The sequence below is a fragment of the Acipenser ruthenus genome, chromosome 3 (genome assembly GCF_902713425.1).
Source record: "Acipenser ruthenus chromosome 3, fAciRut3.2 maternal haplotype, whole genome shotgun sequence".
Lineage (NCBI taxonomy): Eukaryota > Metazoa > Chordata > Actinopteri > Acipenseriformes > Acipenseridae > Acipenser > Acipenser ruthenus.
This window is the reverse complement of record NC_081191.1, coordinates 27083626-27343325: the sequence shown is the minus strand read 5'-3', so window position 1 is coordinate 27343325 and position 259700 is coordinate 27083626. Positions and strand designations below refer to the sequence as shown.

The window sequence follows — 259700 nt, the reverse complement described above, 5'->3', positions numbered from 1 at the left end:
TACAGATGGGTTTTTACTGGAGCAATCTAGGTAAAGTACCTTGCTTAAGGGTACAGCAGCAGTGTCCCCCACCTGGGATTGAACCCACAACCCTCCGGTCAAGAGTCCAGAGCCCTAACCACTACTCCACACTGCTGGCCAGTACAAAGCTATGCAGGTATTACCTGACTGTCCAGTCCCAAGAGTAAAAGCATGAAGAAGAAAAGCGGTGCCCAAAGAGGGGACAAAGAGGGATGGCATCAGGGTGACTGCTTTGGGGTACGCTATGAACGCCAGTCCCGGGCCTGATTCGGCCACTAGTGAAGACATTTCTACGTCAACATAAACTCCCAGGTCTTTTTCATAGATTCCTTCTTCAATTTCAGTATCTCCCATATGGTATTTATAATGCACATTTGTATTGCCTGTGTGCAGTACGTTACACATTTCTATATTAAATGTCATTTGCATGTGTCTGCCCAGTTCTGAATGCTGCTAGATCATTTTGAAACACCTTTGCTGCTGCAACAGTGTTTGCCACTCCTCCTATTTTTGTGTTGTCTGCAAATTTGACAAGTTTGCTTACTATACCAGAATCTAAATCATTACTGTAGATTAGGAATAGCTGAGGACCTAATACTGATCCCTGTGGTACTCCACTGGTTACCTCGCTCCATTTTGAGGTTTCTCCTCTAATCAGTACTTTCTGTTTTCTACTTGTTAACCACTCCCTAATCCATGTGCATGCATTTCCTTTTTGAGAATTAATCTTTTATGTGTGACTTTGTCAAAAGCTTTCTGGAAATCTAAATACCATGTCATATGCTTTGAAATTATCCATTGTCAATTTTGCATCCTCAAAAAAAATCATGCAGGTTATTTAGACACAATCTCCATTTCCTAAAACCATGCTGACTGTCTCCCAGGATACTGTTACCATATAGGTAATTTTTCATTTTGGATCTTATTATAGTTTCCATAAGTTTACATATAATAGAAGTCAGGCTTATTATTGGTCTGTAGTTACCTGGTTCGGTTTTGTCTCCCTTTTTGTGGATCGGTATTACGTTTGCAATTAACAGATCTGTCGGTACAACCCCTGTGTCAAGAGACTGTTGAGTGATCTTGGTTAGTGGATTGTAAATAACTTCTTTGATTTCTTTGAGTACTATTGGGAGGATCTCATCTGGCCCAGCAGATTTGTTTATTTTAAGAGCTCCTAGTCCCTTTACACTTCTGCCTCTGTTATGCTAAAGTTATTTAAGATTGGACAAGGTCGACATGTGGGGCATTTTGTCCGTATCCTCCTTTGTAAAAACTTGTGAAAAGTAATCATTTAGTATATTTGGCAGTCCCCTATTATTATTCCCTTTGAATTTTTGTCCATTATTCTGACCCATATTGATTCTGCATTGCTTTTTCTTCTAGATTTAACACCTGGGCTTCAAGATGTATGTATTTTTGATGTATAGTGCTACCCCTCCGCCTCTTCTGTCTTTCCTATACAGTGTATACCCACTAATATTATATTCGTCTCCATCACTCTCTGATAGCCAAGTTTCTGTAAGTTTTGCTAACACCGATCACACCGTAGTTACTTGTTAGTGCAGTAGCTTCAAGTTCTAACATTTTGTTTTTGAGACATTTTGTTTTTGAATTTAATCATTCTCCTATATTCTTCACAATGGCGGTGTTTACATGCAAGTTTTAATCACGGTACTATAGTGCATTCATGACGTGTCACGCGCAAATGATGCATGATTGTGCTCGTTCCAAAAGTACACGGCAAAAAAGTGTGTGACTTAAGTGTCATTACACTTTGGTAAAGCACGGTAAAGTGCGCGCTAATTGGCCTAATTGGTCCCATAGCAACAAACTCCACAGTCGTGCAAAATACTTAAATGATAGACTTTCATGAAATAACACTATACCTCCTCCACTTCCCTTATGTAAAAGGACGCTCTTCTCTGGGATACGGTCTTTTTGTCCTCCTCTGTAGCGCAAGTAAGATTTTCCTTATCCCAGTCTTACTAATACAAATCAGTTAAATATCCATCCATCCATTATTACACTATGTAACACAATTTTTGTTCCTGGGTAGTAAGTGTTATTTCCTAATTGCTTATGCCTCAAAAGTATAGAAAATGGCTATTATTCCCCACAAACTTTGCTTTTGTGACCAGGACAGTGATATTTTGAAATTTACCTATTTCCAATGAGAAAACGGGCGAATTTGTGTCTTTTCGTTCACATAAAGTCAGAAAAAAACAACATATGAATCCAAATTAACATGTATTTATACTAAAGTAATACAAAAATGACTACAAAAGATTTAGAAGCGAGTAGTTTTTCGAGATTTACGATTATACTGTAAATCACTCCCCAAATGTAGTCTCCCATCATGTTCTCGTTATACTGTCCTTGGTAGCGGTGTTCAAAGTCCAGTATATCCTGGTGGAAGCGCTCGCCTTGCTCCTCCGAGTACGCTCCCATGTTCTCCTTGAATTTATCAAGATGAGCATCAAGGATATGGACTTTGAGGGACATCCTACAGCCCATTGTGCCGTAGTTCTTCACCAGAGTCTCAACCAGCTCCACATAGTTTTCGGCCTTGTGATTGCCCAGGAAGCCCCGAACCACTGCGACAAAGCTGTTCAAAGCCGCTTTCTCCTTACTAGTGAGCTTCTTGGGGAATTCATTGCACTCCAGGATCTTCTTTATCTGTGGTCCGACGAAGACACCGGCTTTGACCTTTGCCTCAGACAGCTTAGGGAAGAAGTCTTGAAGGTACTTGAAGGCTGCCGACTCCTTATCTAGAGCTCTGACAAATTGTTTCATAAGGCCCAATTTGATGTGCAGTGGTGGCATCAGCACCTTCCGGGGGTCCACCAGTGGCTCCCACTTGACGTTGTTCCTCCCCATAGAGAACTCGGTCCGCTTGGAAGGGTCCACCATACAGAAGTAGCAGTTGCTTGAGTGGTCAGTGGGTTCCCGCCAAATTCTTGGGATAGCGAACTTCATGGCTCTCTTTTCCCCTCTGTACCATCCTACAAAAATACATTTATTTCACCCATGACTAATGTGTAAGAGATTCTCGCAACATTTTTCATATATGATATATTTTTTCAATAACATTGAAAATTGTAAAACATTTTAAAATTAAAAACTTTTACAATTTTAAAAATTTTAACAAATTTTATAACATAAAATTCCGAGCAACAATTGTCCATCTTACCTTCCAGAGTTTTTTTGCAGTGCTCGCAGGTGAAATGAGGTGCCCAGGGTTTGTCTTGATCCCCGACAGGCATACCGAAATATGCCTTGCAGGCCTCACACATCTTAGCAGATGCTTCCACAGAGTACTTTTTCGCTCTTGTCTTGATAAATTGGCCGCAGACATAGCAAAATGCGTCTGCCGGATGCTTGCAGCCTCTTGATGCCATCTCAGAAAAATGCAGATATGTATCCACTTAGGCAGCTGGAACTAAACTGAACTGGTGGGCTTAAGGCCCCTGTATTTATACTACTATTTATATTACTGGAAAGTTCTAGAAAGTTCTAGAAGTTACTCCAAGTTTACTCAGCACTGAATCTATCTGGAATGTTCTGGAAAATAGGTAAATTTCAAAATATCACTGTCCTGGTCACAAAAGCAAAGTTTGTGGGGAATAATAGCCATTTTCTATACTTTTGAGGCATAAGCAATTAGGAAATAACACTTACTACCCAGGAACCAAAAAAAAATAAAAATAATTGTTACACAGTGTAATTTGTGAATACAATAACATATTGCATATACACACCACCGTCCCAGCGTCAATTAAAAGTGCTTGATATCCCCAACCACAACAGCTAGCATTTTCAAAACAACTTTAATTTAAAGAAGACCAGTTGTGAATTGTTTCACAGCTTCTGTTTTACATGTGAATCCTAATAATAATTAGTGAAAAAACAAATGGTTGGGGATATGTGGCGGAGTGTCCCCCCCCTATTTATTATTATTTGTATTTGTTTGTGGCGCGGATAAAAGCGCTGCGTCTTTTGTTATTGGTTTTTTATATTTATATTTAAAAACCCCGTGAGGATGCATGACTGATCAGCTACTGATTATTTAACTAGCTGACAGTCATGCGTCCTTACCAAACGCGTGCAGACTGTGGCCGAGGGGTAATAAGATAATTAACAGCCAGTTAACCCCTCGGCCAGAGTATAAGAACCTGCAGCGGTCTGTGCTGGGGGGTTGGGTGCAGAGAGGAGGTACGGGGAGATAGAGAGGAGACAGAAATAACAATTGCTAAAACGTGCTGGATTAGCCAGCATGGCACTTACTTGTTTGTCTGTTTATTCGTTTGGCCCTCGTGCCCTTTTGTTTCTGTTTTGTTGTTTGTTTAAATCTTTTGTATATGGTTTGTTTATTTAATAAATCCACGCTGAGTGCCGTTGCATTCAGCTTCACCCGCCCATCCACTGTTTTGGTTTCTGTACTTCCTGGTCCGTGACGTCACCACACCTCACCACTGCGAGCCATCCTGCCACAGGATATCAAGCCATTTTACACGTGTCAGGCTAAGTGTGTGCGCATATACGATGTTTTGTTTTTCACATATTATTCTTAGGATTCACATGTAAAACAAAAGCTGTGAAGCAATTCACAACTGTTCTTCTTTAAATTAAAGTTGGTTTGAACGCTATAGCTGCTGATCCAGGAGCATCGTCTGATGCGCCTGGAGTACAGAAGGATGTACCGTCTGATTGCACGCACCGCTGCCAGGCAGGATTGGCAATACAGCCAGCCACCTCTTGGAAAGGCTGGACCACGCTGATCAACAGCATCAAGAGGTGGTTGCGTTGCACGGCGAATTTCTGCGCATAACAACAAGAGAACTGCAGGTGCCTACCCCAGCTCCCACTGAGGTGGGCACCCGTTCTGCTGTGCGCAGTCCTGCCGAATCAGCGGTCCGAGAAGTTTGTACAGAGCAATACCCACTCGCTTCTGCAGTGGCACAGGTGTACGGACATGTATTGGTGACAGCTCCATGTCCACCCGTACAAGTTCCACCAGTTGGTCAAACATAGGTAGGATGACCCGAAATGTTTCAATCCATTGTTCGTCAGAGAAAGACTCGTGAAGCACAACCTCCTCCCACCAAACAGAGGGACGATGATGTGCCCGCATTCGTCTTTCCTGCCGATGCACAAATAGAGGTCTGTACATAGGAACGAAGTGAATGAGGATGTCTGCTGGAAAGAAAGCTCTAGATAAGAAAGCAATAGATGCACGATTCCTTTCCTTCAAACCCATTGCATGGGACTGAAGGAGTTCTTCCCATACAAGACTTAATCTAGCCAATGTTTGTCTGTACCCTTATAACTAATTAGCAAATACACACAAATTATGTATTAAATTAACAGCGTTTGTGTAAGTTTCCACATTTTCTGCATTATTAATTTTAATATTTCAACAAAGTACCTGTGTTTGAAACCAACACATCATGAGTTGTTTTTAATATATTTGTTCCACATTCACGCACATTTGTGATTATTGAATGCATAATCCTTTTGTTTAGCACATTAACAGTTAAGCAGTTGGCTAAGACTAATATATATATGGGTGTGTGAAAGGACATCAGTAGCCTAAGAAGCATAAGAAAAGCAGTAATGGGAATTGGTTAGTGCTGTCGGATTTTGTACACATGCTACTTCTACCATTTATAGAAAAATTAATTTTAAACGATAATAGTAATAACTATTATTATTATTATTATTTTCTTCTTGGCAGCATGAACCGTTTTAACTGCAAGCCTTTTGCATTCTAGACAGATGGGGGTAACCTTCTCTTCATCTCTGCCTAACGCGTAAAGCCTCATGTAAACCCCTATGGATTATTTGAACGATATCCTTTATCTCGCAGCATCTCTTTTCAGCGTGTTTGGTGATATTTAAATAAAACCTCCCATTATTCTATTATTAATGAGGTTGTTTGCATTTGGACGACTAAATTCTCTCTCTAAAATAAACTCTCATGTAAACGTGGAAGCAGAACTGTCATGACCATAAAAGCGCGAGAGATCTGTTGTCACGCTTTTCAGTTTTTGCTTGTAAACTGCCCCAATGTTATGCTTATCCATCTTTCCTGTAAATCAAATCCAGCCTTTTTTTCTAAGTTAATTTTCATTGGCGTGTTTTACCATCTTGGTGACTCCTTGTTAAACCTTGTCTTTTTATTTTATATATACTTATCCTGCATGTCTTGCATAATAACTTTAAATCTGTTCTTTAAAACTGTCATCTCCTCCAATTCCTCTGCCCTGTCTATTTCTCTCAGTTCCTGTCCCATCCCTTCAAAAAGTTAGCCTTTCTGAAATGATACACTTTGGTGTGTGCAGCCTTTTGCTTGTAATTCCAAGTTCTTTCTGTGCTCCATGCCAGAATATCTCTTCCCCTAGCATTGAGTTGTAAGTCATCTTTCTTGTAAAGCTCACTTTGTTCCCCAAAGAAAAGACACTTTTCATGCATATAACATGCATCAATGGCAGGTAACTAGAACTGAAAAACTTCTCCTGGACGTGGGGTTAAAATTCCCCATCCAGCTAAACATGTGTGTAATCTGGCCATCTCCAAATTAATTAAGTGATTACCAATCTGGAGATGGTCACGTATATATAAAGAGCGGATCAGCTGCTCATCAGGGTTGGGTTGTTCGTAAAAAGTAAGAACTAAAAATAAATAACAATTGCTACTCGTTCTGGCTTTAAACCAGCGTGATACTTGTTTGTTTGTGTACCTGTTTATTTTGTCCACTGTGCCATTTTGTTTAACACTAGAACCTTTAGAAGGCTTTATTTTCAAAATGAGCGCCATATACAACACGACTACAAACAGTGAAAAAATATAATAAAATCTACATTTCAAAAGAAACGGGTATGTACATATACCCTTGTACAGGTGTAAACAGATACATGTACATACAAAACTGTAAAACCAAAATCATTGTTTCTAATACTACATAAAAAGAAAATATAGCACTACTTCTGGTACGACAACTGCATTGTACTCTGCTCTATGGAGCATATGGGTCTGCCTGCTGCCTCAGTGCCTACATCCAAGAGCTGTGTTATAAACACAGACACAGTTCCATTGAACACTATTGTTTAAGCACGTGTAAACTGGTACATACAAACCTGTAAAACCAAAATAATTTTTTCTAAAAGTAATATAAAAAATGCATATATTGGTGCAATTGTACAAATCCACAAGCATAGCAATCTCTCTCTCATTGTCAGTCTACAATCAAAGAAAGGGTTGAAATAAAAAAAAAACATGTGCTAGGAGGAGGAGGCGTGTCTTGTTTGCTGCATTTACAAAAAAATAGAAAACCTTATGTTTTATTAAAAAAAGACATGCATGGATCAAATTGACCCACGTGGCGGTTCTAGGTAGAACTGTTTATAACAGCGTCATGATATTTAATTCATACATTTAGGAAAAGTCAAAAACAGACACACATACGATTTACAACGAAAGAGTAATTAAAATTTTAAATGCAAAATGGGTCAAATAGACCCGCATGGCGGTTCTAGTGTTAAACGTTTTATTTAGAATTAATAAACAAAGAACGCATTTGCGACTCACCCGTAGTACCTTGTGCGTGTCAACGTCCTGGTCCGTGCCGTCACCACTCGACCATCCTGTCACAAAGCATAACAACTAAGAAAATTAAAATGATTTAAATCAACACTCTATGTTCAGCTAACCACATCCAAAAACCACATCCAAATGTCAAATGGTTTAATAACACAACCTTCAACTCTCTGGTATTCAAACACTTTCAAAGACGTAAATAAGCCATGATGGCCAACAGTGCTCTCTCCAATGTCAAATGTATATTATTTGTAAGAGTATGTGGCTCAGGTGGAGCCCTAATAATGTGCCTGCTGAACAATAAGTGAACTTACCAGTGTATGAATGCATTAACAGAGACATTTGTCTAACAGTTTCACAAGAATTTCATCAGAGACCATTAAAAAGACCAGAAGACAAGGTGGACTGCCTTTTGTAGGGGGTGTTTGTTTTTGTGTTTACATCAGTCTGCTCAGCATTTTGGTCAGCATAACAGAGGGGATGGACCAAGACTGAATGCAAAGTGCTATTATGCCTGCAGGCCTGACTTGTCTTGGTTTTGTTTTGTTTTTTTGTCATCAGAAAAGTGACAGTTCTACCAGCTTTTCAAAAGACATGATTAATATACTTTTTTGTATGGTTGGTATATTGGGGTAGTTGGGTTACTTCCATATCTCTCCCATTGTCTTTTTAAACATGCGAAAATATGTGCTTTTATCTTTCTGTCCATCCAATTTTCTTCCTCACTGTGTAATATATTCAGGCTACTGCATTTCTACCAGTTGTATTCCTTTTTATTGTTTGAGAGGCCTAGTGGGAGTTAAAAGGTGATCTCTATGTGTCTAACATAAAACTGGTTTCTCGTAGTTCATTCATACATCATCAGAATTCTGTCTTTAAAATATTGTCAATATTTTTTTTTTTTTTATGAAATTAACATATATTGATACTTGATAGTTTACAGTAACAAAAGACTTACGGTAAATGTCTTGTTCAGCACAGACCCCAACATATATTAAAAATCACCATCTAGTCAGCAAATCATAAAGCTTTAGAATTGTGAATAATAACAGCAGTGTATGACTGTACGTAGAAGCCTGTCTGTTTTTCTTTTTCTTTCAGTTATTTTAACCCTGTTTTTCTTCCATTTATGTTCCAACTCCCACCATAGCAATCTCTACTAAAGCTCAGGAGAACTGAAGGCAAATTGCCTCTTTAGACCCATGAACAACAAATAAACAACAAAACAGAATCTCCACCTATACCCTTTAGAAAGGAAAGAGATAGGATGTAGCAGGATGTGTTAGGATGTGGCACAAAAACAAATCAAAACAAACAAGCAAGCAAGCAAGCAAAAGAAGAACCCACGTATCTGAGCAGCATCATAACTAAATGGGTCTGTGGCAAAACTCCCTTTAGAAATCTGTATTAATTCAATGATCTAAATAAAGTACCATCACATATTTCTACTGACAACCAATTTATGGTGTCTGTTTGTTTTTAAAAATGCAATATTTTATCTTGGTTTGTTTAACTGTTAGGTTTCAAACCCATGATTATAACACCTGCTGAAATCCCAGGACACCGACCTCAAAACCAGGATAGGTGGCTTTGAGACATCTCTGCAAGATGGCAGGTGGCCAGAAAACTGCACTACCCATAGGTTAGTGTGGACAGAAGACAAAGCCCTGAGAAAAGCTGTAGGGCAAAATAGAGCAACAGAATCCATTAAAATGTTTACTTTATTGCATTTTCCCCCCGAATAATGTATTGTATATGCAAAAGAATTATATGCCATATAAATAATAAAAAACTGACATAACAAGGTGGTTGGCATCTATTAAACCCTCTGTAACAGGGCAAGATCTGTGCTGGCTCTCTGGTGCATGCATGATCCTGCAGGAGGAGCTCAGGATCCCTGAAAGGTCCTCCTGTCAATCATGGCAGTGACACAGAGAGGTTGAGTGAGGGCTGTCTCTGAGTGGTCGTCGAGCGGGCCTTGAGGGGTGCTCAACCTACAAAAATAATGCTCTGCTATTCCTCAGGTCTGCTCCTTTAGGAAGCATAACAGCAAGAGCTCTGGTCGGAAATAATGGTCCAGACCCTGTTAAAACACCAGCGTCTGGAGCGAAGAGAAGAGACAGACAGGCAAGACAGCCGTGAATAGAAGACCCGACAGTCTGAAGTAGTTAACGGGGAACCCTGGACAATCCCATAAAGTATAGCCGAGGAATAGCAGGGCGCACGCTGAAGACCCAAGCCGTACGAGTAGCGATGGTGGGGGAACGCTGCAAAAGCAACTTTTATTTGTACTTTTGTTGCTGTGTGTGCATTTATTTTCTGCTCCTCTTTTACCAGGCAGCAGTGTGGAGTAGTGGTTAGGGCTCTGGACTCTTGACCGGAGGGTCGTGGGTTCAATCCCAGGTGGGGGACACTGCTGATGTACCCTTGAGCAAGGTACTTTACCTAGATTGCTCCAGTAAAAACCCAACTGTATAAATGGGTAATTGTATGAAAGAAAATAATGTGTAAAAAATAATGTAATTGTATGTAAAAAATAAATAAATAAATAAATAAATGTGATATCTTGTAACAATTGTAAGTCGCACTGGATAAGGGCGTCTGCTAAGAAATAAATAATAATATATAACACCTACTTTGGTTTAATTATTCTAACCTGGGTTAAAAATATATATTTCCCTTTCAACATTAAAAACATTCTCTGCTGTAAGTTGGCTTTACTACATGTATAGATGTGGTTTAACAATTAACTAAAACATATTGGATAGGGGCTGGTAGAAGGTCCACAGCAATCTTCTAAGCATGCAGCTATATATCCAAGCATTCTCACTTAAATCCAGTCTATCAATAACAGTGTCAAAATATAACAGTCCCATTTTAGCTATGCAATGCTTTAAACTAAACTTGACCTCTCTCTGTTTTTCTCTTACAAAAATCTTGTTCAGGCAAGTTCTGAACCACCTGCTTCTCTGTTGAGGTCATCCATCATTAATAGAAGACTTTACTGTAAGCATTTTCTCAGAAGTATGGCATTCTTACTAAATCTAAATATGGTCCTATGCTATTGCTCCCTCTTACTTGTTTTACCAGGTCTTCATTAATTTCTATGATTTAATGAAGCCATAGACGGTTCACCATATACTTCCTTTCATGCACCAGAAGGTGTTTCTTATATGTAAAAGATCACTCATTATAGAAACCTTGGATTTCAAACCCCCCAAACATTGAAACTCGCATTAATTGCCAAAAAGTTATTTCCTTCAATTACCCATGTGCCTGGTACCGTTTCGTTTCAAGCAAAGACAAGGTTAACAAATTAATTACATTCTCTTTGGCAGATCCTACTATATGCCTGACACAGACTGGTACTGTTATGCTTTGACTGAAGTTTTTATTTAAGTTAATTTCTGCACTATATTCTCTTATTTTCAAACTTAACAGTTCTTCTGTTAAAATAAAACATTTAGACTTATATTCTGTTTGAATTATTCTAGAATACCTGTGTTTAGCTTAAAGACTACTTTCAGATCAAGCTTACTTCTCTAAATAAGAAATTTGATGCTTGCGTCTGCCATTCTGCTCAAGGTTATAAACCTTGGCACCAGTAGCTCAGACAAGTACAAGCTTAGCTCATTTCACAGGTGTTTTTTGGTCAGCGTGACCCCAGCCTAGCTCCCTTTTTACTCAGACTTATAAAGATACAATAATATTTGTCACTGTTATAACAGAATAAACAGGAATATAGAATGCTCTAACACAACTATAGGTTAATACAGAACATATTATAACTTTTTGTATGAACAGTGTGTATTTGTTTAGTATTTCTGCTGGCTTTATATTATTTAAAACACAGTACAGTTATTACAACATTCTAACACACCTGCAGTTTCACAAATGTTCAATTTGCATCCCAAAGATCAGCCTGCTTCCAGTAGCTGTCACAATCTTGGGACAGTTTCTGCTCTCAGTGAGTCTGTCAAAGCCACACAGGTGTGTCTTTAAAATTCTGATACCTGCAAAAACTTAAATCTTGTGTTAGCAGGGCTTCCATCTCTACATTCCCATCATCAGTGGGAAGACTTCAAATAAACTAAACTGGTTCTATCAAAGAGACATTTATCTCTGCCGCATACACCTTTCACTCAAAAAAAGTGATCTTACCTTGTCATTCGTGACAATGGCTAACAAGCGGCGGAGTGCATTGCACTGCGGAGCGTATTTTAACGGTGCTAACACAGCCTTAACTTGCTAAATGTGTCACATATGGGGCAATATTAAGGCCGGAGTATACTCTGCGCTATCGCATTAATGCTGTCACAAATGCTTGATATATGACCCTCGTAATGTGTAAATCAGACAGTGAAAACTCGCTCTGAACATGTTGTAAAACCCCCACGGCTCTCTATCTTTACTCCCAAGGCAATTCATTTTAACCTTCATAATGTTGAGTGTTTTGTGCTGCAAAATACTGTAAACATATTGGTCTTTAAGCTATAAACACAACCTATATGATTAGCAAAAATATCACTTCAGTCACACCACTGTATGGTTTTATTGGCTCCTGTACTTAGATATTTTAATGCATAGCTTATGATACTTTTAGGCACTCAAAGTTATTGGATTCATCAATCAGGAAGCACTATTCCAGGTTAAACTCTGGATGTCAAGCTTTTACAAACAGTAGGAAAGAAAAACATTGAAAAGTTAAAAAAAACATTTTAAATATTTTAAGATTTCCATTACATGAGAGTAGGTGTTAAAACTTCATGCTGATATTGGACTCAGCTCTTGCCAAGATAAGCACCAACTAAGACACAGCTTCTTTTACTGTAAACTAATGTGATCCATTTGCGTTTCCTTCCATCTGATGATGTAGATATCCTTCTGCATGGTGTTGATGGCTGAAGTGTAATGCTGGCTCCAGGGATCAGCCTATTTTGCCTCCCTGGTGCATCAGCACACACAACGGCTGCAATGCTGGCTCCAGGGATCAACCACAGTGCAGCCTCCCTAGCGCATCAGCATGACAACCGTCTGGACTGAGCGGAGTAGAGTACTACTCTGGGGTCTTCAAGTGGGCACCTTCCATCCTTAGTGTTTCGTCCAGAGCTCGACAGCGATTCTGGCATCCCAGCATCACCCCCCTCCTTCCCCCACTCAGCTAAACCCAGCTTACTTACCTTCCTTTACAACAACATTTTTTTTTAATGTGCTTGAGGTCCCCAACCAGAATCTTTTTCTCTCAACCAGAGCCAGTTGCTGCTCCTCTCTGCTGCTTCAGATAAGTTTTTCACTATGCGTCGCAACTCTTGACCACTGAATCCGATGTCTCTGAGAAACCAGGTTGTGGAGTGTGCCACAAATCCTCGACAGCCCACCTCCACTGGGTAAACCTGGACTCTCCATTCTCGCTGTTCCACTTCAGCAGCTAGTTACGCCTCATCCACAGCATCCTCCCATGGCACTGTTAACTCACCAGGTGAACAAGGCTTGTTGATCCAGACATCAAAACAATATCAGGTCGAAGGTTAATGGTGGCAATCTCAGGAAAATTAGCCGTTGTCCGACATCTGCCAGCATTTTCCAGTCTTGTCGTCCAATGCTAAGGCCAAACATCACAGCACCTGGTCATGATGCCAAGTAAACCATCCTTGGCTGAGACTTGGCAGTCTTGGCAGTACGGTTTGCCCGGTAAAGCGTTGCTGTTTATGCTCTTCAAACCTTGCACTGCTTGTTGTCTCACTTGTCCTACACAAACTGTATCCTTTAGGTCATCATACCATCTCCCAAGACATTTCACAGGCTTCTCAGACACTATTGGTATTGCCTCACCGTTAATGTAGAACCTCTTATCCACTACTTTACCTTTAATTATAGAGATGCTCCTTGACTTAGTGGGCTTGAATTGCATTCATGCCCATTCAGTGTTATTGCTTAGTTTGTGTATAGATATAGGTGTATTTGTTTAATTATTATGATTGTACTATTGTTTGTTTTGGATAAATTCCTCCCTGCCAAATACACGAGTGTGGCTGCAGCTTTAATTAGCTAATTGTTAATTAGTGATTAATTGGGCTCCAACCACAGACTATAAACGCCAGGAGGAATCCTTTGTCTGGGTGGAGTGGTTTCGGACCTTCCTTTCTTGCTTGCTTGCTTGCTTGCTTGTAACAGAGTATATATAGGTACTTGTTTAATTTGATTTATTTGTTCCTGTGTTGTGTTTTGAAACCCTTTTATTTTGTGTTTTGAAAACTTATTTTATTGTTTAATAAAACACTGCGCAGCCAGGCAGTTTTTGCCCCACATTCCTGCCGTTTGTGCACTGTTTTCCTGGAACCTGATGTCACACACATCACCGCATCAGACATCCTGCCACAACACCATTGGTAGGATGGTGCTAGGCAATGTGGCGCCCTAGGCAAACCCAGCATGGCACCATATCAGTCAGGTAATGGTTTTTGATTTAGCTTGTATTGTGCAATCGCTCTGTGTGCTCCTATATAACCTGGTTTCTGTTTTGAAGAATTGTATGGACCGTGTACAGATTTTAAAGTAGGTTTCCCGTGGTATATGGGATTTTGAAATGCCTGTTTCATAACTTCAATAACGTCATAATTTTAAACTGTAATGAAACGAAATGTACTGGTTGAAAAATTTATGTTTTGGCAAAAGCATTAACGTTCATTTTATATTGCAAATAAGCTTAGTCTTGCTTGACAACTACTCTACAGATAAGAACACTATAGGGAAATATCCAACCATTTTAAACAGTAGGTTGTGGGGCAGATACTAATGTTAGAATAATAAGCAGACTGGAAAGATACACACTTCTTTAGTGTGACGTCATATCCGCAGTGATTGTGGCTAGGTGGTTCCAAGCAAACAGGCGAGTCTATAGTAAAAGTAATTAGTGGGTTTTAAAACACCCGTAAAAATAATTTAGCAGGAGGTCGTATTTTAATATAAATCAAATTCTAGCTAGTAAACAGCATGGTGCAGTATTTTGCGGCAGACTACAACCACCATACAGAAAGAAAAAACTGAAAAATGTAGTCCAAATACCCTTGTCATTTGTCAGCCGCCATATCTGTAAAAAATATAACAATTCAAGGATGGAAATAAGACATCTATTTCATAGCAATTTGAGCCATTCCAGATTTTACGGTGAACTAAAATCATTCAGACACAATTAAGCTTGTTACTAATTAATGTATCAATTATTCAGGCCTCTTCTTCGCAATAGACTATTGTAAATCTGCTTCGCGATAACAAGAATATCAATTTAACAAAGGTTTTCCACTCAAAACACGTTAGTATTACTGTCACTCAGGGGCAACTAAAATACCTGTCCTAACCCACTATTTTCAACATGAGCTTAAACGGTAACCATTTTATGGGGCACTACACCTTTAAATATAAACACATTTCAACTTTCACATAAAAAAGGCTTTTGCTTTTTATTTAAACAAAATACATGATAGTCCACAATATTCTGAGGTAATGTGTCCATACGGCGAACAACGAAGTGAAACTATTAAAATGTACAGCAGAATAATAAATCGTTGTCAGCTATTCCACGTCTTTTTCGTTAATATTATCTTCTACTATTATTCTTGTTTAAAAATAGTTTAAAATAATTGTTATATCAAACGATAAAGTCTGAGTCAATTTAGGGGAATCTTATCTCAGCATCGTAAGTTTTAGCTATACTGTCATTAGCTTTGGCTTTCAAGACACCAAGTGTACCAGCATACAAGAATGATTGAAATTTCTCTCATTTCAGAGAGTTCTCACTTTTTAATTGGTTGTTCTTCCCTTTAAAAAAAGTGAGCGCCAAAAACATTGAAAGCGCCATGTTGTTTGGAACGAGATAGCAACCGTCTCTAAGGAAGTGAGTGTCAGTGACGAAAGCAATAAAGAGCTGCATAGCTTTTTAACGTATGTAGCTCACATTATGGATCACTATTTAACATGAAACTTTGCAGTCAAATGGGGACTTCAGACATCGTAATTTAAATTGAAATTATTAAGTTACCAAATTCTTGTTTTGACGGCGAAAACCAATGCCTGTAGTGGCTTACTTCTTGAAACTTCACGTCTCCATTAATGAGGACATTATTATTATTTTTTATTATTATTTATTTCTTAGCAGGCGCCCTTATCCAGGGCAACTTACAATTGTTAAAAGATATCACATTATTGTTGCGTACAATTACATTATTTTTTACACATTATTTTTACATACAATTACCCATTTATACAGTTGGGTTTTTACTGGAGCAATCTAGGTAAAGTACCTTGCTCAAGGGTACAGCAGCAGTGTCCCCCACCTGGGATCAAACCCACGACCCTCCGGTCAAGAGTCCAGAGCCCTAACCACTACTCCACACTGCTGCCCATTAAGTCAGTCATAAAGCAATATTCTCTATAAAACATCATAATAGATAGAATAAACTCAATTTACTATTGATCACTCCATACCTTTTGAAAGAGCGTGTTTGGATAGGATTCTTCTTTATTGCGATGCCAGTTACTGTGGTGCTAAACATCACCAGAGCGGTGCTAAACATCACATAATGCAGATGCCTTGCTTTCATTTTTAGTTTAGTTCAGTCCCACCACAGGATTTTAATGTCCCACAAGGTTTAGAGGGTAGATTAATTATGTCCACAATACTATTATAATGTCACCTGACCTTTAATGGCCGCAGAGTGTCTCGTCTTCACCAAAATGCAGGCACTTTAGTTTGTCCACCTGGCTCCTTGCCAATACTTTGCATCCAGATCCCACGCCCCCCTCCAGGGGGTGCTTCCTCCCTCCCTCCGTGACGTTGATCCTGGAGAAACAATGAAAACAATCTGTCCTTAATACTCGTTCTCTCCTCCCAGTCTCACTCTCCAAGCAGGGCTAATTCACACACCCCGAATTCTGTCCCTCCCTACAAGAGCATTAGCATTAGACCCAGCCACTGATACTGAACTCTAGTAGGTGAGAGCCTCACTTATCGGGGTGTCTGCAGGTAATACAGCAGTCAGTCTTCTCTGCAATCCTTCTTCTGGAACAGCGGGAGAGAGAAGGCAAGCCCAGGAGACAGACAAAACTACAATGCGTCACCACTCATAATACAGTATAGATACCTTCCAGTCCAACAGTATACTTATTCCATTCATAGTCCCCATGTACTGGAGTCGTGTAACAGTTAACAATAACTAGAACACTAGCATCCATCAAATGGGACGCTTACTTCAACAACACGAGTTATACTCGCAGTCCGTTGTGAAACAGTATTCTCTTAATCTCAACAATGCAAAGAGTATTTATCTTTCTTGTCTGTGACAGAGTCTTCACTGCCTTTAGTTGTGTCGTTTTGTTTCTTTCTGCTTCTCTTCAATGTTGTTTAGGCGCTAGTGCCGCTTCTCTTACTTCCTTCTCCAAAATGGCCAGTCTGGTTCCAATGTGTTACAGCTGGAAGGCCTGCTGTAATCCCAGGGAATATGTAGATAATACCAGGACAGGTAGCAATCCTACTTTGTGTGCTTCCTAGGTATTGAGACACATCTGTAAAGTGAAGTACCCATAGGGTTTGAATGTAGACAGCCCCAGTCAGAGTTGATAGAGACAATACATGATCCATGTGGGTAGTGAGTTAGGAAAGACGTCAACACCAAGGAGGAACTTACAAAATAAATTATTTGAGTAATCCACAAAGGCAATTTGTTTCTGTTTATCCCACATGTAATTAACCATGCATTTAGGATAGTATATAAAATGAAGTAATTTATTTTTGTTTTCTGGATTAAACATTGCAATTACTGTGGTGAGCTCTGAATTCAAAGCTCGTAAAAGCCATTATTGAGACGTAACTGCTATAAGCTGTCCATTGAAAGATGAAAAGTAAAACAAGCTTTGGACACCCACACATGGTATAAATATGTAAATCCCCTGTTGGAAATTACACAGTTTATCTGTACAGCCCTATCTTGATTAGAACTAGTAGTTTTCTGGTTTTCAACAAGTCATGTTATTTCAAGCTGGGTCAAGAAAAGAATTGTGAATTTAAATTAACTTTACTGTAAATGTCTAAAGACAACCAACTGTGTGAACTCCCGTATTAAGCTGTTAGAAACATGTGCACCATATTATGCACTTGTTGGGTATCCAGTATGAAAACAGAAAATGTTTGTTTGGTCACCTATGGTAAACCTATCATTAAGATACTGTATCTTGAAATATTTAGAGATATCTATAAATCATTTTCAAATATCTTTAAATGAATATGAAATATCTGTAAATAAAGCTTTTTGAAGATAACTTCCTGTTAATTTAGAGATATCTAAAATGAATTGGACCTACAGATCCGTATTTATTTAAAAGTTAACACAAAAATCTGCCCCTTTACCAGCAATGGTATTGGGGGTGGGGGGGTATACGGTGAGGTGACAGTCCCAAAATAATAACATAAGCAATACAATCCACATCCGTGCACGGAAAAATGCTCTGTCTCTCTGGTGCTTGCCGTGCTGTGTGGTGCTGTGCAGTGTTGTGCACTGCCATGAGGTTTTTGCTCGGGTGCAGGTGCTGGTTCCTATTCCTCTGCAAAACAAACAAAAACAACAAATGAACAGCGCTCTGGCTTGTTAATAATTCAGCGTAAGGGTCCGTATTGACATTGCCGCGTCCCCTTTGTACTATCAAACTCCTCCCTGTGATCAGTCTGGCACCACGGTCTATCCATTCACTGCCTGCCCCACAGTGGCTCACAACAGAGTTGTTCAGTGCACTTGCAGCTACGTGCTTCCTCCACAATGGTCGACTTATGATTTCCACCCACCGTCGAGTCAGCCCGTCTATGGGGAAGCATACCACCAACCTTGCACTGTTCTTTCTGGTCTGGTCGGGATTTTTCAGCTCAGATTCTTTCTCGCTCTGTCACAGGCTCCCATAAACCTTTGGGGTCACCGGTTACTTAAAGGGACAAAAGTAATATACAATATACATCAAGTTAAGTAACACTTAAAAGGGAAAATAGCAGTGTATTACTTTCACAAACTCATAAGTTATTTTTATGAATACATTAAAATTGAATATTCATAAAACTGTTCTAGACTTACTAGTGGAGTCATGATAGTCTAAAAGTTTCACCAATAAAGTAAACATGAAGGACATCAACTTTGATTCGAAGCTCCTGATTTCATCTTTATTCAATGGTATTGATTACATGAATGAATAAACACAGTGATGTTGCTTTGCTTCTTCATGAATGATGCCATATGTTTTGTGTGCAACGATGGCAAACACATAAGAGATTAGGTGCTGAAAACCTATTATTTACCTCAAGGGCACATTACCTTTACTTGCAGACTGTTCTAATGAGAACTAATGTAAGTGGAGGTAAACAGAGATCAGTTGTAGTAACACCTATGCACACATCTCCATCAGTGGAACAGTAGTTTAACACTTTAGAGTGTTTTAATGGTTCAAATTAAAATACGTGTTTGCTATAATATGTATTTATTCTTTCAAAGCTATTTACCTAACCTACTTTATATAGTGAAGAGAAGTGCACAACAGCTAAGAACGAAATAGTAAAAAAATATATATGTTTCAATGATTTTTAATGATGGTGTTTTAGGTACTATTTCACCTGGTAAAATATTGCATATATTATTTATAACTTGCGGTATAAAACGTGAATCCTGCTTTTTCTGCCATATATCAAACCTGACCTTACTGGTCTGATTAAGTATTTATATATATAAAAAAAGGGGCATTGCACATATGAAAGGGCAGCACAATACAATAGGTTTGACAGGCTGCATGGTACTACAATAACGGCCGAGCAATTTTTTCAATGGGCTCATCCAGTTGATATTTCCCGTAATAACCAGATGATTCCTGTAATAGTCTGCATGTGGTGGAGGAAGGGAGGGATCAAGAGGGGGTTTAGGGAGAAATGGTAGTCTGGAGATAGGAGGGAGCAGAAAGGTCGAGACAGTGAAAGGCGAGCACAAGAGTTTTGAATTGGATGCAAGCAGTGATAGGGAGCCAGTGGAGGGAGTGGAGCAGCGGTGTAGCGTGGGAGAAACGAGGAAGGGAAAAGACAAGGCGGGCAGCAGAGTTTTGGTTGAGCTGGAGCGGACAGATAGCAGAGGCAGGGTGGCCAGCCTGGAGGCAGTTCCAGTAATCAAGGCGGTTCATTACCAGGACATGATCTAGGAGCTGCGTGGAGTAGTTGGTGAGGAAGTGGTGAATTCTGCGTATGTTGCTGAGGAAGAAGCGACAGAGATGTGCTGAGAGTAGGAGAGGGAGGGGTCAAGGGTGACACAAAGGTTCTTGGTGGATGAGAAGGGAGAGAGGGTGGTGGATTCAAGAGGAATAGAGATAGAGAGATCAGTGGTGGAGGAGGGAAGGGGGGGGGGTGAATATCTGATAAGATCATCTGATAAGATGATGCAAGTGCATCCAGGAAGAGATGGCCAAGAGGCAGGTAGACATACGGGGGAAATGTCAGAGTCAGAGGGGGGAAAAGTGATAAATCTGAGCATCATCAACATAGAACTGATACGAGAAGCCATGGGAGGTTATAAGCGGACCCAGGGAGCGGGAGTAGCAAGAAAGGAGGGGTCCCAGGACTGAGCTTTGGGGGGACACCTGTCGAAAGAGAGCAAGAAGCAGAGTGTGAGCCATGCCAGGACACCCGGTACATGCAATCGAAGAGGTTGGAGTAGAACCAGGCAAGGGCAGTGCCGGAGAGTCCCAGGTCAGTGAGGGAGGACAGGAGAATAGAGTGGTCTACTGTGTCAAAGGCAGCAGAGAGAGATCGAGGAGAATTAGGACAGAGGAGAGGGAGGAAGCGAAGAGAGAGTTAGTGACAGTGGAGTTTCAATGGAGTGTGCTGGGTCAAAAACCAGATTGGAGGGGGTTGAGCAGAACATGTTTTGACAGGAAAGCAAACAGCTGATGATGTACCACTCACTTGAGGATTTGAGAGAGGAAAGGGAGAAGGGAGACAGGATGAGGGTGGGTGGATGGCTTTTGTGGGGGAGGGGGCCATGGGGCCATGTGTGCTGCGCACAAGGGGGGGGGCAGGGTATGTGACAGGGCAGTATGAGAGAGTCCTGCACATATGAGAGGGGGCATGGAAAAGCACTGCTGCTGATTTTAAAATGTATTTGTATTTGTTTATTATTAGAATTTATGTATTATAAATATGACTGCGAAAAGCAGTGTGTTTTGTTTATTGTTCGGCAGCAGGGATGGGGAAGCCCCATCCCACAAAACCTTGTGCAGAAAGTGGCCATCTCCTGATTTAACAAATTGATTAATTTGTTGCTAAACAAGAGATGGTCACCAGCATAAAAGCCTGCAGTTTTCCATGCTCGGTGTGGGTGTTTGAGAGGAGCGAACGAGAGAGCGAGTGTCTGAGAACGAAACCGAAAGAAAAATGAAAAATAAAGGATCAGTGAAGGCAACTGCCCAGCCTGGGCTTGTTTTTGTGTTTGTTTTTGTGTTTGAGATTTGGTTTTTGTTTCAACCTTTTATTTTGCTCTGTGAGCAGTGTTTTTTTTGTCAAACATACTTGATTTATTTTTGTTTTGTTAATAAAAATAGCGCTGCAGTGCTCTTTGCACCCGAGTTCCTGTTTGCGTGTAGTGTCTCTGACCGGATGTCACCACCCTCAGCCACCCTGTCACAAACACATTAAGGGCATTTCTTGGAGACAATTTAAAAGAAGAAAAAAAAAAAAAATTTAAAAACACCAGAGAAACTGGCACCAGCATACACAGTGGCTTAGCTGGAAATCTTGTTTGAACATCCAGGAGTTCAAAAATGTTACTGTGATATGAATGTCACCCTCTGCTATTCAAACTGCAGGCTGTTCTACATGATTAAGCAGGGATTCTTAACCAAGTGCGTGCTGTTCTCCCCATCATGCTTCAAATAGATATATTATAACACAGCTGTGAGGGTGTCACTTCAAAGTTATTTTCTTTCTGGTATAACAGCTACTCCTGTGGTTATTTCCACCTGACTTCCATTCCAATAAAGTGTGTTGCACTAGGTCATTAAAAACCATGCATGGATGTAGCCATAGTGTGGTTATGGTTTGTGATATCATTCACTGTGTAAAATAATGACATATTACATTATTTTATTTTTGTTCCACATGTTTTGCAATATAAAGGTAGTGGTGGGCCTAATGAGGTACGTTTGGGCTAAATTGGCTCAACTGTCAGTTTCCCGTCAAAAGGGAATGTGTATAAAAGAATAAATATGCAGCTTTAGCAGAGTTAGCTTTTTTTCAGAACAAATAAATACCTTTTATCATACTGTAACAGATATCCCGAATGCAGCTTTGATTTAGATCTCCAACAGTTCGCTATAGAACAACGTGACATGAAAGTGAAATGTATTCCCAATACAGGCACATAAATACTGGAGTAAACTGATTTAAAATGTCAGTAATGTTAAGAATCTGATCATAGAAGGAACACCACTACATCAAAATCAAATGCCTAGGTACGTACATATTTTCAACTTTAAAAGCTTACTAAACACGAAGAGATAATCTAATAGCGAAAAAAAAAAAAAATCATGTTGCCTCTCATTACATACAATAGAAACCAAAATTGTTCAGACAGTTATGTTATTGTAAATTTCAATATACATTGTTCTTTACATTACTATTAAGTTTAAATTGCCCATTCCATCAGTATCAGAGATACTATTACAATGTATTAGAATGTACTTGAGGAATAATGTACACCCAATTGTTTTGGAGTATGTTGTTGTATTGTAAAATAATAAACTTAAGTTATTTTAGCAATTAAATAACTGTCAATTTTATTTACAGTATAGTTATGTGCATTTTTTTCCTACACTGAAGATACCACAGAGGTCTAGGACTTATTCAGACATTTTTTTTGTTTCCAATTTCATTATTTTGCTTCTCAACACATTTCTCCTCGTCTTCCTATACTAAAACTTGATGTCTTTTGTTTAAAGTATGTGGCAAAGACTTTGCAATGTTGCTTTGGAATTTGAGGAGCACATTTGCAAACTTTAACAGGATGCGCCCACAATCTTATTATCAACGAATCAGGATCTATCTACTCAACAATTAAAAGCAGCTTACAGAAAAAAATATACCGTAGTTCACTGTGTGTTGGTAATTAACTAAATTATTTAAAATGCACACATGTCCTTGAGAAATCAAAAATGATTTTAACTATACATGATTCTGACAATTTAGATGGTGTACCTAAACTGCTGATGCTAAAGGACACATTGTGCTAATTAATGTAGTTACAATCAATTGAATAACCGAGCAAGCAATTTGTAAGGCAGGTTTCAGAGGTGAACTAGCGATAGGCACTAAAAATGTATTATACTGCAGCAAGGCAGCAAGAGATTATATCACTTATATTTTTTAAAATACTGAACTGTAAATGTCAACATAGGAAAAATGTTTCCCTTTTAAGTCTGATTAGTAACTGACAGATTAGTAATTTAACTGAATTTTGACCGATTTCTAGAAGCTAATTGTCCCTCGGGGTGGAATGTTTATAACCTTATAGGAGGAGGTGCTATCCTGTGGATAGCAAAAGTGTGAAACTCTTGTGCTATATTAGATCAGCTCTTAACTAAAAACACATCAGAAAGAACTGAATACCGCCAAATACACAATACAATAATTGCTTGCACTCATTGTTAAAAACCAATGGTTTCTGTTTTTATAGGGGACTACTGGTGGAATATCTACATGACTACATGAAAATTACCTGTGTCATTACATCAGGAAACACAATTCCATGTAATCGCATAGCAGTGAGTAAAAGCAGGAACCATTTATAGCTACCCAGCTATTACAATGCAATTACATAGTTCTTCATGCCCTGTAATCTAAAATGCTACCCTACTTTTCTTTGCTGGTTCATGGCACTTCCATTAAATCAGGAAAGCAGCAATGACCTTGGACTCGACTGGTTGAAAATATTTGAAATTGCCAGCATTTTTGTTTTAAAAAGTTGACAAATGTAGAACATGTGTGGTAGAAACACCAAGAGTAGCCCTAATAACTCAACATTACCCCTTTGCTTCAAGACAATTTGCCTTACTACACAAATTTGCTATAAGCAGACTCTACATTTCTTCCACTCTTCTAAAGACTTCCTTTTTCCAATGCCTTTTAAGTTTTATTTTTCTAAACATCAATTAGCAGACTTGGATAGCCAGGAACATTTAATCACTCATGACCACATTCTTAAACCACACTTAACTGCTGGTGCCAACTAAAGTGTGCATTCATAATACAAGTAACCAGCAGAATACTTAAGTGAGCACGAAGAGAAAGTGTGGTATAGAGCAGAACCTATTACAGTTATTCTCCATGCTGGACAGAGATTCCCCTTTTTGAAGAAATAAATACTGCATGTGTGGAGTCTTAATTGGAAAGTGATTCTGTGTCCATCAACGGAAGCATGGAGTCAATTTCAAAGTAAGGAAAACCTTAAGGGAGCTGTGCAATGGAACTGCTGTTTATAAGGGTAGGAAAAAGGATTTTAAAACCTTACAATATGACAGCTTTGCATACTCTCTGCAAAGCCTTTTATAAAGAGATTTTTTGAATGTCGTTATAATCCTGCCCACCTTTTGTTCTAGATACAGAAACATAGTTTTACTGGACTTCCGTGCATATGCATTGCTGCTCAGCCTGTTTATATCAGCAATGGAGGATTGCATGATTGTTACCCTGTCCCACATGTCATTTAAATCTGTATAAAAAACATTACTTAAAAAAAAAAAAAAGATTTAAAAAGCAGTGTGGTGAGGGAGCAAAAACAGATTATCGTTGGACAGACAAACATGAATTATGCTTTGTGTAGCAATGCTATTTCACCAGTTGAGAGTATGTCAATGATTAATGAGAAAGTGTTGGTTGCACTTTCAGTTTGAGTATCTAGGATAGTCTGATTATACTGTATGTCTAAGCAGAACCAAACTGAGCTTGCATTGACCGACATCAGGAGAAAGAATGTGGACTCAGCATTAAAATACTTCAGGCAACTTAAAGCAGAAAAGTTACCACAAATTCCATTGTGATAGCATTAAATACCAGAGTAGTACAATGAAAAAACCCAAGCAGAACCATCAACAGACGACAGCAGGAATGTAAAGACAATGGGTTTTGAAAACAATAGACCAATACCAATGTGCATTGTGTATACATTACTTGTACTATACATCCAAGCATGGGAATGTTAGCACTGTGGTACCACCAGGGAGGTAGACTGCACAGCAACAAAAGGCATTTAAAATCCATTTTGATCCTTTATTGGATTACAGATTAAATGTTTCAAACACATTATTAAAATACATAATTCTCTAAATTGTAGCGCCCACATAGAATATTTGCAGGATACACTACAAAAAGAATGCTTTGCTCAATTAAAATAAAAAAAATCCCCTATGCAAGATTATTATAAAATAAAAGCTTTCACTGACTTGTGTTTTAAAAATACAAAATCATTTTCTTGTGAAATGTATGCAAAGAAAGAGGAATGCCATGTTTACTGGCTGTCTTCTGAGCCCATAACCATTTTGGCTCGAGGTGAAGTTGTCCATCATTTAGCTCCCAAAATCTCCTCTCCAAATATGGGAACACGCTATATTAAAATATTAGAATAAAAAAAAAGACATCTAAAATAAAGCAATTTAAACATTTTAGACAGGTCAGCCCTAGGCAACAATACCTTTAGAAGGTTTATTTTTAGTTTCTTAAAACTACACAAAGCCTGTCTTTTTGAAGAAGCCTATTTATTAACCCTAGCTAAAGTGGAAGCTATTCATGTTATGTTGACAAGAATAAGTATTCAACCATTCCTACACTTTTAAACTTAAGACTATATGCAAGGCTGAAATGTTCACCGGCCATGGAAGACAGCTTGTTTTAAAATACAGAACACAGCATTCATTCAAAGAATACCAGAAAATGAAAATCAAGCTTAGTGTATTTCACCAAGTCTTTTAAAAACATTTTATTACCTCGCATTAGCACAACATCATAATGTTAAAGAACTGCTGGGGAAATTGTTGTGCTATGAGAGGTAAGACATTACAGGCGACACAAATCATTTCACACCAAATTGAAAAACACTAGAAGCTATATATTTTATATATATATATATATATATATATATATATATATATATATATATATATATATAGACACAGACACAGTTATCTGCTTTATAACACAACACATAAAAGAATGAATGAATACGTCAGTTTCTTTTGACTGTGTCCCTTTGTGTCTCTGGAATTTAAATGGACTGTCCAAGTCCCTTCTATCTTATTTAGTATTCTTCAAGAGAATTCCATGTAACCAGGGTTTATTTTAAAATCCCACTGCAGTACTTTTCCGCAGAGGGCACTTTAGTATTTCAGGAGGAGGCTGTTTGAATTCATAGCTTTTATTTTTATACAATTCATCTGACTCTATAATGGGATCCCAGGGAGGCTTTGTCCTTCTTGTTTCTCTACTGTCTTACCTGCATGCTAATATAAAACTTCCCTCAGCAATAAATTATACTAATGGGGTCAACTGAGGCACCCCGAGTACATTCAGAGAAATGACATACCCAATATAAAATACATGTTCAATTACTCCCACTACCCCTGTGAGGCTTACCCCTACTGGTTTGCATAGGAGTATGACAGCTATCAAGACATGTACTGGCCATGTATTGATTAGTAAAGCTGGTATGCACTCTATGTTATAGCACTCTATGTTATAGCACTCTATGTTATAGTTGTTTGGTTGCTGTCCTGGCTCATTGATTGTCCTACCAGTCTTGAGGTCAACTGAAGAACAAGCAGTCCATCCAGGTGTTCTTTTGGTAATGATTGAATACCACTGGGCTACTAATGGGATTTCATGCTTTCCATGGGGGGGCTGAGATGTAGTCTTCATAGAATAGTGAGAGCCTGTTCCAGTTTTGAATTAATAAATGCACACCTTTGATGTCCTTTCTGGATTGCGTATGTATACTGCGCTTCCTGACTTGGTGCTGTAGAAAAGAAACGAGATGCGAAATGAAGGTTCTACCCTGGGGGACGATGCGAAGAGCTCAATTCAAAATGGCTCAGTAAGGATAGCAGGTCCCAGGTTTTTTTTTTATTTTATTTAAATAGAAATTAAGGATCTGAGGTTGCTGAGTGGAAGTTATTGCAAATGTGCGAGGATACATTATGAAAACATCTTTAGTTCAGTAGCAGTGAAAACTGCAAGTGTACAGGATAGGAATGTCTGGTAGAAATAGCAATGTGAAGCCTATTTCCAAAAATAAACTTGACAAAACAACAAGTCCGCCATTTCTTTTAGTGCTTGCAATCAGTCTTAAGTTAGAACTGTACTTGAAAATGTTGTCTTCAGAAAATAAATTAAAATGAGCTGGAAATAGCTTTGAGAATCTAGCCCTAATGTTGCAAAAGTACCGAAAGCCATATGTGGTAGCTGAACTTGATTTCTAACTACAGGCGCGTGCTATGGACCATTGAGGGCAGCTGATGCGGAAGTGCTCAGCCAAGACGGTGGCCATGACTGGAGTGGCGAATACTGGGCTTGATAGAAATTGCTGCAGCATTGGAAGTGACCCGTTTGTCCATATCGTTTGAGCCGTATATTAATTGAAGCGATTGAGATGGCAATGGGGTGAACGAGGGGCTTCATGTCTTCGACAATGTTGTTTATGAAGCTGAAGGTGGGACCTGTTTTGTTGGAGAGGGGAGGGTGGTGCTGCCAGCCTGACCTGAAGGTCTGAGTGAGCGAGTTTGCGGAAGCATGCTTGAGAAACAGGCAGCATGGTGAAACAGATATAAAGGTACAATTAATATTAAAGAATGCCATACTATCGCTTCCAGCTGGGATATTGATATTGTTGTCGTGCAGGTTTTTTTTTTTTTTTTTTTTTTTTTAAGTTAGGTGAGTGGCCAATCCTTATAAAATAGCTGCTCCTGAGGCTGAGCCTGCTGGCAGCAGAGTTTTGATCTCTGCAGCAAAATAGAGAAGCATCACTGGAGCAGGTAGGAAAATTATTGATAATCAGTGAAAGGAGCGAGCCAACAAAGTTTAGCTATAGCAACGTTAAGCTGAAGCACAAATGTCGGCGTCTGAGTGTTTGCTACAAAGCGAAAACACTAGACAGGGGAAGTGCGTAAGATTGTGCCTTAAATAGTGAGTTAATAATGATAGACATTAAGCAGTTCCAACACCCACCCCCTGAATCTCGCACAAATGCCGATATTCATTTTGCTTTGCCGCACGGTTGCTGAACAAGCCAATAAACGAGTGCTTTTTGAAAAACCTATATTCACGACAGATTTGCTAGCGTTACTACTTTTCAAATGATCAATATAGTTTCCAGCTTTGTTGCAACATAAAATGATTTTCGTTTTGGAGGCAGTCACACAGCGCGTGTTTCTTATTAAGACAGACGGCACAGGTGTTATTGTCCATCAAATCAACAGTACGAAGGTATTGCTCATCCTTGTTAGACAGCTTTTTGGGTCTTCCAGTCCTGCGTTTGTCAATTATAGATGTTTCTCTGTACTTGTCGATTATGCTTCGGATACCACACCTTGAAAATCGAGTGATGCGAGCTATTTCATTCAATGTTTTTCCTTCTTTATGCAAGTCAAGGTTGTTATAATAGTAGAACACACTAGTGGAGGCTTTGAGTAAGTTGTTGATGCTCATAATGCATCAAAGTAGAAAAATGCAAAATGTCTAAGACTTTTGCACAGCAGTGTATATGCAAGGTATAAACCATGACGGGCCGTGCGGTTGCCATGATATATACCACGCCTGTTATCTGTTTTCATCCCCAAATATATTAAAGGAAATAGGTGGAATGTCACTCATTTTTGACAGTGGTTTCGTAACTAATAACCAATAAAATGGCAGATTGTCATGGAACTTAGAATGTAGTGGTGCGTAGTGATGTATTTAGTGTGAAGTCGCTCATTAGTTTGCAAGCCATGGTATACGCCATCATGGATGTCAAGTTCAAGGTTTACCCATGAAACTCACGGTTTTTCACAATTGAGAGTCTCACGGCCATGCAATGGATTCTCATGTTTCTGCATAAGTTTGTTAGTGTTTGCGAGGCTGCAATATCCTTTATACATGATACAGCGGTAAATCCAATACAACTGTCCAAGCGTGTTATTTCATTTTGGGGGAGTGCGGTGGGTGGGGTCACGATGAAGAGGTGTATGTTACCATTCTATATTCCTGTAGCTGCTACGCAAACTCCACCCTTACTCCAAAGATATAATTGCCTTGTAGTCTCAAGCTGACGGTTTGTCTGCGCGAGCCTTCTATGTTTCTGTACACAACACGTCATTACTCAGACAGAGTCGAAGGAAAGGCTGTCAGACTGTCACTGTCTCGTTCATACAGAAATTACCACAGAAATAAAAGAGAAATGGACATCAATGAATATGTAATTATTAAAGTCGAAAAATATAATGTTCTTAATTCCAGTGTCAGTGGTTATAAAGACAATACAAAGAAAGATGCCATATGGTAAGAAATAGCAGAACAATTGGAAATTGATGTTATGTTATATCTCTCTTTATCTCACCTTAATTTTAATCAAAGTGATGAGGAGCGCCACACACTGGTTTCGTATTTCTGTAAAATGGCGCTTCTGTTTTAATAATGTTGACCAATAATAATAAATAAACAAACATTCACACACTAACTGAAGATTTTATTAACTGAAAATCAATTTAAATAGTATATTAAATTAATTCTCAGGATTTACAAATACGTGTAGATGTATTCTTTGAATAATTTACATGTTAAACCAGATCACATATAAACATTCACGGTTAAATGTCATTTTTTTGGTGTGTGGTGTACCCAGACTATTTTTGTTTTATTGTTTTTTTCGTCTCCACAAAAGGAGCAAAATCAGACAGTATTTTATTTTCATGACTAGCTACAATTGTGTTTTTTATGTACTCGTGCTGTATTCATGTAGTTCGCTTCGCTTCCTGTGTGCATAGCCCTTAAGTCTAGGTCAGTGGCGTAGCTGTCAGCCATGTGCAAAAATCTTGATCCGTCACCCCCCACCCCCAAAACAAAATCTAGTGGTCTAGGTTAAGGTTTTTCATCAATCCCAAAGTTTTTCAGCAGGGGTCTCACTGGTGTGAACACTTGGGGGTTGACATGTCTGCGCAACACAGTCATGTGATGCTGTTTAACCAATCAGAGGTTGTTATTTTTCCAAGCAGTGTTATAACTTATACGTAAGGTATAAGCCAAGATGGGCCGTGCGGTTCCCACGATATATACCACGCCTGGGGTGGTGATAAGGCCCGAGGTGTAACACATTTTAAAATTAAGACAAAACCAGAAACTTATATTGTGTATACATCTGCAGTGTAACAGTCCCAAATTTAATTTAATTTATTGTTCACTTCTTAAATAAATTGCACGTCTGTTTATTGTGAATTTATGCATCGAAAGAAGCATCTTGAAACTAAAGGACTGAGCACAAGCTAATGATGTTGATGGTCTGGGCGGAGTTTCAAATAACAGAGGAAGGCAGGACAGCAGCTGCAATGGATGCTGAAGCTGGATCTTGAGGTGAGTTTATGACCTCGTTATATGCGAGGCACACATATTCAAGTCCATTTTCATCCTTTCGGATCTCAAAAGATGTTTTTGTTAGTTGTCGAACACCCTCGTGTCCACATCGTGCCAGATTAAGTCTAAGTTCGAACCAGACTTTACGCACCAATCCGACCTTGGTGTCGGGGGATAGGTTCTTTGTTTCCCCACACAGCAGCACAAATGGATATCCACTAGAAAGTGTCCTGAGGGCATCAGATGATTTTTAATGGTTAGGTTTAGGGTTAGGTCTACCTGCTTTGCTAAAGTTTTTATGACAGATAGGAGTACATTATTGCTGATTTTAAACTCACCGTCAGCAGAGATGTTAACACTTCTACTGTTAAAATATCTATTTAGTCCTCCAGCTCTCAGCGTTATAAAACTGGAGACTGGTCGCTTGTTGACCTTCTTGCACTGGCATAATATCCTCTATCTTTTTCTTTAAGCCAGTCTAAGTACATTAACAGCCCATGCTGTTGTTTTAGTGTTTTTTCAATTTTAGTTTCCCCATTTCATTTAGCCGTTCCTCATCTACAGTTATGTGTCTACTCTTGACAGTTGCTGGTGCAATTATTTTATTTATTAAATTTTTTCAGGTGGACTGCTGTCTTCACTCAGCAAGCTGGATTTGTACCAGTTGTCTGCTTTCATCCATAGAGATAGATAGATAGTAGAATATATCCACACACACACACACACACACACACACACACACACACAGTCTATCTATCTACACCCTCGACCCTATAAAATTTTGACTTCAGTGACAGTTAAACTTGTGTGACGCATATCTAATTATTTCATTTTGGCCCATTCCAACCCTTGCCCGTTTTTCAGGGAATACAAAAAAGATACAATATCAATAATACATAGCTGAATGGACTGTGTTTTAAAATAAGTAGGCTTCCGTTTAGATGTACTGTATTGGTTTTGTTGGTACAGTACTATATTTTCAACAGAAGTATTTTAATTCAGAACGATATGATTCTGAAAATATCACTTGCCAAAAGAGACGTCACGTGTACTGTAATACAGTATATACTTTTAAATCTGGTACATATTGTAGTAGTATGTAAAATTCCACGTTAACTACCCAACAGCAAAATGAAATCAATTTTAGCCATGCACAGAACTGCGCACAACGCGAAAGGTAATCCAATTTAGCAAAAGATTACTACAACTACAACCACCAGTTTCCAGAATTAAAACAGTATCCAAAGTCAATATTCAAAATTGCAGTATAGTGCTCGATAAGGCCTTAATGTCACAGTTCACTTGAAAATGTAAATGCACAAAAAAAAAAAAGATTAAAAAAAAAAAAAAAAACAGTATCTAAAACTGTTTAATGATTAACTGTTACATTACCATAGCTTGTCTAGTTTGTTTTGTTTTGGCTGCATTTCCGTCAAGTGAAACTGGAGGAAGCGCTGTGTAACTGCACAATAAAAACAAACTGATTTTAATGTGATAAATTGTAACATTGAAGAGATGGGGTTTGTATCAGAAAACTGGTGACGGAGTCAGAAATCGCATGTGACGGGTAAGTGCATTAATTTAATTACATATTGTTACCTATTCTATGGTGCCAAAAATTATTAAATTTAAATTAAGCCAGGATTATAGGAATGATAATTGTTCAAAATCAAATAAATCAGCACCAAAAAAATGTCAGAATAAACACAACACAAATGCCATGCACCAAACAAAGCAATCCTGCTTTATTCAAACCAATCAATCAATTATTTGCAACTACATTATAATTACTAAACCAAGCAAACTAAAGTCCAGAAAGTCTCTTAAACCCCCAGTTCAAACTCACAGCCCTTCTTTGTTGTATGATATCCTGTAGAATCCAGAACTGTCCAAATACAGATCAGGAACAAAATCCTCTCTTAAATCAGAATTAATTGTATTCCACAGGTTTATCTTCGCTTGCTGCATTGCAGTAAGCCAAATTTTGGTGAAAAGAATGGTATTTGCAACCAACAGTTCTTTATTATAAAGAGGCTCTGAGGTAGAATGATCAGGGTTGGAAGATCAAGGAACTTTAATTCAGTAGATAAGAATAAACATGCACCAAGGCACGTCTGTCTTGTAACATCCTTCCGTTTGAACTGAGGAGGTGTGCTATATAGACAAAAGTGCTTGGTCAAGTGGCCTGGTGAGGGAAACCTGATTCAATCAGCCAATTAATAAACTAAATGTGAAATTTCTCAGCTGGAACAATTGTATCCTGTAATAGAACATTACAATCCATTAAATTACATTAGAGACAAATAATGGTTAACTTAATGGCAATTGTTACACACCCCTCCCCATCAACATGGAGCGACACGCGACCTATGCACTTAATCATAGTAAAGTTTCAAATTTTGTACACGTTGAGCCGAACAACTATCCAGATCTAATTCATCTCTACAGCATAATTGAGTTCTCCAAGTTGCCTTTTAACTCGACAGGGCCCATACCAAGCTTAGCAGCAAAACCCTCTGCCCCTTTTGGTAACCAAAATTTTCGTACCCATACTCTATCATTTACTTGGAAATGAACATCACGTCTTAGTACCATAATACTACTTCTGACGTTCTTGGGCTTTGACAATATTTTGTTTTACCAACTGGCAAATATTTACAGCTTGATCTACATACTGCTGTTGATCCCCAGAAATGGATAAACTGGAGACAACCTATAATTCTTACTATGTACAGGGCAATTGTCTGACAATTCAATGTTCCAAAATATTGGTGCAACCAACTTGATTAGTACACACTTGATTAACATTCAACAGTACATTTTTCAGTCTGTCCCTATCCATCATACTCATATCAGATGCATTAACTACATTGTCAATTAGATGAATGTCATCACAACTGTCTACAGTCACAATTGGACTAAGTGTAGTTCTAGGACCAGCAACCAAATAAAGATTCACACTAGTATTTTGTTTTGTACATTGATGATCATTAGAACACCATGACCCCACATCAGCTATGCTACCAACAAAAGGAAATGACTTGAATTTACCTTGTTTGCGCATGTTAAAATGTGTTATTCTGAACATCCAACTGGATACCAATAAGACAAATCCAAACCAAGCAGCAACAACAAAGACAAATGTTCCTTTTTCATAATCACAGTTGGTATAATCCATTGTTCCTCATGTACATCATACTCTAAAATCAAATGTACCCACTGGATAATTCTTCCTGCCGTCTGCTAATTGCAGTGAACCACCAGTCCATATTCTTACACTTTCATTTTGCTTTTTTATTTTCTCCCACAGTTCTTCCTGCAAGAGTGTGCAAGTAAATCCACTATCCAAGAGTGCTCAGCCTACCATGTTCCAAATGCTAACCACAATTACTAACTGCTGTAAACCACACCTAACCATAATAGGCTGTCTAGATTTCTTATCCTTGGTGTTCACAGTATTAATAGCACCACATTTCCCTGGAATGTGATATTTTAAGTATTTGGTACATTTCTTTTACTTTCATTTGCATTCAACACTTGAAAAGCCAAATTTTTGCTAGATTTCTCTGCCAATACAAGTCTCTGTGCATACTCAGCCTGTGCATTCCAATCTGCGCACCCATTGCACCAAAATGAATGATGTTACCAGGTTTATAACGCAACTGTAAAGCCATTCTAGGGTTAGCATTTTTTTTTTTTTTTTAAATCAAAGAAACAATTTCTTGTTCTGTAATTTTAGAATCAACCTTAAGACACAACTCTTGCACTTGATAGGCAAAATCTATAAAACTTTCATTCTTCTCAGAATACGCTGTCTCACTCTATTTGATAATTCCTCTTTATAATTCACAGATAAAGCTTCTAAAATCATATTTTTAAATTAAGCCCATGACTATGATCCCGAACAACAAACCAGCAACTCCTAAGCAGTGTCTCTAAGAACAGTCCGAAATATGGCTAGACTCTCCCCAGCAAGCAAGATAATCTTCACAAATTTCAATAAAATGTACAGGATCAGAATGATCAGCTTTACCACCAAAAAAAGGAAACTTCAAAATCAACAGGCAACTTACGAGCTGGAACCCTAATCACAGGTGTGCTGTCTACCTGCACAGCCTGTTTCACATCCTAATTAGTACCTTGTTTAACTTAATCAATTAACTGTTTAATCTCTACAAACTTCTCCCCATCTACTTTCATATTGGTGAAAACTACTAGCAACTTTTATTTCCACCTCAAACAACTCAACATCTTTTCCCCATGCTTGTATTTGGGATTTAAACAGGATTTAATTCATCAAGTGAAGCATTTCTCTGCACCAGCCTACCATAATTACTCTGTTCATTGGTTTCTAATGCGACAATTCATTCAAACAGATCAGTCAAATGAATTTTACCAATTCCATCGGCACAATCACTTACTTCAGTTAAGTTTGTTGCACCTGTTAAACCAGAACCTTTTCCAAACTGAGTAATTCAGATCCAGCAACCACTGGTGTCTCTACATTAGCTGTATTAAGTTCCACATTTTCTTCTTGTAGCATTAATGCCTCTGAAAGGACTGGAAAGGCCGCTTTTCCTACCCATCCCCATAGGAAACTCTGTTTCCACACCAGTATCTGGTTCAATTAAATCATCACTGTTAATTGAGTTCAGACTTCTCTCACCAGGACACAATGGAGTTGCCATAACTAACTGTTTTGTTTTAATTTGAACAACAGTCGTTGTCCCATCTGGGGTTCCAATTCTGTAACCTATTCTATGATGCCAAAAAAATATTACATTTAAATTAAGCCAGGATTATAGGAATGATAATTGTTCAAAAACAAATAAATCAGCACCAAAAAAAGGTCAGAATAAATGCCATGTACCAAACAAAGCAATGCTGCTTTATTCAAACCAATCAATCAATTATTTGCAACTACATTATAATTACTAAACCAAACCAACTAAAGTCCAGAAAGTCTCTTATTAAAACACCAGTTCAAACTCACAGCCCTTCTTTGTTGCATGATGATATCCTGTAGAATCCAGAACTGTTCGAATGCAGACCATGAACAAAATCCTCTCTGTTAAATCAGAATTAGTTGTATTTCACAAGTTTATCTTCGCTTGCTGCATTGCAGTAAGCCAAACTTTGACTGGTGAAAAGAATGGTATTTGCAACCAACAGTTCTTTATTATAAAAAGGCTCTGAGGTAGAACGATCAGGAACTTTTAATTCAGTAGATAAGAACAAACATGCACCAAAAGTGCTTGGTCAAGTTGCCTGGTGAGGGAAACCTGATTCAATCAACCAATTAATAAACTAAATGTGAAGTTTCTCAGCTGGAACAATTGTATCCTATAATAGAACATTACAATCCATTAATTACATTATTAGAGACAAATAATGGTGAACTTAATGGCAATTGTTACAAAATATATAATGAGGATTGATTTTATTCTTAATACAAGGGCGGTAAAACAATTTAAAAATAAACATTGATTTACTAAATAAAAACTCATTGTGTTTCTCTTTATATGTCATTCTTGTTCTTTAATTAAAAAAATGTTTTCTGAGAACGTCTGCAGAAAGGTACCCGACAAATCAATACAAGTTGAAGGTAAATCTAGGCTTTAAGGTGTTTTTTTTAAAAAAACAAAAAAAGAAAACAATGGTACAAATCGTTTTCTAATAGCAATGTGCCCTCTCGATGATGGCTCTACTGTGTGATAGTTGAGACTTGCGTTAGTGCCCTTGCCTTCGGCTTGGGACGCATAACTCCTGTCATGGTCAACTAACACCAGGGGTGGAAAGTAATGAAGTAGAAATACTTTGTTACACTACTTAAGTATTTGTTTTTGGTATCTGTACTATAGTACTTTATTTTTGGGATACTTGTACTTTTACTCAAGTACATTTGTTTAGAAAATATTGTATTTTTTACTCCACTACATTTCCCAGAAGCATCTCGTTACTCGTTCTTTCAGCACACTGAGGGTGCGTTCACGACACGCAGACTTTCGTCATTCTGGGCAGAATCTGCACAGAATCGGAGCAAGTAGCCAATTAATTTTCAGAATCTTTGCAGAATCTGCGCAGACTTAGCAAAGTCTGCCTCTCGTGAACGCACCCTGACTCTCGTGAACGCACCCTGCCTCTTGTGAACGTACCCTGACTCTTGCGCTGGCCAGGATTCTGATTGGGTAAAGCAGAGCCGCAGGCACGGTGTCTGCTTATTTGATGACGACATAGTATGTTGATGCCCAACCAGAGACCGTTTTGATTTTTAAAATAACCAATCAACAAACACAACGTTTAGCTGCGGAGGATGCATTAGTAGTTTAGAAGAGTAATAGGAATCTACAAGCAGTTTCAAAACAGGATTTCACATTTTAAAACATTTGATCCTAGAATTGTTTCATGAATTGTGTTTTATTTATAGATAAAGGTTGTGACTAAAATTTAAATTCCTGATTTGAGATTTAAATTAAGCATTGAGCCCAAAGGAGCGGGCTTAATCGTGTGGTAATGCCTGCTTCGTGCAGTTACATGCCTGTGCCGAAGGAGAGAAGGCATCTGAGGGCTCAAATGCTATTGGAATATGGATATGTTAAACAAAATTTAAATATTACGTTTTTCTAATCGTTTTAACCAGATTTTATGAAGAACTAGTCGTTGTTGCTCAGTTTACCTCAGTATTCCACGAGTAATACGGTTTTCTCAAAAAACACCCGTAGTCTGTTTATGTTCTTCGGTTTAATCCAAGCAGCGGACGATGTAGGCTACTTCCAGTTGTGGCGTAAATAGCAATTTAATACAGTACCATATTTAATTAAAATATTCTACTTACATGCAGCTGTTTGTACCCTGTTTTGTGAAGTGTTTGTTATCGATAACTTTAAAAAAAAAAAAAAAAAAATACGATTTGAGTGCATATTTGTACAGCCAGCTAAATATCAGTATTTACTGTTAGGCTACATTTTTTTAATGTGTTATTGGTAATCGTGCTGTTGTGTTCATAAAGTTCATTCAAAGTGCTGTCAGAGAACAGGTACCATGTCTGTGTTGCTGGTGATCCGTTGAAATAGTTATTGAATGTCAGTCTGCATCCATTTGTTTTACAACTTGTGAATAAAACCATAGAGTAGTTGCTATAGCCGCTGATTAACACTATTTTCGATTGAGGTTAAAAAAAACAGATACAGATAAATTTAAATAGATACAGTAAGGACAGCTAGGAAGTAGACATTGCGTTCAGTGTGTGCACAATAGGAAAGCAGATTTTCTTCCATCAAAGCAGGAAAAGGTAAATAACATCAGAAGCGGATACATACTGGAGGTGGAATTGAAGGGCGGCTACGTTTTACTTCTGATACTTGAGTGCTTTTAAGATGTGATACTTTTGTACTTTTACTCAAGTAGTTTTCTAGAAGGATACTTGGACTTTTACTTAATTATATTTTTTTCCAAGTAACAGTACTTTTACTCAAGTAACACGTTTGAAAACTTTTTCCACACCTATCACAAAGTAAAGCCATCATCGACGGCCACTATCGTTTTAGTATAAAATATGGTTTACTTGCGATATATACTGGTAATTAAACCATATATATGCGTGCATGTATGTATATTCAGCAAGGTCAGCACACAACAATACAGCCCACAGCAGTGTGCAAGCCTTTATACAGCAAAACCCCGCAACATGTAGACATACAATGTAAACATAACAAGACACATTACTGGGCCCCACAAATGGAAGGAGTCACAAACACACTGTGTCACGACTCAGTCTAGATGGGTATAACTGCAGGCTCGGAGACCTTGCTCATGGTGGCCTGTGCGTGCGCAGCTTCAGAATACGTCATGGGGTTGTTGCTTGACAGGCGTAACATTTGAGATGGAAATAAAATCAACAGCAGCACGCAAAGTTATTCCGACCAGCTGGAGAAGAGAAGGGTGATGAATGCGGTAAGTTTTAATTCGTCCGATGTGTTGAATAATGCACATTATTAATTAAGAAAATAGTTGTGAATGACCTTAAAGGACTAATTTGACAAACGTTTAATATAAGGACAAACAATCGTATATAAATTGTATTTTTATTCATGCACAACCGAAAATATAATTTAGTAATAAAAAATGAACCTAAATCTGTTTATAAAAATGCACAACAACAAAACTGTGTGTGTCATAGCTATGTATTGTGTGCTAAAACTTTTGATCGCATATATATATATATATATATATATATATATATATATATATATACAGCTCTGGAAAAAATTAAGAGACCACTGCAAAATTATCAGTTTCTCTGGTTTTACTATTTATAGGTATGTGTTTGGGTAAAATGAACATTTTTGTTTTATTCTATAAACTACTGACAACATTTCTCCCAAATTCCAAATAAAAATATTGTCATTTAGAGCATTTATTTGCAGAAAATGACAACTGGTCAAAATAACAAAAAAGATGCAGTGTTGTTAGACCTCGAATAATGCAAAGAAAATAAGTTCATATTCATTTTTAAACAACACAATACTAATGTTTTAACTTAGGAAGAGTTCAGAAATCAATATTTGGTGGAATAACCCTGATTTTCAAGCACAGCTTTCATGCGTCTTGGCATGCTCTCCACCAGTCTTTCACATTGATGTTGGGTGACTTTATGCCACTCCTGGCGCAAAAATTCAAGCAGCTCGGCTTTGTTTGATGGCTTGTGACCATCCATCTTCCTCTTGATCACATTCCAGAGGTTTTCAATGGGGTTCAGATCTGGAGATTGGGCTGGCCATGACAGGGTCTTGATCTGGTGGTCCTCCATCCACACCTTGATTGACCTGGCTGTGTGGCATGGAGCATTGTCCTGCTGGAAAAACCAATCCTCAGAGTTGGGGAACATTGTCAGAGCAGAAGGAAGCAAGTTTTCTTCCAGGACAACCTTGTACTTGGCTTGATTCATGCCAAAGCTGCCCGATTCCAGCCTTGCTGAAGCACCCCCAGATCATCACCGATCCTCCACCACATTTCACAGTCGGTGCGAGACACTGTGGCTTGTAGGCCTCTCCAGGTCTCCGTCTAACCATTAGATGACCAGGTGTTGGGCAAAGCTGAAAATTTGACTCATCTGGGGGTGCTTCAGCAAGGCTGGAATCGGGCAGATTTGTCTTTGTGAAGGACGCATGAATTAAGCCAAGTACAAGGTTGTCCTGGTCCAGTGGTTAAAAAAATGGGCTTGTAACCAGGAGGTCCCTGGTTCAAATCCTACCTCAGCCACTGACTCATTGTGTGACCCTGAGCAAGTCACCTCCTTGTGCTCCGTCTTTCGGGTGAGACGTAATTGTAAGTGACTCTGCAGCTGATGCATAGTTCACACACCCTAGTCTCTAAGTCGCCTTGGATAAATGTGTGTGCTAAATAAACAAATAATAATAATAATAGATGTGATGTTCATGAATAAAACTTTTGAGTTGTATCCGATAGTATGTCTTTCATGAAGTAGTTTAAAAATGTATGGGTCAAAATGACCCACGTGGCGGTTCTAGGTAGTTCAGAAATCCGGTGGTTCTAATTCTACCCGATTTAAAAAAAAAAAAAAAATCTCCCGAAAATCAGAAGAACCCCTAGTTATAAGCCATAAGGGTAGTCTGTGCCCCAAGGTTCACGTTTCTCGGTTTCAAAGAATAATTTTTTGGGACCCTTTTCTTTCCTACTTCAATAGTGTGCAATTGCAACCTCTGCCTTAGCATTGTTGTAATAGCCATCCATCCATCCATTATCTGTAACCTCTTAATCCTATAGAGGGTCGCGGTGAGCTGGAGCCTAACCCGGCAGACACAGGGCGCAAGGTGGGACTACACCCTGGACAGGACGCCAGTCCATCGCAGGGCAACTAGGGGCAATTTAGAGAGGTCAATCCACCTAACCAGCATGTCTTTGGACTGTGTGAGGAAACTGGAGTACCCGGAGGAAACCCACGCGAACGCGGGGAGAACATGCAAACTCCACACAGACAGACCCCTGAGGCCGGAATCAAACCCAGGACCCTGGAGCTGTGAGGCAGCAGTGCTAACCTTCGTGCCACTGCATTGTTGTAATATCTTTTATTTTGATTTCTTTTCTTTTTTTTCTTTTCTCTCCTATATTTTAATTTTTTCAATTCGTTAATTTTATGTATTATTAGTAGTATATAATAACTAGAGTTCCGCGTTTCTGGTTTAAACCGAATTTTACCGAAAAGTTACAGGATTTTTTTTTAACTGGATGTCGGTTTTTAATGATTTATACCTGATTTGTTGTCTATTATTCAATATTATCACAGTACTATTTCTAGGAAATACGCAATCATTTCATTAAAATGCTGTTTTATTTTGACTCTACACTGTACACGGCCCTATAAGGCAGATGTTTAGACATCAGAGAATCAAATAATGTTCAACTGTGGTTCTCTGTCACTTCACAAACACACTATCACCTGATTATGTTGGCCAATCAAAGTCTGATTATTGTGGCAATTGCTGGGCGTAGTAACTACTAGCTTGATCAAAAACTAAATTGAAATACACGAAAATATAATATTTTTAGTGGATGAGGAATGGGGAGAAAACGTAAATCAGTTTATGAATATTCAAAAGAAAACAAATGTTTTGAAGTATACAAAAAGCAAAAATAGCAGATGTGGGTCAGATGTGGCAGAGGATGCATAGCACTTCAAATACTGCTGCATTGAGGTACACGTTCGCGCTGACAATAAAAGAACATACTGAAAAATAAGCGACACATTAAATTAAAACAAGGAAGTGAACTGAGAGACAAGCAATCCATTTGTGCAGCTTTTACATATGCTTTAATAAAAAGAGAGCGCAGAATGACTGTGTTAATGAGTTTGTCAGAGCTCTGTGCTTTGCTGGGCAGCCACTGTTTATTGCAGAGGTATGTATCGGTAACTTCATGCGACAGTACTGTCTCTCCAAATATTTACTGTCTGTAAATATTTGACGGAAAATGGTGATGCTTTAGTTGGTAAACTTATATTCATTGATGGAAATGTCCAGTCTGATTTTTTAACCCATCTCCCGATGGCTTGCACCACCCAGTTCTGTCAATTTTCTTTTCTTTTTATGATTTCAAGGTGAATAAACGATTGCCCAAACCGTTCGCAAAGTACCAGCTAACTTGGAAAAACGTGGCTTCAAATTGCAGAGATTCTGCAATCAGAAACCAAAACTGCTACACATCATATTCCATCATATTCCACATGTAAAGTATATGTTTCCTCCTGATTTTTACTGATGTTTAAATTAAAAAAAACAGTTTTTTATCCATTTTTTATCCCTATTTTAACATATGTAAAATAAACTCAATTCCCAGAAAATGTTTTTAAAGATAAAACCCGAAAACGCGGAACACTAATAATAACATATCTCTCTATTTTCATTATTATTTATTTTTGTCTGATTTAATAGCATTCTGGTGGGTCGGGGGATTGTTCAATGGGAGTGTTAACTAGATGTTGCCCATCCAATTAAAAAAAAAAACAATAAAAAAATAATAATAAACAAATCCAATTTTTTTTGTTGTTGTTGCTTGGCCCCTCTAATTAAATCTTGATTACTGTCCTGTTATATTTCTTGTTTGCGCTTAGTACAGATTGCTACAATAAATCAGAGAAAGTAATTCCACATAATTACCTCTATTTGAGGAATTGGTGCCTTCATCAAGCCCTCTGAAAGCCAGTTATTTCTTACCAAGGTAAACAACAGAATCAATCAAGCGTTTAAACTTTAAGAACCTCATTATTTTTTCTTACTTGCTCATTGTGATGTATTGTATCCCTATGCTTCTGCTCATCCAGTTGAACATCAACCCGGGTTTGTCCAAATGTTTTTAGTGTAACAGTGGCTCGCAAGTGACTTTGGGAACACTCATGTTTTTGTGCTGACTTCGTTAGACATCCTAGATTGCTGTAACCAGTGCTGTTCCATATCAACTTTTCTGTACTGAACAGAAGATTCACAGCTACTGGTAAGCCATGGATACCTTTAATAATTTGAATGTTGAAAGTGGCGAGTATATCCCTTCCCTTCCTGTGTTCGGATATTTGTTGTGTATACCTCCTTTTTTTAACTGTTCGATTTTTCTGATAAAGTTCTCGAAAATTGATTCGTAACCAAATCAACTGTGATGTCTCCATTGTCTGATGACATTTTTTTTTATTTGTAAAAAGCAATTCTAAATATTACTTTGAAGTTCTCAGTATAATTCTCAATAATAACTCTCTATAATATTAGCAATATTGTGTATTGCACATTTATGTTCCAGGGCAGATCTTTGACTCTCCCATTGGTTAAACCTGCTGAAGACCTTCAACTGTTTATGTCCTGCCTCCTCTCACTTATGACTGCTGCCATGGAGGAAATGCAGGCAGATCTTCTATTGGATGATTTTATATTATGTGAGAAAAAAAATGTGATCAACTCTGTTGATTAATTGTTGATTAATTGGTCGGAGCAGCCCTAATATATACACACACACACAATCAACTCTGCATAATTGCATCGGCTATGGACCGGTGTGAGGTCATGCACATAACAGGAGTGAGGAAATACAATGGGATACAATGACAATAGGTCTATACGTAGGTGTACATGTATATATGACTCGTTTTGATCAGAATCATAGCTTTATTTTTCTATTATATTTTGTTACAAGTAACATAAAATACTGAACAAGTTCAGAAAAATAAACCAACTTGAAATATATTATGCACACAATACAAACAACACTATTCTCTGGCAACACACAATATGAAAAGTTAAATAACGTACAGTACATAACAGCCCGCATAAACTAAGTTATTGTAATACAGTACAGTAAAACATAAAAGTTACAGGTGTGTACAGTACCTTACTGTAGATCTTGTGACTTCAATGTAGCAAAACAATATTTGATGGAAGTCTGCACAGTATTTGGCCAAGACTGACAACCATTTGCCTCCATGAAGGCTTGTAGTGTGCTGAGGCACGAGTTTTACAGATTCTGTGTCTTTCTTGACGGCTTTTCCCGCTGTCAAACATTGTTTGCATTATGCAATTATCCAAATGAAAATGAAATGGACTTTGGGACAGCGTAGCTTCATGCAATTAAGTGAATTATGCATTTAGCTGATATGCATTTAACCGTATCATACATAGATAACGATGGGAAAAATGGGACCAGCTGCATGTTATGCAATTAAGGGATGTTGTGACTGGAGTGGATAAATCGAAACTGAAATCGAAAGTTCGAATTTTTTTTTTTTTAAAGTTAACAAAACATGCAGGGGCAGGGCATGAGGATTAATCAAAACACAAAAAACAGGAGCAGGTTGAGGGACGGAGACTCCACCGCTCACCATCCTCTCCCTCGCTCCTCAGTTGTCAGTCCCATCTACAAGAATAAACACCACAGGTTAATCTTTATAACTCTCCCATTCATAAATCTGAACGCCAGCCCCGAAGTACAACAATGCAGTTCCATTTGTATTCACAACCCTGCCCCTGAGATTGACACTTGACCTGAGGGACCGGGTTTAGCGTACCTGCACTGTTGCCCCATAGAAAGATGGCGTCCCGGAAAAACGTGACTTCCATCATGGTCACGTGATCTATGCATTGGGGATCCTTAGCTTGGCCCAGCGCCCTCTGTTGTTGGGAGGCTGAATAACAACACAAGATCCTTTTCTCCCATCACAGATACCGTATAACGGGAAATTTTGACGGGGAATTTATTTTGGCTTTATTGGCGGTTTTGATTGGATCGCCAATAATTCTTCCACCAATCAGAGTGTGGCATACAGTGGGTGATCCCGGCCTCTGACAGACTGGTATGCAGTACAGGTTAAAGAAGCACTGGGCAAGGTAAAGAATACGTTGGATGTCAAAGTGAATATGAGAATGGCAGTGTGATGAAGCCAATTTGCTGAAAAAATTAAAAGCAGACCGGACATTTACATCAATGGATTTATAAAATCTGGAATTTATGATGCGATCAGGATAAACAGGGTAAACAGCGCCTGTTACTGTGGTACCTGTACGACTGTTCTTTTTTTTTATGTTAAGCAGTTTTGTGATATTTTTGGGTTAATTAAGTACTGTAAAGGCCAAAATAGTTTATTCCAGACTTGTTAGAAAGTCTGTAACAAAAGCAAATTTGTTTTGGATTGTTATTTTCGATTAGTTGTAGATACTACTATTAAGACACCCACCGTGCAGGTATCGCAGCGTCCCTAAACAATATGTTAAAATAAATTAGTTCTGCACCGAATAAAAATGAGTTGATTTTGCCAGTGCTTGCTAGTTTATTAACTAGTTTTAAATATAAAACTTTTTTTTTGGCTTTATTGTTAAAGTTTTCACACGTGGCTATACTGTAATGTACAATACTTACTAAATTATATTGTGATCATTGCACTGTGTTATGTTAGTGAACCAGAGCTATGTTTTAAAACTGAGAGTTAGCAAACGCCTATCAAAGTATGCTACTAATCCTTTCCAATTACTGATATCTTAAAATTAAGTTCTGTATAACGATAATGCTGTAACTCATTTTTAGAAGGCCTTCTTTGTTTTTATCCAAGTTGCTGCAGTGACATTGTAGATGCTATAACGAGTTACTGAAAATGAGATATTGTTTTAGAAGACTGTGGCAATGTGGCCACGCCCTTGTGCGTAGTTTATTTATATGTTACGTGTTGTGTGTAAATGTTGGTGTATAGTCATTGGTACACGGGATATAAATGGGTGTGTGCAGCACGAGTATTTAAAATTGTATATTTGTATTTAGGCACGAGGATGGCACATCACATCACGTGCATTTAAAGTATTAGTATGTGAACACGGGAAAGTGCACTTTAATTAATTCACGTGCAGTTGTACCGAGATTCCAACTGAATGATTAACTAGCAATCGAGTCTCGGTACAACTGCATAAAAGCAGCATGTTTTCACTCACTCGGGGTTGGGTGTTCGGTGAGTGGAGAATGGATGTGGAGAGGAGGTAAAAAGAATAAAGAGAATAATAGAAGAATAATAAGTGTTTTCACTCACCGTGTTTGTTTTGTTTGTATGTTTATTTTGGCTCAAGTGCCGTGTCCTGTTTTGTGTTCAAACCTTTTATTTTCTGTTCTGTTTAATTATTAAATGCTGAGCGCGATCACGCGCTCAGCTTCACCAAAACCCCAAGTCTCTGTGTGTTACTTCCTGTTTCTGGTCTGACGTCACCCACTGCAGCCGTCTTGGTGACAAAGACAAATTTCATTAAGTAAACATGTATTTGAATTATACCGTTATACAGTATATGCAATGATCCAATATGCAAAGTGGAGTCGACTATATATATATATATATATATATATATATATATATATATATATATATATATATATGAATCAGTGATTGGAAATCCTGGTCTGTGATTGGTTAAAACCTCATCATAGGAGGAAAAATAGATTGAACTACTGCCCTAACATCCTTACACCACCGGTCAATAGTCTCAGTCTGTCGTGATTGGTTCACATAACTGTCAGTCCCACCCCTTTTCAAAGGAATGCCTTTCTCCCCTGCACTCTTCACAGAAAATTAATTACAAAAGATACTACAAAAGAAAGATGCTCCAAACACTAAAATTGTGATTAAAATGTCACTGTTTTTTGACTTTCTGAAATTCAAACAAATTCAACTCGACGATGTAAACAAATATGACGGGTCGGATATAAACTGGTTTATGCAGCAGTCAGCAAACCAGACGGAGACAGAGAAAAACTTTGCAAATTATACAGTATGAACTTCAAAAACATTTTCTGTTATTTCTGTTATTTACTTATGCTGTATCAGCTATATTTAAACAAAATATATAAAGTCGTATTTACTATCCAACCTTGCCTCACTTATTTTCTTGACTGAATCATATATTAAATATGTAATATGTAACCAATTGTCTTCAAAATCACACACCAAGTTAAGTGGTCTCCACCTGTGTTAAATTGTAGTGATTCACATGATTTCAGGATAAATTCAGCAGTTCCTGTAGGTTCCCTCTGCTGGGTAGTGCATTTCAAAGCAAAGACTCATCCATGAGCACCAAGGAGCTTTCAAAAGAACACTGGGACAAAGTTGTTGAAAGGCACAGATCAGGGGATGGGCATAAAAAAATATCAAAGGCCTTGAATATCCCTTGGAGCACAGTCAAGACGATTATTAAGAAGTGGAAGGTGTATGGCACCACCAAGACCCTGCCTAGATCAGGCCGTCCCTCCAGACTGGATGACCGAGCAAGAAGGAGACTGATCAGAGAGGCTACCAAGAGGCCAATGGCAACTTTGCAAGAACTACAGGCTTTTATGGCCAAGACTGGTCAAAGTGTGCATGTGACAACAATATCCCAAGCACTCCACAAATCTGGCCTGTATGGTAGGGTGGCAAGAAGGAAGCCATTACTCAAGAAAGCCCACCTTGAATCCCGTTTGAAGTATGCAAAAAAACACTCAGGAGATTCTGTAGTCATGTGGCAAAAAGTTTTGTGGTCTGACGAAACTAAAATGGAACTTTTTGGCCTTAATTTAAAGCGTTATGTTTGGCACAAACCCAACACAGTGCATCACCCAAAGAACATCATCCCTACTGTGAAGCATGGTGGTGGCAGCATCATGTTATGGGGATGTTTCTCATTGGCAGGGACTGGGGCACTTGTCAGGATACAAGGGAGAATGAATGGAGCAAAGTACAGAGAAGTCCTTGAGGAAAACCTGCTGCCCTCTGCATGAAAGCTGAAACTGGGATGGAAGTTCAACTTTCAGCATGACAACGACCCAAAGCACACAGCCAAAGCTACACTGGAGTGGCTAAGGAACAAAAAGGTAAATGTCCTTGAGTGGCCCAGTCAGAGCCCTGACCCAAATCCAATCGAAAATTTGTGGCATGACTTGAAGATTGCTGTCCATCAACGCTCCCCAAGGAACTTGACAGAGCTTGAACAGTTTTGTAAAGAAGAATGGTCAAATATTGCCAAATCTAGGTGTGCAAAGTTGGTAGAGACCTATCCCAACAGACTCACACCTGTAATTGCTGCCAAGGGTGCTTCCACCAACTATTAACTCAGGGGGGTGGAGACTTATCCAATTATGATCTTTCAGTTTTGTATTTTTAATATATAATTTTTTTTCTCAATAAAAACTTTTTTCCCCTAAACAGTGTGGAGTATGGTGTGTAGATAAGTGGAAAAAAATCCTCATTTAAATGCATGAAACTCTGAGGCACTGACACCACAAAATGTGAAAAAAGTTCAAGGGTGTGTAGACTTTCTATAGGCACTGTATATACTGTATATTCACACCCAGCATAAGGAAGCATACAGCAATTAAAAACTCCCAGTACATGCAGTAAAGAATATCCATTCCAAATAAGATTATATTTTGTTAGTATGCTCCACGACAAATGGACACAAATTCAAAGGGCATAATAATAGGAGCATGCTATAGACCGCCAAATTCAGACGCTGAGCAAAATAATCTGTTATACAATGACATTCGAAATGCGTGTAGAAAAGGAGAAGCCGTACTAATGGGGGATTTCAACTTCCCCCATATAAAATGGGAAAACCCGATGGGGGGTACGACGGACGAAATTGAAATGGTGGAAATGACAAATGACTGCTTCCTAATGCAATTTGTCAAGGCACCAACTAGAGGGGAGACATGCCTTGATTTAGTCTTTTCAAATAATGAAGACAGAATAACTAAAGCAGAGGTCAGAGAGCCATTGGCAAACTCAGACCACAACATGGTCTCATTTGAAATATTTTTTAAAACCCCCAAAGTAATGACTAAAGCTAAGGTTTACAATTTTAGAAAAGCAAACTATGAAGGTATGAAACAGAGACTAAGTAGATTGGAGTAAAATAGAGAAAACATCCACAAAAAAAGGATGGCTGTTCTTTAAAAATGTAGTACTAGAGGCGCAAAACAATTACATCCCAAAAGTAGACAAATCTAAATCTAAAACAAAATGGCCAAAATGGTTTAATAGATCAATTAAAAAAAATATTCAGCGAAAAAAGGCACTTTACAGAGCGTTTAAAAGGGACCAAAAACAAAGTACACAGAAAGAGTACTTGGAACTGCAAACACAAGTCAAAAAGGAAGTTAGAAAGGCCAAGAGAGAGATAGAAATCAATATTGCTAAGGGGGCTAAAACCAATTCAAAAATATTTTTCCAATATTATAACAGCAAGAGAACATTCAAAGAGGAGGTTAAATGTCTAAGAGACACATGGCAAAATCATAGAGGAAGAAAAAAAATAGCAAATATATTAAATGATTACTTTTCACAGGTTTTTACAAAGGAGGACACGGACAACATGCCCCACATGTCGACCTGTTCCTATCCAATTTTAAATAACTTTAGCATAACAGAGGCAGAAGTGTTAAAGGGACTAGGAGCTCTTAAAATAAACAAATCCCCTGGGCCAGATGAGATCCTCCCAATAGTACTCAAAGAAATGAAAGAAGTTATTTACAAACCGCTAACCAAGATCATGCAACAGTCTCTTGACATAGGGGTTGTACCGACAGACTGGAAAATAGCAAACGTAATACCGATCCACAAAAAGGGAGACAAAACCAAACCATGTAACTACAGACCAATAAGCCTGACTTCTATTATATGTAAACTTATGGAAACTATAATAGATCCAAAATGGAAAATTACCTATATGGTAACAATATCCTGGGAGACAGTCAGCATGGTTTTAGGAAAGGGAGATCGTGTCTAACTAACCTACTTGACTTTTTTGAGGATGCAACATTGAAAATGGATAACTACAAAGCATACAACATGGTTTATTTAGATTTCCAGAAAGCTTATGACAAAGTCCCACATAGAAGATTAATTCTCAAACTGAACGCAGTAGGGATTCAAGGAAATGCATGCACATGGATTAGGGAGTGGTTAACATGTAGAAAACAGAAAGTACTGATTAGAGGAGAAACTTCAAAATGGAGTGAGGTAACCAGTGGTGTACCACAGGGATCAGTATTAGGTCATCTTCTATTCCTAATCTACATTAATGATTTAGATTCTGGTATAGTAAGCTAACTCGTTAAATTTGCAGACAACACAAAAATAGGAGGAATGGCAAACACTGTTGCAGCAGCAAAGGTCATTCAAAATGATCTAGACAGCATTCAGAATTGGGCAGACACATGGCAAATGAAATTTAATAGAGAAAAGTGTAAAGTTTTGCATGCAGGCAATAAAAATGTGCATTATAAATATCATATGGGAGATACTGAAATTGAAGAAGGGAACTATGAAAAAGACCTAGGAGTTTATGTTGACTCAGAAATGTCTTCATGTAGACAATGTGGGGATGTGGGGAAGCTATAAAAAAGGCCAACAAGATGCTCGGATATATTGTGAGAAGTGTTGAATTTAAATCAAGAGAAGTAATGTTAAAACTCTACAATGCATTAGTAAGACCTCACCTAGAATATTGTGTTCAGTTCTGGTCACCTCGTTACAAAAAGGATATTGCTGCTCTAGAAAGAGTGCAAAGAAGAGCAACCAGAATTATCCCGGGTTTAAAAGGCATGTCGTATGCAGACAGGCTAAAAGAATTGAATCTATTCAGTCTTGAACAAAGAAGACTACGCAGCGATCTGATTCAAACATTCCAAATCCTAAAAGGTACAGACAATGTCAACCCAGGGGACTTCTTTGACCTGAAAAAAGAAACAAGGACCAGGGGTCACAAATGGAGATTAGATAAAGGGGCATTCAGAACAGAAAATAGGAGGCACTTTTTTACACAGAGAATTGTGAGGGTCTGGAACCAACTCCCCAGTAATGTTGTTGAAGCTGACACCCTGGGATCCTTCAAGAAGCTGCTTGATGAGATTCTGGGATCAATAAGCTACTAACAACCAAACGAGCAAGATGGGCTGAATGGCCTCCTCTTGTTTGTAAACTTTCTTATGTTCTTATGTTCTTATGTAATAATAGCAATCATGTCAAATTCATTATGAAATATACGCACTAGAAGCACAAATTGAAACATCTACAATTCAATTAATGTAATCCCCTTGAATATAGAAAGAAGTGCAGAATGTCTTCATATTTATAGTTACCATTCACGTGACCCAGCTTAACATATATGGACAGCTAATTAGCTCTAAAAATATCTTTCTCAATTTTGTGCAGCATTTCAACACTCTTGAAACGAGTGCATTTTATTTTTTAGCAGTTTCACTGAATGTTATTTAAATTCATTAGGAATAACTCCAGAGACATCAATCTAAGTACAACAATAACATGTATGGCTTTATTTTAAGACTTTATTATTGGTTTCTTATTATATATAAAAAAAAAAGAAATACCTCCCATTACACAGTCAATAGTTTGTAGGTCCACCATGGGCAGCTACAATACCATTGATTCAAATTAACGTCTGTATTGTGACCGTTATTCAACAATTACCTCCACTAATTCGTTCAAGAAAGTTGGCGGGTAAAATTTGGTCTGTTCTCCAAAATAACCCATGGAGTTTTCAATGTTAAGACTGTTCCTTATGAAAACAGACTTTCTTTAGACATTTAGGGTTACTATGTGCTTAAAATGTGAGAGGATGCTGTTTATTTCAACTTGTTCACTGTACTTCTGAGGCCAGTCAGACCAAACTATTTTCACTGTTACTATTATTTATTTGATCATGTCAATAAAGAATCAATTTATCTGATGAGCTGGTCAGTGCATTTTTAACAGATCACTTACCACCTTATACACATTGTTTTGGAGCTGTTTTGCTGAATGTAACAGTTTTAATAGGGGTTACAGTCAGTGAAAATATTAAATGTGTTCAAATCAATATATATATATATTATATATATATATATATATATATATATATTGATTTGCACACATTTAATATTTTTTCATGCTTCTAAGCTGCATTCCGAAAACGACTTTTCTAGTTGACTTTAATAACCAGCATGTCATGAGGGTCCCAGGTTGATTATGCACCTGATTTATGATGACTTGGTCGAGGTCACAGCCTTATTTTAAATAATTTGAATCTGCACTCTGGAATTCAGTGTCCCAATTAAAATGTAATCCCAGTCACAGAGCCAACCACTCTTTCAATTAACTTCTCATCCAGCCCAACTCACCTTCTAATGTAGATCTCCACCTCTATTCCACTTTTTATACTGGATGAACTTACCTTCACTTTCAAGCAAACTCAAATCCAATACAAACAAGGTGACAATAATAGTCTATGCTTGAGAAAAGATTACCAGGAGTTAGCTGCATGTGGTGACGAGAACTGAAGTTTCATAATCTTCTTTTCCCCTGCTGAGATCTGACCTACATGTTAGCTGCAGGGGCGTTTTAGTGTGGAGGGCACAGACCTCACAATATATTATTATTATTATTATTATTATTATTATTATTATTATTATTATTATTATTATTATTATTATTTATTAGCAGCACATTACAAAATATCACATTACGGATAAGAGAAGTTATGAAATACAATAAAGTCAGTAGTAAATAAGAGCAAAATCACATAAGAAAATATAAATACAGTAAATAATTACATTTGAGAGTGATTTCGACTGACAACAGTTAAACCTATAGTCAAAATATTTGCTTACAGGAGTAAATTACATTAAGAGCAAGTAGTAAGTACAATAAATGGATAAGAACGATTTCAAATAACAGCAATTACAAAAAATGTGAATACGGTTACCTTTAGGAGTAAAATCAAGTACAAGATACAGAAAATATAATTATGATTGAGAGCAGTAATAGAATATAGCAGTGTGGAGCAGTTAAGTGCAAGTGCAAGATGATGCAAGTACTAATACAACTGGGTGACATATAGTCAAGTATAGTTGAGAGTTGTGGTGTTTACAGATGCTGTCTGAACAGGTGTGTCTTGAAGAGGTGCCGGATGGTGGTCAGGGACAGAGCCGGCCTGACATTCGTGGGTAGGTCGTTCCACCACTGAGGGGCAAGGAAGGAGAAGGAGCGAGCCCTGGAAACTGGGAAGCGGATGGGGGGTACAGCTAATCTGCCATTGGCAGAGGAGCGGAGGGGGCGAGAGGGGGTGTAGGGAGATATAATAGTCTGGAGATAGGAGGGAGCAGAAAGGTCGAGACAGTGATAGGCAAGTAGAACAGTTTTGAATTGGATGCGAGCGATGATAGGGAGTCAGTGGAGGGAGCGGAGCAGCGTGGAAGAAACGAGGAATGGAAAAGAGAAGGTGAGCAGCAGAGTTTTGGATGAGCTGGAGCAGACTGAGCAGAAGCAGGGAGTTGCAGTAATCATATATATATATTAATTAACACAGCAGGGAGGGGGTTAATATCCTACCTGCATAAAACATGTGCGTATGCACATTCTGTTTCATTGTTTTATTAGTAATTCACTGGGCGTGAGCTGGGGGGGAAAGATAAGGCAGAAGAAGCAGCAAGGAGCAGTTAGTAGGACAGAATGTGGTCACCGACTGGGGCCGACGCTGTCGACATCCCAGGGGCGGAGGACCCGGCAACCGGAAAGGATAGAAAAGAGGTCGTCGACTGGGGCCGACGCTGTCGACATCCCAGGGGCGGAGGACCCGGCGACCGGAAACGGGATAGAAAAGAGGTCGTCGACTGGGGCCGACGCTGTCGACATCCCAGGGGCGGAGGACCCGGCAACCTGAAACGGGATAGAAAAGAGGTCGTCGACTGGGGCCGACGCTGTCGACATCCCAGGGGCGGAGGACCCGGCAACCTGAAAACACATATGAGGGTTAGACTTGAAAAGCCACCCCTCGGGAGGAGATGAGAGAGGTACCCAGCATTTGAGGCTTATGTAAGGGGCGCTCGTAAAACCCCTGATTGGCCGAGACATCACGCTGCCTGGGACCTGAAAATAAGGACAGAGCATTGAGGTTAGTATAGGACTCGGCACGAGTGACCACGTCCTGAAGAGAGGCAGAATAGAAGAGAGCCTCGAGTGAGATGAGCGCAGAAGCTGCGACAGGACAGAGTTTGGCCGGGGGTCCGCTCTGACTCACGCGGTGAGAACCCCTGAAGGTAAGGGAGGCGGCTGCCTAGCCCTGAGGTCGGGGAAGTGAGCCTCACTTGTCCCCCAAAGGATGGACACCCGGCACCTACGAAAATTCCCACACCGTGAGACAAACAAGACAGAACATGCCAACACATAACATAAACAAACAAACAAAAGACCAGAAGGACGAACAAAGGGGGATTAGTAAATTTGTTAATGGGATGTGACTGTGTATACCTGACTATGTGTATACCTGCCGCTCAGTGGAGAGGAAAAAACCCCCTCGAAGCGAATTTAGGGGAAAACCTCAGGTGGCCCCGGCGGACAGGTAGCCCCCACTCCGGGCATGCTAGCAATTTTAAAATGGGCTGCTGCTATATCGAAGGGAGATGAATGGACGTAATAGTCTACTGCGGAAGAGGACCAGCGGCCCATAGTCTTGATCAGACTGTGATTGATGCTGGCTCTTGCAGCGGAGGTAGCTGCACCTATACGAAATGAATGGGGAGAATACAGCTGAGGAGGGAGGCCTGTTCTAGAAAGGAGGGAGAAGAGCTGGGCTGATTAGGAGATTTTCGTCGCTGCAGGGAAGCTTGAAGCTGAAGAAACTGTGTATTCTGAGCTTCCGAGGAAGCCGAAGAAGGCTGTGAGTGATGTTGGCCCTCGCAGCAGAGGGGGCTGTGCCTACGGAATGATTGGGGGGGAGGCCCGCTCTGGAGGCAAGGTAGGTTGGAATCCAGTGACGAGTGATCCTAGGAGTGAGAGAAATCAATGAGGGGGTGAAGTAGAGGAGGGAGGCTTGCTCTGGAGGGTGGAAGGAGGGGCGATGAGTGATGATAGGAGCGAGAGGAATCAGAACCGAGGGTCCTGGGGGGGGGGGGGGGGGGGTTCTTGCTGGGGAGATACCTTGATGATGAAAAGGGGCAGATAGGGGACTCTACTTGACAGCTGAATGGACTAACCACATTGAAATTGATCCCTCTTGGGGGTACGACCGAATGGTGAAGTAAATCAGAAGCAGAAGAAACTGCGAGTTCTGAACGTAATAATCTACTGCGGAAGAGGACCAGCGGCCCATGGTCTTGATCAGACTGTGGTTGATGTTGGCTCTCGCAGCGGAGGTAGCTGCACCTATACGAAATGAATGGGGAGAATACAGCTGAGGAAGGAGGCCTGCTCTAGAAAGGAGGGTGGAGAGGTTGGCTGATTAGGAGATCTTCGTCGCTGCAGGGAAGCTTGAAGCTGAGGGAACTGTGAAGTCTGAGCTTCTGAGGAAGCCGAAGGCGGCCGAGAAGTAGATGAGATACCTTGACGATGAAAATAAGGGGCAGAAATGGGAATCTGCTTGACAGCTGAATTAACTGACGGCGCTGAAATGGATCCGTCTGGAGGTACACAACTGAATGATGGCGTAAATTAGAACTGTGAATTCTGAGCTCTTAAGGAGACCGAAGAGGGCTCAGATGCAGATGATCTCCATAGGTAGATCCTTGTATGGGGAGAAGCGGCGTTTCAGAAGAGTAGAATGAGCAAACTGAGAATGGTCATTGATGCGGACAGCGGGAAGGTGAGGCAGAAGGGAAGGCTCTTAAGAATCAGCTGTTAGGCAGATGGTCTCCATGAGGAGATCTTCGTAAGGGGACAAGCAAACTTTCCAAAGAGTAGAGATAAGTGAATGGAGAATGTCTGTTGATATAGGCAGGCTGGAAGGTGCAGCAGGGGGGGGGGGGGGGGGGGGGGGGGGGGGACTTTGAAGATTCCGGAAAGAGTCAGACAAACTACTGGTATGGAGAGAATGGTGGGAAGAAAAAATCCCTAGCTGGACGATGAAAGCCATGATCTGGTTTGATTTGAAGGAATAGGATGAATCAGATTCTGGCACAGAATGTTTAAAACCCTGACCAGGCTGTACAATATGAAGCTGTCGAAGGAGGGAGAGAGCTGCAGATACGAAATGCTGAGCAGATTGAAGGAGGTTACTGAGAGGATGATTCAGTCAAATGACAGCTGGTGAATCGGGGGGGGGGGGGGGGGGGCACGCAGCAGACGGGACCAGTCGACGGAACTTGAACACTAAAAGTGGAGGCCGAAGGGGAGCTGGAACTGACAGTTGAGGTAGCAGCTGGAACCGACGAACGTGTGTAAATCGGGGAAGCTCAGCACGCTTTGTGCTCCATTTACTGGAATGGAGGGCAGAGATGAGATGTTGACTATCCTATGTGTCAGTGAATACGGGATCGATCTGTGGTCTGCTACTATCATGTCTGCTTGAAATGGAAAAGGTGAACTCACATTGAGAGACTGGGTTTCACAACTCCAGTTATTCTCCTAGAGTGGAACTCCTTAACTCATAAACAAAACAGATTTCCAGTCTCACCGCGTCTCTCACCATGTATTAATGCTGTAATATTTGAGAGGATGTGTGGACATATAAATAGATTGCTGAGAAAGACAAGCACCTCGTATTTTTGATCAGATGGGGATTAGCATTAGCCTTGACTACGGAATACTTCCACGATCTGCGTATTGGAGGAAAGCGGAAGCGTTGGAAGATCTGGAGTAGTGCAGGTCCAGATTTAGACTGAACTAAAGCAACTTGCATGCTAGAACAGTGAGTAGATCTGAAAAGGGAGCAGAGATCTGCTGCAGGGAGGAGCAATTGACAGTAGAGGATGGGATCTGCTGGACGGGGCAGAGATCTGAGGAAGTAAACAAAGAAGTGCTGTCAATAATGAGCGGTGGTCTGCTGTAGAGAGAGATCTGCCGAAGCAGTGATCTGTTATTGTGAATGGTGGACTGCCATTGGTAGAGCGTGGTGGTCTGCTGCAGAACACCGATATCTGCTGAAGCAGGGATCTGTAATAGTGAATGGTGGATTGCCATCGGTAGTGTGATGATCTGCTGTAGAGCACAGACATCTGCTGAAAGCGGTGGATATTGGACTGTGAGTTAACTGATTTAGATGAAGCCAGAGATGGAGAATACATAGAGCTGAGGCTGCTGTAGAACCTAAAAGGATGAAGAATCCGCTGCTCTGAGGCTGTTGAAATAATCTATAGATTTGGTCAGGAGCAGTCCGCCTCAAAGGGGCGGGGGGAGGGGGGTAAGAGTTGAAATTGAAGAATGTCATTTGATATAGATAGACAGGGGATGAGGCAGGAGGGGGAACTCCCGAGAATCCATCCGAGTGAGAACTGCGGGAATAGATAGAAAAGCTGTAGTGTCCGAGCTTCGCAGCGAAACCAAACTGGTTTAATGTATAGAGAGAGAGCTTGTGGTATTATACTGCCATCCAGAGGTTATGATTGGAATTACATCATTGACCTGAGTGAATCAGGGTAGAATCTAAGAAGTTATTACGATTAAAATCCTTGTCTATGTAGAACAACATTTGCTTATTCCTTTAGATTTGAATAATAAATATTCTAGACATGTTTAGGACAGATAGTCATGAATATAAATAAGTTAACGCAATATTTAGATGTTATGGTTCGGCGCGTTGAATTTGTCTCTGCCAGTTGTGAAAGTGCAGCAACAGGAAGCCGGAAGATTGCAGTGCTGAGGCGCAGAGCACGCAGAGCCTGATGAAGCCGCCTGGTCACCATGACAACTTACCACTCCCCGCAGTCACTCAATAAGGGCGTTGCCGTGGTAACCATAGTCTGTGAGGCGCCGGTGGAAAAGTTACAGTACAATAGTGGAGTTGTGACCAGTCGAGTCACGAGCCGCCACTAGTTACAAATTGAGTTTAGAATGGGCTGGATACGTCTTTAAAATGTTGAACGTAGCTGATGGAGGTCCAGCAGGGCAGGATGTTCTGATGAAACGGTAATTGTGCTGGCTCAGTGGGAGCGAGGGGAGGGGCGTCTGATTACAAGCGAGGAGTAAAGGATTAAGCCGACAAAACTTCGTGGTAGAATTAAATAGAGCTAAGGTAAGGCAATCGCAGACAACGGGAATGAGGATGTCATGTTGAAGGAGCTTGGAAGTTTAACGGAGGACCAGACTTTCTGATAAAGTTGCAGACAAGTTGAGTATTGAAGCTGCGCTTTGGACGGCTATGATGCCGAGGTGGAGACCGGATGGAACAGGAAAGAGTAACGTTGCTCTTGGAGCCGAAAAGAGAAGCTGATTGAAAAGAAAGATCACCTGAGCAGGTAAGAAAATGATTGATAATATCTTGGCAGCGATGTGCAGAGAAACGACCTGCGTGAGCGAGGCAACGAAGTTTAGATATTAGCGGTGGAGCACGAAACGACGGCGTCTGAGCGTTTGCTACAAAAACGAAACACTAGACAGAAAAGGTGCAGGTGATCAGGTCTTAAATAGTAAAATAGAACTAATTAACTGGAGATTAGAAAATTGAAAGATTAGAGATTAGCAGCCCCCCCAGCTTCACGCCCCCCGAACCTCGCAAGCTAACATTTATCCCCTGCACCTGGTAATCATTGTAAATTAGAGCCAGGTGCAGGGTATTTAAAGGAAGCAGCCAGTCTCTTCAGGGCTGCTGGTGTGTATAGAAGCCCGTTTGATAGTGTGCTCAAGCGTAAAAAGGAAAAAAAAGTAGTATAAAACCTTCTGTTCTGTGTTAAACCTGTGTGGTGTGTTTTTGTTTGGCAGGTAAACGGTTTAGCCGTCCAGCGAGCTATTCAGGGACCTGCCTGTATAGTTAGTGCTCCAACACGGAGTTAGGATTTTGTTTGTTTATTTCCTTTTGTGTATTAAAAATAGCACGTCAGTGCTTAAACTCAATTTCTTGGGTCCTGGGTCATAATTTAAAAGGGCAAACGAACGACCGTGAGTGCTGTCCGGGTTACAATATATATATATATATATATATATATATATATATATATATATATAGTAAATATGTTACTATGCATTAACTAACCATTAATTGATTGCATGTTTTTTTGCCTCAGAATACTATATTTGGTACTCTACAGTTCTCATTCAATTCCTCCACAAAATATGTTCCATCTGTCTTACAGTCATGCACGGTAACTGTCAGGATGTCAATTAAATTCATGGGCCCTGCTAACTGGAACACATTTCCACATTTCTTTTTTTTATCAAGAGCCAGCTTGAGTTATTTTAAAAGTAGATAGTTGGAATGTCTATGTTTATAGCCCGGAAACTGTCTCCTGCTCCATTAGCAAGACATTCTCAGCATCTCACAGGGCTTCCAACCTGGTAAAACCATTTTAAAGGTGTCTTGCAGTAGAAACAAGGCAGTTGTTTGTACCTTCTCTTATTCAAGTTGTGTGGTGTTCTTTTTGTAAAACTAAATCAATAAAGGCATTTTCAAACAGTAGCACTGTTAAACATATCTAAAAAAAAAGGTTAAGAAAAGTAAACATATTTGGGAGCCATGCAAAAATCCCTTTTTGTCACTGTAAATTTGCACTGTAACTGCATTTTCCTCATGCTTTTCCCATGGTTATGCTACAGTATGCATTTACCATAGTTTTGCATGTTTTTAAATATGTTTTACCATACCTGTCTGCACTTTACAATACTTTCACTATGCTTTATTACAGTTTGCTATGCTTTTACTATGGTAAACATTTATAAAGGTTTTAAAACAGTGGTTTTAGGTGAAAAGGACAGCTCAGTATGTGAAACCTGGTTGTTGAAGTGAAATTATCCTGTGGGATATCGGGAGCAGCTCATGCTTTCATTGGTCAGTTGCAATGGGACCATGTTGGTTTGTCATGCTGGGTGGGACTCAGATGACCAGCAAAATGAAGATAGTTAAGCAATCCACCTGCTGTTTTTAATTGTCAGTTCATCATAGCTAGACCCGTCCACCATTTTGGACTGGATCACATGGTGAGGTAAAGCATGTTATTTCTGTACATATTTGACAGGACACTACATGTTCCATGGGAAAAAATGACCCTTATAGGAAACCATCTTTAGTTTATTAGTTCTTTGTACTTACACAGTACATCAGTTGATTTAATATAAGTGTAACATTTATAGGTTATATTTAAATGGTTAAGCAAGGCGTAGAAGTTCAAATAACTTGGCAAAAAAGCGAGTGTCTGCTCATGTTTGTGCAACGAACTGTCAGTGAGTTAATGTTGAACATCTGTATTGCTGGACCCTGATAAAGTAACCTTATTCAAGACAATATCTGGAATAGTCTTGATTAAACCAAGGAATAAGTCTGGGTTTAATACCCAGTTGGTATACCCAACTGTACGAGGGCAATACTTCCATCAAGGGGTCGGTGACACCAGGAGAGAAGCATTTTAGTACTACAATATTAAGACCTGTATTGTGTCTCAAAATAATGACTTTTGACTATGCGTTTGTTTCCTTGATTTCTCCTTGTCATTCTCAAAACTGAACAGTTGCTGCTTTTAAATACAGTTTATAAGTACCAAACAATAACGCGACTGTAAAATGCTGTTTATGGGAAGAAAATCGTCATCTTATGTGTTATAAATAATATATCTAAGCCAAGCAATGTTATTAGATGGTTGCCTAAGGTAAAAGCTGGGCTTAGTCTGATCTCATTTTGGACAACCTTTGACCATTATTTTCTTATTGGCAATTATTACACAGCTATGAGCTGGTTTACATTTGAATTCTCAAATCCATACAAGTTAAAGACTTGTTTGTTCCATTTTTTCCTTGCACAAAACCGCACTCTCTTTACTGCTCAGGTAGTTTAATATCCACTGTCTATTAGACACTATAATGCCAATGAAGAATGTGAAAAATACATTTGGTCTAAAGGTTTGTCTGTTTGTTACAGTTCTACCTAAGAGAAACCCCCCATCAAGAGTAAACAAATGTACCTATATTTTTTCATATTAATACAAAATTATTTACTTTTTAATGTAATGTTGCCTTTTTTCTAAGTACTGTACAAGTGTGCTCTATTGATCTTACATTATATATTTATTGCTTTCCACTAAATAACTATATGTCCTTGCTTAATAACACTTTTAGATTAGACTGTTTTTTCTATCGATTGTAAGTCAATAGATGCATGATTATGTCAGCCTGGATATCAATCATTCCATACAAGCTTCAAATGAAATACCAGTAAACAGAGAGTGATCCTAAGCATTCCAGCTTGTGCTGAAGCAGTGATAACGCAATACAAGGATGGTTATAATCACAGCTTCATTTGTAGTATTGACTGTTTGGCAGTCCTGCTTTACAAGCATTCATTTTGCAGTGTTCCTGACCAGTGGGTTTTGACTTGGATATCATGGACTACAGGTTAAATGCGTCATTCGTCACAGTTCACCAGCAGCAGTTGTTTCCTAAGCGGTCTCGTATGACTTCTTATCTTAAAATCAAGAGAAAATGGCACTAAAACTAAATACAACTGTATACCTTTGTGAATATAAAAAATGATGGTATCCAATAATTGTGTAGCTAGCCGATCACTGAGAGAAAACAACTTCCAGAAGTGGATGTAAGACATTTGCACCTAAAGTCGGAGCAATGGTATATCTTAAATCCACCAGGGCTAGTGTTGCAGGGGGACAACTTAATGGTTACCTACTATTTAAGCTTCACAAAGTCTGTCTATCCCTGCAATGTCATTATGTTAAAAATGGTTGTTTCTATGCTCAGATGTCAAATATGTCACAGTTTTTATTGTTTTTTATTCTTAAGTGAGCAGACAACAAATACCACTGAGTTTTAATTATAAATCAGTCAGAGGTACAAATAATTGTTCGAAGACGTTGCAGGTTCTGCCCTCCTGTCCTACAGTTAGCAAACAAGGGATTATTTAGTGGAAACTCTCTCTCTCTCTCTCTAAACTGTACAGTTATGTATACGGTACTCATAAACAGTACACTAACATACAGTTCAAACAGAAAGTTCAAACTTTACCAAACATTCATTACCCTCAGTTGAAACGTTCCAATAAACATGTGGCCATGGGCTGTATATCACTGAAGCACTGTGCTTTTAAACTTGACCTCAATTTTCTTCACTTATGCTTTTCAATTTATAACTGGAACTAGCCTTAGGTGGAAGGGAATAGGCTTTCACACTCTATGAAGTGCATTTCTTGTGTAATTGTATTAGTGATTATGAAACCAGGATTTCAAACAGAAATCTTCTCTAAATGCATTGACATGACCCTTGTGATACTGGGATTGCTATTTCAAACACACATATAAAAAACAACTTTAAGGGCGCTGTGGCTACTGAACTAACCTCTTACTGGAAGTCTTTTGGTAATCTAGCCTAAGAACATTTGTCCACATCACAAAACCACCACACAATAAGCAGTAACTCCCTTAGAAAAGTTTACCACAGAATAGTACACTTTATTAACGAAATAATTATATAGTGTGTGTTATGTAACTGAAAACATTATGTTATCTAACAAATACTGTTCTAGAGAGCTGCAAAAAAGTTTTTAAAACAGTCATCGCAAAGCAAACTGTCAGAACAAATGTTCTCAAGTAAATACATCAAGCTACATTGTTTGTTGAATTGAGGTCCCCTGCTGTGTGTGTTCCCCTGCCCATCAAATCAGGAGTCCACCTGGCTCAAGGCTGCTGGTGACTTTCACTGTCAGTGCAGTGCTGTAGACTGCAACTCAAAATACCAGGTAAGATGGCTAACCGGCTCCTTTTAGAGGGCAGTCATAGGAATGCTTGGGTGCACTTGCAGCATTATTATTTTTTTTGGAGGGATTTTGTTAAATGACGATAATTACTCACTGAGATGAAGAACTCACATTTTAAGTGGAATCTTAAATACAGAACGATGAATGCAAATACAGGAACACTGTATACATTCAAACGCAAACACACATTTCGAAACAAATACCAAGTACAGTTATTCGATGATTGCATTTAAAAAGAGTAATGTAATGAGCGTGCAATTTTACTTTAATCCCATGTTGCATGGCGTGAAACCAAAAAACCTCAAAATGTGTTTTATCCAGCTTGACTGTCTATTATTCAGATGTAAGTGGAAATTTAAAGATACAGGTGTTATTATTCACATTTGCATATCAGAAGAATTTTGAAAAGCACTATTCTGAAACTGCACAAAACATTCTATTACTATGGATAAAAAAATCTGACAACTGTTCTAATACATAAATGTAAAACACCTATTTGTTTAAATTTTCACTTACTGTACACTTGAACAGACTTTCTAGGTCTAGGAAGATAATGTTTGTATATCATAGTTAATCTAATAAACACTATGAACTCTCAAATCAAGAAGTTTGAGCATCCATTGTGACACGGCACACATTATGTATATTCTTTAATTGCTGGTGCTGTTGAATTTGGTACCAAAAGGTCTGGGGTAAAAAGCACAGGTTACTATACGGCTCTACAAATGCCCCACCATTATTATTATTATTATTATTATTATTAGCAGACACCCTTATCCAGGATGACTTACAGTTGTTACAAAATATCACGGTACAAAGTATCACATTACATAATATGACATTATTATTATTTTTGGAGGGAGTTCATAGTGTTTATTAGCTGTTTAAGTCTGATATCTGTTATTAGCTGTTGTGTCTTTGCTACTTCTGATCTTTCACTGTATCTTCTTATAATTCCATATGACATTTATTTTATTTTATTTATTTATTTCTTAGCAGACGCCCTTATCCAGGGCGACTTACAATTGTTACAAGATATCACATTATTTTTACATACAATTACCCATTTATACAGTTGGGTTTTTACTGGAGCAATCTAGGTAAAGTACCCTGCTCAAGGGTACAGCAGCAGTGTTCCCCACTGGGGATCGAACCCACAACCTTCTGGTCAAGAGTCCAGAGCCCTAACCACTACTCCAAACTGCTGCCCCATACGCATCCACAATTTTTTAGCCTTGTATTTAATGTGTTATGCTTTGTTTTTCACTGTATTTAATGTATTATGCATTGTTTTGTTACTGTATCTTGTATAAAGAGCTTTGTGATGGTGGGCCACTATGAAAGGAGCTATATAAAATAACGATTGATTGATTGAATATCACATTACAGTGTCATATTACAGATAAGAGCAGTTGTAAAGTACAATAAAATTCAAATAAGCGCAAAATAAATGAATACAGTAAATAATTACATGTAAGAGAGTTAACTTATAGTAAAAAATATTTGCTTATACGAGTAGATGCAGTGCATAGAGCAGAGGTGTAGCGTGGGAGAAACGAGGAAGGGAAAAGACAAGGTGAACAGCAGAGTTTTGGATGGGCTGGAGTGGATGCATATCAGAGGCAGGGAGGCTGGCCAGGAGGGAGATGCAGTAGTCAAAGTGGGACAGTACCAAGACCTGAACTAGGAGCTGCGTGGAGCAGTTGGTGAGGAAGGGGCGAATTCTTCGTATGTTGCAGAGGAAAAAGCGACAGGAGTGTGCCAGAGTAGACATATGCTGAGAGTAGGAGAGGGAGGGGTCGAGGGTGACACCGAAGTTCTTGGTGGATGAGGAGGGAGAGAGGGTTGTGGATTCAAGAGGAATAGAGATAGAGAGATCAGCTGTGGGAGAGGAAGAGGGGGGAAAAAGGAGGTCTGATTTGGAGAGGTTGAGTTTGAAATGATGCAGTGTATCCAGGAGGAGATGGCTGAGAGGCAGGTAGAGATACGTGAGGAAATGTCAGGGTCAGAGGGCTGAAAGGAGAGGAAGATTTGAGTCGGATGTAGTGAATGGATGTGCATGGCATGAAAAATGGATGGCTTATTTAGTTTGCTACAATCTGTTTAACAATCTGTTTTTGCTGTCTACAGTAATCTCCAGATGCTACTGTAGTCAGGACAGACACTTGTTGTGAACCGGTAACCGTGCACACTGCAAGCGAGCATCTGAACCACAATGCAAAAGAGCCCGGCTCATCTGAATTCATGTTTTTTTTAGAGCTTTTACTCTCATCTCACCAAAAGGAACAGAATCCATAACGGCAGTGTGTCTCACAATCTTGCCCATTACACACTCAAGTGACCCTTTGTGCTTGCTGTTAAGATTTCTGACAAACTGATTAGGCGATCAATATTTTGTTCCCATGAGGAAATGTGCCCTGCTCTGTTTAAAGGCTTGTTCTGGTTTATCGTGAATTCCCTGACTTCATACCACTACTGAACAAGGTTTCACTTGCATGATTATAAGTTGACATGGACAATTGAAGCCTTCAGAATAAAACTGTTCTTGTGAGCAAGAGAACCATGATGTGCACAGCTTGCCAGTTCATTCTGTCAAAATGAGCAAAGACAAAACACAGTCGACTGTTCATACACATTTATAACTGTCTTTCTTTCTTTCTTTCTTTTTTTAAAGTTACCATAACTAAATATGTGTTTTCTTGTTTACTGTTAGCTAAAACAGTCATTTTATAAACCATAAAGAAGACACAACGCAGCAATTTAAATAACTCAATCAACAGCAAAATAGATGAAGGATATGTAACTGAAGGGACATTAGGCTGTGTCAAATTTCTCAGTGGATTTTACATTTAAATGTATAGTATAATGAATAAACTGATCATACCCTATTATGCTAGTGCTTTCCAATTCATCAAATTGCAATATGCTGCATCTGTCACAGTGAGTGATTTCCTTTATTCCCAAGCTTTCTTTGCTCATGACTGTTTGATGATGATGAAGGCGTTGTTCTTTTGATTAATATACTAAGCATTCATTCAAGCACATCTCATTGGAGGATTTTAATAGCACCCAAGGAGGTAATGCGCGAGCACGGTGGAGCGAGACTGTTATGCAGGAGTCATCATTTCAGCTCAGGAAGGCTCCAATGTGGTGTACTGTATATCAATAACCAGCTGGGATCCATAAACCATATAAGTGTTTCATTTTCTTTGACAAACAGCGTGCTGCTGCTGCCATCCAAAATGTTCAGGAATAAACTGTTTCCAGCTCAGAGTAACATAGCTGTTAGCAGCACCTCACAACACTTCAAAATGTTCAGTGCTAAAAAGGTATAGTGTATTTATTTATGTATTTACTAATAATATGTGGATAAGTACTATAATTGAATCTCAGCCGATACAAAAAAAGTAATAATTAAGCTATGTTATGCCACACAGTCAAAATTAAGGATTGTGATGACAGATTGCCTATTTATGACTTTCCCAACTACTTTTCTTGGAATTCTCTGTATTGCTGTCATTTATATTAAAAAAAATTCCAAGCACTGAAACTGCTACAATGTGAATCCAAGAGCACAGACGATGAAGCAGTGGGGCAGGATAGACGCCTGCATCAAAAATGTCCTTTGGTGAAGGGATCAATGTGAAGAAATTCATATTGCAGGTTTTAGTACTGAGTGTTATGTTTCAATGAGTATTGGATTATTTTCCCAAGGATAGACCTCAGTTGCATTATTCAAGCCCCAGTTCTCCTTTTTGGTAATGATTGAGGAGTCAGGTTTGTTATACCTAAGGCTATGCTTTTTTCTTGTCTATGGTATTACTAAAAAGAAACTGTTATACAACTAGAAAAACTTATTAATGAAAAGTTGTCTGTGTCAAAAAGTAAACTGGTAGAGTTAGCCTGTTCCGTGTATAACTGCACATAGGCATTCTAAAAACTGCAACATGGTGCAGATTTGAAATCACACTTATCTTACATAATGTATTCTTCTTAATGTTTAGAATCACTTTGTATATTATTTTATGTTTCAGTCATCACATTCTGGTAACTTTTTAAAACTCAAATGTTTAAAGCATCTCAGTGGCCTCAAAAAAGAAGTGATATCTAAAACAAAAACACAATGGAAATGTGAAAAAACACCAAGTTATCAAAAGTGCCCAGCTATTTAAAGTGGAGATATCAAAAACACAAGCCAAGTTTCAAGAAACCATTGGGGCAACCTTGCCCAGCACAAAGCAAATAGGCACAACTGTAAAACCGATGGGGGCCAAGGTTGCCCCAATTGTTCACTGTTGTACTAACAATAGAAGAAATAATTGGGGCAACCTTGACCCCCTCTTGGCCAAAGAGAAAAGACAGCAACTCCCGCTAAATAAAAGTCTACATCCCAAAAGTGTGTCAATTACTCATACTTTATTCATTAAAACAAGGTAAAAACAGGTACTCTAACGTGTTTTGACATGTTGTCATCAGAACGTATTGAAAGCAGGACTCATTAGATCTATTACATGCACCCGGTACTCATTATCATTTAACACCTTATCCGATTATAGTAATCTAGCAATCAATGCATTCAATTCACATTCCAGATACTTAACAATCTGCTATATATTGTAGCAGCAGCGTATCTGGCCCACAGCAGGAAGAAATGGAGACGGCACAGGATGCAGTTTAAAGCAGTGAAAACTCCTATTTTTATTGAAGCGTTGGAACAGCAGGCAGATGGACGCTCTCTTATTAAATGGTTTATCTCAGATAGACAGCTCCAGGACACACAGCTACATGAAGACCACAACACGACCCTGAGCTGCCCCCCCCGAGCCCTATTGGTTCACACACACAGGGGTAGATTTACATACACACGGTCCAATCGCTCACAGTGCAGCCAACACAGACCCCATCTACATACAGCTGCACTATGTGACACCACAGACAGCGCACCAGCACTGCCTAGACACAAATCGTGCTTCTGCTCACAGCAATACACTAATACTTCCTCCCCCCCCACTGCACAGCGTCCAGTCCCACGCAGTCCCAAATTGACCCGCCGTTACACTGACCTGGTCCAGGTGTGGCAGCCTGTGTGCTTGCCAGGGCGGAGGGCAGCAATGGATGGGTCCTGGCGGCACGTTTGAGGGCGAGGCAATGTGATGACCACTTCAATGGCTGGGCCGCATCACGGGGCTCCAGGGCAGCCACCAATCCCAGACTCCCATGTCAGTCCTGGACAGCAGTCCCTCCTGGGTCTGGGCTTCCTGGGACCGCTGCCCCCCTCCACACAGCGGGGCAGAGGCTAGCTAGCACAGCCCCAACAGCAACCTCGGAACCCGGAACCCCAGTGCATCAGCATGACAACCGTCTTGATTGAGCTAAGTAGGGTACATCTCTGGGGTCTTCAAGTGGGCACCTTCCATCCTTGGTGTTTCGTTGACTAGCCCACGCCACCTCAAGAGGACTCGACGGTGATTCTGGCGTCCCAGCATCACCCCCCTCCGTCCCCCACTCAACTCAGCCCAGCTTACTTACCAGTACATCAGCGTTTCTTTTTTTCTATTGTGCTTGAGATCCCCAACCAGAATCTTTCCGTCTCAACCACAGCCAGTTGCTGCTCCTCTCGGCTGTTTCAGATAAGTTCTTCACTGTGCGACGCAACTCTTGGCCACTGAATCCGACATCTCTGAGAAACCGGGTTGTAGAGTGTGCCACAAATCCTCGACAACCCACCTCCACTGGGTAAACCCGGACTCTCCATCCTCGCTGTTCCGCTTCAGCGGCTAGTTGAGCATACCGCAGTTTCTTCCTCTCATACGCCTCATCTACAGCATCCTCCCATGGCACTGTTAACTCTACCAGGTGAACAAGGCGTGCTGATCCAGACCACAAGACAATATCTGGTCAAAGGTTAGTGGTGGCAATCTCCACAAAATAAGCTGTTGACCAACATCTGCCAGCATTTTCCAGTCTCTAGCAGCATCCAGTTCTCCTGGGCGAGGCTTGGTTTTAACACCTTTTCTCGGTGGTTGCTCTCCGGGGCAGAGGAATATTGTCTTTTGTGTGTAATGTCTTGATGGAACTGGTGGCATGTTACGCTTGTCTTCTAATGCTAAGGCCAAACATATATATATATATATACATATACATATATATATATATATATATATATATATATATATATATATATATATATATATATACACACACACACACACACACACACATATATAGAGGAGGGCTATAGTAGAAAATTATTGACCCGAGGGAAAACTATTGTTACTGACGGGGGGCTATAATGCTCAAAGCCGCAGGTAATAATAGTCTTCCCGAGGGGCATTTCATTTTCCATTATGTATGCAATACATATTTAATATATGAATCAGTCAAAATAATAAGTAAGGCAAGGTTGGATACTAAATACAACCTTATATATTTTGTTTAAATACAGCTGTTACAAATAAATAATTAACCAAAATAAATAACAGAAAATGTTTTTGAAGTTCATACCGTTAGCAAAGTTTTTCTCTGTCTGTCTGGTTTGCTGACAGCTGCATAATCCAGTTTATATCCCACCCATGATATTTGTTACATTGTTGAGTTGAATTAAAGAAAGTCAGAAAACAGTGAAAGTGATGTCTTAATCACCATTTTAGTGTTTGGAGCATCTTTCTTTTGTAGTATGTTTTGTAATTAATTTTCTCACAGAATCAGTGTTCAGCCATTTTCTCTTGTGAAGGTTGCAGGGGAGAAAGGTGTTCCTTTGAAAAGGGGCGGGACTGACAGTGATGTAAACCAATCACATGACAGACTGAGACTATTGACTGGTGGTGTAAGGATGTTAGGGCAATAGTTCAATCTATTTTTTTTATATATATATATAAAATACATGGATGAAGGCTATATTTGCATCCTGAGCCATTCAAAAAAGGCATAATAGCACAGTAGTGATGTCAAAATGTCATAATTCCTCTAGAGAAAAATATACTTGAACTTTGACCCATTTGACTCCTCAAGATCACTTTCAATTCAAGCACATGTCTCATTTTCAATCATTCGACAACACCCACAGTAGAGAAATATTCATTAATAAACAAGAAAATGAGAATACGTTAAAAAAAAAAAAAAATTGATGTGGTACATTTTTATCTCAGAGAAACTGGAGAGGAACAGGAAATTAAAGACATTCCTGTCTCTGTGAAGATTTACAATCATCCTTCACCAACGGGAGCACCAACCAAGCGGACAACACAAATCTTCGACTCTGACAGAGACTAAAAAAAAAAAACTTACCCCATTGAAATACATTTTCCTTAAAAATATGTTTTTTGCAGTTCATTATCTACCCACTTTAATTCACCATTCCTGAATTATCAAAAAAATATTTAAAATTCTTTAATATTGACTTAATGTACATTATTATTATTCATTAAATTAACTTGCAATTTGAGCATTAACACCTGTTTATTGTCTCTTTATTACAGATACTAATATCCATGTATTATAACAATTAATAGATGGGCTCCATTGAGTTAAGGAAAATAATTCCATCTTGGGTTTCTTTGACAGTTTTTAAATTACTCAACCTAACGGTCTCGTAGTTTATGTCACATAAACCCCAGATGGAATTATTTTCCTGTAACTCACTGAAGCCCATCTCTCTCTCTCTCTACATATATATACACACACACACACTGCCGTGTTCACATTTCTTTCTACACAGCTGAAGGGATTTTGTCCAAAACGTCCCAAAATAAGATTTTTTTTAATCATTTAAACCTTTTGTGTACATCCGAAAGAAAAACATTTTTTTATTTTTTTTTTAACTTTAGCAATGGTTTTACTGATTTGCACCGGAAGTTCATATTGTACATGTACAAACTGTTTTGCAATCTTGTTCTAATCATAATACATTGTGTTGTTGGATATACAGGGGTTAACAGTGACAGTTTCAGGTTTGGTTCTAACCTCTTCTCTACGTGGCAGAGCTTTGCAGAATAAATACAATTATAATATGTGAGCATAATATGTGGCTGCCATGTGTTAAGTAATTCCATACACTCAACCATAAGCCACACACTAACATTTCAGCGACTGCCTTCCACGTGTGAATTACAAGTGACTCATTAGACATGATTGACATGATTAGCTTAACTAAATAATTATAAGGGTCACAATTAAAACAGTTCTATGGTTAATTAAATGGCTCGGGGGAAGGACTTCCTTATACTTTTTTCCTACCCACTAGTTTTGTATAATAGGACTTCTTTTTACAGATATTTTCAGAAATTTACTAAAGCAGAGTATAAGTCTCAAAAAAGAGAAAGATTTTATATTGTGTATTGGATTAGATGTAAATTTAAAAAGCAACGTAAGAAACAAAAAGGACACAGCTTTAACAACGAAAGAAAGGAGAAGAGCGCAGATATTCTGAGGTCACGTTGATCTCAGTGTTTCTAAATGGTTCACAGGTTTTGTTTTAATCGTCTTTAATGTTTCTTTAATGAGATAAATTGACCGTAATGTCCTTTAGAAAGGAGGAATGAATCTTTATATAGTTTTTTTTCCAAATAACTTTAATTTTATTACTTTTAATGAAGCAATTTTTTTTACATTTCTTTTTTTGTGGCTGAATGCCAGCTTCTCCCCACTGTCAACCAAAATTAATGCAATTTGGAATTACAGTGCTACCCCGTTATAATGCGACCCGTTATAGTGCGGAATCGGTTATAACACGGTAAGGTTGTGGCTCCTGTTTCCCCTATAATGCAATTTGACTCACAAATGTTGGATTTTACTGTTGTTTTACATTACTGTATTTAAACACATTTAAGTTGAAACTGGGACAGATTGTACTTACAAAGCTCTCGTGTTTGCACTGTATTTTTTTTCCTAAAAGTAAAAACAAACTGTCCGTTAACAAGTACGAAACAATACAAGTGTGTACAACATTTATTATAAACAACATACAATTTAAATGAGTGGTGTAAACTTTAAACTGGTGGAATAGCAGTTTCAATTATACTGAACATATTGTAACGACCCGGGATTTACACTGTTACACCACTGGTCTATGGACTCTGTGTGTGTGTGTGTGTGTAAGTAGGGAAGCGCTAAGCTTGCCTCAGCCGTGATTGATTGACATTCGGTAGGCGGGGACATGAAAGCCCACATCAATGCTGACAGAGCTGACAGCTGAGTCAGACAAGCTGCTGTGTGAATGTACAAGCCTGTTTGTTGTTTTTGGTGTAGCCCAGGCTGATAGAGGCCGGGAATAATCATCCCAATAAACCATGGATTCGAGTACCTGCAAATTGTGTGTGTCTCCTTCCTTCATGTTCCACGGTACGCTACAATATTAATTTGGCTTGTGCGCATTGTAAATCATTTCAGGAACAAAAATGCCAATATTCGTTATAAGGCAAAACACAAATAACTCCGTCTCCAATTACGGACCCCGACAACCACATTATAACGGGGTAGCACTGTAATAACGTCTAAAGTATGTCATTACTCTGATATATAAAGTATATTGGATGTTATAAGCCACTGGTTTGAAATGACATCTTTGCAATTCTGCAATATCAAAGCTCATTTTACTTTCCCTAACTCCGATTAATAGAAATGAATCATGTTGACGGTGTAATTTAGCCAAGTAGACTGGTATACATGAAGTTACCGAATCAGTAAACTTAGTATAACGCCACTATAACCCTGTAGGGCAGAATCATATAGAGTATGTTGTATGTCACCAAACCCAGATCATAAATACAAATTTAAATGACAATGATACAAATGTGGGGAAGCAAGCTATTTTACAATTATACAAACATTTTGTATATGTTAGCATTTCAATTGTCAATACAAACCTTAACAGTAAAGTCTACCTCATCAACATCTTCAACAATCTTATTAGAAGTCAAAACTGTAGCCCAATAATAGGAACTTCTGGCAGGTACACAAATATTTCTAAATGGAGAAAACATAAGCTGTACAGTAGTTTTATTATTCCTGCCCACAAGCGATAGACTTTTTGTTGCAATTTAAGCATATTTTCATCAAAATTAATGTTTCTCTTTTCTTATTACACACAGGTAATATCATTTGCAAAAGTGGTTTAGAAAATGATCTTTTCTTTGTTATCCATTAATGCACATTTTGGCTACAGCTGTTATGATTGTAACATTACTGTGCTCTTCCTGAGCTTAAGATCTCCTGGTTTGTCATTCAGTACTCTCGCTAATCTGAACTGATTTATGATCCAAACCATGCTATCTATAAATCAAATGCATGCTGAGGGCATGTAAACACAGCTGTCTGTGTTTTTTTTATTCATTGTTACTGATTGATGAATTGGAAGTATTAAAAGCATGGTACAGAATACAATCAGTACACTGATCAAATCACAAATCTGCATCTATGAGTCTACAGTACTTTATTTATGCAATTCACTGTTGTACACCTGTAGTGTTTTAAGAAATCACAGCAAAGAACCAAAATTTGTTTGGTCTTTAATGATTTCCTTGTATTTGTATTCATTTTTTATGTCAGTAACCTCAACATAACCCCCACAATCTGCTTCATAACCTTAAGCAAGACGTGAATACAAACAGAATTCTGACAGCACTTAAAAAATGAATCTTTATTAAATGAAAAGAATTATTCCTGCAGGTCAAATATGAAATAGAATGTACAAAAACTTTACATCAATACCCCATTCAAACCAAAACAAAACAACAACAAAAGAAAAACTCTAAAACTAGCATTTCGTTTAATTTTTGTTTTTCTTGAGATAACAAATGGATGAAAAAACACATTATGGCAGTTAGGACCGCACAGTATTCTATGCTGAAAATCCCACATTACAGAGAAAGTAGTTAAAATCTAAACGCTGCTCTTTTCTAAAGACCCTATTTTGAAAATATAGTAGCTATTAAAACCATGAAAATATTGATTCAGGTAAGTAATACAAGATAGAAGAGGCATCCTGCAAATCCAGTCAGCAGTCTCTATAATTTTTATTTTTACTTAACAATCTATGTTAATTCATTGTATTTATTCATTTGTTTAAGGTTGACAAACTAAATTCAGACCAAAGTGCTCAGGCTGACAATTGTTCCTTTTTTTAACCAGGCCTGTAAATACTTAAAAATTCATTGGTTTAAATCTTTAATCCAAACCCCTGAAAACAGTAGCATAAACAAAACAATGCTGAAGTTACTATGTAAACGGATCAGAAAAATAAACAGGGAATAGGAAACTTGGAAGGGCACAGAAGTCCCAGTTTAAACTCTTTGGCATAGCTGATCTATCTTTTTTTTTTTTTACTTAAAGCAAAAAAAAAAAAAAGAAAAACAAATAAGTTTTCTTTCTCTTATTTCACAATAAAACATTTAAAAAACACATTTGCTTATTTATTTATTTTTTAAACTTTCTTTAAAAAAAAAAAAAAAAAAAAAAAGTAACGCTCTGTTATCTAGCAGTGGAACTATACACCATCACAAACACACTCTCTCGCTCACACACACTGTCGACTTCCTATTCACGCAGGGCGCTGCAATTGGATTTTGTGATCCAAGATTTGTTTATTTTTGCTGGCATTATATGAAGTCATTGAGTTCGGCTTCAAGTGCTGCGGCCATTTCGTCTGCCTCAGAGCTGCTGCCCTCTTCGTCTTCATTACTCGACTCCTTGCTCGATTCACCACTGGAATTCCCATCTCTGTCCCCAGCCTCCTCTAATTTGCGTTTATGGCCCCTTTAAAAGACAAAGAAACATTTTTATTTTTCAATTTTAGCAGGAAAAAGACTTTATGGTTTGAATAGATTAAGATTAATGGCAAAATTGAGCTTTAAAATCGATTAGATATTTTGTTAATGGTCTGGAGTTAAATATAACTAGGCTTGCTTCTCTTCAAAGTTTATTTTTCAGGGTCTCACACAATACCATAACAAAGTACTTACCTTTTAGAATACATAGTTTACTGGGGTTCTTTATTGCAACACTGAACATGTTCATTATACAACAGGTTTTGCCACTTTCAGTTTATGAGTAGTTTCTGATCATTCATTTCTAGAACTGACAACACGCCATGATTGAATGGGACAGTTCTGAAGTCAACAATAGGAAAGCACCTGATATGACTGACACCCATTCCATTGGCTATGATTATCCTGATCTTGGAAATCTCTGCCCTAGCACATTTGGTCAGCTGCTGGTCAGAAGCAAAGAATACACTGAAAATGATTGCATTAAGTAGCAATGAACCTGCAACCTGTTGCATAATTAACAGGTTTCCTAATGTTTCAATAAAGAACTTGAGTCATCTCAAAAATGAATAAACGCTGAGTAACTTTACACAAAGACTACCCTAGGATTACAAATTAAACAGTTACGTGTCTCATACTGAAAAATAAATAGACACAGGTATACATATATTGGATTGGTTTACTGGTCTGCCACTGAGTGAAGCTAACTTCCCTATACAAGTTTTTAGTAGGGCAGCAGTGTGGAGTAGTGGTTAGGGTTCTGGACTCTTGACCGGAGGGTTGTGGGTTCAATCCCCAGTGGGGGACACTGCTGTTGTACCCTTGAGCAAGGTACTTTACCTAGATTGCTCCAGTAAAAACCCAATTGTATAAATGGGTAATTGTATGTAAAAATAATGTGATATCTGTATAATGTGAAATAATGTATAATGTGATATGTTGTAACTATTGTAAGTCGTCCTGGATAAGGGCGTCTGCTAAGAAATAAATAATAATAATAATAGTGGAGTTATCTTTCCTAGACTTCTACACAAGTGTCTAAAAATGATTTATGCATTTACAGCTGTATTTGTCATGGTTTTAGCTTAAGCTTCATATTAACGTTAAAGGTCTTATTTTACTGCTGCACTGAGATGGGATTAAGGGTAATAACATGCTTTTCCGCTCTCCTGTAACAAATACAATTAAAAAACAAAACAAAATCAAGAACATGCAAACACTTTGCATTGCATATTGCCTGGGGAGTTCAGAACCATAATCTTTTGCCATGCAACTCGCAGCTCACACTACAAAGATCCAGGCAGCCTTGTAACATATCTAAATGATCATTTTATAAACACTTTTCGAAAAATGAGTTTCCTGAGAAGAGAGGAATCAAGTCTTGCAAGCTTTAGACAGCATCTCCAAATTGCACAGCACAGAGAAATCCAGGAGCCTGACAGGTGATACTACTATAAGGAAAAACTGACAGAACAAATATCTTTCATATGGATTTCTGTGTCAGTTCCATATTACGACCAGCAGAAACTTTGTCGATTTTTTCCAGTTTTGTACCAACCTATGATGCTTCACCTGGTTCCTCTCAGGGCTACTCAACCCTGGTCCAGGAGGGTTGCTGTCCCTCCTGGTTTTTGTTCTAACTGTACACTAAATTGATTTATTGGACAACTTAAGCTTCTAATAAGTACTTAATTGGTCCAATTGAGTAATTTAGGATACAGTTGGAACAAAAACCAGGAGGTACACTGGCCCTCCAGGATCAGGGTTGTGTAGCCCTGCTCTAACTCATCAACTTATGCTGAAAGTATATATTCCCTCCTCTGGTTTTCATCAGAAGAATACTGAGTCAATTTCAACTGAAGTTATTAAATACATTTGTCAATGAAACTGGATAGTCTGCAGGCCTGAGATTGATCAGTTATGTGGTCTCAACCCAGAGGACATTAGCTGTACACTACATCACCCAGCCACCAGACAATTCATCACAACTGGCAGTCATGTGCAAAGCTGGTAACCAGTAGCATTGTAACAGATAAGGCTTTATATTTGATGGTTTTGTGCAGGAGTAAACCAACTTCAAAAACTAGCATTTTTGGGAAAATATGATTTTTTTATATTGCTGTGGTACAGTATGCTGGTGTGTTTATTAACCAGTTGTTTATTTATTTATTTATTTATTTATTTATTTAGTTTAGTTTAGTTTAGTTTACTATGGTAAAAGGCCATCCGCATGGCAGCATTGTTAAAGCATTCCATTCCTGTCCAAAAAGCGCTTTTTTCCCCCTAAACATAAAATAATTTTCTTTTCAAAGCATGAGAACATTAAAAGACTTAATAGAGGATCATCAATTACAGTATGCAGTCAAAAGGTAACAAAATATGGAGCTGGTGCAGGACATACAGTAATTAACATTGCCGGTCTGCCATGACGGCATGGTGAATCAGCATATTTCTTGTATAGATTTGAATTTAATTGAATGAATGAATTTAACTGAATAAAACATTGACATACTGAAAGGGAGAAGGTTAAATAGAAACATATTCATGCTAAATGGGCCAATGTTTCTAACGAAGTAAAAAGAAGAGGAAAAAAAAAAATACTACTTTATTTTCTCTCAATTATCTTCCCATGCTGGTGCAATAGCCTGAAGTATCTAGACACTCTTAAATACATACTCAATTATAACTGACAACATTGTTCTTAGAGGAACCAAAACGTTTGCCAGATCTGGAATAAATTATACTATGTAACACAATTTTTGTTCCTGGGTAGTAAGTGTTATTTCCTAATTGCTTATGCATTTAGGAGAACATGATGGGAGACTACATTTGGGGGCTGATTCGTGAAAGTGATTTACAGTATAATCGTAAATCTCGAAAAACTACTCACTTCTAAATCTTTTGTAGTCATTTTTGTATTACTTTAGTATAAATACATGTTAATTTGGATTCATATGTTGTTTTTTTCTGACTTTATGTGAACGAAAAGACACAAATTCGCCCGTTTTCTCATTGGAAATAGGTAAATTTCAAAATATCACTGTCCTGGTCACAAAAGCAAAGTTTGTGGGAAATAATAGCCATTTTCTATACTTTTGAGGCATAAGCAATTAGGAAATAACACTTACTACCCAGGAACCAAAAATAAATAAAAAATTTGTTACACGGTGTTATGTATGCCTTGTGACTTACATCTATATAAAATATAGTGCCCAGCCAGTCTGAGGAGAAAAAAAGAGAAAGGAAAAACATGGAATGTGACAACCTGCATTAGAAACAAAGCCAATATTTACCACTCATTCTGTTTTATTACCATTAAAGGTTCTGAACTGTAGTTGCTGTCTTTACTTTGATCTGCCTAATTTAGCACAGGCATGGCCACTAGAATAAAAAGTGATGGATTTTATGCACTCTTTTTCAAGAGCGTTTGAAGAAGCATTACGAACCCAGACCTCTTTTCTATGACCAATGGATGTAAAGAACCTGGAAAAATGCACAAATTAAATAATCACTTTTTACGTTTTGCTTTTGCAATGGCACAAACTACTGCCTAATTTTATTGTTGGCAAGCCTACAACAATGATTACAATTAGAAAGCCAGACACAAAAGTGAACCAACCCTCATGTGATAGCTCTGTGAAACTATACATTTTATTTGTGTGGAAGTTTCAAAGTAATTGGTAGAAGTAGTTATTTTTTAGTGGAAAACAATGTTTATCCATGTGTCAAACAGCTACTTTAAATCCCATTTTTTAATTTAGGACTTTCAGTAACTAGTTGTTTCACCATCAGAGCTGGAATAAAGTACGCTAATATGTAATTTCAAGTCTAAAGCCTGATGACTTGAAGTCTGACTCCAATTTGAACTTCTACTTACCAGCCTGGACTTGGACTCTGTACAAAGGAGTTTCAAATAACTTTCTTTTGTCCTGACTTATCATAAGACTTACATGATTGTCTTATTTATAGATGTAGGATTGAACTGGGTTGGAGCCACTTCTGTTCTTCATTAGAATGTAGTGGAGATGTATTTTACATATTGTTTTCTTTTTTTAAATATACATTTAAAACTGGAAATGTATGTAAGATAACACAGTTACATTCATCCCAAAAAAGACTAGAACAAAATGTTAAAAGGTATAAGAAAATATGATTTTTTTAAAACTGAAAAGGACTTGCATTGCAAGATCAAGTGTGCCACACTTTGATGCAGAGAATCATCATAATCCCTAAAGTGCCAGTGCATAAATTATATATCTAATATACTGTACATGTTAGCCAGAAAAAAATGAAATATCATTCTTTCATATGTGCCTGTCTTTATAACAGAGAATCAAAAGTAGGATTTCTGGGTTTTGCACTCCCCAATAGCTTACGTTTAATCAAAATGTATTTTATCAGTTAGTAACATGTTTTGAATAAAACAACTCCTGAATAAAATACAGTTACTTATTCGCAAGAAGTGCTGCATGAATTTGTATTCAGTACATCTCTGATTGGACAAGAATTCATGCTTCTTTAGCACAGTTCAACACATTAATCTGAAGCAGAGCCGTAAAAAAACTAAGATCTTGACTGGAACTATCTCTGTGTACAATGATTGATCATCATTTTTATCAACATTTCTGTGGTAATCCAAACAAAAGCAGTGAAAGTGCTTGTAAAGCAATTATCTGCTAGTCTGCAAATTCACATTAGAAAAAACAAATTAAGCCAATATTACTTTAAATTGTTCTCTCTTCTCATGTATGGCTTTTTACTAAGGAACAATAGTCCATAGCCTTGGCAAGTTAGGCTAAAAACATAATAATGTTATACTAAATATTACTCAGAAAGCTAACAAAAGATATCCTTGGCCTCATATATAAAACACCACTCTATTATACATCTACTATAATAAAGGTTGAGCTGCCAACACATTAAAATGTAAGAATACCAAGGATTCAGAAAACCAGTCCACAGATTTTCCCGACTGCTTGACAATGGAATGCTCTTTGTATTTTCGTCTACCCTAGGGTAGTAGTGTACTGTACGGCTACAATTAACACACAGTACTGTTTATTATCTTTTTTAAACTTTGTTCTTTAATAGGCTGGTTTCACCAACTTTGATTAGGCATAGGGGCACTAGTTTCTTATTAATTCATATTCTTACCAATGTTTTGTATTAATAAAGCAACATATGAATTATTACAAGTGTCAGTGCCATTAAAATGTAGGATAGGAAGAGACCTCAGAGGAGAGCTTCAATGAAGGGATTCCAGCACTGAATCCACTGCATGCAACATTTATGTATCTCATTGCTTCAGCTTCCTCTGCACAAGAATATATTAAAAAAAATAGAAAATCACAAACACACGGAGAAACAAAAACAAAATCAAGCAGCTATAATTTCGAGCAGTAAAGCAACAAACAATGAACAGAGTAAGTAGCATACAGCAACAGCAGCCAATCAGTGTTGGCCTTTCTATAAAGCTTGTTTTTTTCTGTTCAAAGCAAATTCAAATGTTGTTGCTTCAAATATAAGTGATATCTTTCACTATATATATATATATATATATATATATATATATATATATATATATATATATATATATATATATATATATATATATATATATATATATAAATGAAAGATATCACTTGTATTTCAAGGTTCAATAGCCCCTTTTAAATCAGATCCAGACACAAATGTTGAAGTTTAAGGCACTTTCGTGCCGTTTTATTATTTACAAAAAGATAAATTGAAAAACCAAAACAAAACCTGACTCCGTTTTGGAGCGCTAACTAAACTTGTTGTTTTCGGTTCTATCTAAAATCGGGTGACCAAGCCATTTACTGATTAAAACAAAACCATTTTTCACAAACCACACAGGTTTCATATATATATATATATATATATATATATATATATATATATATATATATATATATATATATATATATATATATATATATATATATCTATATCTATATATATATAGATATATATATATATATTCAAGAATTAACTGTATTGCGCTACAGGAGTTCTCCAAAATTCGTCAAAAAGTTTATATCATTATCTTCAATTAGGTGCTGCAAAGCGGAATAAACATACATCCAATTTCTTGCATATGCAAAAAACAAATTTATAGCGCATACAAAATATTAATATTAAATAGTTATTTTTATATTTAAAAAGACAGACATCATCGCTATTTAAATAAAATAAATAAACTATTTATTAATATTAGTGCTGGGATGAACACAGGATTTTATTTGTTCGGCTATTCGTTCGTTTTTCAAAAAGTTATAAAAGCCACTATATTTCTCTGAACGCAGGAAGAGACAGCACAGCACAGCATAGCAGCAGAGGCAGGGGAAGAGGCCGTGGCCCCTGTGTGTGTGCCTTTACTTTACAGCAAGACCTTACAATATGTAACACGATAAAATGGAAAATTATCCCTGGAGTAAAGAATAAGTTGTGTAGGACTTACTTTACCCCAGTGAATTAAGTACAAAACAAAGGATGCCAAATAACAGTTCAAGTTAAACTTTGTTTTGTTTATTCCTGAAATAAATAGTACATAATGCTGACACCGCATTTTATTAATATTTTTTCATTCCTTGCCATTGCCGTTTCTTCACAGTAAACATAATGTCTGAAGGTTTAAATAGAAAAGAACAGTAGATTGTTGCATCATTAGCTACATAGTGAATTACATCACAAAGACATTAGATTTATGTGTGGTTACCGTGGCATTAAAAAGCCTATAAATACCTCAATGTTTGTTTTCAAACACACTTTCCCTTGACAAAGGTATGTTAAACATACCGAAATGTTGGGAAGTTGGCTCTGAGCAAAAACCTAATTCCATCTAGGGCTACTGTGACGTCATAAATTACGAGACCAAAGGTCGAGAAATTTATAAAGTGTCACATAAATCCGAGATGGAATTGTTTTCCTGTGACTCACTGAAGAGGCCCATCTATTATTTTGTATAATATGTGGATACCCTTGTGATGCTAATATTAAAGAAGATGAGGTTCAGAAGTACAGTTGGGGTTTTTAAACATAGAATTTCAGTGCTTTACAGTCGTTCTATGTCGTTATCCGTTTGTGCTTCAGCTTTATTTGGATGATTGCCTTTACCTTGTTTTAATTTCCCGTTCCTCTCCAGTTTCTCCGAGATACAAATGTACCAGCTTTACATCATTTTTTTAACGTATTCTCATTTTGTTGATCATTAAAGAACATTTCTGTACTGTCGAGTGATTGAAAACGATACATTTTGTATTTGAATTGAAAGTGATGGTGCCTTTTTTTCGAATGGCTCAGGGTGCAAATATAGCCTTCATCCATGTGTGTGTGATTACACACACACACACATACATATATATATATATATATATATATATATATATATATATATATATATATATATATATATATATCTATATCTATATCTATATATATATATCTATATACATATATCTAACTATATATATATATATATATATATATATATATATATATATATATATATATATATACACACAGTGCCTTGCGAAAGTATTCGGCCCCCTTGAACTTTGCGACCTTTTGCCACATTTCAGGCTTCAAACATAAAGATATGAAACTGTAATTTTTTGTGAAGAATCAACAACAAGTGGGACACAATCATGAAGTGGAACGAAATTTATTGGATATTTCAAACTTTTTTAACAAATAAAAAACTGAAAAATTGGACGTACAAAATTATTCAGCCCCCTTAAGTTAATACTTTTTAAATACTGTTTATTTGTGAACCATTCCATTGTAGATTTTGCTTTATGTTTTGGATCATTGTCTTGTTGGAAGACAAATCTCCGTCCCAGTCTCAGGTCTTTTGCAGACTCCATCAGGTTTTCTTCCAGAATGGTCCTGTATTTGGCTCCATCCATCTTCCCATCAATTTTAACCATCTTCCCTGTCCCTGCTGAAGAAAAGCAGGCCCAAACCATGATGCTGCCACCACCATGTTTGACAGTGGGGATGGTGTGTTCAGGGTGATGAGCTGTGTTGCTTTTACGCCAAACATAACGTTTTGCATTGTTGCCAAAAAGTTCGATTTTGGTTTCATCTGACCAGAGCACCTTCTTCCACATGTTTGGTGTGTCTCCCAGGTGGCTTGTGGCAAACTGTAAACGACACTTTTTATGGATATCTTTAAGAAATGGCTTTCTTCTTGCCACTCTTCCATAAAGGCCAGATTTGTGCAGTATACGACTGATTGTTGTCCTATGGACAGAGTCTCCCACCTCAGCTGTAGATCTCTGCAGTTCATCCAGAGTGATCATGGGCCTCTTGGCTGCATCTCTGATCAGTCTTCTCCTTGTATGAGCTGAAAGTTTAGAGGGACGGCCAGGTCTTGGTAGATTTGCAGTGGTCTGATACTCCTTCCATTTCAATATTATCGCTTGCACAGTGCTCCTTGGGATGTTTAAAGCTTGGGAAATCTTTTTGTATCCAAATCCGGCTTTAAACTTCTCCACAACAGTATCTCGGACCTGCCTGGTGTGTTCCTTGTTCTTCATGATGCTCTCTGCGCTTTAAACGGACCTCTGAGACTATCACAGTGCAGGTGCATTTATACGGAGACTTGATTACACACAGGTGGATTCTATTTATCATCATTAGTCATTTAGGTCAACATTGGATCATTCAGAGATCCTCACTGAACTTCTGGAGAGAGTTTGCTGCACTGAAAGTAAAGGGGCTGAATAATTTTGCACGCCCAATTTTTCAGTTTTTTATTTGTTAAAAAAGTTTGAAATATCCAATAAATTTCGTTCCACTTCATGATTGTGTCCCACTTGTTGTTGATTCTTCACAAAAAATTACAGTTTCATATCTTTATGTTTGAAGCCTGAAATGTGGCAAAAGGTCGCAAAGTTCAAGGGGGCCGAATACTTTCGCAAGGCACTGTATATATATATATATATATATATATATATATATATATATATATATATATATATATATATATATATATATATTGTGAGATAGTGTAGTCCTGGGGGAATGGGACTACATCTCCCAGAGGAGAAAAGCCTTAGTTTGGTTAATTGTTTCATTTATTTGTTAATTATTTTGTTATTAATTATCCCCTGCACCTGGAAGCTATTGTTAAATTGGGACCAGGTGCAGGGTATTTAAGAGGAGCAGCTAGTCTGCTCAAGGCTGCTGAGGAGAAGGAAGCAGAAAGGTGTGCTCTGCTTCCAAGCAGTCGTCAAGTGTAGAAATCCTGTGTGTTTTGTGTTGTGGGGAAACGGCTTAGCCGTCCCACTTTATAGTCAGGGAGTTTTAATTAGCGCTTTGAAGGAGCTAGGTGTTGTTTTTTGTGTTTTGTTTGTGCTTATTAAAAATAGCGCGTAACTGCGTGAAAATTCAATTCTGGTGTCCTGGGTCTGGTTTAAAGGGGCAAAGAACCGTGAATGAGTTGCAGCTTTGTCACAATATATATATATATATATATATATATCTCAGTGTGACCCAGTACACCCTGAACTATCAGAGAGGTGAACAATGAAAAGGTTTTCATTAAACTTTCAAAGGGATAATGCATTGTGGAGAAAAGCTGCTTTGGCTTGCGTTTCTGAAATCGCATCTGTACTGACTATTTCATGAGGCAGACGGGTATGAATCCAATTAAAATGCTAAACAGTGAGCAAATTCTGATCAAAAATAACACAACATGTTACCATGGAATTCTTATTATGCATAATTCTAAAATCAGCAAAATAATGGTAATGTAAGGATGTCCCTATTTATCATTTTACACTTCATGGTGAATGCCATTAACCCTACTCCTTCCCATTTTGTATTTCATGAAAACCACAATTTTGTATAATAACGGTCCTATATGTAACATGGTTTCTTTTAATTTAATATGCCAGCTGATTTCAATTGTCATAATAGTTGGCTCTGTACTGGATCCTGCCAAAACACTGATTTTGAAATCAAATTTGAAATCCTTCCTCGGCGACTGTTAGCACCATATTTTTCTAAAAAGAGAAAAACACCCACTGAAGTTACAAACTTTAAATGAACATCTGTGGAATTTAATTACATTAAGTGTATAATTAGGTTGTTTATTTCAATTTTATTTAGTAATACTAAAATAAACTATCCTAAGGTTTCACAGACCCTGATTAAGCCTAATATTGGTCTACCTGAGGTTAGCTTAGGCAAGGTATTCCAAGATTAGTGTTAAATCAGGGTCTGTGTAACCACCCCTTAAAGTCTGGCCTTTAAGTTTAATTTCCAACCTGGGTGATTTATAGAAAAAACCTTAAACAAATCAACTTGCACAATGTGGTATTCGTAGAATTATTTATAACATTGTGTTGTGAAATAATCAAATACACTGAAAGCCACCACAATAAAACACGTCCACTGAATTCACAAACCTTACCAAGGACTAATCTTGTTACTACCTTAACTATAAAAAAAAAAAAAAAAAAAATGCAAAGCGTGTCCATCTACTTTGATAGATCAGATACAGACTATGTGACTTCAGCATCATGAATCACTGTTTCGTGTGCAGCCTTACAAGCTCGATTTCACTGGACCACGACTTCTACATCACACCACGAGACACACTTTTATTTACGATGCATCCTAATCCAGTAACCTTACTTTAATGAACCAAGGCAGCTGTTGGTATAGACTTAAAATGATATGGACTATGCCTGTTTAAAAAACTGTCCTGTGTAGACACTTTATCATATTCATAGCGCCTCTCCTAGCACATTAAAAACTTGGGTGAAGATATGCCGAGTTAGGATAATGAATGTTTCATTGTGGTAAGTGCTAACATGAGTCAAAGTCAAGATCTCTAAATCCATCACTTTGGTGATTTAGTGATTTTTACCATCGCAAGAAAGATGGATCTAAAGCTAGCTCCCTTTCATAGGACAATGGGAAAAATTTGATTCTTTAAACACCTACTAGAGAAATTACCTGATTTATCATACCTGTAGTCCCATTCAATCAATAATTCAGTCAAGGCCTTTGTAGAAATGACCATGGCCACACAGTTATAAGGGGACAAGATGGATCTAAATCCCAGAGATGAATGAAGTCGGAGCATTTCACACTGGGAAAATCGAATTGCCACATCAGTTACACATGTTAACTGAGGTAATGGCTGCCAGCGGAAGGAAAGAGATAAAGAAGTCCACAACCTACAAAGCAACTAAGGTCAGTCTTATCTGGAGTCAGGTGGTACTGCCAAATGTTGAAAACAAGGATTAAATGAATTTAACAATCATTTAGAATTATTTTGGCTGGCTGCTCGTTCTAAGAGTCCGGGGAACCAACAAACAAGAAATGTCATGATTAGCATTATAAAGACTGTTTTTTGTTTACATGCTTGGCACACTGTAAACAGACATTTATTCCAGCATTCAGTAAAGTCAAAGCCCACACTGCTGTGAGCAATCATTCCTTGAAATCTCCATATAGGAGCACCCACTTCCCTGGATATGCATTCATATATATGTCTTCACTTGTTTAGGAAAGTTAGATAATGAGCTAAATAATGTAAATATACAGCAAACAGAACAGTACATTTTAAGGTATTCTTTTGAGACCGTTTCTGTTGATCTAGACATGTTTAAATGTATGGGGACCACAAAAGGCTTGTAAAAAGATTGTCTAATCAAGGCTGTTTAGTGTGTTTAGTGTGTCAAGGATGATCATCAAATAAATACAACTAAAATACACAGCAAAGATATTCCTATTTAAATATCAAGCAAATCTCAATGAAAGCTGTAATTAAACACAATTAGATCCTCCATGGCAAACAAGTGGAGGCATCCTGGGTTTATATGGTACACACATTTCATGTTGGTTCACTATTGTGTTTGCTGCAATCTAGTCATATAAAGATTTTAAAGGAAAGAATGGTAAACTATGAAGCAAAAACACAATAACCTGTCCTTTCTAAAATTTTAAAACCCTGCCCTATTCCACTTTATCATTAATCTTTAAACATAGCGCCCACATTATTTTAAAGTCAATACAAACTTTATGAACATATCAGGATGTTTTCCAAAATTGATATACAACTACTATTGATTCCAGATTAAGCCCAGTAACCACAACCTGCTTCATCTTGCTGTTCTCTCAGCATCTGATAAACCCTAAGTACACACACATTTCATTATTTCCAACACACACCTTTGGAAAGTGAGACTGTGCTTGTTTAACCTAGGTGCAAGTGAGTGGTATTACTGATGGGGCTGTCTGGATGGCATGTACAGTAAGCCTCACTTGGTTTGTAGAAATATCACTTGTGGGTCCAAGGAGACCTGCTGCTTGGTCCCGTAATCCAGTTAGAGAGGAGGATTGTAATTAACCATCATGGGGTAAATGATTATTTAAACTACTCACAATAGGTATTGGAGTGTTCCATACAGATAGAAAATTAAGCCCAAACAAGCCCCAAGGTGACAAACTCTTATTGAGACAGTCAACTATCTTGATAACGACGGTTTGGCTAATTTAGTTCTTAATGTTAACTGTGCCTCTATGCAATTTACCCACATGTTAAATCTGAAAAATTCTATGTTTGTGGGATAATTACAGAATAGCTACTATTTATTTTGACAAACATGTTATCATTTTGTTTCCGATTCAGGCAACACATTGATGCAGTATGTACTTGTTATCTGCCTATGCGGTTTAGTTTAAAATGAACGTTTTACTGTCATTTTAAAGCAATCAATTCAATTGTGCAGTTGTTTGCAAGGAAAAATAGTTGATAGGTAATTAGTATTGCAAAAAACAACAATGCAAGCAAATCTAGATTTGAAGTTTGAAGACAAGTTTTAAAGTTATGTAGTGGGAGTGAAAGACATGAAAACATTTTAAATTGCATTGGTATAAAGGTTTACAAGTATAATCTCTTACGGACCACAAGATAACTAACTTAAAAGGTCTTCACTGAAGAATTGGGTTTCAAATGATTGAAAACAGTCGCAGACAAAAGTGTTGGCAAGTATTCAGTGAACACTAGCTACAAATTAATATGTAATGTAATATATTAATTAATATGACCAAAATATAACATTTCTTGGTTCCTGGGTGAAAAAGGCACTGCTGCTGTAGTATTTCGTGTGTCCTCCTTTTTGCTTTTATTATGGCTTTCAGATATTTATGATAATTCTTAACCAGTATGTTACATCTTTTTGGTGAAATCTGGGCCCATTTTGTCTTGTATATTTCATTCAGCTCAGACAGATTGGATATATACTGATGCACAAAAGAAACGCAACACTCGGGTCTAATAGATTTAATCAAATATTTTTAAACATAGATATCAAACAAAATCACAGAAAATGTGAACAAAAATACAGATCAAAGAATCATGATAAGTTTTCAGTATCAAACGTGACATACTGTCAAAATGAAAACATTACACAGTTAGTATAGGGTACGACCTCCCTGAGCATTAACACAATCCTGGCAGCGTTGACGCATAGACCTGATCAACCTCTGGACAGACTGCTATGGGATGTTCCGCCACTCTTCCTGTGCAGCTGCAGCCAGCTAGCGAAGGTTAGCTGGTTGCGGTTGTCTCCTGTAGATGGCACTGGCGGTTTGGTCCCACAGATGTTGTATTGGACTCAGGTCAGGAGAAAAAGCTGACCACAGCAAGACCTCGACATTGTTTTCTTGAAGTCGTGCAACTGTAATCCTAGCACTGTGTGGTCTTGCATTGTCCTGCTGGAAAGTCGACACTTCCGGATTGGCTTGCAGGAACGGAAAAAACTGTTGCCAAATACTCTTGACGTATTTGTTTTCTGAATTTTGTTTACAAGTGGTTTGCAGCGAGGTCTACGTGTAACAACTCTTCTGTGCTCTGTGTCCTTTGTACAGTTGTTTTCATGCACTATTATGCCTGATGCTTCTAAATCTTTCTTAAAGTCCTTGGCTTTTAATCTTGGATTTTTTTTAGCTGCTGTACCCGTAATTAGTTTTGGATGTCCACTTCTTCAGTTGAATTTGTTCTGCGGTACTTCTTGATTATTTTTCTGATTGTGGATTATGGTATTCCATAGTTCCTTGATACTGTTCTGTAGCTCTTTCCTTTGTTGTAGTTTGCTCCGAGTGCTTTTCTCAAACATGAATCCAACTCCTTTGTCTTGACCATCATCCCTGGTATTGCCAAAACGTTGTTCTTTAATAGATGTTGAAAATAATTGCCTCTTTTTCTGGTTATTGACTTTGTAATGCAGCTTAGTTACTGCGTAACTTTTTTTTTTTTTTTTTTTTTAAATAAAGATTGTTAGTTAAACGACCAGGAACTATGTATTTTGGTCTTTGTCATATTAATTAGTGGCTAATGTCAACTTGTATTTAACATGTTTTATTTATTTTTTTATTATTATCTTATATTAAGTGTACATGCTTACTTTGAGACTATGGGGCCTAATTGCAAAAATGAACATGAAGAATTGTTTGTTCATTTAAGCTAAAGCATCTCAATTCTAATAATTGAGCTTTCTGAGGCACATCAGGTCTGGACTACTTCTGGTTCCGGCCATTAGTGGTTCAGAAAAATAGTACTTCCAGCGCTCACTAAAGGAGGTTGAAAGACCAAGTAAAAAAAAAATTCTGTCAGAGACATAATTTTTCTCTATTTGTTTCACCGTTGATAAATTTTCAGTTTATTACACTATGATAGCTTTAGGTGTAGGAGTCACCATCAAATGCTACACATAGTGAATCCTATAATGTGCTGTAACCTGCATCTTTCTGAAAGCTGGAAAAAAAACCAAAAACATTAAAACCCACGGAGCTAATGAGCAGACTACAGGCTCCTAGTGTAGTTCAGAATGCCAATGGAGACAAATAGTCCACCCAGCAGTGGATATTCGCTTGTTCACAGCATGTTAAACTTGGGTAGTAAATTAGTTGTTTCTCTTGCAGCAGACTAGGCTTCCAACAGACGTTTCATTACAGAAACCTACTGGAAAATAATGCCAGTATCAGTAAGATTTGAACATGGTCATTATTTGGTTACTGCACACTACAGGGTGTAGCAGGTTTTATTAATTATAATGTTTATCACAATGTTTTACTTTCTATCAGGAAAACAACTGTATGAATAAAAAGTAGTGCACCTGCTGGTCCATTGCATTTCACAGCTGGACTTGTATGTTTTCTCATTCATTTTGGCAAGTGTTGTACATACCCCATACCTCTGCACAGAAAACTATTCAAATTGATTTAAACAACAGGATATCTAAATATATCTACAGCTTTGATCATAGATATGAACATTTTGTTCAGTGTACTTTTTATCTACGAACGTATTTAAAAACATCAGGATGGGCGGGCCCCAAGTGTCAGTAGTTACAGACCCTTACTTCTAGAGCAACTGAATAGACCCCCAGAATCCACCATGTATTATAAAATGACCATAAAAACCCTGCTCCTTTGTGGGCGGATCATAGCTCCAGCTCTTGGTGTTATCTCCGCACACCACCATGGCTAAGATATTGACCTTGAGATCAGCCGCCTTCTCACACACATTTCAAAAGGTTGGAAATTAATCTACCAGGTACTGAAACATCAGAGCGGTACTTGGTACTGCATCACTCAGAATTCAAACAACTTTTGTGGGGATTGTTGCCTCAAAACCCACCTGAGGAGTGTCATTACTCCAGTATGACATACACCCTGCTGTGTCAGATTGTCTAATGGTTTGCTTACTGTGTTTTCACTGAAACACATTTTGAAAATACCAAACAAAAGAAATAAACTAAAAAAACACACTAAGGGTACCTTTGACCTAAATAGTATATTCTTTCATACATTATTATGTTTAATAACAGTTTCTTAATAATGTATTAATGTCTGTATTTTATTATATTTTCCACTCATTTAATGGTAGCAATACGTTTTTTTTTTGCCCTCAACTCAGTGACATTTTATTTTCAAAAGTACTATGTTCTGTTGTGGAGATTTACACCCACACAGATTATTTTTTTATTCATAAGAGCAAATAAATAGATGTCATGTTCTCACAGTGGGGTACTCTGTAGTTGGTTTAATAGTTATCTCACTATAGTGTTGCAGATAATACAATAGAGGGATTTTAAAATTAATTTTCACACTAGCTCAAACATTGTAACCCTAAGGTGCTCAAGTGAGGTGCATCTATGCAAAGAACAAGAGCAGTTTTTATTCAGATTTAAGGTAATCAGAAACTGTAATAAATTATTATTTTTTCTTTCATGAAGTGATATATAATAACCAAATTCAACATCCACCCTGCTCACAGTTCTATCAATAGCCAGTGTGTTTCCCTATAGTTATTTTCAAAATCAATCCAATAAGAAAATATAAAAAACATTTATACAAAAAAAAAAAAATCTATAAAAATAGTATGTGTGCAGCAAATTTGCCCAAATAATTCTGTCATTTCACAAAATAAGGAGGAAGGAAGTCCGGAAACTCAGAACAGTGCAAATGCACGAGTCTGTTACGAGTACTTTATACAGGGTACTTATAAAGTAATTGTAGCTAACAAAGTAATTCCATTAAATTATACTGGTTTTGGACTTCCATTACCTACACCGGTCTCAAATGTGCAGTTTTTAAAGAAACACATTTTATAGCAAACATGTATTTTCATTTTAAAATATGATAAGTGGTACTAAATTTGGTAAAATAAATTTCTAATTTCCCACGTCTTATTGGTCATATCGATTACCCTTGCATTTCCTGGTTTATTTCACCTCAGGAGTGTCTTCTGAATCAAAACGTGTTACTGGCCGAAACCATGTGAGTCAATAAGGGAAGCAGCTGGTTGGTTAAAGACAGTGAAGAAGCCATTGGTAAAGTAAAATAAAAATAATTTGATTTAGTTTGCAAAGTATTGTTTAGTTTGTTTAGAGTAGAATGCCATATGTGGGACCTCCCATTGTAGAGGAAGTAGCACATGGCCAAACTAAGCCACATTTTGTTTTATCAACTTTGTTTTAACAGTGTTTGTTTTACATTTTTGTAAAAATTGAAAGTATAAGCCATGGCACAGCCGAAGGAGCAGCATCACCCCAAGTGATACCTCCATTAGTATCTTGGTGGTGGTGTCTAGTACTGCACCTTGAACTTTGTTTTCTGTGCTATAAAACAATAAAACCTGGACGCCTGTGCTGGTGTATCAACCACAATCCATCTGTCTCCCTCTCGCAGCAGACTCTCACCCCTTTTACACTCTGTCCTATATTTTCAATACTATTATGATGCCTTTCCTTCCTGTCCTTCAATCAGCCTCATGTTGGTTCCTTCACAGCCAGTAAGTAGTCAACTGGACAAAGTACATTTTTGCCACTTAGCTACATACAATGCCTCTATATTGTGTAACAAAGATTTCGCTATGAAAGTACTTTAAAAGCACAACAAAAACAATTAAGTAAATTACAGGTTCAAAGTTTTCTTACTATAGTCCTCTGAGTTCCATATGCCAGATTGATAAAGAATTGTGTGTATCACTTTTCTTTGTCGTATAAAATATGTACATTGACATCAATATTAGTGGATCTCCAATGTTAAATGTACTTACAACAGCACTTAGACATTGACAAACAAACATAACTAGGAGTTTTATTTTTTTTTTTATTTTTTTTTTTTATTAAATAAAGCTACTGACCTAACTTCAATCATCTTGAAAGCCAGTGGCAAAGGACACCAGGAACAAAGCATCTGTCATATTTCCTAATTTAGCAATTACTTTCATTTGTCATTCCGCTACTACCCTTTACTTACAGAAAGGTCAGATTCATATTTAATTTCTGATATTATGAAATGTAAAACCGTCACGGTTGGAATTCCAACTCCTCTGTCATGTAAATAACCAGTCATTTAAGGACAGATAAAAATGAGCAAAAATACCCACCAGTATCAATTGAAATGTCAGCCTTTCAAGAGTCGCATATCCATGCATCTGATCGAGTTCCCAAGTTTTACAGACATTAATCAACATCAAGAGAAGATTAACACTGGAGCATGACAGACCAGGCACCACACATGGGACATCTAAAGTATTTTACCCACTGCTCCCCCTCCCTAAAATAGTCATTTTATGTCAATGCTATTTATATAGGGTGGCCGGTCAGACTATTTTAAATGAGGCTATGGTACAAGACTTACTGAAATATTGACTTCCTACCCCCAGCGTGTGATCTCAGTACTGAGAGAAATGCTGTGCAGAGTGTCAAGGAATGAGCCTTTCAATCAGGACCAACAAAAAATGCTTTTGTATAGAGATTTACAATTGACATGGTCTGAAAATTACAGACGCCAGTCCACATTGTTAATTTATAAAATCAGCTAGTTGAATGACAGGGAACACACATAATAGAATATTACGGTAAGAAATGTAATATTATGAAGATCATATAATATCCTTGATTTCTTCATTGCGCCAATCTTTTTTTTTTTCTAAATCATTTTTACATCAATACAGTAAAATGTATGTTTGCAATTTTACCGTATTCAAATTGTTGTGCATACAATGTTACTGCAACTAAGTCTCACTTGCCTTGAAAAGTTTAATCTCGATATTCTGCATTGCATCTCTCGACACTGCTCAAAACAACAATGGTGGCTTTTCAAGCTCAGGCTTATCTTCAATTGTGTGGAACAAACAAATGTAAAGCCTACTTAGAAGACACTGTTAGGTAAGCGAATATTGTAACACAAGCCTCTTAGACAACACTACTTTATTTATACACAATTCTTTTAAATGTAGGTGAATACCATTAGTCTAATACAACACATCATTGCAAGCATCAAAATGTGTTGAATATTATTTTGTTCAGGAGCTTTGTTTCTCAGCAGCCTAAAAAGCAAAAGCAAAAGCAAAAAAACAAACTAAAAACACACACACACATTCTCCAACACAGTCTAGATCTGTTCCTGGACAGCCCCTATCCTGCAGGTTTTATAGGTGTGTTTACATCATCAATGGCTAAAGAACTGGTACACGTGTTAATCTTGACAAATTAAGCCAATAACTGGTTCAATTAAGTAACCGAGAGCTCGGTTGAAGCGAAATCCAGAGGAGCCCCTAGCTCTCCAGGACCAGGGTTGGAGACCTTCTAGATAAAGTATATATTCATTTTCTAATTGTATTTGTTGTTTAATGGTGAATGTTGTACTACTCTAGAGTAGTCAGCCAGATACCTTTCATCTCCTAGCATGTTCACTGTTCTTTTAGATGTTATGGTGCTAGGGCAATGCCTAAAGCAAAAAACACTGATTAGCAGTGCATGTATTTCTTACTAGACTACAACTTTACACAGCAGGGGGTTACCTTCTGATGAAACATGTCTGTGTTCAGTGAATTGGTGCATCATATAGATTTAGGCACATTTTCTACAATCAACTTTCACATTCACTTTGCTACATATAATTCAGGGCACTTGCCAAAGCCAAGGCATTAATTGATTAATTTACACAAGGATTTACTTCAGCTAATCAATCTCTAAAACGTCATTTGCTGCTGGTAATATTCTAATAAGGGTATTGCCCAGGGTTTGACACTTTGGTCAATGCAGCCACTGTGTTTAGGGAAGTGCCCGCTATCATGAATCCTGTGACATCACTGAGCTCCTACTGCTTTGCCATGATGCTGAATCATTGCACACAACTCTCACATACCTAGAGGACCTCATGACACATCACATGACTACAACCTACACGGCATACTAGCATTTCTATTTGTTTTGATTTGTCAGTGTTTGCAACTGCTTTAACAATAGAGCACACCATTCCCATCAGCTGAGTAGTGCTCAAAATCCTCCAGTTTTTTTATGAAAATAATCAGCTTTTAATTCCAGTTCCAGTTGTGTTTTCACATACCTGATGAATCTAACCATTAGACTATGATATCTGGAGTATGTTTAGGAGATCCACTGAGACAATTACAACAGGGAGTATGAGAACTTGATCAGCATAGTTAAACCTGTCTATATAAAGGGATAGAAAAGCAACAGGTGTTCTAAGATGTATTAACATTTAAAAGGGGACGTTTCCTGTGCGACCCAACCTATAGGTTTTGGAACTTGCTCAATACAATCTTTAAATAACGTACCTGCAATGTTTCTTTTTATTGTTAACATTCTGAACATGTTTTACACTTACAAAACTTTAAAGTCTGTTTCGAAGCTCTTTTCAAAATGGTCGCACTAGTGCATTGATAGTGTAAGGATTATTGCCCACATGGTCAAACAGGTAACACAGCAATAACGATCCGTGATGTGGTACGGAACAGAAAAGCCACAGCAGTTTACAGGTAATGGAATTTTATAGCCTTGTGTTTCATTTTCATTGTTATATCCAAAAGTAGTATGTAGAAAAGTTGCACGTGTGTACATGTTACATTTGTTGTTTGTCTTACTGTGAAATGTGCATACCGCTGATAACAATGTTCCCCTTAGTGCTTAATAATAAAGAGTGAATATCTTCTGTTTAAAAAAGAGTAGCTATGCAGTACAAATATGTAGGTTATGGTAAATATATAATGTTTTTTCAAATATACGACAGATGTGTACCCTGGAAAAAAACGTTTTTTTTCTTTCTTTTTTTTCTAATCACTGAAGAGATTAAGTCGTTCTGACTTGTTAGAGGTACCCGAGAATACTGCGGCTATTGACAAGTGATTGCTTAACATGCTGCCGTAGTCAGAAATCAGAGAAAGTAATTCCACATAATAACCTCTATTTGAGGAATTAGTGCCTTGCTTGCCAAGGTAAACAACAGAATCAATCACGCTTTTAAGAACCTCACAATTTTTTCTTACTTGCTCATTGTGATGTATTGTATCCCTATGCTTCTGCTCATCCAGTTGAACATCAATCCGGGTTTGTCCAAATGTTTTTAGTGTTACAGTGGCTCGCAAGTGACTTTGGGAACACTCATGTTTTTGTGCTGACTTCGTTAGGCATCCTAGATTGCTGTAACCAGTGCTGTTCCACATCAACTTTTCTGTACTGAACAGAAGACAGTTCCAGCAGTATTATTTTTTTAATTGACAGATACCACTATGCCACAGACACCTTTTGATAATTTTAATTTTTGAAGTGGAGAATATATCCCTTCCCTCCTGTGTCAGTTTGGGTATTTGTGGTGTATACCTCCCTTTCTTTAAGAATCTCCCAATTTTTCTACTTCTTGAAAACTGATTCCTAACCAAATCAACTACGATGTCTCTGTTGTCTGATTACATTTTTTTTTTAATTTGTAAAAAGCAATTCGAAATATTACTTTGAAGTTCTCAATATAATTCTCAATAACGGTCTCTATAACAAGTAACACTGCACGAAATTCATCTATTCTTACACCTTTTACCCTAGCATATTTATGTCCCGCCTCTGCTAACTGATGATTGGACAGCTGCAAAACCAGGGCAAATCTTTGGTCAAACTCCCAAGACCTTCAACTGTTTATGTCCCGCCTCCGCTCCCTTATGACTGGACTGCCGTGGAGAAAATGCAGTTCTTCTACTGGTTGATTGTATATATATAAAAAATTCTACGTGATTAAATAGTGCAAAAAAAAAATACTGCTTGGACGAACATAGGATTTTCATGTTCGGATATTCGCTCATAATTTAAATATTCGTTTGTTTGTTTTCAAAAAGTAATAAAAGCCATTATATTGCTCAGAACACAGGCAGAGACCGCATAGCAGCAGGGGCATTAGGGCATGGCCCGTGTATGTATGCCTGTGTTTTACAGCAAGACGTTACAGTAACACGTCAAAGTAGAAAAATATCACTGGAGTAAAGAATACATTGTGTAGGCCTTATTTTACCCCAGTGAATTAACAACAAAACAATGATGCCAAATAGCAGTTAAACATTAAACATTGTTTTGTGTATTCCCAAAATAAATAGTACATAAAGTTGACACATCATTTCAGCGGTCCCGTTTATGCAGAATTCTGTGTTATATACGCAGGACATTTTAATAAAACACAAAAAATAACAGCAGTGTGTTTCTAAAACACAGATGTAAAAGACAACAGATCACCTTTTCATCCCTATCCAATAATTTTGTTTATATTACAAAGTAGTTTTATGCAATGCAACGTGTAAAAATATTTCAGCTGCTCCCTGTCTAGTACAACACTGATTTCTACGTTGTGAACAGGGGATTTTCAAAAGAAAACATTTCATGGTAAGCTTGACTATGTCTATTTCTACGACCATTATTCCATTATTTATACTGTGTACTGTTTTGCATGTTAACTTCGTTAATCTGAAATAGTTACATTGGAAAAAAAATAAAACTATGTTGATGCAATATGCAGATGTTATGGTTGAAAATGTAGGTCTGCAGTGGAGCAATTCAGATCTCTGTTGTCCTCCGGCACTATAGGTCTGGTGGCTTCGCTGTGGATCCGCAGTGCGAAAAATGATGGATTGGCAGGAACACGTTTCGGAGGATGCGTGTTTCAGCCTCCATTCCCAGAGTCGCCGAGGGGTTGCAGCGGTGAACCGGGATAAAAAAATAATAATAATAATTGGGCATAGCAAATTGGGGAGAAAACCGGGGTAAAAATATGCCTATGGCTGTCATCTAAACCTGAAATTGTATATACCCTTTCTTACCCAGACCTTGGTTAATACTGTAAAAAGGGATTTCTAGGTTTAAATTAACAGACTAACATATTGTGTGTTGCAATCAGTACTCTTTGCTGTTCTCATATTGTACATATCTCATATGACACGATCATACTGAAGTGTCATTCTCAAACCATGATTGTGTAAACACGATCGTACTGAAATATCATTCTCAAACACGATCATACTGAAGTGTCATTCTCGGACCGTGATCACGTAAACATGATCGTACTGAAGTGTCATTCTCAAACACGATCGTACTGAAGTGTCATTCTCGGACCGTGATCATGTAAACACGATCGTACTGAAGTGTCATTCTCAAACACGATCGTACTGAAGTGTCATTCTCGGACCGTGATCATGTAAACACGATCGTACTGAAGTGTCATTCTCAAACACGATCGTACTGAAGTGTCATTCTCGGACCGTGATCATGTAAACACGATCGTACTGAAGTGTCATTCTCGGACCGTGATCGTGTAAACACGATCGTACTGAACATTCTCGGACCGTGATCGTGTAAACACGATCGTACTGAAGTGTCATTCTCGGACCGTGATCGTGTAAACACGATCGTACTGAAGTGTCATTCTCGGACCGTGATCGTGTAAACACGATCGTACTGAAGTGTCATTCTCGGACCGTGATCGTGTAAACACGATCGTACTGAAGTGTCATTCTCGGACCGTGATCGTGTAAACACGATCGTACTGAAGTGTCATTCTCGGACCGTGATCGTGTAAACACGATCGTACTGAAGTGTCATTCTCGGACCGTGATCGTGTAAACACGATTGTACTGAAGTGTCATTCTCGGACCGTGATCGTGTAAACACGATTGTACTGAAGTGTCATTCTCAAACACGATCGTACTGAAGTGTCATTCTCGGACCGTGATCGTGTAAACACGATCGTACTGAAGTGTCATTCTCAAACACGATCGTACTGAAGTGTCATTCTCGGACCGTGATAATGTAAACACGATCGTACTGAAGTGTCATTCTCGGACCGTGATCGGGTAAATACGATAACAAACGTACTTAATTTATTTGACTTACTGGGCCACCATATTTTTCAGTACAGCTTGTAAAACGCATATGTTTGAATAGGGGAGGGATTGAATTTTGAATTAAAGGGCAGAGATAGTTTACAGCAGCACGCAGAAACAAAACATGACAGGAACTTGTTTAGAGAGATAAGAAAGAAACGGAAAACACTGTCAATCCGATGTTTAAGACTTAGAATTCGCTGTCAATTGATTAAAATTTTTGATCGGTTCAATTTACATGGGTGAAAAAGCTCTGGACCAGTAAACTTTCTTATTCAATAACACAAGTTAGTTTTGGTATCTATAGGTGAGTGTTTCATTCTAAAAGCAGTAAACAATTCAGTATTTTAATCAATGTCAGAAGCAATGTTCAAAGAATTTCTCAATCATAGGCGCCTAACTTTGTTAAACAGTAGGGGGGCAAACTGAAGGACTAATGCTGAGCCTAAAGAGGCAAATTGTTGTTATTATTATTATTATTATTTTTTTTACAATTAAGAAGCTCTAAGAAATCAAGCAAACCTTGCTGTTGTGAAGTTACGGTTTCAGTAATTGTAAACCTAAAAAATTGGGCAGATGTTTTTCAGCATAAAATGTACAATATGTACTTACTGAGCATGCATTAAATGCAAATACATGCAAGTCTCTGCACAGGGCTACACCTAGAATTCCCACATGTAGCTTATTAAAGGAAAGTGTTGAACACACAAAGAAAAGCAAGTACTTTTAATCATTAGTTAACTCATTCAAGATATGAGGGTAAAAAGAAACAGCTTCCTTTGGTAATTAGTGTTTGATTAAGAAAGCGAATCGGCTCAAAATATGTTTAAAAGGGACATCACATGATAACAAATAAAACATGAAAACAAGAAGCCCTACACTTTAATTACCTTAGGTGCGTGCCTTTAAAGAAAGATTAAAGTCCGTATGTCACTGATTTCACATTACAATCTGATTATATTTTATTAAACTATAATAGTGTTCTAAATTAATTATAATATATATATATATATATATATATATATATATATATATACATATATATATATATATATATATATATATATATATATATATATATTTATTATCTATCTCATTAATACTTTTGCGCTGTAACTAAGAAATATACAATTGTAAAGCTTGTTTTGAGTGCCTCTGGCAAAAAGCCCTGATTTTGAATCTTGACATCTGTGATGTCACTAGGAGAAAACACGAAACATAAACATGCATGCATATGTCTATGGCATAAACAAAATGATCATACATACAGGCCTATTTCGCAATGGTTAAATGGTGTCAAAAATACATTTCACTTCACGTCAGACATTATTATCATAATTATTATTATACAATATACCGTTATCAAATAAACTCTGTGGGCCAAAACTACCCCAAAAAAATAAACATGAGCGTGGCTTAATAAAAACAATAACATCAGAGTACTATAAACCAGTACAAACACATTGCGTGCTCAAGATTTCTGATGCAGAAATCAAAAGCATGAATCACTCATCCAGCTTCTTTAGGTAAGATTTTCAATTGTATCTTTAAGGTAATGTTCATATGCACATTACTGGGTAAGGGCGTCTGCCAAGAAATAATAATAATTACATGCAGTTCAGAAGGAGGTTAGGCCTATTTAATTGAAAAGTGTTTATTTCATGAATGAAGTTAAAGAGCTATACAAGACCATGCAAGTCATCTCGGCCCTGTAATATAAAGAATGCTTTATTATTGAATTGCACGGGAAACGGTAAACACTAGCTGCAAGTTATAAATGGTACAACAAACCAAATATTGAAATACACATTTTATTATTGCCATAAATGAACTGCTAGCCGGGGTTAACTGTATAAGAACAACATTCAGAATTGCCGACCTGCAGACAAGGGGGCGTGTCGCTCGCATTCCTCATGCCAGCGTGGTTATTTTCTCCAGCTGGAGGCTCAAAACAGTGCGGAATCAGGCCTCAATCCACTTATTCTTCCGCCTCACAATTTATTTCATTACACACCACACTCCCGCTGTCCTTATTGTAATACAGACTACTCAAAATGTCAGAGAAATTCGGAATGATCGCTTTCAGTGTCTAAAGTATATCTCTCAGCTGTTCCTGGTATGTGTTCCCCTAGTGACGTCACGCAAACTTCGTGCATCTCCAGTGCGTTGTCTGTAATTACCGGAATTTATAGTTTTACGTCTCTCAGTGCCATAATATTGATCATGGATATTTAATTTCTTGCCCATTGTGAAAGTAAACCAAGTACGACCCCAAAGCCAAAAAATGATTTTCTATGCAAGATATGGACTTTAAACTATTGTAATTATTTATACACAAATAAGCTCACTTGACTTGAAAAACATCTTAAGAAAATTCCTACTTGGTTTGCTGTCCTGCCTTGTTTTTGATAATTAGGCCTATCCATAGGGGAAATTAGAAAAAAATGCATCACTTTTACATTAAGTTACTCACATAATTACTGAAAACTGTACGATTTTATTTTCAATGAGTTGTCAGGTTACAACATATTTGAGGCCCTGTAAGTTTGTTAACTTGTGGACTTCAACATGCTTCATGATGCCTGTTGGCACACACAGTGTTGTCCCTAAAGAATCCTTTCAAATACTACACTGGATCTCACCTATTGTTCCTTATACAGGAACTACAGCTGGCTTGGCTGAAAAAGCTTAATTGAGCATGGTAAATATTTACACTTGGTTCGCTCAGACACACATTTCCTTATTGAACAAACTCAGTTCTTATTGCACAATCGTTGCTTGACAAATAGCAACCCACAATGTACACCCACCAACTAACCCTGTAAATGACCACTTCTTTCATAAATGAAGTTTGCTTTTGTCTGTTTCTTTGCTGTTGTGCCAAGTGTAAACCGTTGCTAACAGAGGAACATGTTTTGATTACAGTGAGAGCTCTCTGTAACAGCAACAAGTCATCTAGTACACTGAGGGAGATTTACAATAAAAAATATATACTGAGTTATAAAACTGCAGGCAGAGATGCTGCTCTCTGATTGATCACTCACATGCTCCAGCCACTGAAGAAATTCACATCAGCAGCCAAGCTGGAGCCTGATCACAAAATATTGATAATGAAATATTAACCTGCTAAATAAAGAATAAACAAAAACAAAAAGGATAAAGGGGATATTGAAGACAACAGGTACACCATGCATCCCTCCTATTACAATAAAGCATGTACTACAGCCTACTTCATCTTAAAATAAATCTGCAACTCTGGATATACAAAATTGGATCATTCCAAAATGCAAGTGACTTCTCAGAGAAAGAGAAACTGAATTTAATCCGACAGCACCCTAAGTGCAGTCTCCACGGCCACACTGTTAACTCAGGATTCTTTGCTACTGTATCAAGTGTCCTGGGCATCCAACCGTGTGCCCCCCGTTACCCTCGGCCTGCTGCCTTGGCTTCAAGATCCAAGATGCCTTCAACACAATGTTCACAAATGACTATTGAAGTTTCTTTCCACTCGGGTAAATATACCAGCTCTCGCTAGGGAACTCAAATTCCATTCTAATCCCCAGGTTTGTAGCACATTGAATCAATGATCTGGCTCTTGGTTTTTATACTGGTTTATCTGACATTCCTACTGCCTCCTTCACCTGTCCTAATCTTCAGTGCTCTTTTGGACTCAGATACAGTGGATTCCTTAATTGCAAAGGAGCTCAACCAATCGTTTATTATCGGCCATTTTGATTCACCTTTTCCCTTACACATCAGCCCTCTGGGCACTGCTACCCGGAAAAAGAGATTAATCATGTAACTCTGTTCCACAGAACCAACCGATTCCCAGCATCGATAGCCTGATCCCCTTCGAAGATTTTTCACTTCACAATGCAACCATTGACCATACCATATCATTGATTGAAATAGCAGGTCAGGATGCTTGGCTGTCCAAAGCAGAAACCAGCACTTTGAAAATCATGCCCATCGTCCTGGCTTTAAGGCATCTCTTTGGAGTTCAATGACGACATACATTTTTTTCAGTCCTCCTGACATTCGGCTGCAGAAGCAGTCCCAAAATTTCCGACACCCTGTCAGAAGAGCTTTGCTGGATCTTGGAATTATTACCACATTCCTGTCATTCTTTATCTTTTTGATGACTTCCTACTCATGGATTTTCCATACGCTCCTGTTAAAATATCTGGCTTTCCTCAGGTATGCCATTTCCAAACTTGGGGTCCCTTTAGCAGAAGAAAAAACTCTTGGTCCTTCCACACCCCTTAAGTTCCTAGGCATCACTCTTGATTCTCATGCTTTCCAAGCTTTATTTTAACCTTCACCCCTCTTTGTAAAAATATAAAAGTTAACTTTAACAGTGCATTTTTTTAAAATAAAAACACTATTCAGATGTATGTTCTGTACAGACAATTCCTCCCCTTTCTCGGTTTCCTAATTAATACAACTGAGATTATGTACACTCTCATTTTATATTCTTAAATTGTCCCTCAGGCTGCTTTTAGTGCGCTTTGCTGATCAAATTTGAGTCTACAGTCACTGAAAAATCCAATTGGTAGTGATGAGCGATTACTTGAAAATAACCCAGAATACGATTATCGATTATTCTAATAACATCATTCTTAGGGCAAAAAAGTCACAAAAAGGTTCCTGATTGTTTTTTTTTCTTTTTATTTCTAATTAAAAACTACAATAAAACTTCAAAAACATCTTTCAACAGCACTTTCAAACCTACAAAACATACAGTATGCATTATATTGAAGTGAACAATAATAATAATAATAATAATACATGGCTGGCAGTTTATTTACTCATTAAATCGAACATAATACAAGAAAGAATGGCAACCTGAAACAAAATATTATAAAAAATAATTGTAATTAATAAATGCCTAACCTGCCTAACTCGCTGACCAAACTAAAATGAGATACATACAAATGAAAGTCCCAGTAAAACAATACAATAACTTTGGGTAGCTCACTTATAAATACATATTTATAACAAACAAAATCCGGTTTCAAGGGTGATTGATCTGACAATGGACTGACCCTATATTTATATAATTTAATATCCACAGCTTTTCTCTTGCAGAACAAAACATTAATAAGGTTATTGATAAATGTGTAAATAAAATTGAAATAGTTTGTATTTATGAACTTACAGTATTTAAACACCCACTCACCTCCTTTCTCTGACAAGTATTTATAATGATGAGTTCTTATACTACGTTATGCTCCCTGTATGTTTTTGGTCGTGACACAGTTTTGTATGCATTATGGGAGCTTTAACAGGAGGACAGGTCTTGAGGTTCCTTTGGACTACAGATCCCAGAGTGAGCCGCTGGAATGTGAAAGTAACTTCTACGATGAGTGACCATAAAGAAGACGTGAAGTTTATTATGAATGGTTCGAAGTCGGTTTCGGTGTTTAATTTAATAAATCGGAAATTAACCGTATTTTAGATTAATCACTCATCACTACCAGTTGGATAATGATTTGAAACAGGTAAACCAGGTACATGAATCGGATTACTTCTTTCAGATTTGAACAAGATATCAACTGCCATGTAAAACATACTGATTAAGGAAAAACAGTTAACCAGATTTAGCATGGGCCTGATTGCAGACACATAACTTTAGTCATACATTTTAGAACGACAGTTACCAAACACAAAAGTGAATATTCAACCACTGATTCTGGGATTACATACATTGCAACAGGAGTAAACTGGGCATGTGTAATGTTTCTAATGATACACTACTGCAGACAAGCACATTTAATTGGAAAAACAATGCATTCAAGGTCTTAGCTGCTGCATCAGTAGTGGATAATAGGAAGCATAGGGTACTCGTTTTGACAAAGGGCAAATCGTGCTGTCATTGGAATACAGCAACAATAGTGAACAGTTACATGTTATAGTTTGTCCATTATAGAAACACAATGTTGTTTTTCCATTTCTTTAAGTAAGGTCCTATATTATGAAATGATTAATGTCTATAATGTCCAATGTTTTCAGGTTTGAGAAAATAAATAAAATCAGTTGGACATGGACTACTTGAGCACGTATTTGACTGGGGTCATTGGACAGTATGAAACCTGTTAATTAAACAGCAGGTTTTGGCACTTTTAGTTTAACCTGCTAGTACAGCAACTGTGCTCTTAATCTTTCTTTCTCTTTATTTAGCATCTGTAATAATAATAATAATAATAATAATAATAATAATAATAATATGTTAAATATGAAGGCCAAGACCAACCAGGCAATTGTGATTCATGACAGTGTTTAGACAACAGTGACCAGAATTAGATTATATTGCATTTGCATTCATACATAAGAACATAAGAAAATTTACAAACGAGAGGAGGCCATTCGGCCCATTTTGCTCGTTTGGTTGTTAGTAGCTTATTGATCCCAGAATCTCATCAAGCAGCTTCTTGAAGGATCCCAGGGTGTCAACTTCAACAACATTACTGGGGAGTTGGTTCCAGACCCTCACTCTGTGTAAAAAATGTGCCTCCTATTTTCTGTTGTGAATGCTCCTTTATCTAATCTCCATTTGTGACCCCTGGTCCTTGTTTCTTTTTTCAGGTCGATAAAGTCCCCTGGGTCGACATTGCCAATACTTTTTAGAATTTTGAATGCTTGAATCAGATCACCGCGTAGTCTTCTTTGTTTAAGACTGAATAGATTAAATTATTTTAGCCTGTCTGCATACAACAAGTCTACAAATCATCTGGAGAGGAATGTCCCATTTCTACTAAAACCAAAACCACTAAATACATGGATGAAACTACTGTGACACTAAACATGACCAAACTCTTCTCAAAACCACAACTATCAAAATTCTCTGAATGGCACTATTATAATGTTTTGATACATATCTAGACACCAATATCACATGCTTAACAAGCTTTTACTATCTTTTGGTGGGTTAGTAAAAACAGCTTTAAAAAAAGTGGAAAGACTTCCTTTGAAACTGCAAACATGTAGGCAATTACATGAACTATGGAATGCAGTTTGTTTGGTCAAGTATAAGATATATATTTTATAACCAATACTACTATGGTGTACAACTGGGCTAAATAAATCAATGCAATGGATTGAATGGGTTCACCTATGAGTGGTCTCGTAGGTGATCTTTAACGCAGGTCTTACCTGGTATCTATGTGGACCGCCAGTTGTTGTAAGACAATACTCTGGCAAGTCCACACTTTCAAAAAACACAACAAAAGTTTAGAACAGAGGCTATGAATTAGTGAGTCATACATGCATGAAGAAGTAACATTTTAAAGACTAGAATATAAAAAAAAACAAAAATAAGATTCTGTCCTATGGAATTAGCGCCAATTTGATGGCACAAATGGCTCCAAACAGTGCATTTTTCGGCTCCCTAGCAATTGCTAACGTATAGAAGCTACACACTAATGCTTTTAGGCACATGCTGGCTTTCTACACTTAAGCTTCATCAGAAGTATTATAATGGCTGAAGACTGCAATGAATCTAAAGAGCAATGTGCAATTACTCTAAATTCGACTGTACTTTGATTATTTAGTCTACAGGGAACAAATTATTTTTAGGGGTTCAATGTGCTAAATGACCGTCTTTCAGACTTGACATTGGTGTTAAGTGCAGGCAAATGCGATCAGGAGTGGTTTCACTTAAATATAATATAGCGCTTTTCATTACAGAAATCTCAAAGCACTTTACAGAAAGATTAAAACAAACCTAAAAACAATAAACACATTACAAAAACAGCAGTTGATAAAAGTAAGTCTTTAGTTCAGATTTAAAAGCCTCAATAGTTTCACAGTCCTTCAAATATCCAGGCAGGTTATTCCAGAGGTGAGGGGCCACAGAACAAAAGGCCCGATCGCCCACAGTGCGCAGCCTTGTCCTAGGCACAAGCAGTGTAGCACACTAGCAGACCGCAAACTCCACTGGGGCACATACAGTGCCTTGCATAAGTATTCACCCCCCTTGGACTTTTCCACATTTTGTAGTGTTACAACCTGGAATTAAAATGGAAATAATTGGGATTTTTACCATTTGATTTACACAACATACTTAACACTTTGAAGGTGCAAAATATTTTTTATTGTGACACAAAAGTTAATTAAACAACAACAAAAAAAAGACATTTGTTGGTTGCATAAGTATTCACCCCCCTGAGTCAATACTTGGTAGAAGCACCTTTGGCAGCAATTACAGCTGTGAGTTTTTTTGGGTAAGTCTCTACCAGCTTTGCACATCTGGATCCTGCAATTTTTGCCCATTCTTCTTGGCAAAATTGCTCAAGCTCTGTCAAGTTGGATGGGGACCATTGGTGAACAGCAATTATCAAGTCTTGCCACAGATTCTCAATCGGATTGAGGTCTGGGCCATTCTAAGACATTCAGGTTCTTGTTTTTAAACCACTCCAGTGTAGCTTTGGCTGTGTGTTTAGGGTCATTGTCCTGCTGGAAGGTGAACCTCTGCCCCAGTCCCAGGTCTCTTGCAGACAGAAACAAGTTTTCCTCTAGAATTTCCCTGTATTTGGCTCCATCCATCTTGCCCTCAATCCTGACCAGTTTCCCAGTCCCTGCCGATGAAAAGCATCCCTATAACATGATGCTGCCACCACCATGCTTCACCGTGGGGATGGTGTTCTCAGGGTGATGAGCAGTGTTGGCTTTGCGCCACACATAGCGTTTTGCGCCAAGGCCAAAAAGTTCAAATTTTGGTCTCATCAGACCAGGGAACCTTTTTCCACATGTTTGCTGTGTCTCCCACATGCCTTTTGGCAAAATCCAAATGGGATTTGATATGGGTTTTTTTCAGCAATGGTTTTCTTCTCGCCACTCTTCCATAAAGCCCAGCTTTGTGGAGCGTCCGGGTTATAGTTGTCCCATGGACGGTTTCTCCCATCTCAGCTGCGGATCTCTCCAGCTCCTTCAGAGTTACCATTGGCCTCTTGGTTGCTTCTCTGACTAATGCCCTCCTTACCTGGTCACTGAGTTTTGGTGGACGGCCTTCTCTAGGCAGAGCCACAGTTGTGCCATATTCTTTCCATTTTTTAATAATGGATTTAACGGTGCTCCGGGGGATGTTCAAAGTTTGGGATATTTTTTTATAACCCAACCCTGATTGGTGCTTCTCCAGAACTTTATCCCGGACTTGTTTTGATAGCTCTTTGGTCTTCATGATGCTGTTTGTTTAGATATGCTCTCTAACAAACTCTGGGGCCTTCCAGAAACAGGTGTATTTAATCTGAGATCATGTGACACTTTAATTGCACACAGGTGGACTCCATTCAACTAATTATGTGACTTCTGAAGGCAATTGGTTGCACCAAAGCTTATTTAGGGGTGTCACAGCAAAGGGGATAAATACTTACGCAATCAAGACTTTTCAGTTTTTTATTTGTAAATATTTTTGACAAATATGTAGATTTTTTTCACCACTTCGACATTATGGACTATTTTGTGTAGGTCAGTGATTAAAAATCCTAATTAAATCAATTTTAATTCCAGGCTGTAACACTACAAAATGTGGAAAAGTCCAAGGGGGGTGAATACTTATGCAAGGCACTGTAATGACAGAGCATGTCCTTAAAATAAACTGGACCAAGGCAATGTAAGGTTTTAAAAAAGTCAGCAGCAAGATCTTATAAATCGATTCTAAATTTTACTGGCAACCAATGAAGAGAAGCGAAGATGCTATAAAACATACCCATGCATTTACCAACTAACTTGCACCCTGAAAAACACTAAACGAGCACCTGTTTGACAGGACTGTCAACTAGTCTGCCGGTAAGGCACTTTTATTCAGTCTGGGACAATATTGTTAAACGATCGAAATGTGACAATTTAACAAACCAAAAGAATTACAACTTTTCAAGGTTTTGAAATCCCTTCATTTGAAATACAAAACAGACTTGATGTTTAATTGAAGGTTTATTTCAACATAAAAAAAAGTTGTTTTCAAATTTAATGGAAAAAGTCAGAGTTGGCAAGAAGCTAAACTGTTTGCAAGACACAACTTGAGCCAAGTGAAAAGTATTGTGACCACTAAAGCATGTCATTTTGAGATTTGTATCAGGACATATAGTGTAACTTCTCTATCAGCAGTAGCAGCAGCCCGCTTTTCCAATTACAGGTTTCTCTGGGGCCGCAGGGAATTAGGAGGGAAAAACATTAAAAGCATATGAAGACCTTCGTCATTGCCTCCCATATTGTCAGTTCACCAATGGAGGGTATTAAACTTCATATTTGCCTTGCTCTCAGGTCACTTAAAAATATATATCTTGTTTCACTGAAAACTTGACTTTCCTCTTTAGGAAAATATTGGTAATGGTGTTGAGGCAGAATTAAGTTATTAGGGACATCCATTGCTTGTATTGCTGCAATGGAATACTTTTCTTTTTATCTGTAATGATAAAAATCTGTTCTTTCAGAACAACTGAAGATAACATACTGCATATAGCTTCTGATGTCAATGCCATAGCAACATCAGTAATGCAGATGTGTTCTGAATTACAGAAAGTGTGCAATTTTAAATGTTCACTGTTTTAGGGGTTGCCATTATTGTTTCATTAAAAGTGATGCTTCTTTCTGGGAGTATTTGTCTGAAGTGTAATAAATGCAGCACTGAATTCCATACTTTATGAAAGTTGTACAAACCCTCAGGCAGTCTTTAAATCTCTTTATATATATAATGCATGGATGAAGGCTATATTTGCATCCTGAGCCATTGGAAAAAAAGTAATAATACCGCAGTAGTGACATCAAAATGGATTCATCTAGAACAGGGGTGTCAAACTCCAGTCCTCGAGGGCCGCAGGGTTTTCTGGTTTTCATTCCAACTTAAGCTCTCAATTAACATAAATGATCTAATTATTTCTTCAATTTGACATATTTAATATTTCTTACAGTTGATGGTTTTAAAAATGCACTTGATTGAAGGTACACGACCTATGAAACATGTTGAAACCTGAACAGAAGTGTTAAATGTGTCTAGTTAATCAAATAATTAGACCAATTAAGTAATTGAGAGCTCGGGTGGAACGAAAACCAGAAGACACTGCGGCCCTCCAGGAACTGAGTTTGACACCCATGGTCTAGAAGATTATACTGAACCTTTGTCCCATATTTGACTCTTGTACACCCCGAGACCACTTTCAAACACAAAATGTCTTATTTTCAATCACATGGACAACACCCACAATTCGTTTTTAGGCACCTGTTGCAAATCTGTCTCTGTGAAGATTTACAATCATCCTCCACCAACGGGAGCACCAAACAAGTGAGCGAGACAAATAATTTTCGACTGACAGCGACTAAGAAAAAAAAAAAGCATACTCCATTGAAACACCTTTTCCTTGCAAATACGTTATATTTTGCAGTTCATTATCTACCCAGTTTAATTTACCATTCCTGAATTATCAAAAATAATTATATTTAAGATTCTTTAATATTGACTTAATTTACGTTATTATTAATTAAATTCACTTGCAATTTGAGCATTAACACCTGTTTATTCCCTCTTAATTACAGGTACTAATATCCATGTATTATAAAAAATAATAATAGATGGGCTTCAGTGAGTTAAAGGAAAATAATTCCATCTAATTTTTCTCTCTCTCTGTCATAAAATCATCATCAATGTCATTAATATTATCATTATTATATTTTACAAAAACATGCAATATAGTATGCAGGAGCTATGAATTTTGTTCAAAATGTCTTGATTAGTAATAATGTTAGTCTAAAATGAAAGCAGGGGTTTCGCTGTCGCTCGTCACTCTCGTAATTTGCGAATGTTTTTTGAAAGTGACGACAAAAAAAAATGTGGAATCGTCACTAGTGACGATCGTTTCTGTTTGTACTATAAAAAAATCCCTTTTGTTAAAGTCACACACAACGTCTCTTTCTTCAAAAGAAGGGATCGCTAAACCATAGAGTCACTGCTGCTGATCAGATCAGCCCCTCGGCCTCATCGATTCATTGACTCTGCAACGTTCTCATCCCGTGGTAGGCGACGTAAATGCAGTCAGTCATTCAGCGCCTCAGTTTCATATTGCGCAAATATAACCTCGTATCCCTGTTACACCCGACCATTACTTCTGAAAGAATAAGTCATCAGCTTCGGCAGTGACTGTTGAAATATAGGTTATTATAGTTGTGCTTAAAAATACTGTGTGCAGAAAATTAGCCTACGGTAACGTTATAAAATATGTGAAATGTGTCTTTTCTATGACCAAAAATGCTAAAATTCAGGGCCAGAATTATTCCGTATGTGTTAAGCACCAACTGTCTCTTGACCATTTCGCCAGTAGGCCTATAACGAGCATGATAAAACTGTATATATACAGTGTATGTGGTTTTATACGGCACTGTATATATGCCTACAATATGCATTGAGAAAACACCACTGGAATCGGAATAAAGGAAATTATGTAATACAGTTCGCGTGCAGCATGGTTTTGGTAAGTAGCATTTTCAAAACCATATCATTATGTGCAGTATTAAAATAAGTTAAAAACATAGCAAATCCACAAAACCAACGAAATACTTCTTGTATATTTGACATTTTATGTGTAGTGTTCTGTGTAACATTAACCTGAAGCAGATATACACGTTTATCATATTATCAACAACACCAACGTGTGTTGTAAAAATAAAGCAACAATTGTTTTGAAAACTGTCCAAAATATTTACTTGGTGGCTAAGAATGAAAAATGTCAAGATAAAAATGCCATTTTTTATATGGAAATTGTCAAAATAAAAGGGGAAGCTGGAAGAATTGACCAGTCAGGACAACGGCATTTAATAGGACTACTATTAAACTGTATCTGTTGGTAATGTGGTTTCTTCTAGCAGTTTTCAAACTGGGGTACAAGTACCCCTGGGGGTACTCGAGAAAAATTCTGAAATGGCAGACAACGCATTTTATTTAGTACCACTTGCCAATCTATTGGAAACTTTTGTCATGTAGTCAACGTTTAATCGCTAACACCAGACTGATGTGCGGTGACAGAGCGTTCAGTGCACACACGGCTAATTTACATATTAAATATGTACATTTTAAATAAGCCCTGTTGTTAAATGTAATATAAACAGTTGGGCGGTTACTGCAGTCTGTCTGGGATACAAAAAAAGACATTTTAAAAAACTAAACGCCTAGTCTTTAACTCATTTTATTTCCTGTGTGCGTTCATGCCTGCAAGTCGATATGTATTTGTTTCAATGACCCGATTAAAGTTTACTGTAACTTAAGTACTATTGGTTCATTTCAAAATACAGAAACCGCAGTATTGTCATGCGGTTTAGTTTGACATGCCGTTACGTCTGGTGTGAGAGTAGTAAGAGTTTTTAGCTTTCAATTCAGTGAAAAAATGTGGATTGTTTGCTCAATACTAGTACATTACTAGCAAAGGGCGATCAAGACGAAATACCATCAAAGATTAAAAATGCCAAAAATGAAGCTCTCTCCAATTTCCCTACCATTATCAGTGATTAATGTGGTAACAAGCAGGGACATCCATCACACTGATACTAGGTAAGCATTTTATTATTATTTTTTAATTAGCATCAGTACTGTACGTTTTAGTCACCAATAATTAAAAAATGCCAGTAATATGTTTTCGTATTGAGGTCAGCTGTAGAGATGCGTGGATAGTGAACTTTTCTTTGCCTTCTTTTCTATAACTTTATCATCAATATAAATACATGATTGCGGTAAACTTGTGCACGCGAATTAAAAAGCAAAACTGTTAGCCAATACTGTAAAATGTTGCAGAAGAAAATCCACTCGTTTTTTTCAGCACGGCCACAGCAAGAGTGAAATTGAACAAACAGAACAACAAGTTGTAGAAGATGAAGACTTGGATTCGGAACACCAGAAAAAAAAGAACAAACAAAGTTCACAAGCGTCAGATAACAGAAAAAGAAAACAAGCAGCAAAGTTTCAGCCTTATTGCAAAGCTGTGTTTCCATGGGTTGTATATAATATTCTAACATTGTTTTTTTTTTCTTTTTATTGTAAAAAGACATACATGGTATAAGTAATTCATAATGCATTCTGTGTCTGTATGTAGCTTTTCAGGGCAAATAAATCTGGTTCTTTGCAGCTGTAAATTACCAATTTATTTAAACTGTAGAGCATTATTAAAATGGTTTAATTAAATAATTGTTTTGGTCAATACAGTGATTTAAGGTATAAAATTAAAACAGGACTCATAACACCCTTGAAAACTTGAGCTGTGCGCCAGTAGTGACTACTGAATATCTGGAGTGACTAATGGTTTTAGAAAGTATTAGTCACTAGTGACTACAAAAATCTAGAACCCAGGAGAAACCCTGAATGAAAGGTTCATATAATGAAACAGCTTCACCAAGAGATATATAGCTGTACGGGGTGTAGCTCAATAGATTATTGTCTATCTATATAGAAATACAGGTTTTTGACAATTTATTTTCTTTCAAAACACACAAAGGAAAGCAAAACAGGATGCAATCACCTCCATTGCAGGTCATTTTTTAAGCCATTCCATGAAACTGGATTGTTTGTTACACACTGATAAATCATCTGTATCCAGCTAAGACAAGTCCAAGATGTTTGTACATCTTCGGCTTGCCAACAGTCTGATATTGATGACTTATGCAATTTAACATATGTTACATTATCTAGAAATGCCCTAGAGAACCATGTACTAAACAAGAGATGCAGAGACATTTTGTTTCACAGTTCACTGCACTTCTAAATGGTAGCTTTCAGCTCTATAATAAATTAAAAGGCTTGGGCACCAACAGTTCTAGATGGAAAATTTTGAAATGCATTACTATAGGTATTTAATAACCCCATAGGCAGCAGTACAAACCCATGCAGAATGGTTATAAAGTCAGTTTGTGATAAAAAGCAATGTTCAGAGAGCACTGAAATTTGATATAAAAGCATAACTATAAAGTCCTTCTTAATTTGCAAACTGACTGGAGCGCTGTGGTACAACACAGAGGAAGCACATAGCCTCCGACGTACATAGACTAAGAATAGGAACTGCCACAACTGAACACGGAAATGAAATGGAGCAAGATAAACGAAACCTGCCATTGATGAGTAGGACCTCAAGAGATCCCATGTTCTTTTTATGGGCTCACCGTCTCATTAGCTTAGCTCCCAAAGAGATGCCAATTTAATTTAAAACTCATTCTGTTCCTTTAGGAATGTATTTATTTCCTGCATCTTTGTTCAGTAAAATAGACAGAATGAGAGACCTGGATAAGTTAGACAATATAATCCTAACATTCCTGTTCAAGTTGGCTCTCTCCTGTAACAACCCCACTCTACAGGAACAGCAGCTACACATATACATATACAGTAACAACACCTCTTTGAATTTAGTCTATGGTGAGGAGCTTACAGCAATTCAAATGAAGCAGGTTTGGGTGCTGTATGCCATAAAATATCCCACATCTACCAGTGGCGACTCGTCAGAGGAAGCACTGCCTACTTGAGAATTAAAAAAAAAAAAAATGCTTTTTTTTAATTTATTTGTTAGCTTATTTATATGTAATATGCAACAATAAATATGTTCGGAGGAGGCAGACGCTCTCTTGTCTCCTTTGTAGTTATTATTAGCCAATCATTTTTCTGCCATTTCTTCAGATGGCTTGCATGGAACACTAAGTGATCTAAAAAATAGCCAAGCGTGTCATGCTTCCCCTCCCCTTTTGCTTGTTTTAGCTAAATCACCAGTTATGTGGCCTCCCAGATTGATGACCTCAGATGCTACCACTGATGAGAGTGAAAGTAATGAACCGCCGTTTAGATGGACGTAGTGAAAGCCTAAAGATTGATTCAGTTACATTTAAAAAATATAAAAGTACTGTTTGTTTGTTTGTTTCTTCAAATTACTTGTGGGAGGTTTTCCCATCAGCCACATTTTTTTGGTAACATATTACAATGAATGCGGTAGACTATTTGCTAGATCAACTATTTTGTAATTTATTCGAGCATCAGTTAGAAGGAAAAAGAAATGGACATCCTACTCCAAAGCTTAATTTGAAACACGCTGAATGTGTATTATTTAGATATTTGAATTTTACCACAAACAACTTAACTAATGACAGGATGTAACATTTTGACAGGATGTAAGGTGGCTCCATGACCAGGTGCTGCAATGTTTGGCCTTAGCATTGGAAGACAAGCGTAACATGACCAATAAGTTGCCACCAGTTCCATCAAAACATTACACACAAGACAACATTCCTTCGCCAAGCCAAGAGCAACCGCCAAGAAAAGGTGTTAAAACCAAGCTTCGCCCAGGACAACTGGATGCTGCTAGAGACTGGACAATGCTGGCAGATGTTGGTCAACGGCTTATTTTTCCACCTGAGATTGCCACCACTAACCTTCGACCAGATACTGTCTTGTGGTCTGGATCAGCACGCCTTGTTCACCTGGTAGAGTTAACAGTGCCATGGGAGGATGCTGTAGATGAGGCATATGAGAGGAAGAAACTGCGGTATGCTCAACTAGCTGCTGAAGCGGAACAGCGAGGATGGAGAGTCCGGGTTTACCCAGTGGAGGTGGGTTGTCGAGGATTTGTGGCACACTCTACAACCCGGTTTCTCTGACATCGGATTCAGTGGCCAAGAGTTGTGTCGCACAGTGAAGAACTTATCTAAAGCTGCAGAGAGGAGCAGCAACTATCTGTGGTTGAGACGGAAAGATTCTGGTTGGTGATCTCAAGCACAATAGAAAGAAAGAAACGCTGATATACGGGTAAGAAAGCAACACCAGGCAGAAGGATATCTACATCGTATGGAAGGAAACGCAAATGGATGGAGGCACAGATGGATCACATTAGTTTACTGTAAAGCTACATCTTAGTTGGTGCTTATCTTGGCGAGAACCGAGTTCAAATCAGCATGAAGTTTTAACATCTACTCATGTAATGGAAATCATGAAATGCATTTTTATAGAAGATTTAATACAAGCAGATTTTTTTTTTTTTTTAAATACATTTTATAACACTATAGCAATTTTAATCAATACAGATTAATTTATACATGACTTGCCTCTTTGTCAATCAAAAAGTCTAAAACAAGAGATCAATTGGTGGCTGCCCTTCAAACCTTTTGGCATAAGTGCTTGAGGTGTGATAACTGTAACAGGTACACTGATCACCTTCAATTGCTATCTGACATTTTTTTTAGCCGTTAATACCTTATGACATGAAACTTTAATGCAAGTCAGTTTTTGTATTAACTTAATAGCACACTCTATTTTATCCTAATTGATACCTATAGTACTGTATCTACTGTTTCTTTAGTCTGAGTGAACAAATGTGGAAAAAAACACATGTACACATTGCACAGATCTCAAATCACTAATCAGTCAACAAAACGTAAAGCACTGAAAGACACCAAGTATTTTTCAGCCATTTACAATATAAATACCTGACAGATTATTTGTACATAAAAAAAACAACATTGAAATCAGATCCCATATTTCCAACCTTATAGAGTGTGTTACCTATTGTTATTATTGATGGGGGGGAGGTGTGACACACTGTTAATTTCACCACACCACAGTTGAGTTACACGAGTAAGAAGCACAACAATAATTTTTTTTCTGGTGGTACGTTCTCCAGAAACAAATCGAGCAGGTATGGGTTTTGGGAACTGATATCAAATGATCTGTTCCCTGGCAAATAGATTAGTGAAAACACTTCTCTTGGTGACATATTTTACGACTCTTTCAATAATTGTCTTTCGATGAATTCTCTGGAGGGCAATTTATCAATGTCTGATAAACTTCAAACAAAATACATTTTCCAAGTCACTGTTGGGGAAGGAGTACTTTGAGCCCCTTCCCGACCGACAAGAACATGTTTTGGGAGCAGCCGTTACAGACTACTCCCAGGCACAAAGAAAATAAAAAAGAGGGCTTCTGCCACAAGAGGAGTCACCCTGCTCTTGTATTCTATCTACACTTAACATGAGTGCTATGTGCTGCACTCACACGGTCCTAACTCTCCAAGAGGGAGTGAAATCATGAGCCGCCTACAGGAGTTTTATTTGTTTATTTCCTTCTGGTAGAAGTTATTTTTATGGACAGTGCATGGGCTAAGTTGACTTATCTAGCTGCCCGTGGGAAATTCATACTGATGTGTGCCACTAAAAAAAATCTAACATAAACATAACCCGGAACACAAAAGCACTCCAACAATCAATTTGAGCAGCAATGCCTGCAGTGCTTTTAAAAAAAAACTGGTGTCCATTAACTGAACATGTTTTTTGAGGGTTCTTCCTTGTACTGACTAATCCTCAAGTGTTTACTGCATTCAAAGGGTTTTTTTCAACTGTTCTGCTAGGTTAAGATAATGTCTCCGGGGATGTGTTTGCAGTTCTTACACTTCCGTCTCTGCAAAACTTGAGATGCAAATATAGAACAGCTATATAGTTCTTCCCCAAAGTGCTGTACTAAGCAGTACAGCAAAGGTACATGCTGCAGTGACAAATTAAAAGAGTGGAACCAAGTAGAATAGGTTAATTAAACACTATTGAAAACATCTATAGCTGCCCTGTGATGCTATATAAATCCAGAAGAAGTTAAATTTGCCATTACGTATCAGTGGCTAGGAGACAAAATCTAAAGAACTGTCACGATAGACTTACGTACCACACAACTAAAATTCATCCAAAACAAAATAGTGGAAATAGCATGCCAACTCCATATTTTTATTGATATACCGGATTCTGGCAAAAGGCAAACGTGTGTGTGGGGGGGGTGCTGGTGACTCAGGCAGGGGCGAAATTACAGGCATTACAGAGGGAGTATTTTTAACATTAGGTAAATGCAGTATGTCTACTGTTTTGTCATTTCAAATCTTTTAACCACCTTTGTAGATGAAAAACACTCAAATAAACGTGCTATGTTTAAAAATATATAAAACGTAAAAAATTCAGTCCACTAAAATAAAAGGCTTTACATAATCTCTAGAAGTAAGAAATTGCAGTGCCTAGTGTGAAAACACAACACAAAATAATAAATTAACACCCAAAGTAGCACTATAGCATTAAAATGTTCAATACAAAAAATGGTGCCTGAGTTACAAGCTCTTCCAGTGTCTATAAATTATATATATGGAACGTTACATTCACTTTGAATGTTGTCAGCCAAAAGATATTCTGACTGTTAGGGAGTTATTTTCCCAATTATCATCAATATTGTCTTGCTAAATGGTTCCTGTTATGCAAAGTAAATCACCCGTCTGTGCTTTTTTTTATCACTGTGCAGTCCAGGCAGTCATTAACAGAAGTAATCACATCTGTAAATTTCTACTAACCCAAATAGTACAAAAACACTCAACATCATCATCATTTACAAACTAATGTTCAATATATAAAACAAAGATAACCATGAAGCAAAACGATTTTATTTGTCTAGAGCAGTGGTACTCAACTCTGGCCCTCGAGATCCAATCCAGTCCTGGTTTTTACTCCCAGCAGGATCTAATGTAGTTATTGAAACTGCTAAGAGGCAATGAACGAATTTAGGACCTGGTTGGAATAAAGACCAGGACTGGAATTACTTTCGAGGGACAGAGTTATTATTATTATTATTATTTATTTCTCAGCAGACGCCCTTAGCAGACACTCTTATTATTATTATTATTATTATTATTATTATTATTATTATTATTATTATTATTATTATTATTATTAATTTATTTCTTAGCAGACGCCCTTATCCAGGGCGACTTACAATTGTTACAAGATATCACATTATTTGATTTACTTACCCATTAATACAGTGGGGGTTTTACTGGAGCAATCTAGGTAAAGTACCTTGCTCAAGGGTACAGCAGCAGTGTCCACCACCGGGGATTGAACCCACGACCCTCCGGTCAAGAGTCCAGAGCCCTAACCACTACTCCACACTGCTGCCCTACGAGTTGAGTACCACTGGTCTAGAGGTTATAGGCGAGTGCTTTATCCACTTCACCACATAAACCATCTTTCCTAGTGACCACTTTCAACGCTTCCACAGGAACAAAACTTTAATGATGCATTTTGACAACCCCACAAATCCATAATGTGATGACACCAAAGCAACTGCAAGCTCAGCATTTGAAAGTCCTCTGTGGCTACAAACGATAAACAACTGTCTACTACAGTTTCTGAAGGGCTGTTGGTCAAGTCTATATGCAACTCTTAATATATAGTCATACAAGTTATAACCAGGGATCCTAGGAATCCGTTCGCTGCAGAATAACACAGATTTTCTATTTTTAGTTTTACACTTGGGTCGGGGCAAAAAAACATGCAAAGTTTTTTTTTTTGTTTGATAACCAAATCAATACACTTATCATATATAATCATCAACACAGGCAATTTTGCTTTAAATTTACGTAAACATACTTGTTTAATAAAACTTCTTCTGGTGTACAGAGGTCAAGGTTGAACAAGGCGCACTGTCACATTCATGTTGCAGTTTATTTCAGTAATGTATCCAGACGTGCGTTGTTGTTACTGATCAAGCTGTTAAAGATGCCGAAAATGATAAAAATCACCCCTAAAGATCGGGTCAATGAGTTTGACAATAACCACCCAGATGACAAAGACTAACTCCAACATAAACTAATATGAATACTATTTTTTGGTTTATTATTATTACTGTACAGAAGTATTTGTAAAGTTTAAAGTAAAATGGTAAGTTTGTTTATACAGTAATCCATCGTGTATTCGCCCGTCACATATCCGCCCTAACCGTTTATCCGCCATCAACCTCTTCAGCAACATTTGTTTATTATTGAACAGACAAGATTAGTTCAGATATTGTAGATTCTACCAAAGTTTTCGTACACTGTGCTGTATGTGCTCTGTACACTGCCATTGCTGGTAGTGTCAGGTGAGCTGTTCAGTGTGTTCATATGTAAGTAAATCCTGTTCGCCTGCGGGGCATATCAACCTCTGTCTCGATCTCCTGCCTGTCACTCAGCAGCGAATGCATGCATCCACACAGCAGACGGCTACTCTGTCACAAGCATTAATACCCTGCATCTTTTTAAACAAGGGATTTAGGGGAGCTCCCTAATAAAAGCTGAATCTCAAAACAATAATTGTGTGAATATAGTAATTGTTACAGCTGTGTATAATGGTAGTTAAGAGGATTCATTCATCCAACTTTTTACATATCCGCCCTTAATCTGGTCCCACCGCAGTCGGATATGTGACGGATTACTGTATTATTGATCGATGGCACTGGTGAGCTTGTAACTTCCTTAGAATCTGAAAGTGTTAACAATGAATATTTCCTGTGTTAAGTGTTATTCAATAGTACTGTTTGCGTATCTTATAATGTGACAGGGAGGGCTCAATTTTAACATTTTATTTTAATTGCGGAACAGGGATTTTTATTTATTTATTTATTTTCAAAAATCAGAGAATTTTTTTTTTTTTTTATTGTGGAAAACTAGGATCTCTGGTTACAACTAATTATAATTAACAAAAGCTTAAAATCCTCAAGTTACGATTCCATGGTGATGTTTTTAAATAGTGTCTGGTTCTAAATTTCACACATGAAACAATACACAATGGTTTTCACATTAATAATATCAAACAAACACTTGCCAACACTAAAATACTTAGTAAAATTAAACAAGATAGTGCATTTTTTATTACCAGCACATGTCACATTTTAGGATAATAATAATAATAATAATAATAATAATAATAATAATAATAATAATAATAGTGCTTTTAAAAAAAAAACTTTTCCCACACTTTCTGAAACTACAATATTTATTAAGACAGAGTTTCATAATGTTCATTTAAAAAAAAAGCATTTGGCTGATACTGTCAGCTGAACCCATTTAAAAAAAAAACAACAAGTTGCGTCAAAAAATAAGCTTTACACATTTAACTAAATGTAAACAATGTATTTAATGTGTCATTTATTATAATGGAGAACTCAATTTAACCCCCAACCAAATAACAATCAATGTTTTCAATATTAACATCCCTTAATAGTTTTAATATGGTAAAATAAATCAAATGCTGTAACAAGACTTACTCGATTGACTCTGATAGTCCTCAGTAGGGATAACTGCGACTTCATACTTGGTCTTCTGTATAACTGTCTCACAAGCATGGGCCGCTAACTGAGCAAAGATCAAAATAAATCCCTCCCGAGCTGATGCTCTGTCAGACATCATGGCAAGCACATTTATGCCACGTTTATACTGTATCTGGAGAATCTCATCAGATTCCAGAGCTGTTCCTTACATAAACGTGAAAGTATGTTTCCATCACTTCACACAAGACTGCAAAATGATCAATGCTGATCATACAAGCTGTTCAGGTGGAAAATAGGGCTACAAGAATCAAGAGGGTTCTGGATTTATGGAAAATGTATTGTGGAAGACATGCTTGTTCAACTCCTGACATCATGACAAAGTTAGAGGAAAAGCCTACTGTTGGTCAGCCTAATAAAAATGACTTATGACACCCAAACAGCAAGTTATTTTAGCTGTCCTTGTCAGAGCCAGTGATAAGAGGAAAGGGCCTGGTACATTGTTTTGAACTTGGAGTGTTGTATAGGGTATTTGGCAAGCTAAGGCAATATTTGTGGTCTTTTTATAAGGAAATGCAGCTTTAACCTCACAGTAAATCCCTGAATGGATCAAACTGTTTCACAATGGGCCTAAGTGGCTTCTTTCTTTTGCTCTTGGACAAAAAGCTCTGAAAATGAGTCATGCCTTTTTCAATGGTTTCATTATACATGAAGGTTATGTGTTGGCACTAACATCATGTCAACACTAATGTGTGTGCTGGCAGCAGTTACTCTAAATGTTAAATCTTTAATGTTATTACAGAAAAGTACAAGTGTTTTTTTTGTTAGCTTTAGCTTTGAGCAAATTATGGAAATCAAATTATGTAGTGTTATGCAGACAGAAGGTCTTAATACAAGCTGATTGCAATCACAGTTTACCAGAAAGGAAGGAAGGAAAGACAATATTGCGAATACTTAACAGTTCAAATGAATGACAGTAAGAGCCATTACCGAAGAGAAGGCCTTTTCTCTAAAACGGGTTCTCAGATTGACATGACGGCATTAACTTTATTTATTTATTTATTTATTTAGTCGTTGCCAATTATTTTTATTATTTTCTCCCAATTTAGAATGGCCAATTATTATTATTTTTTTTTTAAGCTCAGCTCACCGCTACCACCCCTGCGCTGACTCGGGAGGGCGTAGACGAACACACACTGTCCTCCGAAGTGTGTGCCGTCAGCCGACCGCTTTTTTTCACACTGCGGACTCACCATGCAGCCACCCAAGAGCTACAGCGTCGGAGGACAACGCAGCTCTCGGGCAGCTTACAGGCAAGCCCGCAGGCGCCCGGACCGACTACAGGGGTCGCTGGTGCACGGTGAGCCGAGGACACCCTGGCCGACCTAACCCTCCCTCCCCCTGGGCGACGCTTGGCCAATTGTGCGCCGCCCCCTGGGAGCTCCCGTCCACGGTCGGCTGTGGAATAGCCTGGACTCGAACTCGCGACGTCCAGACTGTGGAGCGCCTTTACTGGATGCGCCACTCGGGATCCCCTGACATTAACTTTATTTGAAGGAACCTTGCATACTAAGTTACAAGAAGCCATGTAGGTCTTTGATAACTTGATTACTTTTACCCTCCAACAAAAACAGTAACATACATCTCCCTCCTGGCTACAAATTCAAAATTAGAGCTATCGGTATGACAAAAAGTGCACTGTAATTATTGATATGTATTTATTTATTTTTTTTATATATAGAACTATAAGTCACCCTGGGTAAGGGCATCTGCTAAGAAATAATAATAACAATAATAATAACAATAATAATAATAATAATAATAATAATAATAATAATAATAATAATAATAATAATAATAATAATAATAATAATGTTTATCAGCAGTAGGTATACAGATTAGTAGAATAAGAAATGGCAATGAATAATGTAATGAAAATTGGATACGTGGTATTTAAGACCTAGATTTCAGTAGGTACGTTAATGAGGCGTTTGTGTCATGGTGTATTTAAAATTGATTTAAAGTGAGTTTTCAAAATACATGTACAAATTTAAATGTGACATACCGATGGACAAACTTACAGAAAGACAGATATCCCCAGAATCGAATACTCTTAGATTTGAATACACGGTCCTGCAGATTTAAAGAAAAATGTAAAGTAAGTACATATGTGCAACTGCCTCTACCATATCCCGCAATCAAGGATTTTATCCTTTGCTGGGGATAATAGAGTATTACTACAATTATCAAGAGCAACTGCCAACTCGTTATCTAAAGCAAAAAGAGGCATGACAGAAGCTGAAGAAAATAAAATCAGGAGGCTGAGTCATACAGATATTAGGCATAAAGCTCCCAATTACACCCAGTGACTTGGTTGCAACCAGAGTGGATTTAAAGTACTGAAGGGAATTTATTAATTTACAAAAGTGCATTAAAAATCACTTAGGCAAGAGTTTTCCCAAAGCTAAGAAAACAAAGTGCATGAGAAATGCAAATGCAAACACAATTGAAATAAGCACTGCAAATATGCACAGGGGATGATTTGAAAAGAGTTGACTGTTCAGGATTATATATTCAAAAGAACTTCACAGCTCAAAAATGAATCCACTAGAAAGCCTGAACTCCTCCCTTTCGGAATCATATCTAATCTAGGGATATACATTATGTTATTAATGCTCTCTCTGCTTGATGTACTGTGTTGTTCCAGCATCATCTTATTCTTGAATAAAACTCTCTCACTCTTCAAATCAGTCAAAGTTTTGAAGAAACTAAAGGCTGTAAACGTTTATTATAAACTAACAGACTAAAAGAGGTACAGATACTTTGAGATAAGTCTTCTCATGGACTGTATGAGTAATGAAAAGAATAAAAGTTCATTTGAAGGGCAGAATTAAAGAAAAGAATCTTGGTTCTTGATGGATTTTGCTGTTCGATGTTTGACATGTTAGCAGCTCTGGAGCTTTTTTTGTGCCGTAAAAGTACTCTGTATCCTTATTACCCATCTCTGTATTACAAAGCTTCCATACCACTTTCTGACTACATTTTAATATTTTATGACTACCAGAATTCCTACATGCTACATAGAATGAAATCACACATATTCTTTGATCCTCTGACCTTTTTTTATAATGAGGATGATTTAAGCACAATGAAAATGTAATAATGCCTGCACATCAAACATAGCAGTCTAAATCTAAATTGCACATGAGATGGTCAGGCAGGAGTAATTTGGGGGGTATACAAAAGATACCCCATTAATGTTTGAGTACTGTAGTTAGTCCTTGAATAACAGATGAGCCCTCGAAGGATGTGAGAGAGTTGCTTTGGTCCAATCTCATGAGTGAAATAAACACAGCATTCCATGTTCTTTCATCGAGTATTTTTTTTTTTTTTTTTTAACAAGCACAACGTATGGAAGAGGAAAGTATCTGAGTCTAAAATAAACTTATTCAGAGGAATTACATTCTCTATATCAAGGTCCTATAATGTCCTAGCAAGAATGAGAATAAATACAGTAGGAAGCAAAGTTAAAGTTGTGGTGCCACATATGGTATTTACTTGTTTATTCTTTATATATATATATATATATATATATATATATATATATATATATATATATATATATATATATATATATACACACACACACACACACACACACACACACACACACACACATACATATTGTAACCGAGCTGCAACTCACTCGGGTTCGTTGCCCCTTTAAAAAACACTGACCCAGGCACAGAAATGGATTTTGAACTCTGCTGACGCGCTATTTTTAATAACAAAAAAATAAAACACAAAATAAAAACACCTAGCTCCTTTTTAGAGCAGTAACTAGACAGGCAGGTCCCTGACTCACTCGCAGGACGGCTAAGCCGTTTACCTGTCAAACACATTAAACAAACAAAAACACACAGGATTTCCACACTTTACGACTGCTTGGAAGCAGAGCACCTTTTCTGCCTCCCTCTCCTCAGCAGCCCTGAGCAAACTGACTGCCCTCTTTAAATACCCTGCACCTGGTTCTAATTTAACAATAGTTCCCAGGTGCAGGGGATAATTAATAATAAAACAATTAACAAATTAAATTACACAATAAAGCAAAACAATTCAATTGAAACAAATGTGCATTCGCACATGTTTTTTCATGCAGGGAGGATTAACCCCCTCCCACTATCACTATCCACATATATAAATAAAATACTGTATTTGTTTTTAACCTATTCTAAAACCGTCATTTTCTAGCTCATAGATATCGCATTTGTGTCATTCAATTCATGGAACAGGAAAGCGTTTATCGTACATCTTATGTACATACAGTTTTTGCAACAAAAGATAGATATACACATTTTTGTTTCAGTTCTTACACTGTATAATTCACGCCTGTCAGACAAAAATGTATCGGATTAACCCTTGTCTGCAGTAATATCAGCGGCTATCAGCAGTAATCGGACTACATAAACGCTGCATTTCAGGGAAATCATCTTTCAGCGCAAAGTGGAGGTACAGTTATGCCAAAGATGCACAACACAACACAAGACCAACCAATAGAATGTTAGCAGAAGCTGACAACAGGCGGTCGCCCTAGCAACCAGTAGCAGCACTCAGGTCAGGGCGAGTTAAAGTGGAAAAAATGATGACGGCAGTTGGCCAATTCCAGTACTTTATGACTTGGCTTGTTTACCAAATACGACTGAAGGCGGCAGCGGCTCTGGGGGTCTAAGGTTTAAGAAACAAAATATTAAAATAAAGAAATACAGTACTGTAAAATAAATAAATGTGGAAACTACAGGATTCCTAGCTTAACACATGAGTACTGCCCTTTTAACCAGTTCCCATTTCTGTGCACAGCTTTGCTTCTGCATGCACATGCTTCGGTACAAGAAAAAGATACGTTTTACACCTTTTAGCTTGGGATTCAGTCTTATATAAGTAAAAAAAATGTCAGAAAACAAAGACAGAAATCATTTTAAAAGGCAGGCGTCCTGGAAAATATGTACGCTGCCATGGTTGCACAATGATGGATTTAATTAAAAGGGCAGGAAGTTGAAGTACTGGAGAAATCTTGCTGGTTTATTTGACAACCCGTTTCCATGGCATTCCACTTCCACCATAGCAACAGTTTCCTATTAATTTAGAGCTACACTAGCAGCACTGGCATCTGATTACTTAGAGTAAAAAAAAAAAGCCTTCCATTAGGACTGATAGCTGTAGAACAATTTCCTGCTTGTGTTAAACTTTAGGAAAAGGCATTAATAAACACACACACAGAAAATGAAGCACAAAAGGTACTCAAGATCTTACTTTAATGGTACATCTTTTTTACTGATCAGAAACTATGCTGGAAACTGAACCCTAGGTGTTGAAAGTTCAGCAATTTCATTAATTACATGTTGAAGTAAAATGTAGCAATGCAGTGCTGTTAGAACAATACATTGTTTGCAAATGTAAATATCAAATTATTAGAGGGTGTTTGCAGAATAACTATACAGAAACACAATCAATGCTGCCAATACTAGATTGTATCCATTTTTTTTTTTTTAATAACCACCTTTATCAGAAACTTACTGTTGAAAGATTTGGTTTATAACAAGATCGCCACAAAATTACTGGCATAGCAATTTTGTATCGTCCGTCTCAGACAGCAGCTGCCAACATTACATTAAATGTAAAAAATAAAATAAAAAAATACATACTCCAATGACAGAAGTAATTTAAAAAAATGTGGTTTTAAGTTAGCAGAGAGTTTTAAATCACTTTAATTAATCTCACCAGTTGTTTTCCTTGAGTGAACCCTCCCTGAGATGATGCTTGCTATCTTGCTGATAACCCCCTCTACCTGTTCCTTAAGCTGCTTTTTTTGACTCGCCAAAGGGGAACAAAGCCTCACATTGTACATCTGTAGGCTTCCTGGGAAGAGCTGAATTAAAAAAATACTTTCTCTTCATCATTGCACACGGCCCTTTAGTGTCACTATTCAGTCTTTGAATTATGAAATACTGTTCAAGGTTTCATTACTGAATTAAGTTGTTCCTTTTGATCTGAATAATGAAGATCAAGAACAGAAATGTCATTAAAACAAAGTTTGATTTAGCATGTGCTTTCTGCCTATGAAGGAGCATTGTCTGTGTATGTATTTACTGCACATTATTTAGGAAGTGAACTAAAAACAAATTATTTTTGTTAGTTGTAATGCCCTTGCTGTCAGCCAGAGAACTAATGTTTTTAAACATCATCCACTAGAAAACTGCAAAAGTGACTATAACTTAGGAACAAAGTCGCAAAAAGAAGGAAAAAAATAGGTTTGGTTACCTCTCCTTTACCTTTTGAACAGTTATTCAGGATAGTTTTCAATTCTATTTTTTTCTGATAGTTTTGGATTTTCTGTCCCTCTATTTGTAATCATTGGAGGGCATTACCCCTTCTATATGATAATAGAGGCCACTTCTTTTTATTCAATGTATTTGTTTCAAACGGTATCAGAAAATGAATAGCTATATTACACTTTTTCTTCAGCTAACTAAAGTTAAATAGCATTCAATAGCTTACATTTCACTGGAAAATAGGTGTGATTAATTGATCGTAGGGTGATTAATCGATCAATAAAAAGTCAGGATTAAAACCCCTGTATATAGAACATCATAATCATCATTTATATGTATTACATTTTGTGGGAAAACTTCAACACCTCCTTTTATTCAATCCTGGGCCTCCCTCAAGCAGAAACTGACAACTGTACATTGTGTTGTGGGCTAATGCCCGCCAAACCCATTTCACTTGTGATTTTTGTCGTGGTGAGACAAAGTAAAGAAGAAGTAAAAAATGAGACTAGCCTAAGGATTTGATAACAATCTCCTGGTTTCACAATACTCAGAGTTACTGTGTAGACAAAGTGACAGCTGTGGTAAAAGGCATCACTACTCAGCACTTGCCAGATGGCAACAGAGATTCCAGTCTCCAGGACTGTCATTTAACTCATTATTCAAAAAAGTTACAAAATTGAGTTTTCTACTTCTGCCTGACAGATATATCACCAGCCATCAAACCTGTAGTTACATTTGTTATATATACAGTATATAGTCAATCACTGTCCCGTCCCCCCCACACACACACACACTCACTGTGACTGTAGCTTAACATAGTGCACATTTATTGTGAGCCTCAGCCCTCATTATATAGTCTTCTTATTCATTACACAGCCCAGTTAAAATAATTACAAAACATCCCATATACCAGAGAGGAGCTTTCATGTCTAGAGTTAATGTAGGAATTGCTCTGTGTCAAGAATTACAGTAACTATGTTCGTTATTCATGGTATAAAAAAAGAGGTGAAACTATTAACACCAACATTGCATCTTTCATTTATATTTGGATACAAAGAGTTAAAATGAAAACAACTTAATTGGAAAACTTCAGTATTACTTGGCACTTATTCCTGATGAAATAGTTTTTCATGCCACAGTAAATTAATCCTGCACAGTGACCTCACTGCATCTTCAATGATGCACTCCAATCTTAGCAACATGCTGTTGTGAATTCATTGTTAAACTGTCTCCATGGAGAATGGGATGACATAACAAGCTGAACATTCTCTAGCTAATAGTGATACAACCACACATGCACTATTTTGGTTCTCAAATCCTATTTGGAAGTGATGATAGTTTGAGAGAGCTTCCTTGTGGAAGACTGGACATTCCAAGCAACTTGTTTTATCCTTTTTACAAATCCCAGCGGGGGTCTCATGCTGTACCTGTGCATTAGCAACAAGTATCCACTGAATCTGTTCTTTGCTGCAGGATTCACTTGTTATATTACCAGCAGGTTGGAATTACCTTTGTCAAGGCAAAAAGACATCATCCAGCCAAAGACCTTTGAGTAGACACGCCCTCCAGCAAGCAACCATGTGAGAGTCTTTCTCCAAAACCACAGGCTGGGCTTTTAATCACTACTCAGCACTTTCAGTCCAGGAACTCTACTTGCCTCCCACTCAAGGACAATGAGTAGTATATTGTAGAAAGCCTAACTAAAACTGATGAACTGGTGGAGAATGAAGCTGTTTATCATTATTTTTCCTTTTTATATACATTTAATAAACATTTAACCACAAACCTTGACATACAATTATTTTTAATTAAAAACAATTCAAATTCACAAGACCTATTTGGATTTTTCGTCACACACAGCTTAAGGTTCACTTGTGGTAAAAAAATAAAAGTACAAGTAAAATTAAAATGATGGATAATGTAGGTGTAGTTCTAACACTGTACAAAGATGATTTTTTTTTTTTTTTTTTAAATTACATTATTTCCGATAGTGCGATTAATACTAAAAACATTTAGTTTCAGTGACTCTTATTCAATGCTTGGGTCCAATGAATTTCCATGTTCCGTGATTCAGAAGCCAATCACTCAAATCGCTCTTAAGGACATGAATCTCAGTTTGTTTGCAGTCATATTATGATCACCTGAAACTCACTTATAATGAAGCATTCCTTTACCTTTGCTGCATCCTGTGTTGTTTGAATCAAAGCAGTATGTTTTTTTTGTTGTTTTTTTTTAAACATAACCCTAATTGTTTTGATCTTTTTATTCACAAGTTATGAGTCATAAATCGCCTTTTACTCAGGAGCGTTCGCACAGAGAGAGAACATCTCTCTTTAAAACACCGGAGAGTATCGAGATCATGCTCCCCTACAACAATGTTTTAGGTGTCCACAATAAGTCACTCATATTAATCAACCAGAGCATTGTTGAAGGAGGGAGCAGGATCTGGATACCCTAAAGTGTTTATAAGAAAACATTTTCTCCTGGCAAACTGTCCCAAGTAAAAGTTGAAAAAGGGATTCCCAAGGTGATCTGGTAAATTAATAATTTCACAAAGAGCTACACCTCTCTTCAGTAGGGACTTGACCAGCAACATTAAAACTACACAATCTAGAGACGATTTCTAAATTATAATTTTTGTATAAAAAAAAATAGCGAGTGGTTTTACAGACGTTTACCGTATATAAATGTATTTCAGTCGAACTCATTTTTTTGGGAATTCGACATTTAACAAGCTTTACCGAATAATATCGAAAAGTAGCAAGCCTGCTCACATTCAATACCTTAGGACATATTTCATACTACGATTTGCTTTTGGGAGATTGTATTTATACTATAATAATTTTTACCACCCACAAAAGTAAACTTTGATCCACATTTTAATTAGGATGAGAATATTTTAAATAGCAAAATTTCAAAAAGACTTTTCAAAACACCGGGTATGAAGAATATGCTCCTCTACACCCAGCTCACCTGTCGAAAGGGATGAGCTCCGTACTGCATACTCTGAACTGCCTTGTAAAAAGTAATAGATCACAGTATGGTTAAATAAGTTCAGGTTGCTACAGTATTACTGTTGTTATCTTATTTGTATAAATTGTAAAGATTTGTTGCATAAACAATATATTTAATAAAAAACCATGACATACAGTATTGTTCATTTGTGAAATTCTGGGAATCCAAAAGTCTAAGGTTTTAAATAAGAACATAAGAAAGGTTACAAACGAAAGGAGGCCATTTGGCCCATCTTGCTCGTTTGGTTGTTAGAATCTCATCAAGCAGCTTCTTGAAGGATCCCAGGGTGTCAGCTTCAACGACATTACTGGGGAGTTGGTTCCAGATTCCCACAATTCTCTGTGTAAATGACTTAAACGTAAATGTGTTCTGTGTTTGTAGGTGACTTAGAAAAAAACAGGTTTGAGACTTTACTGACCAAGAAAAACACCATCACATTTTTAAAATTGTTATAGGGGGCGGAACTTTCAACATCTTTTAACTTCTCAGTAATATATTCTGTATTAAACATGATATTTTTTATATTGTCTTGATATAAAATATAACATTTTGTTATATTTTAAAATTGCTGCAGGGCAAAAAAACAAACAAAAAACAAACAAAATAAAATGATTTGCAGACTAGTTTAGTGTTGGTGTATGAGAGCTTTCAGGATGCTTTACCTAGCAGAGATACTGAACTATATATGACCTGGGAAGAAGCAGTGACTTACCTGGGGGTGCTGTCTGTTGAGTTCCCCACCTTGCTCGATGACGTTGTAGGCTTTTCCTCTACTGTTATCACGAGGGTTTCAGGATTTTGTCCCTCTGGTAGATTCTTTCCTGCTTCCTCCTCTTCCATCTTTTCTTCACTTTCATTATCACTCTCTTCCCCCAAGATGTCATCCACCTACCAAAGGTTAAAACAAATTTAGGGTACAGTCAGCAAATATGTCTGGTCACTACAAAACAACATGCAAAAACAATTGTGACAACCATTGACAAACTGTATGCTGCATATTTACTTTCCCTCCTAATGAAGGCCTACTGGGCAGCAGTGTGGAGTAGTGGTTCGGGCTGTGGACTCTTGACCGGAGGGTCGTGGGTTCAATCCCTGGTGGGGGACACTGCTGCTATACCCTTGAGCAAGGTACTTTACCAAGATTGCTCCAGTAAAAACCCAACTGTATAAATGGGTAATTGTATGTAAACATAATGTGATATCTTGTAACAATTCTAAGTCGCCCTGGATAAGGGCATCTGCTAAGAAATAAATAATAATAATAATAATAATAATAATACTAATAATAATAATAATAATAATAATAATAATAATACTGAGCTAATTCAACCTTTTAAACACCATGGCCAGGATCACTTATATTGTTTTATACATTAGGTAGAACCAGCTACCGGAGAACTTCAGGACTGCCTTCTGTCGTCTCCTCAAGACTGCACTAGATCTCTTGAGCTACCCCTCCTACTATGCACTGGACTTGCCTGACCTAAGCACTATGTTAATGGATCCTCAGCTAATGCACTATCCTTGTGCTATTGCATTACTAATATGTAATTGTAAATGCAACTTGTTTCAATCCTTACTTGTTGCATCCTAGTTCATATTGTGTTAATAGTATTATTTGCACTTACTGTATACTGTATTTAAATATTATTAGAAAACGATTCAGTATCATCAACCAATCAGCTTCCAGCTATAGTGGGCATTAATACACAGTACATGCCCGCTGGAACATTGCTGCATCACCTGTGAGTCTAACAAGTACTGGCTTTTTGTTTTTAACTTTCTGTAGTTTTAAGAGCAGAAGATGAAGATCTGGATACGTCCAGTGACTGCTGTGAATAGTGCAGCTGGCGATGAGGGAAAGACCTTGTGAATGCCTGGAGAGACAGCTGACAGGAGGAAAGAGACCCCATTGGGGCTGTCAGGGGTTAGCTATCCTAGCTGGCAGTATACAGGCTTCTAAGAAATTAAACAGAAAAATCCCCCTAGAGCAGGGGTGTCAAACCCCAGTCCTCGAGGGCCGCAGGGTCTTCTGGTTTTCATTCCAACTTAAGCTCTCAATTAACATAATTGATCTAGTAATTTGTTGAATTTGACATATTTCATATTTTTCAAGGTCTTTTACAGTTGATGGTTTTAAAAATGCACTTGATTCAAGGTACACTACCTTTGAAACATTTTGAGGCCTGAAGAGAAGTATTAAATGTGTCCAGTTAATCAAATAATTAGACCAATTAAGTAATTGAGAGCTCGGGTGGAACGAAACGCCAGGAGACACTGCGGCCCTCCAGGAACTGAGTTTGACACCCCTGCCCTAGAGTCTGCGAGAGTGGGGGTGGGGGGGAATAGGACTCAAGGTTTAACAACAGGGTTGACGACTTAGGAAAGGAAACGGATCTGGGAACGGAGAGTACGTTGTAAAGGGCTAGCTCAAGATCTGCAGTTAGTAAAAGACATGGAGCTCCAGGTTTGTGTCTGTGGCTGGAGCAAAGTGACAATGGTTAGGGGCTTGAAGATTCATCAAGGGAGAATGAAATGCTTGAGGGAGAAGGGACAAGGGCCTCGCATTGATCAGTACTTTTTATGAAGTCAGTCAATTCAGTCGAATTAAATCCAGCGAAAGGAAGAAAAACACAGTTTGCAGGATATCAGCACCCCTGTCATAAATGAGAGGAGGACTTGCATAAACACAACTAATGATGAACCTAATGATCCTTGTGAACCCGGTTAGATGAACCAGCGTAAGAGAGAAAAGAACCTCAACAGGCACAAGCCTGGAGTTAAATGGCTAAGAACTTCTGAGAAAACAGCGGGGCCACAGTAAACACGGATCTCCGTTTTGAGTTGGAAAGGTTAGTTGGAACAGTCGAATCTACGCATATGGAAGCGAGAGATTTGGAGTTGAAAAAAGAACGGAGAAAGTACAAACTATTCCTGTAAAGTCTAGACAGCAGCAGGAGATTGAGCACTTAGAGAAAGGAGGCAGATGAGGAAGCAATGGAGGAGAGCAGAACCAAGTCAGAAGGAGGCACTCAAATCATTAAAAAGGGTCATAAAAGATAAGCTTGCAACACTGCGTAGAGCTGAGCGCCTAAGGAAACACTGCATAAAGAACAGAGCGTGCGAGAACTAACTTTTATAAAGACCCATTCAAATTTGCAAAGAAGTTTTTCACCAGTGAGAAAAATGGCACACCAAAAAGCAACCAGTCCAAGCTGGAGAGATATCTCCAGGAAATGCACACAGGAAATACATGTAAGAGCCTATGTTGATTGCTTCAGACGTTCCACATATCAATCCACCAGAATACCAAATGGAGGACTGCACACCTAAGTGGAAAGAAGTAGAGCAAACTGTGAAAAAGGCAAGGGCATCATCATCTCCTGGGCCTAATAGAGTTCCGTACAGAGTGTACAAGAGTGCCCCTGATGTTCTGCGAATCCTGTGGAAATTGATGAAAGTAGCATGGGAAAAACAGTATGGTGCCGAGCAGATGAGGTCTTTATACCCAAAGAAAAAGATTCTATGAGTATGTCAGTTTCGTCCTACTTCCCTGTTAAATGTGGAAGGCAAGATTTTCTTCACCATTGTTGCTCAGAGATTGTCAGCTTACCTATTGAAGAACTGCTTCGTTGACACTTCAGTACAGAAAGCCGGTATTCCAGGTTTGCCAGGATGCTTAGAGCACATCAGTGTGATCTGGCAGCAAATTCAAACAGCTAAAAAGGAGAGGAAGGAGCTCCATGTGACATTCCTTGATTTAGGTAATGCACATGATTCAGTACCACATGAGCTTCTTTGGGCAGCATTTGACTTTTTTCAGTGTACTGAGGACAATAACAAAGTTAGTGAAAGCCTACTTTGGAGATTTGCAATTTTGTTTTTCAGCTTCAGAATTCACCACTACATGGCAATGTCTAGAACTGGCTTTTACCATGTCAATGGAAGTAATTATTAAGGCGTCAAAATGGGTAGTGGGAGAAGAACGCTTGCCTTCTGGAATGCAACTGCCAACAATTCGAGCATACATGGATGACATGACAATCAGGACTACAACAGTAACCTGCACTAATCGGTTATTTGGCAAACTAATCAATAACACTGAATGGGCACGAATGCAATTCAAGCCCACTAATTCAAGGAGCCTCTATATAATTAAAGGTAAAAGTAGTGGATAAGAGGTTCTACATTAATGGTAAGGCAATACCAACAGTGTCTGAGAAGTCTTGGGAGATGGTATGATGGGGAGCTAAAGGACACAGTTTGTGTGGGAGAAGTGAGACAACAAGCAGTGGAAGGGTTGAAGAGCACAGGCAGCAGCGCTTTACTGGGCAAACTAAAACTCTGGTGCTTCTAGTTTGGTCTACTGTCAAGACTTCTGTGGCACCTCACTGTGTATGAGGTTCCCTTGACAACAGTAGAGAAGCTGGAAGCGTTAATCAGTTCATACGTCAGGAAATGGTTAGGAGTTCCATGCTGCCTCAGCAGAGTGGGACTGTATGGTAAAGGGATACTGCAGCTGCCAGGCTCAGCTCTAACCAAGGAGTTTAAGTGCGCCAAGGTTCAATTGGAAAATTAAATGACAAAACGTGTGGGGGAGGCAGCACCTGTGTTGAAAACTGGAAGAAAGTGGGTGGCAAAGGAAGCTGTGGAAGATGCTAATGCTGCCCTTCGTATCAGTGATATCATGAGGCAAGTACAACATGGAAGAGGAGGCCTTGGTCTCAGTTCAGCTCCTCCTACATGGCACAAAGCAGCCCCAGCTCAAAGTAGGAAGTTGGTAGTCAACAAGGTGCAAAAGCAGGAGGAGAGGATGAAGTGCGAAAATTTCCCAGGCCAAGCAGGGAGAATGGATGAGATAGGAGAGTGTCACTGCGATTAATTGACAGCCCTAGTATTTATTATTTTTGTAGTAGGTTTTATTTTTGAATGGGAAAAGGGTAAAAAGTCAACGTGAATAGATTAACCATTTCCACAGTTTTTCCGGTGTTTATTGGCTATCCACCGATTTTTTTTTTTTGGATTGGGGGTGTTTTATCGGGTTTTATTGGTTAAACCCGAAAATCAGAAGCCGTATGTGTACTGTACTCAATACGCACTTTTGCAACAGCCTTGACTTGAAGGTGAGTTGAATTTTTCAAATCTTACTTTCATTACAAAAAAAACAACAAAAAAAATTGTTTTTTTATATTTGGGCGAATATGGGTATATATATATATATATATATATATATATATATATATATATATATATATATATATATTTTTTTTTTAAAATCTCACAAACCTGTAGGCCAGACATACAGGTCGAGAACTGTTTCCCTTTTGAAACGTCACACGTGACTTGGTACAAAAAGGTCGTGTTTTTGGTAGGCATGGTCCGTGATCCACATTTGTAACATTTTAGTGGCATATAAAATGTGTGTGTGTGGTTTTTTTTTTTAAATAGTTAACAATCTTAATAAAACACTGCTGCATCAATTTCCATGATAAAAAAACCCTGCAAGATACACTTTAAAAGATATAAAATAATGTACCAGATCTGAAGCAAGTGCAAAACATGCCCCAATATTTAAAGTAAAAAATATACATATTGTAAAAATAGCAAGAAATGACTTGGTTGCAGTAGCAGCAGTTACATTATTGTTTTAAGTTATTTTATTGTGGGCAAACTTTGCCCTGTAACTCAATGGATCATATTTAGAAGCAAGCACAATGGCAAAGACACAAGTTCTTGGAGGACAGCAAGGTTTGCTTGGTTTCTTAGAGCTTCTAAATTGTAAGCATGAATAAATAAATAAATTTAATTGCCTTTCTATGTTCGGCAGTTAGTCCTTCAATTTGCCGCCCACTTTTTAAAAAAAGTTAGGTTCCTACGATTGAGACACAACACTGTTGGACTATTGCTTCTGACATTAATTAAAACACTGAATCGTTGTACAGCTTTTAGAATGAAAAACTCGCCTATAGGTACCAAAACTGTTATTATACAGTTAAATAAACTGTTAATGCAAAAACTTTATTTTTACACTTGGTTACTAGTTATCAATATTGAAAATTATGTCAAATGCCTTAAATTAGGTCTTTGAAATGGTCAAAATGGTCCTTGAAGTTCCTTGAAATTTGTATCAGAAAAACTGCATGAACCCTGTATTTACGATATCTGATTGAGTTAAGCAGAGATGGTATATACGATTTTTGTGGCTGAGGTTTTATAAAATTTATATTCTGTGAATTGGGCATACATGTGTAAGGTTTGATGAGTAACATTTCAAAAACTATGTTTGTTAACTAGCCTCATGTGTGATTTATCAGGTTGATCCATTTGGTAAAATGACAAGTTGTTTTTCTACAAAGTCAAGTTCAAATTTGCTTCTGAATGTGGTCCAAAATAACTTAGAATGCATCCGAGAGCATATACAACCCCAGAGCTTCTAGGGGCCGCTGGAAGATTGGTTTTGCCCAGGAGTTTCAGTCAAAATGATCATTGGCTACTTTCACCCATGAAGGTCATCTCAAATGTCTCTCGTTTAATTGGGACAGCCGCTTATTCAAGATATTTCTTTCAAGGCGTCCTGATAAAAGGCCGTATTGTTAGGGAACCTGTTGACCTTTTCATTGTAGTAGTTTACTGTTTTACCGTGTGGTGAAGTTGGGGTTATGGTGAGTATAGTAACTATAGGTTCATAAATGAATGTTACATTGCGAAACAAATCCCTTTTGTTTAACCCAATGGTACCAAAGGTAACAATTTATTAAAAAGGTGATCTTTTTAAAAAATATACTTCCTATATATATATATATATATATATATATATATATATATATATATATATATATATATATATATATATATATATATATAGGATATATATATATATATATATATATATATATATATATATATATATATATATATATATATATATATATATATATATATATTGTAACAGAATAGCACTCCTGGCCAAGGCTTATCTGAAACATTTACATGTATTTTTCATGCCTGACCATTCTTTAGCCTGTCCCAGGTTTAAAAGATACACAATTTGTCATGCCAAATCGAAACCCGTTACTGCTTCTCAACTAACAACCCTATAATCCAATTTATAGGCTATTTAGAGAATGCTGTGTCACTACAGAGGAGGCAGACAGTGCCTAGCAACCTAATAAATCTAATTAGTAACCCTTATAATAAGGCCTTCCTGGCAGTAAACATGCCATATCTTTTCAGTGAAGCCCTCAATAAGGTCCTTAATTATACTGTAATTATACAAAGAGAATACTACAACAATAATAAAAAAAACAAAACAAAAAAAACAACTTCTTGTGCTTAGAAACCGAGACACAAGACAGAGTGCTGAACCCAAAACAAAGCTTGGAAATACCGATAGAGATTTCACAAACACTCTACACACAATCTACTATACAACACTTATTCAGAGCTAACATTTTAACTTCCAAGACAAATACAGGAAATGAATTTAGGTAAACTGCCCATATGAATTTATAATGGTCTTATTCAGACCCACCACTGTAAGCCTACAATTGTCAAGAACCCTATATTGAAAAATAACCACTGAACAAGACACTTTCAAATTTAGTACAACCACTCCCTTGTTTTATCGGGGTCGTCAGGGTCCAATATAAATCCTCTACGCAACCCACTTTTTCTCATTTTTTGTATAAAAAGCAGCACACCATTTTAATTCATACTGCGAAGGGTAATTGCTTCTCATCAACTTAAGTCTCCAATTAATTTCATGAGTCTTCCTCTCCTTTCTCAAATGCACAAACCCGCTGCATTGAAAGAATCCCATTCCCAACAAAGGAGGCTTGTTGCTAGGGAGCTGACGTCATTGTCCTGTGACTTTTGCTAGTGCACTGCTGCCACAAGTGAACACCTTGTTGGCTAAAATAAAAACCGCTTCAGGAAGTAGGTATTTAATGTGCTTTGTGTTATTGTGCAATAGCTGTGTATATGATAACAGTATGATATTAATGCTTTGTTTTTATTTGTTTTGTATATTTTTGTTTGTGATGTGCAGTACGAAATAAAACAAACAGTAATTCTAAGTGCAATTACCTATGTATATTGCAGTTAAGGCATACGCAGTTAGACAGTAAAAATGGGAAGCCAACACCAGGACCACGATATATCCGAATCCGCAGTATAGCGAGGGGCGATAGAACAAGGGGTGGGTGTAGTTTGTTTCCCCTACTTAATGTAGAGGTACTCAAATGCTGGTAAAATAGCTATTTGCAAGTTTCAAACTATTTCACAGGTAGAGTGCCATTTCATTTTGCCAAAGGAGTCTCATTGACACTGAAAATATTAAGTCTGTAAGTTGAAGCAGTAGCAGAGACAGATTTCCCCCAAAAATACATATTTGAACATCATTGCTTCTGCAAAACTGCTTGTTATGCACATTTTTTTCCTAACAAAGGTAACAGCATGCATCAGTTCAGAGGGGGGTCACAGACTGGTTTAAACATCACAATGGGGTCATGTGGCAATGTGCTCCGCCCCTGTGTGCATTTATATGTTGTATGTTGCGTATGGTGTGTTAAATGTTGGTGTATAGTCATTGGTACACGGGATATAAACGGGTCTGTGTTTCACGTGTATTTAAAAATGTAGATTTGTATTTAGGCACGAGGATGGCACAAATCACTTCACGTGCATTTAAAGTATGTAATATGTGAGCACGGGGTTGCACGTAATTCATTCACGTGCTGGGATTCAAGTGAATGATTAATTAGTAATTGAATCCCAGCACAACAGTATATATAGACACATTTTTCATTCACTCGGGGTTGTGTGTTCAGGGCGAAGGAACGGGAGAGAGCGAGGAGATAAATTAATAGTGAAACAATTGCTACGTGGTACATGTTTGTTTAGTGTTTGTCCTTGTGTGTCAGTGTCTGTTCGTTTTGTTTACCTGTTTATTTAGGCCGCAAGTGCCGTGTCCTGTGTTTTTGTTTCAAACCTTTTATTTTTTGTTCTGTCTGTTAATCATTAAATACTGAGCGCGATCACGCGCTCAGCTTCACCAAAACCCCAAGTCTCTGTGTATTACTTCCTGTTTCTGGTCTGACGTCACCCACTGCAGCCGTCTTTGTGACAGGTCATCATAAGCAACCCAAACATTAGGTGTAAAGAAACACAATTAATAGCTTGATGGCAATTTCCATTAAGAAATACACAACATGCAATCAGTTACATTAATTCAGTAAAACTCTCAAGCAACTCATTATCTGTAAAAATATACAGTATTCATGCAGTATCCCCTTTTGTATTTTTATTTTTTTTTTCGGGTTGATAGGTTGGCAGACAATAGTGGATTTTGACGGTTCTTGGAATGACTTTTGCATTTTTCTTTTGAAAAGTTTACAATTTCATTGCTTGGCTATATTTAAAGACAAGAATCTCCCTGTGGCACAGATAGTGATTTTTGTTGGGTCTGGATTATATTTACTAAGCAGCAGCTAGCAGAATCCACCGAGCCACAAATTAAACCTGATTTCTAAATAAACAATAAAAGAAAAACACGCCAAATTACGGCTGTATTAAGGTACACAGCATCAGTGTCACTGGGCGGTGTGTTAGCAGGTTTTGGAGCAAGTTCACAGATTTACTGCATGCCCTTGCTACAATGGATTTACATTGTTACACTGTTGGTTTCAAGGGGAAAAAAGGTTATATATTTATAACAAAGGTTACCTCTACAAGTTCAGGACAGAGTTGCCCTGAAGTAAAGTGAGTAGGTAGCACCAAGTTCCAGAGGATTAAAATTGAAATTACACACACACACACACACACACACACACACACACACATATATTGTGAAAGGAAAAAGAATAGAACTTGTACAATGAAAAATGAAGCATTTCCAAATACTTTGAAAAGACAATGTAAGGCTACTGTAATCTCTATGGCTATAAAGGAGGCCTTGAGTAAACAGCGTTGATGTAAATGACATTACTAGGCAAACTAGGAACCAGAGACATTTTATGTCTATAGCTGCTCGTCGCACTGGACTTAAGGACTTTGATGTACAACTTAAATGCAACTAAAAAGATACGTAGAATTATTTTTGCTTAATGCTTTCATCAGTATACCAGTGCTGTACCTTTATGTTTTGTGACAGATCACCCCTAAAATCCATGCCACTCCCCAATTTGAAGGAAATACTTTTTCACTTCACGCACACAAAATTGTTCTAGAATAAACGGATTATCTCAAGCACAGTAATTGCTCTGTCATATTCTACGGAAACATGCTTTATAAAATAATTTCAAAAGAAAACACACCTAGCATTATAGGTATACTAAAAAACAGAAGTTGGCCAAACGGCCCTTTTACTTACAATTTAATGGTCATTATATGAGATTAGTGTTTCTTCAAAGTTTTTGTTTACTTCCATATTTTTTTGTTTAATGGTTTGTTCCCAGAATAAGCCAATCCCATTTCTTCTGAACTCTGTATAACAGTTATATAGTCAGTGTTGTTTTTCATTTCTATGACACTGGGTGCTTTCAAATATCTTTTCATGTCTATTCATTTGGATTTATGTCAAGGTGTTAGTCTGGTCATAGAGAAAAGATACACATTTTATTTTAAATCTGTCTCTTTGAGTTGGCAGTTGTTACGAAGCTGATAGAAATATATATTACATTTCTTTTTTTCTGACCAAATGGTTTCAAATTGTTTTTAAAACACTCATGTCATCAATCACAATTTTCCTTGGTGGAATGGCACCATCATGCATCACAAACTGATCTGATCTTGCTGCTTCACCGCTTCTATAATTGAGGGCATTGTTCTCCTTGTTCAGCATCCTCAGATCTGAAATCTGAAGCGCCAGTGAACTAAAGAACACACTCCTTATTATCTGACCTAATAGTCACAAAATATTCTCTCAGCATAATAAATAAGGAATGTCAGTAACATACAGACATTTAAACTAAACCCAGCATTACAGGTCTCTAACAGGAAACAATAAGACACCATGTACTACAGTACATTACACTACATTACGCATTAGAATTGAATCTCAAGAAATGTGTATGGATCGTCAGAACTAGACCACAGTAGCAACGACAAATGGGAGCTTTTCTGAACAAAGTGTGGCAATGAAAGGGTTCATTTTTACTGTACAATAGTGGTAATGGAACTTAAATCATAAAATCAAAAGAATAAAATTGCATACAAAAAATGTAAACACTAACTCAAAAGCTAAATAAACTTTGTACAGCAGAAACTTAAAGTCAAATTACCAATATGGCAGTCATATTAGGTCAGACGTTGGTCCATTTAGCATGCAGGGTTTATAGAAATATGAAGTCACTGCCTCAAATGATTTCAGAGGTAAAAAGATAAGTGGTTCAAAGACAGAAAAAAATAATGTTTTGACAACATTTATTTATTTATTTTTAAACTAACTCCTACACAGCCACTGCACTTGAAGAATGCATGATTCAGTTCCACACTGCTACTGCATAAAAATAAAAACAAAATGGCAATGTCTTTTTGAACCAGGGAAGAAAAAAAAAAAACAGTGTTTCTGGAAGTCAAACTTAAAACTGACAGCTATGGTATTTTACTCAGGGCTACTCCCCAATAGTTGTAAAGCCACTAGTTGGGGAAATATTTATTAACAACATTCCTGTTATAACTTCCCTTCAGGAAATAAGTCTACTAAACTACAAACCAATAACAGGTCTGCTACCTTGTCTTTAATATATAACCCCCAAGTTACAGTATAAACAAAACTATCAGCACTGTTTCAGGTTACATATCTGTGCTGAACATTTACAGCACTGGTTGTACTCAATGTGCTTTGGGAGATATTTTATAACTAAATATGTACTTTAACTTGTTATGTCATTGTCTTTTTACAAGAGTGAAGACAAGACATAAGCTGAAATATGCCTACTTGACATTGAGCTGTGAGGGATGAGCATTGAAGGATAAGATTCTTCTATTAAATAGTGAGTTATCATGTTATTGGATTCAAGGCATAAGGGCGTCTGCTAAGAAATAAATAATAATAATAATAATAATAATAATAATAATAATAATAATAATAATAATAATAATGTCACAAACACATTTAGAATCAATTTGATTTGAAAACCATGTAATGGTGTCAAAGGACATAGAGATCACCTAACAGCAGATGTTCCCTGGGTTATGTAGCAAATTGCCTCCGCCAAGCAAGGTCTTGTATTATGAGGAAAAAAAATAAAAAAAATAAAAATAGAAGTTGGACATAACAACTGAAATATAAGCAGCATCATGGTAAAGTATCTTACCATGACCAACATTCAGTTTGTACATGTAAAAATGCAACTGTGACACACAGTATATCTCACATGATTGTGATACTTTTGAGGTTCTCCAGGTATATTTAAAAATACAGGTACTGTATGAACAGTGTACTGTTTAATGCCCAAAGGTCAAGGTAAAAGATCTTGGATTCATTTTTGTAATATCTGAGCTGCTCTGGCACAGTGCTCCTGAATACTGGTTGCAATCATTACGCTGTGTCAACGTGGTCCTATATGTTCAACTTGTTTTAGGGGCCCCCAATTTCAGATTGCACGCTTCATGTCACTTCTAAAGCTTCTTTGACTTCATGCTCTTCAGAAAAAAACAGAAGGTTGCTGGGTCAAGCAGAGTACCAAATTCTTAAGCAGAGTCAGCATTTACTTCTTCCACACTGCATGTGCATGCATTCGTTCAGTAAATCAATGTACTTCATCTTCAGAGACAGAAATTCTCTTTCTGCTTTATCACTGTAGCTCACCTGCTCAGTTTGAGATTTTTTTTATTTTCCTTTGGCCACCTTGATATTAGTTTCACCTACAGATGCTCCATTTCTACATTCTGACAAGTAATGGTCATCTACTTCCTTTAAGGCCTCTAACCCTGACACCCGTGCCTCCACCACTGGCATAATCTCTCCTTTTGGAAGTGTTTGCACAACATAACTACTTTGTCATGCATATCCAGAGTAAAGGAAGTGACTAATGCAACGTTAAAAAGTCACAAAAGTATATTTCGGGACTGAGCCACTGGGTTTCCATCAGCAGATAACTGAGACAGGGTAAGCAGAATGTTCAGTTTCATTTCACCCAGAATATCCTGAACTTCCTGTAACTTTTTGTACCCAACACAAGACCTGGAGAAATTGTCATACAGTGTGGAGAAATACCATCTGAACTTACTCATAACGCGTTTGTGTGCTAAGCAATGGAAATGCACAAGAAAAAGCGCCTTTTTTTTTTTTTTTTTTTAATTTAGTTGTTGCCAATTAGTTTTTATTATTTTCTCCCCCATTTGAAATGCCCAATTATTTTTAGGCTCAGCTCACCACTACTACCCCTGCGCTGACTCGGGAGGGGCGAAGATGAACACACGCTGTCCTCCGAAGCATGTGCCGTCAGCCGCCCCGCTTCTTTACACTCTGCAGACTCAGAGCTACAGCATCGGAGGACAACGCAGCTCTGGGCAGCTTACAGGCAAGCCCGTAGGCGCCCGGCCAGACTACAGGGGTCGCTGGTGCGCGGTGAGCCGAGGACACCCTGGCCGACCTAACCCTCCCTCCCCCCGGACGATGCTCGGCCAATTGAGCGCCGCCCCCTGGGAGCTCCCGTCCACGGTCGGCTGTGGAATAGCCTGGACTCGAACCGGCGACGTCCAGGCTATAGAGTGCATCCTGCACTCTAGCGAGTGCTTTTACTGGGTGCGCCACTCGGGAGCCCCAGAACTGCCTTTTAAGCTTAACTCCATCATTTTCTCTGCCCTTCATCACACTTGCACCATCTGAGTCTAAACTCACCATGTAGTGTAAGTCTACCCCTACTGATTTTAATTTGTTGACTAATTCTTCCACAATTGTGTTGGTCTTGCCATCTGACATTCTAATGTTTGCTAAAAACCTTGTTACAGATTCTTGACATGACAGTGCAAGTAAACAACCACATTTATCTGCACTGCCAAATCTGTAGTCTCATCCACAATTACAGCAAACACACGACTGTGCTTTAACTCTTTCAGTAAGTTTCCATTAATAAGACTCACTAAGCTGCACTGAATATCACTTATTGCATCCCACCTCAAGTTCTGAAAACTAGACAGTTATTATTTGTGACATGAAACCGGTCATTCTCGAGTGAACCAGCAGAAGCTTCTGGCGGTCGCAGAGAAACTAAACACTTGCTTTCTGTACTACCGTTAAAGCGACATGGGTCCTATCTGTTTTTCCACAGTAAAACAAATCCTTAATATTTTTTTGGGGGTGTAAATGGCTGTTTTTCAGTCAGGAATTACAACGGTACTCCCCTTACCTGGAGCACTTACCTCATTAACCTTTTGCATGTAAAAAGCTAAACATATCAGTTTTACCTAAATGGAGATGTCAAAATCTATTCATAGCTGCAGTTACAGTGCTGGAATGTCAGGAGATTAAATACTGCATGTTTAACGTTCATAATGATTTATCAGACCATATTTTACTTAAAAAACCTGTTCACTCCCCTTCTTTTTTACATGATGTTATCCTATACACCAACAACATAATAATTAAACAAATGAATTCTGCACAGATACAATTACCAAGCCCATTGGATTATTTCCAGTTTTCCCCCTTTAAATCCAGATGATTATTTTCAATGTTGTTATTTTCCCCAGCTGATGCATGAACAGTGTGAAAGGAAACCAGAATATCAGTGGCATCTTAATTAAAAAGCTTAGGCAGACACTGTTTCTCTGCTCCTGGAATCTGATTAACAGTATAGTTTTAAATGATAGCCTTTGTACTTGAGTTTTAACAGGATTTGTCGCAGCTAATGCACTGCAGGGATTATAAAGCTGCCTTTTTGCAGAGGTGTTTTTCTGTTGGTCTGGTGTCTCCCGAGATATCCTCTCCAGGAGGACTCTCACAGTTTATGCAGCTTATATAGTGGATGAGGACTGGGGGCATTAAAGTAGAACTGGAGCTTTAGTTATCAAACAGATGTTTGGTACCTAATGAGGAACTATACAATTCTACACTGAAATGATCATAGACAGTATATCATCCAGATGACAAGACAGTTAAAAATAAGAAATGCTACCTTCCATCTCTTCCTTCAGAAATAACTTTCTAAAAGATTACAAAGATTTGTCCTTTTCCTGAGATTTTTGTGAATGCCATCCTTATGTAAAGCTATCCCTGCTGTCAATCTAGTTATGTAACTGTTTTTTTTGACAATACTTTAATTTAATTTCTGAATCAATCTTTTTTTTTTTTTTCCAGCATCAAAACTAATTTTGTCCCTAGTGTAGATATACTAAAACAAACTTTCCTTTCATAAACCTGATAATTATTCTAAAACTGAGATTTGTGTGCAACTGCAATCATGTGAATACCGTGCATTACCTGTATAATATTGAAAGCAGTAACTCCAAGTTGAAGAGGTGATAATGTTGTTTTTGCTGTCCCAGCTAAGAGAAATTCATGTGCCTCTCCTGATAAGATTAAGGGTGTTCTAAAGGTTCTATGTCCGAGAATAGATAATACTGCTTTCTTACCATTTTAACACAATCTCCCTGGAAAATAGACAGTGGTTGGTTCATTAACCTTGACATTCTATTTCTGGATGTTATTGTAGCCAACAACAGCTTCAAAGTGCTTTCAATTTTCCTATATTCACCTGGCAGCCAGTTGCTGCTAAACTGTGTGGGACACAGCACAATTCAATGGGGACTATTCAATTGATCTAAACAGTGGAAGATGTAAACCAGACAATATTTAGATTATTAGTATAGGGTTATTTGTTTACCAAGGTTATTCAAATCAAACCTCTAACAGCGGGTCTTCCTGTATTTTACTGATTAAAACAACTGGATCTATTCAGTTGATTTATGCAAAGTGTGAGAACGTTTCGTTCTGTTTACCTACCTTTGTCAAAGGAAAGTATGTTTGAAAACAAACAGTGGAGGTACTTATAGGCTTTTGATGTCATGGTAACTACACTTGCTTATTTCTATTTAAATATATTAATGTGCTTGTGATGTCATTTACTAGTTAAAGATGTAACTATCTACTATTCCTTTCTATTTAAACCTCCAGGTATCATGGTATTATTATATATATATATACATATATATAGTACATTATCTAATTTTTTTTTTATTCTAAAACTACACATTTTAAGTCATTCATATTTTGTAAAGTGTTGAACTATTGGTCCATTTACTTTTTTTTTTTTTTCTTGTGTTTGATAGGTGATTCTGTAGTCTTACATAACGCTGTACCTGTCTCTTCTACATATTACATTTTTGGCAAAATACATCAGAAACAAGGTTACTAGTTTTGCATGATGGGTTTCTTAAAACTGAATTTTTATTTTCTCTATTTGCGATTTTCACTTTTATCATATCATTCTCTGTGTCTACTTGGTTTCTGGTCACCAACTCCCCCCACTGACAAAGAATGCTTCTAAAAAAGAAAACTAAACTAACTGCTGGACAAGTGTTTGATCTTCCCCCATCGCTGAATGAATCATTTGGCATCAGTAGTATCTTGCACAAGGCAAGCCAGACAGTTTTGGGTGCTTTGACATAGAAAACAGTCCATCATAAATCCAGCCGACAGGGGGCAAAACAGCAGACCAATTGAGAACAAGGGGCTGTCTCTGAACGAGAACAACCAATGAGAAACACCCCATGTGGACTCGGACTCAGCCCAAAATAAACAAACTGACCAATCACAGGGTGGAAGAGAGAATCACAAAAAGCAGCCGCGCAACTTTCAAAGGACGTGCTTTCCATACGACGCTACCCACACAAAACAAGCTCCCCACAAAGGAAAAACAGGGCTCCAGGCAAGAGAAAGTCGTGCTGAGAGGAAGTGGCTTGGAGTTCGAAGGAACGAAATGGAAGCTAAACTGCTCTGAAGAAAGTCTGAAGTCATGGGAGCATAAGTGCTTGAATGCAAGGAGGAATCTATGGTCTGAGAAGGCTGACATCAGCTTTGAAGACGGCCCTACCTCTTTGCCCTGACAAACAGTAAACAGGACACTGCCTTGATCTGAAAGCGGGTCTTGGTTTCCACGACGCTGCATGGCACAAATGGAAGGAAAGCCAGCAGCTGGGCCTAAGGTCATGTATTAGCCATATAAAAGAATTGCAACGAGAACAATTCTACGAACTACATAACTTTTCAATTGCAACGCATTATCTGAACTGAGTTACGTCTGATAAACGGAACTCAGGGTTCTCCCCAAGCCGCCCGGCTGAAAAAAACCTGATCCGCCCACTTCTAGCAGACTAGATCACTTGCGTGTTTTTGGGTGAAAAAAAATATATCTTGGAACCACATGATAGCTGTGTTATGCATTAACAAAATGCCCTGAAAACTTAACATAAACATAAAGGAAACAAAAAGGTTAGCTTTTTTTTGTTGTGAACTCCAACAAACCTACGTTATCTTTCCCCAGTCAAATCGTAGAGTGTTTAAATAAGCATGGTAATTTCCCATAATAAAAAACAGTAATGAAAAAGAATGTAGAACATAAAAATAGCAACCAGATACAGTCAACGAGACAACACATTATTCAAATTCTTTGTCGTATTATATATTTAAGGTAAGGCAAGTTTATTTTTCCAAAGTGCTCCTGGCTATAATATTCTGCCGCCTGGCTGTACAGAATTCCTGGGGAGAACCATGGGAACTATTTCCAGTTGGAAAACTGCTGACAACAAAGATAATGCTGCAAGACTTGGAAATCAACAAGCTGATCTCCATTTGAAAATAACTTTGTTTACTGTGAACCGACGAAATACAATGCATACTTTGAGCAAAGTACCGTCTTCTTTCATTGGAACTTCTGATCCAGAGAGAGCGGCAGTGCTCATCAACAAAGCAGATTGACTTCTTTGTTCAAAATCATTAAGTATTCAGCATATTAAATGCTTTATGACTCAAGAAATTAACTGTAGCAAATGCTATCCAGTTAGTGGATAAACTGTTCTAGGAATAGAATAAAACTTCCTGTTTAGAGTGTGTAAATGTTGAAATGTGCAACTCAAAGGAGTTACATCATAAATGCAGATAATTTGATCATTGCCCCATTTGAATATATAATTAATTGAGGTTGATAACATATTATTAGTTTGGTACATCACATCTAAACTAAAACTAGTTTGCTAAATTAGGTACTAGAATGTTGCATTCTGTTCTGAATGGGAAATTGAATTAATTCTTGTGCATATTTATATGAATTACAACAAGAAACAGGTATTGAAAATACTAATGCAAAGTAGAAACTTTTTGTGATCAGCCATAATTAATATCAGTAGATTAACCATGTGTGCTAATGCTGTTATGGTAGTTGTAATCGTTTGACTATGAAATCAATGAACTGTATACTATTCACGCATATCTATTGTGGGCAGCATTGTGAAGTAGTGGTTAGGGCTCTGGACTCTTGATCGGAGGGTTGTGGGTTCAATCCCAGGTGGGGGACACTGCTGCTGTACCCTTGAGCAAGGTACTTAACCTAGATTGCTCCAGTAAAAAACCCAACTGTATAAATAATAATTGTATGTAAAAATAATGTGATATCTTGTAACAATTGTAAGTCGCCCTGGATAAGGGCATCTGCTAAGAAATAATAATTATTATTAATAATAATAATAATAATAATAATAATAATAATAATAATAATAATAATAATAATAATAATAATAACAACAACAACATCTAACCAATCACCTTTCCTTTCTGTAATAATAGATTAGTTGTGCACCCCTTTTTATTCTTAAATAAACTATTGTTTTATATTTGACACGTCGTGTGAATGTCGGTTATTGTAAAGGGAATCCGAGTTCTATATGATCCAGAACTTAAATATGGTATGTCTCATTTCTTACATTTTGACGTCCCTGAGAGGGTGACTAGAGACTAATTTATATTTAAATAAATTTTATACCTAATTCACTACACCTCAAAACCCGATACTGTGACTGCGTCACATACAGAATAAAATAAAACAACAATTACCCCTTCCTATAAGTAAAAGTCAACAGAGAAAAATGTTTTTAATGCATGTTTAAATTAATTTATTACATATTCATGTTGCATGAATATTCCAGCTCCATGTGGTAACTGCACAGCACACGTGTTGCAAGCTACAAAACAGGAATTATGCTCTGCAGCAGAGTGGCTGCTTGTTTGGACTCTGTAGGCACTGACCGAAGAAAGGCACACACAAGATAATGTAATCCTGAAGCGAAAAAGGAGGTCCAAGGCAGCAGTTTAATTGAAGAGCTGGAAAATGTATAATAGTTCAGGAGTAACAGGAACATGGCAATTCAGCTTACGGTGCCAAAGTAGCAAGCAAGTTCCTACCTGACTGTAATAAACTGAGCCTATGATACTATAGCCTGCACAGGGAGTTTACACTATGAAGGAATGTAGTTAACAAACATAAATTCATTATTTTAATATACAGTTACATACAGTACCTTTGCATGTGGCTTCCTCATTAAGGGGATACATTTGCTAAAAACCCTTAAGAAACAACTGGTTTACTGGTACAGCATGTCTCAACAGCTTTTAAAGTAGAATGTCGGACAACCTCTTTCTTTGTAAAAGTAAATGCGCATAAATAATGCATTTATAATGTCATAACTGATTTGTTTTACTTAAATTATGCATTGTGGCTTGTACTGTATTATAAGATGTATTAGGACTATACTATACTGTTCAATCAAATGTGTGACAAACAAAAGTTCAACCTAGTCTAGTGAAATGCCTTGAAAAATCAACGTGTTATTATGTACATCATTTACAATGGTGGTCTGTTAAGTAAGGAGTTTGTTTACGTCATTTTGCAAACATCATATTGTTCTTTGAGCAGCAGTTACCTATTTCTCAGTCTGATTAATCACAAAAGCATGAAACCTGACTGATTTGTTTGAACTAGACTGACACTTGTTCAGCCACATTACCCTGCCACACAAGCAGGTGAAATGCCATTCACTCTTTTTGGGAATAAAAATCACTTGTATAAAATTGATGCATGAACAGAAAGTTAAAGCTAGAACGTTAAGAAAATAAACAAGTATTGACAGCTTAAGGTTGGGGTCTATTCAATACTATCACTATTCAAATACATGAAATAAGTATGAAAATAAACATCTAACAGTGGACATAAGTATTGTGTATTGTATGAAAAACATGTCTAAAATCGACATAAATGGCTAGGTACAAATATCAAAAGTCAGATTAAAGTATATGATATCCACCATTAACATCCTCTACGACCCACAGATAAAACCATCAGCATGATTTTTCCAACTTTACTTTCCAAGAGGCAGTGATAAAACAAACATAATTGGGGTCCGTTATTCACACAGCAGCTGCAGCTTATCACACTTGAGATTTTTCATTTCCTGCACTGTGTCACTATATAATTATGCTAAATTCTTAAGACCCAATGCTCAATGCAGGAACCACCTTAAAGTGTCATCAATCAACCCAACACTGACATGCTTCTGGGCAAGTTTAATGGAAGGGTCCAAAAGAATCAAGATCGCACATTTCCTATCCGCCTTTAAAAAAAGGAAATCAGTAGCATGTACAAATGTAATTCAATTTGATCTGTGGATGACTACAAGCAGTGCTCCAGATAAACAGGGTGTTTTACACATAAAAAAAATAAATAAATTAACTATGTATGATATTTAATCCCTGGTTTTATCTTAGAGGGTGCTTTCTTTTCTAGGCTTAAAGCTCTTTTCCCTGTTTCATGTGCTTGTCAGAGCAGATGCTGATTTCATTAGGTTTTTTTAATTTTTTTATTTCGTATTGCTGTAATGTTTCTGTCTATGTATAGTTGGTGGTAAATCTCCCTCCCGACCTGTGAGGGCGCTAAGTAACAGGAACAGAGTACCCTGGACTGCTTGGCCTGACTCTTCATTCCTAGGGTTAAAAGGAAGTCGTCATTTAGAAACGGGACGGAGCTTCGGTACATTAACTCATCGACCCGGAAGGGAAATGATGTGGCAGCCGCAATCGTTTACCAAGGGGTCATGAGTGACGGTATAAGTAGGGGATGGAACGACGCAATCTGTTCCTTCGTTTTGGTTATTGCAAAAGAACCCGGAAGAACCTGAGGATTTGTGTATACGTAATCGTGAGTGTTTTGTTTGTTTGTCTAATTGTGTCTTCTTATTATTAGACGGCTAACATGTTCCGGAGCGGTCGCCAAGGGCCAGCACAAACCCTGAACAGCACTGCACTTGTATCACGAAGTAACTGGATTTGCACCACAAGCACTAATTCACACACTAACCAAACTTGTGTATGTGTTTTGTGTGGGTGTATAATAAATGGGACTATTTCGGGACAAACCCGGGGATTACAAATTAAGTAATACACGCCGCTACCATCATTTATTGTTTACTGTTTGTTTTGCACTGGACATACAAATCATTAAACAACTTTGCACCTTATAATTGTCTGTCTGTTCATTGATCACATTCACACTGTTAACCACTTTGCCACAGCATGTTATCAAGCTTCATGTACTTTGTTGGTTCCTGGTGTCTCAATGGTCAATTGTGAATATACTCCATGTGGTAGCTAGAGAATGGATCTGGGAACTGCTAGAAACACATGACCAACAAGTTCAGGTTTTCATCCACTCACTTGCAATGCTTGTTTCTGACTAGTGAATAAGCGACTGGATACTTGATCCATAGGATTTCTCTGTGCCGTTTTAGTCCCCCTCAGCCTAACCTACCAATTGCCCTATTAGCCAACCGAATTTTTGATAAACGCATGAAAATGGACAGCATTGTATAGTGAACAGCTGAAGTGGCAAAAAGGGCAACATCTGATTTGTCTCGTCTTTGGCCACCTACACTTATCTGGCACCCAAAGACAAAGCATCATTCAATAGCCAAGCAGAGAGCTGTTTGGGATTAACTCTGCAAACAATCAAGCCTTAATTGAGTACTCTGGGACAGGTGGGCATTCACCAGAGAGACCAGGCAGTCCAACTGATTTTGCTGCTTATACAGTTGTTTAAGTACCATCAACAGTATAAGCACAACTTACTTCAACCTGCACACCAGATTCAGAAAATAATGTTAACACCACTATGCAATCCATTCACATTAAAAGGATTACAAAATGTATTAAAATCAACATTTATTTTACAGCATATTACTAATGCTTGCTTTAAAAACACAGTAAGAACAAGCAAAAAAGCATTGCACACTTTCACCATCCCCTGGCATTTTATGGATATTTTTGACATCAGGGAATGTCTTGGATTAAACAATGAAAAAAGAATATTAATTTCCCACTCGGACGATAACATAAAATTGAACTTTGACGTCATGAATTATCCACAAAATCCAATACTGCTTTATCTTTTTTAAACTATTTTAAATTGACTGCTGCTGACCCTGCACTGGTAATGATAAATCGGGGATTTTGCTGTCCTCCCTGTGCAGCTTATCAGAATTCAGCTAAACAATTACTCAACTATTTCAAACTAGCTCCCCAGGCATGCTCCCCCAGCAGCAGTGTGTGGATTTACTTGTTACACTTCAGAAAACACCTTTATATTGTAAGTATCAACACAAAGGTCCAACATATCCCCTTAGCCTTTAACCTGGCCCTGCTGTAATTCCAAACGGTCACACACAGAATTAATCAAGACAGTTAATAACAGATAGTTCTACTGTAAGTAGGTAACACAAAAACAAACCAATAATGAGAGTGAATCACAGAAGACAACCACTGAGGGAAGAAACCAGGTGAAAATGGAAAAATCTAGAAGATTGTGCTTTTAAAACACCCACAGGGGTGGTTTTTTGTTTTGTAATAATCTGATAAATACTTCATGAAGGCAATCATCATTATTATACACATGGTGAAGTGATTTTGTCACTAACTAGTAAGATTTGATGTCACTACATGACGACTATAAAGATTCCATTTCGCTACTAAAATAATAGATAGAATCCCTCGATGGAATTATGTATGGTTGCATGTATACTGGATTGGATTTCTTCCTTTCTTTATTAGGTTGTGTTGTAAATTACCGTTCATTCAAGTCATAAATAGAAATAAAATAGTGTATGAAATAGGTGTAATTATCGAAAGTGTGATTATAGCATATATTTCATTTATTAAATTAAATTAAATTAAATAAGTCATGGCTCTGTCATTAGGGCTTCTAGATTTTGGGACAGCATGATTCAGTCCAGTTCTGTCCCCTACCCCCCCCCCCCCCTCCCACCGAAAAAAAAACAAACATTTTTTAAAAACTTTTCCACCCAATTTCACCCAAAAAGGGGGTCAAAAAGTTTTTAATCTGAGAGCATTTCCTTAATGTTATGTATATGTTATAAATCATTTCATATGCCAATGATCAGGAGCCTTGATGTAAAAACAAATACAGGTATTAAATGTATTAAATGAAAGCACATTCAGATACAAAGTTTTTCTATTCAATTTGTTAATGAGTAAAAATAATATAAGTTTGGCTTTCAAAAATTTTAAATGGAACCCGTTTTTTAAAATAAAAAAACAGGAATAAAATAAATAAAACCTGGGGGGAAAAAGCCCTGACTCCTGAAAATTGTATACCAAAGCTGCTCTTGAGCCTGACACAGTCTTGGCCCCACCCGAGGGCACAGGTACTGCACTCGCAGATCACTGCATCATTTGTCCTTCAAACCTGCTGCAATCATGGACACAGCAACCTTGAAGGTTAATGGTTATATTTCAATTTCAGGGAGCGGGTTATGATAATAACCTAACATTCCCTTTGAAGTACGAAATGTAACCATTACCGAATGGGTGAGTTAGAGTGACATGGGAATGAAACTTCAGTCCTGTCCCATCCTGTCCTGCCAAAAAATGTTCCTGTCCCATCCCATCCCATGAAAGAGTCATCATTTCCAATCCTGTCCTGTCCAAATTTTTCCCTGCCCGTAACTTTTTTTTTTTTTTTTTTTTTAATTCCTGTGCCATCCTGTCCTGTCAAAAAAAATCCTGTCCCATCCCATCCCGTGATAAACAGAGATCAACTATTATTTGGAGGTACAGATATTTTTGTATCCATGTATAAAATTAGGGTTTATAGGGTTTTGCATTAAACACTACCGGTATACTACTAGTAATTAGTTTTTAGTTTTTGTTTTTTCAGAAAAAATACAGTGTAAGCACAGGGTCTTTATAAGCACAATGTGCAATATAATGATGTAATATATAAATTCGGTAATATAAAAACAACTGTTTAGAGTTTTGTGCGGCAGTTTCAGTTTCTAAATCGGTTACTAAGCAACCCGGCTCAGAGATTTTAGTATGTCAATGACACAATAAACTGTCAGTGAAATACAGTATTACGAACCATTAATTCATTAAAAAAATAAACAAAAATACATGGTATTGAAATAATATTTCATAAATGTTCAGGGAGTATCTATCATGTATTTATTTATTAAATATGATAGCCTATTCTAGAAACCACAAAGGTTATTATCAATGTTTCAACTTGAACGGTTGCTGCTTCTCCAATTTTCTTTCCGATTAATGTCCCAGGGTACTCTGTCGAAGATTACAGATGCTCAACCTTTTCTCCCTGGCATTTTCCCTCTCGCAGCTTATTCACAAATCTGCCTATCCTTGCTGAAAAGCCATTTGCTGGGGACTAAGTTGCTGGGATGCTTCTGGCCAAGTTACTTTTGGAAAGAGATCTTTGTTGTTTTTTCCACCAATCATTCATGTGTAGTGGTATAAAATGAATAGAATGAAGTCAAATACAATTGCCTTATGTTTTTCGAACGGTTGCGAATTCACATGATGATTCAAATAATGTAGGGTACTGTTAAATGTTTGCTGGAGGTGACTTTGGCATAAGTAGAGTTGCTAAGGTAACTTCGAATCATGAATGATAAGGCATGTCCAGAATGTTGTAAAAGAGCGTAGTTAGTGGTTGGTTGCACTTAACAGGAGTAACAGCAAAATAACTCATTTCTATTGATAATTAGTAAGATAGCAAAAACAAACTTATGTTATGTCAAATATGTTATCAGCCTGCTACAGTATAAATCCAGGCATAGAGGCATAGAGACAGAGAAGCTACCAATACCTCCACGATCATCGTGGACCATCGATGTATCAGTCTGAGGCTCTCTCCAGGGGTTAAGGTAAATTGCCTATCTCTGTTAATACTGGTGGCATGTATTGTATCTAAACAATAATGTCCAATGTAGAATGTTGTGGGTATTTGGAACTAATAAATGGTAAACATTGTAAAAATGTGACATGGTCGGTCTCATCCTTATTAGCATAGCAAAGTTAATTCCATGTTTAGCTTAATTCATAAACCTTACATTTGTGCAATATACATTTTGGTGTAATGACCTTAATAAATTGGACCGCTGTCTTTTTGACTTGGAGAAGAAATCAAGTGCTACAATCAAAATTAAGTGCTGTGGCTGAATTGATATGTTTCCACCGAGTAAAATGAAATATGCAATACAAAAACAACAGTAATTTAATAATGTAAATTATCATTGGGTTTTAAAGCTTTGCTTCTTACTGATTTAACTAAGCGCTCCCAGCAAACAGCCTAGAACATTTGTTTACATTCAACTTTAGGTCAAGGGATAAAGGTTCTACTACACCCTTCCATTACGTTGTCAAAACAAATAATAACAGCAAGAGCTCTGAACAATGTGAAATACTTTAATACACCAAGAGTGAAATTACCAAACCTGTTTAGTACAAAATGTAATTTACCATTTAAGTCAAGAGAAGGATTTCAGACATGATCAGGAAAAATAAATACAAATTGCATTTCTAGGTGCTAGCAACATACTTAACTAAATATAAAGTTCCTGAGGCATTAGGATACAAATAACGATGCTCACCTTTCTAAACAGTGGCTGTAATTAGATCCACCAACACAAAATTTACTGTCCCATTTACTAACAGAGAACGCATTAATTTAAGTGCACACTATTTGGCTAATTTACATACCATAGCATGCACACTACATGTATTGTGAGTGATAATTTAAATGTACACAGTAATGTCCAAGTTTTACCCGTGACCTCCGTGATATAAAAAGCTCCAGCAGTCCAGGCGTATCTTTTGGTCAGTGGCTTATTGTGAAAGTGGAGGTGGCTTACATTGACCGAAAATGACCGATTAACAGCCAAAGCCCTCCGCAGGGGTCAGCCAGAGGCAACGCAAACTAAAACTGCACGCAGTTGGGTCCAGTGTTTTATTTAACCACTCTATTATTTGTACCAATGTAATGAAATATAAAATAAAATCTAAGAAATTAAAACATTCATTCACGTTTATCCACGCGTAATATAACCTGTTATTTACGGGTAATTTTCACTGCTGCTCTATATGAAAACTTTAATGCAAGTAATGCCTCCTTGATGCCAGATAGTTTTCAGCCCACTTTAAGGTGCACACTACAATTATCACCCTTTAGGTGTGAATAATGCTCATCTCATTATTCAGAACGGGATGCATCATTTAGACACATTGCCATGCATTACCATACAAATCACATATTCATTCTGATTACCATAGTGTGGCACAATAAAATCAGTGTGCGCGATAATGAATACAATTGCAATAGTAAATACAGAACGTGCACACTAATTGCAATTTTGGACCACCATAATGCTTAGCGCCCTTTTGTAAATGAGGCCCATAGCATGGGGTTTAAATGCTAGACACTATGTAAAAGCCACTGGTTTAAAATTTTCAGATTTAAAAGAGTTGTTACTAGAATATCTCTTCCTTGCCTATGCTCTTTATGTAAAAACAAGGGTTTGATAATGATGGCTTCCTTCCTCACACACCTGGAAGCAGCTTAAGCAGCTTAAGTACTCAGCTCTGAAATCATCATTACTGCCTGTAATATGTTTCAGTTGAGTCTTTGCTGGAAAAGACTTGGGGAACCATGGAAAGAAATTCATTTGCCTTAAACAGTTCAGATGTAACATACCGATTCATTTAGTAACACACATCAACAATATAGGTGCAGGACATGTGGATTTCTCTGCCCGGTACTAGGAAAATGAAGCATGTGCCATGTAGCACTGTTACCCAAGGTTTTTGATCCATGAATAAGCCTTCAACTTCAGAATTGAAAATAGCTGAAGCACAAGCTCAGTGTTCATTTGTTATGGTTATAAGGGCATATTTAAAAACAAACAACCCCCCCCCCCCCCCCACCGATTCTCTTATGTTGCCATTCAAGGCCTTACAGCAATCCAGACTGCTGCAACAAAGACTTTCAATTGATCTTGTACCATGTTTTTTTTAAGCAAACTAGTGCTTTACTTGCATGCTTTTTAATTAGTTAATAATGTTACCCTTCACCAAACAAACATATATATGAGCTGTTTATACTGCTTTATAATGTATCGTTTTCTCAAGAAGCTTGAATCACAAGTGAGTGCAGCATCATAGAATAAAATAACAATACTAAATTGCAGGTCATTTGGATATATTAAATGGCAATTTAAAAAAAAAAAAAACACGAACAAACATACAGTACATTTTATGGATGACCTTCAAATATTACATTTAAACACTTGAGTATACAAACTTATCCAAAAATTCCCAAACCCCAACTTCTACAGTACATAAATGAATCCTTAATAAACTCAAAAATAAATCCTTAATAAACAACAAAATAATAAATAAGCCTAATAAACCTAAAAACCAAGTAATTATGCAAAACATATATATTTTCTAAGGAATACACATATATATATATATGTGTATTCCTTAGAAAATATTCTTGAGGGCTCATGATTAGTTCATAGTGACCAACTTCTGCATTAGTTATGGTCTAGGACTGGTTGGCTAATTAAGGCTATACTGTATCTTCAGAACTACATACTATGAATGTAGATCATGGTACTTACATCTGATTGGCTGAGCTACTGAATATAGCGCAGAGGTTCTCTTTTTTTTGTTGCCGGACCCCTTTTTAAATTGAATGATAAATCAGGACTTGCTGCTGTTAAGTAGTTGACCAGGATTCGAACTGTCGCGGCCCTGACTTGCTCTACATACACTCCACCGCTCCGTCTGCCCCGCCCACAACACAGGAAAACAACATCTGAGATGCTGTGGCTGTTATTAGCGTGTGACGTCACCAACCAACCAGCCCCTCTACACACGCACTGTCACGAATACCACGCTGTGTTTTATTCAGTAGGCAAATTCTGTGAGAATTTGTCCCTCCCCCCCCCCCCCCGCCTCGGTAATATTTTGCAGACCCCAGTTTGAGAATCCCTGATTCAGGGCACTGTATGTCTGAATTTGGTGACTATTTAGGATGCAATAGTCCAGATGATATACAATTATTCTCTTGGTTTTTCCATATCTTTGGGCCGCAGTATAAATATACGGTTATAAACACTGTAGTTACATGTAAATGTAAACAGACAACAAAAGATCAATAGTTGCAGTCTATCTTCTGGCAATACAATATGTACAGCAGCTGCCTCTACTCGCAATATACATACATCTATTGGGTGTAATTTTAACTGCAGTACCTTCTCCATGCAGACTGAACACATTTTTACCTCTTGGCTTTTTTAAAGATTTATTCAAAGAGGAATGCTTTTTGAAAATGTTTTTTTTTTTCTCTCTGATGGCAGTACTGTTCAATAGTTTCTTTTGTGTTCTTCACTGTAAAATGCCTGGGCAACTTCTGTAATAAAGCAGATAACATGACTTCATGGGTCCTCAGCATTCAGCACTAATCCTAACAAGGAGAGCGGGCTGCTTTCAAACACAAAGCAGTGTGTAGGTGGCTTGCAAACCGTAACCAATTTAATCACTTATCCTCTTTACAGCAGTCTAACCCACCACAGCACTTATAGTAATCTGTCACGGTAAACTCTGTTAATTAGAAATTTACATTTAATGGGAAACTAAGAATTTAAAAGGTGAAGTCCCTAATGAAATTACCAACAGACTTCTGTAACCAACAAGACTGCTGTATAATCTTTAAGAAAGGTGTGAAAACTGTACCAAAAAATAAATAAATACATACAATAGCTAGATAGTATTCTCCCATTTCTCTTTCATCTGAAGAACCTGGTAGATATTTTCAAGAGTATATATGAAAGTGCAGCTATAAATTAAATGGATGCACTACTTTGTATGTTTTCAATAAAAAAATATTTTAAGTAACAAAACAATAAATGTTTATCACCGATCTAATCTGTAGATGTTTATTTTGCTGGTTAAAAAAAAAAAAAACCCCAAAAAACCTTTTGTCTTTTAATATTGAATATAGGCAGAAAGATAGATGACTGCTCTACTTTTAAAAACAAGCCAGCATGCCAGTAATCATGAAACTCACTCATTCATGACACAAGTTAAGATCCCCAGCTAAAATAAGATCTCTAGGGGGCATGAGAGGCAACTAGTATATGAAACCATGACAACAGAACAAAAAATATAACAACATTGTAAAACCTTCACAATTCAATGTGTCCCAAAACCAAGCCCTGGGTCACACATTTCCTTTCTCTAAACAGTCCATAAAAGAAGATAACTAATAATCCAGATTTATGTTATTACTAAACTACTTGAACCCCTCAAGCTTGCAACAAGTTTAAATGAACAGGTATCTCCAGTCAGCTGTTACGCTGTTCAGACTTTTGCCATACGACAGAGACAAATCTGACAGTTCCTGCAATGTGATTTAATAAGTTTTCAGGAAAAGCAGTTTATGGTAGTTGAAGCAGACTTTGGCCCTGCCCACACTACATAACCGATCTCGAGAACCGTACTCAAAAACGTTTCAATTAATCCATCTCAAAGCGTCCACAATAAAGTACTGTGTCACGTTTAGTCAGGCTTAATGCGTACAAACACTATTAAAATAGTCATGTTACAGTTCCTAGCAGCCATTGGATTGTGGGACTTAATATGACATTATCCCACCATGCAGTGTATTTTATGTTTACAACCTGGCAAATATAGAGTATTTGCCCACGGAAGACATTGCACTTCTTATCATGAACATTATGGTTTTATTTCTTAAAAACACAAGGTACATTTGATCACGTCGCTCCACGATCCACCATTTTACAATAAGCCTCAGAAATTGTATACGGTAAAGCAGTATTGCTAGTCATTCTCAACTCCTTCACGTGCCTATTCTGAGTACTGTATTTGAAATGTCCATGTGTCAAAACATATCAGAAAGTATTTTGGGATATTGGAGGACACACAAAAAATGTAGTTCGCTACTACAGCGTCCACACTTCTGACAAACCGCACTACCTGATGCGATCTAATTTAGAACCGCTCGAGACTACACCCAAAGGTGGTCGAATCTGGTTCTCGAGTGCGGTATTAAACGCTGCGTAGTGTAGACGCTGACCGTATTTAGCACTTTTAAGCCACTTTAAAAGGCAACTAATATGGTTTAAAGGCATAGTGTGAACAGGGCCTTTGAAAAAATGGTGATAAAGAGGAAGTCAACAAAGTCACACGAAGTAGAGCGCACAATGGTAACCCTAGTCAGTACTTCAAGCACAGGCGAGAGACCAGGACACAGTTAGAAATTGAAAGGGATACATAATGAGGTCACTGGGTGGGAGACACTATTTTACAAAATGTGGTGGGTGTATAGAATGGGTTACCAAGCCATGTTGTTGCTGCTGCTGAGTCACTGGGATCTTCAAGAGCCGGCTAGACAAAATGGGATCAAATCAGCAAGCAGACAAGTATTGATGAGCACATTGCCTTGTTTCTTTCTAAACTTTTCTGATGTATTGACACTGGATGAAAGTAATCATATACAAAAAAGTTGCAACATCTCTAGGGACAGATCAGAAGGCAAAATGCATACTTCAGCTGGAATATTCGATTTCTAATTCTTAAATAAATTAGCCATTGCTTGATGCATCAAAAGACAGGCTATGATGTGTACATACAAAAATATTTTAGGGAAGACGACAAAGTTTGGTGATTTAAAACTAAATTTAATTTACACTGAAAAAAAAAAAAAAAAAAATCAGGTCAAATCTGAACACTCATTTCTGTTTCAGTACAATTCTGTAGTGACTGATATACAGGTAGGCCAATGTGTATTACATTGCTGAGATGTGGTCCTACTGTATAAAGAATAGTTAAAAACAATACAAGCATTTCAACATGATTTTATTCATATGATTATGCAGACTTGCCCCACATTTTTTGCAAAGGAAATAAATTAAATCTTGCCAGTCAGGCATAAAGCAATTAAAAGATTTGAGAACACAGAAATTGATTGGTATAGTTCTGCTAAGATTCAAAAGATTTTTACTGATGCATTAAAAATAGTTTCAAGTACAGCTTTGTTTACTTCTGCTGCTCATTGATCCCTAAATGCTCTGGCAAAGCTATTCAAATTTGCTTCAGTATTCACAAAATGTTGAACACTACAGCGGAAGAAAAAGCATACTAGTTAAGCAACAATGGGACCTGATCCTTTGTGTGTGTGTGTGTGTGTGTTTTTAAACTCATTCTGTAAATAACTTTACAGAAAGACTACCCTAGGGTTACAAATTAAATAGTTACAGTGTCAAACTGAAAAATAAATGGACACTGGTACATGTATTAATACATTAGATCAGTTTACTGGTCTGCTGTTTTGATGAGTATTCCTAAACTACAAAAAAAAAAGTTCTAAGCTTTGAGTGGTCATCTATCCTAAACCTGTTTAGAGGTCTGCAGTGTTGAATTGTCCACAGCTTGCTTTGCTGTTGTTGAAAGATGTTATCTGAGATCCAGTCGAGCAGATAGGTTGTGATTGGCTGACTCGACAGTTGTCGGTACAGGACTGGTTGCTTTTGTCTGTGCAAAGTATCGATTGGTACCTCAGCAACAAGTAGCTAGCGTGAAAAAATTGAGGAAGAATTTCACCTCTATGACTGTGCTGTAAGGGTCGACGGAGATGCCGCCCTTAACACTATAGTTCCAAAACCAGGGTTTTGAGGATCCATGACATTTAGCCTATAGAACCTAGTGAAGGTATGGGGAGTAGCCCACACAGCAGCATTGCATATGTCAGAGGCACCCTGGAATAAAGCCCACAAAGTTGCAAGGTCCCTGGTTGTTCTGGAGGGGGCAAGTTGGCCAGCTCGTAGGCAGCCCTGACTGTGTCTGCTATCCACTTGAACAGTCACTGTTTGACAGGGGTTGACCACAGGACTACCCCATAGCAGATGAAAAATTACTCAGACTGCCTCCAACTTTTTGTCCTGTCAACATAATACGCCAGGGCCCGAACTGGGCAGAGCGTATGAACCTGTCGCTCCCTGTCAGACTGGAAAGGCGTGGATGGAGTTTGTCAGACTGGAAAGGCGTGGATGGAGCAGGTTTTTGTTCACCAGGCACAGCTCATCCAGCTGTTGTGGCGAGGGCCTGTGGGTCGTGGAGAGGGACCGCAGCAAATGCGACTGGTAGGCTACCAGGATCAATCAATCTTTATTTTATATAGCGCCTTTCATAGTGGACCACCATCACAAAGCACTTTACAAGATAGGATGCTATTATAGTTCCCCAGCCGTGCGGCGAACACCACGGCTGAATAAGCCCTTTTGAGGAGCACCTTAGAAACCCAGCACTGCTTGTTAGGGCAGGCAGCGTCCTTGGATAACAGCGCCAAAATCGGCACCTGGATCAAGGCTGCAATGGAAGCCCAGCTTTTCCATTGATCTCAGAGCTTTGTTAAGTCTACTGTATTTTCACTTAATTTCCAACAGTGTCCTCTGGGTGCTGCTTTTAACTGCGCTTAAAGTATTGGTTTGGCTTAAGATTTTAAAGACTTCAATTCCTCCTAATTCTTCTTTGTTCAAGGCTAAATAGATTCAGTTCTTTCAGGTTATCACTTACATTTTTCTGAATATTATTGGACATTAATAGTTTACCTCAAAGGGGAATTACACCCTCCAAATGTGGGGAGTCCCATGGGAGAAGCATGAGCAGATCTAATAAGGTAGTGCAGCATGTGGGAACAAAAAAACATTAGCTCCATGGATATTTGCCAGACAAAATCAAATGACCTAATACAACCAAAGTAAACTGCCAATTAAACACAAATTAATTCTGAATAAATGTACCAGCACTTGCCCAAAACGTTTCCTTTGCCATTTATGTACAGTACATGTTATATTAGCTTTTGGGGGACACTGCTGCTGTACCCTTGAGCAAGGTACTTTACCTAGATTGCTCCAGTAAAAACCCAACTGTATAAATAGGTAACTATATGTAAAAATAATGTGATATCTTGTAACAATTTTAAGTTGCTGTCACAAAGACGGCCGGAGTGGGTGGCGTCAGACCAGATGCAGGAAATAAACAGACAGAGAGGTGTGGTTTGGTGAAGCTGAGCGAATGCTTTCGCTCAGCATTTAATAAACAGAACAGAAAATAAAAGGTTTGAACAGAACACAAAACAGGACACGGCACTTGTAGCCAAAATAAACAGACAAACAAAACGAACTAACACTTAAGAAACAGACGAACAAACACAGTCTGCTCAGGGCTGCTGTGTTAAGAAGCCCAATTGATAGTGTGCTCAATTGTATTAAAAGGTACTTTGTGAATTTATTTTCGTTTTGAAAAACTGTGTGTTTTTGTATGCTTAGTCAGGTAAATGACTTAGCCGTCCTGCAAGCAGGTCAGGGAACTGACAAATGTATAGTTAGTGCTCAAACAGAGCTAGGTTTTGTTTGTCGTTTTATTTATTTTGCAATAATTAAAGTGCGTGTCAGCTCTTTTTCTTTCAAATCAGTGTGTTGGGTCATGCTTTTGAATGGGAAAAGAACCAGAGCGAGCACACACACACACAAGCTCTTCTAGGTCCTTGCTAAATAATTCAGGACCCAATTTTGTACTTCCAAGCTGGCAGCTGTAATTTGTAATTGTAATTTGTTGAAATGAAAATGCACTACTTCAGACAGGGGACCCTAAGAAAAGCTGATAAAGTGCACCCTTGAGACCTAAAAACAATAATTAAATGTATGTTAGATTCAATTAACTTTGACGAAGGCGCAGTATTGCATAATGGTGGAGCCTTAAGGGTGCTTGTGTATGTGTATGTATGTATGTATATAAATGCTTTAGGATTTTCCTTTTTGCAATAAAAATAGAATGTGAAACATTACAAATCTCTCTAGTGCAGTCTTTGGTTGGAAACCCTGGGGCTTATCCCATAATTAAAGCTTTGTGCTGTAATAAAGATAACATGTTCTTAAAGGAATGAGATTTGAAAATCCTTTCTCTTACCTCTTATTAGCACTTGCAACATTATGTCTGGTCCACTTTTTTTGTACTGAATATCTTATATTGATAAGATAACTGTTTTACTCTGTTAATCAAGTTACGGCACGTGTTACAGTACACAAGCGAAATATATTTATAAAAATAAATAAAAAAAACTATAAAATTGAACCACAATATGCACTTTTATCTTGATCAATATTGCAAAGTAGAATTCCATAATTATGTTTTATTGCAGTGTTCAAATACATATTAAAATTACATGAATACTGGATTTGTACTATATCTAAACGCTTACCAGAATAAATGTTTTTCTAAAAACTGGACATGCAGCTCTGTCAGACTACTGCTGATTATCTTGTTAAGTGCATATCTGTGTGGTAATGTGATGTTGTCATCCTTCGTGTCACAAAGGTCTTGATCTACATCATTGGCAGCATGACCATTTCTCTTGTGGTTGCTGTGCTGCATTCAAAAACAGCACCCAGTCCTCAAATCAATTAACACCAGGGTGGACTGAGCATATTTGATGACATGATTCATCACAAGCAATACTGATCAGATTAAATCTAGTTATTCACACTTTTAATCAATGGAGTGATGTTTCTGGTTAAGAACCAGTAACTAATGTTTCCAAAACTCTACAATGCTCAAACTCACATCAAACATTATGTGATTTTACTCTTAGGCCAAATACAAAAATATTTGTAGGTAGGTAGGTAAAACGTTTTATTTTATTTTATGTTTCTATTTCCCGAATAAGCAGTGTGAGTTGGTAAAAGTGGCAAGTGATAGTTTATTACACTGTCATCTTGCTTCATTCTCCCACTATCTCCCCTTTCTCCACCTCACAGCTGGCTCAGTCTCATTTTGAGGGTGCATCTTCATTAATAAACTTTCCGCCTGCCTTGTTTTATGCTAGAAGATACAAACGAGTTACAATCTGTTCAAATTTGGTTTGCGGTTTTTAATAATATCAGGAGTTAGGGGTATTATGTATTGATTGATACACACACACACACACACAGCTGAAAACTGGCAGGAATCTGGGATCCACTGCCGTGTTGGATTCTGTGCTCAGGAACAGAAATTGAATGAAGTTAAGATTTAGATTAAACCTGAAATTAGAATGTATACCAAATAATATGTGAACTCTTAACTGCTGGTTTCACAAACCCAGAGATACCAATACTTGAGAGTAAACAAAACAGCACCTGCCAAGCAGAATTAGGTAAATGTTTTTTTTTTTTTTTTCAGGACGGTAAAATAGGGTCTGTGAAACTTGATGCAAGTATTCAGTCAAATAAAGCTGAGGTAAAATATATATTTAGTTTCAAGTGAAATCCATTTTTTCTTAAATAAATGCTGTACAGCATATCTTCTTTTAATGTTCTTGATCGTTTGGATCTCAAATGCAACTTGTTTATATCAGAAAGTCACTACCTTTAATTGTTAAAGGTCAAAAAAGAACTATGTACACTTTCAATTGTTCTTGTTAATTTCTATTTTTGTGGCACCTTCCTTTCCCCCCGTTGTATGAACAACAACAACAACAACAACAACAACAACAACAACAACAACCATTGAACTACAAAAGAAGCCACACAAAATACTTTCAGTGCAGGAACACACAAGGCAAGAGCTCTTGAACTTGAGCTAATCTTTTAGTCATTTGGGCCTATTTGCAATGCTAAGCATTTAATATTGTAAATGTTTATTTTAAGCACAAAGTTTACATTTTTTACTTCATTTTATGTTACCATGGAAAAAAAAATGTAAGAAAATATAGTGCTAATAAAAACAAACACTAATTTCTTGTCATGTAAGTTTAATAAAAAAAAAATAAAAAAAAGTTTAAACTTAAAAAGGGTCCCTGTACCACTTAAAACAAATCTTTAAAGTTCTGTTAATAAAAAAAAAAGTGTAAAATTACCTCTTGATTTATCACTCTGTCTGTGTCTTCTATGGGAATCAAATGTCTGGCAGTATTTATTAGGTCTACATGTTTTCTGCAGAAAATATGGCTTCACATAACTGGTACGTCGCAGGTATGCATGCGGACCAATAAAAAAAATGCAGACTTAATTATTGTTGTATAAGACACAAGCGTACCGTCAGTATATTTTTAATAGAAAAGCATTTATAATAAAAGAGATGGTGCTCACGGTTTGAAGGTGAGCTACACATGCCCAATTTAGGGATTATTCCAGGAGAGTGGGGGTTTACAGGCTTTGTCAACAATGTCCACGATCAACCCCGCCCACCTAGCTCGCTCCATTTTTCACCAGCACCTTCCTTCCGTTCCATTATTTTCTGCAATGTGAACTATAGAACTGCACCATAACGGTTTAATTCACAGTACTGTAGTTGTTTTTGGACCAATGAACCAGCAACTTGCCAAGGCAGCCATCTGCAAGCACCAATGCCACGGGGTATGTAATGTAAAAACAACTGCCTTATTTTTTTAGCTTTCTTCTGTTACTTTGCCGAGATCGATTTACATAATAATTTTGCGGTGTTACACTGCAAAAACACTTTACACCAACTGTCAAATGTGTTAATAGAAAAAAAAAAAAAAAAACACATCAGGATCCCCCCCCCCCCCCCCCCCCCGAGATCTGCATTGATCACATCAGTAGCCGTGGGGAACAGAGTGAAAGAGGAAATCCGCCAATTAGCAGAGATTTTTCATACACTACAAACCAATACTTGGACAAGCTTGGACAACATGTTGTATATATTATAATAATCCATTTTTTAAATAATAAAGATAATAACATTTTATTCTAAATTAAATATGGAGTGGATCACTTTCTTTAATTATAAGATGACCATATAAAAATAAGATTTTGATAAGTGTGCACATCAATTTAAAGAATTTGTATAAAATTAGCTGTACACGAATAACATAGGAATTATATAGCATCAAAAGAAACTTATCACTATTATAACATTTATTTTCGAAAAAAACAAGGTATATAAATGACGGACATTGCCAAAATGTTTTTGGTTTCTTTTTAATCACTCGATCATTCATCCTTGACCATGACACGCTTGAGTGACTGACTGAAGCATATGCACTTAATCACCTAGTTAGTGAGACAGTTGATTGGACACTGGATATGGAGTGATTTCAGTTGTTGAATTGCAAGCTTGAATAAAAGCAAGAAAGAAAATCACAGAAAAAAAACCAATATGCCACGCCTGTCAAGAGAGCCGCGCCTTCATGCAATCAGCATGTTGTGGCCCACCGTCATGGGTGCTCACAGCCAGCAATTTCAAACCTGGCGAGATGGTAACACACTTTTTTTTTTTTTTTTTTTTTTTTTTTTTTTATCTGGCTTTGTGTATTTCACATGTTTTGAGCTGAAAATATAAAGAAAACCCAGTTGTTATCACAGTAATACAGTATCGGTAAAAAATTAAAGTTACTTTAATTTTCTCCCATCACCACAGGATGTTCTCCCATCACCACAAAACCTAAACAGCTGGGTAGGAGAGAATCCCTCATGTCCATCACCTGCAACATTAAGGCACGTTTTGACAGGATGCAAGGTGGCTCTTAGCCAAGGATGGTTTTATTTGGTGCCATGACCAGGTGCTGCAATGTTTGGCCTTAGCACTGGAAGACAAGCGTAACATGGCCAATAAGTTGCCACCAGTTCCATCAAAACATTACACACAAAAGACAACATTCCTCTGCCCAGAGCAACCACCAAGAAAAGGTGTTAAAACCAATCCTCGCCCAGGACAACTGGAAGCTGCTAGAGACTGGAAAATGCTGGCAGATGTTGGTCAACGGCTTATTTTTCCACCTGAGATTGCCACCACTAAACTTCGACTAGGCATTGTTTTGTGGTCTGGATCAGCACGCCTTGTTCACCTGGTAGAGTTAACAGTGCCATGGGAGAATGCTGTAGATGAGGCGTATGAGAGGAAGAAACTGTGGTATGCTCAACTAGCCGCTGAAGGTGGGTTGTCGAGGATTTGTGGAACACTCTATAACCTGGTTTCTCAGAGACGTCGGATTCAGTGGCCAAGAGTTGCGTCGCACAGTGAAGAATTTATCTGAAGCAGCAGAGAGGAGCAGCAACTGGCTGTGGCTCAGATGGAAAGATTCTGGTTGGGGATCTCAAGCACAATAGAAAGAAAGAAACACTGATGTATGGGTAAGTAAGCTGGGCTGAGCTGAGTGGGGGACGGAGGGGGGTAATGCTGGGACGCCAGAATCACCGTCGAGCTCTCTTGAGGTGTCGTGGGCTAGTTGACAAAACAGAGGGTGGAAAGGGCCCACTTGACCCCAGAGATGTACCCTACTTAGCTCAATTCAGACTGTTGTCATGCTGATGCGCTGGGGAGACCGCACTGTGGTTGATCCCCGGAGCCAGCATTACACTTCAGCCATCAACACCAGGCAGAAGGATATCTACATCATCATATGGAAGGAAACGCAAATTGATGGAGACACAGATGGATCACATTAGTTTACTGTAAAGCAACGTCTTAGTTGGTGCTTATCTTGGCGAGAGCCGAGTTCAAATCACCAGGTTTTAACATCTACTCTCGTGTAATGGAAATCATGTTGACTCAGAAATGTCTTCATCTAGACAATGTTGGGAAGCTATAAAAAAAAGGCCAACAAAATGCTTGGATATACAGTGTAGAATTTTAAATCAAGAGAAGTAATGTTAAAACTTTACAATGCATTAGTAAGACCTCATCCAGAATATTGTGTTCAGTTCTGGTCACCACGCTACAAAAAGGATATTGCTGATCTAGAAAGAGTGCAAAGAAGAGCGACCAGAATTATTCCGGGTTTAAAAGGCATGTCACATGCAGACAGGCTAAAAGAATTGACTCTATTCAGTCTTGAACATAAGAAGACTACACGGCGATCTGATTCAAGCATTCCAAATTCTAAAAGGAATTGACAATGTCGACCCAGGGGACTTTTTTACCTGAAAAAAGAAACCAGGACCAGGGGTCACAAATGGAGATTAGATAAAGGAGCATTCAAAACAGAAAATAGGATGCACTTTTATACAGAGAGAATTGTGGGAGTCTGGAACCAACTCCCCAGTAATGTTGTTGAAGCTGACACCCTGGGATCCTTCAAGAAGCTGCTTGATGAGATTCTGAGATCAATGAACTACTAACAACCAAACGAGCAAGATGGGCTGAATGGCCTCCTCTCGTTTGTAAACTTTCTTATGTTCTTATATCAAAATATGGAGAGTTGAAATACAAAGCAAAAATAAATAAATAAGTAAATAAAATTACCAGTACTAGATCCAGAAACACACACACACACACACACACACACACACACACACACACACACACACACACACACACACACACACACACACACACACACACACACACACACACACACACACACGAATACAGTAAATTGGAATCTATAGCTAACGGGTGACCTTCTTTCAAGCATACTGGTTTAAGTTATTTTGCTCCAAGAAAAAAACAAAAACACAATAATTCGAGGGATTATAAATGTTTTCGTTATACAACATGGTATGGTATATGGTATATGGTATATGTGCGTTAAACTGTGTATTGATATGATTATGTTCGACGGGAATGGTGGCGGCATACGCAGTGTTGTGGTCTTGAAAGGGAGTGTTTTGAACATGAATTCAAAGCGCAGCAGAGATTTGAACGTACATTCATTACACTCTTTATCAACTTACATTCAAAACACTCTAGAGTGTTTTATACTGTGGAGTGTTTTGGGCATCCTACACCGGGACCTGAAAACGTATCAATTCATATCAACCTGACAAATACGGTGTCGCCAAAAGAAATAACATAGTTATGTATAATAAATGTACGTGTGTGTTTATATATACAGTTTTTAACGTGGTTTAAAATTACATTAAAACACTGAATGCTCATACCTACAGACTGATTACAGACTGATATAAAACATTTATGGATTTGTCAAAGAAAGTGTTCTATAATATGCCAGCAAGCCAGCACAACAAAATGAAACTGATCAATGTCTATGATCTGTCTAGTAACTACTATATATATATATTTTTATAACATAATAATATTACATTATTATAAACAATGATATATATATAAACTGATAAGAAGTAGAATTTGAAATGCATTAAGGTATAAAACTATGATACTGTAATAAACTGACTATTGTGATTTAGTAGTTGGTTCAAACAATTTAACAGCAAATGCTGGAATGTCTCTGTATAATTCTGTGTAAATAAATATAAAACTATAAAGGGGCAACACTATTAATCCAGAAATAGGGCAACAGTTTTTTTTATGCTGGGTTGTTTTTTTGGATGACAACAACAACACCAACAACAACAACAACACCACAAATTTCACTTATATAGCGCTCTTAAGCATTCCAGGGCACTTTACAAAAGAAATATAAAAAAAGCCTGTGTCTAATATATAATCCAGCTACAAATAAACAGACCCAAACAAATATGTTTTCAAACAGGTTTTAAGATTCAGTTGTGCTAGCATTACAACTAAATGTCCTGGCTCCGACAGAGTTCAAACGAATTTTAGTGACTGTCACAAGATTAGCATTTTCCGATCTCAGGGAACGACCAGGGGTCAGCAGGTCTTGAAGATAATGTCCATGACCATGTAAGGCCTTATAGGCAATAAGAACTTTAATAATAATAATAATAATAATAATAATAATAATAATAATAATAATAATAATAATAATAACAACAACAACAATAATAAAACAAACGAATGAGATTGATGCAGTAATTTACGCAATTAAAACCAAGACTAAGATTTGTATTTATTTTATTAGCGATTTTTTTTTATATATAAATCGTCTGACAGCCCTAATATATTTTTTTATATATATTATATAAAAAATATATTAGGTATTAGATATTATAATTTTATTAAATATAATACTAATTCTGAATTCAACACTTGTAGCAAATCCTTTGATGTAATATTTTCTTGTAATTCACCGTAGTCTATAAATAACTCTATATATACACTGTATGTTACTAAAATTCCTATATTTACCAGTACCGTAGTCTCTGCGTATAGGAACATCTCCGAAGAGAACACTTTGCCTAAGCGAACACCATTGTGGTGAAACTGATTTTTCCCAATTGTAAATGCTCCCCCTAAAGGAACAGAATTTTTTTTTGTTCACTACTGATACAGAACTATTTTGTAACCTGATAACTCATCATCATCAAATTTACATTTAAGTGGTTTATTCAATCTTTTCGTTTTGTATTCTGATTTCCACGAGTGCACCTCATTGCTACAAAATGACATTTAAACAAAAGGCGAAAAGCGCCACTTTTTCTCTTGCTACAAAAAGTTGGAAATTGTTTGAGCTCCTGAAAAAAACCTGAAATCAGACACAAGTCGCCAAGCAATTTGGTGTTTTCCATTCTGGTGAGCTGATTCACCATTCTGTTAAATAATTGTGTGCATGTCTTCAATATTGCTCCTGTACAGGTATTCATAATTAATCTAGAGCTGCTGAGTGTGTAGGGGTGCTGTGTTAATTTAGTTTGACATTTAGTTTATTAACATTAGTTTGTCTGTTGCTTTATTACTGTAGTTTATTAACATACACTTGCCTATTGCTTTTCTCTTCTATTCATTTCATATGTTGTAATAAGTAATGATAAGTAATAAATAATTATTTATTTATTGATTCATATTGTGTCTGGTAGTCAACTCTGTCTTGAACACTTTGGTTGCTTCCCAAGGGGTGTTCTCTAAGCCGGAGACTACTGGACTACGAAATAATTTCTCTTATAATAAGGAGAGAACATACACACACCCACCAAAAAAATTACTGTAAAAAATGTTTAGCTACTTGAAGTGGCCATTTTACATCCTTATCTGTGCTGCTGCAGAAAACAGCATTTACTGTTTCAAACATATGTACATATATACAAACTAGACATGCAAAAAATAATGTTATTGCTAGTTATGGGTTTTATTTTGCTATTCTCAATTAAACAGTAATTGATCTATTAAATCACCCTGGTGCTTTATTTGAAGACTCACACCTCACACATATTGTATATTATATTACAGAAACATGCATGTTTTTTTTTGTTGCTGCATTTGAAAGCTTTTGTAAGGAGTCTTTTTTTGCTTTTGAATAAATAAACGTTCTCAATCCAACAATTGTTGATTATTTAACCTGTCCGATATTAGGAAATAGGTTGCTGACTGCACCTCTAATGTAGATTTATCATGTAGATTTATGTGTTTCAACAGCCGATATTAGGATGCATTTAATTATGATATAATTCAGATTACAGATCAGTATGGACTCCTGTGGTTTAGATTAACATGTGTCTACCGTATTTAATTTATATGAATTTGGTATTTCATAAATCCTGAATTGAATTCATTATCCATAATGGATAGCACTGTATTGAAGGTAAGACTTATTAAATGTCCATTTCCAATGCGTCTCTCTGATCCTCACCTCCTTGTCCATGCTCTCCAGGTCTTCCTTGCACAGGGTGTACAGGGGCATCGACTCCGACATGCTCGGCTGTCGTACCCTCCGCGAGGGGCCTGGCTGCTCATCATCCTGGCTCGAACACTGAAGCTCCTCCTTACCCAAGTGCTGGTGGGGCTGCACCACCCTAGACAACGACAAAAGGCCCACACAATAAACAATACAGAGCATAGGACAGTGAAATGCAAAGTATTCAAATGAGTGTATGGTGTTACCAGAAAGAGGGGGTTATGTTAATCTGTGTAATAAATTAAAGTATAGGAGGCTGTGTGTTCCAGTGGTTAAAGAAAAGGGCTTGTAACCAGGAGGTCCCCGGTTCAAATCCCACCTCAGCCACTGACTCATTGTGTGACCCTTAGCAAGTCACTTAACCTCCTTGTGCTCCGTCTTTCGGGTGAGACGTAATTGTAAGTGACTCGCACGACCTAGTCTCTGTAAGTCGCCTTGGATAAAGGCGTCTGCTAAATAAACAAATAATAATAATAATAATAAAGTGGATATTCCTGTTATTCAACCATTCCTCCCCCTTTCCAGTGACACATGTGGATCGAGAGAGTCCCAGGGCCTTGTCCTTGCCAGGTGGAATATTTCCAATACCATTTAAATCATTTAATATTATCATCTCATATTATCAAACTGTTTTGTTCTTGAAAGCTTCTGCATGAAGCAGTCTTTGAAATAAATAAATAAATAAATAAATACCCACCATAAGCACAGATGAGAAACTAGCATGCAGAGCAGTTATTATTCTTGACAAACTTTACAGTAATTAACATTAAAACAAATTACCCCTTGGCCCACACAAAAGTACCCAGAATTTCTTAAATATTTTATATATTTTGTGTTATGACTGCTTTCTAAACAAGCTACAAGAAATAGTTGATACACAGATAATAACCTGGATGTTTACTGGTTTCACGATGCAGATGAAAACATGACATTAGTTTTATTCAAGCAAAGTAATTGGCCATTAAAAAACAAAAACCACATCACACACATCACACACAACACACACGTGCAATACATAAAGACAATGCAAATCTCCCAAACAGATTTTAATGCCTTTATTCTGTGACCTTCATTTTCAACCATAGCTCGTCTTCATGGTGCTCTCCTGTCAGTGCATCTATATGCATATAAACAACAATCCAACCAGAAAATAACCAACTGCCACAGAAACCTTTCATGCCAAACAATTTCATGGGTCATACACCTAACGTGGCTCAGAGCAAGTAGTTAATTTATAACCAAACCTCCGAGTCACTGAATGTACATTCTGGGATGTTTTATGGATTGGATTTTGATTGTGTTAATGGAATTTGTATAATGAATGTTATGTAACACATCAAACTACATCATGCCCTATCAATGAATACCACTGAAGCCTGGTTTGCTTTTGTTAAGTAATTAAAAGGCAGCTAATTAGAATTAAATTATACATTTGAACTCAAACAGATGGGATTGGTTCTTAGATACCTTGGTTAAACTTGATCAAGGATTTATTAAAACAGATCTTTACTCAAAACCTACTGCAGCAGTGTGGAGTAGTGGTTAGGGCTCTGGACTCTTGACCGGAGGGTCGTGGGTTCAATCCCCGATGGGGTACACTGCTGCTGTACCCTTGAGCAAGGTACTTTACCTAGATTGCTCCAGTAAAAACCCAACTGTATAAATGGGTAATTGTATGTAAAAAAGAATGTGATATCTGTATAATGTGAAATAATGTGATATGTGATATGTGATAAGGGCGTCTGCTAAGAAATAAATAATAATAATAATAATAATAATGATACCTACATATGTCACCTTCACATCCTATCCATACAAAAAGAGCCATTCCTAAAGAAAACATAGTATTAGGGGTGGACTGCACTGATCGCCGGCTTATTTTGAAAACCCTGTATTCATTGTCACTATTTTTGCTTTGAAAATACTCGGTTATTTTTTTAGCAGTCATTTTAACGTTTTAGCCTCTCGAAGTGCTTAACATAAAAAACCCGCCCCTTCAATTCTCTGATTGGTTAAATGTTGTGTCAAGATGTAACACAGCAGTCATGTGGTTCCAAGATTTTTTTTTCACCCATCAACGTGCAAGTGATCTAGTCTGCTAGAAGCGAAAACAATCCCACCCAGTTTTTCAGTACTTGGTAGCAAGTTAACACAATTTGAGGTACCACTGCACTTGAGGAATCATGTTGAAGAGCGGTCTACATGCAGAATAATTACAACATGAATCACGTCAGATTCCAGTATTTAAGTTAAGATGCCTATATGAGGATGGAAGCAGTACGTTACTGTGTGCCAAAGCATGAAAAAATAAACATTTGCATTAGAAAACAAATTCAAGGATACACAGAGGGTCTTCATAAATTGCACAGTACCTGAAAAAGTTAAAAATATCTGTACAAAATCAAAGTACAGCCAAATCCAATCTGAACCCTCTATAGGAAGCTAAGTTTGATGACAACAGCATATAAGGGTCCCTATTTCTTGAATGAAGAACCTAAAAAGGATGAAGAAATGTACATGTTTTGGTGCATAGTACCAGTACTTTTGGGGCAAAACTCCAAGCATAAAATGACAGTATTGTTATTTAAATTAGCTTCTAAATGTCCTGGCTAAAAAATCAGGCAGACTAAAATAGTGTTTCCTTTTGGACAAAGAAAGTTGCTACCAAAAACTACCGTAACAAAAACTGCTTGCACAAGTTATGCAATATACCAGTAATTTTTATACATTTATACATTTTCTTCCCAAGTTGCACCGATTTAAAAAGCTTTGGAAATATGCAAATATTTGACATTACTATCAGATTATCTAAAATCTGCATATGTCTCAATCTCCAAAGCACTGATGCTCTGACACTGACAAGCAGAGCTGCTTTCCAGCAGAGACAAAAGCCTCACAGCATATAAAAATAAACGCAATCATTACAAAACGGGTGTTTTTTTTTTTTTTTTTAATTAGCATTTTGAACAGCTTACCTAGTGAAATGTCTATGAAAATCAATTTAATATAAAAAGCCCTTTAAGCTCTATTCATTATGACATAGCACTGCCTCCCTAAGTAGACAGCAGAACAAAAAAAAAATTAAAAAGGTTAATTTAAGAACCAAGAGCAACAGCAGGCGAAAAATGGCAAAGCCTAGAATGATATCAGTGCATTAATAATATAGAAAAAATAGAAATACACACGCGTACACTGTATTAAGGCTTGGAAGTAGTATATACTATATGCATATTCAAGCAATTCATTAATTATATTCCCTCTAGCTCAGAGGCAAAGTATTTTATCATCCAGCAAAGCTCAGCCAGCATTATAAAAATGAATTAAGTTTGCTACAATTGAGCTGCAATTTTTTAATCCTAATTCATGCAACTCTTTAATGAGATCAGCATCTCATCACCGCTGATTACTGATGGCTTTTTGTCTACTGCAGTTACACAGAGGAGACTCAAATCTAGTAAAGGGGGGTTAACTTTGATCTTGTATAGTTATGGAATAAACAATGCTGGATTTGTAGCGATACCAATGGCAAGTGATAGTTTAGTTTACACTATCATCTTGCTTCATTCTCCCACCATCTCCCCTTTCTCCACCTCACAGCTGGCTCAGTCTCATTTTGAGGGTGCATTTTCATTAATAAACTTTCCGTCTGCCTTGTTTTATGCTATAGGATATAAATGAATCACAATCTGTTCAAATTTGGTTCGCGGTTTTCAATAATAATCAGGGGTTAGGGGTATTATGTATTGATTGATACATATACACGCGCATAAATATGCATGAGGTTTAATTATGATTAAATAACATATCCACATCTACATGCGAAAGTTTTTTCTGTGTGGCTAAACTAATTTTCACCTTGTTTGCCACAGTGGCAAAACCATTAAATCCAGGTGTAAATCAGACCAGCCAGCATGATTTCTATTAATTACGTGTGCGGCCAGATCAAGCTAGGGCTGTGTCTGAATGTTCGAAGGTTAGTTCGCTAGCCAGGGATTTGAAGATTGTTTTAAACCTCTGAAGGTTTGTCAGCCAGATTGACGTACTGTATTATAATTTTTTTTTCCTGTTAACAGAAACTGTTTCACAATGTGCAAATAATATAAAATCAAAATTAAATATCACCTGCATGCAAAATTTGATCTTTTAATTTGTATAATGCATATTAAAAGTAAACAGTTGTTATTAAAATCCGCTACCAAATCATATACGTAGCAACTCTACATGGCACCGCTGCCATGTATGGAGCAGGGTACAGTATCCAAAGCAGTGGGCTCATACCTCTAGTGACTGTATTGCGTCAGTAAAATATGTACTGAATGCCTAGTGTACAAGACAGTGTAAGAGAAGTGCTATGGTAGAATATGTTTGAAACATACAAAATATACTCTAACACGAATAATTTTAATTTCTAAAACTGAGCACCGTCCGCCCCTTTCCGCTCCAGCTCGTGTTATCCAGAGTCAAACCTTTAATCTCTTCGTTCTCCACCTCGACAGCAAAGTGTTGTATAGTGTAAGCTGTATTGAAAGAAATGTCTCGAAACCCCTCTGCTGTTTGGGATTTTTTTGTTCAATGCCCAGATGACCAAAAAAAAAAATAATAATAACTGAATGCAAACTGTGCAAGCTTTGTCTGCAGCAGTTGGTGCTGGTGCAATGCAAGCTTACTGTATACATCACAAGCAGGCTCAATTACATGTAAATAAACAAAGTGTATTTATCTTTTTATTTATATTATAAAAACATGATTATTGTTCTATACAACGCATTTTTAAACTACATATGAATGTTTTATTCCATTTATAAGGATTACCTGTAAAATAATAGGATTTTCAATCAAATATAAACAAGTGGTTATGGTGACGTCGCCAATAAATTATGCAAATGAGTACCACTGAAGGTTCGAACCTTCCTTCGGTAATGTGTTCCAAACCTTCAAAGGTCAAAACATACCCTTCGTTATAGCCCTAGATCAAGCAATGAAGACACTCTAGCTTGCTCACGTAACATAACCATAACAACGCTGTACAGGAGGTGTGTAAACGGTGACAGTTACAGAAATGTTTTTAAAGCAGAAAATAAAGCACACAACTTCACGAAACACACAGCTTATTTTTTTTATGTTAGATACACTAGGTCCCTATCTCCATTGTTTAATCAGAGGCGGGGGGTGAACGGAGGATTAATAAGGTTGGTTAGTGAATATTTATTTAACCATATAAACTACTGGTGCACAGTCAGTACACCCCCGCTAGCTAACTTGGGATCCAAGTGAAAGAACAATCAAAACAAACAATAAGCTGCTGGAGTAAGCAATAGCATGAAGTCGCCTTGGATAGAGGCATTAGCTAAATGTATTAATATTACGATGAGCCCTGTTTTTATTCTTCATATGATGCAATGAATATAAAAAAAAAAAACACTTGTTTTGACAGCACCCGCTGCATGCTAAACAAATAATGTAATCTAAATGACTATGGAACAGTTGTTTTTTTTCACACGGTAATAAATTTAGCATTTATTAAAGAAATCAGAAGTAATAATAGCATTCAGATAGCCTACTGCAAATGTGTTGGTAGAGTGGGGTCTGTCATTAAAATATCTAGCTAAGTTACATGTTTAAAATAAAATACACATTTTGTCTTCCTGAAAAGCATATTAAAACCTATTCATATTTTTAAAGCATGAACATTTTATACTGTAGAAACAAATGCCTTTACAATTCCTGTAGTATTATTGTTTTAGCCCTGAGAACTTGTAAAGGGCAGACAAGTACAGTACCTATTCTACCAGTGACAGTATGTTGTTGTATGTGCCAATTCTCACCCCAGTACTCTGTACATAGAATAATCATTCTCATTGGATGATAACTAATCTAAGCTAATCAGCAGTAGGCCATATTTGTAAATATACTGTAAAAGATACAGGAAAAAATGACTGATGTAAGCAATGTTTATTGAACAATAAATGGTGAGAACAATAATAGAACAAAAATGTTTCATACACTACAAACCAATATTGTTTAGAGCAAGACATTTTGCACATTTTACTACTTGAGTAATGCTTTTACTATACACAAAATAATAACATTATATATATATATATATATATATATATATATATATATATATATATATATATATATATATATATATAAAATGTTAGGCCTTTAGAAAATACCTGTAGAGAGTAGAAAAGTTTAATCAGGAAAATGTATTTGCTCACACCACACACTTACTTCTTTCTGAGGCTATTTCCCAGAAAGTCCATCAGCAGAGACATTCATTCTTACTGATTTTCATTTTCAGCATGACATTTTTAGCTACTAGCTCCCTACGCTAACACAGCAACCACTGCTTTTCCTTTTGCTTTTCAATTTCAGCATGTATTTTATTACTATAGTTTGCTGCTAATAGCTTATTTTCTTATTGATCCTTTGTCATGTTTAGTGCAAATGGGATTTACTTTGCCCATGCCCAACATTCTAAAGTTCTAAACTTGCACTTTTCCTGCTCCAACTGGGCTATTTATGTCCATTATCATTTAAATTAGATGTATGATGTTCCCCTCTCTCTCTCCATTAGGCCTTGGATTTTGCTAAGCAATTCATTAACCAAGAAGTTCCATAACTAAATAAAAATACATCATGTTAAACCAGCACATCCTTTCAACAACTATGAACAGTTCAGTACAATATGTTACACACTCAGTTTCAAAATTCTGATATTAAAATTGCAGAAGCAGTTCAGGTAATAATGTTAATGTAATAGTTGGATCTGAGTTTTTTTTTTTTTTTTTAAATCAATTCCCTCAGCATATAAATAAAAAAAAAAAAAAAACATTAAAAAAATCTAGTGGGTTGAAGGTCAGTAGACTATCAAGGCCCAGACTGAACAGTTACCACATTGTTAAGTAACTATAAATCCCTATAGTCCCTCTCAGAGTACAGACAGACATCATAATGCCCAATTCCCAAAGATTCTAGTACACTCACTATGTCATAAATGTGCCCTGAACTTGTGAACAGAAATCAAACTACCAACAACAATGACATTATTATACAAATAAGACTCTCTCAGCCAATCAGATTTGAAGAATAGTTATTATCCCGTAAATCAATACATAATTTAGCGGACAACAAAAGATTAGCCTTAATAATGAGTAGGACCACATAGGTTCCAGACATTATTTGAGTGAAGAGTTTGTTTGTACCACTAAAGCACGTCAATTGCTTGTCACAATAGGTTGCACATGTCTGCACACTCAATCTGTGACATGACACATCACATGACCACATACCTTTGCTTACATTGCAGACTAGTTTTACTTAGATTCTGTAGTTTTCCAGTTAGTTTTTATACTGCAAGATAAAAGTGTCCTTCACTTCAAGTAATTGTAGCTCACCAAATACTTTCATAAATGTCCTCCATCATACATATCCTTTCATTACTTAGGTCTCAAACATGCAGTTTTGAAAGAAACACATATTTAGGCAAACATGTATTTTTCATTTTAAAACAGGAGAAATCATTTTTTGTTTGCAAGTCATGCTTTTAGCCTGTCTTGCACTCCCTGGGTCATTTTACTGGAAGGGTGAAAATGTCCCCACTCCTTTACTGGCTTCTTTCCTGTTTAACCAATCAGCTGCTTCACCTATTGACTGACATGATTTATAACAAGTACATATAAATTAACATGTTCCACCATATATCCCCATACAATCTGTAACAGTAGTTAAGCCCACCTATACCTAGGAGTTGGTTGAATAACACAATGGAACAGGAAAATATTGTGTGTTAAAGTACAGTTTTTTGGTTCTATGTAGTTAAAATGCAAACGTTACCCCATCTTACTGCTCAGCTGATGCAACCACAGTTATTTACTAAATGAGACACATGGCAGTAATTTTATGATGGTACAAATACATTAACAAAAATGACTATTTTGGCTCCAGCAGAGGCACCGGACAGTACCTGAAGGACGATTGCTCTCCGTGCACTGGCAGTGTAATTGGGGGAGCTGGCGACTGGATGTATGGAGACTGCCTGGAGCTCTGGGAACCCTTCCTGATCAGTTTCCCAGTTACAGGGTCGTAGATTCGAACCTCCGGGCCAGCCTGTACCTTTGGGTGGATGGGAGTTGGGTGGAACAATGGCGTCTGAAATGCACTTTCGATGTCAGGAAATGTGGCAGGACTGTTGATTCTGAAATAGTAAGAATGGGAAACCCCAAGACGAATGATTATTTGCAACATAAATATATGTTATATATCTACTTCTGCAAACAATAATACGTCAAGCAGATGCTTCAGGACCACCATCTCAGAATGAGATGAAATGATTAAGTACCCTAATGTTGTAATCCCCAAAAACCTCAGTTTGCTCAATGCATTATTTCCATGAAAATGCATACATTCTGAAAAAGGTTGGGTATAATTAGCAATAACTTGTGAATGGTTTGGACACATTCCTTTTTTCTTGTGATGTACACAGTGTTTGCAGTGTTAATTTATTCTCCTTTTCTTGTGTTTATTTTTAGAGATGGTTTGACCAATTCTTTCTGGTACTGCACCCAAAATACTGTTCTAGAGTTTTAATGTCCTGAGGCTTCCCAAGAACTGCCCATAACAAATAACAGCACAGATGGAAAGTCATAGTGTGCACTATACCTCACATTAAAAAATATATATAAAATATATAAAAAATATATATACAGACACACACATATAAATACATATAAACTGCAGTGTACAAAATTGAAGGCATGGGAAAGAAAAGGTTTTTAAAAAAATGTACACAAAAAGTTTAAAAGATTAAAAAATCTTTTATTTTTTTCAGGACGTTTTCGGGCAAAAGCCCTTCTTAAGCTGAAACAGCTGAAAGGCTTTTAACTCAGTAAGTGAATATGTAACAGTCTCCGGTGTTCTTTTGTGTTTGTCGGATAATATCAGTTTATTTGTTCATTTATTTCTGGAGTGTTTTAATCAGAACCCCAATTTATAATTCAGCCTTTTTCAAAGTTCACTATATAGTTAGTTATTATATTTTTGTCAGTTCTCTAAACTGCTACTAAAGCAAAATGAGATTTATACACTAAGATTTTACCAGCTGATATCCCAACTCGGTAACATTAACATTATTTTTTAGACAGCTCTTGAACTAAGTGCTTGCTTTGATATCACTATCCTAACTGCATTTTCTTAGATCATTTGCATGACAGACTTCAATTGCTCACTCAGATTACTATCAAGTACATTCTTTCCATGCCAGAAAGTTATTTTTCTTCCGAGACATTTCATTCAATTTAATAAATTACTTCGCTCAATAGCTTGCTAAAAGCAATGGCAAATTACTCCTTGGTATTTAAGGTTTATTTTTCTAATATAGTACTTCACTATCAACTTTATCCAGTATCCTGAGACATCCAAACACCATTTACACACTACATTTATAATAAAAAAGAAAACAAACCGCTAACCTACACAGATGAATACATGGAGTGGGACATTTAATGCCTGTTCCACACACCTATATTCTGGAACACATGATTGAACCCTTAAAGATTAAAAAAAACACCCCAAATGCCAGTAATAAGCTATGAGGTAAGAAATGGATTTGGGTGTAAAGTATTGGTTATCAATATATTAATATAAATTTAACAGCAGTATTTGATCTGCAGATATGCCACTGTTTACTTCATTAAAATAGACCCATTTTGATCCGTCCAAGTTCCTACCTTTGTGTTTTGATGTAGTCATCCTTCAAAGGAAAAAGCTGCTCTTCCACTCTCTCCCACCGCTCCAGACACCCCCACAACCAGTCTGGGTTGACAATGTGCAGGTGTTTACAGCCCTGGGCTTGTCTTACTTTCTCTGTACCTGTGACAAAAAAGGAACCCCTAGGTTATCAGAAAATCTGACATGCATACAAAAAATTCACATTTACAGACAACAGGGTATGAAACAGTATGAGAACCTGACTGAATATTTTTCCAGGCTTGCTGTGAAGCAACTACAGAAAGAACTAGAAACAAGTTAGTGAACAAAAAAACAACATCCCCAGTAGCATAATCTAAGAAGTATGGTAATTAAAATAAAATTTGGGTAAACTAGAAAAGTTTTTGTTTTTTTGTTTAAATTTGGTATGTTTCTGTGATCAAACTGTAATCATTTACAAGATTAACCGGTCTGAATTTCAACACCACCACAGCATAGCTACACATTAGCAGTGGTGTTGAGAACATGTCACCAGGACAGACATCACAAGGGATTAATTCCTCTTCACAGTTGATACTTCAGTTTACCATCTGATTTAAAATGTGTTGGCATGAACAAAGAGCCCCACTCAGTGTACTATAGTTTTGGACCTTTTTGAAAATGAACAAAATAATCTAGCACAAAAAAACATAGTATGAGACAGACTGACAGTTCTGCCGACAGGCACAGTACATACACAGGCTGACAATACAGACAAGTTGACTGATAAGCTTTACACTGTAACAAAAATGATTTGCTAAAAAAAAAGACAAGTGCTCAGTCTTTTTTTTATTTCTTCTCCTGTGCATCTTTATTGCAAACGTACTTGGGCTGAAAGTCATATGTAATGCAGACTGAATAGTTTCTCTCTTAACCCAGCGTGGAACATTCTTATTCTCAAGTGTAATACTGCTGGTTTGAAAAGCATTTCATATGAAACATTTCCTCTGCACCCACTGTTACCAAGTACTGTACTGATTAGTCAGCAGTCACAGGCCTACTAGCATTAATTCCAACTTCAAAACTTGGGTGGTCACGGGACCCCCATACTGGGACACGGAACAGGAGCAGTGGAGGGCTGAAGGGGCCCCCCTGTGTGTCATCTGCAGGGAGTTTGGGCATAACCAGGAGGACTGCCCCTATGAAGACCCCTGCTTCTGGGAAGCCTACTCAATGGGGAGGGTGTCCTGTGCATCTGGGTGGTTTCGGCTGCTGGAGCAGCAGACTCCATCACCTCCACAGGCCAAGGGAGAAAGGAAGGTGAGGAAAAGGAGGCAGAGCGGACACAGACCTGGAGTGGGAGGAGCCCGAACATCCTGCGCCTGAGAGGGAGGAGCCCGAACGTCCTGCACCTCAGAGGGAGGAGCCCGAACGTCCTGCGCCTCAGAGGGAGGAGCCCGAACGTCCTGCGCCTCAGAGGGAGGAGCCCGAACGTCCTGCGCCTCAGAGGGAGGAGCCCGAACGTCCTGCGCCTCAGAGGGAGGAGCCCGAACGTCCTGCGCCTCAGAGGGAGGAGCCCGAACGTCCTGTGCCTCAGAGGGAGGAGCCCGAACGTCCTGCACCTCAGAGGGAGGAGCCCGAACGTCCTGCGCCTGAGAGGGAGGAGCCCGAACGTCCTGCGCCTGAGAGGGAGGAGCCCGAACGTCCTGCGCCTCAGAGGGAGGAGCCCGAACGTCCTGCGCCTCAGAGGGAGGAGCCCGAACGTCCTGCGCCTCAGAGGGAGGAGCCCGAACGTCCTGCGCCTCAGAGGGAGGAGCCCGAACGTCCTGCGCCTGAGAGGGAGGAGCCCGAACGTCCTGCGCCTCAGAGGGAGGAGCCCGAACGTCCTGCGCCTCAGAGGGAGGAGCCCGAACGTCCTGCGCCCCAGAGGGAGGAGCCCGAACGTCCTGCACCTCAGAGGGAGGAGCCCGAACGTCCTGCGCCTCAGAGGGAGGAGCCCGAACGTCCTGCGCCTCAGAGGGAGGAGCCCGAACGTCCTGCGCCTCAGAGGGAGGAGCCCGAACGTCCTGCGCCTCAGAGGGAGGAGCCCGAACGTCCTGCGCCTCAGAGGGAGGAGCCCGAACGTCCTGCGCCTCAGAGGGAGGAGCCCGAACGTCCTGCGCCTCAGAGGGAGGAGCCCGAACGTCCTGCGCCTCAGAGGGAGGAGCCCGAACGTCCTGCGCCCCAGAGGGAGGAGCCCGAACGTCCTGCGCCTCAGAGGGAGGAGCCCGAACGTCCTGCACCTCAGAGGGAGGAGCCCGAACGTCCTGCGCCCCAGAGGGAGGAGCCCGAACGTCCTGCGCCCCAGAGGGAGGAGCCCGAACGTCCACAGCCCAAGAGGGGAGAGTCAGTGAGTCCGCAGCCCAAGAGGGGAGAGTCTGTGCATCCGCAGCCCAAGAGGGGAAAGTCGGTGAGTCCGCAGGCCAAGAGGGGGAAGGCCGAACGTCCACAGCCCAGGTATCCACCAGCAGAGGGAGAATACCTGTTGGTTCCACCTCCACCTCTGTGGGAGGACTGTGTGTCGCTCCCACCTCTGCCAGCAGTGGCAGAGTTCCTGCTGGTTCCGCCTCCACCTCTGTGGGAGGACTGTGTCGCTCCCACCTCCACCTGCAGAGGGAGAATACTTGCTGGTTCCACCTCCGTGGGAGGACTGTGTGTCGCTCCCACCTCCGCCAGCAGAGGGAGAGTACCTGCTGGTTCCGCCTCCATCGCCGCCACCAGCAGAGGGAGCTGGTTCCCCCGCTGCAGCCAGACGGGGAGGAGCCCCTGCCGCCTTCGCAGCCAGAAGGGGAGCAGCCCCTGCCGCCTTCGCAGCCCTGTGTTATTTTGTATTTGTGTTTTATAATTTATTACTGTATTTATATTTGTCGGCGAAGCGCCGTATGTGTTTGTTATTGTTTTTATTTTAAAACGTGTTCTGGCAGAGGTGTGACTGGTGCTCGTCCTCTGCCAAGAATAATTAAAAAAAACCTTGTGCAGAAGGTGATCACCTGCATAAAAGTCTGCAGCTCTCTGCACTCAAGGTGTGTGTTAGGAGCGAGAACGAGAGCGGAGCGAGAGAAGAAACAAAACGTGTTCGTGATTATTTTTGTTTAACCTTTTTATTTCGCTCTGTGAGCAAGTCTTTTCTGTTTAAACCTTTTATCCATTTTTGTATTTAAATAAAACGACGCAAGCGCCTTTAACTGCAGTACTGGTGTCAGCACCTGACCTGACGTCACCACTCAACCACCCTGTCACAGGCAGAAATGTACTTCCAAATCTGGATGAAAACACACATCTAGTTTAAAAAACAAAAGCATATTATATATTTTAGACTGCCATTTTGTCTACCAAAGCTGCAGGCAACATTAACATGCACACATATATTTATGAAGTGCAATACGAGTAGTTTTAGCCCAAATCACAGTAAACACCTTTAAAGCAAGTTACAAACATTATCAATGTTCTCTAATTTTTATATCTTATGTTAAAGCGAAGCCAGGGCATTTCTTATGTCAGACATTGTACTTTCGTCTTAAAAGGTATAAGGGTTTAATCTTTTTTGGCAGCAAAAAACTTCAGTTTGTTTTAAAGTGCAATACAGGCAACTTGAAAATAGTGTGATTCACACTAGCCAATGCCACCATTACATTGCTTTCCTGCAGCTTTCACACTATCTGCACTGTACTTTCACTCTACACTCTTGTGTATTTCCTCCCACTCTAAAGAGTCCTTCAATCACATGTCATGGGACGTTCATGACACAGTACTTTTATGACAGCAACAGTCAAAAACAGATCAACAAAAACCTTTATCCATGTATTGTAACTAGAACATAAGAAGAAGAACATGAGAAAGTTTACAAACAAGAGGAGGCCATTCAGCCCATCTTGCTCATTTGGTTGTTAGTAGCTTATTGATCCCAGAATCTCATCAAGCACCTTCTTGAAGGATCCCAGGGTGTCCGCTTCAACAGTTCTTTCTAGAGCAGCAATATCCTTTTGGTAACGAGGTGACCAGAACTGAACACAATATTCCAGGTGAGGTCTTACTAATGCATTGTAAAGTTTTAACATTACTTCCCTTGATTTAAATTCAACACTTCTCACAATATATCCGAGCATCTTGTTGGCCTTTATTATAATTTCATTTTTATAGGTTTATAACTAGCAATATGAACAAACAAATAAATTAATGCCTTCTACAATTCCTCATACTGACTGGTTTTCAATATTTGATTAAACCAACAATATGATATGAGGAATTGTTTTTATTTTTTATCACCAATGGTATTACACACGATAATTGTTTGTATACATGTACTGTTAACCCGGATGGAGACGAATATAATATTAGTGGGTACACACTGTATAGGAAAGACAGGCAGGACCGAAGAGGCGGAGGGGTAGCGCTATACATAAGAAATAGTCTTGAAGCCCAGGTGTTAAATCTGGACAAAGAAAACAACACCGAATCAATATGGGTCAGAATAAATGGACAAAAATTCAAAGGCATAATAGGAGCATGCTACAGACCGCCAAATTCAGACGCTGAGCAAAATAATCTGCTATACAATGACATTAGAAATGTGTATAGCAAAGGAGAAGCCATACCAATGGGGGATTTCAACTTCCCCCATATAAAATGGGAAAACCTGGTGGGGAGCACGACGGACGAAATTGAAATGGTGGAAATGACAAATAACTGCTTCCTAACGCAATTTGTCAAGGCACCGACTAGAGGGGAGGCATGCCTTCATTTAGTCTTTTCAAATAACGAAGACAGAATAACTAAAACAAAGGTCAGAGAGCCATTGGCAAAACTCAGACCACAACATGGTCTCATTTGAAATATTTTTTAAAACCCCAAAAGTAATGACTAAAGCTAAGGTTTACAATTTTAGAAAAGCAAACTATGAAGGTATGAAACAGAGACTAACGGAGATAGATTGGAGTAAAATAGAGAAAACATCCACAGAAAAGGGATTGCTGTTTTTTTAAAAATGTAGTACTACAGGCACAAAACAATTAGGTACATCACAAAAGTAGACAAATCTAAATCTAAAACAAAATGGCCAAAATGGTTTAATAGATCAATTAAAAAAATATTCAGCGAAAAAAGGCACTTTACAGAGCGTTAAAAAGGGACCAAAAACAAAGTACACAGAAAGAGTACTTGGAACTGCAAACACAAGTCAAAAAGGAAGTTAGAAAGGCCAAGAGAGAGATAGAAATCAATATTGCTAAGGGGGCTAAAACCAATTCAAAAATGTTTTTCCAATATTATAACAGCAAGAGAACATTCAAAGAGGAGGTTACATTTCTAAGAGACACAAATGGCAAAATCAGACGAAGAAAAAAATAATAGCAAATATATTAAATGATTACTTTTCACAGGTTTTTACGAATGAGGATACGGACAACATGCCCCACATGTCGACCTGTTCCTATCCAATCTTAAATAACTTTAGCATAACAGAGGCAGAAGTGTTAAAGGGACTAGGAGCTCTTAAAATAAACAAATCCCCTGGGCCAGATGAGATCCTCCCAATAGTACTCAAAGAAATGAAAGAAGTTATTTACAAACCGCTAACAAAGATCATGCAACAGTCTCTTGACACAGGGGTTATACCGACAGACTAGAAAATTGCAAACCTAATACCGATCCACAAAAAGGGAGACAAAACCAAACCAGGTAACTACAGACCAATAAGCCTGACTTCTATTATGTGTAAACTTATGGAAACTATAATAAGATCCAAAATGGAAAATTACCTATATGGTAACAATATCCTGGGAGACAGATGGTTTTAGGAAAGGGAGATCGTGTCTAACTAACCTGCTTGATTTTTTTGAGGATGCAACATTGACAATGGATAATTGCAAAGCATACGACATGGTTTATTTAGATTTCCAGAAAGCTTTTGACAAAGTCCCGCATAGAAGATTAATTATCAAACTGAACGCAGTAGGGATTCAAGGAAATGCATGCACATGGATTAGGGAGTGATTAACATGTAGAAAACAGAAAGTACTGATTAGAGGAGAAAACTCAAAATGGAGAGAGGTAACCAGTGGTGTACCACAGGGATCAGTATAAGGTCCTCTGCTATTCCTAATCTACATTAATGACTTAGATTCTGGTATAGTAAGCAAACACAAAAATAGAATGAGTGGCAAACACTGTTGCAGCAGCAAAGGTCATTCAAAATGATCTAGACAAACTTGGCAGACACATGGCAAATGACATTTAATAGAGAAAAGTGTAAAGTACTGCACGCAGGCAATAAAAATTATAAATATCATATGGGAGATACTGAAATTGAAGAAGGGATCTATGAAAAAGACCTAGGGGTTTATGTTAACTCAGAAATGTCTTCATCTAGACAATGTGGGGAAGCTATAAAAGAGGCCAACAAGATGCTCGGATATATTGTGAGAAGTGTTGAATTTAAATCAAGGGAAGTAATGTTAAAACTTTACAATGCATTAGTAAGACCTCACCTAGAATATTGTGTTCAGTTCTGATCACCACGCTACAAAAAGGATATTGCTGCTGTAGAAAGAATGCAAAGAAGAGCAACCAGAATTATCCCGGGTTTAAAAGGCATACCGTATGCAGACAGGCTAAAATAACTGAATTTATTCAAGCATTCAAAATCCTAAAAGGTACAGACAATGTCGACCTAGGGGACTTTTTTGACCTGAAAAAATAAACAAGGACCAGGGGTCACAAATGGAGATTAGATAAAAGGGGCATTCAGAACAGAACATAGGAGGCACTATTTTTTTACACAGCGAATTGTGTAATGTTGTTGAAGCTGACACCCTGGGATCCTTCAAGAAGCTGCTTGATAAGATTCTGGGATCAATACAACCAAACAAGCAAGGTGTTATGGGCTTATGTTCTTAAAATATGCTCAGTAACTGTCAAAACACAAAGCCATCATGTTTTTATACATAATTAAGATTGTAGTATTTGTGATGGTTTCATAACATGAAAGGACCACACTAAGATCTTCTGAACTGGATTAATTTAATGCCACATTTTCATTTGCAATCCCAACAATGACCCTACAGTACAACCTTGTGTGACCAAATGCAGAACACATTTACAGCTAAACTGGTGCATTTTACACAGCACTAGGCAAGAACCTTATTAAATCACACCAAAAATATTATTAGCCAGTGTTCTGCCTCGATAGGGAATACTCAATACATTAGCAGGCAGTGTTTAATTGTGAAGAATGAATTCTGTTTTTCATTTCAGGTTTGTTGCCTCAAGCACAGTAAGACTTGAAATGTTTAGTCAGCTGTCAAATTCAGAGTTCAAAATCTGCTGACGAGCACCTAAAGCCTTGTTGAAAAAGGGTGTGAATACAAAGCCCCTAATCCCATTTCACACACGTTACTAGGAATGCAATTTCTGTCGGCTACATGTACAAGGCCGACTAAGTCTTATGAATGCAGTTTTCAATGATGTTGATAAATGGGTCACTTTGTGAAAAGGGGTTACCAATGTGTGACATTATGGCCTTATTTTTTAAATGTAGAATTGAACAAAGTTAATATGCTACTGACAACACTGTAACCCTATGATAAATCATGGTATGTGCTGCAAGATAATCTACTTCCTCGGTACTGTAGAAAATGAGCACAATGTTTCTGGAGTTGCACGTGTACCAGGGACACAAAAAAGATATTTAAATAATTATAAAATGTTAATAAAATGTTAATAAAATGTCAAGAAGTCTAAAATAAATATAGTGACAAAACATTACTCAGACACCATGTTTTTAGGTCAGCTCCACACATTTTCTATAATATAATATTTTACAGAGTTATAAATTCTGCTAAATACATTTTTAAAAGACGCTTTCTTAAATCTATAGTAATGATAAAGTTCATTATCACACTGTTGAGGCCGGTTTACACTCCATCACAAGACTGTCGCTCAATTACCGCCTCATGAACACGCTGTCATCGTCCATCGGCACAGGAGGTTGTGTGGTCCAGTGGTCAAAGAAAAGGGCTTGTAATCAGGAGGTCCCCGGTTCAAATCCCACCTCAGCCACTGACTCATTGTGTGACCCTGAGCAAGTCACTTAACCTCCTTGTGCTCCGTCTTTCAGGTGAGACGTAGTTGTAAGTGACTCTGCAGCAGATGCATAGTTCACACACCCTAGTCTCTGTAAGTCGCCTTGGATAAAGGCGTCTGCTAAATAAACAAATAATAATAAATAATAAAAATGCACAGTGACGTAGTTCTGCTTGCCTTGAGAAGAATTTGAGCCGAAATGGAAAATGAAGCGCTACGGTTAGTTTTTACTTCTGCTTTACTTTTAAGAAGGAGTAGACAATGTCCTAAACTTGCTTATGTGATCAGAACAATTTGTGTAAGAGCCTGCAGCTCATAAAACCTGAAATGGCTCAAACTGCTATGCAGATTTATTTTGGCATCTGGTATTATAAAATATATGTGTGTTAAAATAATTCAAAGCACTGTAATACAGGGGTTAAGGAGGGGGAGGAGACTGTGCTGTCATAGGCTGTACAAGGTTTATTGTCTACTGCTGTTCCATAACTGTCAGTGGGTATATGTTTTTTTTGTATTTTATTTTTTAACTGCAGTCTGTTTATGCTGTGCACCAACACATGTCAAGCAAAGAGTCTTTACAATGAAGGTGTGATCTGGTGTTCCACCACAGTTTTATGTGGAAAAGTGGAGTAAGCACATTTACTGTATGTAGTAGGTCAGGGCGCGAAATAACTGATGGCACCGGCGGCAATCGCCATGCTGCCCAACCAGACCAAAAAGTTGCCTCCGTGCCCGCTGTCATTGCTGCCGGTTTCTGTCACCCGCACATCTGATCTACAACCCATTCACAAACTTGCTGAATATCAGCTGGCCCGTTCTGTCACAATTCAATTCTGTTTCATGTAATCATGTCATGCGAGAAAATGACTCATTATTATGATGCATTATTGTTGCCATTCTTTTTACTGTACACCTCCCAGCACTACGAGAACGACGTATCATTGGTTAAAAAGGGCTAACAGAGGGAGGGGCGCTATTAGTTCAGACTGAGCTGAATTTGCCCGCGCTTAAGTTCCAGGGATTTCAGTCACAGAGTTGTTGTCTGGCAGGGTCACTGCAGTTGTGTGGTTTTTTCTGACCGTGAGCAATGCCAAACCAGCAGCGAATTAAAAGAAAGAAGGAAGAAGAGCTGGCTAAAGCGGCAGCTAAGTGTTCCAGAATTTATGTGCTGTTCAGGTAGGAAATGGGTGTACAACAAATTCGTCCCGCAATACTAACATCAAATAATAATAATTGCTATTTCACCGACAAATCTCACCCCCTCCCAGTCCCCTCTCAAATGTTTAAGTAGTGTGAACTTCATCCAGTAGCTGTTTATTTATACTGTACATTAAAAAAATACCGTTTAAATTTGAATGAAGAGCAAATTACCAGAGTGTATCAGAATGTTCCATAGGACCACATTGTACTAAATGAAGTAAAGCGATCTGTATATGGATTTGTTAATATCCTTCAAATATATATACCGTATATATTTTAATTTACAGCTTAGTAAAAATATATATTTTAATTTACAGCTTAGTTAAAATCACCAATCATATATCACATTACACAAATATATTATTATTATTATTATTATTTATTTCTTAGCAGACGCCCTTATCCAGGGCGACTTACAATTGTTACAAGATATCACATTATACATTATTTCACATTATACAGATATCACATTATTTTACATACAATTACCCATTTATACAGTTGGGTTTTTACTGGAGCAATCTAGATAAAGTACCTTGCTCAAGGGTACAACAGCAGTGTCCCCCACTGGGGATTGAACCCATAACCCTCCGGTCAAGAGTCCAGAGCCCTAACCACTACTCCACACTGCTCACATATTCATATATGTGATATAAGGAGATCTGTTTCTGTGCTTAAAATTGCAATACTTTAAAACGCAATGTGCAATACGCATTATAACTCCTTTTGGGTCTTCAGTGCATATAAATTGCTAATTTATATGGACACTTCAATGACCGTTGCTGGGTTATTCCTCCACGCTAAATATGTACATACTAATTAATTTTGTTCAAATTCTTAGACAAGGAGCTAGTAGCTATGACATGCATTATGAAACGAGTTGGAGAGAACACTAGTAATCAAAACACAATAATTCTGTTTAACTAGTAACGTGTGCTTTCATGAAAGGGGTTTGAATGCTCAAAATCAGCATTCCACTTTTTTCTTGAATCGAGTGTCCAAACTGAACCAATTCAGCAGAATGAATATTATGGCCCCCAATAAATTCAAATGCAGCTTGCTTTATTGTTACTATTATTAATTATAATTTGTTTTATTAATAATAATTGTTATTAATTATTATAAATATTATTAATTGCTTAGCAGACACCCTTATCCATCCTTTCTTGACAAAAAATAATCACTTCCATATAGCCTTTTACTTTTTGTTTTCCGATCATGCAGCAATCCCTGCTTAGATAATGAACACTATAGGCTTGTTTTATTTCTTTTTTAGTTGTTTTATGAATGAGTAGGAAATCGCCTTGGTGCCCTTGGGTTGGATTTTTGTTTTGCCTCTTTGCTCCCTAGAACTGCCTTGGTGCCCCTGGATTTTCATGCCCACCGAAGGCAATATTGCCTTGCCCTTCATGAACTTAAATTCATGCTCTGGTAGGTAGGTCATTATATACTGCATAAAAATATTGTTTTCGGTTACTTTTCAAAATGCTAGGGTGTTTTTTTTTCTGTCAAAACATGTATAGTAGTAACTGGACAGTATTTGCACACTTAAGTTGTGCCTTCTTTCCTTTGCAGTCTTCCACAATGAAATCCTTATGGTCACGGGCACATTCTTCTGGGGTTTTTCTGTGTAGGCATGTGACATTTCACCACAATTTGCAATTGTGTTTTAAATCCTCCATATTTTAACTGCAATACAGCTTTAAATCCAGCCTCCATTCCTAATTGTAATCTCATTTTAAGGGGTGTTTTATCGGTTAAAAACGAAAATCAGAAGCCCTAGTTATATCCCATTTATAATGACATGTTACTGTCCTATAGTTCCGCACTGTGGTTGTTTAATATTATTTGAACATATATTAGGATATGACACTTGCCAGTCAAGAGACATAATCTTGAATCCTGTCATTTGCCGTGAAAGTAAAATACTCAAGTGTATATGGAACTTTTTTTTCCTTTTTCCCTGCAGCCTTAAACATTCCTCGAAAGTAGCAAGGTGATAATTGTAATGCTCATGGACACCATCTGTTTTACACTTGTTGTTATGAGCATTGCTGCCGGTTTCAAAGCTTTTTCAGCTATAGTTGCAAATACGCACAGCTTATGCATGCAAATAAAGTTAGGAAAAGAATATATCAAACTCAGACTAAAACAATTAATACAATACATAGGCATAATTCTTCGAGGGTATTTTGAACTTTTGTCTGAGAAATTGATGTCCTCCAATGTCCCACGGTGTAACTGACATCAAACAGCCATTTTACACCATATTTCCTGAGGACTCCATGACCTATGACATCAGTGTATGAAGAAGTCTGAAAGGGACCTTGTGGAGCAAGGTCAGTATGTCTCTCATAAATATTTAAAAAATACACATTCATAACTCCTTATAGGCCATGTAAATCATTCGATGTAACTCCTAGAATAAGGTTATAAAAAAATATTTTCAAAATCAACATCTCACCAGAAATGTGATTGTTATAGAATATGTTGAAGGTCATTGTTGTGCATAGGTGGCTTAATACTGGCCTGTTACATTAGCATTAGATGGAAAATGTCCTTCAGGATTCAGGATCTGTCCAAGCCAGCCCAGGAAAAGAAAAGAAAACACTGGAGAAAAAGGGAGAAGCAGAGGGAGCTGGATGAAGTTATGTACCTCATACCTACTTCATTGGATGTGACACCACCTATTGAAGTTCCTCCAGAACCTTATGCTTACCATGATTATGTCAGTGTGGAGAACATAGTCAAGACTTGACACAGAACCAGAGGCCTCACAAAAAAAAACAACAGGTTTAACCCTTAACATCCTCAACCCCAAAAGTCCAGTCCAGACAAACGAAGCAGAGAAGTAATCAACTACTGAAGGAAAAGAAGAAGGAGCTTCTAGACAAAGTAAAAATACTGACAAAATAACTGGCAGATTCTAAAAGAAAGAGTGAAACTTACCAGAAAAATACTGAGCAGTTGAAAAAGAAAAGTGGAAAAAAGTGAAAAGATCAGACCTAGAGGTAGCAAGAAACTTGCTGAGGAGCAAAGACAGAAAGTTGTAGAGTTCCTATCTCGATATGAATAGCCATACTTTACCTGGTAAAAAAGATGTTCTAAAGAAAAACAAGGAGAAATATCAGCGGATGGTATTGACAAAATTGCTAACTGAACAACATGTTCAGTATAGCCTTGAAGTGGGTAAGCCAGTCTCGCTGCCTTATCGACAATTCATTAGGAGACAACCGTTTTACATCACCGACCCAAAAGCAAGTGACCGCAACACATGTGCATGTATGGATCATGAAAATGTCAACAATTGTTTGTCATACAAACAATAAGGAATGCATGTACCGTGTATGCGTACAATGCTGCTACAACAAAGTTGCTTTTTATCTTGAAAGGAGACAAGACCTACAACAATTTTGAAAAAAAAAACAAAACAAACAAAACCAAAAAAAAAACACACACACACACACACACACACACACACACTATCTGGGACCATATCAAATCTGGTAAAAGAGTTAAACCAGAAACCCGACTTCCCTTGCAAAGCGTCAATTTAGCTGGATCCATCAAGTAGACGAATGTAGAAAGCTAAAGGAAACACTGAGTGATCAGGAAGTAGTAATCCACATGGATTTCTCACAAAATTAAGCATGCAAAATTAACAGAGAGATCCAAGCCTTTCACTTTCGTGGAAGCCGAAAGCAGACCACAATACATACATCTGTAGCATACACAACCCCAGGATGTCAGTCTTATGCAACAATTTCAAATTCAACTTGCCAAGACGAGCAAGCGGTTTGGGCTCATCTTGAACTTATTTTTAAAGATGTCATCAAAAAGCATCCTACAGAATGAAGTACTCTTCATCTAACGAGTGATGGTCCAGTTACACAACATAAGAATAGGACAAATTTCTATCTCATCAGTACAAGTCCCATTCCTCTCAGGGTTCAAGAGTCACCTGGAATTTTTCTAAAAGATCTCATGGGAAGAGGGAACCAGATGGGGTTACATACTGTAGCAGACTAGGGGGAAGAGAGAAAAATATAGTCCAGGAGGGGCTAAAGGACTACATCCCCCAGAATGCCACGGGAGGGAGCCAGAATGAGACTCACCTGGCTCTAAGAATTAATGAGTGTCATCATTACTTTACTTGCTCGCTGCACAGTCATTTTTCTAAAATAGACAAGTGTCAATTTGACAAAAACAAAGGAAATAAGATGTCCATTTTAATATATAGTTTTAATAAAATTAAGATTAATAGCATGCAGTTTTAATAGCATTACAGTGAAATATTTTTGCCCTGTGCCCCCACCCCCCAACCCCCGCAAGCCGAAGTGCTCTTTAAGACAGAGTTGACCACCAGACACAATATGAATGAATCAATCAATAAATAAACAAATAATATGTATTACTTGTCATGACGCACGTGCATCAACATGTGAAATGAATAAAATGAAGCAGTAGCAGCAGCACTAGATTAATTATGAATACCTGTACAGGAACAATATGCAAGACATGCACAGAATGGAAAACACAAAATTGCTCAGGTTTTTTTTAAGTAGTTCGAACAATTTCCAACTTTTTGTAACAAGAGGAACAGCCACGCATTTCGATGTTTGTTTACATGCCATTTTGTAGCGATGAGGTGCACTCATGGAAATCAGAATACAAAACGAGGCAATGATATGACAGCGGTTCTGGAAAGGTTTGATGATGATGAGCTATCAGGTTACAAAACAGTAATCTATCAGTTGTGAACAAATCACTAGCAGTGCCAAAAAGGTGTTCTTTTAAGCAAAGTTGCTGTTCCTTTAGGCAGAGCATTTACAATGGGAAAAATCATTTTCACCACATGGGTGTTCCCTTAGGCGAAGTGTTCTCTTAGGAGGTGTTCCCATACGCAGAGACTACTGTATTAGGTTTGCTGCAACTTTTAAAATGACCTGTCAGGAAAAGTTTACTAACTGTACATTGGTGAGCACTTTTCATGAAGTGGCCCAAAGAACAGTAAATTAATGATTAGGCAGTGGCTGCTACTTCACAACTAAGGCACAAGCAACCAAAACTGCCACTAATCAATCACTGACTGCACAGTTGGATGTAACCCCAGGTGCCATCAGAGCTCTCAGATCTTCAGCCTGACATAACTTTTCAGTCATGCAATCAAAAATTGATCGGCTCCCTGTTGATAACTATGCCACTGAAGTGTTACAATGTGCATGACTGCATTTTTTGACTGCATATCACTCTTACTGTATATTAGAACCACATTTTTACTTCTAATGGTTGTTTTACAAATTCTTACATAATACTGTTAAAGAACGAATTACTTCAAACTCTAACAGGCCTTTTGTACTATAAAATACATTTTAAGACAGATAGGTATGCAGCTTTCAGAATGTGTCTAATCAGCTAGGTTGCATGTGTGCTGCCATGGTTAATCAAGGTAGGCTTGCTATGGCTCCTCAAGTGGTTTAAGGATGGCTGTGTCAAAATATTCCAAACCCCAGAAATTCACGAAATTCACAAGGTAATTTCAGTATTGTCTTGGCTATGCCAGGCAAGTTGAAACTTGGAAGATGGAACTCATACCAAGGATAATTATTAGACTGCTAAAAGCGATAATTAACTGACAAATTGAACTTGTGCACAGAAAAAAATAATTTACTTACCAGGTCGAGCAGCGATCAAGTGTGTTGTCCTGTTGGGATCTTTAGCATTAAGTACTAGGTGTTTGCTGACCTTCGCTCCAAGGGCAACTGCGTGATAGTACTCCCGTGTTCTCTCCATGGGGTAGCTGGTGGGGTACAGTCCACTGAAAACAATTATTGTCCCTGCCAGGCCCTTGCCCTTCAGCTCAGGGACGATATTGCGGATGTCAGGTGCCTCGGGTAGCTCCTTCTTTAGGTAATTGTCATACCTGGCATAGTACTCCATGTGTATGCGGGTCAGGACTTCTTCCAGGTATATCAAATGGTCGTCCCTATCTAGATCTTCTTCCTCTTCCTCCTCCTCCATGCTTTGGTCCAGAGACTCCCCCATAGTCACCCCAGACTGCTCACTGTTCTGGGACTCTGTCTCTGCCTCTTTTTTTTCTCTACAACCGTTGCCCAAACCCCCTGGGCTATCCTGCTCATTGTCTAGCTTAATGTCACAACCCTGGTCCTCGGGATCAACCTGCTTCTCCCCGGAATGGTTCTCCCCGACCGCTTTGATCTTGCTCTTCTCCTGCTCTGGTGGCATAGGCTCAGATTTCTTTGCTCTTTTACAGCTATTTTTCCCTTCACTATCGCTGTTGGAGGAAGAGGCTTTCCCTGCCCCTGAATCATATTCACTTTCGCTGTCACTGGACAGGTCAAAGTCAAAGTCGTTTGCAACACTGTCGCCACTGCTTTTGACCGAACGCTTATCTGGAATTGTCCTACCACTGTCCTGCTCAGTGGAGCTGGAGTTGTTTACCCCAGAAGTGTCCGCTATACTATTGTACTCCCCTCCTGAGTGTATCCTTTCATTAGCTTTGTCCTGAGAATTTGCAGCATCACTTTTTGAGGAAGTGTCATCTGCAAGCGTGTTTCTGTTGCTGTTTCGCTCCTTGCTGCGTTTCCTGAGGCCATTGTTCTTTTCCTCCACAGCAGAGACCTTTACTTCCTCTGACTCCTTCTGGGCAGATGATGCTGGGTCTGATACCTCATTAGGCTTATTCACATTGTTTGCTGGAGTTATACAAGACAACAGAGAAGGAGGTTAGTATGATATTACATACATCTGAACAAAAACAAATATTCTGTTTGCCAATTACAATGATGTTTTGTTTTTTTTGTTTATGTCAAACAAATTATGAAAATGGGAAGGGGAATGTATTTTGGATGCACTCATGCTTGAATTATTTAAGTAAGTTTAATTTAAGAAGTTAGCGGCTGGTTAACAGGTAGTCCAGCCATAGCTTTTAAAAGCAAATTGTTTTTAACTTTTTTTCTAACTTTAGTACCACACATCAGGTATCTTGTATACAGGAATATAATCCTTTTATTTTGAATAGTCTAACGTCCGTTTATTTATACATACGTGACAATCTTACTACCAATTACAAGATTCAGAACTATTTCTAAAAAAAATTAATTGGGATTGTGTCAATGCTGATTGTAATTCAGTTGCAAAAATCAGATACTTCCCATAACCATTTATTTATAGGGCTAAAATGCGACCACTTAAATAAATTATGACTTATTCTCATTCATTATTTCTGGGGGAAAAAAATGTCTGTACCACTGAGCACTTTGAAATGCAAACGTCGCATTTACACAAATTTCAGAGTAAGACAAGAAGTAAAATAACAGAAAAAACACATTGACAGTTCTTTTATCTCTATCCTGCTCTTTACATTAATTACAATCCTAATATGAGCCTTTCATAAAAACCTGCAGAAGCACATACTCCTGAGATACAAATTAAATCTATGACTCCTTTAATGAGTTGCTATACATAAATATCTCCGTTGCTCTCCCTTTAATTAATCCCAAATCTCAATAGCCTTCTCCTGTGGGAGATAGAGGTTTTCAGTGTGTAGTTGCATTTTATGTGTGCATACAAACTGTAAAGCAAAAATACCTTCCTTTTAACCCTCAGTGACCTATCCAATCAGTAAACTGCAAAGCAGTTGTATACAGACAAGTAATGAAGATTTAAGGTACGTCTCAAAGACATTAAGTCAGCTTATCCTAATAAATTGATCTGGAAATGCAACATTGATGTTTCTATTGGTATTGTTAGTTCACAGTCACCTGGAAACCCCTCTCAGAAAACAGATTTACAATACCATTTTTTGTATAGAATATCAAATTTACGTGCCCTTGATACCCTGTTTTATTGACAGTGTTCAATTTAAAAGAAAAAAAGACAATAAAAGATAATTCTAAACTAATTTTAAATGATGGACTTGTCAGTCCTTCATTCCTCCAGTCGACCAGTAAACTAGTACTTACATAGACACTGGGAAGCTCTGGATCAAACATCCTTTAAGCAGAGGTTATTTGACATTTATTTCTAAAGGTTTCCTGTGTTGTACCTCTCTACTGCAAATAGATTTTATGGTTTATATTATAAATCTGAACAAACATCAACCACTTAAAAAAACACTTTCAACTGGTTTCACAAGCCTTGATTAGCATTAATCTTGAACTATCTAATGTTACCTCAAATCCATGATTAATTTCAATTAGTTTATCAAGGTCTGTGAAACCAGCGATGTTTATAAACAGATTAAACTGTGCCTCAATATTACTATTACATCTGCACATCATTCAGAGCCCTGGCCATATTCTCCAAGTAGAAATTGTCAAAACTTTGGGCGTCATATGTTACTATTTTATATTTAAAAAAAAATAAAAAAAATTTAAAAAAAAGGTATAATTTAATTCTGTATTAATCATTCTTGTTTTCCCATCAGAGGTTATGTATTGACCTGATTTATTAACAGTTTTAAATACAGCAACAACAACAAAAATACAATGGGGGGATGTCAGCCAAAGAGCACGTTTATGTATTTTAGAGTTCCAGATTTGCCATCTACCACTCAGAGTATTAAAATGCCTTGAACAAGTATCTCTTCAAATGGATGAATTAATTAAAATTACTGTCAAGAGTTTTAATTCGGTTTTGTATTGGAAACAGTTGCAATTTTTATTTGTATGCTTTTAATTTAACAGTGTAAGCACAGATTATTTCAACATGAACTTCTAAGGAAATCACTTTCTTAAACATATAAAAAACTATTAGACCTTTAATTTAATGCAGGGCAACCAAGCTTATTTGCACTTGTTCATCAGACGGAGTTTAAATTACTCAAAACCACACAGTTAACGTGTGGCTCTGCAGAGATCAAAGCCAGGACTTCCTGGTTCAAATAAATAGTAAAACTACGAAAATGAATAAATAAATAAAAGTACCATTCACTATTGATATTATCTGTCCTTAACATCTTCACCTTTGTGGTAGTGTGATTTTGGATATGTGCAATAATAGTTACCTTTCTTCCTCATCTGAGCTTCCTTAGACCCAGGTGGTGCATTGATATCCCCCGTCCCTTGAAAATAGACGTATTTCTTTACTGTTATGAGGTTTCGTGCAAACTTCCACACATCTTCTCTGTCATCAATGATACAAACCATTGAGTCGCCACATGGAAAGAGATTTCTAGAAAACAGATATAAAAGCATTGCATTACCAGATACTACACAGAAAAAAAACTTGAGCACACAATACTGTCTTTTTAAATTAAATACAAGGCCAGTGGCTGTAACCTAAGACTATTTATTATCTTCCCATACATTTTTGCTAGGAGCCAGTTTGTTACCTAAAGTCCTCCTCACACTGGACAAACCAGAGAGTATACTGATATCAATGGGAGGGCCACACCAACCGTGGCACAAAGATACTGAATTGGGAAATGGATTTATGTACTTTTTGCTTGTGGTCACTTTGGAACTGACAAGTCATGAATGAGGAGTACATGTCTTTCATGTGGAACCTGCAATGGAGTTAACTGCATCAAATTTGGTGTGATGCCTTGAACAAAGAAAGTTATCTCCCTATAGCAGATCCTATAACCTATACCCAGAGATAATGTATGAAAATGACTTAATAGGTCAAAGAATATCAAAGGCTTCCTGTGGCAAAGTGCCCTGACCCTGTGCGTATTTTTGTGTTGTATGTTGCATATGGTGTGTTAATGTTAGTGTATAGGTATTGGTGCACGGGCTATAAATGGGTCTGTGTAGCAAGAGCAAGATTTAAAATGTATATTTGTATTTAGGCACCGGGACTTCACATGCAGATAAAGCACATAATAATATGTGAGCACAGGGAATGCACAAATTAGTTCATGTGGTGGGGTTCAAGTGAATAATGAATTAGTAATTGAATCCCAGCACAGCTGTATAAATAGTTGCACAATTCACTCACTTGGGGTTGTGTGTTCGGTGAGAGGAGAACGGGTGTGGAGGCAAGAAATAAAAAGGAAGAGAAATAACAGCAATTGCTACTTCGTGCTGGAGGACCAGCACGGTACTTGTTTGTCTGTTCATCCACTGTTTTGTCTGTCTGTTCATTTGGCCATCGCGCCATTTATTTTGAGTGTTTTGTTTAAACTTTTTATTTTACAATAAACCGGTGCCAGCAAGCGCATTCACCATTCCACTCGCAGTGCTGCGTGTGTCTCTTCCGGGTCTGACGTCACCGCTCAGGCCAGCTTGCCACACTTCCTTATCCCCATTCTCCAGGCGTGGTCCCTGGGACTCTCCCACATATTCCCTAAACTCAGTCTCCTGGTCAAGGTTAGTCTGAAGGCCTGGATGTGATACAGTATGCCTTAAAAAGGCAGCTTCCAAGATCAGCTAGAAATCTCTCCGATTACTAGTGAATCAGGGGGCCAGGGGGGTTGCACTGAAGGATAACACTTGCATGGTATTAAAAAACAATAATATTACTTTTTAAAATATCCCTCGTACATGTGTACAAGAGAGTTATATTAACCTACTGCACATCTTAAGTATTCACTTATTGCTTTTTCTTTTCCTTTGTTTTACATTTAAGAACCCGAATTTTCAATACAGCAGAGAATATATTACTTTCCTCTAGGACTGTGTTTTCACACAGGAATCCTTATTGTACCCTTTAATGCTCTCTTTTTATCAAAGAAGAAACTTGTCCTCTGCTATACATTCTTTTAAAAATGATAACATTAATATTAATATATTAAAATAATAAATTATAATAATAATTGTATATGGGAAAATCAGGATTGACGAAATTAAGCAAATGAACAAGCAATGTAGTAGTCCAGCAATAATTTAGACTTGTTGCTGCTGCATGTCTCAACGTAAAAGTTTGGAGTCATTTCAGCATTTGTGCCTTTTTGTTGAAAACAATTCCCTTGCATAAATTAGACTCGTCTGTATGGAAATCCTGTATCAAAATGGTTCAAAAGTAGTGCTGGGGCAAATATTCAAAGAAACACTACTTGAAATGTCACAACCATGTTCATATTTGTTCATATATGAGAATTCATAAATGTAAAGAAAACCAATGCATCAAATGACATCTGGAATAAATATTTATTTTACTGTTGTCATCTTTTTTTAATAGGTCACTTGACGGGTAACTTTTTTTTTTCCCCTCTTAAAATTCAGTTACTGAAATATGTAAGAATTATCCTTCTTTTTCCCCCCAGCAAATTCAAAATTAAAGAACATCCTTTTACATTTTTAAAAGAATAGTTGTACATGAAAAACCTCAGTTATTTTTATTATGAGGGGTAACAAAACAATATGACATGCAGCACAATGCATGTGGCAACTGTGATGATAATGATTCAAATCCAAAATAAATTTGTAGGTTTCAGTTGTTTCCAACAACAAAAATCTGGTCGGGTTTGCTTGACACAGAAAAGAAAAGAAGAAGAAAAAAAAAAAAACCACTTCCTGACAATAAGACTTGTTCTCAAGGCTGTCTCATCATGAGAGTTAATGTTCTCGTAATGAGACCATTTCCTACTTACACTAAATAAGAGCCAAACAGCATTTATAAAAAAAAAAAAGGTTGCAGCAATTTGATATGCAAATGTACTTTTAATTGGCCTCTGCTGTCTTCTTGCTATTAAAAACATATAGTTTAACATCTTGAATCTGCAGACTGAATGTTGTTTCTCAGCTAAGGCTGTTTAGTTTGTCCTGCTGTCAGCCTAGTCACCAGAAAGTGGAACCTTACTAACAAAAACCGAGTCTAGCAGTTAACACTGAACTCCTCAAGGACTCTATGTCTGCAACTAAGTGTTCTTTCCTGTGCCAAGCATTTATTTGGTATCTTTAAATCGAATTGTCTCTCTCTGCCAGTCAGAATGCTATGTTCACAGGCACTTCAAGATACTGGTTGCAGCTTTGTTTTCCAGGAAGGGCAACTCTAAAATAAAACTTATGCAATGTATGTGTGTTGCTGTTTTGTTACCAAAAAATAAATTTACATCACACAGGATATTCAATTTTTACTTTGGGTAACAACAAGTGTTGTGGTTCTCTCCATTTTACCACACAAAACAACCATAAATAACATACATCTAGTGGCTGGGATATCTACACAGTTCTGAACAGTTCTGAACAGCATAGGGCAGCAGTGTGGAGTAGTGGTTAGGGCTCCGGACTCTTGACCGGAGGGTTGTGGGTTCAATCCCCAGTGGGGGACACTGCTGTTGTACCCTTGAGCAAGGTACTTTACCTAGATTGCTCCAGTAAAAACCCAACTGTATAAATGGCTAATTGTATGTAAAATAATGTGATATCTGGATAATGTGAAATAATGCATAATGTGATATCTGCTAAGAAATAAATAATAATAATAATAATAATAATAATAATAATAATAATAATATTACTTCCAAGTCAGAAAAGGGTTAATGACACTCAGCAATAACACATTTCTGTGTTAATACAGATGTCTTACCTGAGGTTCCCTGTTTTAGAGAAAGGATCAATACATTCATCTCTCGACAGAATTCGATGCGAGAAGAGCTTCTTTTCTGGATCTAAAAATCCTAACAAAGTAGAAAAAATGTGTTATGAATTACACATTTTGACACAGCATAAGCTCAGGACATTTGTACATGGGCACAAACCAGCTTTGTAGTTTATTCCTTGGATGTGTAGGATACACAAGCAGAAAAACATAAGCAACCCTAAACCTCCAACAAAATTATTGTAAACTGGATTGTGTTTATATAGTAACATAACTGAGAACATGCATACAGTTTATTTTCACATAATGTAAACATTTTTTGCTTACAACAAAAGCTAACATTAAGCATATGGAAATATTCAGAGAATACATATTACTTTTTTGGACTATATAAAAAAAACACAAACTTTACTAACAAGAGCAATAACATGAAACATGAACAAGAACAGTAACAAAAAATGATGGGTTTTGTGTGTAAAGTTAGTGGTCTGAAAAAAGAAAGTAATCCAAAAACAACTCTTTCACAAAAGCCGGGGCTCTATACAACTTACACATACAATTTGTACACGACTAGCAACTAAATTAAATCACAGAGCTAGATCCCCGGGATTGTGAATATTATAGAACTCTGTAGCAGAGTAAAATACTATAGTACTGTAGTGTGACCCAAGTTAGGTGGAAGAAACTGTATACCTTGGTTGGCACTCCTTTAAATGTATATGAATATATAATTATAATAAATGATGCATATACTTTTTTTACATTCACAGTTGTTCTGTTTTCTTACTACTAGGAGATGCATATGATGTTATTTCATTTAAAAGAGTAAAAAGCTTGAACTATTTGGAACCGTTTTGAATAGCCAGTCTGCGCTTGACAATTGCCACCTCTCTCTTATTCCCTATTCCACAAAGTGACAAAGAAGACTGTCTCCACAGCTACCAGTGCCGCTTTTTTAGTAGCTGGAAACTTGAACTTAAAACTTTGACCCCCAAGTGACATTTTTTTCTGTTTTTCAAAAGTGCAGGCTCTGTCAATTTTATATGTCAGCTAGTGGGTACAAGCTGGTCATTTCAAAACAGAACCTCAGACATCACAAAATCATCAATAACACCAGCCACACTGGGGATAACTGCATCAATCATGGGATTACCCCTAAAAATAGGTGCTGTATGTAATTCAGGGAAATGCCACAGCAGTGTAAAATCGCCCAATACAATCCAGCTGTGGCTTACCCCAGCAGTGTACAGACTGATCAAGCAGCCCATTAGACCTACTCAGAATGTTTGCAAACATAAGATTCCCATAATCACCATATGCTGTAATGATCTTAAAATTCTTAAACAGTGAATTGGCTAATAGTAATAGAATAATACCCACTTGCCACTTCACATTACTCTTACTTTGTAAAAAATTCACCTCTTTGAAAAAAGGCCAACTTACTTATGAGGTGGTATTTTGCATACTGAGGAAGGGTCACACACACACACACACACACACACACCGAATGCTGTTACTGTTCTCTAAGCTAGCACAAAAGTAATACCTTGTATAGATATGTGCTGCCACCAAGTGGCTGCTTTTGGAAATCTTCTATTTAAATCTCTTTTTTTTTCCCCCAGATTGTTTCTCATAGTAATTGTAAGTGTTAAATATTTAAACTGCTACTCAGTTGAAAAAAAATATTATTTCTTCCAATCAACCAAGGCGGAACAATTGATGTTTGACTCTGTACACATATCAAACAAGAGAAGGTGACTAAAACAATTACTACATCCCAGATGCCTACCACAAATTAACTTCACTAGGTTTAATGATGTATATTACTAATAATAAAGCTACGTTACTTAAAAACGAAATTGCCCAAACACAAAAAAAGCTATCAGATAAAGTGAAAGTAATATGCATTAGCCTGTATAAAACTTATGTACATTTATTATTTATCAAATACTACTAACTGTGTGGAGATGACAGATCAAAAAGGCAACAATTACAACATGTGTTTCCTTCAAGCCAGTGTTTTGTTTTTGTTTAGTTTTTTTTCTTTTGAGGTTTTCAATCTATGTTCAACAGCAATGATTTGCAGGCTGTACAAGCCTACCAATGTCTGTGAGGTTATCTGAGACACAACCTGGATGTGGTAATATCCTTCTATGGGGCCATTTTTCCTCTAATGGCACAGGAAATTTAGTTACAATACATGGTAAAATACATTCCATAGCATACCAAAAGATATTGGCCAATCATCTGAAACCCTCACCTACAAAACTTGGTTTAAAGTGCAACTGGATGTTCCAACACGACAACAATCCAAAGCACACATCAAAATCTACTTCAGAATGGTTAAGGAAGAATAAAATCAAGGTTTTGGAATGGCCTAATCAAAGTCCCGATCTAAATACAACTGAGAATCTTTAGTATGAGTTGAAGAAGGCTGTGCACAAGAACTGAACAATTTTGCATTGAAGAATGGTAAAAAAAAAATCACTAAAGAATCATTTTCCTTATCAGGGTATGAATACTTTTGAATTAGCAGGTTTGGAGTTTTGCAAAAAAATTGCTGAAATAATTGTAGACATCTATTTCTTTTTTTCCTTGTCCACAAAAGCAAAACTTTTGCTACAAAAGATTTTTCCTATAATTATTTGTTTGAGACATTTCTAGAAATCATAAAATTTCCATTGGGGTATGTAAACCTTTGACTACAACTGTGTATCCGCTTTACAATCCATAAATATCAATTGAATACAGGCAGTTACACATTTTGCATCTTGCTCAAAACAGCTTGCTTAAGTTATTCACACATTTAAAATCAGGCAAGTCAAGACAAAATGAAAGAGCTTGCATATCTTACAACACTTGCAGCGTTTTTGCATACCTGCTATGGTGTGTGCATACAACCTGCTACCAAAGGTAAACACGTGCAACTCGTACAGTTTGGCAACCTTCTCAAGGAAATCTTTGCAGTGGGGACGTAGCCGGGTGTGGAGCATGGGCTCTCCCCGGCCAAGCTGGAAGTGAAAGATTCCCTGGGAAGGGGGAAAAAGAACAACTTTCATATCAACTAAACAAAAAAAAAGGGTTAGGCAACAGTAAACATATCTGAAATATTTATAACCCATCTTGAGAACCCTTCTAGTGTGGTTTACTACTACAACATGTATGTGTAGAAATAAGTCTGCTAAACTAGAGACTAGGAGTGTTATATTGGAAGGCTGCTTGTGATGTTTTATGATGCGATAAACATTCCAAATAAAAATGTGCATTAAACATTTATTCTTAAGATTAAGTATATTGCAAATGTTTGGTAAACAAAATAAAAAGACATCATGAGAAGCCCTCGAATAATATGAATGTATTTTTATAAATTACATCATGTGTATAAGATTACACAGTTGGTGTATGTATTTCATTTGACTAAACATAGTAAGTATTATTTATGTCCAGTTACCCTTTATTATTGGTGTTGTATAGTAGTGAAAGTATACAGAGTTAGTAATACATGATAGTTCTATATGGGTAAGGAAGTCTCTAGTTGTTTGACTTTACTCACAAATTGACTATTTGATTTACTCACAATTGTGTTTTCTGTTAAGTAACCATTTACTATGACTATAGATTTAATGAAGTAATATATTTTTGGTTGTATGAACTCACTGCTGTTGCTTTTTTGTTTTTAAAAAAGAAGCTTCAAATTAAGCAAATTTATGGAAGGTTGGAACAGAGGCAGTTAAAAATATAATCCAAGTACAGTGGAACGTCGCATATCCAACCGTCACACAACCGCCCTGATCAATTAACCGCCACGCTAAATAAATAAATAAATAAAGATAAAAATATTAAATTAGGCTAGGAGAGTAATGGCATTGGCAGCAAGTGCAGCGTCCACGGTGGAATCAGAAAGCGTTATAGCAATCAGCCTTTTGGTGTGTTCCCCTTTAAGAGAGATGGGCTGTGTGCGTGTGTCAGTCAGCTGTGTGTAGCAGTGACATTAATACACCAGTTGAGAAAGCTTTGTGTTTTACTCTATTTTTGTGCAATGTGTTTATATGATGGAATTAAACAAAGCAAGCTTCATAAACGCAATGCTTAATCAGCCATTTGTTTAAAATAGCTGAAGCAATATTTAAACCAAGCTTCTTATCGGCTGTTGGCAACATCAAGAAAGAGAGCAAAGTACCATGACAGAGATATTAAGAAAGCAGAACCAGGGAGGCAGGGACTTCTAGAGTTAAGAAAGAAACCATCAGTTGCAGGTTACTGTACATTTACCGTTTGTTTTGTATCTTTTTTTTCAAGCTTTGCGTGAAGACGGCTTATAGTAAACCGCACAGTAACACTGTGTATTGTAGCCCAATTAATCTAGTTTACATTTGCTTACTTTTAAAAACAAAGAATTTCCCAGTGTTTAAAGTAGTTTGAGTATTGTTTTTGTTCACTAACCTATTTATGCATGTATAAAATGTCATTTTCTATCGACGTTCGCAAATCTGACTCACATATCCGCCTATACCCCAGTCCACAGGGGGTCTGATATGCGACGTTGTACTGTATAACTATTTAGATCAAAGTTTACTTCAATCTAAAAATATTTGGTATTTTGTGAATATCAACGTTTTATAACATACTAAACATGAATAGTGCTTTATTGGATGTATCTGGAGCAAACTATATTTATGATCTGATTTAACAAGAAACAAAATACATGCAAAAAGACCAGCAGCTTCATGTTAACAGTTGGATGTTCAGTTAAGAAGTTATCTGTTTTATCATGAAAAAAAAAAAAAAGTTTACAATATTAGGATTCTGAATAATGATGTACTGTTAAGGAGCAAAAGAAGAATGGTTTGGTAATGAATGCAGCTGTCATGATCAAATTAAACGTGTACATCTACATAATGATGTTGAAGAAAGCTGTCATGATACAAGCTACTTCATGGTCCTTTTTTGGCCCCAGGCAAATCTGTGAATTTTATATATTATTTCTGTAACATTTAACTTGCTTCTTATTCCAAACATAAAACAAAATGACATTTAAGTACAGATTTAACAAATGGCACAAAATCGATACTGAGAGCAGGGTAGAAGATTGTAAAGTCTTTAGTTCCCCTACCAAAACTGTGTGTGGGAGAAATTTGTAGTTATTATTAAATATACTTGTTAAAATGACATTTCACTTATTTTTACTATGAGATTTGAGATGCTGTGATGTTAATTAAGTTTGTCTTTCCCCAACCTTCCTTCCCCATAAAACATTCTTGACTGATCTACTTCAACAGAACTAGATACTGATAACAGGTTCATAAAGATTTAAATTGGGGAATGGTTTAGATTAACTGCTGTGCTGACCTTTACAGTCTTATATATAAAAAAACAAAGCAGATTCCTATCATTTAATTAAGAACGTCTGTCTGAAAACCAATATACAACTTTCTTCCTAAAGGGTTAAGAAGGGCGACACCTGGTGGATAGGAGGTGCCATGACACTCCCATGAAATGACAAACTATTTTCAAACGTAGTTTAACAAAGCAGTAACAATTTAACATTAACTCTTTGCGGTCCATTGTCGGACCTGGTCCGACATTGCAATTATTCCTATCAGGTCCATTGTCGGACCCTGTCCGACATCATTATAGAAACGCAAAAAACGGGTTTTAGTCGTTTTTTCTCCGGAAAAAGCCGAGAAAACCATTCAATGGCCAAGTGGGAACGACAGGAGCCGAGACAAGTCGGGGGGGGGGGGTTTATCTCATGATTAGTCATACATGGCCCTGGTATCAGATAACGGGGCGGTCAGAGCTTTTTTCAGATGTTATAGTAATAAAATAATGACTTGGATCGCATTATTGAGGAGTTTGGTGATAAAACGAGTGATCAGGAGATGATTGATCGGTATGTACGACTATTATTATTATTTTTATTTATTAAAATTAACTGCGCGTGTGAAAATAAATTAGACCTGTCGTGCCTGACGCGCATTTAATAAATCGACCGCAAAGGGTTAAATTGGTTTTAGAATCATTTTAACCCTTTGCGGTCCAATGTCGGACCCTGTCCGACATCATCAAAAAGACGTAAAAAACAGGTCTCGTCATTTTTTCCCCGGAAAAAGACGAGAAAACCATTCCATGGCCGAGTGAGACTGATAGGAGCCGAGAGAAGCCGAAAAAAAAGGGGCGTTTCTCATGAATACAGATAGCCCCGGCACCACATAGATAACACAGACATAAACAAACAAGATAGCTGCTACTGCATCCAGCGCTCAAAGAATATCACAGAAAAATTTGCAGAGCTTTTTTTAGATGTTATAGTAATAAAATAATGACTTGGATTGCATTATTGAGGAGTTTGGTGATAAAACGAGGTGATCAGGAGATGATTTATCGGTATGCAGTACTATGTAGAGGTATGTGCAAAATACAGCAAAGGAGGGGTGGGGCGGGGCTGGAGATGCAGTACTGAGTGTCCTGTTGATATGCAGTGCCTTTTAAACCTGTTTTACTGTGAAAAATACTTTTAAACAGCGAGTCTAAAATAAACTGCGCGTGTGAAAATAAATTGGACCTGACGTGCCTGAGACGTGCTGAATAAATGGACCGCTAAGTGTTAATAACTAATCTTGCGGATGTATGTTTTCCCAATAACATGTTTAATGTTTATTGTGTTTTAATGAAGATTAAAGTGAAATTAATTCTTAAATTATTTTACTTTAATTATAGTATAACTTATTTAACATGCTTAACGGTAATTTAATAAGGAGAATGAAACAAATCTATATCCTCCTATGATCAATATAACAAGTTATATCAAAATGAAGTTTTGTTCTATAAAAGGTTACTGTTTTTTTATTATCTCTATCCATGGAGGCGGGACGCTGTTTGTGTTGATGACACACATTGTGTAAAAGGAAGTGTAATTCAAACTCTGTAAACCGATGAAAGGACTGACTAACTTCCTGTTTTACCCAGAAGTAAACTCCTCTTTGGGGCGCTATATTTAAACCTCATAAGGACACGTCAGAAAACTGGCTTTCCTGGTAACCTGGGGTCCAACCAGACCCCAGCAATAAAACAACATATAACTAACAACTGGGGTAATGAATGAATGAAAATGTGTATATGAACACTTTATTTAGCTTTATTTTCCTTTACTTCTAGCCATCGTTTGGTATAATATGTTGTTTATGCTGTGCAAAATGGAGAAGACGCCCAATGCGCACAGCTGTCTCTTAGCAAGTGAAGGCACCACTTTATTATGGACGCTGTAGTTTATTCTAGGAACATGGCATCCAGGCACGTGAGATATCATTTGAAATTCCCAGGCCTCTTCTTTCATTGGTACATTGATTGTTTGAGTTACAGGCACCTGAACACACCTACCGATTTGCTGTGCATCACAGCAATGGAGCACTGAATGAGGGGGTGGTAGAAAGTACGCATACGGGCATGCTTGACATCAATGGAAAGTGCAAAGCCTGCACTTTTAAATGACGTTGAAACCGGAACGCTATCTGTTGAAATTTCATTCTGTTTGATATTTTATTTTAAAACACTGAAACTCAAAATCAATTATTGTAAGGTGACATTGGTTTTATGTTGGGAAATATTTTTAAGAAAAATAAAAAACTGAAATATCTTGCTTGCATAAGTATTCAACCCCCACACATTAATATTTGGTAGAGCCACCTTTCGTTGCAATAACAGCTTTAAGTCTTTTGGGGCAAGTATGTACCAGCTTTGCACACAGTGTCGGTGTGATTTTGGCCCATTCTTCTTGGCAGATTTGCTCCAGGTTGGTTGGACGACGCTTGTGGACCACAATTTTCAAATAGTGCCACAGATTCTCAATGGGATTGAGATCAGGACTTTGACTGGGCCACTGTAGGACATTCACCTTTTTGTTCTTGAGCCACTCCAATGTTGCTTTGGCCTTGTGCTTGGGATCACTGTCCTGCTGAAAGGTGAATTTCTTCCCAAGCTTCAGTTTTTTAGCAGACTGAAGCAGGTTCTCTTGCAGTATTTCCCTGTATTTTGCTCCATCCAATCTTCCTTCAATTTTAACAAGATGCCCAGTCCCTGCTGATGAGAAGCATCCCCACAGCATGATGCTGCCACCACCATACTTCACTGTAGGGATGGTGTGTCTTGAGGCATGGGCAGTGTTAGGTTTGCGCCACACATAGCGCTTTGAGTTTTGGCCAAAAAGCTCTATCTTGGTCTCATCTGACCACAAAACCTTTTCCCACATCGCAGCTGGGTCACTCTCATGCTTTCTGGCAAACTCCAGATGTGCTTTCAGATGGTACTTTGAGTAACGGCTTCTTTCTTGCCACCCTCCCATACAGGCTAGTGTTATGAAGAGCTCTTGATATGGTTGACTGGTGCACCATTACTCCACTCCCAGCCACTGAACTCTGTAGCTCCTTCAAAGTGATTGTTGGCCTCTCTGTGGCTTCTCTTACAAGTCTCCTCCTTGTTTGAGCGCTGATGTTTTGAGGGACGGCCTTTTCTTGGCAGTGCCTGGGTGGTGTGATGCAGCTTCAACTTCCTGATTATTGATCCAACTGTGCTCACTGGGATATCCAAACACTTGGATATTATTTTGTACCCTTTCCCTAATCTATGCATTTGTATTACTTTATCTCTAACTTCTGTAGAATGCTCTTTGGTCTTCATTTTCCTTCAGATTCACAGCCTGACCAATGATCCTTCAACAGTGGGGTTTTTATCCAGAAAATGTGACAGCAACTTTAATGGTTCACAGATGGAGGCCAATGGTAAGGTAATTGTGTCCTCGTTAGGGCAATTTCTTTCATCGGTGTAAAGATATTTCAGTTTTTTATTTTTTTTATTTTTTTATTTTTCTTAAAAATATTTCCCAACATAAAACCAATGTCACCTTACAATAATTGATTTTGAGTTTCAGTGTTTTAAAATAAAATATCAAACAGAACGAAATTTCAATGTACCATTTGTAATTCAGTAATATGAGAGAATTGGTCAGGGGTCTGAATACTTTTGCAAGGCACTGTATATATATATATATATATATATATATATATATATATATATATATATATATATATATGACACACACACACACACACACACACACAAAGTGCCTATAAAAAAGTCTACACCCCATTTAAAAAAGTTCACCTTTTGTTGCCTAATAAATAGCCTGGAATTAAAATGCATTAAAATAGTTTTTTTTCCATTGATCTGAAATAGCTTGGTTGGATAAGTGTCCACCCCCCTTGTAATAGCAATCATAAATTAGCTCAGGTGTAACCAGTCGCCTTCAAAATCACACACCAAGTTTAGTGGCCTCCACCTGTGTTAAATTGTAATGATTCACATTATTTCAGGATAAATTCAGCAGTTCCTGAAGGTTTCCTCTGTTGGGTAATGCATTTCAAAGCAAAGACTCACCCATGAGCACCAAGGAGCTTTCAAAAGAACTCAGAGAGTGTGAATGTTTAGAGTACATTTTTACATATTTTTTAACTTACCTGCTATCATGAAGCTGTTGTGTTTCAGGATTTTACAAACTCTGAAAAGAAGTGGAGGGTGTATGGTACCACCAAGACCCTGCCTAGATCAGGCCGTCCCTCAAAACTGGATGACCGAGCAAAAAGGAGACTGATCAAAGAGGCTACCAAGAGGTCAATGGCAACTTTGCAAGAGCTACAGACTTATGGCCAAGACTGGTCAAAGTGTGCATGTGACAACAATATCCCAAGGACTCCACAAATCTGGCCTGTATTTTACTCAAGAAAGACAACCTTGAATCCCGTTTGAAGTATGCAAAAAAACACTCAGGAGATCCTGTAGCCATGTGGCAAAAAGTTTTGCGGTCTGACGAGACCAAAACTGAACTTTCTGGCCTAAATGCAAAGCGTTATGTTTGGCACAAACCCAACACAGCGCATCACCCAAAGAACACCATCCCTACTGTGAAGCATGGTGGTGGCAGCATCATGTTATGGGGATGTTTCTCATCGGCAGGGACTGGGGCACTTGTCAGGATACAAGGGAGAATGAATGGAGCAAAGTACAGAGAAGTCCTTGAGGAAAACCTGCTGCCCTCTGCAAGAAAGCTGAAACTGGGATGGAAGTTCACCTTTCAGCATGACAATGACTCAAAGCATACAGCCAAATCTACACTGGAGTGGCTTAGGAACAAAAAGGTAAATGTCCTTGAGTGGCCCAGTCCGAGCCCCGACCTAAATCCAATCGAAAATTTGTGTCATGACTTGAAGATTGCTGTCCATCAACGCTCCCCAAGGAACTTGACAGAGCTTTAGCAGTTTTATAAAGAAGAATGGTCAAATATTGCCAAATCTAGGTGTGCAAAGTTGGTAGAGACCTATCCCAACAGACTCACAGCTGTAATTGCTGCCAAAGGTGCTTCTACCAAGTATTAACTCAGGGGGGTGGAGACTTTCAGTTTTGTATTTTTAATATATAACTTTTTTCCCCTTAACAGTGTGGAGTATGGTGTGTAGATAAGTGGAAAAAAATCCTCATTTACATGCATGAAACTCTGAGGCACTGACACTACAAAATGTGAAAAAAGTTCAAGGGGGTGTAGACTTATTAGGCACTGTATGCATGTGTAATTATATATATATATATATATATATATATATATATATATATAAGCTCAAAGAGCCAGCTGCCCATATCAATATATACAGTATATATATTGATATTGAAACTAAAAAGAATAACTCAGCCTCATATTTTCTATTGTTCATAATTTTTTTGAGAACATAAAATAATGGCATGGTGAATATTATAAGAAATATGAAATGTATTAAGGACTGAATACCTCTATTTAAATATTAAATCACATAATGGAAGTGTCATCCTGTATATTAAGAAATTAATATTCACTAATGAATTTAAATAAGTTTGCCTAATCTCCAGCAACCAATCAATGAACCGTTCATTTGCTTGTCTTTGCCATAGAGACAGAAGACAGGTAAGAAAAGTTTGTGTTTTTTCAGCAACATCCCTGGTATTAACCTCCCCCAAAGGCCCTGTAATCAGTTTACCTTGTTGGACATTTGCTTGCAGTGTTGCTCAGTAGTATGGATCAAAGTCTGGTCCAAATCTACCATCAGCACAAGTTTCCTGTTTCTGTATAGCCGGTGTTGGTCTTCTCGCCCCAACTGCTCAGCTTGCTGGAGAAAATAAATACAAGCATCTTTAAAGCAATTTAGTCGCTTTGAAAATATCATCAGTTAAGATTGGGACAATATTGAAAATCTGTGAAATGAATTGCGGGATATAAAAAAGAAATTGCGATAACTGCAATTATGGTGGTGTTTGCTCATTTAGATTCCACTGGTTATACAAATATAAAATACAGCAGTCCCTCGCTAAATCAAGGACAGGTTACTTGGGATTATTTTTATTTATTTAAAAAAAAAAAATCACATTTATACTGCTCAATTAACTTTAAATGTATTTCCCTTTAGACTAAAATAATCTGTAATGTGTTCTACAGTATACAAACAGTAAAATCAAATGAATACCCAGTGCATTTATTTAACTTTAGCTTGTAGGCTACTGTAAAGAATAACAGTAACACACAAAATAAATCATGACTTCTCTGTACACATTACTGTAGAATCCAGAAATATAAAAATATTATTTTGGTTTACACGAAAGGAATTTAGCGCACTTTCTTTTTACCCAACTACTTAATAGTACACAAAATAAAATATATTTCATGTTGCCGCATTAACAAGCTTAGCTACCATACAGTACCTTACATATACTGCACACAATAAAGAAATAATAAATCTAGTTTACAGTGTACACGTGGCAGCAAGAAAAACACATGGCCTACCTGCTATTTTCTGAAACAGTCCACAATTGTTTTCTGTTGGTATGATAATCTTAGTGTAGCACATTTTGCACATAGGGTATCTCCATTTTCTCCAGGAATATCAAAATAGATACTGAACTTGTAGCGTTTTTGTTTTTTGTTTAGCTGTTTTGAAAGAGAATGCTCTCTGCTGCTTTCACTCAACGAAATCTTGCAAAAGCCTCACAACCACTGGGTTATCGTTAGGGCAGAAGTAGCGGATGCTCAAAAACACTACAAGACGTACTAATTAAATATTACGATTGTAAGTCGCCCTGGATAAGGGCGTCTGCTAAGAAATAAATAATAATAATACTAGAACAAATGGAATACTTGGAAATACTTGTGTAATAATTAAACAAAAATTAGCATAAACAAATTCAGCCGTCATTAAAAATCGCCACAATTAATACAATATCATACATTCCCAATAACTCGGTAATTATTTTTATAATGCAAATTTTTTATTGTGACTTCTGTTCGATACAATATTACTGAGTTATCGTAAATCGTCCCAACCCTACCATCAGTATCATGAGTACATCACCACCATGACCTACATCCACAGCATGTACCTGTAGTAATTGACACACATTTATGGATGCCGCCAACACCACTGGACCCTTCTGGTCTGTTCTTACCACCTCTGTAGTAATGAGAGTGATCTTTTTACTCTTCATTCAAAACTAAATCAATCTGACATTGCTTTCATAGAATCTCAGTACTGGAGGGATTAAGCGGTTAAAAATCTAAACCATTAGCCTTGCATTGTTATTAAAATGAAAGATATATTCAGTGAATAAAGCAGAGTCATCAGTTTAAGCTCAAGAATTAGCCTGCAGCCCAACATCATGACTTTAACAGCATGTAATAGCATTAAAGTGTAATTTGGATACTGTACCCTGCTGTGTACAACTCATGTATATTTCAGAATAGTCCCTTCAACGAACAAATCACCCAGTTTAAAAAACAAATTAATCACTCCTGCATAGAACTGTATTTTTCTTTTAATTTAGTTAGGATTTTACCTTTATTTATTTATTTTAATATCAACTCACTGCTGTAACCCACATACCGTCCCAGGAGGACTTGAGATAAATGGGCGTCCTCTGTTCCTGCAGTCTAGCTAATCACCTATTTTAACCCAAGCAACAGATATTGCCAAGCTACCATTGACACCGCAAAGGCCAATGTAATACTATCTGTCCAGGTTTTTTATTATCTTTTAAGCGACTCAGAGAGAAAAGAAAAAAAAAAAAACACTATACAACCTCTCAGTTAGAACTGAAAGAGATTAAAACGAGAAGAAAATTGAGGCAGATGACCCAATCAACAGACCATCTTAAAAACTAAAAGGTAGGGGTTACTCTTACTGATAACTACTTTGCATATAATTATTTAGTGAATTTGTAATATTAGAAAGCAAAGTGCACGTACTGCTGTTATACAATTTCTTGTTTGGACATTTGGATGTTTCTTTCTGTAAGAGTAAAGCTCATAACTTATGAACACCTTGTTGGATTGATCTGAAAATTTTGATGCAGCTTCAAACTGGATTAGTTTGACTGCTTGCTTACCTCTGAGCTGACCATAAGCTCCGGGACACTGTGGACCATGGACACGTTGGCTGTGGATATGGTGGTTTGCAATCTGCAAAATTGAAAAAGGAGAGCAAGTTATTAGAATATTGTTATTTAGTTTGTCTTTTAATGTGTTCTTGTTCCAAGGAAATTCAATACTAAAAATAAAGTTAACTATACAATTAAAGTTCAAGGGGTTACGTTTGTCAATGCATTGTATTTTGTCCCCATCAAAAAACGCCACCACCACCAACAACTTTAAGAACTCTTTGTCGAGCAGCTTCTGAGAACAGAAACCGGCAAACCGTTCAACCCCTGAACCAGAAGGGTTTCAAACTATCACATCACATCATGTGTAACATACCTAGCTGTGTTTATATACAGTACCTGCTAACAGAGAAATGCAATCAGACGATTTCTGAACAATAATGTTGATCAAGAAGTTCTGATTGCTTCTTGTCAGACATACTTTTTACTGTCTCAAAGTTAGATCTTTACCAGATGGAAGTCACATGACCACATTACAGCAGCCATCTTCGGTCATAGTGAATAATTTTGCCAAGAGATTTCATAACATTGAAAATATGAATTGAGCACCTCAAATTGTTTAGAAGATTGTTGAATTGCGACAAATGTACAAGAACATTTAAGTGAATTTCAATAAACATGCAAGTCGTTTTTTGCATAAGGGTATCACTTAAGATGCTAAAGACTGTCCCAACTAGAAAGAGTTTGAAAATGCCTCTTTCTGGCAACTAAGAACAAGTCAATATATCTAGCCATAACAGAACTATGAAAAAAATAGTAATTCAGAGGTCTAGTCAAATTCAGTACCATTCTTTCAGATAAACCAGCTGAAAGTTGGTTTTAAATTAAACTAATATGTACAATATAATATTCTTTATTTCCATAATATGATAACTTTATGCATTTGCAACAGATTCATTTCTTTTTAAATTGGTATTATTAAAACATGAAATGAGTTTATTAAAATTGTACTCTGAAATGCAAAGACTGAAAGCATTTGTAAAATGGATCGGCTGTTTTATGCACCTAACAATGCCTGAGGGTTGTAATAAAACTGGGAAAGAAAAAAGGAAAAAATGATATTTATAGTTTAATCTGATCATAAAAACATACAACAGCTTACAATTTGCCATTAGAGTTGCTCCTTTATAAACAAGAAATATATTTACAAATTCATTAAGTTGCAAATAATGGTCCACTAAGCATCCTAAAATTGAACAAAAATGCATTTGTTTCATTGCAGAACTACCTAAAAACCACCTTGGGATAATTGTTTTATACCGTGTAAGGTAGATGAAAGAATTTATAAACTGGAATTCTAGAAAAACAGCAGCAAATCGGGAGCAGGTCAAGATCAACCTGTTAACTTGTTCACTGGTTGTCTTGTTTTGTGGATTAACCCATAATGATTAGCTCAATACAATCATTAGTCAGTTTAATATAATACTTGATTAGACTTACAGAACATCATGCAATACGAGAAAGGCATTCAAGGGCATTCATTTCTTTTCATTGTTAACATCCTGAGAACTTTTTACACTTTTTGCACTGGGGTTTGAGATCAGTGCTAAAAAAAAAAAACCCACACATAACAAGTGCTGTGGCTTTCCTGTTCCGTGCCACATCACGGATCGTTATTGCTGCTTTGCCTGTTAATCCTGACGCTATCAGTGCACGAGAGTGGTCATTTTGAAAAGATCTCTGAACAGACTTTAAAGTTTTAAGTGTAAAAGGTTGTCAGGATGTTAATGAAACAAAATGACAGGTATGTTATTTAAAACAGTTGTAGCAACTCATGGGGACATGCACCACTATATTTTTTTTGGAACCCCGCTACTTACTCTTTAACAAGCTTGCCTTTACACTGAATTGAAGGAAATAGAGACAAAGCATAGCAGCATATAAAATAGAAAAATATTTTAAAAGCAACCCCTCATTTTGCAACAAATCCAAAGTCTGCCCCAGTTAAGATAGCCATCTATCAGAACTCTCTTTCTCGCGCTGATGGATGAACTAATTTAATGAGCATCCAATGCAAAGTGTGATATGGCTGTCGATGAATTATACTGATCAATGAGGGAAATGCTGGAGGTTGATGACAGAATGTATTGCGTTGGAAATATACAATATGCATCGAAGCAAACTTTTGTGGTTTGTAGATAGCAGTAACATGACTGAGTTTTTCAGTTTTCATGGTACTTACTGTGTGAGATCCTGGCCACATTCTGCACAGAGGCCTTTCATGACAACCGGATGGGTGCATTCTTCAATTCGAACTAATATACCCCTGAAAAACAATGAATGAAAATATTGTGCGTTCACATAATCAGACATTAGAAAGTAAAATGCTTTCACATGGATTTAAATCTGTTTAGAATACACTCGTCAGGTTTTCTTACAGTAGTTGTAATGCAAAGTACACTCAAGAGGCAACTGCACTTCAAACAAGGGGGTTATCCTCCTGGGTAGCAATTAATGAATTCATATTTCACCATAGCCTAAATTGGTCATTACTAGTTTTCTATAGTGTTATTTATTGTTTATGATATTTATTTTTTCGTTGACAGCAGCTACAGAAAATAATTCAAAATTTGGCTTAGAACCTTGCATAAATATTAATAAAAAATTACCCCCCCCCCCCCCAGAAGTCTTCAGTTTGTGCAAATTAATAACATATACATGATAATAAATCAGTAAAAAGTTGTCTGCAGTCTTGGAAGATCATGAAAATGTGGCTTTACTGTTTTGTTTAGTTTGGCATGTGGCTCCCTCTAGTGGTTAAGATAAAATATAGCATTTTTACAATCTCTTTAATGTGAAGATAAAATGTGCTGTTTTTTACAAACACATTGTATTATTTACAGCAGGGTTGTCCAATACGTTAGCGCCATGTGACGAATTGCATTTTTGAATATTAAAATATAAACATAAAAATATTAAGTACTAGACATTGTCATCAGGCATGTGATCTCAATACTCATTCACACGGTGTATGCATGTGTACTTTTACCTCTTTGTGCGTTTCTTGGTAAAATGATAAGACCAAATTTTTTTTTTTTTGCTTTTCGTGTCGCTGGCCTCATCTTATTGAAGTCGTGTAAATATCCTCCTTACCTCCAAAACACTGGATTTCAGCTGTTCGTTATTGGCTGGCCTTGCTTTCTTCTGCCAACCTGGAGTGGTTATTCCGATTGGTCAATCTGACCACGACTGACAGCTCCTCTCTACATACAATATTGCTGGCATTTTCACTCTGGTTACAGGTGAAAGAAATCAGCCTACCAAGTTATTGTGTGTTGCGCCGACTGAAGCTAAGTATCAGGTTTTGAGATCACTGCCACCGCAAAGCTGTCTTCCATGTTCGGAGCCATTATTCTGATGAAGTCAAAGTACGACTCGCAACTGCTGAACACACACCTAGAAGCTGCACTAAGATGTGCTGCATCTGATAAATATGCCAGAATTCCAAACTCTGGTGCAAGAGAAAGACTGCAAAGTTTCATACTCAATGGTGGTAGCTGTTTGTTAACCTGTGTTAAAAAAAAAAAAAAAAAAAAAAAAAAAAAAGGAAAAAAAATGACTGTGTTGTTGTTTGTTGATTTTGCCACTAACTTGTGATGTCCCTGTTTGAACACCAGGTTTGTGTTATGTATAGCGGAACATGCAGCCACTTTCAGGAACAGTAGCTGAGACCTAGTTTGAGGCAACTTTGCTGTTTCAAACATAATATCTCAGATGGTGTGCCATGCAGTGGCCTGAAACCTTGTCTCCTGAAACCCAGTTCCAAGCCATAAAGTGGCTTTGTGGTCCCTCAGCTTAACCGAGTTAATTATGAATTGAAGGCACCCAATCTACATGTAATTAAATATAGGTTAAGTAGATACCGTCAATCAGAAGCTGTTGCCTATCTTTGAGTATACACAACTAATGATCAAGACTGTTTCTCAAGACCTATTTTGTTTTATTGTTTTCACCCTCTTGTTGTAACTGGTATTCTGCATCCCAAAGGACGTCACCATAAAAGATGTGGTTGCATATCTGTTATAATAACTTTCAAAAATAAACTGCACTGGCAGTTGACATATCTAGAATTGTTCTAAAATCAAGGGAGAACCAAGATTTTACAGTATGCTTAACACCAGTCAGAATGTGTCATCACATTGGCATCGCATTATATCGCTCGTAAAGTAAATTATCGAAAAATGTCCTTGCATTTCCAGGAGTACTGTAAATCCTTAATGCTGGCTTGAAACAGCAGCTTTTGCATAAAGGCCTGAATACCTTGATATAGATAGATATATACAGATAGATATAGATATATACAGATAGATATAGATATATATATATATATATATATAGATATATATATATATATATATATATATATATATATAGAGATATATATATATAGAGATATATATATATATATATATATATATATATATATATATTAGTATTTTCTAAGCAATGTATTTATTTTCTTTAAAGTTTTATGTAGTATTTTGCAAAGATCAATTACCAAAAATAAATAGGTCATTCACAACAATACCATTTCAGTGATAATTATATCAAAATCATATTAGGCCAGGGCAAATTTTAAACAAACAAATACCATATCTTGTCAGTGATCTTGTTTTTCTCTGGGTGTAATCACTTATTCTATGAAATCTTAAGTTGTATTTAGTTCCTTCAACCCACAACATATAAAGCTGTTTAAAACAAGTCATATTAATGTCACCTCCTGTTTTTTTTATTTTTTAATCACCAAACTGAAATAACTATCCAAGCACAAACAACAAGAAAATGCTGTATGTATAGAGGATACTGTATGTAGATGTTAGATCGGAAAAATCCCTTTAATACCCAGTATGGTACGTAATACAATAATTAGTGCACAGTGCAGCACATGGAGTTGTACACAGAATCAATTAAGCACGTTATATCACGCTTCTCAGTGGTGTGCAATTCGTATCGACCCGACACCCGGGACAACAAGATTTGTAGGATGGACAACAAGTTTTGCCGTTATACTTTGCCTGTCGGACAAGTAGCTTTTATTTATTTATTTTCCCTATTTTCGTTCTGTTGCTACAAAGACACTCCGGGTATATTTGTAGAGAGCTACGCAGGTTTCTGAAAACTGAATTTCGGAAGTCTAGCACATACAAACATTTTAAAGTGTTTATGTCCCACCCCTATTACTTCTGATTGGCTAGCTGTGGAAGAAGCTGATATTCTGTTGATTATAAAGAAACCCAGAAATGGCTGCCTGAGAGAGAGTTCCTCTGTCAAGGCACAGGCTAATCTTTTAAACTTAAGGTATTATTTATGTTACATTTTTTTATAAATGAGCAAATAAGTGATACTGCTTTCTTAAAACACAAATCTGGAAATTTAAATGCAGTAATCTAGTAAAGTTATAAAAAAAATAACAATAATAACAATAATGATACTAACACTACACAATAGTCACTAAGGTATTAGTGGATTAGAAAAAATCGTGTTGTGTAATCTGTAACACTTTGTGGACAAGCGTGTACTTGTTGGGAATATGTTTTAATAGTGTTGCTAACCTAGTTTTTACCATATTTACATTTTTTTTTTAGATTTAAAAGGCTATATTAAAATATATATATATATATATATATATATATATATATATATATATATTTTTTAGTTATTTTTTCGATATGAACAATCCATCGATTTGTGAAACTATTAAAACATTAAGATTGACAATTATGTTAAATGCTTATATATGAGATTACCTGTACAATTTTATTTTTTTAAAATAAAAAACAGAATGTAGATATCATGGCCATGTGTTTATGTATTTCTTTTACAGTGAGAGTAGTGCAGGGAAAGAATGCTGCCATCCAGCATCACCCTAACCAGGATCACCCTGCTGCAGCAGTGTTCCAGTTAGCCATCGTGGGACAAGATGTTAAGAGGAGGAAACATAGCTGTAAAATGATGTACACTGTTTAAAAAAATAAGTATATAATAGAAATAAATAAAAGAAAATATATTTTGCATCTGCAGAATTTGATGGCGCCTACAATTCCTGCGTGGATTTTGGTAGAAAAACAGTTACAAAAAATAAAATAAAAAAAGGAGAAACTTGACAGGTTCTACACGTCCTTTATAAATCTGGGGTTCAGCAGTTACAAAACTGAAAGAACGTCAAGGAAAATCTGAATTCCACAAAGCAGCAGTAATAGTTGGCAATAATTTTGTGTCTGTACATCAGAAGTTGAATTCAGCTTATAGAGAAAGAGTGGAAAAAACCGGCAGAAGCTATTTTTATATTTGAATAACTTATTACTTATTATAGTTGTACTCTAATATATTACTTAAATTTACTAGCAATGTGTTCCAAACTGCACTGAAAGAAACATTTCCTTAAAGCATGCTATAAATTTGTTGAGGTGAGGTGGGGTCACAGGGAACCTTTTGTGTATTCTTGAAGAATTTAGTGAGCCCGTCAAACTACAAGATAGATCCACCCCTGTTAAGCACTGATTGATTGCTTGTGTTCACTGTTAAATGAAACCAAAATCCTACAAGTTATATTCTACTTTTTTGTGTGTTTGTGCGATGGGGAGGGGCAAGTATTTTTAAGAAGGGCAAACAGATTTAAGAAGGACCAAGTAGATGTCCTTTAGACAAGTTCTTTTCAGAAATTACACACCCCTGCTTCTTTTCTGTTTACTAGAAGCCAGAAATACATAGTTTGCCAGGTAAATGGAGAACCATAAAGTCCCCTTTGTTTAATGTCACCATTTTTGCTCAGTCATTTTGAAGACACATTAATAAGGTTTGACTGTAGTTGCTGGGACTATCCTGTCTCCTCCAGACAGACATGATTTAGGATAATTGTAATTTACCCACAAGAAAATAAAGAGCAACAATTAAGATCATTATATGTTTAGAGTGCAGATGAGGTGATTGCCTAGAAGGCTAACTGGTGCAGGGATCAAAATTAACACCAGCCCACCGCCCATATGCAGGTCTGTGGCGGGTAAATTTCACACGCTTATACGCCACAGTGGCAGGTACGTTTTTTGTACACTTAACACTTTGTGCCAGTGGGGTGAATTTGCGACAGACCGCTGTACCTTTAAACAATAGCTGTTGGCTAAAACAACAAGAAACTTGAAAAAGACCCAACCAATGTCACACACTTTTTGCCTGTATTTGACACAACTTTAATTTCTCTACAGCATTTTTATAGCGGGAAGGCTCTGACAGTTGTTTAGGCTTTTCAAACATCTCACATTTCACAAGAGATTCATTTTCAGCTGTAAATGGCAATGATCTTTCCCTCCCTTGTAATACTGACTTACGAAAAAATGATCGGGACATTTGACTGCTTGCTGGGTGTTGCTGAAAAACCATCAGTGGTTTGAAAATTGATGTCAACATTGTCATCACCCTCATGCACCAGATATCCACCAGCATCAGCTGGGATGATTCCACTGGGAACACACACACCATTCCTGATAGTCAAGTTCGCTTTGGGCTGTACTAGTCATAAAGAGACGCAGCTCATCATAGCTGACACCGAATCCATAGGAATGCAGCGTATCTATTCATGTTGTACAGCTAATCCAAGATGTAACGGCATGTTGACTTTCTGACTATTAAATATTATACACTCCGCAAGTGAAATAGCTTTACGATTCTTGGCGATTAATGGTTTATATTCTTTATTTGTTGTGTTGTATGCATCTTTGTTTAACAGCCACAGAACAAACTGTCTGAGCAATGGTGGCACTATTTCCTCTGATGACACGTGACTAACTTCTGATGGACTAGGGCAGGGCTCTTCAATAGGCGGTCCGCGAGAGCCTTTCTTTTGGCCCATCAAGCGTCAGCCTAATACAGGAACAAATCAGCTGATTGGCCAAGCTTTAATTCTGATGAGCTATCATTTTGGCATGCAACACAAATATCCTAGTTTTACTGCCTCATTGGTTGAGCAATGAGAGAAGGCTTTCTTGCAATATGAAAACAGCAGTAGTAATATTATTTTCTTTAGTGCAGTGAAACTATCTGAATATTCTTACAAACATTGCTGCACGTTAATTCGAAGCCAAAAATCCACGTCTGTGTCTAAAATGGCAAGTGATGTGTGGGATTAACATAAAAAACAACAACAACAACAAATACAAATTGATGCTTCAGATTTGGCAAGAAAGTCAGAAATCGGGGGATAAAGCTGCAGGTAATGCACATCACTCGAAAATGCTTCACACTTTCCAGACACTGGCCAAACTAGTAAGGTAAATGTTACGTATAGTGATCAACATTTGGTTTTGTTGTGATCCTATTATCTGTTATGAGGAGAGTAATAAACGAAAACCAAAATGGTGTGTGCTTTTTTTTTTTCTTTGTACAACTTTTGTACGTTTGTATTAATTTAACTTAAATACGTAAGTAATGTACTTTAGCTTAGGTATTGTATTAAGTTATATGATTGATTAACCTATTACGTTTGACTTGTTGTCAGAGCAATAACTTTTTTTTTTTTTTTTAATCATCCAAAACACCAATGTTTGTCTAATTGTAGAAAGTCTTGGGAAGTTGAGGGGCTGCTGTATGTTTTAAAATTAGAAACAGTTTGGTTTTATTATAAAAATACATGAAAAAACTTAAAGTGCATATGTCATTTAAACAACCCCCCACCACTACGCACATCTTGAGCGTCCTGTGACCCCCAAGGTTTGGACATTTCCACTGGACTAGGGTATGTCTTTGGTATTGTGATGTTGGCCATTTCATTCCTAAGCACTAGTGCTGCAGTACGCAAAATCTCTTCTGGATTTCTATTAACAGAAAAATGTTGACAATCTGCCATGCTCAAGTTGAGATATCTGTACTTTCTGCTTCAACTCGTTTGCAGCTTTTATAGCAGCCCCAACTGTGATTTTGCTATTCATGACTACGTTGGATTTTCCCTGTCCATGCTGAGCCTCAGTAACTATATTCGGACCATAATCATTTTCAAGCCTTCTCTGAGGTTTGCCAGTACTAAAGCATCCTGGTTTGACAGATAAAAGAGCTTGATACCTTCTTAGAAGACTACTTAACAAGAATACTTTTCTGTTTACAATGAGGTCATAGTGTATTTCTAGTATTAATTGCTGGAATGCCTCCTCGTGATATGAATGAGTAGAAGTCATGGCATTTTCACTGGTAATTTTATCTGACTTAATTTTCAAGTAAGTAGCCATACATGCAGAGTGGTACATAGATTTACCTGCTACTTGGATAAGCATCACTTCATCACTCTTATCTTTTGTTGCTTTATAAAAGCTAGTTGCTTGTTCCGTTGACTGTATTGTATGAAGATGTGTATCTTTTTGTGTGTCTTGTGTTGGCAAATGACACATTTTATCTAAATCTGCATTTGTTTTTGTTGCCCTTGTTTTTGCTGCCCTTGTACATGCTGGGCTGTCTGAACCTCTATTCACTGTCTTCAACAAGACTGACTGGATTTAAATGTTTTACAAAAGTTAAGTTTCTTTTGCTAGTGTACGTCTGTATCCACTTTCTGTGGTAATAACACAGATTCATTTGAAATTAAAGTGTCCAAGTCCTCAAAACTCTTCACACATACTCGTGTAAACATTGTCCTGCCTGATTTTCGCAGCACACAGAAGGCTATTGATTCCGAGCTTTGTGGCGTTTGTTAGTTTATCAGAGGTGTTTTTTTTGGCAAATACATTTTTCAAAGTTAGTTGAAAGTTTTTGTCTTTATCTTGGGGGCGGGGACTACCTTTATAGGGCTCATTGATATATCAGAAATATCCATATCCATTATATGCAATGACAAAAAAAAAATCAATCAATTACTATGGAACATTGACAATACTATACTCCTTATTATATAATACTATATTCAATACTGCTGGTCTATTAAAGATGGACACACCAAATATTCATCATGGGGTCCTAATACTTCTGAGCAAGACTGCTGATCCAGGGACGGACAAATCGGTAGTCCAGGCGCCCAGGACTACCAAAAGTAAGGTTCCAAAGTCCGCAGCTTCTACAGATTTTTTTTTTCTTAAGCAGTTACTTCAAGGATCTCCTATATGGTTACTTTGTACAGATAGAATGATAAACCAGCTCAGTTTACTTCCCGTTTAGTACACGCCTACTCAGTTGAAGCAGTAGCTATAGTAACCAGCGAATCCAATCGTGATTGGTTCAAGCCTTAAGATTCATGACATTCCGTTTATTTATTTTTTTAATCACGCATTAGTTGCTTGCAAGATCAGTGACATGATAGATAAACCAATCAGAGGGGGTGTCTGCCCCCCCACCCGATTGATTGAGGGGAGGGGGGGGGGGGGGGGGGGCAGATGTCAGGACTGCCCAGTCCCTGACCACCTTCGTCGCCTCCTCAAGACTCACCTTTTCAGACAGCACCTGTAGAACTCCTCTTTTTTTCCCTTGGACACTTATCACTCTTCCTTAAATGCGCTTTACTTGCTCTTATCTGCCCCCTATTTTACTGCATTTAATCCTGTACATTAGAGTACTGTAATCTGTCAAGTGTTATTTAATCTGTAGTATTTTGTATTTAATTATATCCTGATGTAACTATCACTGACACTGTTATCTGCTCCGTTATTGAATTGTATTTTGTCATACTTGTACTTGCTAGAACCAAAGTCATTGTATTTATCTTGCTCTTAATTGTATTATTACTTGTACTGTGATTCTTGTAATGTATTTTTGTTTAGGACTGTAACTCTCCCTGGATAAGGGTGTCTGCTAAGAAATAAATAAATTAATAATAATAATAATAATAATAATAATAATAATAATAATAATAATAATCTGGCAATGATCAGGTTAATTTCCATCCATATTAACCAGGTAAGAATGCAGCTGGGCTAATGGAATGATTGATGACCAATTAAATATGTTTGGTTATTAGAAATGTGCAACATTAAGTACAGTGGAACATTCTTTTGGAAGAGCGGAATTTTGGGAGGCAAATGGAAAACATACATGCCCAGATTGTCTTTCATATGATGAGGAAGACCTGCGTATTTAGTCTTATACATTGAATTAAGCATTTTGTTTAACAGTTTTTATTACAAGACTAAAAAAGTTTTAGGCAGGTGTGAAAAAATAAAGTAAGAATGCTTTCAAAAATAGACATGTTAATATATCATATTTATCAATTAACTAAATGCAAAGTGAGTGAACAGAAGAAAAATCTACATCAAATCCATATTTGGTGTGACCACCCTTTGCCTTCAAAACAGCATCAATTCTTCTAGGTACACTTGCACAAAGTCAGGGATTTTGTAGGCATATAGTCAGGTGTATGATTAAACAATTATACCAGACAGGTGCTAATGATCGTCAATTCAATATGTAGGTTGAAACACAATCATTAACTGAAACAGAAACAGCTGTGTAGGAGGAATAAAACTGGGTGAGGAACAGCCAAACTCAGCTAACAAGGTTTACTGTCAAAAGTCATACAACATGGCAGGACTGAGCACAGCAACAAGACACAAGGTATTTATACTGCATCAGCAAGGTCTCTCCCAGGCAGAAATTTCAAGGCAGACAGGGGTTTCCAGATGTGCTGTCCAAGCTCTTTTGAAGAAGCACAAAGAAACGGGCAACGCTGAGGACCGTAGACGCAGTGGTCGGCCAAGGAAACTTACTGCAGCAGATGAAAGACACATCATGCTTACTTCCCTTCGCAATCGGAAGATGTCCAGCAGTGCCATCAGCTCAGAATTGGCAGAAAACCCTGGGACCCTGGTACACCCATCTACTGTCCGGAGAAGTCTGGTCAGAAGTGGCCTTCATGGAAGACTTGCGGCCAAAAAGCCATACCTCCAATGTGGAAACAAGGCCAAGCGACTCAACTATGCACGAAAACACAGGAACTGGGGTGCAGAAAAATGGCAGCAGGTGCTCTGGACGGATGAGTCAAAATTTAAAATATTTGGCTGTAGCAGAAGGCAGTTTGTTCGCCGAAGGGCTGGAGAGCGGTACACGAATGAGTGTCTGCAGGCAACAGTGAAGCATGGTGGAGGTTCCTTGCAAGTTTGGGGCTGCATTTCTGCAAATGGGGTTGGGGATTTGGTCAAAATTAATGGTCTCCTCAATGCTGAGAAGTACAGGCAGATACTTATCCATCATGCAATACCATCAGGGAGGCATCTGATTGGCCCCAAATGTATTCTGCAGCATGACAACGACCCCAAACATACAGCGAAAGTCATTAAGAACTACTTCAACGTAAAGAAGAACAAGGAGTCCTGGAAGTGATGGTATGGCCCCCACAGAGCCCTGATCTCAACATCATCAAGTCTGTCTGGGATTACATGAAGAGAAAGAAGCAACTGAGGCTGCCTAAATCCACAGAACAACTGTGGTTAGTTCTCCAAGATGTCTGGGCCAACCTACCTGCCGAGTTCCTTCAAAAACTGTGTGCAAGTGTACCTAGAAGAATTGATGCTGTTTTGAAGGCAAAGGGTGGTCACACCAAATATTGATTTGATGTAGATTTTTCTTCTGTTCACTCACTTTGCATTTAGTTAATTGATAAATATGATATATTAACATGTCTATTTTTGAAAGCATTCTTACTTTACAGCATTTTTTCACACCTGCCTAAAACTTTTGCACAGTACTGTACTTCAAATTCTACAGTCAAAATTGCCTCTTTTTGGGGGTAAAAGGGTCAATATTTTTTATAGATAAGAACTAATTGTGTCAAATTAAAACTATCATGTTTCAACAACCCACCATACCACTTTTGGTGAGAACGGTGTGATCAAGGGTAAATTCAGAGCTTGTTTTGTAATTTCAACAATTTTACATTCAAATGTTTTTAATGTGTAGTTATTGCTTGAACCATTTTTTACAAAAACTGGACCACAATGGCACAGTACAATGGGGTTAATCTTGATCTGGAGAATGTTAGCTTTAAAATGATGCATGCTGTAGCCGTGTGGCCAATGGGTACACTAAGTCACTCTAAAACATGCCCCATCTGCTCAGCTAATACACTCCAAAAAGAAAAACACCAAACATGGCAGGCAGCGAGTGTGATGAGAGAAAGGAAGTGCAGGCTGTAGTTTATCTGTGGGTAGATAGAAAGTGTTCAGGAAGATCTAGAGTCGTGGGTCAGAAATGAGAACATTTATGCACAAATTTCTGATGATTTGAATCAAATGGGCATAAACCGCAGGTACAATACACTTAACTCACACACTCAAATAAAAAATTCTACCAAATCTCTCATCCTTGACCTTTAATATATTAATATAAAAAGGAAAAAAAGCGGAATATAAAACAATTCTAAACTTATTTACAAAAATAGTCAAACAAAATACTGTACAGCTGTACCATACATACAACTACAGCTCTCGTTGTGCTTTTTTTTTTTTTTTTTTTAAGCACCCAAGCAAAAAACAACAACTATCCTTAAAACTGGATATCTTTGGCAAATCATATTTTTAAAACCATCTTTAATTCCCCTTCAACAGAACCAACTGAACTTTAGTAAGTCAATATAAAATCAGTAAAATGTGTGGATTATACAGAAATTCCTAAATATATTTACAAAACATAGCAATACAAGATACCGCTGTACCGTTGGTCTATCAATTTTTGAAAACCATTTGTTTACGGGTCTTTTGGTAAACTGAGTTAATTAATAACAACTGTCTTTCGTTGCGTGTGACGTCAGTAGCACGGCTCGGCTCCGCAGTGGAAAAACAACCCAGGCTCCCCTTAACCATGAGGGCTCGGTTGTACAGTGGAAAAGAGGCACTAGACTAGTGTAATTGTGCTCCCTTGCAGTAGACCTAAGGTTCTATGGTTTGAACTGCATACCCTTTCTGAACCATAGGCAAAGTTTACAACATAGCAAAAAAAAAAAAATTACCCCATTCTACATTGTGTGTCACCAGAGGAATGACCATAGCTTTTGAAAGGTTACATTATTACAGAATCCATTTGCTTGGAACTACATTACATATTTCTCTAAACTATACACAAAATACTACAAATCATGTGGCAAATCAGCATATTGAAAATTAAACAAACAAGCAAACAAAGCAAATTACAGTTGACAATTGGAGTTCTTTCTAATACACGCCTCAATGTGGAGATTTAGCTACTTTTCTAAACTAATGTTAATGAAACCAACACTTTAACAGCAAAAGATGCCCTGATGCTTACTGTAAAAATCCAACCACTGTCAAAACTATACAAAATGTTAGTGCAGTTAAGTGTACTGTGTAAAACAAATGTATTTGTCTTCAATATCTATTAATAGCACTTTAGACAGCTTTTCAGATTTCTGATGTGCAGTTTAGAATGGTATTTACATTTCAAGAATTGTTTCCAAACAAGTTCATGTTATTTTTAATTAGACAGAGAAGGCGAGGTGATACCTTTTATTGGACAAACTAAATAATTAATCACAAGCTTTCAAGACCTCAGAGGTCTGTTCTTCAGGTGAAAGTAGAAGAGATTGCTTTTTTCTTTTTAACTGTATGCTTATTATGGTATTACAGTTGCCCTGTCCCACAATGTTCAGATTACACTTTTATACCATTCACCATTGTTTTATCGGAGGGTGATATAGGTGCAGTCAGCTGTGTGGTGGTTACCATTATATCCCCTAAAACTAAAGTTAGTTTTATACTTGCAGTGCTAGGTGTTTACAAACGACAATCTTTTAAGCAAAACACATATAAAAATGCTCTCCCTCCAACCGGTATACCGATATGTTTTCAAAATGTAATGGTTTTCACGTTCATCGAGGGCTTTTTAAAAATAAAAACAAATTTTAAAACGGTATGAGACACACTTAAGATCAACAGGTCAACGTTTAGAAAAACCAACTTCAACAGAAATGATTTTTTTTTTTTTTTACGCAACTATTAACATTTACTAGAAAAAGAAAAAAAATATATATCACGTGGCCCAACACACAGACCCACACAACTCTCAAGCCCTGCCCCCACTGAGCTCAGCGCCTGTAAACATTTTAATGTTTATGTGATCAGTACTTGAACAAACTTATTTGACTACTGACTCAGTTTTTAAACTTAAAATCACAATGTATCGTCGTCTGACAACCAAAAAGCTCTGTGTGTAGATACGGTGTCAGCGTTCGCAAAAAAACACTAAAATACAACAAGTCGCATCTTTGAACATGCATACAAACACACACCCCCTTGCAACTGCTGCACTGTTTTTACTAGGCCTGGCGAAAACTGCGCGTTTCCAGAAAACACTTTGCGTTGCTATTGTATTTATTTACTTATTTATTTTTTACAGTACAAAATATATAAACCTTTATTATGACTAATAAATAAATGTAAATGCTTGCAGTCAAAGCTTCCGAGTATTCTCCTGCAATGTAAACTTTACAGGTTATTGTTTCCTAAAAATGTAATAATACCAACAATGCATTTCAGAACATTGTTACATCGCTACCCCTTTACCTGCGAATGTACAGTCAAATTGTAATGTTTTCAATTACTCTTCAAAAATAAGTTAAGCAGGGAAATCAAAGTCTGGCATACAGCAAGTTATAGTAAATGTTTTGCTGAGTTATAGAAAATGTTTTGCTCCAACCTTTAAAATGCAGTTATCTTTAGTGTGTGTAGGCTAAAGAATAAAAAAAAACCACACACACACAAAACATGCATTTATTCTAACAGTTTTCCAAATCGTAGGCGCACTAAACAGCCAAATCTCTAAAATATTACCAGATGGTGTGTTTCCATGGTTACCTGACGTTGTTTTAAAAGGATCCTTGCCATTTCCCCGTAATGCACTTACCCCGGAGAGATGACCTGTCCAGGCTGACAGCACAGCTCTCTCACAACTCCGGCCCGGTCCGACTTCAGCTTCTTCTCAGCCTGCCCACTCGGCGGGTCCCGGGGCTCTTCTCCGGCCTGTCTCTCCACCGGGATGGGGATACACACCGCTAGAACCGAGTCGATGTTCACATGCGAGCCGGGCTTTACCTTCCATTCCAGCAGCCGCAAGGGACGAGCCCCCGCAGAACAGTGGATCTCCGTCACCAGCATCGAGGGGCCCGCAGGAGCTGCGGTGCCGCCGCCGCCGCCACCAGAGTCCGCCGGGTCCTCCATCTGTCTTGCACCCTAATCACTTTAAACTTTAGCTGCAGAGGTTGAGCAGAAATATCTAAATGTCCAAGAAAACACGTTAACGATATGTGTACTGTAGCAGCGCTCCAGGATTTAAAGAGACAGGATCACTGAAACTGGACAGCAGAAACCATAGAGTAAGAGCAGATAGTGAGGGTTCAGGTTCGCTCTTCCCGCCCGTAAACAGGAAACACACAAAACTGCGAGAGACAGCAGTCGTACACAGCTTCCGGTAAAGACGCAGCAACTAGTAGTATTGGCAATTGTTTCTGTCACCAATTAATCTTTTGATCGATATATGTAGTACATAATTTATTTTTGTCTGCAAATATTAGTTTTAGCTGAAACTGAACAGTAAAATCGCCCTCTATTAGACTGTACAACAGCATTTGATATTCGAACAAGTGTGTAATGTTAGAGCTGTGAAAAAAAAAAAAAAAAAGTTACCTCCACCGTTACAGTAGCAGTGCGGTTCTAATTGCTCCGTGACTCGAGTTGTATTAAAGACAGAACTGGCTGAAAACACGTCCACAGTCTGAACGATAACCAAAACTTTTTTGTTTTGTTTTGTTTTCAGTCAAAAAGCTTTAAAACCAGGAGGTCTGTGATGTAATGACAGTTGTCTTTATTCGGTGGATTATACCCATCCAATGACGTCAGTCCTGATGGTGTGAATAAGTTTGACCGTGTTTCAGCACAAATTCTTTTGACACCCATTTGGCAATTGACAGGAACGCCCTTTTCAAAAAACAAGAGAATGCAGATAGAAAATAATATTGTAAATAGCCGCTTTTATTTGTATAGTCATTTCTACAAAAAAAATAGTTCTTTTGGTGGCTTTTGGAGATGCGTTTACCCCTGGTGCAATGCCAATTCAAAATTCATTGCATTATACACCAAATAAAATGTTTTATGTTTTGACATAGTAGGATACTATAAAGCTAAATATTTGCGACCAAAATATTTGGCGAATCACACCCATAAAACCTATATTGCTCCAGAAATGTTGTAATATACAAAGTTTGTATTGTTAGTAGAATTTGATATCCGTGCCAATTTTTTTATTTTTCATTTTTTCCCCATATGCGAAAAACACATAATAAAAGGCTCGCATTTATAGCTTTACAGTATTTATTTATTTTTAAATATTAAAGCCTATTTTTTTGTTTTCGTTATTCACCGTTATTCATTCGTTATTTTTAGATGTGTAGTCCCCGTCCCCCCCCCTCACTCCCCAAATCTGGAGGTATGACACAGGCCCGGTTTTTGGGATCAGAGAGAGAGAGATCTGCTTTCCACAACCTTTCCATTAAAATATAATGTGGTATTACGCTGTACTGATATAACAAACTATGGGTGATTACTTTATATGAATTATCATGTTATGCACGAATGTAAGAATTGGCTTTCTGTGGTGGTGTACTTTTTTCTTTCAAGTAGCATATATCTATAATCGTTTTTGCGATATATTTTAATATAAAATGTATACACTATTGCAGTTTTGTTAGAGGATACATTAGTTTACCTCTTATGTAATTATAGTTTTACATATAGACTGCCCCTGTTTTCATTTACGTCGCAAATTCTGGTCCGCTTTGCTCAGATAATGTCCGAAATTCTGAGCCGATTTGGTTTGCAGATAACGTTCCAAATTCTGTGCCGCTTTGGACGGTTTTTAGATAACGTCCCAAATTCTGGTGCGATTTGGTTTGCAGATAACGTCCCAAATTCTGGGCCGCTTTGGTTTTTAGGTAACCTCCCAAATTCTGGCCGCTCTGATAACATCCCAATTTCTGGGCTGCTCTGGTTTTTAGATAACGTCCCGAATTCTGCATTTTCGAATTAAGGCCAGTTTTTGAGATATTCTGCTTAGCTGACAGCCGAGTTTCTAAGTCATGCATGCACAGTTTACCATAAACTGGACCGTTAATTCATTTAAGAGTAACCCTTAGTACATGAATCAAAGTTAATGTATTTTTTACTCGCCCCAGAAAACATTTAGGAACATGGTATACCAAAAAAAAAAAGGACATCTCATTTGCTTATGTAATGTCCATCAATATATAGTGAGGCGTAGGGGTTTATCAGAACTTCTGGGTTTAAGAGACCAGTGCCCTTCAACAACTTCAAATAAATCCTATTGTATTGCATTAGTCAACATTTCCCTTTTCTATTCCTGATAGTTTATACTGTAGGTCAGGGGTATTCAACCTTTTTTTGAAACTGTACCCCTTCAATCTGGAGGTTTCAGCTCGAGTGCCCCTTTACAATTTTCGCTCAACTGAATGGTACCTCAGTTACAATAAAATAGAGAATAATCTGATGACACCCCCCCCCCCCCCCCCCCCCCATTTATTTAATAAATTTGGGTGACAAACTGCTGGTTTAGGACAGAACAACAAACAGTAGGCTTAATTCTTAAAACTTTTAACTACAAGTATTTGGATGCACAGAATTAAAAAGACAAGTATTGGGTTAGGAGCACACCTATTTTTTTGTAACTTTGACGGCCTTTTTTAAATTTTGACAGCCTTTTGTAAAAGTGAAGGCCTTTTGATACCCAGCATACCCTACAATACCCAGCAAAGTTATACATGGATATTCTGATAGCACAGCAATTCAAATGGAGTTTGTAATTGGTTGTGTTCCTCAAATACACAATAAAAAGTTATATTTATAGGGTGTACAGTTATACAGCGATACAGTGGTTTCGGACATCTAAGAACAGTTGCTGCAAGCATCTGGATTCATATCCAGAGGTACTCTGTAGCCTCCTAGGACATTCACAGCTTGTTTGACACCCTCTAGTAGTTGCCCGTTTCTGCATATAAAGCGAAATGCTGTTTGTTAATCTCTCTTTTTTCTTATAAATAAGTCTTTGCAAGAATCATTCCAAAAACACTTGAATCAGTTAGGGACTACCAGTCTGACACTACAGGCCTTTAAATTGCAATACCAATTTGCAAGTTGTTAAGTGGTTGCGTTCCTCAAATTTGCACTGCAAAATGATATTTTAAAGAATAGGGTATATAGTGCTTTTTTTCACCTCTGCTCGCTTTTGGTGCAAAACTATGCTCTGATACACTCAAGCTGATACTCGGATCACAAAACACTTGGAATGGACTTAAATTGGTGCTTCTGTTGCATAAATACACTACAAAATGTGCACACTTCAGGTCTTATATATAACAAACATTTTTTTGTATGTATTTTGCTATAGGAAATCGCGGTCCGGGGGGGGGGGCTCCTGTCGTACCACATGAGTACACAAATCCTGGACCAACAAACTCGCTAGTACTCTCTTTAGATGCACAACAGTCTTAGCTAAAGAAAATGGGTTCCTTCGAGTTCGTATGACCCACGACCACCATTGGCCGAGCCTTACCCCGATGGTGTTTTTATAATGGGATTTGCCATAAGGAAGGGGGTGGTCTCTTATTGTACCCGTATCTCCACGACCCCTGGGCCAACGAACTCAAAAGGGCACTCTTTGTGTGCACAAGAGTCTTAGCTAAAGAAAGACATCGGCCACAGGTTTATACGCCACCCCACCGCCAGATGGTGGGCGTTGCCCCAAAGGGGTTTTCTAATGGGATTTCCCATAGACATTTTTCAGGGTGCTATATCTCAGGTTCCGGGGGACCCGAGACTTGAAAATCGGTACGGAGGTCCACCTCGGGGCCCCTGTCGATCCCTCCAAGCGACGTGTCCCCAGCTAGAAAGGACACTAGTTTAGACTTTTTTTGCCATCCTGGAGCTCAAAAGCTATTGGAAATGCAACCTTGACATGCCATCATGCTGAAAATGTGTAAATTTGTTGAAAATGTAGCATTTGAAAACGGATGGTTCCCTGTGAAAGAGGGCCCCCAGACATGACCCTAGGAAGTTCAACCCGGTTTCTAGGCCCCAGGGTCATGGAGATATGACCCCGAAAAGGGTAGTTTTTGGACATTTTTGACAGGGCATATCTCGGGTTCTGTAGGGGTTAGGAACTTGATTTTTTTTTGCGGCGGGGCCCCATGGGGCCCTGCACAAGGAGTCACCGTTTTCATGGTTCAGATGCCAGGACGGCTTGGCAAAGTGAATTTTTTCGTCATGACATGAGTTTTTGGGTGAACCACCACACCGTTTTAGGGGATGGTTTGGGGTGCTCCCCTGAGTCTATATCACTTTGAATGGTGGTTCTACTTGCTCGGGTTCAAGAGATATGCCTGAAATGTGTTTTTCAACCCTGCCATAGACATGAATGAGGCTGAACGCCCTGAAAATATTTTTTGCACAGAATTGCTACGAAACTGGGCATATTACATTCAGGCTGGTCTAGAACCCTTCGAACAGTGGTTGTAGGTGCTCTGGTTCGAGAGATATGACTGAAAATGTGTTTTTTAACACTGCCATAGACATGAATGGGGCTGAATACCCGAAAATATATTTTGCAAAGAATTGCTACGGTGGGTGTATGCGTGCAGGGGTTGCATGGTGGTGTGTGCATGTAGGGGTTGCATGGTGGTGTGTGCGTGCAGGGGTTGCATGGTGTGTGCGTGCAGGGGTTGCATGGTGGTGTGCATGCAGGGGTTGCATATTGGTGTGTGCATGTAGGGGTTGCATGGTGGTGTGTGCATGTAGGGGTTGCATGGTGGTGTGTGCGTGCAGGGGTTGCATGGTGGTGTATGCGTGCAGGGGTCACATGGTGGGTGTATACATGTAGGGGTTGCATGGTGGTGTGTGTGTGCAGGGGTTGCATGGTGGTATGTGTGTGCAGGGGTTGCATGGTGGGTGTATGCGTGCAGGGGTTGCATGGTGGTGTGTGCGTGCCAGGGTTGCATGGTGGTACACATGTGTTATGGAGGGGAATTGGAGTTCAGGTTTTGCGCAAAAGAGGGGCGGGGAAAAGACTGGGAAGGGTTGGGTAAAAGAAAAATTACTACAATCATTTATTTTCACTGTCGACTCCCAGTCTCCTTGCCCTCACTTTATGATTTTATTTTGTGATTATTTATTGTCAAAATAAACTGCCTTCATCTACTCACAGTTGCAGTCTCATTTTTTGTCCAAAAAGAACCTGAAACACTACAATATATTGATGGACGTTACATAAGAAAATGAGATGTACTTTTTTTCGGAATACCATGTTCCTTCCCAAAAATGTGTTTTAATATTAGCCTTTAAAGATCTTGTACATACAAAAGATAGTCAACTCCCCCTTTTTTTCCATCCTCGCCGATGCGGTGCATCGTGGGAATCCGAAGAGTTTCAGTGGCGACTCTGTAATGTAAAGTCTGCTTAATTTCCTATTCAAAGCTTTCTCTTTTGAAAACGATTGAATATATTTGAGCAAGATTCACCTGCATTTGTTTAGAGACACCCCTCCTTAACACATACGTGTTATTATTTCTACGATCAATGTATTTATTCACTTGGCCTGACAAGAGCTCATTATCGCCAAAGTGCTGTCAGAAATTGAGCAGACAAGACAACTTTTTTTTTAAAATTCTTTATACAAAGCATTTTGTAATAAGCAAAAAGTTTTTGACAGGCATAGTATAAGCAATGTACATGTATAAACATTGTCAAACTCAGTTGTCAGTGTCAGGATGTATCCTTGTGACCGAGCTGTTGCTGAGTGGCGTGTAGGCAGTGGCGACGCGTGGGGGGGGGGCACGCCTGGTCACGTGCCCCCCCAGATTTCTGCCAAATTAATTAAAACAGTCGTTTGTTTTGTGGTGCTGCATCTTAATACTAATCAAGATGTAAGCCTTATCGTATCGTCAATAAAAAATGTCTAAATGTATACTTTCAGAAACGCATATATTCCTATTTTATAAAACGCAAATACCAATGTCCCAAAACAGTGACGTAGATCAGAAATTGATGTTATTACTGCCGTGCAAGAGTGATAAGCTTCTAATAATTTGCATAGTCATAAATTACATATAGGTTAGGGGTATTGCAAACAGAAGGCTCTTTACCTAGATTATTTTTTCTTTGTGTGAACAATATAGGACAGCTAAACAACAGAAATGTTTCTTCCCCAGTTTCTTTACGTCTATAAATAAGGTGTGTTAATACTACATTGGAATGCAGTGGCATGTGATCTTATTGCAAAGATCACCTATATGTTAAGATCAGATTTGCCATGACAGGTTATCATAATGGGCTGGGCTGTATTTTTTACAGAAATCATGAAATTTGTGATAACAGTGAAAAAAGGCTAATAGTAGGCCTATCGCTGTTCAGTATTTGGTGGCAGCAGGTGTAGGAAACATGGTTTTATCATTGTTGAGAACAGGGTACAAAAATAAATGTGTACCACCAAGAAAAGGTGTTAAAACCAAGCCTCGCCCAGGACAACTGGAAGCTGCTAGAGACTGGAAAATGCTGGCAGATGTTGGTCAACGGCTTATTTTTCCACTAGAGTTTGCCACCACTAACTTCGACTCGGCATTGTTTTGTGGTCTGGGTCAGCATGCCTTGTTCATCTGGTAGAGTTAACAGTGCCATGGGAGGATGCTGTGGATGATGCGTATGAGAGGAAGAAACTTCAGTATGCTCAACTAGCTGCTGAAGTGGAACAGCAAGGATGGAAAGTCTGGGTTTACCCAGTGGGGGTGGGTTGTCTAGGATTTGTGGCACACTCTACAACCCGGTTTCCCAGAGATGTCGGGTTCAGTGGTCAAGAGTTGCGTCGCACAGTGAAGAACTTATCTGAAGCAGCAGAGAGGAGCAGCAACTGGCTGTGGTTGAGACAGAAAGATTGTGGCTGGGGATCTCAAGCACAATAGAAAGAAAGCAACGCTGATGTACGGGTTAGTAAGCTATGCTGAGTTGAGTGGGGGACAGAGGGGGGTGATGCTGGGACACCAGAATCACTGTCGAGCCCTCTTGAGGTGTCGTGGGCTAGTTGACGAAACACAGAGGATGGAAGGTGCCCACTTGAAGACCTCAGAGATGTATCCTACTTAGCTCAATCCCCAGAGCCAGCATCGCAGCCGTTGTGTGTGCTGATGCGCTGGGGAGGCAAAATAAGCTGATCCCTGGAGCCAGCATTACACTTCAGCCATCAACACCAGGCAGAAGGAGCTCTACATCATCAGATGGAAAGAAACACAAATGGATGGAGACACAGATGGATCACATTAGTTTACTGTAAAGCTATGTCTTAGTTGGTGCTTATCTTGCGAGAGCCGAGTTCAAATCAGCATGAAGTTTTAACATCTACTATCATGTAGTGGAAATCATGTAAAACGAATATCAAGTATTCACATTTGAATTACCCTGTACTAGTAGCTCTAAGTATATTTACATTAGTTACAATATTCTATGTAAGTGTACTACTGAATACTGTTTTTGTAATCAATGCTAACAAATGTATCATTGCACTATAATTTCAATAACAAGGGACCATATACAAATTATAATGAATCACTAACGTGATAGGTATACTGTTTTTTCAAAGGTTCATAGTTCACATAAGCAGCTATAGCCTACTTTCATTAGCATGTTGTTCTATGCTTGCACATACTGTACTCCTTTTAATAAGTAATATCAGTATTCAATACTGTGAAAATATGGAAGGAAATTGTTCCAGTTTGAGTAGATTCTTTAAGAAATGCTGATCTAAGTTTACTGCAGCTCATATGAGCTCATGTAAACTATATAAGGTCAATTATTCCACTCAATACAAGCAATATATATATATATATATATATATATATATATATATATATATATATATATATATATATATATACAGTGCCTATAGAAAGTCTACACCCCCTTGAACTTTTTTCACATTTTGTTGTGTCAGTGCCTCAGAGTTTCATGCATTTAAATGAGGATTTTTTTCCACTTATCTACACACCATACTCCACACTGTTAAGGGAAAAAAAGTTTTTATTGAGAAAAAAATTATATATTAAAAAGATCATAATTGGATAAGTCTCCACCCCCGAGTTAATACTTGGTGGAAGCACCTTTGGCAGCAGTTACAGCTGTGAGTCTGTTGGGATAGGTCTCTACCAAATTTGCACACCTAGATTTGGCAATATTTGACCATTCTTCTTTACAAAACTGTTCAAGCTTTGTCAAGTTCCTTGGGGAGCGTTGATGGACAGCAATCTTCAAGTCATGCCACAAATTTTCGATTGGATTTGGGTCAGGGCTCTGACTGGGCCACTCAAGGACATTTACCTTTTTGTTCCTTAGCCACTCTAGTGTAGCTTTGGCTGTGTGCTTTGGGTCGTTGTCATGCTGAAAGGTGAACTTCCGTCCCAGTTTCAGCTTTCTTGCAGAGGGCAGCAGGTTTTCCTCAAGGACTCTGTATTTTGCTCTGTTCATTTTACCTTCTATCCTGACAAGTGCCCCAGTCCCTGCCGATGAGAAACATCCCCATAACATGATGCTGCCACCACCATGCTTCAGAGTAGGGATGGTGTTCTTTGGGTGATGCACTGTGTTGGGTTTGCGCCAAACATAACGTTTTGCATTTAGTCCTAAAAGTTCCATTTTAGCTTCGTCAGACCACAAAACTTTTTGCCACATGGCTACAGAATCTCCTTAGTGGTTTTTTGCATACTTCAAATGGGATTCAAGGTGGGCTTTCTTGAGTAATGGCTTCCTTCTTGCCACCCTACCATACAGGTCAGATTTGTGGAGTGCTTGGGATATTTTTGTCACATGCACAATTTGACCAGTCTTGGCCATAAAAGCCTGTAGCTCTTGCAAAGTTGCCATTGGCCTCTTGGTAGCCTCTCTGATCAGTCTCCTTCTTGCTTGGTCATCCAGTTTGGAGGGACAGCCTGATCTAGGCAGGGTCTTGGTGGTGCCAAACACTTGCCACTTCTTAATAATCGTCTTGACTGTGCTCCAAGGGATATTCAAGGCCTTTGATATTTTTTTATACCCATCCCGATCTGTGTCTTTCAACAACTTTGTCCCGGAGTTCTTTTGAAAGCGCCTTGGTGCTCATGGTTGAGTCTTTGCTTTGAAATGCACTATACAGCAGAGGGAACCTACAGGAACTACTGAATTTATCTTGAAATCATATGAATCACTACATTTTAACACAGGTGGAGGCCACTAAACTTGGTGTGCGATTTTGAAGGTGATTGGTTACACCTGAGCTAATTTAGGATTGCTATTACAAGGGGGGTGGACACTTATCTAACCAAGCAATTTATTTTTAATTCATTTTCTACAAATTTCTAGAATATTTTTTTCACTGTGGGGTAGGATGTGTAGATAAATGAAAAAAAAACCCTATTTTAAAGCATTTTAATTCCAGGCTTTAAGGCAACAAAACATGAACATTTTGAAAGGGGGTGTAGACTATCTATAGGCACTGTGTGTGTGTGTGTATATATATATATATATATATATATATATATATATATATATATATATATATATATATACACAGACGTGCTCAAATTTGTTGGTACCCTTACAGCTCATTGAAATAATGCTTCATTCCTCCTGAAAAGTGATGCAATTAAAAGCTATTTTATCATGTATACTTGCATGCCTTTGGTATGTCATAGAATAAAGCAAAGAAGCTGTGAAAAGAGATGAATTATTGCTTATTCTACAAAGATATTCTAAAATGGCCTGGACACATTTGTTGGTACCCCTTAGAAAAGATAATAAATAATTGGATTATAGTGATATTTCAAACTAATTAGTTTCTTTAATTAGTATCACACATATCTCCAATCTTGTAATCAGTCATTCAGCCTATTTAAATGGAGAAAAGTAGTCACTGTGTGCACCACACTGAACATGGACCAGAGAAAGCAAAGGAGAGAGTTGTCTGAGGAGATCAGAAAGAAAATAATAGACAAGCATGGTAAAGGTAAAGGCTACAAGACCATCTCCAAGCAGCTTGATGTTCCTGTGACAACAGTTGCAAATATTATTAAGAAGTTTAAGGTCCATGGAACTGTAGCCAACCTCCCTGGGCGCGTCCGCAAGAGGAAAATCGACCCCAGATTGAACAGAAGGATAGTGCGAATGGTAGAAAAACAACCAAGGATAACTGCCAAAGAGATACAAGCTGAACTCCAAGGTGAAGGTGCGTCAGTTTCTGATCGCACCATCCGTCGCTTTTTGAGCGAAAGTGGGCTCCATGGAAGAAGACCCAGGAGGACTCCACTTTTGACAGAAAAACATAAAAAAGCCAGACTGGAATTTGCTAAAATGCATATTGACAAGCCACAATCCTTCTGGGAGAATGTCCTTTGGACAGATGAGTCAAAACTGGAGCTTTTTGGCAAGTCACATCAGCTCTATGTTCACAGATGAAAAAATGAAGCTTTCAAAGAAAAGAACACCATACCTAGAGTGAAACATGGAGGAGGCTCGGTTATGTTTTAGGGCTGCTTTGCTGCGCCTGGCACAGGGTGCCTTGAATCTGTGCAGGGCACAATGAAATCTCAAGACTATCAAGGCATTCTGGAGCGAAACGTACTGCCCAGTGTCAGAAAGCTCTGTCTCAGTCGCAGGTCATGGGTCCTCCAACAGGATAATGACCCAAAACACACAGCTAAAAGCACCCAAGAATGGATAAGAACAAAACATTGGACTGTTCTGAAGTGGCCTTCTATGAGTCCTGATCTGAATCCTATCGAACATCTATGGAAAGAGCTGAAACTTGCAGTCTGGAGAAGACACCCATCAAACCTGAGACAGCTGGAGCAGTTTGCTCAGGAAGAGTGGGCCAAACTACCTGTTAACAGGTGCAGAAGTCTCATTGAGAGCTACAGAAAACGTTTGATTGCAGTGACTGCCTCTAAAGGTTGTGCAACAAAATATTAGGTTAGCGGTCCCATCATTTTTGTCCATGCCATTTTCATTTGTTTTATTATTTACAATATTATGTTGAATAAAAAATCAAAAGCAAAGTCTGATTTCTATTAAATATGGAATAAACAATGGTGGATGCCAATTACTTTTGTCAGTTTCAAGTTATTTCAGAGAAAATTGTGCATTCTTCGTTATTTGTGGAGGGGTACCAACAAATTTGAGCACGTCTGTATATATATATATATATATATATATATATATATATATATATATATATATATATATATATATATCCGTATTTTACAACTTTGCAGCTGTTGAGTCATTTCTTAAAGAGGCTATAGTTAAAACAATCATTCCACACATTTGACTATTGGTTATTTTTCTAGTGGAAGAAGTGAAATGACCTATGAAGTGAAAAAGCAACAGACTTTCTTTAAAGTCAATCAATCTAAGAACTTTCCTGAACATGGTATAGAATCAGATGTCCTGTTTTAAAATGAAAAATACCTGTTTGCTAAAACACATGCTTCTTTGAAAACAGCTAATCCGGAACTTACATAACAGGTAAAATCATGGAATTATGTTCTTAGCAAGAACAACTTTAAAGGTCAGATGTGACGTATTCAGTTTCTATTTTAATCTGGAGAGAACACTCCCTCTTACATAAAGCTTACATAAAAGTATGATACATCATAGGCGTTACCGGCAGGGAAGTTTACAGTAACAAAAAAGTTCACTTGATGCATCCAAAATCCTTTTAAAAAAACAACTGTAACAGGAATCTGCTCACATTTTTATTTTAATATGTATACCTTGGTCGATGTAAAAATAATACTACTACTACGACTACTAATAATAATAACAATAATAATAATAATCTAAACACTTTTTGAAATACATGGTTGTACATTGAGCATTTTACAATATCCGGTTCGTTAATGTCTATTTAAACACAGCTGTGGTTTTGGTATGATAAGATGTTCATTAAAAGATTAGAAGGATCGTTTTGCAGATACAGACTCCGCACTCTGAATAATTACCCTTTCCTTATTTAAAATAAATAAATAAATTAAACTCTACAATTTCTTACCTACAGAGATTATGTAAAGCCTTCAGTGGGCCGAATTTAACGTAGTTAATCTTTTTCATGATGTGCTTTTGCACTGCACACCGTAGCTTTCATGTTTGTTTTCATTTTGTGAAAATATTTAAAATGACAAACTGCAGCAACTTTGATTTGTATAGATGCAGACATTCTCCCAAGTCACGGTAGTACAGTGACAAACAACAATGAATTAAAGCAATCAATAACCAACAAAATTGACAACAATAAAGGACAATAACACAACAATTAATAACAATCACATATTTACAGAAACAACAATTTACCCCAAATAGTTCACCAATCCCTGCGTCCTTTGCGAAGCTTTACACAGCCTCTGGCAGACGGCGCGGTGTGCAGTCAGATGTTCTCGTTACAGTATGTTAGTTAACTGCATTTCTCGATTCCTTAACGTGACTGTGCTGTGCTCTACACCTTTTCTAATACCACTGCTTATTGATGAGACACCACTGGGACACTCAAGACCTGCTCTCAAAACGTGGACTCTTACAATGGATTAGTGGATTATTTCAGACAGAGTTTAAATAAATAACTTTAAATCAGTGACAGAGGAGTTCTATATTACCTTGTAACATGCCACAGCAATACCATAACCCCTTAGTTATAACAGATTAATAGGCACGAGCCATTGACAGTATGATTTTCATGTTTCAACATCTCGCTGATCACAATAGTATGAACTAATACACACTGTATGCAGTGCCACGATATAAGTACCAGTGTGCTACCATGTCGGGACCAATGTACTATATTTATTTAAAATCAGTTGTTTTGTTAATGTTGGTAATGCTGCGCTCATGTTTTTGCAAGGGTAATACATTGGTAATGTTATTGTATGTCTATGGTATTTTTTCTAAATGGTTGTGTATTGAAATGTATTCTTTGAAAGTCAGATTGCATAATTAGAATTTTAAACCACCAACACCAAATTGTTTAGGAGGGCAAAATACTATCCCAAATTACTACTGCATTCCTTAAAACAACAACACTGGAAACGAACAGCAGCTTTATGGAAAAATCCTGTCAGACAACATCTGCAAACGCTTTGTGAATTGAGCCTCAAGAATCTTATCGTTCTGCTTGTCACTGGTGCTGCAGCTTTTAACTTGATAGATAACAGCTGGCTGAAAATACAATATTCTCTCTTCTCATAGTTTTGCTTGATAACTTAGTTGCTTGTTCCAATAAAAGACCACATTGTTTTCCTTGGGGCCAGTACAATGTAGAGAAATGATACTGCTGTGCAGCTGCTCGAATGGCTAGACAAAGAGGTCTGGGGTTGTTTTTTATCCAGTAAGCCAATGAACAAGTGTCAAAATTGCTTGGCAGTACAAGTCCTCATAACCAAGCTGTTAGCTTTTAATGTTTTTAAAACTCAAGCTGCACTATTGAAGTTAATTTAATTGTCATTTTTTTGTAAGGAATTTCCTGACTTGTGGCTTCCAGCTAAAACCATAACTATTTTTTAATGAAGTTTTTTTTTTTTTTTTTTAATGAATTTCCTGATTTTTGTAAATGGTAGTTATACTAGTATTTGTTATGTAAAGAATAACCCACGTGAGGGTGTGTGCGCCAGTAAGACATATCTTACAACACACGCCTGGGTGCGTTGTGAGGCAGGAGGCTCTGGGCTGAGACGTTAAGAAACCTCTTACCACACACCTTGTCATGGGTTATTGTGATTATAAAAGTGTTCTATGTTTATTTTGTAAAAAGAAAACAAAAAACAATAAGATTTTAAACTTTGAATTAATTTTTATTGAATGCATCTTTCCATAAGTGCAAAATAGTCCCTGTACTTTGGCTGTAGAGACAACAACTTGGCTTAAAGAACTTATTACTGCCGCATTATGTTATTATTATTTTTTTTTTTTGTAGATATGCACATTTATGTATATACTTATTTGTATACTACAACTGGAATTTATTGTTTTTCTGAAAAGTATAACTACAAAAATGTAGAATAAAACTGCTTACATACATGTTTTTATGCCCATTGGTTTGTAAATTTGATGTTTACAATAATGACGCGCTGCACCTTTACATTTTAAAAGTCAAGCCTTCATTTGTTCTCACCACCAGTTAGGCTCAGAGACCCACAGGCTTGCTTATTTGCTTCCTGGGTGTCACTCAACACAAACAAAACTGTTTAATATGGCAAGATGTTTTAACGTTTAATTCTCCATTTAACCCAGAGCACTACCCCACTGCATTGCACACCACTGCACAGCACGAAATCACATAGGGACACCGTGCACTTTGCCGTGCACATTGTGGATTATAAATTGTATTGTATTATTATTTGGGGACTGAAACCCGCCGTGTTGCACCCGATACCATAGTTGGTGGAGGGTTGCTTTATTATTTCGTTGTTGGATAAATAAACACGCATCGTTTTGGGAAAGGAAGTTTACTGTGTGGACCTTGATTATATTCACCAGCAGAACTCGCACCCTGATAGAGCCACATATAATCTTTCAAAGTTCCTGAACAGCAATGAACCAGCAGCTCTAAGCACTAACACCTCAGCGATAAACCAAAAAGCCAGATAAATGGCTACATTTCTGGGGAAACGTATCATGGCAAACTTTTATAAGGAGACAGATTCTTTCAAAGCTTTTATTGGTACAACACAAATCATAAAATTAATAAAATTAAATTAAATTAAACTGTACTTATGATAATGCAAGAGCTTAAAACCTGATTTACTTGATGTTTGAAAAAAATTGGTACGTAAAACCTTTGCGTCACATTGCAGCAGTTTCAAATGGAGCTGTTGCAGGTTTGATACAAAATGTATTTATTTTTTGCTTGTTTCCTGAAATTGTTGGTAGTGTTTCAGCTATTTAATGAAAATAGCTCTTATAGCACATTTAGGCCATACAACTCTTCAATGTTCTTCTTTTTTACCATAATGCCACAAATGGTTTTGATACTTACAACAGGTAACACATGTCTCAAATAAGTGTCATTGCCTCTTTTCAATAAGGTGACCTGTGTCGGGATTATCTTCAGTGTTTTCAGAGGGCTCATAAATACTGTTGGGGCTGATGGCTTCAAACAGAGATCTGAGGTCCAAAGGTCTGAGTGTCAGGAGGTGAGTGGTGTGGAAAGAAACAATTGTCCAAACAATGGTAATTTCAAATCCCAAAACCCAAAAGGTTTGTTTATTTTAAATTTTAATAACCCCCTATACTAACAATGGTATGGGGGTAAAATGGCGGGTTTTCAGTCCCCAACAAAAAGGTTCAACAAAGAATTAACAATCCTTTCAATCCACCCGTGCACGGATAAGTGCTCCAGGAAAGGTGGTGTTGTAGTGGTGCTGTGCTGTGCAGAGGTAGTGGTGCTGTGCTGTGCAGAGGTAGTGGTGCTGTGCTGTGCAGAGGTAGTGGTGCTCTGGGGTTTGTGCTGGCTCCGTGGTTGCAGCTCCCTAACTTCTACTCGTCTGCAAAACAATAACAACAACCTTACTTAGCGCGGTTCCTGGTCGGGAGGTAGACTTACAGCTCAGATTCCTTCTCTCCTCGTCACACTGAGTAATAACCTACAATAGCAATAAGCTGGCAAGGTTTGAAGCTAAATATCCCAAAAGCTAAATCCAATCCAAGGGACAGTGAGGGATTAGGATGCTTGGACTTTTAATTTCTTGTTTAGCTGCATTCATACTGGTTGTTTGCTATTCACACTTATCTGTGAGCAAAGGGACCGAGTTAGTTTGGATGCAAGCTAAAGTTCTTTTTTTTTGTGGTCCTTTTCCATTTTTTTCATGACCGAGTTAGTTTGTGTTCACAATGCAGTTTGCAAGTGCACTCGGTTCCCTTTCAAATACGAAATGTAACTGTTACCGTATGGGTATTTACCTCCTAAAGACCAGAAATCTGAATATTGTATACCCAAAGCTGCTCCACGAGCCTGTGATGCAGTCGTGGCCCTCCCCGACTGCATCACAGGCTCGCGGAGCAATTTCTGAAGCGACGTTCCTGTCTAGGTTTTTTTTTTTTTTTTTTACAAATACATTTCTAAGCCCATTTGTGAAGGTCAGAATTATTTTACAGCCATTGTGTCATGGCAAATTTGCACCATTATTACAGATTTTCTAATAAGTATGGCATTAACAATTTTGGCTGCTACTTAATTAACCCCTCATATAAAAAAAAAATAAATCACAAAACTACTGAACCTAAAAAAGAACAGTCCTACAGGTACAACAGTAGCAGGCGCAGTTTACACTGCCTCAGAGTTTCTGATCACATCATAAATTCCAGATTTCCTAAATCCATTGATGGAAATGTCCAGTCTGCTTTTAATTTTTTTAAGCAAACTGGCTTCATCACTCACTGCCATTCTCATATTCACTTTGACATCTGACACATTCTATCCCTTGTCCAGCGAGTGCTTCTTTAACATGTGGTGCATACCACCAGTCTGTCAGAGGGCAGGATCGCACACTGTATACCACAATCTGATTGATGGAAGTATTATTGGCGATCCAATCCAAACCGCCAATAAAGCCAAAATAAATTCCACTCCAAATTGTCCCATTATACGGTATGTCAAAGAAAATACTAAAGGAAGGTTGGTGTTTCTTATGCATTTTACTTAAAACCGGACATTAGGGCATCCAGGTTTGTTAATTCCTGCCACCCGGACAGAGATGCCAATTCCTGGACTGTCCAGATCAAACCCGGACAGCTGGCAACCCTAGGTGTATTTATTGCAGATGATAACAACTTATTATTTTCTTTATATTGCCATCTCAAAACATGTTAAATATGTACAAAAATCCAGACTTAAAAAATAGATCAGCTATTAGTATTACCATGTAAACGTGAGCGAAATGTTTACTTCCGAGTAGTGTTACCTTGTATAGTTTGTTTCTTATGTGCAACAGGTCCACCAGTTGTTCACATTGAGGTTCAGTAAGTGAACCAGACTCTTTAGGTGTACTCGGTACGGTTCATTTCCCAAGTGGACTTTCTTGTTCACACATCACACCAGATGAACTGAACCATTATGAGTGTGGACCAAACCCTCCAAATGCATCCAGTGTGAACACAGCTTAAGAGTTGCTAGACCTTTTACAAAACTGTACTATAACATTGAACCCATTCCTGGTTCTTTATTTACGACTTGCTGTCATGCTGTCATAGCCTTTGGAAAAGAAGTTACAATAAAATTAGTTATTTAAACCTGTTGTAGTGTTAGAAAGTGGTACATCATCAGAATGTGGTACACATATCAAAACTTGACCCATGTACTGTCAGAAAGTGGTACACTGTCAGATTTAAATTGGTATGCTGTCAGATTTTGGTACAGATGCAATCAATTGCGATCTGACGGTGATTTGCTATTGTCAAGAAGACGTACATTTACCATTAATTATACTTTTTTTTTTGCAAACTTAAACTGGAAACAGACAACCAATTTCTCTTAAAGGAAAAAAACTATTCACGACGAACAAGACAAAATGAGAAGTTACGCAAAGTTACACAAGTAAAAAAATGTACAAGATCCAACGTATTGCACATGATAAATATTTGCATACTATTGTCTTAATGACGGAAAATATGATAAATTACATAAAAACGATGAAAAGACTGGGAAATATAAATGCAGTTAAAAAAGATGTAAAAGACCGAAAACAACATAACATACCAGATTTAAATGGCTGTTTCCCTGCTTTCTTTAGGCCATGCTTGAGCAAGTGTACATCTAAATAATACTACACCAGTTCATTGTTTACAAATCATTCACAAAAGCGCCTTCTCTGGCCACAACATCGCATTTGATTTAGAATTTACTGACTTTCGTTGATAAAAATGAATCCATCTGGGAGGTTACTAGATGTCCTCTGCTTTTGCCCAATTCTGAGGACATCCGATTTTTAGTCCTGTGCGAATCATGCTTGAAACGGCTGTTGTAAAACCGAGGCCTAGTATAACTTAAGTACTCGACAAGTTTGCAATGAAAAACAGGAGGATGGTCTTGGGGTTCTAAACATCAGATAAGGTAGGTTATTCTTTCTGTTATTTAACAAAATTTTGGCTGTGCCACTGGTGCAGTATAATGGTAAATTTGGTAAGAAAAAATGGAGAGCCAAGTTCTAAATGAGTTATGTGAAGGAGTAATACAGTATTTTTTTACCTTACACTGATAAATTAGTATCCTATGTGCATACATTTTAAATTAAAGAACATAAATTAACACACAGATACCTCTGCAGTAAAAAGCTAGGTGTACATTTTTCAGATTAAAATATTAGGCGCAGTTAGTTGGTCGTAAAATAGGTAGATTAACGATTTACTGGAATTTTAGAGAAACGCGATAGTGACTGTCCAGTTCGACGCAGCGGCTGTATCCCAGAAGAGGAAAAGCCCCAGTCAATATGTACATTAACCCAGACACAGAATGCAAATAGTGAGCCAGAAAAAAATACAACATGTTACATATCAACAGCAGCAATTTGTCTATTTGTTTTTATTTGTATTGACAAAATATTATATTTAGAATATAGGGTGTTCCATAAGTCAGACATCATAGGCCATATCATATATTATACCTATAAGGATGTTCATCAAAATGATCGGAATCTTTCTTATTTGTTTAGAATTTTTATTTTATTTATATATCACTATTTTCTGATTTCTTATACAAATACAGCATTTTATGGGGGCTTACTGAAAAAGTATGTACAACTTTTTTCTTCAGCCCAACCTAAGTATTGAAATACTGCTAACATTTTATACTAGTGTCTGCTGTAAATGTCAGCTGTAAATTCATTATTAATTCCACCAGATGGCACTCACGGTTCTCATAATATGATTGTGTCTGCTGTACTTCTTTCCCCGCTTTAAACTGCTGCAACTGACAGAGCTGGTCTCCTTGAGATACAGAGCAAATGAATCACACAACCACTCCTCAGATACTACCAGAATCTTAAGGGACTTTTCACTTTTATCTTAAACGGTGTTGCTACTGACCATAAAGTACAGGTTTAAAGTGGCAATTTTCCACAATCATGATCAGTTTAATGTGAAATGTGATGTTATGGTTATGGTGTTTGCTTGCTAAATTCTTTGTATCGTTTATTGTTCAGTGTAGTCTCTCAGATTTGTGTTTGTTTGCATTCTGAAAAGATAGTTTGAGCTGCAGGTCTTTACAGGATTAAAATGTTTGCCAGTCATCGTTTCATGCGTCAACATTATTCAATTATAATAAGTAGTAAACGTTTACATCCCTTGTAAGATAATAAGACTGCACATGCCACCTGTAGTTAACAAACAAAAACGGTGTAGCCGAAAAGCATTGAGCCGCGCTTAAAGCGGGGTTTCAAGGGTCTCGAGGGTACTGGGGCGCAAGGCTAAAAAAGACAGTGAAGCGTCAAAGCGCTGAGGTGTACAGTCCTCAAGATACCTAGGGTGTCGAAGCACAGAGGCACTGAGGCTATGGAGCGCAGGAGCACCAAGGCCACCGAGGGCACAATGCATGGAGCTCAAAATACCTTCAGGGCGTCAAAGCGCTGAGGTGTCGAGTCCTTCGAGGCACCGAGGGTGTCGAAGCGCCGAGATACAGAGGCTCTTGTGGCAGCATGACACCGAAGGCACTGCTGCACAGGCTTGAAAAGCCTTGAGGCACCGTGTAGCTCTTGAGGTACCGAGGGTGCCGAAGCATCAAGGCACCAAGGTTGTGGAGCATCGGGGCACCGAGGCCACTCTAAAGGTCTTGAGGCGTCGACGTGCCGAGGCATGTAGCTCTCGAGGCACCAAGGATGCCAAAGCACCGAGGTACCGAGGCTATGGAGTATCCAGGCACAAAGCCACCGATGTTGGTAAGAGCTTGAACACCGAAGGTGCCGAAGCACCAAGGCACCAAGGCTCTGGGGCACCGAGGACCCGAGGGTACCGCAGGCGTCGAGGCCTAGACATGGGGGCGCCAAAGCACCGAGCAGTATCGAGGGCAAAGCACCAAGGTACTGGGCTGCGTGTCTGTGCTAAGCTTGCAGTGGAGTGGAGCACCGAAGATGGTGTCCGGACTGCGCGTAGCCTGCAGCAGGGTAGTGCAGTCACAGACCTGGAGAAGTGAGACAGACAGAAGAAAAAGAAAACACACCTGTTCCTTTTTTTTTATTACACACGAACACACTGCTCTATGGGTGAGTGGTGATGCGCACTGTCTGCTCAGGCCTATTGGATGGAATCGTGCAGTTTATTTATTTTTAAACTGCAATGCAGTAGAAGAAAGACACTCGACAGCAAACTGGAGTGTTGTCTTTTTTTTTTTTTACTGTAACAGTAAAATCAATAGTAATTGGTGGCCTGTAGGGGCGCTAGGCTGCACACATCGAGGGGGCGTACTGAGGTCGCCCAGAGCCCTCGAGTCAACAGCGGCTGCAGAGCGATGCTGGACTCGCTGGAGTTTTTTTTTTACAGCTGCAAAAGCAGAGGAAAATGATAGCAAGGAACATGCAGCAAGCTGCAGAGGTTAGAAAGCAGCCTACACTTGCTAGGCAATGTAGGCTGTTGAAGATTATTATTATTTTTTTTTTAAACAAAATGCAGTTGCGTATCGTTAGCTCAGTGACAGAGTTTTTGATTCCGGGGAAGTGGCAAGCCTACTTCCAGCAATTAATTGCAAGGGAATTCATAAAAAACTCAAAGAAGGAGCTCTAAAGGGTCAATCACAACTGGACAATGTTAGAGTAATACCTGTCTGTGTAAGACAAAAGAGACTGATATCTCTGCGCAATGACTATTTATTACCTCAGTGAGGCGGGACCGAGGACGTCACTCTGTGGAGAGGCCTATCAGCATTTTTTATATAAAATGCTCAGCGAATACCTGACAAGCAGGCATATCCCAAAAGTATCATTGGCGGTCATCTTCGAATTGAAAAGGAACGCCTTCTCAGCTTCGCCTCAGAACAGCTGTACAAACTAACAGGCAAAATCAGCAGATCAAAATGGACGTCCACATTTCAAATTATTTTCACCTAAAATCCTTGAAGGAAACACAGCCTTATTATGTACATTTTGGTGTACATTATCCCTAGTGATCCACATTTTCGGTTTTTATCTTTAAATTTTATCTGATTTTTATTTTACATATATCAAAACAGGGATAAAATCAGTAATAAATAGTTTTTAATTAAAACATCGGTAAAAATCGGTGGAAAGAAATCTCAGTATACACACATTACACGTGGAATATGATGCGTAGCAGTTCTGGTTTCTGATTAAGTTTAATGTCCTTGGCATGTATGTTGAAGCAGAATCTGTGCAAGTCGAAGCCACATTTTCCCAAGTTAGCTGGTACTTTGCAAACGTTTGGCCAATCAATGTGCTGACGGAAATAGGATCTACAGAAAGTATGAACAATGACATCAGCACAAAACAAGCCAGGTTTATTAGCCTTGAAATCATAAAAAGAAAAGAAAATTGACAGAATTGGATGGTGCAAGCCATTGGGAGATGCGTCAAAAATCACACTGGACATTTCCATCAATGCGTTCCATAAGTTTACCAACTAAATCATTACCATTTTCTGTCACATATTTACAATTAATATTGTCGGCATTAGACAGTGTTTTAGGTGATGGACAGACAGTACTGTTGCACAAAGACACCAATACATACCTCAGTGAACAGTGGCTGTCCATTAAAGCGTGTGTAAAAGCCGCATAAATGGATTGCTTGTCTCTCAGTTCGCTTTATTTAGTTTAATGTGTCACTTATTTTTCTGTATGTTCTTTTATTATCAGCACAAACATGTACCTCAATGCAGCAGTATTTGCAGTGCTATGCATTCTCTGCTTCATCTGACCCATTCTGCTACTTTTGCGTTTTGTATATTTTAAAACATTTGTTTTCTTTTGAATATTCATAAACTGATTTACGTTTTCTCCCCCATTCCTCATCCACTAAACATATTATATTTTTGTGTAAGTATTTCAATTTAGTTTTTGATCAAGCTAGTACTTACTAAGCCCAGCAACTGCCACAATAATCAGACTTTGATTGGCCAACATAATCAGGTGATAATGTGTTTGTGAAGTGACAGAGAACCACGTTTGAATGTTATTTGATCCTCTGACATCTAGGATACAGTGTAGGGCTGCTTATTACAATGTCGGAGTCAAAATAAAACAGCATTTTAATCAAAATATTGTGCATTTCCTAGAAAATAGTACCTGGAAAATATTGAATAATAGACAGAAATCGAGTATAAAATCAGTAAAAATCGATGTCCAGTTAAAAAAAAATCCTGTAATTTTTTAGTAAAATTCGAAATAAACCGGAAATGCAGAACACTAGTTATCCCTTATATAATTTTGTGAAGTAGATTGCAGTATGTTTTACCTTTATTTCTAGACAGACTTGCTCAAAATTTTCACAAAAACAATATAGCAATATGTTGATAAATGATGTGTCCATTCCAAAATGGTACAAATAAATTAGTAAAACACGAAATCTTGTTTATGTTAAGTAATGAAGCACATAGTGGCCCTGTGATTACATTTAATTCAAAATGTTTACTCAAGGGGCGCTCCCGAGTGGCGCATCCAGTAAAAGCACTCGCGTAGAGTGCAGGATGTGCCCTATAGTCTGGACGTCGCGAGTTCGAGTCCAGGCTATTCCTTTGCCGACCGAGGACGGGAGCTCCCAGGGGGTGGCGCTCAGTTGGGTGGCTGCATGGTGAGTCTGCAGTGTGAAAAAAAGTGGTCAGCTGAAGGCACATGCTTCGGAGGACAGCGTGAGTTCGTCTTCACCCTCCCGAGTCAACGCAGGGGTGGTAGTTCCAAATTGGGAGAAAATAATAAAAATAATTGGCAACGACTAAATATATATAAAAAAAAATGTTTACTCACTGACAACTAATAACTTCAGAAGTATACACTATGAGTCACTTAAAATGATGAGGTTGATCCTGCCATTCTTATCAAGAGGCAACTTTATTAGTCCAACCGAGTTTTCTCTGCATCGCTATGACCTTTTAAAGTATTTTAAAACAACCCATTTTGGAAAAGTGATTTAACTTAGAGTTGTATTTTGTAATAATGACACAACAAGACAACATGATGAATCAGCTGCTGCAGTTTCTTTCAAAGCCACAGTTGCAGGGTGAAATATACAGTATCATTTCTTATCTAGAAGGAACAGTAAAGCCTCAGTTATTCCTCTTATTCATGGAGATTTATTCTCTTGCTTCTACCTACTCCTCCAAACCACCAGTAATAGAATCTAGTTTGATAAGGGACTTGCCTGCAACAGATTAGGAAACTACAAAGATATTAATAGTAAAAAGCTGGTGTCAAAACAACACAGCTGTTGTTTATACCATGCTGTTGTTTGTTTTCCCTTGTGAAACACATACATTATAAAGAATAACTCGAATCTGAATTGCATGATTAAAAACACTTACATGTAAACAAGCAACAAGCATTCCCTTACTGTGACATTGGGGTGAATTGATATCTTTATGCAGGGAGTGGACAAAAAATTAGGAACACGTAACACTTTCAATAGTGTTTTGGGCATCCACAGGAACCTGTACATGGAAAAAGTTCTTGTTTATGCCTACCAAGTAATTGCTGAAAAACAGCAAAATGCTATTTATGAATAAAAGCAACCAAATATTTTGATTAGTTTTAAGCCTCACAAGTAACAAAGGCATCTTCCCCTTCTTACTTGAAACTAACTACATGTAGGCTGAATATAATGGCTGTGAATACATTACGCTGTCAGGGAAATATTAGAAGTTGGCAAATTAATTTATAAAGAGCAATTATACAAAAATGTATGATATAAAATTCATACAGGTGATCTTTGACTTTTGTTTAATGTTTGGTTGCAGATTAGATTGTACCCTGCAGATGGAACTGACTGCAGCTCCAGTTTGATATTGGAACAAGATGAGACAGAGTTTGCTACTGCTTTCTTGGTGTAGAAGGAAATGTAGCATTATACCCACAGGCCTCAGCTGGGTTCATGCAATGCAGACCAACTCATCATTAACCAATTGAGTTAGACAGGGAGGCCCCTATTTTAATCTTTAATGTCCAATATTCATTGAAGTATTTGCTAACAGATATGAGCAAGAGCTATTGTTCACTTTTCAAGTCTTAAGAGACTCACTAGTTGTCTCTGAAGGCCTGTCGTTGTTCCAAAAACCCAATAAGCTGTCCATTGACCACCAGGGGATTGTGAATTACACTTCCTTTATTCTTTTGCCCCTTTCCCTTATAAAAGTTTACACCTTGGCACATTTGCATGTTATGCATTTACCATAGTTTGCCATGTTTTTTTAAAAATATGCTTTACCACACCTCTCTGGGCTTTCAAACGCTTACCTATGCTGTACCATGCTTTTGCTATGCTTTAATACACTGCTATGATTTTACTATTATTACTTATTTCTTAGAAGTCACCCTTATCCAGGGTGACTTACAATTGTTACAGAATATCACAGTACAAAGTATCACATTATAAAATATCACAGTACAGAGTATCACATTAGAAAATATCACATTGCAGAATATCACATTACAGATAAGAGCAGTTATAAAGTACAATAAAATCAGTAGTGTGAAACTACGTACCTGGGTTAACCCGGGTCCCAGCGACCCACCCCAGGATGTGGGTTGACACGCTTTGACCCGGGCTGAGAGAGACAAAATGCTTGATGGCCTTTCATGAGCCGACGTAATAACAAACAGCCACGCCTGCATGAAGGCTTCACTTTCGCAAGGAACATTTCTGTTCATTCTGTTTAGCCATATTTTTGTTGACTGAGACACAGCATGAGCCAGACTGCAGCAGATGTAGAAACATTTCCTCTAATAAACATTTGGGCTGACGGTTCAATCCAGAGAAGCTTGGATGGAAGCGTTAGTAACAAGCTGATTCCGGGGCATTGATACGCGCATTGTGCACTCGCGTCTGTCACCCAGGTCAACCCTGCTTTATCAAATGCAGTGTGAAGTACCCGATCCACATGACACAGGTCCTGACCTGGGGATAGCATGCCAGTGTGAAAGGGGCTTTGGATGGCCTGAGGAAGGTCTGGGAGCTCTGAGGGTTGGAACCGAGGCCCAAGCTGTTTCTCAACTATATAATTAGCTCACCCTCCGCTTCGATCATTCTGCTGTTCTTTAAGCCAGATCATTCATGTGGCCATTGAGCTTCTGCTTTTATTTGGATTAATTGGCAAGAAATTGGTTTAATTGTTCAGTTCCATTAGTCTTTGATTATCTACTTGGCTTTTTGCTCTGCTTTTAATAACACAATAGAAAAATGAAGCAGTAGCAAATCTGCTCAAGGCTAGATTGTCCCTATTAAATCTTTCCTAGGTTACTTAAAACAGGGAAAGCTCACTTCTTTTAATCATGTAACCCCAAATCAGACAACATTATATATATTTATATATATATATATATATATAAAAATAGGAATCTATACCTGTTTCAGTTACCCAGGGAAAGACAGCTAAGTTACATCGCATCACTACTATACAGTACATCACTACTATACGGTACATATGCTTAAGTTGCTGTTGTTTTTGAGGTACCAATACGTCTGTATTGCACAGTACCGCTCTCTTTGGAGATGCAATAGAAGTCAAATATGCAACACATGTAGTACACCTCATGCAGTCTAGACAAACTCCTGGCATCTGACGTAGTTTCAAAAAATGTATTTAGACAAGCAAACTGGTGACTAAGCAACTAGCCGATCATTTTACATGTGTCGTAAAGGTTAGTCATGGTCCACTGCACAATTGTAAATTTAAAGTCTGGTTAGTGAAAAGAGACCTGGGATTTGTTGTATACACTACAGCAATACACCTTATGAATTTTTTTGAATTTTTTATGAATTATGTTCATACACCTTTGATAATTCCAAAAATATCAAATACTACAAGTGTATAAATCAGAGTCATATTAGACTGCAAATGACTGCTGTCACAGTTGGGTTTTATGGTGCAGTTGTTTGATAGCAATTTTAAATCAGTAGTTTAATTAGAACTTAGTCTAAGGTCTAGGTTTACTGAAGGGTCAGTGCCATGCTGTCTCATTAATATGATAATCATTCAGCAGATTGAGTTATTGAACATTAATTAGTGATTAATGGTTACAATAATTTGCATTTTTTGTTTTAGTTTTTTAAAATACAATGGATTCTAAGCTTGATCCTCAAACTTAAGAAATGAAGTGGCACTTTCAGACCCTTTTCTCAATAGCAATAGTACAAAGGGAAATACAAATTCAAGCAAAAAAAGGGCTAGAGGAGTGAATACATTGATAATCCAAGTCCACTAGGAAATCCACAAAAATGATCTGCCATTATTTTTCAGTTTCACAAATATTTCCTTGCTAGTTTCTGATCACTCCCTATGGATAATCAAAGAGACCACAAAATATATCTGCTCTCATTGTAAATATTCAGACTATAATAGGCAGCCTACAATTGGATGATGATTTTTCATTTCAAACTTTATACAGTCAATGCAACGTCAACACTAGGGTTGGAACAATAATGGATGATATCGATAATCACGATAATTTTTTTGCAGCGATAAATTTATCGTGTTGAAAAATTATTATCGATAATCATAATTATCGTCCGTGACCCAATGAAGCAGGAAGCGGCTCTGCATTCAGTGGCACTGAAGTGTCTGCGTGAGGCGTAAAACATGGCCTGTGTGAGCACTGCGTACATTGAAGTATTGATTTTAAACAATATGCTTAGGCTTTTAACTTTACGTCATGGTATCATTTTGATAATAAGTTGTACACTGGAAAAGCATGACTGGTTTTATAACATAAAAACACAAATATTGTTGTTTGTAAAATTGAAAAAACACTAGCTCACTGTAAAATTAC

At 37.6% G+C, this 259700-nt stretch overlaps 1 protein-coding gene across 1 annotated transcript; it reads right to left on the bottom strand.

Moving 5' to 3' along the window:
- Positions 1-72586: 72586 nt before the first annotated feature.
- Positions 72587-233498, bottom strand: LOC117395011 (RNA polymerase II subunit A C-terminal domain phosphatase-like). The gene is made up of 13 exons (XM_059012754.1): positions 232563-233498; positions 218923-219006; positions 216690-216762; positions 214295-214423; positions 206113-206263; positions 203223-203313; positions 199756-199922; positions 196403-197443; positions 181451-181592; positions 179689-179919; positions 171672-171834; positions 129554-129729; positions 72587-73716 (listed from the first exon to the last, which is right to left on the bottom strand). The coding sequence occupies exons 1-13, from the start codon at positions 232874-232876 to the stop codon at positions 73560-73562; spliced, it is 2919 nt and encodes a 972-aa protein (XP_058868737.1). The 5' UTR covers positions 232877-233498; the 3' UTR covers positions 72587-73559.
- Between the last annotated feature and the right edge of the window lie 26202 nt (positions 233499-259700).

Bases quoted from the DNA above. Each gene is read 5' to 3' on its own strand.
- LOC117395011 (XM_059012754.1), bottom strand. From the start codon at position 232,876: ATGGAGGACCCGGCGGACTCTGGTGGCGGCGGCGGCGGCACCGCAGCT. The intron at 171,835-179,688 runs GTACTGTCCGGT...GTCGTTGTCTAG, and splicing joins GGAGAGCAATCGTCCTTCAG to GGTGGTGCAGCCCCACCAGC. The intron at 129,730-171,671 runs GTGAGGATCAGA...AACCTTTGGTAG, and splicing joins TGGAGAGCATGGACAAGGAG to GTGGATGACATCTTGGGGGA.